This window comes from Podarcis pityusensis, assembly GCF_964106645.2.
Source record: "Podarcis pityusensis genome assembly, chromosome: 15".
Lineage (NCBI taxonomy): Eukaryota > Metazoa > Chordata > Lepidosauria > Squamata > Lacertidae > Podarcis > Podarcis pityusensis.
The window spans coordinates 25,390,020-25,624,523 of record NC_138040.1 but is presented as its reverse complement, the minus strand read 5'-3'; the positions used below and the strand labels follow the sequence as shown (position 1 = coordinate 25,624,523).

General features: G+C 44.2%; 6 protein-coding genes and 1 long non-coding RNA gene across 8 annotated transcripts; 2 read left to right on the top strand and 5 right to left on the bottom strand.

The window, feature by feature from the left end:
- Positions 1–7,120: 7,120 nt before the first annotated feature.
- Positions 7,121–86,457, bottom strand: SIK2 (salt inducible kinase 2). Its single transcript, XM_080983428.1, has 15 exons — positions 86,226–86,457; positions 75,686–75,802; positions 70,041–70,104; positions 46,211–46,372; positions 38,930–39,054; positions 35,582–35,705; positions 30,214–30,434; positions 28,301–28,453; positions 26,452–26,616; positions 17,966–18,194; positions 15,895–16,179; positions 14,760–14,923; positions 13,878–13,991; positions 13,466–13,557; positions 7,121–11,398 (listed from the first exon to the last, which is right to left on the bottom strand). The coding sequence occupies exons 1-15, from the start codon at positions 86,397–86,399 to the stop codon at positions 10,831–10,833; spliced, it is 2,757 nt and encodes a 918-aa protein (XP_080839554.1). The 5' UTR covers positions 86,400–86,457; the 3' UTR covers positions 7,121–10,830.
- Positions 86,458–95,423: 8,966 nt separating this feature from the next.
- Positions 95,424–115,150, bottom strand: LAYN (layilin). Of its 2 annotated transcripts, XM_080983634.1 has the most exons (9): positions 114,969–115,150; positions 110,713–110,736; positions 108,596–108,890; positions 106,186–106,343; positions 103,987–104,028; positions 103,494–103,580; positions 103,142–103,244; positions 100,969–102,364; positions 95,424–96,220 (listed from the first exon to the last, which is right to left on the bottom strand). In XM_080983634.1, exons 1-8 carry the CDS (start codon positions 115,081–115,083, stop codon positions 102,004–102,006), a joined length of 1,185 nt encoding a protein of 394 aa, XP_080839760.1. In that variant the 5' UTR covers positions 115,084–115,150; the 3' UTR covers positions 95,424–96,220; positions 100,969–102,003. The 2 variants fall into 2 exon arrangements, with proteins under 2 accessions (XP_080839760.1, XP_080839761.1); XM_080983635.1 differs by lacking the exon at positions 110,713–110,736.
- Positions 115,151–119,267: 4,117 nt separating this feature from the next.
- Positions 119,268–133,044, bottom strand: HOATZ (HOATZ cilia and flagella associated protein). The gene is made up of 5 exons (XM_080983724.1): positions 132,691–133,044; positions 129,941–130,014; positions 124,842–124,901; positions 124,595–124,644; positions 119,268–119,826 (listed from the first exon to the last, which is right to left on the bottom strand). The coding sequence occupies exons 1-5, from the start codon at positions 132,986–132,988 to the stop codon at positions 119,760–119,762; spliced, it is 549 nt and encodes a 182-aa protein (XP_080839850.1). The 5' UTR covers positions 132,989–133,044; the 3' UTR covers positions 119,268–119,759.
- Positions 133,045–142,130: 9,086 nt separating this feature from the next.
- BTG4 (BTG anti-proliferation factor 4) lies at positions 142,131–160,264 on the top strand. The gene is made up of 5 exons (XM_080983706.1): positions 142,131–142,175; positions 149,525–149,728; positions 151,438–151,575; positions 154,281–154,482; positions 157,221–160,264. The coding sequence occupies exons 1-5, from the start codon at positions 142,168–142,170 to the stop codon at positions 157,404–157,406; spliced, it is 738 nt and encodes a 245-aa protein (XP_080839832.1). The 5' UTR covers positions 142,131–142,167; the 3' UTR covers positions 157,407–160,264.
- A 100-nt stretch (positions 160,265–160,364) lies between these two features.
- Positions 160,365–209,692, bottom strand: LOC308464231 (uncharacterized protein). The gene is made up of 34 exons (XM_080983356.1): positions 208,733–209,692; positions 208,240–208,432; positions 206,606–206,733; positions 205,824–205,961; positions 203,703–203,923; positions 202,765–202,922; positions 201,961–202,188; positions 199,835–200,170; positions 195,749–196,147; positions 193,674–193,844; positions 192,086–192,243; positions 191,830–191,970; positions 190,756–190,894; positions 190,219–190,409; positions 188,708–188,833; positions 186,531–186,732; positions 179,999–180,161; positions 178,995–179,109; positions 177,662–177,931; positions 176,784–176,924; positions 175,807–176,055; positions 174,842–175,045; positions 174,128–174,295; positions 173,352–173,498; positions 173,039–173,218; positions 172,453–172,666; positions 170,656–170,739; positions 170,336–170,458; positions 169,374–169,528; positions 168,268–168,354; positions 166,765–166,911; positions 164,066–164,260; positions 163,091–163,212; positions 160,365–161,027 (listed from the first exon to the last, which is right to left on the bottom strand). The coding sequence occupies exons 1-34, from the start codon at positions 208,907–208,909 to the stop codon at positions 160,784–160,786; spliced, it is 6,114 nt and encodes a 2,037-aa protein (XP_080839482.1). The 5' UTR covers positions 208,910–209,692; the 3' UTR covers positions 160,365–160,783.
- Positions 183,137–185,300, top strand: LOC308464412. The gene is made up of 2 exons (XR_013980026.1): positions 183,137–183,213; positions 185,126–185,300. It is a non-coding gene; the product is annotated as an uncharacterized lncRNA (long non-coding RNA).
- A 2,719-nt stretch (positions 209,693–212,411) lies between the features above and the next one.
- On the bottom strand, positions 212,412–229,285 carry LOC308464354 (uncharacterized protein). The gene is made up of 7 exons (XM_080983717.1): positions 229,245–229,285; positions 226,627–226,847; positions 224,920–225,087; positions 223,679–223,861; positions 221,704–221,824; positions 213,854–213,967; positions 212,412–213,666 (listed from the first exon to the last, which is right to left on the bottom strand). Exons 3-7 carry the CDS (start codon positions 225,007–225,009, stop codon positions 213,494–213,496), a joined length of 681 nt encoding a protein of 226 aa, XP_080839843.1. The 5' UTR covers positions 225,010–225,087; positions 226,627–226,847; positions 229,245–229,285; the 3' UTR covers positions 212,412–213,493.
- Between the last annotated feature and the right edge of the window lie 5,219 nt (positions 229,286–234,504).

Below are 234,504 nucleotides of genomic sequence, written 5' to 3'. Positions count from 1 at the left end.
TTATTGGCCGAGGGAGCCGGCGTACAGCTTCCGGGTCATGTGGCCAGCATGACTAAGCCACTTCTGGCGAACCAGAGCAGTGCACGAAAACGCCATTTACCTTCCCGCCGGAGCGGTACCTATTTATCTACTTGCACTTTGACGTGCTTTTGTACTGCTAGGTTGGCAGGAGCAGGGACCGAGAAACGGGATCTCACCCCGTCGCAGGGATTCGAACCGCTGACCTTCTGATCAGCAAGTCCTAGGCTCTGTGGTTTAACCCACAGGGCCAGCCGCATCCCAGGGATTGAATTGGGGAGAAGCAAAAGCTGCGGTGGCCCCTTCCTTGCCTCTCTGTTGCTCTGCCAGGGGGCCACCACCTCTCCTTCCTTTAAACCATTGCTCAAAGGACCCTTTATGTGGGGAGCCCCTTGCATAAAATCCCTCATTCCTGGCGCAAATTTGTATAAGGTTATTTGCCCATGTCTACTTCCCTGGCTGCCAAATGTTTGGAAATTTCTCGAGGCAGAGGCTTTCGGTTGCTAATTTCACTGAACATCACTTGGTGTTTTATTATACCTTTAATAGTTTATTCGTGGCATCAAGAATACCAGATTCACTTTTCGTTTCATTTTTTAATAATGTGAAGAAGTGGGGTGTTTGGGGATCGTACTGTGCTCCCCAATAAGAGCTTGCCATTTATCTGATCCCTATTTTTCAAAACATAGCAAGTAATAAAGAGGTCTGCCATGCATGTTAAGTAGGGAACAATTAGGGAGAAGGGGAGCCTCTCAACCTTCGCTGCTCCTCACGAGCAACTGTGATGGGATCCTCGCAGTGCCAGAATAAATTCCCCTTGGTACCACCACAAAGAGAACGCTCAGCCCAGCCCTGCTGGCTGTTTATCAAAAATGTGCTTGTTTTTGAGGGGGGAAAATGTTAACAAAACAAGACTGGAAGGTTTTGGACTTTGAACTGGAACAAGGATAAATAAATAGCTGATAAAAGAGAGGCAGGAACAGGAGCCAGTGGGCTTTGAAGTGCATTGGGGGCATGAGGCAAGAATTGCAGGCCGAGAGCCGGAGAACACGCAGAGACAGGAATGATCATAATATTTTGTAACTGGTGGTACGAAGAACACCCCCCCCCCATATCCACATAATTCCTTGCTTTGTAGAGGTGGATGCCTGAAAGCTTACAACACTAAGATGACTTGGAAGGATACTGGCTTCCAAAGCATCCCTGGGAATTTTGGTATAAAAGGGAGGGTTATTGTGAGAACTCTTGTTAGCAGAGGTGCTTGCATTTTCTAAGCAGCTGCAGTTCCCACAGGGTTCGGATTTGAAAAATCAAACACTGATATAAGCCCTTTGGAGAACAAGAAAGAGAAAATAAAAGCATACTGGCACAGAGAGGAATATGTGTCGGACACACGTAATGTACGAATGGCCTTCAGAAAACGAGGGACTGCATTCATCAAGTCCAGGAGTCAAGTCACAAAAAAACAGTGGCTGAATCCTACAGACAACCTCTTAGCACAAAGTGTGTGTAAATTGCTTTGCAGGGTGGTTTTGTTTTGTTTTTTAAATCTGGATAACCAGCCAGAGTACTACTGGGCAGACCCATACCCCAAATTTATGTGGTAAGACAGTGGGAATCACAGGATGCTTCTGAACAACTTGCTGGCTGAGTACTCATCCCAATTTGTGGGGAGATTAGATGAGGTTGCGTCAAAGCAAGGGTCGGCCTGCACTTTCCAAGATGTTTCCCAGTCACTTCCCTTACGGTAAAAGTCTGATCATCAACCATCAACCGTAATTGTACAGCCGGGATTTGGCCAGTTTGTGATGGAAACCCACACAAAAATAGCAACAGCCTTGGAACGCCCAAACGGAAGGGTGAGAACAGAAATGTATCGGGTTTCCAACATGCTTGAAATGACTTAATGTTATTAATGGATTAATGGATCCAGTATTTGTTTCTAGATAAAGCTGGCTATAAGGCTGTTTTGACTCGGAAAGTTTAGTCTGCCATTGTAACCCCACTTACCTGGGAGAAAGCGTGCGTTGTCCTTCCAATCTGAAAGGCTGCTCCTTCAGGTAGTTGACTCTACCTTTCTACGATTCAGTGACAGGTGACATGGCTGCCCCCACCCATCCACCAGGGACAGCCAAAGCAGAAGCCTACTTACTCAATATGCCAAATGCCCCCCCCCCCCTTGCTCACAGCAAGCCTGCAGAGGCAGCCACTGACTCTAAGGACAAACGTTATGTTGTTGTTTGGAGGGGTTAGGATGCCAGCCAGGTGTTGTCCAAGATACCAGCCCCCACAGTGGCAAGAAAGGGAGATGACGGATGTGCACTTTGTTAAATTTCCAAAGAACGTGGCTTTGATAATAATAAAAATAATAATAAACCCATTTCCTTGGCAACTGCTGATGTCAGGCTTGCTCTGGCAGGGAGTGTTGGCTGTGCGGACCCCTCAGAGCTTGAGGCTAACTGGAAGAAAGAGAGAAAGGCAAGTGTCAATAAATAACCCACCTCAACTGGCAAGTCACAAAACACTTCCTGGCCATTCACTGGTCTTGAACTCAGACCCCTCTGCCGATCCAATGAGGCTCACTTGAGGTAAAACGTTTTAGTAGTTGTAAGGTGCTTATTGTCTTTGCAATCACAACAGCAATGTGAAAGAGAGGTCATATATTCCCATTTTACAGACGCAACATTGAGGCCAAGAGACAGCAACTAGGTCAGTGGCCAAGACCCCAGACTTAAGGGCAACTCAGGACAGATGTGGGCACGTAGCCTTTTCTAGTCTCCTTTCTAAGTTCACCACCTCTGCTTATTCATTATTGGCTTGCAGGCATATAATCTCCATCAAGGTTCACAGCCGGTATCTGGAAAATTGATCTCTTGAACTCTACATGTTTCAAGTCTCAGCCGTCAGATTTGGGAGCTGGTGCAGCGTCAACAGCTAAGAGGGCAAGTTATGTATGAGTCGATATGTCTGCGCTTCAAACCTTGTGTCTGCTGTGAGCTCACCAGTGGGATTTTCTGTGTCAATTAAGTAACCCCCCCTCCACGACAGGGATGACTGTGGTCTACCTTACAGTGTTCTTGTAAGGTTTACTGAGCCAACACATATACGCTAAGAAGTGCTGGGTTGAAAGGCTCTCCTAACACCTCCCAGTTACATCGACAACACAGAGATACCAGCATTAATTGTGACGGGTTGATTCAGCCAGAACAAGAATCTTAAGACATGGCCAGACTGAATATCAACTGCTTTCTTGGCTTCTTCTGGGAACAACCCCCGCTGCATCTAGTCCCCAGGTACGTTGTGGCTGCTGCATGCAAGGCTGCAGAGATAGAGATTTATGCATTATGCACACTAATCCAAGTGTGGCTGTAACCGTAACCTGGGGTGGGGTGGGGGGAGAGGGGGCCGCAGCTTCTCTTCCTGCACAAGGTGACTGTGGGTCAGGCACTGGCAAGTGCGAGCAGAGCGTCTCCTTGGAGCCGTTGCCATGCCAACACATCTGCCTAGGTGATTGCCACTTGTTGAAGGTCGGAGATGAATTAGCAGCTGGAGGAAATGGCAAGGGGGAATTAGAGAGCTGGAGGGTTTAACACTCTCCAGCCAAAGGGTTTGTCACCCAATTTCTCTTGCTAAAAGGTGCACTCTAAAGGAGCAGGGGCCCTTTCTCTGAGACTTCTACACTGCCTTGTAGATGCAAATTGAAGTGCTGTATAAGCAGATTGGTAGGGACGTGGGTGGCGCTGTGGGTTAAACCACAGAGCCTAGGACTTGCCAATCAGAAGGTCGGTGGTTCGAATCCCCGCAGCGGGGTGAGCTCCCGTTTCTCGGTCCCTGCTGCTGCCAACCTAGCAGTTCGAAAGCATGTCAAAGTGCAAGTAGATAAATAGGTACCACTCCGGCAGGAAGGTAAAAGGCATTTCCGTGTGCTGCTCTGGTTTGCCAGAAGCAGCTTAGTCATGCTGGCCACATGACCCAGAAGCTGTACGCTGGCTCCCTCGGCCAATAAAGCGAGATGAGTGCCACAACCCCAGTCGGCCACGACCGGACCTAATGGTCAGGGATCCCTTTACCTTTACCTTCTATCCAGAGAGCCATCAGCCACTAAAAGAAGAGAGGCCTGGGGGGCGGTATCAATCATTACTTGCTCCCCCAAAGCAGATATAAAATAAAGCAGCAGCAGTCAGACACTGAGCTTTATGGATTCTTTCCCCAGGAAGCACAAATTCCGAGATCTAAATTTGTTAGGTAATATTTAATATTGCTTTAATTTATTCTGCTTCCACAATCTGGGTTAACTAATAACTTGGAAGTTATCTGGAAACTTTTGAGGCTAGAAACAGGTGAGCAACAGAGATGTTTCCTTGTTATTCTCCGGGGTTAAATGAGAAAGAAGCGAGGAACAGAGATGTGCAGTCTTCAGGGTGCTGAATTTGGAAATGGGTGGCCGGCTGATTCTCCGTTTTTGCATGGCCAGTCCTGAGATAAACAGAAAGCAGCCAGTGAAAATGTCTCTTGCCCAAGGTGTTTCCACGCTGAGCACGGGCAGATTTTGTTTCTCCAGGCACCTTCCCCCTCTTTTCCGCTCCTTTGAATTCCTACTCTGTACAAAAAAAGGAGAAAAGAAATATACTGCAGAAAAAGGCATCTGGCCTGTGCAGTTTTCTTTGCAGTAGGATGGCCTCAGCAGGGCCTCGCTGAAAGGGCAATGCATACTCTGGCAATTTCAATGCAGGGTATTATTTACCCAGCTGACGTCATTCAGAGCACATTCTCCGCTTCCATTCTCTCTAGAAGCCTCCAGGATATAAGGCACCTGATCGTTTTACTGGCTTGAAAATGCTGGCTAGCCCTTTATATAGAGCAGTGCATGAAGCAGAGGAAGGAAAGAGAGAGAGAGAGAGCGCGTCATCTTGGACTATTTAGGAGAGTAAATAGCCTTCCCAGTTTAATTTGCTTCCTTCTATGCTCCTTGTTGCCAATTCTCCCCTTCCCCAAAACTCCAAATGGATTATTGCAAAAAAAGACAGGTTGCTACTTTTTATGTTCCAAAATCTGAGGGAAAGGTTTCAAACAACTGACATGTCTGTTCCCTTCAAATGTAGACATTAAATCGCTTTTTTAACACATGGAGGATTTTAAAAGAACTCACATGATATGGTCATTAACAATGATATGTTCAGAGAAAGAGCTCAAGTCTACATACTGTATTTTTCTGTGTATAAGACACCCTCTATTTTTGGGGACTCAGATTTAAGAAAATGGGGGAGATGTATCCGTGTATAAGACGCCCCTTAACTTTTGAATTCATTTTTTAGGGAAAAAACCTAGTCTTATACACAGAAAAATATGGTATTCTTGTTTCAGAGAAAAAGTCTCCTTCATCATTTTATCTTAAGAGCAACCTTCCAAAAGAGCAGTTTGTCAGGATAGCAAGTGCATTTACAAAGCCAAACGGTATGAATATGACTGGTTTGTCTTTTTCTCGCAAGTAAGTTCCAACTAGGAATGTGTAGATAAAGCCTGTGCTCATCACGCCATATTTATTTGCCAAGTTGGTGAAGGCTGCTCTAAGGTGTTCCGGAAAACCTCTGCTTGGCTAGCTTGTTAGTAAAATGAGAGCCTGTGCTTTACAAATGAAAACCCATAACGTATTGCAAATATTCCCCCATAGGCAAATGTATTGGTGGGAGGTATACACAGTGATTCACACACAGCCATCTTAAAAAAATCCATCATCCACTGCAGCCAATGAATGGTGGAACTCCCTGCCGTAGGAGACAATGGATACCAGTGATAAAGTAGGACAGAAATGGGACAGGGGCATTGCTTTGCAATTAGTAGCCTCCTCAGGTCATGCCTGCCAATGCTGTGGGGCTAAAGGAGCCGCCATGTACACAGTTGAACTCCTGACCTGTTTAGCCTGCTATAAATGTATGTTCCTGTGCAGATTACAAATGGTTAATATTTTCTTTCTTCAACTTCTCAAATCAGTTTCTTCCATCACACACATTACTGAGTAGAGAGACCTTAAGATTTTATATAACCACACACAGATGTTGTTGCTTATCAAATGTCTCAGATTTGCTAGACGTAGCTTCTGATTAGCGTATGACTTCTCTGCAAAGCCTGGCTCTGCCTTGCACTGAAAAACAAGTCTGAATATAGTATTATTATTTTTTAAGTTCCCTAATTAATCTATGGAATCCTTGCAACTCCCATCGTATCCGGCAAACAGAATTATTTATATCCTAATGGAGAGAAAGTACAAGAAAAGGAGAATCGTTGCAATGACATCTTGTAATGTTGCTCCTGTTTTTCATCAGCATAATATCCTCCCCCCGATGTCAACAACAGAGCGTGAATTGAACAGGGCCGCTTGACACCTTGCTGAAGAAACTACTTTGGCAAGAAGGTGGTTTGCTTTTCATGTTACATATTATATATTTTGCAGAGTATATGTCTGCACTTCCCTGCCAGTGGTGGCACCAAAAATATATTAGGAGGGAAGGTCAGGGCATGGCAAAGGGAGAGAAACAGGGGTGAGATTTGCTCCACACATTAGATTTCTGAAAGGGAAACAATATATTTCCCATTAATGGTTTGATCCTAAAGGTAAAGGGGCAGAGGCACTCCCTCCTGACCCAGTGCTACCTAGGCATTCAGCCGTCTCCTAGCTTTGCTCTACCCTGGCAACTTGACAATTCCACAAAGACCGCTCAAAGTCTATTGCAAGTTAAAAAGCCTGGTTATTTTCCAGGGGTGAAGGTGTGGAGTCCCAAGAGAGAAAATGCCTATGCAGTAGGTGCTTCTGCAGTCCAGGATAGCACTCCTTGCTCAGTCTCTTTCTGGCAGGCTGCCTGCAAAGTAAAAACTCTTCTCACTGTTTGCTTCCAGACCCAAAGGTGGCTGACTATTCTTACAGGACTTGGGAAGGAAGCCTTTTGAGAATCGGGTTTTTCAATTTGTTGCCTACAGGTGCCTTTTGCGTGCAGAATCTCCTCCAGGGGAAAGGCTACCAAACATGGAGTGCAAAGGAACAGAGAAGGCCACTGCAGCTCACCAATTATTTTTTTTATGTATATATATATATATAAAAAAACCAGAAGGTCCATGTTCTTTATTTTGCATTAATACACGGTAATTGCTTTTACAGAGTCCAGCATACCAACTGCGTGTTGATTCTACAGATGGATGCGCCAAAAACCGGCGCTGACCAAACTAGTGCATTTCTCCCAAAGCGAAGACTAAAACCCTTTTAACTCTTCTTAAAAAAATACATTAAAGAACGTACCACACACACATATTGCACTTGTCTCCATATGAAAAATTTGTTTAACCCCCCCGCCCCATGTACATCTCACCAAAGTCTCTTCAAAGGAACCTGTATTAAAACTAATAAAGCTAGTAATTGTTATACAGTAGTATACACAAATCCTCTAACAACAGACATCAACAGCAGACTCGACAGAAGCGGCTATTCTGAAGGAGTAGTTGAGAGAGAGAGAAAGACGGGGAGAGAGAGAGAGAAAGACGGGGAGAGAGAGAGAGAGAGAAGGCAGGCAAGTGCGCTAAGGATATGTAGAGTTAAGAAAAAGGGTTTCCTCTGTTGTAATATAAATGACAACAAATGTTCCGAAACACAAGCTGTTAAGCAGAAGGGGTTAGCTATGCCTGATATAGTTCAACATTCAGAACTTCTGCCCCATCTGCTGAGGTACAAAGCGACTGCCAAGGAAAGTGATGCTTATCACTTCTCTGCACCCGGATATGGAGCTACAGCCACCTCCTGAGGCTGGCTACAGGTTGTGCTCTGGATGCCCCCACCCCACCCAGGGGAAGGAAAAGCTGTGCAGTCCAAAGCTGCGTTATTCCTTGGTGGATCTCTGCTCTTCGGCTGCCTTCTGCAAGGACGTGAGCTGGGATCCTAACAAACCTTACTCCCAGTCGCCACGGAGTAACGTCTTGCAAAGGAGATGCCAGCTCACGAATCTCCTGGGCGTTAAGTCAAGGACCACCAACATACCAGCGCTTATATCTTCCACGCACAATGAAAGCCTCCTCCTATTGTGGGAAACAGCTCCGGAGACTAAGAACATGGGGGGTAGAGTAGACAACGCAAGGTCTGAACGTGGCGTCCAGCCCATCAAGGTTTTGGCTAACATAGACTGTTGCTGCAATGCTCCCGGTGAAAAACTTCTGTGGGTTGGACAGGGTCCAAAGGCTGAGGTTGCTTTCTCCACAGAGCAAAGGGGAGAGGAATGGCTGACCTAAGCTTGCTCACAGCACCACCACCATATGCAAACTGAATAAAGTAAGAGGTTAGCAGCTGGGTGGGCAGGTCTCAAGGGCCAGTGGGGGTTCCTCCCACTGCTTACAAGGAAATAAGGCAGTTGGCGTCAGCTTGGCTGACCTCTCCTCCCCACCCAAAGTGCATAGGATATAGCAGGAAAGGATTTCCTTGCGGGAAAAGCACCTTAAGTCAACGTGCTTCAGCAGTTTACAAGTCAACGGAAGGTTATTAATTCCTGGCTCGTCTCTCAAGAACCCAAAGGTCCCGGTTCCTAAGAGCAAGGATCGTCCACAGAAAGGAATTCCGCAAGGCAAGAGGTCTCTTCAGGACACAGCTCCTTGCTGAATCAAAGCCTGTCTCCAAGTCACTCATTTCTCTGAGAGTTCAAAACTTAACTGAGGCAGGGGGGAATTAATGGCAAAGACAGCAGCTAGGAGCAAACAGTTGGTGTGGCAATTAAAACGGGAAGTTTAAGCATCGCACAGTGTGAATGCGGCACATGGACGAAAATGGGTCAGGAGGGGAGGGGTAAAGTTTCCCCTTGAAGAAGAGAGGCACAGTTCTCACCACCAAGCTGGGCTGCACCATTTCAGACTGTAGGTGGGGGGCAGGGCTGGAGGGGGGCTCACAGGATGGAATGTTCCGCCTTACAAGCCCCCTCCAAATTAGGGCTGAACTGGAAGTTCTCCGTTGGGAACCTTTTGTTTAGAAAACTGGGAAGCCTGACAAGGCACCATTTCAGCAACTTGGGGAGCGAGAGGGCTTGAGGTTTGTGCTTCTTTTCTTTAAAGCATCTGAATATCTTGAAAACAGGTGGTAGCTGCTGCAGAGGTCCTATTGCCAGCTGCTTCCTGCCAGCTGCCTTCCCTCTGCCGCCCCACACCCAGAAGGGCCCAGATGGGGCACTGCCACACCTGCAGCCCAAAGTGGTGCAGCTCAGGCGCCAGTTGAGCCCCTCCGTTGAGAACCAGGCCTACATTTGTCTTCAGCCAGATCGACTTTGCTAATCCATTGTTCTTTGTGCTTAAAACAAATCTGTGTTGTGCTTAAATCTTCATCTGCTCCCAGCAGGATGCTCAGTAACCCGTAGTGCCTTTCCTAACACTGTCACGGCATTTATTATTATCTAAATCCTCTTACGTGACAAATTCAAGGGATCCTCTGTATTCTTTCCTATGGTTTTGTGGCCAGCGTGTCATGCATCGCAAAAGGTCTCGGCCAAACGCTTGATAGAGCAGATTGCCTGTTGAAGTGGTTAACAAGTCAACAGTTATTGATCCTAAATATTGCTGTAATACTTTTTAACATTTCAGATATACTAATGATGAACAAGTCAGAAACACTTAAGGAGAACGTTAAACTTGCATTCCACATGGTGGAATTTGAGCTCTGAAGGGACTTTGGCGTCAGCATGGACATAAACGGGGGATATTTTCTACTTCAGAAAAAGAAAAAAAGAAAAAGCGTAAGAGTCTCAAAATGAACCCAAAAAGGCACAGCACTATCACTTCACATGGGTTTTCTGATAAGCTCATTTTGTTTCATCCTTAAAATGCTAATTCCCTAAATAACTGTCGAAATATACAAAGCCTAAGAAACCAAAAGCAATACACACTGCTTAGTCCAAAGTAAAGTTGCTTCTTCTTTTAAAACAGAAAAGCAACAAAGGGCAGCTTATAACTACTTCTCCAGTGATCACAGCTCCCCCCATGCTCCCCCAAGGGGCAACATTGTATAGCCTCCCCACACACCCCAGGTCTTCCCCACCCCCACACCTCCACCTCCCAATTCTTGTCCATTGATCTTGGAGGGGCTTCCAACACACTTGTAAGTTCTATGAAAATCCTGGACGTCCAACTCCAGCCTTCTTTTGACAACGGTATATGGACCCTTTCATCACAAGATCCAGGGGCTTGTCAGGGTTCTTAAAGATCAGGAATTTCCTGGTGAGAGTCAACAGAAGGAAGTGGAGATTGTGAGAGGCGCCACGTGAGTCCTCTGAGGATCGGCTGCAGTCAAGTTCTACACTGGCAGCTCAGAGAAAGGTTGTTCAATCCCCAGCACGCTACGTTCCTGATTTGCTTCAAGATCAGCACACAACTTTGCAGCGTTCCAATGAAAAATGTATTGCTTTTATTGCCAAGTAGCATGGTGTCGTCCCATGTTCGCTACTCTTCTTGATCCCTTCCAGGCTTCCTCCGACAGGGGCTGCGTGGTTTGCAGATCTCCTTCTTCCCTGCAAGTGTCTCGCCTCTTTCCTTTCAAAGTAGTCCCCTCTTCTATCGAAAGTGCAGTACCTTGCCTCCACAACCCCTGCCATCGAGTTTCCTTGTAGAGCGAGTGACGCTCAGTCATTTCCCTGCTAGTACCAATTTAGGAGGGTTTGTATAGTCATCTGTTAAGGTCAAGGGTTGGGTCACAAACCATGAATTTTAGGGATGGGACGTACATGGAAATCCACATGCATTTCCGTCCTTCACTTCAAACAATCCACCTTCCATCCGCAACACTCCAAAAACTTGCTAGTTCACCAAGACGTAGCCACCATGTTGGGGGTCAACAGTCTCCATCATTTCACAATCAAAGAGCCCTGGCAGCTCCACCAGGCCTAACGCCTCGTAGCTAGACTGGGATCCAGGAGGGTCAGAACTCCGCTGGCTGTCGGTCATTGCTACACTGCTCTGCTGGGTCGGGCCCAGGGGATATTGATGCTGGCTGGCATAGTCTGGCTCAGACGAGGTGCCAACGGGCAATTCGCAAGTCTGATAGGGATACTGCTGCTGCTGCAGGGGGATCTGCGAGGGCAGTCGAGAGGAACCGTGGATCGGGGGTGAGGGTGGCTGGTCAAGTTGAAGCTTCTGGTATTGGCTAAGGAAAGGGTCGTATTGCATTTGTTCGGCAGAAGGCTCCATGACGGGGCTCAGGGGCTGCACCAGACTGAACTGGGGAGGGGGGGGTGGCTGCTGCTCCTCGTGGCATGTGAGGGACAGCTGGCTTGGTCTGGGGTAGGTACTCTCCGCTATTTGCATCTGGTTGAAATACGCCTGCAGCTGGGATTGCTTCTGGAGAAACAGCCGCTTCTGGTGCAACCTGGATTGAGAGAGACCGAGAAAAGTTGGTTCAGCCAGTTTCTTAAAAGCCATGCCACTTTCTTCTCCTCTAGAGGCAAGGATTTTGGATTGCCAAGCTAGCATCAGACATTAAAAAAATGACATCTAGTCTAAAGCTTGGAGCAAGGATCAGAAAACCTATCAGCTGCACTGCCCCCAAATTAATTCAAACTAAGTCTTTTTAAAAACATACTTCAGTTTTTGAATTATTTTCTTTAAGGATCAAGGAAACCAAGATAGACAAACGAACAAACACCGCTGCTCTAATTCTATGCAGTACGCACTTTTAAGCACAGATTTTAAAAGCAGTAAAATATACAAAATGAGCTGAAGGAGGCTTTGGGAGAACCTTGGGGTGACAAATTTTGCATTGGAGGTTTCCAGGTCCACAAGGCAGAGCCATCTCAGCCTGAAGCAAGAAGCAAATACCGTATTTTTCGCACCATAGGGCGCACCGGACCATAGGGCGCACCCAGTTTTTAGGGGGGGAAATCAAGGAAAAAAATATTTTCCCCCCCCTGCCCCAAAGAGCAGCGTACAGGCTGCACACAACCTCTCCCTGCCAGTGGGGTTGCGCGCAGCTATGGAAGAAGGCAAGGCAGCAAGCGGGATGGATCCCGCTCGCTGTTTTGGCTTCCCCTTTAGCCCCGTGCAGCCTCTCCTTGCCGGGAGAGGCTGCGTGGGGCTAAAGAAGCCATAGCCCCGTGCAGCCTCTCCTTGCGGAGGGGTTGCGCGCAGCTATGGAAGAAGGCAAGGCAGCAAGCGGGATGGATCCCGCTCGCTGTTTTGCCTTCCCCTTTAGCCCCATGCAGCCTCTCTTTGCCGGGAGAGGCTGCGTGGGGCTAAAGAAGCCATAGCACCGTGCAGCCTCTCCTTGCGGAGGGGTTGCGCGCAGCTATGGAAGAAGGCAAGGCAGCGAGCGGGATGGATCCCGCTCGCTGTTTTGCCTTCCCCTTTAGCCCCGTGCAGCCTCTCCTTGCAGGGAGAGGCTGCGTGGGGCTAAAGAAGCCATAGCCCCGTGCAGCCTCTCCTTGCGGAGGGGTTGCGCGCAGCTATGGAAGAAGGCAAGGCAGCAAGCGGGATGGATCCCGCTCGCTGTTTTGCCTTCCCCTTTAGCCCCATGCAGCCTCTCCTTGCCGGGAGAGGCTGCGTGGGGCTAAAGAAGCCATAGCCCCGTGCAGCCTCTCCTTGTGGAGGGGTTGCGCGCAGCTATGGAAGAAGGCAAGGCAGCAAGCGGGATGGATCCCGCTCGCTGTTTTGCCTTCCCCTTTAGCCCCATGCAGCCTCTCTTTGCCGGGAGAGGCTGCGTGGGGCTAAAGAAGCCATAGCCCCGTGCAGCCTCTCCTTGCGGAGGGGTTGCGCGCAGCTATGGAAGAAGGCAAGACAGCGAGCGGGATCCATCCCGCTCACTGCTTTGGCTTCCCCTTTAGCCCCGTGCAGCCTCTCCTTGCCGGAGGGGTTGCGCGCAGCTATGGAAGCAGGCAAGGCAGCGAGCGGGATCCATCCCGCTCGCTGTTTTGGCTTCCCCTTTAGCCCCGTGCAGCCTCTCTTTGCCGGGAGACGCTGCGCAGGGCTAAAGAAGCCATAGCCCCGTGGAGCCTCTCCCTGCCGGAGGGGTTGCGCGCGGCTATGGCACAAGCCTGCATTCGCTCTATAGGACGCACACACATTTCCTCTCAATTTTTGGAGAGGAAAAACTGCGTCCAATAGAGCGAAAAATACGGTATGTGAATTCCTTCCCTGCTTTTCGGACTGGCTCACAATTCAATCTGGAGAGGAACACTGCTGACAAGGAGAATGGGGCAGCACACCTACGACAATTCAGTGCTGCCCGCATACACGCACTGAGCGGCAACTGCGAGATCACCTGGGAACCATCCACCCCTCTTATGCTATAAAGAATTGCATTCTTGTGAGCCCTCATCCAAAGACACATTAATCTGGAGGTGGGTGGGAAAGCATCCTAATTAAGCTCCCCCGACTCTTAAAGCAAGCTTATATATACAAGCAGGTCCAAACCAGTGGGCGCTGCTGCCTTCTCGCTCACCTGTGTTCCTGTAACTGCTGCTCCAGGCTCCGGGGTAATTCCTTGCAAAAAACCTGGCAGGCGTTTTGAGCTTTTGAAAGCAGACTGGGCTTCTGAAACAAGGAAGACCCGCTGTATCATCATATACACAATGCTTTATAGTCCTGCTATAATACGTTAGTTGGCTACTGAAATAATGTAGGGACTGAGCTTGCTGGTAAGCCCATCACAACTAGTTTTGCCATGATATGTGCAGCCGGCCACGAGAGCCCCATGGCTTTGTTATTTGAAACCCTGGAGGAGGGGAGAGTAGTGTGTCTTATATCTCGACCCATTTTAGTGGGGAGACAAGAGGGAAGGAGAGGCAGCAGCACTCCCTATAAACGTCTGTGTTGTTTGAAGTGGCCTAACTCTTCCAAAGGTGGCACCGTACCTGGAGTCTGTGCTGCAAGTACTGCGTTTCTAAGCTCTGCCGCCTGGAGAGCAACTGGGGATGGATGCCGTTAGCAAAAGCAGAGGCAGCTTCCTGCTGTTGGGGTGTTTCCTCCTTGGGGGAGAGAGAGAGACAGACAGAGAGAGAGAGAGAAAGAGGGAAAGGATGAACGTGCTGTAGAGACCTTCTGCTGATCCAGAGGCCACATTTCCCACTTAAAACTCTGACAAGTAGCAAAGTCCATCGAAACGAGAGCCGGATCAGGAGCCAGGCAAATGACCTGAATCCAGGTCCAACCCTCTGCCATCCAGCCAGGCTGGAAAGAAGTTTCAAAATCCCCAAGTGCGGTCAGCAAGCCTGCATGTTTGTGAGTGATGCCTGCTTCCTAGAGAATTCACAGGTTGCTGGTGTTATCCAACTAACTTCTACTTAGAGTAGCTCCACTGAACTTAACGAGCCTGTCAGCCACATCTATTAATTTGAACGGATCTCCTCTGAGTAGGAGTCTTTTAGTGGCTCACGTGTTGTATACGCCTGGCCTGCAGAGCTCCCAACCCCTTCCACACAGACCTGAGGTCCACAACCTCCTCATTCCTATACAGTACTCTGAATGCCAATCAAACCCACCCTGGCATCAAGAGGTTTCAGATTTGGAAATGCAGAACTTAAGATGGTAACAAAACCCAGATGAAAGCTAAGGAATTACACCCAGCTCAGATTTGTTGGCTTCTTGTGTGGCAGGTGCCCCAGTTAAGTTTGCTCTCTCTGCCTACCGACACATTCTGACTTCTCTGTGCTGCTTCAGCTGGAGGAGCTTAAGGAGGGCTGCAGGACTCCATGGCTCACAAGAGATATGGCAAACATGCCCCAGAAATGGCGTACCTGCTGGGGACCACTCCTGAGGTCTTGCAGATGGGGAGACGTGGAGGCCAGGGCAGGCTCATCTTCCGACCTCATCTGTTCATAGAACAGCTGGACTTTGTTAAGCTCCAGGATTCCTTTGGTTCGGGCTAGATTCTGAAGGTGCTGCCTAAATGCCACAATTCCTGGATTGAGGACAAGGCAGAGCAGTTTTTAGAAGGAAAGCAATCCCTGGATGTTAAAATTGTGAGCAGCTCTCTGCTTTGAATTGTTAGTTTATTTTGGGGTTTTGCTCACTGCACCTGTGACGTACATGTATTTCCAGGGCATCCACATACAATTTCTACAAAGCTGAAGGTATATATAGAGCAGGGTTTCCTAACCTTGGGTCTCCAGCTGTTTTTGGACTACAATTCCCACCACCCCTGACCAATGGTCCTGCTAGCGAGGGATGATGGGAGTTGTAGTCTAAAAAACAGCTGGAGACCCAAGTTTGAGAAACCCTGATATAGAGGCCCATGTGCACTAGGGAACACCAACAGGTTGCACAAAACAGATGAATATGTAGGCTGCAATCCTAAACACTCTAGGAATAGCTCCAATTGAACTCAATAGGGCTTACTTGTTAGCAGGTTGCACTGTGAGACAGCCCCACAATCCCCTCCTCTCATTCCCACCACCCAAAAAGAAATATGGTGGTAAATAAGAGCATAAGAAGAGCTTGCTGGACCAGGACTGTGGCCCATTTAGTACAGCATCCTGCTTTCACAGCGTCCAGCCAGATGTTCACAGAAAAACTACAAGCAGGACCTGAACACAAGGACGCTTTCCCCTTCTGTGGTTTCCAGAAACTGGTATTCAGAAGTTCTGCTGCCTCTGAATGAGGAGGCAGAGCCTAGACATCATGGCTAGTCGTCATTGATACTTTTATCGTCCATACGTTTAGCATCTTTGTTGTATAGCTCTTGCCATATGCTGAAGTCCTATCTTAACTGTCAGTTTAGAACTGGGGCAGTTCAGGACTTCCTGGCTGCCAGGACAACCATGGGGCCACCCCAAAGCCATCAGCCTAACCCAGGTAGCAGGGCACACCCCACCCAGACTGCCTGCCTCAACAGCTGCAGCCCATACACCTTGATTTCTTAACAGAAGGTACCTTGCGTTAGGGATGTGTCTGAGGCTCTGCGCCCCTCTCGGAAGCTGACAGGGGAACGGTTGTGGGCTTCTCGTTTGTGGGAGGCCAGAGCCTGCATGGCGGGATTAGCGGGTCTCAGGCCTATGAAAGGAGGCGTCATCCTAGGAGCTGGCTGATTGGCAAGTACCATTTCTTTCAGGGAAGGAGTGTCTTCTAGAAAGTTGAGGTCTCTCTGGATGGATCCCATGTCATATTCAGAGTCGACGCTGCTCAAGGACTGGTTCTCATCCATGGAAAAGACTTTCCCTTTAGAACACAGGAAAATCCATAGTCAGTGGAATGAGCAATCACCTACCAAAGCAAACTAAGCTGCTGTGTCTAAAGCCGTGTCTCTAGTGGCTAGCTGGAACATGTTAAGATAGCCTCCAAAAGAGGAAGGCTGCATTGCTTTAGCCCTTTTCCAACACTGCAGAAACAGACAGGTTCAAACAATGATGGCAGATGGCCGTGTGAATTGGAACAGTCAGACAAAATATGCTACCACCTGGAATTTTTTATTTTCACATTTGGAAAGTGAAAAAGCCGCCTTTTAAGGACAAGTCATTTTGGTTTTCTTCTTAAAATTGCCCAAAACGCACTGGGAGCTGAATACTGCTTTTCTACTACAGCAATTGTGAACAGATATGACACATATTTGGAAAGGAGCACACACAACCTTCTCACGTTTAGAGGGAAAAAATCATGCAAACACTTTCGCATGAAGTCACAAGGGGCATTTGCCAGGCAGTTGCTTCTCTGCGATTCCAGCCTTGCTTATCGCAATATATACACACACTGTGTACGTGGCGAGGCTGGAACGTAGCAAGGGCATCTGAAGGTCGATGCTCTAAACATTACAATGAAACTCTCCTGTATACTGGTTTACATTATGACCCTCTTGGTGTCTCCACAGATGCTGTTTGCTCAACAGCAATTTTGGCAGAATGATTCTTGCTGCGTCACCACTGTGATTTTTTAAAGCAGATTTGAGGGTGGAGGAATTCCACACACACACCGCAGTTACTGAACAAGCACCGATAAGTTCTCAAGTGATGGTGGAAGAGCAGCCTCCTCCCATTTGCACAGGAATGATGGAGAGATGTTCTCCTGGGGGCTATACCACTGGCTCCCAGTGCTATGAAACATTCACTAACTGGTGGCTCCTTAGCTGACACTGTTTGCTCTTCCCAGCCTTTGAACACTGTCATGAGATTGCTTGGCAAAACAAGCAGAAACCATCTGTACATTTATCATTCTTATCTTCCTACAAAGCAAATTCATTGTTGGCTCCAAGGTAATAACTGCACCCCCCCCCCCCCCCGTGCACACAGGGCTTGTCTTTGTTGGCTGCTAAATTCAGTGAGGCATGAAAATTAGGCCAAGACCTCAAAATCCCCCCACCCTCTGCCTCAAGTTGCCTTCAGTGTATAACCAAACTTCTCTCTTCCTGGAAGTCCACCACAGGCCCCTTAAAATCATAGAATCAGAGTTGGAAGGGACCCTGAGGGTCATCTAGTCCAACCCCCTGCAATGCTGGAATCTCAGCTAAAGCATCCATAACAGATGGCCATCCAACCTCTGCTTAAAAACCTCCAAGGAACGAAGAGTCCACCACCTCCTGGGGGAAACTGTTCCACTGTCAAACAGCTCTTACTGTCAGAAAGTTCTTCCCGATGTTTAGCCAGAAACTCATTTCTTGCAACTTGAAGCCATTGGTTTGAGTCCCACCCTCCAGAGCAGGAGAAAACAAGCTTTTCCCCTCTTCCATGTGCACCTGCTCTCAGTCTACAACATACCACAGTTGGAATTAGGTGGATTCACATAAGGAATACTATCCTGACCTAGGGCAGGACTGGACCAGCCCAACCAGCCAGCCAACTTGGTGCCCTTCAGATATTTTTGACTACAACTCCCATTAGCCCCAGGCAGCACGGGACCTGTTTGGATGGGAGCTGAAGCCCAAAACATCTGGAGGGTACCAGGCTGGGGATGAACCAGCTGAGCTGTGGCATCACTCCAACTTCCTAGGCTCCAGCCTGGACCACTTACTTACCTGTGCCCGGCATGACAACCAGTTGATTGGTTACTTCTGCCAGAGTGTGACGCCTCTTCCCACAGCGAGTGGCTTGCAGGGCTGCAAACGCTTGAGCAGGATCCTCTTCCGACTCTCCCTCTGTCTCTATCCCTTCATCAATGGAAGTCTCCATCATACTGCTTGGCAGGGACTGGCATCCTTTCCTCCCCATCATTGGGGGGATGGGATCCAACAGGCAGCCATTCACCTAATGCATTAAGAAAAGGAGGGTGAGGAGAACCACAAACATACAATATCTACTTAGTGGCACTTGTATGCAAAGACTCTATGACATTTGAAATCTCTGTCAAGTGAGAGACAATTATGATACTGAGCAGCATCCGAAAACACAGTAGAGGCAATCTGTTGATTGAATACAACCAGAGTGCTACAAACCATGATGCTGCTTGATAAAATGTCAAGAGCAGAGCTGGCAAGACACACCAGAGAGAGAGAGAGAGAGAGAGAGAGAGAGAGAGAGAGAGAGAAAACGAACAGTGAGAGTTGGTCTTTTCTTACAGGGCCATCTTTTCCTGGTGAAAACAGGAACACTAACTCAGGAGAAATCCCCCACCCTACTCTTAGGCAGGTAGCATAAGTTAAACTACTGACAGACAACCCTCTCTCCATTCTCTGGTGCTTCTCTGTGGCAGCTACCTTCCAGAAAACAACCACCTCCCATGAGCATTTGTCACAGCAATGAAAAGGTCCAGCAACTTCATACCAGCTCAGGATTACTAGCTAGCTAGAGAGCTGCGCTGCTTCCTCTCAGGGGCTACGGACTAGGGCACAATTGAGTAGGAACTCTCCTGTGCAACCCCCATGAACAGGCTTAGGTGCTCTTGCCCATTTGGGCCTTGCGGAGGAGATGTTCCCAGAATGCTGTGCCCCAGGTGCCCTGCTCTTCCAATAAAGAGGCCTCCCAGCCAGCTGATGAGTGACCTTGCTGCTCTTGACTAATTCCCAGACACTTAAGCAGCTGTTCCTGAATTCCATCAAGAAATCTGTCTCAGGGGATCAGCTTCAAAATTAGCTAATTGCTGAACTGCTGAGGTTGGGCCAAGTTCCCGTTTCTCTAGGAGATTGCACTGATACCTAAAAAATACATGGGAACATATCTTGGATAGGGCTCCAATTCTGGGGTGAGGGGAGCATGTTCTCTGTGACCCCCCCCCCTTGGAGAAACACATTCGGCGACCTCTAAAATGGAGCCTTGGTGTGTGTTTTTTAAAAAAATGACACCCAAAAAAATCTTAAATGATGTCAGCAAAAAAATAAAGGGGAAAAAATAATAATTTGCATCAACTTTGTGCATCTGCGCCCCCCCCCCCCCGATTTCACATATGAACCTGATGACAAATTGGCTCCACAAGGCAGCACTGAAGGTTGATTCTGCAAGGTGTGGAAGCAAAAATCCAGAGCAACTCTGCACCTGATTGAAGGGAACTTTCTCAGGTCAAATGAAACTCTATGTGTTTTACCCAGACATTTGTGTGTTGCGTCAACCCCAGAAATACCTGTTGGGCTGCTCTGGCAACAGATTTTGATGCAAGTGAAAGTACTTCAGATTCTGCCTTATGATGGAGCTACTTTCATCTTTGCTTACGTGCAGGATGTTAAATGCTTTGATATCGTTACTGATTTCAATATGGTAAATCAGTTTTCTTCTTGTTGCAGTTGCTTAAAAACCCACCCAGGTTTAAAGGGGTTTTGAAAATCACCTTGCAGAAGACCTTGCATCTGTTCAGGCTCCTATAGCTGGTGGCTACCTCCCTAGGATAGGCAGTGCCACAACTCCCTTTGAAACATATGCAGGGAACCTGCTCATCTCCACATGTCATCTCCACCAGCACCAGCAAATGCTCAGGGGTGAGAGTAGGTACAGTCTCACAGGACCCAGCTAACAACAGTAGATTAAAGACACTGGTGTCTCGGCCAGATAGCACAATAACGTCCATACCATGACTTCCCTTGGACCCAGAAATGACTTTTGTTTGTTTCCTATACTGAGACACTGAAAGACTAACCAAAGCAACTTCCATGTCTAACAGAAGGCAGTTTTGCAATCTGCCAACTGCAGGAGACAAGAACATTTCAGAGGCAACCCTGATCCCACAGCCGGGTTACGGGAGCGCCGCTGTTTGTTTTACCACAGGACGTCTAGCTGACACTTCCAGCTACAACTACATTCAGGACACAGGGTTTTGTGTGGTGTTGCCTGCACTGGCCATAGCTTAGCCTCTAAAAGGAACCTGCGCTGGGAAGAGCATGCATGCAGGCAGGCGTCTCCCCCCTCTCCCTTAAGATATGAAGGGTGGCCTCTGCCTTCATCTGGATTAAGAGTTGCAAGCCTGTACATGTGGAGACATCTCTGGGGGAAAGCTCCTTGCGCTGCTGTCATCAGACCAGGGAACGAAGCCAAGATACACCAGCCCCATGGTGATGACTGCAACAAATACGGTAAACCGTGTCAAGCCCCGCTTGCTAGATTGGATTTGACAATCAAGCACAGAAGAAAAACAGGTTCAGGACAGCACCTCCTGTATAAGCAGGTCTTAGTATTTTAAGAAGCACAGCTGTAAAATGAGAGGGTGAGCTTCCATGTTTCCCTGCTCCTCTGAGGCAATGCTTTCTCTTAAGCCCTATAGCTGCTAACTCAGCAATGGAGCTGTGTGTTATGCTGGGCAGGCTGTTTCCTGGAACACGAAGACAGCAACAAAAGTTTTGCGGCTGGCACCACGCTACCACCCGCATCACAACAAGAATCAAGTTATCCGTTAACAGCCGGGCTGGTTAAGCAGCAGCCAAAGGCATAGACAACTTAATTCAGTCAGCAGACACGACACAGGACAAACAATTCAGCAAAACTAAGTGCCAGTGTTAAGACAGGTTTCCTAGATTTTACTGTTCAGGTTGCTTGGAGCAAGTAAAAAACAACAACAACCTTAATAGCTGCTATAAGAGAAATCTCCTGGATTAAAGAGGGAGGGGTTCCACAATATGCCTGAATGCTTTTGCCACTCCAAACTGTGCATGAGATTAGACTAGAGTTTGCCAAGAATCAGGGTATTGTATAGTAACAGCCCTGTTCACGTTTATCCAGCCTTATCAGAGGCAGAAAGCTATACTACACCTCACTAAAACTAACTGCTTACAGATCTCTTGATCCTTGTGTTTAGAAATGGTGGTAACGCTCTAAATATCGCATCCGAGGAGAATAATTTCGGTGTCAGGCATGCTGATTAGAAAGGGTATTCAGGTGTCGATCCCCCCTGGTCCCAATGGAAGACTATGGACTGCCAGATCACCTTAGGCAAGACCCTCTGAAAGAGAGGTAACTGACCCCAAGATGCATTTTTTTTGGGGGGGGTTACTTCTGATGCCTGCTCCTCTTATTTTAGCACCGCAGCATGAAGCTAGCTGTGCGGGAAGCAGCCACATTCATAAGCTGTCATATAAAAAGCACAGACGCGTATTTATGAATGATGAAAGAAACCGAACTAATAATTATAAGCCTCTTTTGTGTCATCTGGTGGTACAGGACGACACTGGGCTAGACAGGCCAAGTACATGCTGCTCTTATATATAGAAGTCTCCCATCCTGGCAAGCCCTAAATCAAGGGTGTCATTTGAATCTGATGGCATAAAACACACCAATATCAATGAGGCAATGACTGTGCAAGAACAGAACGTGTCATTACGTAGGTATACACACACCACAGAAACGTGTTTCTGGCCTATTTTGTGCTCTTGTCGTCACAAAGGCTCCGGAATATTTTTCTCCTGCCAGCTCACATCCATTCTGGTTAATTCCCACTTCCCTTCAAGACCCATCACCACAGACCTCTCAGCTTGATGTGTGAATGTGCAAAGCTCACTGGAGCAACTGTACCTTTGCACAATTGTGGATCTGTCACATCCGATTAGTCAGGTTTAGTGCCAGCCTGTTAGCGGCAGAGGAGCACGAAGTTTATACAAGTTTTCTTGTATTAACGACAGGAGCCAAAATCTAAAGGGACTGCAGCTGAACTAGTGATTCTCCGGAGCAGATTGTGAATTTCGACTTACAAAGTGGGAGAATAAAAAACAAAAAAAACAAAGGCTTTAGAGACAGAAGGTCTTTAATATTTTTTGACAACTTGAAGGTCCCAGCAAGCTTGTTACTGCTCATGAAGTGAACTAAAAGCAAACATTAATAACACCATTTCAATTAAAGCATCTTGCTGCCTGCCAAGTTTCCAATATCACATAATGTAAACAGGCAGGAAAACTGCAATTACAGCTGAAAATTAACATGGAAATTCTCAGCTTACAAGGAAATTTGGGGAAGGGGGACTCATTTTGCAACTGCAGTCAAGCATACCTGCAAGTTTACATAAAGAAGTCTAAGGCTGGCTGCAAATAAGCAGCCTCAACACTGTGAGTGTAAACTAAAACTCATGAGGGTCCTTGTCAGCATAAACAGCAACGAGCCTTGCAGCACCTTAAAGACTAACAGATTTCGCTTATGCCATAATAAATCTGTTAGCCCTTACGGTGCCACAAGCCTCTTGGTTGTTTATGCTGCAACAGAGATTCCGCACAGCTACCCCGCTGGAAACTTTTCAGCAGAAGGCTTTGTATCTGCAAGGACTGAAGAAACCTCTATGTGACAAGAGCTGGTTAATTTCTACTAAGTAACAAGGCTGACTGGGCATCAGAAGCTGTAACCAAAAAAAGTATGACAAACTCCCTCCTGGCCCAGCTTAATATCATCATCTCACTGTGTGTAAAAGGTAGAGCTGTCCACTTGGGAGAGGAAGCAGTTTGCAACAGGCCTGACTTCTTAAGAAGCTGTTTTTTAGCCAGTGAAAACCGGTGCTGCAGCTGCCCTGAAGTCAGCTGAGTTGTGAACACACAGTCAGCTGCTTCAGGCACCCTGTTTATCTTGTGGCATAGGAAACCACACCACTGTGAAACGCAAGGGCCTTTCTGCACTGTCCACCCTAGGAAAATGCCTGCAGGTCTCCCACACTTCCTGCTGCTGTGAAGTAGCCAATAAGCCCAGTTCACACAGGCCTCTGTTAGCTGCCCACTTCTGATAAGTGGAGACACCTCTGGTGGGAAACCACAGTGAGGACAACAGCCAGACAACCGCCATCAATAAATGGGGAGCCTTCATGCACCACCACAAGCAGACTGTGAAAGGCAAAAGCAAACACAGCCCTCCCCATACCTCCAAAACACAAAAACCAAGAACTGACTTTTTGCTCTGAAAATTTCTAGGAAGATTTCGTTAAAGCAGCTCATGGGATCAGTTAATGCCATATCAACAGAAAATAATAAAACATATAAACACTACTAAACCTAACAGCAAGTGTGGTCAAAATCTTTAAATACCACTAAATTCCAGGGTGAAAAAAGCAATACGAAGTCGGTGCCTAGCAGGTAGATATAGGGATTTCCTCAAATGAGGGGCCACCACAGAAAAGGCATTCTCCCTCAAAGCCACTCACCAATTTTTAAAAGTGGGGCAGGCAGAGCAGGGGCTCTGATGAAGATCTGAATGCTCAGACAGAACTTTGCTCAAAAGTAGTAGCCAGTGAAGATCTTTAAGTCATACAAGTTCACAGTATTAGTTGCTATATTCTGCATGAGTTTAAGTGCCTAAACTATCTCTCCTACAAATGCATTTTAAAGGACATAGAATGCTGGTCAACTAAAGGCCTGGTTGAAGAGGAACTTTTTCGCCAGGTGCCTAAAGGTGTATAATGAAGGGACCAGGCTACGTTTCCTGGGGAGAGTATTCCATAAATGAGGAGCCACTGCAGAAAAGGCCCATTCTCTCTTTTTTTAAAAAAAAAACATTAATTTTTAAAAATACTTATCCATCATACAAACAATCATTGAATAAAATGAACAAATAATACAAAAACAGAAGATACAAAAACAAAATTACAAGGATGTAAACATAATAACATAAACTACAATCAAAAATATAAAACATTATATTCTCCTAAAAAAGGAAAAAGAAGAACAAAAAATAATATCAAGAAGAAGAAGAAGAAAAATTGACTTTCAACTAACTCCATGTGGATCTTTATTCCTCAAATCACTGGTTGTCTGTAATGATTAAATTTTTGGAGAAATATTCTAATTATCGGTACCTGTGAGATTTTTATTCTAAGCTAAACCAAGTATGAATCTGGGAATCAGTTCTCTTTATATAATTTATAAAGACTTCCCACTCTCTCCTTATTTTCTCATTAGAATAAATTTCTTATTAAACCTGGAAGTTTGGCCAGCTCAAGATATTCTGACAGCTTAAGAACCCATTCTTCTTTTGTCGGTGTTATGTTACTTTCCAATGTTTAGCAATTATTATCCTGGCCGCCGTTACTGCACACAAAAATATTCCTTTGGTTTCTTTTGGGATGTCTGTTGTTAATAGGCCCAATAAAAACATTTCCGGTTTTCTTGGGGAAAGTATGTCTTAACATTTTCTTTAATTCTTCATAAATGGTATTCCCAAAATTTTTAATTTTAGGGGAATGTCCACCACATATGGAAGAAATTCCCTTCTTTAAGTTTGCACCTCCAACACTTTCCACTAGTGTTTTGGTACATTTTAGCCAATTTTGAGGGTGTAAGATACCATCTGTACATCATTTTTTTTTAAAAAAAATTCTTTTATTGTATAACATGTCGTAAATCTTATGTCTCTTTCCCATAAATTTCCCCATTTTTCTAATTCAACTGTATAACCAAAATCTTGTGCCCATTCGCCCATGACATCTTTAACCTCTTCGTCTCTTAATGCCAATTTAATAATAGTTTATACATTCTGGATCAATTTTTTATCATCATTTATAATCAATTCTTCAGATAATTCAGATAATTTCTTATCAAATCCTTTTACTTTCTTGTCTTCCTCAAAAACTGCATTTAATTGATGGTATTGTAACCAGCCTATTCCTATATGTCTTCTTGTTTCATATTTTTTCATTTGTAATCTATTATTTACTTCCTCTAAAAGATCTTTATATGTCAACCAATTTGAATCCATATGTTTTCTTTTTACTGCCTCTACCTCCATTGGTTACAACCATCATGGAGTTTTTGGTTCTAATAATTTTTTGTTCTTTTCCCAAACTTCATGTAAGGCTTTCCTAATAATGTGATTTAGGAATCCTTTGTTAATTTTTACTTTATTATAACCCAGGCATCCGTGCCACCCCACTATATTATCCCAGCCCTCAATATCCAATAATTTGGTATTCTTGAAGATCATCCATTCCTTGAGCCAGACCAGGCAGGCAGCTTCGTAGTAGATCCTAAAATCTGGCATTCAAAACCCTCCTCTGTCTTTGGTGTCTGTTAATAATTTAAATTTAATTCTAGGTTTTTTGTCCTGCCAAATGTATTTCACCAAATACCTGTGCCATTCCTTAAAATAATTTAAGTCATTATGAACTGGAATTGATTGAAAAAGGAACAGTATTTTTGGTAAAACTACCATCTTGATTGTAGAAATTCTTTCACACAATGTGAGTTTTAATTTGCTCCAGATTTCTAAGTCTTTCTTAATTTAATGTTTTTCATGGTTATCCAAAATCCTAAATACTTTGCTCTGTTGGTGATTTTAAGTCCTGTTTCTATTTCTAACTTTACTTTTTCTTGTATATCTACATTTTTTTTTACCAAGAGTTTTGTTTTTCCTTTATTAACTTTAAATCCTGATAATTGTCCAAATTCCTTTGTTTCTCCCAATATTGCTACAATACTCTCTGGTTTCCTGTTGTAATTATTAGATTGTCTGCGAAGGCTCTTACCTTAGAGGCCCTTTGTCCCAATTTAATTCCTTCTATTCTAGGGTCTTCTCTTATTGCTTTCAAATATACTTCCAGTAAAAAAGAGGAGAGGAGAAAGAGGGCAGCCCTGTCTTGTTCCCTTAGAGATACTAAAAGCTTCTGATGTTTCACCACTGATAGTCTGGCCTTTTGGGAATTATAAATCACTTTTATACTACTACATATTTTCTTGCCCAAACTCATAATTTCCAAAGTTTTTTGCATGAATACCCACGAAACATTATCAAATGCTTTCTCTGCATCCACCAAGGTCAGGGCTGCAGAAAAGGCCCATTCTCGTGTTGCCACCCTTGGGACCTCTCGTGGAGGAGGCACACAATGAAAGGCCTCAGGTGATGGGCCTCACTGGCGCATGGTCCCTGGAAGGATGCCCACAAGGGGATTTGGCCCTTGGGCTGAAAAAGGTTCCCCACCCCCGATATAAGCCTCTCAGTCTTTTGTAGATGCTTCCTGTGCTAACAAACAGCTCACTATTAAGCTCCTTAATGCTAAGCTCAGTTGCTTCAGCATTACTCGGCTCAGCTATGAATCTAACTCCTCCTCCAAGCACCGATCGCGGACAATTCCAAAGGTCTAGGAGACTTAAATATGGCATGTGAGAATTGCAGAGCTTACCTTTGGTGTGTCGATTCTCTCTTCCTCCATGAAAGCCGATTCTGCCTGGCAGGCAGAAGGGGGAAAAGAGAAAGCTTCAGCAGTGGAAGTTGGTGGGAGGCCAGGAGACCTTAGCAGCCTGACATTCTGGGGGCGCAGGTTGACGGGAGCTACGGAAGCCTGGGCCTACAAAGAGTAAGAGAAACAAAGAACAGTTTGTTAGAAGGCATGCAAAGAAAACAGAAATGAAACCAGGAAGTATCGGACATGGGATGGAGCACAACAATAACAACCCCTGGAGAATAATAGAAGTGGTGGGATCTCAACCTGTGAGGCAAAACTAGCCTAACATAGGCGGGGAAAGGAGAATGACCAATACACAAGACTGAACTGCTCACACCAAACGTTTCTCAGAGAAGAACAAAGAAGTGAAGTGCTGGTCTTGCGTTTTAGAGCTAGAATGCTTTTAGCAAGACCTTCTTGCCCTGCCTAGAGCTACAGAAGGTTCTGCACTTCAGACTGTGCATGCCTAGTCACACTTGTGGGACTGTGCGGAGGCCATAAGGAAGAATGAGGGCTTCTCCAAGGGCTAAAAGCTAGATTGTGCCTTCACTGTTATTTTAAGCGTGTGCTGGTTTAATGCTCACTTTATTGGCGTCATGCTGATTAAATAAAGAGTCAGAGGCTGTGAGATGCCTGCCAGCAAGGGGATTGCAACATCCACAACATTAACCGTCAGTGTATATTAAACATCTCAAACTGCCAATGCTAAGCACAACATACTTGGTTTCTATACATTTAAACACGAAACAAAACATGGGAGTTTGCAAAATATGAGAATATTTGGGGATCTGTTGGGAACGATAAACTACTGCCATTTATCATATTATACAAAGGACAAACTTCAAAATAGCATATTTGTGTGAGTGAGTGAGTGAAGCTCTGATGCCACCCAATGTTTTGCTCCTTAAATGTCTGAGTGACATTCAGCTGCAATCTTATCAGGGCTTCTGAAGCCAAGGCAGAGCCTGCAGGAACACCGTGATAAAAGTTCCGCAGTGCCATGCAGTCAACTTGTTTTACCAATGAGTTTTGAAAGCACTTTAATGGCTTGATTGCTTTCCAGACCAACAGCTGGTTCGTGAGCGTGTTAATGTGGGCCAGTGCTTGGTCTGTGGCTTCAAGATCTAACATTGCCTGTGACTTGCCAGTCAGGAGAATCACAACAGCTGCCCAAAGCTAAGCATTGGCATGGGGAAAGCCATCAGCTAAATAACGCCAAATGAATACTATGTGCTCAGATTCACATACATCACAGTCATGCTTAGAATGATCCTGTATGGAAGGACAGCACTGCCATTCCCATATTGCAGATTATGGAGAAGGTTGGTTGGGTGAGGCTGAGAGAGATATTGGCCAGCCTAAGGTTAGTGAGTTCACAGCATAGGCAAGATGGGAGACTTTCTGGTTTGTGCTCTTAGCCAAAATACCAGCACTCATTACAGAGGAATGAAACAACACTTTATTGCCTTTGCTCAAATTTTGGTGCATCTGATCAGCTTCAGGCAAAATCACCAAGGAAAATAACTGCCTAGGTCCCCCTCTTACTGATTTTCCTATTGCTGCAGCAAACTGAACCACTTTCTGGAACTGGACTGTTGTGACTGACTTTTCACCCTTCTTAAAAAAGAACCACAGTCAAAGGAGGCTTCCATGATATGCAGGCCCTTTATATATTCAACTAGGTTCCAGGTCTAAAAATACAGGTTGCTGGTGGGGGGGGGGTGTCTGTCTGGGTAGGAAGAAGAGCTCTGTGACTGAACACTGACTGGCTTGTGTGGTAACAACTGTGCCTAGAACAGGGAGTTACCTTGGCGACTGTTTGCTCAGCGATTGTGCTCGGTCGTCGCTGGCGGGAATCGAGCCGCTGCTCCACAGGGAAGCTACTGCGATGTGACTTGAGCCTCTCTATGAGCAAGTAATAGATAGCAGCAAAGTGGTTGTAGCTCTTGTCCTGCAAGGACTGAGAAGAGAACAGGCACCCAAAGGTTAAATCAGGACAAATACAGTGCTACCTCGGGTTACATATGCTTCAGGTTACAGACTCCACTAACCCAGAAATATTACCTCGGGTTAAGAACTTTGCTTCAGGATGAGAACAAAAATCGTGCTCCGGCGGTGTGGCAGCAGCAGGAGGCCCCATTAGCTAAAGTGGTGCTTCAGGTTAAGAACAGTTTCAGGTTAAGAACTGACCTCCGGAACAAATTAAGTACTTAACCTGAGGTACCACTGTAATATCTGTCACCTTTCTCCAATGTGTGAGAGACTGCCACAGCTATATGCGTACAGAAAGGTGCGGTGTTCCACTGAACAACATTTCCTTGGGAGGAGTGTGAGTCTTTCTTTTTCTTTCCCTAGAGTCGAACTGGGCTGCATGTTTGGGACTGGGAAGGAGTTTTCACCTAGTTGAGATAAGCTGGCGAAGGAGGGAGGGGAGATGCCTGCTGTGTGTTGATCAGCTCTTTGATGGGACTGCATAAATATGTTTTCCATAAGCACATCCTACAGTGTCATTTGGGCGACTGGGTGGCAGAACAAAACACGTTTTAATCCCTTCTAGCTCCAAATTCTGTTCCCAGCCCAAAATGACAATGCTAATTGGGCCCTGGGACCTCATATTGGCTTTAGTGCAGTTTTACAAAAGTGTCAGTTGCACAAATGAACTGTCAGCAATGCATGTGTCTGTGCCTGTTTATTAACCCTTAAAAAACAAACACAAAACAGTACCACCTAGCCCAGGGATGGAGAACCTTGTGGCCCTCCAGATATTGCTGGACTACAGTTCCCATTACCACTGAGCCCTGCTTGATGGGAGCTGAACTCTTGGAGGGCCACAGGTTCCTTAACCTAGGCTATTCCACATTTTGAGCCACAATGGGAAATGGAGCCCTGAGCGAAAAGGCTCAAGGCTTCATTGCCCCCTGCCCTCCCTCCTGCCAACTTTCTGGCAGGAAGCATTAATACTGCAGACTCCACACTGGCTAAAAATATCAACCATTTTGAAGGAAGTGATCACACAGACTCCTCAGGGAGCTTTTCAGCGTTTATTTCTGGTAAGAGACTTGATTTGGAATCCTAGCCGAGACACCAAAAATAAAGACAACTGGCTGCTTTTCTAAGGGTTGTGTTTTTTTTTACTTTGTCAGATCTCACATTTTAGAAGCTTAAAGCAAAGTGAGGTACGTTTCCTGTTTTGTGCCCCTTGTTATCCTCAAATTTCCCAAAACTTGCCCTGTAAATATATAATGAAGAATAGGCACATGTGAACATTTTCACCACTCTAGGCTATAAAAGACAGGAAGGCTTGGCAGTGAAAGTTTAAGAAAATCAAACACTATCTCCAGAAAAATATGAATTGTATTTCTCACTTTAAAAAAAGAAGGGGCTACAATATTCCACAGTACAATCAAAGCTGAGTGTACCTTGGCAAAATCAGCTGTGGGAATTACTGGCAAAGTGTCCCTTTCCTGATGGTTTGAGATGTGCATGCTAGAATATACCCATTAAACTCCACCAGGTGGTTTCCCACTCCTCACTCCCTCTACCCTGCAAATTCATTTCCCAAAGGCATTAGGCTCATTTAGTCTCTTGCACCATTATGTTACTGGTTTGACCTTCCCACAATAGCTCCAGCAAAGGTGAAAAACTTGGAAGATACCAGACAGACCTGTAAAGTAGGGACTGTAAATGAGCTTCCACCCGAACAACAAAAGACTGTGTTACCTCAATGGTTTTTTGTTGGTCTATTCCCAAGCTGTGCATCAGCCGCAGAACTTGTTCATTGTATTCTCCAATTGATGGCTCATTCTCTTGTCCTTGGGGATAGAGAATAGGTCTCTGAACAGGAACCTCTACCAGCATCCACTTGTGCTCTTTGATCTGAGCAATTGTCAGCCTCTTGGATGGATCCAGGACCAGCATCCTCCGGATAAGATGCTCACACTCTACATGGACAGAGGAGGGGTGAAAAGTTCAGACTGATACAGCTAGTATGGGATCTATCTGCATTGTTAGCCTGTGTCAATGTAAGCTGGGTGACTATTAGCAATAGGAAACTGCTTAATTCAGATGCCAAATACTACTGCTAAAAATAAAAATAATATTGAAAGAGGTCTTTAATTTGTATAAAGAACAAAACCCATTTCTCCTACAGGTGAGCAATTAGGGGAAACAGCACAATTATTTCTAACTGCAGGCACAATAAAAGGAATAATAGTAATTCTTCATACCCATGGGACTGACTGAATTGCACAAAAGGGCTACGTTTGCATTAACCAATGAAGTTTCAGAACAGAAAAAAACTGTTTTGTTTTTTAAGCTCCCCATTCCAAGTATGTGTTCTTGCAGTTCTGACTTGCTTGTTGCAGTGCCTACTACAGCTGCAAGAAATCACTGCCCCCTGCCCAGTTGTTATGGAAATTGTGGAAAGGAGCACCATCATGGCATCGTACCACAATATTTTATTTTAAACATTTTTGTGCTGTAGGCCACCAAGGCAGTTAAAAGGAAAATGAAATACCCAGAAACCAGTTGAAACAATAGCAGAATTAAAAACAAGAGTATTAAAAACCAAGATGAGTAGAGGGAAAACCTATGGTCTCCAATTAAAAACCAAGCTGTATGTCTCTGTCAACTGTCTAAAGCCCAGGGATGGGACCACTCTGATCTCCTGAAGGAAGGGATTCCATAACTGGGATGGTTGCAATAGAAAAAGTCCTGTCCTGCAACCCTACTTACTGAATACCGAATCTCTTTTTGGTAGCAGGACATTCGACAGAGTATAGGAAGATGAGCTCAATGAATGGAGAGGTACGTAAGGAAAAGAGGCGGTCCTTCAGATTGGTCCTGGTCCTGTTAAGAGCTTTATACCTAACCACTAGTATCTTGAATTAGGCCTGGAAACAAATTAGAAGGCTGTACAATCTACCTAGGACCAGTGGTGTAATATGATCTTGAAAAAATGAACACTAGAATGGCTATTGCATTTTGTTCTAGCTGTAGTTTCTGAGCATCGTTCAAATGTCCAACATGCTCCCCACGTAGAGCATGTTCCGCTAATCTAATCAGGTGAGCAAAGACATGCATCACTATGGCAAGTTCTGCCTTTTCACAGCTCGCACTGTAGTCACAGCTGAGAAAAAGCACTCCTGAACATTGCAGTCACCTGTGCATCCAAGGACCAGCAGTGGAACCAGGGTACTCCCGAACTGCAAGCCTGATCCTTCAGAGGAAGTCAAATACCATATACAGTGGTGCCTCGCAAGACGAAATTAATCCATTCCGCGAGTGTCTTCGTCTAGCGGTTTTTTTGTCTTGCGAAGCAACCCTATTAGTGGCTTAGCGCTATTAGCGGTTTAGTGGCTATTAAAGGCTTAGCGGCTTAGCTGCTAAAAGGCTATTAGCGGCTTAGAAAAAGGGGGGGGAAGCGAAAAAAAATCTCAAGACTCGCAAGACATTTTCGTCTTGCGAAGCAAGCCCATAGGGAAATTCGTCCTGCGAAGCAACTCAAAAACGGAAAACCCTTTCGTCTAGCGGGTTTTCCGTCTTGCGAGGCGTTCGTCTTGCGGGGCACCACTGTACTGTATTTTTCGCTCTATAAGACGCACCAGACCATAAGACACACCTAGTTTTTGGAAGAGGAAAACAAGGAAAAAAAATTCTGAATCCCAGAAGCCAGGACAGCAAGCGGGATCGCTGCGCAGCGATCCTGCCGGCTGTCCTGGCTTGTGGGATAGCCATGCGCAGCCTCTTCCGGGCAGGGAGAGCCTTCATCCCCCTGCCCGGGAGAGGCTGCGTGCGGCTAAGTCTCCCCCAAGAGCCGCGCTCCCTTTAAAGAGCGTGCGGAGTGTGTGTGCGGCTCTTGGGAGAAGGGCTGCCCTTCTCCCTCCTTGGGGAAAAGCCCCCAAGAGCCGCAACATGCTCCACACAGCTCTTTAAAGGGAGCGCTGAGCAGAGCCTCCCGCCTGCATTCACCCCATAAGACACACACACACATTTCCCCTTACTTTTTAGGAGGGGGAAAGTGTGTCTTATAGAGAGAAATATACAGTATGTTGTTTTTCACAAGGCATCTCATTGTTATATGATATTTGATGTTCTGCTTTATCTCACTCATGTTGTTTGCCACCCATCCTATCAACCACCCCATGTTTAATGATGAATTTGGATGGCTGGGAACGACATGGAAGCTGTCTGTTCACTTGGCACAACAAGTGGCACTGACCTAGGGTCTTGGCCACACAGTTAAGCCTGACATTTACTGCTTCCCAGGATTTCTGAGTGACAGTGGAGGGCTGGTGAAGCTGTGCTTAATTGACTAACTTCATGGTCAGAAACGACAGAAAGTTGGGGAGTCCTACAACACCAGCTGGTAAGCATTTAAGCAGTGGCTTGGTCTTTAGGTTCTCCAAAGTTTTATCCCTTGGATACCTGACAATGCCATGTCTACACCTACACATCCAAAATGGCTGTTACTGCACTAAGATTTTATTTCTGCATTCACGGTACACTAATATACAGCAAAGTTAACACTGACATTGTGGAGGTTGTAGAACGCATAGACCATGTAGGGGACTAGGATGCTCCCAAATGGAAGTTTATTGTGCTATCATTGCTGCTCACGTTTAAGAGTTTTTGCATTGTTTAAACAATGTCTTCCTCATCAAAATGTCACCTTTGTACTCCCCATGTAACCCAGATTTCCTCTTAAGTAAAAATGACCAATTATACCTGCTGGTATAGAAGCTCCTTTGAGCATTTTTCTGACGGGGGGGACTAGTTTGTATGGTGATGTTCCTGGCTGCGGCTCCTACCACTGCACCCCTATTTCTGTTTGCTCTTCACCTGAGCAAAACCTAGCCATTCTGTTTCCAGCAGCACAAATAACACAACTGTGCCTGCTTCCACTAATAGCTGCATGTGTAGTCACATCGAAATTTCATCAACTATTCTTTCAAGGTCTTGATGCATGTAGAAGATTACCTTGGAGACTAATCACAGTCTCCAACAGGACTTCTTTCTATTTTTAACCCAAGTCATGTGCAAGACCACTTTGCCAGGATTGCAGTATAGCTACATATCTGTCTTGCACAAGACATCTATATGACTCTTTTTTAAAAGCCACCAAATGGGAATGGATCCTCTCCCACAAAGCAGAAGTATCCAATTTGTCCATAATGAAACATGACAACTAAAGGCTGGTTCTTGCACACCTCCTTTGGAGTAAAAGCATTTAAGATCTGTACGCAAATGTACAGAAATACCTGTCCATGCCCACAAGGGGAAGAGGTAGTGAAGGTCAGGGGAGTAGTGACTGAGGGGGTCAGAAAACATAGCACAGAAACATTCCATCAAGAACTGCTCAGTCGTGTAAACAGGAAACAGTGGAATGCCTATGAAAAAGCTAAAACTAAAAAATATTGTGTGGATGGTCATGTACTAATCACACACACACAGAAAAATCAGATCTGAACAATCTATGGGCAACATTAATTCCCTATCTGGAATACCCCTTGATGGTTTGACACCAACACTAAGAGCTGTAACAAAGATTTTGATAGGAGGCAGATTTTGGGTTTTTCCAGAAACAAAATATGAAGACACCGCCACACTTTTCAGCTCAAGATGAGCAGAAGCATAGATGAACGAAGAAGAAATGGAAAACATGAAGTGAGGAGAGGGAGAAATGTCAGAAGGGAAACATAACAAGGTGATGATCACATTGCTTTAGGAGTTTTTCATGCAAAGAAGTGCTGTTGTATTTTGTTTTTAAAAGCCACAGTACTGGAAAGACTACAAGTGATTAAGATTAAGCACACAATGGACATGCAAATAAAGGGATATGCATGTAGTTTTGAAGTGAGTTAGATAGGTCCATTCATTCCTGCTTAGCATCATGACATCCTAGCTGCATTCCATGTCACATCAAGCAGCTATCATATACCAACCTAGAAGACTTAGCAGTGGCTAGAGCACTGCTGCTCTAGGATGCTGCTCTGGTCAATGCTAAAATCATGGGACAAACATCCTCATAGCCTATTAAACACACATTATTGCTGGTGATGCGGCCATCCAATAGCATTGTCTTACATACTGATGTTTAGGCATCATCAGGTTATCATGTATTAATATGGCTGCATCACTAAGCAATTGGATAACAACTTCCCCCATGTGCAAGCAGCTGTATTATGTACTATTATTGTATACTCAAAGATGGTTTTCAGGCAAATTAAGCCATAGTAACTGTGAAATTAGAAATAACTTGCTGTTTTAGCCTAAATCTCTGCACTTTTTTGCCATAGGACGGAAACGAATATTTCTTTAGGACTTCTATCACCTTCATCACCAGCAGAATACAGGCAATCCTTGCTTTGCACGGCGGTTACGTTCTGAACTCTCTCTCTTTTTAAATATTTTATTGGATTTTTACAATTTATAGTCAATCAAAAACGCAATATAACAATTGTCACATAAAAGAAAAAGAAAAAAAACCCTCCCCATGACTTCCCTCAACTTCCCCTTCTGCTTCTTGAAATATTTACTACTTCTGCTTAATTATTATCTTATTTTTATAATCTTATACCTCAATACTCTTATTTTCTTATCAGTTTTATACCAAATTTTCCTTCATGTTTACATATTGCAGTCAATTTCATTCCATGTTATCCTTACTCAACCTTTGATTTTATTTTCTGACTTGTGTTTAATCAAACCCTGCTAGTGAGTTGGTATCTTTACAGTATTTCTGACATTCTGAACTCTCTCCACACAAACATACACTGCACATTGGTGGGGCCCACATAAAGTGTTCTGCCCTTTTAGTGATGCTTTAGTGACATTTTCGGGTCACTTTCAAGTTCAGCATCGTGTGTACATGGACATGCATCAATCAGTCATTGCCTGTATTATAAACAATAGGAAAAATTAAGCCAAAAAGCCTTACACAAAACTGTTTAGGGAAGTTTTTAATGTTGGATCTTTTACTGTGTTTTTAATATCCTGCTGGAAGCAGCCCAGAGTGGCTGGGGAAACCAAGCCAGATGGGCGGGGTATAAATAATAAATAATGATGATGATGATGATGATGATGTTACCTTCAGACATGAAATAAGGGATCCGGAACCTCCCTTCCAGAACCCGTTGCCTCAGGATGGGCAGTGTAGGTCCGTCAAAAGGCAGTGCTCCACATACTAAGACGTACAGAACTACACCCATGCTCTGAAAGAGAAAGGAGTTTTAGATTTGACTCTCAAAACATGCGGACAACTGTACCTTGTTCCATAGTGTGCTGGTAAAACCCTTATATACTAAAGTTTTCTTTCCGGTGGCTTTTCACTACATCTGAATGTTTCAGTATGTAAGCAAGGTATATCCAGAATTTATCCCATATATATAACACAGACTAGGAAGGCCTACAAACTGCTGGTAGCAATAACATCATTAACCTTTAGAAGCCCATGTCTAATTTTTCATCAGATTTATTTAACACTTGATTGTAAGAGAACCTCTTATGTGGTTTAGAAAAGCATATTAAAAAAAACCAACAACTTTAAAATTATTGATAAACAGTTAAGAGGTATTTTAAAACATACAACAGTAGCTTTAAGAAAAGGATAAAACACATGTATCATCTGTACATGTCAAAATATACTGCTTTTTTGTCTTTCAGAATTCTGCAAAAAGCCTTTCCATACATTGTACCAATGAAATACATTTCTATAACTTGGATGCAAAAGTTGGGATGCTGACTTGTTGAGGAATCAAAATAATTTGGCCAGGACTGTACTGGTGAAGCATCTCTTGCTTCAAGCATTCCTACTAGGGAAACAGGGAGTCAGTTTTTGACACCAAGCAGATAAGAGAGGAAGGAATCCATTCCAAGTCACTATGGCTGAACTGCAAACCAACTCAGAACCTAGTGTAGTGACTTCCCCATCGTCTGCATGTTTGTGTTCCAGCAAGCCAACCATGGGTTCCATTTTATCAGCTGAATCTGTTTAGAAATGACTTCTCGATACTAGTTCTCAATTGCAGAGTTATGATTTTATTTGGAATTATTATTATTTGCCTTCAAGTTCTTCAGTTGGGCAACATCCAACTGAACTTATGGGCAGTAAACTGCGCACCTCTGGAACCCGCACCTTCCTTAGATCACTTTAAAGGACAGAAGTTCTATCTGCAACTCTGGAACTGCAAACAAGACAGGACCCTGAGTGAGACTGATAAGGGAGTGTGGGATCTACAAGCTAGCTTTACTCAATAACATATAAACGACCTTCAACAGATGCACCAATGTTCTTAATAAAAATCCCTCCTCTCCCCCCTCTTCTGCCCCGACCCTATACTGCATACAACACTAATGTCTCGTATCAAATGTAACTGATTTGTAGAATGGACTACAACCTTAAAAAATGCACATACCAAGAAAATCCTGTATAGAAATTACTTTTAAAAAATAAAATCTGAATCCCACCCTGAAGTTTGCTTGAATTCTCTCTGCTCAGAGCACAAAAGTGTGATTCTCCCTAGTTCCCAACTTGCAAAAGCTTACGAGAAGAAATCCCTGTGAAGGTCAGGATAAGAGCCTCAGATCCTGATTCTATGCAAAGCCTGTTAAGATTTATTATGTAAGACAGGGGAGGGGAAAGAACAAGGGAAGAGACAAAGTCAAAGTAGCAGCAATGTGCTAATAATGACTGAGCCTGCTGGAAAGTATGCACAGTATTTGGTAGCATTAAATCTGCTGAACAATGTAATGCCACACAGAGACTGGGGTAACGCAACAACAACAAAAGATTTATCTTTTCTCCTTTAAATGGAGAGCATCTGTTTCCCAATGGCAAATTTTGGGAGCCTAGGCAGAGCACTTTTCTGAGCTGTTTTTGCTGCTATAGATTTTGAGGGGGAGGAGAAAAGGCACCAATCCCACCATAATTGTGAGAATCACTGACCAATTTTGTAAGAGGCACAAATTTATTTTTCAAAAGAACATTTGCATTGTACAGCCAGTGCTTTTCATCTGGTTTTGAAAGGTATTTTTGTTAGCAACCTAACAAAGTCAATAGCTTCCACAAATATTTTTCAAAACTCCTGTTGATCTGGCACATCCCCACACAGTATTAGGTGCTGTAAATCCTTGGGTGTGTTTGAGGTGTGTACCGAGTTCATCTGGAAGTTAGAGGACAGCAGGCGCAATGAGGCGGTAACAGTTTCCTCATTAAAGGGGAACTCTTGTTGAGATGTGTTTATTTGTAAAACAACGTGGGTGTCTTCACAGAGAAGAACGCAGCACTAATGTCTGCACCCTGCCTCCTTTCCAAAGAAAACCAAGACCGAGGGCCAGTTCCAATATGGCAATTTTCACTGCATCCATAGTGCGAATGATAACAAAAATATAAATATAGCAAAATATGCTTGCCATAAACAGTCTGAAGGTATAGACTAGGGTTGCCATAGTTCAAAAGGTGAAAATCTGGACACAAAAGTTGTTGAGGTTGGGTTACCATACATTCAGATTTTTGTGGACATTAAAGCGATTTCCACCAGGAAATTCTGGACGGATGGAAACCCTAGTACAGACCAGGGGTCAGCAACCTTTTTCAGCCGTGGGCTGCATAGACCTTCTGATGTTACTGTTTTCCTCACTGAAGTAACTTGTAGGCTCAATCCCATGACTGAAAACTGGTGCCATAAATGCTGCGGGACATTCACACTGACAGGTTTTAGCCCCTAAACTCTGGCAACACAATGGACAGCAAAACCATGCTCTGGAAACATTGCTAATACCAGGAGACACTAAGACCCAATTACTTCCCCGCCGCCCAAAAAACTGGAGAGCAGCAAGCCTGGCACTGCATTAAAGGAACCTGGATCAGCACATCCTCTCTCCTGTATGTGCTTTGCAAGATTTTCTTGTCACCTCCATGTGTCCTTTCCCATTAGAGTAGCATGAAGCAAACACACACACACACACACACACACACACACACACACTCTTTTTGGTTCAGCCACGGGCACCTGCCTGCAGCAGAATTGTTCAAGGCAAACTGTCTTGTCCTCTCAACTGAAAGAGAGGATGGATAGCAGCCATGTGCAAATGACTCAGACAATCCCTCTGGCCATACAGAGAATTTAGAATCTTAACTTTGGTTTGAACTCCCAAGAAGGAGGAATTAGCAAGCTAAACTGCAGCATAGACATAAGTGCATAGATTCAGTAAGAGAGGACCAGATTTCTCCATTGGCCAAATTGTTTCCTCTAATACAACAAAGACAAGTTTCAAAGTAACTCTTGCTTCCCATTCTCAAAGCTACTGGGGCCTTTATGACTTGTCTTTAAAAGCAAGACCAACTTATCTACCAATTAGGAAGAGCAATATAACATGTTAACTAAAATTTAGCAGCTTTTTAAAAGGGACGCTCAATTTAATACAGTTAAGATACCCATATATCCAGCTGCGGACCCTCGTACTGCTGGCCTTCAAACACCTCAGGGGCTGCATATGGGGGGCTTCCACACCATGTTGTCAGAGGCTCACCACTTTTGTAGAAATTGCCAAATCCAAAATCTGGAGAGAGAGAGAGAGAGAGAGAGAGAGAGAGAGAGAGAGAAAGGGTAATTGATAATTTAGCTATATTTTTAAGTCCAGGCTGAATGTATTTATCTGGTATGCTCAACAAAACAAAATGGAACCTAATGTATATTAAGCCCCCAAATCCCTGTGAGCTCTTTGCATTTGTGGGGGCCCTGGTTTGAGCCCAAACGATATACAAAAACACTATATGTCATATGACATATGCTCATGTCTTAGCAGCTCGAGAGAATTTCTCTAATGCCTCAATAAGAGTTTGAGCTCTAGCAAAACAGTTCAAATCCCGCGGAAGAAAATCCAGGAGCAGACTTCTCCCATCATGGCATTTTAACCAGACCCCACACCATCAAGGCAAGTCATATTAACTTCATACCAGGTGCACCGTGCCCTGTTTTGCCACTTGAGGAGAAATGGCAACATGCCCCTGCTGCCACACTTCTCTTACAGCAGCAGTGGTGCCTTCCACTGAGATCTTGCTGGCATCTCATGCCCTCTGGAAGTGGTAGGATGGGTAGCAGAGGAGAGGTCGGCACCACCTCTTGGGCTTCCACTGCTTGGGGCGGGTGCCTCACCCTGCTCTGCCTTATCAATGGGCCAGGCCTGGTTCCTACTAAGCACCATCAAAGGTTAGACACAGAGAAGTACAGGAAAGACATCTTCTTCCCTTCCTGTTACGAACTAACGTTAGGAGCTGCATTGAACATTTGTAGAACAATAGCAGTGTTTGGTTCTTCCAGGCCTTCAGTTTATGAGTTTCCATTAAAGGCTGCTTGTGCTGTTGGTGCTGCTGCGTATAATTAAGTACTGTGACTTCACTGTGTGGGTACTACGTATAGCCCCAATTATTTTTATATATCAATCAGAGATGTGTAAGATAATTAGCCTAAAACTATAAAGACATTGTAGAAACAGGGTACAATTCTACACAATGGCGTTGTCCATGGTCACTCATTTTGTTTGATCCTATGAAAAAGATTTTTTTCTGGAAGACATGGCTAGAACAATCACAGGTGTCTGTGATGATGGTGTTAGGAATCTGAAAGCAGTTTTTAGCCTTGATCCTGAGAATGCAGGTGGTCTGGATTCCTGTTTTCCTACCCCCTGCTTGCCACTCTTCTCTGGGTACTCCAAGTTCTGCTCAGCATGGGGTCTCAGCCATGTGATGAAAACTCTCAGCAGGAAGTTGCAACTGCGTTAACTACTACCAGCCCACCTATATGCATTGCAGATCCATTCCCAAGAAGCGACTGAAGTTACCCTTACCATGAGAGCCTTAAAAGGAGCTAAAATATAACCTGCATAGTAAGAACAGCTTCAAGGGCAGAACTCACAGCTCAAGAGCAAACGCAGAGGTGAACAATTAAGCAGCTTGGTGAAGAGGACACAATGGAGTGAATGCAAGAGTCCATTTGTGCTCTTGTACATTTTAATGTCACCTGCAAAGCTGGCATGATAGTGGAAACAAAGGATCCTAAGGGCACCAATGTGAACCAGTATAGTATTCTTGGTTTAAAAGGCTCCAGGAGACAAGCTAGTGTATGTTTCCAGTTCTCTCAACACTTTATTCCATCAAATACTGCTGTCAAAAGTATAACATACAACGTTTGCATAGTGTTTGTAATGCAAGATTTGTACAGCATGACTTCATGCACACTTGCTATTAGCATAGTAAGGTGCACGGACTATTACTTCATAATGGCCTCTCTAAAAGAGCTGCTCTTACTACTTTTCCGTGGAGCACAGAGGCACACAAGCTAGGTTTCCAACTGTGTCGTTGCAAAGAATCACACCTCAGACTAACAAGCCTCATATATTCTTGAGCATAATTGTTCACTTGTGAAGTTCCAGAAACTTTGAAGCGAAACTCAAAGCGAGTTTGGTAACAGATGTTTGTTTAGTCTTATCTCCCAACTGCATAGTTCTAAGCCAAGGCATGCAAGTGCCATGTGGCATTGGTCAGCAGACAGCATGACTGGATAAATGCTGCAGTTGTACAGGCATCATAGAGACTTTGGTCCAGTGGTGAACACGCTGCATTATGCTGGAGAGCGAGATCCCAGTTTACCTTGCATGACCTTGCATGACCTGTGCTACTAGAAGCAGCTTGACATGGACTCCTAGTGTGATACGGACAAACTCTGCCTCCATATTTCATTCAGACGGCCCTAATCACACACCTCAGGGTCTAACATGTCCAACCCTGGAAACAATATACAAATGAGGAACTGATTTCCAAGCAGTTCTGCACCTGCACCTCAAATATAGGAATACAGATCTAACAGACTTTCCACTTAAAAACAGCCATTTTAAAAACCATTCCAAGAGTACAGTACACATCACTATTTTCAAATTTGATATGTCAGAAGAAAAATGCCAGTGGCGCAAGAAAAATCATCTGATTTTGCTGCTCTTTGACCAGATAAGCAGATGGCCTGGTGTGCATGTAATGCTAGACCAAAGTTTAGCATTACAAGAATGAGCCACACACAGTGAACCTCAGGCTTGTCTCCTCCTTGGGCATGGTTGAGAAAAGGAGACTGGAAGGTTTTGCTTACAGGTTTTTGCCTGCTAACACAGTCAGTGGCAAGCAAGAGTGTTTTTTGCTTCACTATTTTTCCCAGGGTATGTAACTGCTTGCTTTACTTTGGATGGTGACTGCTGAGATTATGTCTTATAAATTTTGTGGCCCACCTAGAGCATTAAGTTTGAGTTATTTAAGAATGTTAGATATAGATAAATCCAACGCAAAACCTAAGATGATAACAAAAGGCATTGAAACTGTTTTAGCTTTAAAAGAAGTGGGTGGCTGAAGGGGCAATATGCTAAACATTCACACTCATAATGGCTGCTTTAAGGATGGCTATAATAAAAAGGAATGTCAAGAAAGGAAGAAGAGCCACAGAATTAATTGCAAAAGGGATCTTATGAAGTCACTAATAGAATAGAAATAAATTAAATACTTGCTGAGGGCTGTAAAGGTATTGATCTTTTTAATGGCAGGGGACTGGCTAATTTACTTTGAGGTCCTTCCCAGCTGTGAAGTGATAATCTTCTAGTAAGGAAGAAACTTGTTCTCCTTTTATTTGAACACTGCTGGGAAACCCAGATGGCTGTTCATGTCACATTTCCCCATTCATTCTATCTTCCCTCACCCTAGAAGCTAGAAAATTAATCTATGATAACTAATGCCCTCTGTTAGTCAGTTTCTACTACCGTCTTTGTTGTTAACTTTTCAAAAATCCACCCTAGCAAACCTTGAAAAGAGATGGAGCAAATTATTCCCACCTTGCTTCCTATGCAGGTGTAAAGACCCTTTCCCCACAATTCTCAAATCTGCGATACTGAGCTGAGATTTAAAAAACAACAACACAGAGACAGACAGGAAAACAACAATATTTCCATATGAATTAAAGCTTTTTAAAAAGCATCTTACTTGGGAAATTTCCAAACCAGATTATGCAATACTTTTGATAAGGTAAAATTACAGAGCCTTGTACAACCAGGGAACACCTGTTGGGCAATACTGCATGTCAAATTCACCCACCCACCAGTTTTCTGTGATGTTTATTATTTAATACTAATGTACGAGATACAGCAATCCACAGCAAAGGGCTCCAGAGCAAAATAAGCTCCCTTCCCCTACAGTTTGAAGAATTTGAAAACTCTTTTGTCTAAAAAGAGCAAATGAGTTTTAAAGGGGAGTAATTTTAAGAAATTGGGTTTGTTTGCTAGCAGAAGGCATCTCTCCTCAGTTTCAGGAGGGAGATGTGTGGATCTTTTGTTATTTGGTAATGTGAGCAAGGCAGTAATTGCAAAGAGAGGTGCTGATAAAAGGAAAGGAATGAGTGAGAGGCATAAACCTGACCCACTGCAGGAACTGAATACTGATCACTGATCACCCAGTTCTGACGTCAATGCATGTTACACAGTCCACCAGCAGAAAAGGCTGCTGTGAGCCCTTTCAAAATAACAGTCTCCCGTCCCCGCTTTCCTTCAAATGACCTAACTGCATTCAAATCATGGAGTCCTCTCTTCTGCACAGCATCACACTGATGCTCAAACTGCTTTGCTGGATTTAACCCTCCTGGCCTTTAAAGAGGCTAATGTGGACTTTAAGGAGTGGGTCGAGAACACGCAAGACAGCAACATCTCTGCCAGCTCTGAAGTGCTGCAATTACAATGTCAGGCCCAGATGGTTGCTTCCTTTTACAAAGGGGCCCACTGAAACACAATTCTGTGTCATCACTTTCACAGCACCTGGAAGACTGATGCGCCTAACAGTCTTCACAAGCCCCTCAAAAGCTAACCAGAAGGACAAATATTTTTGCAGAATAGCCAACAAAACTGTGTTTTCTCTGGGAGAAAAATTGCCAGGCTTGCACCAAACCGTGCCCCTCTCCATAGGAAAATTCACATAGAGTCCATGCAACCATTTATCAAGAATAATGACAATAACAATGACAACAACAACAATACCCCACACATCTGGCTGGGTTGCCCCAGTCACTCTGGGTGGCTTCCAACACATATATATTAGAACTTGCTTAGATCAGTCCTCCAAACCACCCATCCTAGTATTAACAGAATTTTAGCAAACTATTCAGAAATCTGGGTAAGAACCAGGAGTGTAAAATTCACCAGAGAGATTATCATTGTAGCAAGTGGCTACATGACCCAACGTCATACGTTACCATATGGTAAATGGTCATATTTAAAGTATTTAAAAATAAGGTCAGTATTAATTTGGGTAATTAAAGGAAGTACAGAGATCTTCAAGCAGGCAAGACAGATGCAGTATCACAAACAGTCATTTGAATTTCAAAAGGGAGTGCCCAAAGCCATTGAAAAATACATAGCTCATATACTGAGCAAAAATAGTATGAAATGATGTAGTGATTGACGGTGGCTAAAGCAGTTTTAAAAAGAGACAGATTCCTGGGGGGTATAGGCCTGTCAATGAAAACTGACAAGGATAGCCGAGTTGAGCCTGCACTTTCAGAGGCAATGTTCCTGCGATTACTAGTAGTTGGGGAATTAATATGGGAGGGCTAGAGCCTTCATATCTTTGATGTGAACTTTCAGGAATCATCTGGCTAGTAAGCGTTAGGAACAGGTTGCTGGTTTAGATGGGCACTTGTTCTGATCCCAGGACTCTTTTGAAATATAATTTAGATTTCAATGCAGTATAGTGAATTTCATGCTGGATTAAAGATAGGAGCTACACAGAATCAAATCCTTGCTCTGCGACCTTGGACCAGTTACTCCCAGCCCAACTTACCTCCCAATATCACTGTGAAAATAAAATGTGTGTTGGTGAGGAGGAAGCAAGGCTATGTGTGGCTCTCATGCATTTCTTAGGAAAAGGGCAGAATAAAAATGTAGTAAGTATGTCAAGAACCCATGGAGTGGAAACTCAGCACAAACTTTGAGCCTTTAGGTCACAGTGTCCAAATATTTCAATTTTAGTGTTCATTTTTACAGCGCTGAAATCATTATGGAGGATACAGAAGCTGACAAGTGCCAGAATTCCAAAGAACATGGGTTGCAACAGAACAAACAAACAAAAAAGCATCACCCATTCTGACAGAGGTATGAAAAACCAAGACACTTGATTACCACATGCAGATGTCCCAGACTGCCAGATCCATCCTTAAGGCACACAGGTGTGTCTTTAAAAAGGGACAATGGTGCAGCTCAAATTGATAAATAAAATGCTGCTGCTGCCGCCACACAACAGCATATGAAGGATTCTTGTCATCAAAGTTCATCAATGCAAACAAGTTACACACAGATCTTTTGCTGTGTAGTTTTTCTGTCCTTCAACCCTTTATTTGCTGCCCCAAGAGGACCCCCATTTTTCTTAGCACAGCAAACTACATAGTGTGAGGAACTGAACACTTCCCCATTTCCCAACTTCCCGTTTAAAATGTGTCTATGGGAGATTTTTTAAGTGAACAAATTAGAAAAAAAATTAGTTTGCAGGCTTTTTTGTATGCAAGTGGTCCATTTGTTATAGGGGCAAACTACTTCTCTGCCTTCCTTGCAAAAGAAAATCTCATTCCAATATCCTCTTAATATCCTGTTTTTTTTCATGCATTAAGGCCAGTGCTTTATGGTCCACTGAATTTCACTAATTTCAATGGAAGGAGTAAGTCTTCTCTGTAAAACCCATCAAGCCAGGCTTGGGTAGGATATGTGTGTTGTGTGGGGGTTGGATTCATGGGCTATTGCAGTCTTCCCCAACCAGGTGCCCTCCAGATGGTTTGAGCACAATGCCCACCAGCCCCAACTATCACTTCTGGAGAGCACCAGGTTGGGAAAGGCTGGCCTCTTGTATCTTTCCCTCCTGTATGCAGTGCTACTGTTTGATACCAGCACTGTGTGTCTTTCAGAGTGATTTTTAATTTCATGGGGATTTGTTTTTAACAAGCTAACTTTACTGCCAACTTTTTTTCCTTGGTGCAGCTGCTCTTCTTTCTCTGTCATCTATCCCTACGTAAGAAAATGCTAAGAAGCCTTAAACAGTCATTATTCCCTCCTCCTTGAAGCTAAACACCATCTGGAGAACTTGCCAGACATCTTTTATTCCAAGAACTCTACTGCTCTATAGAACTCTCAGCAGCTTAAAAATGAGTGTCCCTCATTTTTGAAATTCTGGTCTGGCAATCCAAGGATCCTTAGTATTATACTGAGGCAAAAGAAAATTATCTATTGCAAGGAACATCTGCTGTGTCTAAATTTGTAATTAAAATTAAATCAAGCATGCTAAAATAATCCAGAGAGTTTCCATTTTGAGCTTTTTTATACTCAAGAATTATTTGATTAAATTTGATTGTAACCAGCACATCTGGCAATGCTAACAAGTTGTCATGACACTACAAAAATTCATAAAACCCTACAAAATTACTGCCATTTTCCCCCAAGAAAGAAATACAAGCAGCAGCTATTTTTAGTAAGAACTTAGTGTCAAAAGCCTACACCACCCATAATGCAAAGGGGGCATATCAGGAAATCCTCTCTGTCTTTCCACTTTCTCTAGGACTGCTATAGGAAGTTTGCCAAAGTCACTTGGAGGAAAGAGGAATTTATTCCCCAGGCACTAGGACAAAAGGGAAAAAAAGTATTGAGGTACCTGCTATTTTAATATTCATGTTGTTATCAAGCAGGAGGTTTTCAGCTTTGAGGTCACGGTGCACAATCTTACGGCTGTGACAGTATTCAACAGCGGAGAGAATCTGCCAGAATTTGCGCCTGGCCTCCGACTCACTCAGACGGCCATGGTTAGCCAGGTAATCTGTAGAAAGAAATATGGGATTCAATGAGTTAATCACATTGAAAAAATCATCTTCAGGCTCTCCAACATGCATCACAGGTAGACATCAGAGATAGTATGTTATGCTCTCCCCAAGTTCACTAGCAAACTGCATTGTGATAGTTGCCCATTATGTGAGGTTAACTTTTCTGCTCCAAAATTTAGTCACTAGGAGAAAGCCTTGCACATTCTTGTTTTGACAAGAACAAAAAACAGTAACCTCCTCATCCACCAGAGACTGGATGTTTCACTCTTCCTTCATAGTACATTCTGTCCTGACTGTTTACTAGAGTAACCAGAGGTGATGTCTTTGCTTGGGGCTTACCTTGAGTTTCCTATATGTGGCACAAAGAGGCGAAACAGAGCAGGTAAAGAGAAGGGAAGTAGACTGAACTAGTCATTTCCTCACAAAAATGGAAAGCAAAAATATACAGCCTTATAGGTTCCAAGAAAAATAATAAAGACAGCAATCTGGTATGTTTTCTTTCTAGTTAAGGATTCTGAAGTAAAGGACATCTGTAATGGTGCAAACCATTTCCAGGAGTCAGTATTTCCGAGGCATTTGGGTGACCCTCCACTCTCCTTTGATTTACACTGCTATAGAGTGGGACTTTTTATTTAGTTTGCAAGTAATAAGTAAATGTTAACATAAATTTATGGTGGCAGCATAGTGATGGGGAGCAGTAAATTGTATAAAGGCCAGTTGACCAAGCCAAAAGCATGAACATGAAGGATGTATCTTAACTGGAAAAATGATATCCACATAAAAAGCAAGCCCCGAAGAAGGGTTTTGCGCATGAAACATGGCTGAGGACAGTGTTCTTCCTGTCGAGTGCAGAAAAAAGAAGCCCATTCAACACATGCTGTGTGCTCTCACTGCAACATGAAGACAGATGCATCTCTCCCTATCCCCTTTCAGAAAGGAAATGGTAACGTGCTACTTTCAGAACCAAATGTCTTGCTTCTTAAAGGAGGAGTTGGCAATGCAAAGTCTGTGGCTATACTAGGCCCAGAAAAGTTTTCTCCCCAAAATTATTCTCCTTGTCCATCACCCTGTCTCCCGACCCCAGCCCCAACCACACATTCCATCCTGGCAAACTGACATGTAAAACACAGTTGCAAAGAATCAGGAAGTAGACTGTCAAGAACCTGGAAGATGGCACTGATTTGTTGATTAGGTGGCTTATTATGAGAAGTGATTTTTGGCCTTTTTTTTTTTTTTAAAAAAAAGAAATGTAGGGACACATATTAATGGACTATAGATTCACAGTTTTGGACCAGTTATTTGCAGGATGGCTGCATCCATCTTAATCTGCCTAGACTTGAGGTTGGCCTCAGATGCCCTGCCATCAAGAACTCTTAGGTTTGTGAGACAAGGGTAAAAGAGACTTCTTGGTAGAATTCTCTTTCTCGATTGTGAATGACTCCTACTCTATTGGTTTATAAACTGAGCTTGATTTTTTTTAAAAAATCACATTTCTTTTTAATATGTGGTAGTCGGTATTGTTTTAACTGCCTCTGTTTTCAGGTTATAAAGTTTTAGTTTTATATTGCAGTTTTATTGAAATGGTGCAGTACGTTTTTGATGCAAGCTGTTTTTGATGGGAGAGTTTTGCTCTGAAAGGAAGCACATACACAAACAAACAAACCTGCTCAATAGATCTGAACGTGATAGATACAGATTAAAACATATAGTAATACAACATTCTTGTTAGAGTTTAACACAATTAATTTCCTTAGAGAAGGGGAGAACTTACCTATGTGAACTGTATTAATCAATAGTAATAAACAACTACTGATCAAAACTGATTTCACCCAAGTGCACCTTTTATGGAAGTAATGCTGACCATCTACTCTACTGTGGATATGCAATCTGTTCTGCATAGATACATTTTTCAAGAAAGAACATGAAATATTTCATTTACACCTCTTACATCCCCAAATGGTATCATCACCTCAACAACATACTTAGCAGGACAAGTGAATTGGAACAAGACAAAAATGAGAAGTAACCAAGTCAGTTTGCTAACAGACCAGCCAATACATTCACTACGATAATAGTTATGCCTTTATTTAGCAACCACAGCAAATTTGGTCACGAAGCAGAAAACATCTTTGTTCCTTGCAAAAAGTGTACACACTTATAGGTTGAAAGGAAAATAGCAAAATAATAAAGATAGCAATGTAGTATATTTTAATTCCAATTGCTGTATTCTGAAATAAAGGGTATATTTCTGTTCGAGGAGGGCTTGATGTCCACATCTACTTATGTATGTTTGACTGCTAAACAACTTATGCATGTTTAATTGCTTTATTTCCCCTTTGCATTGCTATGACAAAACTCTTTTAGATCTGTCATATACTCCAATGCAGCAATGCACACTTTGAAAAATTCTGAAACAAAACAGCCAACCTTATGCTATCCTAGTGTAATTCACTAAAGCTCCAATTTACCACCCAAGTCAGCAACACTTCACTTGCAACAAATCTTTTAAACTTTATTTTTCTGAAAAGTATCCAGCTGCAATTTTCAATCCCATGTTAGATAGCTGCCTACCTGTATGAAGAGACAGATGGAAACTATCCTTAGTGTTCTTAATGCTGGGGCTGTGATGTCAATTAAATTGATCGATAAAACTTAAAATTAATTAGGTCTCCAGTAACAAGTTGCCATTATTATTTATTATTATTTGACTTATTAGTTGCTTAATACAAAAAAGGCTCTAAGCGATTTACAAAATGTCAAAAGTCAGAAGCGTGCAACATAAAACAACACATTTCCATAAAACCATTCTAATAACCCATAAACAGACCCATAAACGAACAAAAAAACTACAGCAGCAAAAACATTCCCATCAAAGGAATAATCAGCTAGCTTGACGTACGCAGTCTAATGAAGACCTAACAAAACATTAATCATTATGTCCTTTCTTTGGGTGGCAAAGTTGAAGCCATCTGTCTGGCTCCCACTAAGAAAAACATGCTATATAGAAAGATAATGTCTGGGGTGACTGATCAAGAGAGTTGTTCTGACCTTTGTGGGATATCATATAGAACCTCCAAGTGCAGAAGCACTATATGTCATTTTTTTAAAAAAGCTTCAAACGTGATAAAAAGCACAAGTTAGAATTTAGCCATACTCTAGCCAAATAAAATATAAAAATCAAATGAAAATGTCTTTCTTATTCAGATGACAGACCTAAATCATTCTGCATTACATTTTGCCTGTTACTCTCAACGAGCTCAAGAGCATAAGGTGCACCCAGTCCAGCATCGTGTTCCCACAGTGGCCAATCAGATACCTATACTCATATGCAGGATGCACTCAAATTCATGTTCTCCAGCAACTGGTATTCAGAGGCATACGGCCTCTGATAGAGGGTAATGCATGCCCATCATGACTAATAGCCATTGACAGTCTTTCCTCCACAAAACTATCTAATCCCCTTTTAAAGTTGCTCAAGCTGGTCACTATAAGCATGTCTTGTTAGGGAATTTGTGGTAATGAACATTCAACTGAGCAAAGTACAGTGGTACCTCAGGTTACAGACGCTTCAGGTTACAGACTCCACTAACCCAGAAATAGTACCTCGGGTTAAGAACTTTGCTTCAGGATGAGAACAGAAATCATGCGGCGGTAGCACGGTGGCAGCGGGTGACCCCATTAGCTAAAGTGGTGCTTCAGGTTAAGAACAGTTTCAGGTTAAGAACAGACCTCCGGAACGAATTAAGTTCTTAACCTGAGGTACCACTGTACTTCTTTTTCTCTGCCCTGAATCTCCCACCATGCAGCTTCTTCGGATGACCCTGGGTTCTAGTACTGTATTATGAGAGAGGGTGTTAGCTGTTCTTCCTTTTCCATTCACCCGCAAGTGATGAATGAAGCCTTAACAATTACTAACTGATGACTGAAATACTTTTAAGATGCTACAGATAGATAATGGACAAGGGCTGCAATCCACACTTTGCTGGAGGGGAAATTTAGCAGCAAAGAAAAACAGCATTCTACATCTTGCAACTTCCACAATGAAACTTAATACACAGGGAGTAGGAACAAATATTTTCCTCCAGCAATATTTCAAACACAAAAAAAGTCAAAGAACAAGTCTAATTTACAGTAAGCTAAGCTGTCTGTTTATGGTACAGAACAGAGTTGGCAAAGAACCTCAAGGAAAAAGCTCTGAAATCTGCTTGCTATAGAATAATTGCACTGGACTTTACTGCATCTATCCCAGAGAAGGTTGCTATAAATTAGGAGGCAAGAGAGAGTCCATTATATGTTGCTTGAAAATAAATAATCTTTACTGAACATGTGGTCATTCTTCTAACCTGATATCAGCATACACAAAAGCAGAATTCTGATCTTTCAGCACAAATCACGAGAGTATTTTTCTGGTGGACATTTAGATTTCTCATAAGCACATATTTAGTAATAAGAATAACCACAACTACACTAGATTGGAATCTCACTGGAGAAAATCTATCAGGGATTTTCCTGAATGTCAGACTTTCAGTATTCCTCTTTACAAAGTGTTTCTCAAGCCAAAGCAGCCCTCTGCTCACAGTACCTTTACTCTGTTGGTCCTGAAGGCAGGCTATGCAGAGAGTAGTTGCCTTCCAGTAACAACAGGCCAATTAATTCATCCGAACTTTTTACAGCAACGCAAACATTCTCCCCCTGCCCCATCTTTCTCATGTTTACTGCATTCCCATGTCATTCTCCCTCACAGTCCTTCCTTGCACATTTTTGCAGATAAATATGCATATTTATTCAAGTGGAACACACTGAGTTGTATGCAGTGTTAGTCATACTCGGGGAATAGACCCATTGAAATGAATGGACATGATTCAGATCCACTCATTTCAATGGGTCTACCCCGAGTAAAATGTCATTGGCGACAACCCTAACATAATATTTCATCCACGTATCAGCCACAGTAGTGGAATTTTTAGAAAAATAACATCTACATCAAAAAGGGTTCAGCTACAGTAACAAATAATATTTCAATAGATTACAAGAGATGTGGATCCCCATTTAGAATCCCATTAGTATAAGCACTTAATGAATAAGACAGTTTCCACCATCGTCTTGACATGTTAGAATACAATATACATTACAATAATCAATCCAAAAGACGGGGATGTGTTTATGGTGCATGTGCATGAGGGAGGGAGACTTGGGTAACAATTACGTAAGAAGATTTTATAAACATCTTAAAATTAGGGCAGTTCTAAGAGGCTGCAGTGAGAACTCTCAGTTAGTGTCAGCGCCCATTCAAAAACAACATTAGTCTTAAAGAAGGAGTGGGGGAGGAGAGAAGGGATGAAATGCTGAAAGCACAAGATATCCCACAGGGCATTAGTTTTTTAAAACGTCTGTTCATCAGTTTACTGTTAATGTGATGGACTGGAAGAAAATGGTATCTACGGATGTTCCCCTCTGCTTGGCGCTCAGTATTTGTGGTGAAACGATAATGCCACGGTGTTTTGCAGGTTATCAAAAAGGCAGCTCCCTGGCAATCTAAAAGGGCTGGCAATCTGGAAGTTCAACATAGGAGAGACAATATATCAAGGGGTGGATAATGGAGGTGAGTGTAAACAAGGGAAGGATGCATGCCATTTGGTTACATGTATTTGGACTTAGATTAGCAGGGGCTGAGGAAAACCCCCAACGGCTTCCCAGGAAAGGTGGGTCATAGACAATGGCAGATATACACTTGGACCCAAGGGCAGAGAGAGAGGAGGGTCAAGGCCACAGGGGGCTTTAAGTATGTATGAGGAGTTTGTGCCAGAAGCGTTAGCAAGCCAGCATTCAGATTGAGGGAGGGGTGTCACATGGTTTGATTGACAAGAGAAATTATTTTGGCGGTAGAGCTCTGGATAGGGCTGAGACATGACAAGTGAAGGGCAAAGAGAAAGTTGCAGTTGACCAGGTGGAATATGAATGAAGTGTGAGCCAGAGTTTTCCCTGAGGAGGAAGGAGAGGAAAGGGCAGTAGTAGTTTTGGAAGGCTGTGCAAAGGGAAGCAACACAACGTAACAGACTAGATATGGAGAGCAAAAAAGAGAGGGGATTTAAAGGAAGGAGCCAAGGGTTTCTGCTTGGTCAACAGGGTAGATGGTGACTACTGCAAGTGCATGAGAAAAGGAAGGCTTCAAAAGAACTATAGTAAGTCTTGTTTTGGACATATATGCCCAATTATTCACTAAACAGAGTAGCTGTATTACAGACATTGAACGGATGCAAAACCTATGGATCCTACTGAATTGAGCTGAACTTCCAACCTGATAAATATGCACATAATCATGATATGTACGTGTGACATTACACAAAGTGCTGTCTTCCCCCATTATATAGATATTTTTGATAGAGCCACCCTCATTTATGCTCCTGTGGGTAGAAGGGACTGAAGCCACCCTGACATAAAACACACACAGCAAGTGAAAACACTGACCTGGCTTCCATGTCACACTAAAACCACAGTTTAAAGCAAACAATGGTTTACACTATAAAAGTGCTGGTTTAATGCAATGTGAGATGCTGTCAAGTTACATTAGTCCTACAAGAAACAGTATCAAATATACTGAAAAAGAAATGTGGATTGGGGGCTAGTCCTTTTGAAGTGGGGTATCTAGTCGTGTTATGCAAGTTGCTCACCTGTTTTGCCAACCACAAGTATAAAGCTTATATAGTACATCTTTCAAATACCTAAAGTTTCCTTAATGAATCATCTTAACTGACTTTCTCTTAATAATAGGACCTACACAATAAATTACAACTAAAAGTATTCTACTTGCAGAATTTCAAAGCAAAACCAAGGCCAACATGTGCAGCATTATGCTGAATAAATTGTTCGCATCGCCATGGACACATCTCAAGCTTCGCAGCAATAATTTGCTGACTACTTCAGAAAGTTTCCTTAATTCTCTCTCTGCTCACTCTGTAAGACACGACAAAGAGCTTTGTCAACAGCACTACTCATCGCTGCCTTCAGCTTTCAACAACTGAAAGAAGATTCATTTGTTGTTTCTTTTGAACAACTTAAAGTTCTTGTTTTCTTTGCATGGAGGTGTTATTTTGCAAGGTGCAAAGACAAATTACCTAAGTCAACCTATGTGGTGGCAGGTACTAAATCCTGCTCTTTCCCAAGAAATAACATACACAGAGAGCACATATACACACCAGCCATGTGACACATCTTTGCTAAATAACCATTGCCTACTCTGATATCCTGTGCAGATTTTTTTTCAAGGGAGCAAAGGTGTGGTTGTGTAGCAGCTTCTTGTATTCCTGGTTCAGCACTTCAGCAATAACCTAGAAGTGAAGGAAGCATTGCTCTAAGGAGCAGGTTCTCCTGAGGTCAAGGTTCTCTGCAGAGGCTTAGACCTAGTACAACTTGCAATGCTCGAACCAATTGCTTCCTCACCCCCACCCTGTCCCCTGGTCATAAGAACAGGCAGAGAACCAAGGTCAAGCAGAGTGAAAAAAACGGATGCATGTGTATGTACACACACACACACACACACACACACACACAGACAAAGATCTCCTTTAGGGGTTTTAAGCAACAACTAATAAACACACAGGAGCACAGGAATCTGCCTTATCCAGTCAGACCATCAGTCCATCTACCTCTGGGTTGTCTACTACACTGACAGGTAGCAGCACTCCTGGGTTTCAGACAAGGGTCTCTTTCACCCATCCCTGCAGATGCCAGGGACTTGAACCTGAGGTCTTTTGCATGCAAAGCAGATGCTCGATCACAGCTCTTCCCCACTTGAAATATTTGAAAAGATTAATCTGCAGCAGACCAGAGGTTGTTTTTCAAGAAGATTAAAAAAGAAATAAATCGGTGTTTCCGCTAACCAACTACAGTTTGGTATACCTACGACTGGAATACCCCAAGTGGGCATACTATTTTCACGTTAGTAAACAAGTGGGACGCAGGTGGCACTGTGGTCTAAACCACTGAGCCTTGGGCTTGCCGATCAAAAGGTCAGCAGTTCGAATCCCCGCAATGGGGTGAGCTCCCATTGCTCGGTCCCAGCTCCTGCCAACCTAGCAGTTCGAAAGTACAACAAAAAGTGCAAGTAGATAAATAGGTACTGCTGCGGCGGAAAGGTAAACGGTGTTTCCTTGCGCTGCTCTGGTTTTGGTGTTTGGTTGCGCCAGAAGTGGCTTAGTCATGCTGGCCACATGACCTGGAAAAACTGTCTGCAGACAAACACCCGCTCCCTCGGCCTGTAAAGCAAGATGAGAGCTGCAACCCCAGAGTCGTCTGCGACTGGACTTAATTGTCAGGGGTCCTTTACCTTTACCTTTTAGTAAACAAATATTTATTTCACTGAGAAGGAGCCAGGAAGTTACAGGAACTACATTAGCTTTATTGATGTACTATTTCTGATTAGCATTTAAAAAAAACCCCATGAACTGTTGCTTAATACCAGTCTACAACAGTGGACAGAGAAGATAAATAAAACATCAAACTCGATACACCTCTCCATCATTGATGCTCATATTGTATATTAACAGAGAAGCTTATTGCTTGTGTTTTGCTTATTTGTACAGATTGTCAGAAATATTTTATTGAACTGACATGATCAGAGAGCCTTCTACAAAGAGGAAGCAAGTCAGGGGTCCTTCATTGATGAAGTCTATGCAACAAACTCCTAGCATTATGGTACAGGTTGTGATGATTAACATAATGGTGACTTGAATTAATTTGAATTAATGATGTTTGTCTATATACACAGTGAAGTACATTTTGAATTTAACAAGTTTTTTTTAATGCTAATTATTTAAAATTGCCTTTGAAAACATTTTGGAAAAATATATCTGCCACATACTTTTGGAATAGAAATTCTCTTTCCCTGGCCACATATTTTGGGAATAGAAATTCTCTTTAATTAACTAGACATGGGCATTCTAGCTTGAAAAATACACTTTTATAAGCAGCATTGTATAAACACAGGGCTCTGATACTAATACCAAGACAGGAATTTCCCTGCACAAAAGCTCAGATGAATCCACACAAAAAGCATTTGCTTTTAATGTAAATGAAGGGAGATGATGTAATGATGGCTGCAAGCCCTGCTTCTGTTTGTAATAATCTCATCGTAAGATCTGATTAATGGTTTTACTTACAGATTTTAGTCAAACAGGTTATGTAATTGCAGTGGGCCAAACGGAGCTGGCCTAGAAAATTTAATTTCTCAATAGCGACAGGTTTGGGAAGCCTCAAACTAAGCAGGGCAATTTTGACAGGATTAGATCATTGACATACTGTCAGAAAAGCATCTTTCCTTGAACCCTCACATTTTTTGCTTATTGTGTCCTTTTCCATTCACCAGATGAGCTATGAAGACCACACAATTTATCAGACACAAACTTTGCATTAGGGGATGCGAAAGATAGGAAATGTCAATTTTCCCACCAAGCAAATGTCTAAGTGTTGCATCTGTACTTTTTCACCAAAAATATCAATTTTTACTCGATTAGATGAACCTCAGCTCTGCAAAGTCCTCTTCTTGATTCCACCAACTGCCCCCTGCCAATGTTTACTTCCTTGCCTATACCCCAGGCAGTGAAAACATTGCCAAGTTAGGGAAGAAATAACGTCTTTGAAAGAGGATCCACTGCTAGGCCGCTATCTGCCTCTCTACAATGCAAGCACCCTGGCCATCCTGTAGACTGAAGCTTCTAATAAGTACATATGGCAGTTCAAACAGTCATGCTAGGGCCATTTCTACATTTTCCACACAGGCAGCTGTGTTAGTCTGTAGCAATAAAAACAACACAGTCTTGTGGCACCTTAAAAGTTAACAATTTTTATTACAGCCTAAGCTTTCCTGGGCTAGAAACTATGCAACAAAATTCTTAAGTCTTGAAGGTTCCACAATACACTGTTGTATTTTCTACACCTGTGATGAAGCACTCAGGCCTGCTGTTTGTGGCTTCTTGGTCCTGAAAGCACTTGAAATATGTAGTGTGTAGCAGGGATGTCACAGCCAGTATTAAGAGTCCCTTTGCACCGCTTTAGCTTGTGCATCAGCTGTGCGATTTCCTGGAGAAGCCAGGTCAAGTCAGGTCATTATTAGGCATGACATGAGCCTCTTGGTTCCAGCAGTTCCTGGCATGATTTGGCAGCCAGAGACGCAGGAGGAAGGAGCCGAGTTCCTCCCCTTATGTCTATAGATGTCGGAGGAGGAAGCATATCTGCCAGCTCTCTCCCCCGCCCCTTCTGCCAAGCACAGAGACTCATTGGGGCGGTGCTGAACAGGAGGTGGCAAGAGCTGGGGGCAGAGGGGCATCAAGAACCAGCTGCCATGCTCAGGTGACATCGGAAGCACACACCCAGAGCGAGTGTGTATGCTTGCAAGTAGCAGACTCATAGGCATAGCTGTCAACCTTCCCTTTTTTTTTTTTTGCGGGAAATTCCCTTATTCCAGCGTCGTTTTCCGCTGCTTCCCGCTGCTATCCCGGATTGTTAGATATCCCGTAGACTGTCCCCGGGACAGGTGAGGCTGCTGATCCCTTATTTTCAAATCTGAAAGTTGACAGCTATGTTCATAGGGCAGGAGAGTCCTGCATGCTGGGTGGGGAGTGTCAACTGTTAGGGTATCTCCATAGCTTCCATTCAGTTATGAAACTCTTGCCTTGCTCATGTACCTTGGAATCTTGATTTCTGGACCTTGTGCATGATGCTGCAGAGCCTGTACAAATATATTTTCCTTACTTTCAACTGAAATATTTTTGCCTGCCTGGAATGTGTCCTTGCATTCTGATGATGCCTCCTGCTTGTCCGAATGGAGCAAAGAGAGGCACATGTTAATGTACTGTACAAAGGTAAATGTATATTAATTGCTATGTCCACTTTTGCCCCTACTGGCATGGGGCTCCCAGAAGGGAATGCAGTCCTTGAGCTGAAAAAGGTTTTCCATTGGTGTGCTACATGATTACATAGACAATGTTAAATGGCTGCCTTTTCCCACATGGACCAGCCCACTCTTTGAGTTTGTCATCTTCCTCTACATGCTGCTGAACTGGCCAGGATGCAGGACCAGCACTTTCACTGTAGTGTTAGAATCTCATATATATAAGCTAGGCATCAAATGACTCCTTAAACCAGGTCTACAGTCACCAAAACAAATTTCTAGTTTCCATTTTGGGGCCAGACGACTTTTTGGTTCCTGAAATTATTTCTGATTGTGCAGATAAAATATCAGGGGTAGAATTCTACAGGATGTCTTGTTAGTGTGAAAACAGTAAAGATCCAAGGATCCCAAGCATATGTCTCTATCCTGACTCCAGGGCATCTTCATTTGGTCACAAGTTGCCAACAGCCAAGTGCAAAATGTGCCTGGCGCCTGGTCAAATTTTGTACACTGCCCACAGGTTGTGGAATTCTCTTCCACCAGGAGTCTAATTAGTCACCTTATTATTGGTATTCAGATAAGCATTTAAGATCTTTTTACTCCACTGCAATTCATTAGTTTCCCTGGTCTTTTATGTCATGACTCTGTCCTGCGAAATTCTGTTCCAGTTCTCATTTTATCCTTTATGTTTTATTATTGCAGACTGCTTTCATTGGCATTGTGAGCTGCTTTGTAGGTCTTTGGGCCAAAAGGCAGAGTTGAAATATTTTAAAAGGAAATAAATACTGGGGACACTAAAGAGCCAGATAAACAGGCTGATGTTTGACACTCCAACTTTACATCATGTTCCTGTATCAGAATTGTTCTGTTCTGGGGTATGGTTCCTGCCTAAAATCACCAATATACATTTATTTAGCATCTATAATGCATTAGATGATACACCAGAAACAGAAACATTAAAATACAGACAGGGACAAAGGCAGAACTATAGGTTAGGCTGTGATGAAGGCATAGCAAAGATTGATGCTAAAGGAGGTTGCAAGGCAATTAAAACCTAGCCTGACCATTTGCTTTAGGAAACCAAGCTTCCAAATGCTGTTGGTGCTTTTCAGCTTTCAGTAGTATATATAAAATTTCCAGCTGGGATAGAACTGTTGGGTGTTAACTTGTATTACAAGTACAATTGAACAGGATTTTAGACAGAAGCCAACTAGAAGGTGATGATGACAAACAGCTACTGCTCACCACAGGCATTTTTACATACCAGCTGGACCTTGCTCTTAAGGAGATTTGGAAGAGCCGACTGCAAGATAATAATTTAAGCTGCAGCTTTTCTCCAAGGATGACGGCTTGCTTATTAGGGATATTGTAAGACCAAGTGAAAGAGCCGATTTACCAATATATGCAGGCGGGGAAGACATCTTAAGGGGGAAACACGAAGCAAACCTCTAGCAACCACGTTTAGTCATACACTTAACCTGCAGCCTTCTGATGGATGGTATGTAAGATTAAAAAAATAAAATAAACAAATTCAGTACAAAGAGGAAATACTGTACTTGATATGTACATTTTCCAACTTTACACTCGAAAATCAGCGACTGCACCTTCCTTTGGCCTGGCTTATTAGCACTCTTCCATTGTTTCTCAAGACAGACGGATGCCAACAAGTTACAACAAGTGTTATGTACGAACCCTGCCCAGGAGCTTAACCATGGTTTGTTTACAGCCAACAAACCACAATCTGAAGCCATAGTATGTTGTTGAGGAGAATTAGCAAGGACAAATTTCCCCTATCTCTCTCCCAACATACAGGGCAACCAAAGCAGCTTCTGTGCCAAAACAGGGCCTGATCAATTTTAACTATGGTTTGGCACTGTGTTTGAACCCAGTGCCCTGTGACCACCGATGACACTTAATAAACTACAAAGGCATGAAGCAATAGCAGCTAGAAAGTAAAGTCTGGAGAATCAAGCCACTGTTTGTTTGTTTGTTTGTGGTTAACTTGTGGTATGTAAATAAATGATGGCTTAAACAAACCATAATACCCGGTTATGTATAAACCAGCTAGTTGGTTTGTTGCATCTAAACTTCTTTTCCCTAATATTTTATTCTTTAGAAGCCTCAATGCTGCTGCTTAACACTTATATTACAGGCACATTTCACCTTCCTTATGTAGTTTTATTTAGGGTAATTCGGCAGAAACTAGAAATCTCCTCAGACGTTAGAGAGAACAATAGCTGGAACAAAGAGGCCTTTCACTTGGAAGCAAGACAGTTTCCTGTATCAGCAGCACGCTCCTATGTGGAGTAGTCAAACATGTGGAAGAATTTGGAATAAGCCAATATTGCAAAGCACATCAACTGACAAAGTGTTTTTCAAATTGTGGGCCAAGATTTTCAGGTGGGCCTCAGTGCTACTGCCTGTAGAGTACCTCCTCATGTGCCTGCTCCATTTCCTGGTCATGCCATAGCCTTCTGGCTGGGTCAATGCAAGCACCAAAAACTTGGTGGGGGAGGATAGTAGGGTAAGATGGAAGGAATTAGGAAGTGAATGATTGAATTTACTTTATTCGGTCACAGACCAGCATAAGCAAGACATCTAAATAAATAGTATGAATCTAAGCGAATAATTATTAAATAAATGGGAGCAAAAACCAACCGTAGATTAAAACATATACATAGAATACTTGATTAAACATAAATAATGGGTGAATAAAAACTAATAAGAAGAATTTAAAAAGACCAGTTAAAACAGCTATACAGAATCTAGCGACTGAATATGTGACTTGTGGGCTTTTGTCCTGTAGTAATAAGGAGATGTTGCGTTGTTCTGATCACCCTGGGAATCTATATAGGATGGGCTGGATAAACCTGGCTCGAATGTCTATATAATACTGGCATTGATCCGTTGTTTCCTGCTGCCCAGAGCCACATGGGCATTTCCTCTCCTCATATGGTATCTTCCTATAACGGCCTTCCTGAATTGCTGAAGAGAGGGCCTGACAATGGGCCAAGGTGAAAGCCCTTTGCTGTTTTGGTATTTCAAGATTAGCTATGTATGGCATTTGGGAAGTCAAGTATCTTCTAGTTTCACTAATTAGATTTTTTGGGGACCTGGAATTAGGAAGTGAGATAAAAGGATAATCATCACCTGGGAAGAAGAGGAAAGTTGTTTTTATCTATTTATTTTCTGTACTGGTGGCTGCTAAGCTGTGGAACGTTCTCCCCACAAATCTGTTTCTGGCACCTTCATTATACAGCTTTTGAAGAATGCTGAAGATGCAGCTCTTTACCCTGGCTTTTAATACTTGGGATGTATGTTTTTGGTTGCATGTTGTTTTAAATTGTTTTTAATATTGCGTTTTAATGCTACAACCTGCCCTGGGACATTAGGGCGAAGGTGGGAAATACATACATACATAATACATACAGTGAGGGAAAAAAGTATTCTAATCTCAGCTCATTACATACAGTGAAGATACCAGGTAGCCTGACATCTGGGTGGTTGATAGGGGATCAAATACTTATTTCACTCAATGTAATGCACATCAATCTATGACTTTTGTCTTCTGGGTTTCTGGGGGTTTTCCTGTTGTTATTCTGTCTCTCACAGCTAGAATAAACCTACCATTAAAATTATGGACTGGTCACTTCTTCGTCAGAGGGCAAAAGGGCAAATTTAGCAGGAGATCAAATACTTTCCCCCCTCACTGTACATAAAATGGGAGGCTGGCTTAGGAACCCCAGAACACGATTCCCAGGTACTGAATGACAATCTGAAGGTCTGGGAATGTTTGGTGGTGGTATCCCTAAAACTGAAAAACACTGCAAGCTATGTTTTCTAACATAAATTTCTGGACCATGACGATACCAGTTTTCATTCTGATTATGTTAATGTGGAGTAGGAATGACATCTTTAAATATTCAAGGCAGGCTGCTTTAACTCAATATATCTGATCTGATGTTTTTACTCTGATTACGTTTATTCCTTTTTTTACTGTGTTACTGTATTTTATTCTTAGAAATAACTTCAGGTCACTCAGTTGTGGGAAGCAATAAAAGTAATTAGCACTATGATTAATGGATACAATAAGCAGTTAAACTGGACGGTTTCATAGTCGCAATTAACTTCTTTTCAGATAATTATGCACCTAAGAAATATCCCTATTTCAATGAAGTCTTGGTGGCAGCGGGACATGTTGCTTTACTAGTTCTTTATTTTTTAAAAAGCGCTGTGCACAGTCCAACTACAGACCACTTGTAAAAGCAAAGCTGGGGACAGAAATTCTCTGCTCTGAATCTTGGCCAAAAGCAACATGTTCCGCTGTCAACAGGGATTCACACTGTAAAATAAGTTTTAAGTCCGTAACAGCACAATCACAGTATTATTCAGACTCAATTCAATGTCTTATGAGACTGACATGCTTAGGATTTCTGATGGGGAATGAAGTTGACCATTCTGACCCTGAGGGCATTGTATAAAAACAGCATAACCATAGCAAACAAGTATTGGTTAAATTTCATTTGGAGTAATGGGGGAAACCACATAAATGGGACCTCATATATTCCTTGCCCATTTGCTTCATGTACACCCCTCTCATGGTTTCCTCATTTCTATGACCAAATAACCAAGCTATTGAATAATTATGGAATTTGCTACCACAAAATATAGTGCTGGCCACCAGCTTGGAGAGCTTTAAAAGGGAATTAAACAAATCACAGAGAAGAAGCAGTCAAGGACTACCAGCCATGATAGCTATGTTCCCTACTTCCACCGTCAGAGGCAACATGCCTTTGAATTAGTGTCCAAAATTAGCCAGGTGCATTTTGCACCTGGCTACTGACCACTTGCAACCAAGTGAAGATGCCTGGGCACCTGTATGGCACCTGATATCTCCACCATCCGGAGGTGCGTGCCTGGGGATCATTGGATCTTGACTGTTTTTGCACACTAATACCCCATCCTGTAGAATTCTATCAGTTATATTTTATGTGGATGATCAGAATGGATTTCAGGAACCAAAAATGCTTTTCTGTGCAGACTGAGCAGCAGCAGCAAATGTCATTCTAGTCAACTGTTGTAGCTTGTCTTCACTTACCCCACCGCACTGCCGTGCTCACAGTTGTGAAGGATATTCTTATGAATGGTGTGTGTCATCATTAAGAAAAAGAGGCAGGAATAGGCCAATATATATGTGGACTGTCCCTAGATAATGTGACTTTTCTTCTTTCAGTCCTCAAAGTTCTTAATCTAGCTCAAAATTGTCATCTGAACCAGCCAGATGTTTAACTGATAATCAATCACATCCAGTCCATCATTTGAAAAAGAAGACTTAAGAGCCATCTTGCCCCAAAATGGCAAGTAGACTTTCCGTTTTGGAAACTGTAACCTTGGTTTGGTGCCTAGCTTATATATCTGAGTTTCTAAAACTGCTTTCAATACCAGTTGCTGAGGATCATATGCAGGAGAATGCTACAATGCTCATGTCCTACTTGTAGGTTTCCCATTGGCATCTGTTTCGCAACTGTGAGAAAAGAATGCCTTTCGTCTGATTCATATCTTCTTATGTTTAGCAGAAGGTGTATTTAGAATATGGCAATTTGTAGGTTTCTTCTCCCAAGTGAAATAGCCAAACACTGATGGATAGATCTGATGATACATTACTGCAGAACAGACTCCTTATAATTATCAGATGACTGAAGATTGGCAGCAAAGGAAGAGATTTAAATGATTTTTTAAAGTTGCAGGTAGAAGAGCTGGAGAGACATTGAGGTCAACTTAAGAAACAGAAGATGCTGTTTAAAAGACCCTTTGCAAATGTACAAAGATTATTGACTATACAGATGTCTAAGTGTCCAGTTGCAATGGCAAAAGCCAGAAAGCTAAGCAGTAGTTTTGAGTACTGTACTTAATACATGACATGAAGTAGGGCTGCATTTCAATGGTTATATATGGCAAATTTATTTTCTTTTAAATCGCCCAATTAAATACATGGCAGAAAACAAGGAAGTCTTTTGCCTGCAAAAGGCAATTTCATTTTTATTCGCTGTCTTGTTATCAACACCAGTTTTCCTTTTTGGCTCTTACACAAACTTTTAGTAGACACTTGACTGACCAACACCCAGGGCACTGACAAGCACAGCTCAACGATAAAGTTTTAGAGAAAATACAGACAGACTAAAACAGACTTAAAAAAAGCCAAACTGCTGCAAGTTCAGCCTCACTTAAAAGCCAAGCCACTAAACAAACAAGATGGCATCATCAGCCAGCCACCACCTCCTCTGTTCTCCAATCATTGGAGGTCTCATTACCACAAGCCAGTGAACTTTATTCTAGCTCCTCTTCTTGGCAACCAACGGGCTTTCTACCAAGCTAGGCCCTTCCTCACCCTTGACAACTTGAATCACCACCAAGTGCCTACAAATTATAATAGTGACAGTAAGTTAACAATGATTTTATCTCCTTACTGCTGCAGTGTCACTTTGCCCTTTCTAAAACGTCTAACGTAGATCAGCAAGCAAATAGTTCTAGACATGAAGCCAATTTTGAGTCACGATTTCTGGAATGAATTCTGATTCTATCCAGTTCCTGGATGATGTAACTACATTCTTGATCTGCAGGAGATACATAAAGAATAACTTATTCTTAAAAAGATGAACAGCTTTTTGTTAGTTACCTCCACTGCATCCAGTTCTTTGCCTAATGAAAAAAATAAACCGTACCAACAGTTTTTTAATTAAAAAAATTACACCTGTGTGTAAAGAGAATTTGTGTGTGTGTGTGGGGGGGGGGTGTATTTAATTTGATATGATACAACTGCCAGCATATACAGCTTATTAAGCCATTCCTTGGATACGGTATTGAAAGTGAGCTTTTTCATAGATTTTTAAAGGCGAGTTATAATAAAATTGAGAGATAAGTATCATGATCCAAAGAACAACTTCAGATGTGCCAAAGGACCTGCAAGTGACATTTTTGACTGGGGTGCTGTTGTTGTACAAAAAGTCTTATGTTTAAGTCTAAAGTCGTATTTTATGAGGAATTGGTTGCATGGTTGTTAGTTTAGAATCTATATGCAATTTTTTAAATCAAAAAGGTTCAAGTTTGTTACCTTATTCAAGAGAGTTTATTTCAGTGTACTTCATAAGATACCATTCCAACACCTCCATGATTGAAACATTGGGGGGGGGGGGGGGCAAAATGAAAACACAAAGGCATTATCTCCCTTCACACTGATTGCCTTGCTCCTTTCTACTTGTATACATGCAGCTGGCTAAGAACATTCACACGATGTTCAGCAATTATAGAAATACAGTATTATTGGTAAATGTAAAGGTAAAGGTACCCCTGATCGTTAAGTCCAGCCACGGACGACTCTGGGGTTGTGCACTCATCTCGCTCTATAGGCTGAGGGAGCCGGCGTTTGTCTGCAGAAAGCTTCCGGGTCATGTGGCCAGCATGACTAAGCCGCTTTTGGCGAACCAGAGCAGTGCACGAAAATATCGTTTACCTTCCCGCTGGAGCAGTACCTATTTATCTACTTGCTTTTGAACTGCTAGGTGGGCAGGAGCTGGGACCAAACAACGGGAGCTCACCCCATTGCGGGGATTCGAACTGCAGACCTTCCAATTGGCAAGCCCTAAGCACTGTGGTTTAGACCACAGTGCCACCCGCGTCCCCATATTATTGGTACTTAACCTCATTAAATATAATTGCTACCGTGTTACAGAAGAGATGAGGAACCACTGGCGCACAGAGACTCCAGACTTGGTCCAGAACATCCCCTCACTGCCCCACCACCAACTGAACCCAACAGGAGGGTTTCTTGAAACCTGTATTTGGTGTGAAATACATTTGATGGGCTGCAGTCGGGGAGGGAAAGGTTGGCCTATGACTTCTACACTGAAAATGCACCCACACTGCAATTAGACTTGGGGGGGGGCTTCCAACCATATTTGTGGTGGTGGGAAGTTGTATACCTAGTGAATGGAAGTGTGGGTGAGGGAAAAAATGAATGAGGGGCACAGGCTTTGTGGATGTATGCGTTAGCCCTGCCCACTTTGGCAACACCACTTTGGGGTCCACCCCCATCGGCACGCTCCCCCTAGAAGGCTGGCTACAAGGGAATGCAGCCTTTGAGTGAAAAAGGTTCCGCACCCTCGAATTACAGGAAATCTCATTTACACTACACAGATATAATCTAACTACCACCACTGCAGAAAGAGAAACTGATCAAAAGTAAAAGAACACGGGCTTTGTCCTCGCAAACTGGAATTTCCTCCCATGGGATTTTCTGCTAAGCACTGACGATACAGACTGCAAAGAAAGGACAGCAGGGACTTGCTCACATTTCATACTTCAGGGCACAGAAAGCAAGGAGTACTACACACCAGGCTACCTTCCTCGTAGTGAGCCAGAACCAAGGAATTCTGCCTCCCATACTATGCCAGAGAAGCATGCGATATATACTTAACACAAGTATGCACAGTAAGATTTGACCTTTAAAGGAGGAGTGCGGAATCTTTGGCCCTCTATACATTGATGGATTCCAACCCCCATCTGCCCCAGCCAGCACTGCCAATGGTCAGGGATAGGATCTAGAGGGCCACACTGCCATATTGGAGGATATTTAAGGAGTACAATACCACACAACATCCTCAAAACCAGCAAGGGACTCCTGGAGTTTACCCCATCCTGCTGTGGAGGTATGAAAGGTATAACTGAAATTCTCCCAATTTAGGCTACGCAGAAACTGGTGTGAACAATTTACAGTGGTACCTCTGGTTATGAGCTTAATTCGTTCCAGAGATCCATTCTGAACCTGAAACTGTTCTTAACCTGAGGTACCACTTTAGCTAATGGGGCCTCCCACTGCCGCCGCGCGATTTCTGTTCTCATCCTGAGGTAAAGTTCTTAACCCGAGATACTACTTCTGGGTTAGTGGAGTCTGTAACCCAAAGTGTTTGTAACCCAAGGTGTTTGTAACCTGAGGTACCACTGTAAATGGTTACATCTAACACGGAAAACATTATGACAATAGACTATAAATAAAATTGCCACATATCATTGTGCTTTCCCAGAAGAGCTCTCATTTATTTCCTTATTGTATTTTATCTCTGCTTCTTGTATTTCTTGTATTTTATCTGTACTTGCAAAGAACTCAAGGTGGCATACATGGGTTTTCCAACAACCACCATTTTATCCCAACGATCCTGGGAGATAGGCTAGGCTGAGAGATGGCAAACTGGCCCAAGATTACCCAGTGACCTTCATGTCTGTGTGAGGACTTGAATTTGTGTCTTCCAGATCTTCATCCAACATTCCAGCAGCTATACACCACACTGGCTCTAGTAAACCAAAAATGCTGCTCTGAAATTGAAGCTACCCAGAACACTCCATCTGCAGCAATTTTTAACGCACAATTATTCATTATTCAAACCATGGGCTTGGAAGCATTGTACTGTAACGCATGCCTGAGATACATGGCATATGAGGAAGTTTCATTTAGCTGTATCATCCATCATCTGCCATATTTTTGCCCAAACCAAATGGAAGTCTGGAAGGCACCCAAAGGGTTATCCTATCCCGCCACCACACACCAAGGTGGATTAAGTAGATTAAAGCCAGCTCAAAAGAAATTTCAACATCTTTTCCCTAAGAGCTTCCATAACTTTCTTGTACAACTAGTGCTCCATTTAAGCCTATACTGCTGCAATAAAAATCCAGCAAAATAATACAGTATTCCTGAACCTATGCAGTGCTTTTCTCTTACCACTAACAACAATCTGCCCTCATACATCTGGAATAAGGCAATGATGGGAAAGTGTTTCTAGGTCAGATAGGCAGGATTCACATAGAGACAATCAGCATTTTAGAAATTAAATAAGCACCTTATAAAATAAATAAGCATGGTTTCAAATTCACCTAGTCTCTTCTAAGACCACCACTGCCAGAACATTTGGTTTCCAGAGAGCTTGTTTTTAAGTTTAAATCAGTACTGAATAATGACCAGAGTTTTCTGAGTTTCAGTTGGTGATAACAGATACCCTGACTCAAATGTGTGCTCACAACAGAACATCTATCTCACAGGTTTTCGTTTTATCAGGTTTTAAAGAACCCCACAAAAACTTGCAAACAGCAACAGAAAATAAACCATGGAGCAAAGAGACAGCCATCTTGTTACAGAGGTTGAACAATCTTATTCAGCACCAATCCTGAAAATTCACATAGACCATGTTTTCTACCATGATGTAAGTCATCAATGACCACAACTTACTTACTAGAACATGAGCTCTGATTCTTTGGTGGAACTATTTCTGGCCCACTGCTCCCTAGGAGGAGATCCTGTCACTAAGACATGGATAGGCATCAATAACTAAGCTTGCTATATTATGAAAGATCAAGTGTGGGGACTATATGACTATCTGCCTGCTGGATGAAGTTGTGGGTAGGTGTTCAGGGCAATAAGCTCCTGGCCCACAGGTAATGATTTTGTTCCCCTGAAGCCAAGGTGGTTGACCTGAAGAAGCTGAGAAAGCCAGAGGTTAGTAGCCAAGGCCTTCAGGGTTGTCATACCTGCACCCAATTCGCAAGGCGAAAGCTTCTCTGCTGTTACCGCGAATAATGGTCTCTGGGAGGAAGATTTCACTCTAAGGAAATAATCCCGGGGATTGGGGGATAGTCTAAACAGCTATCCTCTCACACCAATGATAACCTACTTATTAGTGGGTGATTTGAACATTAGGAACATAATTAGATAAGCAATGGGGGTCGATGCATAGTGACTTGCCTGGCTGGTGTGAAGGCTGCATATGTTATGAGTTGTTTTGATGGTCTGTTAGACGGTGCTGGGGAGGAGTAAGTGCTTATGGTGCCTGTTGGCACCAGTGATGTGGGGAACTGTAATCATGCTGTCCTGGTGTTTAGAAAAACAAATCTAGGTTACTAGATAGGAGGATGAAACCCAGGAGCTTCAAGGCAGCTTTCTCAGAAGAGCTAACTGTTCCATGCAGAGAGCAAGATACACAGCGGTGGAATCTCAATTAATGGGTGGGATGGTGGTGTTAGGAAAAGGTTATTGATTTGTTAGGTGCTGGCTTGTACAAAATGGATGGACTCCACTTGAACCAGGATGGAACGAGACTGTTGGTGCTTTGAATTGAAAAGGTGGCAGAGCATCTTTTAAACTGGAAAGCCAACAGCAGATGAGCAGCATCCAGTTCAGAACAAATTATCCTCCAAGGATGAAGGTGAAAATGTTCATGATTGCTCAAAGGAGAGAGAAGAGCTAGGCATTTCAAGTGCAAGGGTACATGATAGCAATTCAAAGATCCTAAAGGACCATAGGGTAAACACAATGCCAAAGCCAAGATTGGCCAGCTGAAGTACTTGTTATTAAGAAAGAGCACAGATATAGGGGGAATTAATGGAAATTTGGTGACATAAGAAAGAACTAGTGGGACACAGTTATCTCTGGATACAAACTCTACAGAAAGAACAGGGAAGGGCACACTGGGGGTGGTGTCATTGTACATCAGAGAAAATATTGTCAAAGTATAAACTGCAAAAGGGGCAGACTCCGCAGAATCACTGTGTATAATGATACTGGGACCCAACAGTAATTAAGTACTGGGAATGTACAATTGCCTCCCTGACTAAAATGCAGAATAAAATCAATGAAGTATCCAAAGGAAAGGTAACAAAAAGCTATTGATTCCCCAGAGATGTCAACAGGTTCTTTATCCCAATATACCAGGTTCCTGAACTCTGCTCCTGGACCAAAATTATGTATCATTATTCAAAAAAAGCCTTGGGGTACTGCTGGAAGCAGGTAGGGGAAAGAAGAGGACTTCTTTTTACACCACTGTTCTCCCAGCACTTCCAGAAACTTATTCTACCAAGAGTTCTGGGAGCCAGGGGCCAATGATAACATCTGTGCAGGAAACCAGAAGCCCCTGCCCTCTTTGGACACCTACAGGCCTGCTGCTTAGCAACAACCTTCTAAGGTATGGGGCTATTTTCTTCCCTATGGAAACCCTTCCTCATCTCCAGCAGGTTCCTCCACAGGTTCTGAAAGTCAGGAGCTGCTGAAGGAACAGGACAAATGAAATTGTTGCCCTATTTTATTATGTAAACTGCTCTGAATTTTTTGTTGTTGAAAAGTGTTTGATTTAAATATTTATATGCAATACGTATTCAGGACAATTTATTTTCAAAGCTACCACTTTCACTTATGGATGTTAAGTTGCCATCTTGAGAATAGCCCTGTCTCTAAAGGCTCCACAGCATTTCCCTGACAAGCTGCATGGCTAGTTTCTGGATTGCGACCAGACAATCCTGCCACTACACAGTGTCTTACAAATTTATCAAAAGCACAGGTCAGTTTGTACAAATGGTGAACTTCTTTTTGTTCAGTGGCAAGGCTAAATGATAAGAACTCCATATAAGAACAATAATAGATAAGTGAAAAGACAAGAAAACCAGTTTTCGGATTGGAAATATACTAATATTTTAACAACTTTCAACTGCCAAGAGTCAACACTATTGTGAAATGACAAACTGGCCTACAACACATTTTATTTGCTAACCTACTGAGCAAGAGATGACGTAATGCTCATGAATTAGTTTTATATGAAAACCTCCTTTAAAAGAGAAGTGAGTGCAGTAAAAAGTTGATCTAAAGCTTCTATTTTTAGAATGAAAACAATCCTCCCACAACTCACAGTATTTAGCTGCTGAAATAAACTATCAAGCTATTTTTAAGTGAAAAGACTTACCAAAAATTTCTCCATTTTTGGCATATTCTGTCACAAGGTACAACATGCTTTTGGTCTCCATTACCTAGTGATGGAAAAATCACACATTAGTTTAATAGGCGAAAAGAATTTTAAAAACAAAATCCTAGAAATTTCTCAATAACACCCCTGCCTCACAAAACACATCACAGGTGGCCTTTAAAAGCCTAATATTCTCATGCTACAAATATTCTAATTTAAAAGTATGATTAAGCAGCTCCTTAAATTAGTGCCTAGACAGTGTCTTTGTTTCTTGGCCATGAAGTTCGTTAAAAGGATGTTGAGATTTCCCAGGACCAATTTTAAGACTTAAGTCTAAAGGCAGTAGGACTTCAGCCAATACACCCAAGCAATTGCTTTGCTCAACTCCTAAATTACCAGGAGACTAGATAGCATCTGGGGTCTTAGCATGGGTGTTCATGATGCTCTAAGGTAACTAACAGATACTGTGGGAGGGAAAAAGAGAAAAAACAACCACAATGCAATGTGTTCTTAATCTTGGAGACAGGGTCTCAAGAGTTTGATGAATCATGGGAATCCACTTATACAATATCAGAATCATTGTTATTCAGGCCTTCTCTCCGGGAAGGTCAAGTTGAGTAAGTACTCTTATAAAACAGCAACATGAATGTAAATCAAAAGCTGTATCTAATAAATGGGACCTTATTAACAATGTACAGTAGTGTACACCCATCCCCTGGTAATGGGAATGCTCCTGTCTGACAGCCATGTTCTCCTACTTGGTATTATACGACAGTCAATGTGGTGCTTCACCAGATGCTAATGGACAATTCCCATCAGCCTCATCCAGTATGGCCAATGGTGAGGGATAATGGGAGTTGTCATTCAACAGCATCTGGAGGACATCTCATTGGCTACCCTTGCTATATGAGTATGATGTGAATGCACATGAGATCGCTGCCCTGTTGAAGCTAAGCAGGTCTGCAAGGCAGGTCTGGGTCAAATCAGCACCTGGATGGGTGGCCACCTGGGAACCACACATACACCATCTTGGGTTCCATGACAAAGGACATTAACATAAGAAAGCAAAAACAAAAAAATGATTGGAAGTTCAAATGGTGCATTCTACTCTTCATTCATTCATTCACACACGGCATGCTAAGTCTTCCTTGTGCATTTTTTCCTACTTAAGTTTATTTATTTATTTTTATTTTATTATTATTATTTTTGTTAATTAAAAAAAGGAACTCAAATATCTTTACATACATATCCAAGTTATGTTTGCCCCTTATTATCCTCTCATTACATTGTCATCTTTTTCCTGGACACTTTCTTTTAAGCCTTGCTTTGTCACTGGTTGTTGTGAGCAACAAGACAAAACACAAAGTGAGCCTCAAAGTTCTCACCGAATAGGTTATCTGGCTGGTAACTTTTTTAACAGCTCATAGAATGAGATTGCAGAATTAACTCTCCTTAAACTCTAAACTGCTGATCAGGATTTTTCAGTCTTGAAACTAAGATTCCTTTTAAAATTGGTTATTTTACAATACATATTCTTAGGAATCCACATAAACCTAAGCAAAAAGCTGGTCTACTAGCTCTGATGCTACAATAGATTTTAGCTTTTTGTATTTTCAGTTAATACATCCTCTCTACTCTTTTATGAAGCTTCTTTTACCAGGGACCCTAACTGAATACAAAAAAATGTGATGTTGGCACCTAGGAACGCAAACTATTTTTCAGCTCTGTGCAGGGCTAATGCTGAGGAATTGTATCATCTCCTGAGAATTTCAAATACTTTTCCCAAATCTGGCCTCTGCCTCTGCTCAATCTAATACAGATTGCAAACCATCATGACAGAGAGTGCACTGCTGGCACTAAATGAATGTTAAGTTCATTTAATGTTAAAATATCCAATGGGCTTACCAATAAAAGTCAAGATAGAAATGCTTTTAATAATTGTAATAAATTGTATTAGTGAATTTCCAGAAGTCATAACATTATTTTGTACCACCATCAACAAAACATGACCAGAATTTAACCTGGATTCCATAATCAAGTTTCATGTCCTGCCCAAAGTGAACACTTTTGGTATCAGAATTCAGGTGGCAACCTCTTCTATTGCCAAGGTAACTGTGCAGCCACCCTCTGGTAAGGGTGACAAGCAATCAGTCACGCCCCCAGATCTGAAGCTGTAGAGGTGGGTAGGGATCATCCCAATGCTTAAGCAGCTATCTCTGCCCTCTCCTCAGTTCCAAGACTGGGAGGGTTTGGTTGCTGGAGGAGAGATACTTCAAAGAAGTCAAGGCAGCAAGCTCTCCACCCTTCTTGCAGGAAGGTTTCTTGGTTGCTTAGAGGCAAGGTTATACCTGAAAGCTCCCCAGTGGCCTTTCTCAGGAGAAAAGCGAGGTGTGCTGCCCAAGCTGCTAAGCTTCCCCACTAACTTAGCTCCTACTGGTCTCTCTTGCAGTGCTAGGAGATGCACCAGATGCCTCCGTCCAACAGAGGGGCAGGTCAGTATGTTTTCTGCCTTCCTTTCCTGCAGAAAGGCTAATGGGGGCTACCTTGGAGGGGAATGATTCACAGGCAGATAGAAACAAAAATGGAATCCAAAGCGGTAGGATCTATCTGCTATGGTGTCCAAAGCAAATGGAAAAGGTCACATTAACCTTGCCATTAACCTAGCCTACTCTCCTTTCCCTCTTTTAAATATGAAATCATTATATAAGCATATAATAGGAATGAGTGTGATACCCTCTCATTATTGCTCAATGTGAGATTAGTCACCATACATTTCTTGTTTGCATGCACATTTGGCTCCTAGCTGACCTGTGAGCATCTACCTGCAATCCCAACATGCATGGGAGTTTTAAAAAGAGGTTGCTTATTAATAAAAACTGCGAATTCTTGAAAAGTGGTGATTGTTTAGGGGTGGGGAAGTATGAGTGGTGGTAACTAGCCACTTTTACATCAAGATTGCAGACCACAAAACAGTTATTATATTCTTTTGACTACTAGAACAACTCTCCTTTCTGCACTCCAGGTTAATTTTTTAAAAAAACCAGCCCAAAATAACACGTTTGTTTCATACTATTAAAATTGTATCCCTTGATTTATAGGTTGCTGTCAAGATTAAGACTTGATTTAATAAAGCTGAACGACTAGACTATTTCTGATGGTAAAATTAAAACTAACAAGACAGACCTCATTAAATCAAATATTCCCTCTTAAACAGCAGGAAGGTTCCTATTTTGCTTAAGGCATCAACACTTAATGGGAACAATCCATTAATGTCACTGGGACACAAGAGCATACAAGATGGCTCAGAACTAAAACTCTTGTTTAAATTTACATTGGATACAATCTACTGGCATTTTATTCCACGCAGATGTGTTCTGGAATAAGTTCTGTTCAATTCATTAGGCATAGTTCGGGAAGCATTCTTGAACTGTATCCTTTATCCACATATTCAGCATCTATATGCGTTTACTGTATGGAAGGGTCAGCCAGCAAGATGCCCTCCAAATATCATTGGACTCCATAAGTCCCAGCCAGCATGGCTAATGGCTAGTGGTGATGGGAGTTTAAGACCAACAACATCTGGCACTTCATTGGCTACCCCTGCTCTATTATGATGTTTCAGCTCATGTAAGGCACCAAATGCAAAATAGAACGGCAAAACCTGAATGCCCATTCTCAGGTTCAGTTTAATATTTTGTTTCGCATTTCAAACAGCTACCTACTCAAAATAAAAGCTAAGTTCACCAAACAAACAAACAAACAACACTGCTTTAACTTTGATATAGAGATGAATGCTTGATCACATAATAATTTGGACCGATTCCTGCATGTGCCCTGCCATCAGACATGTGAGGTTTAATGGAGGGCATGTGGCCTTTGAAAAGCTTTGATGGAGACTTAATTTATGCTTAACTTGTGCTTACGATGAAAATCTTGCCTGTGACACTGGATTGGGTGTGTGTGTGTGCAAAGAAGAACAAATAGTTTAGGGCATGTAAACATTTTAAGCAAATTTAATGGCTCCCCATAAGGAAGCTGAGAACTAGGGAAGCCTACAAAATAGTTCTCAGAACCTTGACAAACAACACTTCCTGGAAACTTTGGGGGAAGCAATGACATTAAAAAACAAATCTATACTAGTCACATCTGTAGCATAAATGGGCCCTTGGGTTCAGATTTAAGCATTAGCAACCCAAACACTCTAGCAGCATCAGGCTAACACATTAAAACAAAGCGATGGAGTCATGCCTGAAAGAATGATTTCCCATCTTCACACAATCAAGGTTTAGAGCAAATCAAGTACCAGAATGGGGAAAAGAAAATCAGGTTAAACCAAGCAGATTTCTAAAAAAAGTTATCCAGTTAAAACACACATTAGCAAAATCCATATCCAAAGCTTTAGCTCAGTTTTAGACAGTTCTCTTTTCCACTCTAGGAAATTTATTTTGTAGATTGTACTACTGTATTGAATTCTCATTGGCTGTGATCACACATCACATTAAATAATAGCAGATGCAAGCAAGCGGTGGGTTTGTATACGCAGCTCAAAATTCCTGCTTCACTCCTCCCCTACTCCTGGATAAACCTTTGCTTACGGCCTGCAGTTAGTTTGGAGAGAAACAAACCACAAACCTGGGTTAGGTGACACAACAAGCCATAGCTTGTGGTCTGTTGCTCCCCGTGTGGCATGGCCAGGAATAGGAATAGTGTAAAGAGGGCACTTTTAAGCAGGGTGCAGAAGCATGCTGCTTATTCTCAGTAAATATAACTATGGTTTGACATAGGCATAGGCAACTATTTTCTGCCAGAGAACCAGATCACATTGCGGCCAACCCTCCATGGGCCACGTCTGATGAATGGGTGAGGTCACCCTTTTGACATCATCAGGTGACTCTGACCCCCAGGCAAAAACAGGGTGGCTTCCCTTTGGCACCAAAGTTAAACAGCACTGACTGCAAGCTGAGCTCGGAAAGGAACAATCAGTAACTGTAGGGTACATTCTTAATTGTTCCTTTGCAAGTACAGCTTGCATTCACACTGTTTCACTTTAACTAGACATCAGATTCACTTGGAGCTCCTGATTGCGATGGGCAAACCTGGCCATTGTCACAGAAGCATTCAGGTCAAATTGCATATTTCATAACAAACAGGATGCTATAAAAGATGAAATAATTCTGACCCACCTGGACCTAGCCTTATGGTGGCTATGAGAGAGGCAGTATCATCAAGAGACTAAACTTCCACACTGAGCAGATTCCCTGCACTCTAACCTAAAACCTACTGGGTGCCTGTTCCTGTCAACAAGGGTCTTGGACTGACTGGGGAATCTGTCAGATGTCTAGCTTTCCTTGTCTGTGGCTGTTCAAGTTAATGGGAGTTCAGTCCCTGTGAATTAATGACTTATTCAAAACCATTCTGATGTAATTGTTCACAAACAACCAAGTAAAAACCTCCTCTCATATATACCGATTTTTAATTATTTCCAGATTTATAAACCTGCCAGATTTATAAAACTGCCACATAAAAACTCCAACCAACAGCAACCAGATAAAACTTACAATACAGGACTTCATGGGACACAGGGCTTAATTCTCACAAACTCAAACCCTTAACATGAAGCTTTGGCAGAGAATACAGCTACGTACCTGATAAAGCTTGATAATGTGTGGGTGGTCCAACATTTTCATTATCTGCACTTCACGATAAATTTTCTCCAGGTTCACCGAATCTAGCTGGGATTTGTCAATGATTTTTATTGCCACCTAGAACCAATTACAAGAAGAATTTTTAAAGTCAGCTTTGCCAAACCAGGTCAAAAAGGCAGTATATAGGTTATGACCCAATTTTTTCTTTATTTTTGCTAAGAGAACTACAGTATTATACTCGCAAAACAAAGTATTTTGGAGGGAACTTGAAAATACTCTTAACATGTTAGCACGCAGGTGCTCAACACTTCCTTTGTAACAGAAAGAACAAGTTCAGACAGTTGGCCAGAACTTTAGTAAAACATGATTACTTTTTATTATACACAGGAGTCTACTTTTACATTTTATGCTAAAGAGGAACAAGGTGTTTCAAAACAAACAGGACCCCAATAGGAAAGTCCCAAGGAAATGCCATGGAAATGAAGATCTCCATAGCATTTTCCCTGTGCCATTCCATTCTATCTGTTGCTTTCTAGTAATAGATATGAACAGAATTTTGCACTTTGTCCTGACGTTGTCTGAACCAACTTTGCAAAAACTCATAATGTTAAAGGAACTTCAAACCATGGTTCAACATCTTGGCTTGTTCCAAAGCAGATATCTATTGTGGCCCAGTTCAGACAAACCAGGAAACTGTAGTTAAGAAAGGCTATAGCATGTGCCTTTGCAAAGGCAAAAAAACTTGCACACATTTTGGCTGAAGAAGGCAATATATGATCATTCAAAAGTGAATAATAGATATTGCAACTCATTCTGCAACCTCAAGGCCACTTTGAATTAGTGCTCCTTGAGTAGCAGTCCACAGGCTAAATAAGAAATCATTACTTATTGGGGGCTGTTGCAGGTTGGGGGGGGGGTGGGACCGCAATCAACAAACCAAAAGCTACTTGGCACATGCAAGTTTTCCTAAAGTAGCTTTCTGCATCCCAGCCAAATTGCTTAGAAGCTTGTCCCTACTAGTAATAGACAACTTGATTTTTTTTTTAAAAAATCTCGTGTGCCTACTCTATTAATAAGAACCCCCATGTACTAACCCCCCCATAGATGTTGTTGAATACAAAAATACAATTTAAGCATAAATTTGCATAGTATTTCATATTTAGTACAAAAACAAAATCAACGTAGTTTGAATTATTACATACACTTTATTTTAACTGTGATTAATGTCTCATACATAAAGTAATTTATAATCACACTGTTAGGACTTGAGAATAAGCTCTCCTTAGGGAAACTCACCCCACTTAAATACAGCTCAGCTTATCTACAGTGTGGGCAAGTTGTTGTTTTTGGTTGTTAATATTGCACATATTTTTGAGTTTTTCTATTGTAAACTGCCCTGTGATCTTTGGATGAAGGGAAGTATAGAAATTTAATTAATGATGATGATGATGATGATGATGAAAAAATACACTCTAGTTTTGGGCTTGAAAACCCCCAATTCTCAGGCAATGGTGTGGAAGGAGTTATAAAGAAATGCAGTAATGAGTTCACAGATACATTTCAAATGAAAATGAATGTGTGAATGTGCAACTGAAAATACTATATGGATCAGTGGACAATCTTGCTTCAGTGCCCGAGCTGAATGACCTCTGAAAAACTGTAGCAATGGTTACCAACAACATATACAAGCATGGCACAAAATCTTTGTGGCATGGAATTGGTTTGATATGGAAAGCATGGAGACTACAAGATTGGACAAAGATGTCTTCTCAGCAGCCCCTTCAACAGCAGAAATCCTTCTTCTGGCAGGATTCACCCAAGCCCCAGGATCTTTCAGAATCACTGTCATTTGTTATGATGTTTAAATATTAAGAACCTACTGGGTTGTGGGGTGTGTGTTAATCTGTATTTTGTGTTTCTACTTTTTCCAATTATTCCTATATGTCTACTTTTTTCCATTATATGCCCCAAGCATTTGAGATGGTGCAGGGCAGAAGACTGAAGAAAAAGGAATGATTCTTGACTGCTTGAATGTTCTGTGTTTGTATTAAGTTGTTTCTTCTCCAGTGGACATCTATTTTGATTGCTGTGTGGCCCTTGCTATTATGATATACCGTATCATCTGGATTGATCTCAGACTGCTATATTAAATAATACATTTTGTTTTAAGGACCAAGCAGGATCCTGATTCAGTGCAGGACTTGGTCTAGAAATGGATCTTCAGGTCTCTTATAATCTTACAAATCTACTATAAAATCTTCTTGATCCAAGATCTCCATGAGAACCGATCCAGCATGTTGGAGAGATCAACTTCCCTTTAGAAGTATAATCACAGCAAATTTAGTTGCATACCCACAGCAAATTAAGAAGACTTCACTCACTGAATTTAGACAACTATCTGGTCCTATATAGAGACCTATATCTTCCCATATATATGTGAAGTGCTACAACTAATAATAAATGACTTAAGTGACCATGTAACCAGAGCTTAAAGCTCCAATCCTGCAACAAGCTGCTTAAAGCTTCTATTTTCTTTGTTTAAGACCAAACAGGCATTCAGGAAAAGTGAATGTCAACACTCTTTTTGAAGAGGAATTAAACCCACACTTCCTTTGTTTACCCAATAGATAACTAACCTGTGAAAATGTCACAAAGTATCATTAAGATTAGCAATGCTTTTAAAGAAGGGTGAACGACTGATGAATCACTGAAACATAAAAACTTACTAGAAACAGAAGCTAGTATAATTTTTATCCTCCCTAGACACCTCAGCTGCCATGCAAGTGTATAAAGGTACATTAAGCTACATAGTCCTATTAAAAACAATATGGAGTAAGATATTGTCAATAGTCAGGCAAGGCACTGACCGTCTCTGGGATCTCAAGTAGAGATCTTTTCCAGTCCTGCTCCTATTGTGCTACTAAAGAACATTTTGGTTAAACTAAAATCTGGGGGCATCCTCATCTCTCACCCATACACCACTCTCCTTTTTGCTCACTCATTCAGAAAGCAGGAATTCTTCTTATCCCACCCCAGCCATGCTAAGACACCGCAAGAGATTTTGAGACTGCAGGTGCATCTGTCGTGCAAGTCAAGGGTATTCATTGACAATCACGACAGCTCACCCTCTTCATCATGCATAAAACCATGCAGCAGCATTGACTTCAAAGTGGTTACAAGCCAAGGAGGGACTCAGAAGGCAAACACAACCATTTCTTCTTGTAACTTTGGAAGCAGCTCCTGGCTACAAGGAAAACAAATCCTGATTGAGCAAAAAGCTTAATTATTTATAAATGTTTGGCACAACAGTTTCTTCTGCTACAGCCTGCTATTTCCTGAAGTGGGAAAAGGATATGTCTATGCTTTCTATAATGTTTAAGAATCAAACTCAAAGAAGATGTGGTGTCTTCAGAACATTTCTCCAAGAGCCCATCTAGCTTGAAACAGTACAAAATAATTAGCTGATGGCAGAAACTTCAAATCAGGTTAACTCCCAAAGATGTGACCACAAGTTTAAGCCACAATTTAGAAAGCTGATGAAGTACAAAGGAGAAGTTCAGGTTGGGGAGGCACTACAAAACTGAAATTCAGTTTAAAAAGTGGTCGGGCAGCTCAGCAAGGATCAAAATTGCTGAAAAAGAAGAACATATGGTGACTTGGCAATCATAGCTGATCTGTCCAAATGCATTTGAGTTGTATTTCAATTGTTCTTTATTTCAATTTAATAAAAAGGAAGATCTTCCTTTTCCTTGCATTTATTTGTGGCCAAGAACACAATGAAACTCCAGGAAGAACCTCCAGAATAGAGACCACATTTTAAAAAGTGTGGAAATACTTGCAATTTTCCTGTAAACTTGGTTCCAGATTCACAGTGCTAATCCATCTTGATGCTACTCCCTCATTCTCTCCATGCTATGGATATCTGCTAGCAATATAACCTTTCCAAACAATGATGAAATAAATTTGAAGGTCTGCAAGCTATACAGTTCCAAGAAATTTAGTTTTCAGTAAGTCAACCAAGTTACTTCCCTAACTTCCACTTATTTCCTCTAATTCTGAAACATGAGAAGGGAGGGGAAACTGCATACATTCTGTTGTAGTTCTAGTCTTCACTGTCAAATCCTTTTTACAGAACACTTTGTCACCAACACTTATAGTTGCAGATTGTTAATGCTACATTTCAAAAGTTCATAGTGTTTTGGTCCGCTTCCGATTTCTTTTGAGAATGGTTTTAAGATATCCTTGAATATAATAATTTTTCAGCCTTAATAAAGCAGCAAAAGTTAGGAAGCCAAACTTATGCCAGTTATGAGAAACACAGTACCAGATGCTTCAACCACAGCAGTCTAGTCTACCCAATCTAAATACAATTCACCACTGTTAATACTTCTTTTGAATATGCATTCTAAATCTTTGCTCACAGAAGTTTATCAACATGATTATCATAGGAGTTTTGCCCAAATTTATTTCTTTCTCTTGTTTTAAGTTCCTCTCCCTTGTAGAGGGCAAACCAAAGCTTCTGAATCTTTGCAACCCTAATTGCCACACACCTCTGTGCCATAACCAAAATGTGCCTCTTTCTAGAGATGCTGTGACAGCTGCAAATGGTAACATACAGATAGGAAGAAAAAACTGCAACCCACTGCAAAACATTAAAGTAGTGACCACCATCCATCAAGATACTGGGTAGATGAAACAAACACTGATTTATCAGGCAATTCTTATGTTCCTAATAATTATACAGTATGCACTACATACTTGAAACAGAAACATTATCTCAAAGGGGCTTCCTGCATTGCGGAAAGCAGAACTGGGAGTGGGGAGATAAAGTGGAGCCATGCATGGTTTTGTACAATCCTCTCTCACCAATCCAGCAATGCCAGCAGAGCTCATGAATCCCTCAAGTTGCTTACCGTACTTTTCTGTGTATAAGACACCCCCGTGTATATCAAGTTATCAAGAAAAGTCATGAGACAAGGTGATCATATTCCATTTTAGCAGAATTTTAAAGTACAGAATTATAAAAAGGAAAGCTGAGTGCAGAACAAGAAAATAATTTCAAAAAACTACCACCAGGATGGCATAACATAGTAATCTCTTGACTTAACATCAGAAACAGAGGTGAATTTCTTATTTGAAATTTGAACAAGGTGCATGGCTGTCACCATGAAGGAATGCCATTTGAATTTATGATCCCCTTTAGCAACAGAAAGCTTCTTTACAAACATCTATTTTTACACATTTTACGCTCTGAGCCCTGTTGTGTCCAACAACTACAACTACAGAAGCCAAAATTGGTTCTTTCCGTTCATACATCAATCTCTGGCTACTCATGCATCCTTGCTGTATCTGACACTTTCTGTGCAATGTCCTGTAGGTTACTGCCAAATCCAATCTTATTATTGACAGATATTAAAAATAATGCCAGGTATTTACATAAAAATTGCAAGTGCTCAGAGAGGTGTTTCTATTAATGGTTCTTGCAGTCTCCAAGTAAAGTTATTTACAACGTAACATTTTTCATTATTTTCAGCAAACGTTGAAACATCCCCTAACAACATTACACTGGTACACTAGACTAAAAAAAGGAGCTGGCTGCAAAATGTAAAACAAAAATGAAGCAGGGAATAATTTGTACAAAATTACTTAGCAGTCACTACAGTGGTGCCTCGCAAGACGAAATTAATCCGTTCCGCGAGTCTCTTCGTCTTGCAGTTTTTTCGTCTTGCGAAGCACGGCTATTAGCGGCTTAGCGGCTATTAACGGCTTAGCGGCTTTAAGGAAAAGGAAACAAACTCGCAAGACGTTTCGTCTTGCGAAGCAAGCCCATATGGAAATTCATCTTGCGGAACGACTCAAAAAACGCAAAACCCTTTCGTCTAGCGAGTTTTTCGTCTTGCGAGGCATTCGTCTTGCGGGGCACCACTGTACAATGTAATATGGAAAGTGCAACCCAAAGTGAATGAATTAATTGAATAAAGCATTATGTATTAAAGGCATTAAAAACTGGCTAGTTTTCAGCTGTTTCTACCTACACAACATAATGCTGTAATTAAGTTAGCCTTCCCACCAACTTTACTTTAAAAATGTAAGTAATTTCTCAACAGTTTGGGTCCTTCAGAAAACATAGGCTATAATGCTACGAACACAGTCAAACAACTATAAAGATGCATAAAATCAGCTAAGGTACTAGCCTCTATTAGGAACAAACTTTTCAGTTGCTTAAATAAAATCTAGCATGTTTTAGATACTTTAATAAAATCCCACAAAAACTACTTCAGTCATTCATTTAATACTTAACCAAGCTACCTATTTATCCAATAAACTGTAATTACGTGTACCCTCTGCTTTTCCCCCTTGAGACTTGCATCTTCTTTAATGTGTAGTTTGCATTCAAAAAGATTCTCATGGCCTTAATTTAGTACACAGACAGAATGATTCATATGATTGGGAGGTAAAATAGAACCATCCTTCTTTAAACTGACTCCAGGTCAAGGGAACTAAGTTTTATGATCTTTCCAAAATAGATGGGAGCTTAGCACTCTGAGGTTTGACTTTTGTGATTTGCAAAAAGATAAATAACAAACCCAGCGTCCAGAATTGCTATCATTCTCATCCAAGGTATAACTATCGAAGAGTTGAGACAACTAAATGGGCAGCATGTATCACCTCCCCACTTCCAAGATGCAGTCATGGAATGAGCCAAGGGCATGCTGCCAGGGATGTCTGCATGAAAAATGGACTAAGAGCAAAAGCAGTAAAGTTTGACAAGGTATCCCAGCATGTTTTGCTTTGAGAGTTCTTCTGAGAAGTAGAAAAATAAACTCTCATTCATTCTTCTGGTTGCAGAAAAACTGGCAGGTGCCAACATTATGCCAGGCCTGGGCTAGCTTCTTAACCTCATTTGCTGCCGGAATGAAAAAAAAAGGGACAAAGGAAGTTACGCTTCCCCATCACATTCCCAGTTACTGGAAAGGAAATGACTGTGGTTGAGGCTACAAGGACAATAGCAGAGTTCAGTTATACCACTGAAGATCAAAATCAGCTGAGAGCAAGGGACAAGATACCCTGCTAGGAAATCTTCCTGAGTGCCAGGAATCATTCTGATCAGTTTGCTTAGGCACACGACTGACCTTGTTACCTCATTGTGCTCAGGAACTCCTTTTTTTAAAAAGCCATTTTTTCATACCATATCCTACATACTAATCCCCCTTGTTTTAAATTACAACACCCTTTCTCTGCTACAACCCCCCCCCCAACTCACTTCTCAGGTAAACGTCTATGTCCCCTCTTCTTCCTCCCCATATTTATTCCTACAATTATCATAAAACTGCCTTTTCTTTAGGTGCAGCCTCCCTTCCAATCCCAAATTTCATGAAGGGAAAATATAATCATGTTCACCATGTGATGCCTAAATGCCAGTTCCTGCTTTCCAATGATCTTATTTGACTCTTTTCCCCAACTCCAGTCATTGAAGCCACTGCCCATTTGCAAAGAACCACCTCAAAATTAGCACAGCCATGTCCTTCTGAGACAGAGCCCCTTTTAGACGTGTCAACCATTTTCAGAATACTCCAACCCACCCTGCACAACAAGGAAGACTGCCATCTCTCTTTCTCTCTCTAATCACACTTTCTTGGGGGCTCAGATGTTGTTGAACTACAACTCCCATCACCCCTAGCTAGCAAGGGCAGAGCTCAGGGATGATGGGAGTTGTAGTCCAACACAGGTTGCAAACCGCTGCATGGGTAGGCAAACTAAGACCCGGGGGCCGGATCTGGCCCAATCACCTAAATCCGGCCTGTGGACGGTCCGGGAATCAGCGTGTTTTTACATGAGTAGAATGTGTGCTTTTATTTAAAATGCATTTCTGGGTTATTTGTGGGGCATAGGAATTCATTCATTTCCCCCAAAAAATATAGTCCGGCCCCCCACAAGGTCTGAGGGGCAGTGGACCAGCCCCCTGCTGAAAAAGTTTGCTGACTCCTGCTCTAAACCCATCCATATGCTTGATGCCATGCTCCATTATCACCCATTAGCCTTCTTCTCTGGATACATTTTGTTTTGTTTTTACTTTGAGGAAGCACCCTCCGCTTATCACCCTGTTATGAACAACCTTTATCACCTACTTTTGAGGATCAGGTCTCCTGTGGGAGGATATTTCAGAGTGCCATGAGACTTAAGCTGACTCCACCACCCTTTCCCCTCTGCCGAGGCTCATTTCCTGGACAAAATGATCAAGGTCCGAAGAAAGCTTTGGAGGGGGGGCGGGGTTTGACACCCCTACCACAACTTCCTCTAAGTTAGACCACCCATGGACACTATGTTTCAAGAACACATCAATAATCTGTGTTCACGACAAGCACTTCCTTTGATATAATGCTCCATTCTCCAAGGTGAGAGGAAAGCGAAGATCGTCCTCCTAGTGAAAATCTCATTTTATAACAAAAACCTCTTTTCCAGGGTGCGGTTTTTCTTTCTGAAGGGGCAGGCCATGACAAGCAAACACCTCTTGATTTAAATGGGGGGCTTTGTAAGGAGACACCCCTTTTGGATCACCACCACACACACCTTCTCAGAACTATGTCCTGTAGCATTAATGAAGCCAGCATCCTTCTCATGTGCGTATACCTGGAAGGAGTACATTTTGGAAGGGATGGGTGGGAAGTATCCTTGTGGGGACGCACCTTTTCTAGTGCAAGCAATGTTCCTTTTAGGAAACCCAAGACTGTCTTTTATTAGGCAGGCTCTCATTTCGTTACTAAACTGCCCCCTTCCCTCGCAACATTTCTAGCATCATTTTCACGTAGTACAGTACTTTCTAAAGTGGTGAGATGGGAAGAAGGGAGAACCCTACTCCTCGCTTTTTATTATTTACTTGAAAAATGTATAACTACCTTTTAAGGTAAAGCCCTCCCAAGGCAGCTAACAAATTATAATTAATGCAGTATGAAACAAATTTTAAACTACTGTACATACAAAATGATTCAATTACAAAACTAAAAGCAGCAGCCGTTTAGAATCTCGTCACATATTTAGAAAAATGAAGACTGAAACTAAAAAAGTTTTAAAGGTTTGTTAAAAGCTAACACACATATTTCTTTCACAAGCAAGCTCCAGACATATGGGGCCACCACTACAAGTGCCCCATCACTAGCTGATGGACCTTGATGACGGGCCTGTGAGCAACCTTAAAGCCCAGGCAGCTAATATAGGAGCAGGCTTGGGACTAGGTTATGGCTTTAAATGTAAAATGCAGCACTTTAGAGCCCATAAATAAGTAACCCAAGATAACTGGTATAGTATCAATCTAGTATGCTTTGACTGCCATCCCTCCCACCCACCCCGCCATTCTTGCAGCTGCATTCTGTACTTGTCGAAGTTTCTGAGTGTCTTTAAACACAGCCCTAGGAATTGTGCATTAGGTGGGATATAGCCGAAACACGTGTAACTGTTAAGGTTTGCTTTCTCCAGATATGGTTGCAACTGGGAGCCATCCTAAGCTGGTAAAAAGGCACCCATAGTCACTGGCAGGATCCAAGCTCCCAGTGACAGTACCAAGTACAAGAGAACCCCAAAACCACATACTTGATGTTTCAGGGGGAATGCAGCCCCATCCCAAACTGGCTGCATATCTCCATCCAGATCAGCAGATTTCCCACCCCACACTGCCTCTCTCTTTAACCTAATTCAACTTCAACTAGGCCACCTGCATCCATTCCAAGACAGCCTCCCCCTAGGGCTTGCAGGTAGAGAAGAAGGGTAAGGCTGAGTGTCATCTGCATAGGAATAACATTTAGCCTGAACCTCATGATGACTCCCCCCCCCCCAATGGTTTCCTGCAGATGTTAAAGATGACAGAGAAACAGGACACAACCTTGAGGCACCCCAAAGGGCAAGGCCATGAAGTGGAAAAAAAGCTCCCAGAGCACCCACCCACCCAAAGACCTTAGTACTTTTAGAAAAAGAAATGGGGGGGGGGGGAGAAAAATACCACCTTCTTCCTCTTGTTAATATTTGTATTATGGGTCACCCCCAAAAAAGGACCCACCACAATCCCTTCCCCTTTCCTGGAATTCACATTATTATAGTTTCCCAAGGAGAAAAGACACATGGATGCAGAAAGAAAGGGGGAGAGAAAGGAGCATTTACCTTTCTTTCATCAGCACACCTCAAGGAGAAGGGGGTGGGGAAGAGAGAAAGCAGGAGATTCATAGAAATGCTCCCCCCCCACCCGTGGTTGGAGAGAAGGAAGAAAATAAGGCGGGACACAGCTCGATCCCCTTCAAACATAACCTCCACCAAGGGGAAAAATAGAGAAACGCCCCCTTGGTTGGAAGAAGAATGGGGCGCCCGCGTTCACACGTTATCCTCACCCAACACGCGTGTTGTTCAGGGAGGGGAAAATCCCCTCCCCCTTCTCAACGTTACCAGAGAAAGGTGAGGGTGGGGGGCTCGCCATGCCCACCTCCCTTCTCTCTCTCACCCGCCCCCCCCCCACGACCGCGCTCCCCTTTTCCTCTCAGGCGCCTCTCCCCACCTCGCTCCGCGTGATGCGGTGCCGGCCCAGCTTGACCACGGCGAAGTTGCCCTTGCCCAGGGTGCCCTCGATCTCGTAGAAGCCGACGCGGACGGGGCCCGACCCTCCGCGGGGCGGCTGCAAGAGCAGCGCCGCGGCAGCAGGGGGAAGCCGCCGGGGCTCGGCCATCACCATGCTGCCCGGGCGGCTCCCCGCTCCTCCTCGCCGCCGCCACCTCCTCCTCCTACCGCCGGGGCTGCTTCCCCGCTCCTTCCCCTCCGCCTCTCCCTCTTTCCCTCACGAAGGACTGACTGAGCAGCCGCCACTGAAGCCCGGCGCCCTCCCAGCCGCCGCCGCCGCCGCGCTCGGCTCCTCCCCCTTGGCTCCTCCCAGGCTCCGCGCGTCACGGCGCGCGTCATCGGAGAGGGAGGGGCGCGCGTCGCCGCGGTAACCGGAGCCAACCGCGGGCGAATGTTCCAACGGCCATCTCCTCTCCCACCCGCCATCGCTCTCTATCCTCCCGCCGCGCGCGCGCGCCACTTCCCAGTTCAGGGGGCCGTTCCCGCCAATTGGAGGGGGAGGGGGAAAATCCCCATCAACCCCCGCGCGATACTTGAGGGGCTTTCCTGCCACCTCCACCCCTTTTTGCCTTCCCGTTTGTGGGGCTGCGCGAGGTGTTATCGCCGCTCTCAAACTGTGCTTTAGCACCGAGCACCTCTCGCTGTGCCATAAGCATCAGGAGAAGCGGCTCTGGCTTTAAAAGTGGGGGGGGGGCAGGCGCTCTTTTTCTGACATTGATAACTTCTCTCCCCAGTTCCCTATCGAGTCGTCCTGCGAGGGACCGTTTTTCTTCGCCAGCCACGTCATTTTACCACACGTTCACAGAAAACGCGGTTTGCCTCGCGTTTTACCTCACGTTCTGTGACATAATTTTGCTGCACGCATTTTGCACCTGATGCGTGTGGTCACCATCTCCCTCGCCGCTTGGCACAATGGGAGGGCAAATTTTGTGACGCGAAAGATTAGTTTCGTTGTTCCCTTTCAGTACCGAAATGTTTGAATATGGTGAGCTTCATAACATCAGAAGAGCCTCACTGGATCAAGCTAATGGCCTGCCTGATAAATGTGCCCAATGTACTTTTATGGACACATTTTGGTGCATAACCATTCTACAGAGGGAGAAGATTCTTTCTCTTCTACTGTTTCCCTCACAGTGAGATGCTTTAGTTTGCCCTAATGAAGTTGGAAACTTTGTTTTGTCCTGATTAAGATTTTCGAGTCACCAGGAAAGCTTGTGAATGGGATTCAACTGCATATTGGCAAATTCAGATTGTACAGTGAAAGTGATTCAGTAAACCGCACACCCCCCCATCAGCCTTTTTGCAGCAAGGAAAGTGATGTTAAAACTGGAAAGTGCGACACTAATTACTAGACATTGATGCCGTGTAACCTTGCAAACAGGAATGGATGCCCAATAAACTGTGTTGGGTATTGTATATAATCTTGCAAACTTAGTGCAAACAAAACCGGACAAATACACATTAGACAGGTTGTTTGGAAGTGATCCGTCTGCTTCCATTAAATAGGAATAATAAATAATGCACACAGTGAGCTGTTTTATTTAGGTGGGTTTTTCGTTTTTTGTTTTTTTTTTGCAAACTATGTGCTGGGTAATCCTGGGTCTCCTTGGAAACATAGATTCCTATATGAGAACTCAAAACTTGCATTTTGTGATATTTTAGTTGACTTGATAAAGGTGCTGCCCTAAGAATGAATTTTAGGTTTCCCCCTCTTAATAAGATCACTCATGGAAGACAACCTTTCCCAATTGCTGAAGTTGTCGGGGGGGGGGGGTAATGGTAAAGCCCAACAGGCTGAAGACCAGTGCCCCATATACTGTGCGTGCCCTAGAACCTTCTTCACAACTCTGCAACAAAACCACAGACCAACATCCTAATCTAAAGCAAAATTGCAGACTTGAGGGAGAATAGTTACACCTTAGGAAATGCTTCCTGCATCTATATTGTATTTATACTACAACATAAATACCAACCAGTGGGGCCATGGCATTATGGAAAAGGAGAAGGAGCAGAAGAGGAGTTGTCTGTTTGTGATGCTGAAATATATAACTCTTGTGATATCGCTGACATAGGTCAAAGAGATGATTGCCTAACAAAACCAGTCTCCAAGGTGCCACAGTGTCTTTTATCTTCTGTCTTGATCCTATAATTCCCCCAATTTACTCCTGGCAGCCTATGGGGACTCCAAACTTACTTGGATGATTGCAAAACCATTCCTAATTATAAGGCAAAACTGAGCTAGCGCTGGTTTGGAAGAGATTAGGACAGTCTGGGCATGAGAGGATATTGAGTAATGGAGATATTTCTGCCTTTTAATCCAAAATAAGTAGCTAAAAAGATACTTATTTTGATCCTGCTTTGTTTTAAATCTTAATAACTGTGCAGTACTTACTTTATTGATTTATCATACCCATAATTGTTGAACTAGATGGGAGGGTGGTAGATGAACAATGGTATGGTAGCTACTAGCCAGTGCCACCCAAACAGAAAGAGTTGAAGGGTATTTCTGAGTCTGCGTTTTTTTTAGTTAATATGGAGAGAAGACAAATTCTAGCATAATCCTGTTTCTGGAGATAGAACTAGTATGAGCCAGAGGGCAGACTATATTTTTTGTGGATCCTACAACAATAAATTTAAGTTACTTAGTTTTAACGTGCTTTGGGATGCCTAATTATGTACAGAACCAGGCTACAGTTTGTGTAGCTGATTTTTTTAGCCTCAGTTTCCATAGTAGAAATCATAGTGGTCTATCTTGTGTGACCGTTGTGAGGAGAAAATCTAAATAACTAATAACTACTTTCGACAGCTTTAGTTCTCATGTTTTTACCCATGTCTGACTTCAAATTCTTCTTTAATCTATCCATGGTCATTACTGCATGGTGTTAAAAGCCTATAATTAATTTGCAAGTGTCAATTTGTTTACATATCTACAACTATGAGCCCTGGACGCTAACAGCAACAACAAAAACCAGCTGGTCAGATAGCAGCTGGAAGTTTTATGTGGGGCAAACTTCAGGTGATGTCCACCTCTGCAACCTCCATTCAACAATGAACCCTTCTGTAAAGGGCTATTTCAGAGGGGATTTGGCACCCAAGATTCTCTGTTTTGTGCACCGTGATGACTATGGTCTACCTCCACAGGTGGAAGCAGTATGCCTATGAAAGTCAGTTGTTATGGGGAAAGCGCTGTTGTACTGAGGTCCTTCTTGCGGGCTTCCCATAGATATATAGTTGGCCACTGAGAACACAATGCTAAGCCACAAGTCTGATCCAGCAAGCTGTTCTTACACCATATGGATATATGATTATACAGTATAAAAATCTGAATAAATTATAAATTTAGTGTGACATTCCAAGGCATCACAAAGCTGAGCAGGTGAAAGGATTTATGGATCTAGTTGTAAAATAAGTCCCTCTACATCAAATTTTAAGCTGAACGTTGCCCTGTTTTTTGGTTTTGCTCTTCTCCTTGCCGTCTGCGTACTCCTTCCACCCTTGGTTCAGTGCTCCCAGTTTTGGCAATTCTTGTGACCTGTGATATTTGCCAGAGCTTCTGGCTTCTCTGCTTAACTTCAAGTTTCCCTGATGATTAAACTGACAACTGTTTTAACCCCAGCAAAAGATGTGCTCCCAAGCTAGTCTGCTGCTGAATACAGTCAAATTAACCACTTTCTGGACTCTGGTGCTCAGTAGCCATCCAGTCCAAAGGTTTGGAAGCAAGTATTGTGCCACATCCAGTTCTGGTGTGTTAGTTGTACTATACAATTGGCCTAATGACAGATTCCAAACCACCACTGTCTCCCATGGATTGCCAAGACTTTACCAGAATAGCCCCTCTTTGGTTTTCTTCTCAGGGTTGAAAAACGCAAGACAAAAAAATGCACATACTGTACAGGTAAAAGAAACCAGAACTGATATGCCTCAGCCATCTCCTAAATTCCACCATACAACTCAAATAATGTTACAGCTGGTTGCCTATTGTCTCTGTTGGGTTTTTGTTTTGTTTTGCATATTGAAGAATTTACCTTTTCAACAAGCCTTTTGAGTCTGTATCTGTATTGGATTTCAAACTTTTATTGTTAATCGCTTCAGGATGTTTCATGGGTAGCAACAAACAAAAAGGCAGGCAGACATTTCAGGGAGTTTTTGTACATGATGCCCATGTTGTAATGGAATCAAAGTGGAGCTCTCTTCTGCCCACTCTTCCCTTAAACGTGGGCTCAGATAATTTTTCATCTGGGCATTTCTGTCAGTACTTGTTTTATATGGCTAACATTTGCTTTACTGCCTTCTAGATTTATCCATTCTGAAAAGTTCCGGTGGATGAATGGAAGCTGCTGAATGGAATTAGTCAGCCATCCACCTTCAGAGATGGTTGATCTAAGCAAGAGCAAGCTAAGAATAGTGCCTCTCATGGTATGATATGGTACCAGATGCTGTATTCTGTTCTTAAACCCATTCATTATCCCTCCTTGCTGTAGTGTTTCATTCATTCACCTGTAATTTTTCTTTCATGCTATGAAAGTGACAGAAAAGTTCCTTTAGTAGATTGTCCCCAAACTCAGCTTTTTATGCAATTGTAATACATGCACAACCGCCTTCCCCAAACATCTGCTGTAGATGTGGTGGATCTAGCTAGCTGGCTCCGATGGGAGTTGTAATCTCAAACACCCAGAGCCGGAGGGCTCCAGGTTGGGGAAACCTTTGGTGCACATTTTTAGAAACTGATGTCCTTTTATTGGCAGCTAAATCAGCAATAAAAATAGCAGAGCCAACTTAGAAGGCTGGATGAAATGTTCTTAATGGGTGTGCCCTTTCGTGACAGTGGGGAGGCACAGCTGAGGAAACAGGAAAGATCAAATGATACTTGCAGCAACTTTTTCATGGGAGACAGAAAAGGGCCTCCTTTCCACGGGTGTTTTTAATCCCATATAGAATTTACATTTTGCGAACACGGTTCTGCTGCTCAGAACCCTTCACCAGTCAAGTGTGTGGCCTACACTACAGAATGCTCAGGACATTAGTCTCAACTATGCCAAATCTGAAACAAAGGTGCCCTCTAGTGGTGCACATTTTTTCCTCTTCATACATTATTTTTCTAGTTCTTAGGGCTGAGCATAAATGACCTCCCATAATTCTCCACTCTTATTTGCAGGCAGCAGACTTGGGAGTGGGGGGCATTTTGTGGAATATTTCTGTGTGCACATGCACACAGAAATTCTACAGTTCAGAGGCAGGGAAAAAAGAAGAAGAAAAAACTCCAAATTTTTATCATAATAACATCCTCATAAATTTCTGCTCCAATCTACTTGGTATGCAGCCTTCAAATAACAAAAACAATACAAGCATGGAAAAGTTGTTTTAAAAGAAGCCTTGAGTACCCAACAATTCCTACACAGATTTTAAAAAAACAGACACTGCAGCTGCTATACTTGCAGGTTTCTGATATATACTGTATTTGCATTTCAAGCATACATGCCATCTGCACCTGGCTTCTAAAATACTATCTGTTGCAGAGCCCAATACCTCTCCCTCTCTTGCTCTCATCTTCATGCTTCTAGCCCTGCTGTTCCTTATGCCCAGACTAGTCTTGCCTCTCCTGCAATCTCCCTCTTCCTATCTGCTTTCCCCCCTTGGATCCTTTCCTAGACTATCCTACCCTTACCTACTCTATAGCTACTGGGCTCTCCCAAGCCTATCCAAACAGTATAAAACTGTCTCCACCATCACTACCATAGATCACTATTCTGTCATTCTACAGTAGGTCTTTGATATTCAAGAAAGTGGTTAATGTAACAAGTTGTTGTTGGGTTTTTTTAATAAAAAAAATACAAGTGCTTATAAAAACTGCAGATGGCAAGCACTACCTTAAAAGAGGCATCCCCCCTTTTCTCTCGCATGCCTCCTATGCGTGCAGTATCTGAAAACAAATTATGCTTCTTGCTTCAGAAATATTGACTTTCCCATATGTAGATTTAATCAACAATTTTATCAACATGTATGAAATAGAACTCAGGGCAGGGCTATGAGGACAGACTTCCTTGCTTCACACCGAGTTATATGGGCAACATAAGTGAGCAGCAACCTGATACACAGTTGGGCATTTAATTAGTGTTACTATGAAATTCAGGAATAGCCATGGACACAGATAATGGAGGGGGGTCAGGGGGCATTTGCCCCCACCCATAATCAAGTAAATCAGTAAAAATACTAAACTAACCAAGGTTCTGCCCCCTCCTAACATAAAGCCTATCCCCCCCCCAACCATAAATCCTGGCTATGCCCATGGTAATAGCATTTGCAAGGCTGCTCATCTGTGCCAAAAAAATCTCTGGAAAAGCAACTTGTGGTGAAGCCACCAAAGAATCTGTGTGTGAAATAGCTAATTTGACCCTTGCGCACAGGCAGCATGTGACCCAAGCCGTCTAAAAATGCTGCCATCCCACTTTGAGAGTGAATAAGACACACAAAGGTTGGGGCCATGGCTTTCCCCAGCACAGCTCTCGTTTCCTGTTTTCCTAAACCAGTAACAGATGATGCTGGACCAGCTAAAAAAGAAAAGTTGAGAATGATTAAAACCTTTTTTAAAAAAGCAAATGCATCTGACTGCTTCATGAAATGTAGTTAAAAATTGGGGGAACAGCCAACGGCTATCATTCTACTGGCTAACACTTCCCTGGCAGACACTGCTTAGCTTTGTTCAGGCTGCTTGTAGTCATTTATCTGGCGTTGAACTCCCTATGCAAATGGCTGTAGTTTTCCAGAGAATTTTGAGCCTTGCAGATCTTAGCCAGCAGGCATTTCTCAAAGGCTGCTAGCTAGGAAGTAAGGAGTCACAGAATAATGCTGACCAACTGACAGGGAAAGGCCAGTAGAAACGTAAAAAGGACTACAGTACAATGGTTGAAAAATGCTAGGATTCCTTTCCAGAAAACTGGCTGCCTGAAGTGTTTATACTGGCAAAGCAAAATCATAGCAGCATTCACTTTTATGGTTGTTTCATTCCCATGCCACACACATTCATCTCAAGGCTTCTTTTCCTTCTTTAACTTCCTGGTAGCTTCTAGGTATTGATTTTAATTTTATCTTGTGGATTAGCTACTTTTGATGCAAAATAAGTAGAACCCCAAGCATCATATTAACAATGCCAGTTTCTAATGAGGGTACAGTTGCTTTGTAAGCATTACATGTCTGCTGATTTCATGAAAGATGGGAGGTGGGCAATTATTTATCTTCAGAGAAGCAAGGGGGGTACGGACCCTATCCAAACTAAATAGCAGACTGTGATCTTAGGTCTGCTATAGCTCCACAGATGTGCACTGTGCATTTCCTATATCCACCCTCAGGCATGTTTTGATGCCTGTTACATAGCTGTCAACTTTTCCCTTTTTTAAAGGGGAATTCCCTTATTCTGAAAAGGATTCCTTGCAAGAAAAGGGAAAAGTTGACAGCTATGGCCTGTTTACATTGCAATGTAGAAATTTCCTGTGATAGGAGAAACTAACCTTGGTATCCCCAGTGCCATAACTTGCAAATAAAGAAATGCTAGTGAGATTGATTAACTTTTTAAAAATAGCAATAAAAATTGAAATGCATCTAACTACTTAATGAAAAAGGTACCTTTAGCACAGCAATTGGGAAACCAAGCAAGAGGCATCACTCAGCTAACTACCACTTCCTTGGTGCAACCTGGCAACTGTTGCCTAGCACTGTTTTGACTGTTGCTCATGGGCAGCAATCTTGGGCATTATTGTTGCCTTTGCTTTTAAGCAACACATGGCTGATTCACACATGCATGCTCATCCCTTGCTCATCAAGACGCGACTTGCATGTGGGGCTGTATCATCACAGATCAAACACAATGCACTTAAGTAGAGGAATTTCACACATTCAGCAATGTGTGCTGACTAATTCAATGGTGGTCAGGAGGACTCAGCCCACTGAAGTAGATGTGCACACATGTTTAGTAACCCTGGCCATCTTAATAGCATGGAGTTATAGTCCAGCAAACAGTTCACCAGCAAAACATGTGTATTCCTTGATAAACAACATATAAGGTTGCATTCAGACATGCACAAGAGAAACTTGACAGCAGTGCAATAATACCCATGTCCAGGATAACGGGAAAAGTAACTGAAAATACAATGAAGGTTTGTGGCTGTTTGTACACTAAGGTTTGTAAACTAAAAGTTACTAGAGTTTTGTCAGTCATCAAATTTGGAAGGTGCCCAAGGCTATCTTGATACCAATTCCAGGATCCTACTACCCTACATTCCAACTGGAATCATCTGGAGAGGGAATTTCCCTTATAGGGGATTCTCATTCATATGTGGGTTAACGGATTGTGCATATTCAATTGCTCCTTTTCTATCCATTAAGTGCAGGAAGCAACTTCTCTGTTTGAGCCATTCACATAACATAGTTGCCAGTTCTCACATGTCTGAAAATCACGCAGTGAGAATTGCTGTCATCAGATTCCATTACAGCTATTTGTGCTGAATTGCACATATAGGAAAAAATATGCTCTGAACACCCTGCATGTCACACAAAGTAATACACTCTGGTAAGGAGTATAAACACCCATTTCCTTATGCCCTGACCACAAGGTTCCAAGTGGCCTAGCCTGCTTTCTAGCTACTCAAGCAAGACCTCATGTCTTTTTGGCTAATCTTTGCCTCAGTGTCAAATTTGATATTACTTTTTTCCCGTGGTTAGCATCCACATCATTTTTAGGTTAAAAAAAATTAATACTTGGCACAAACCCCTTTTTCTTATAACTGGATATGAATGTGGGAAGTGAGGTTTAACCCTTCCATGTAATCCCCCCCCCCCAAATCCCTGTGTGCTAGATTAGAAGAAGAAAAAGCTCTGTTGGTCTCTGCTTTTCAGCCCCTTCTCTCTGCCCTTTCTTTCCTCCACCCCTTGTGTTCTCTGCCTCTTGAATAGAAGAATCCCATCAAAACTGATCTTTATTTTCATCACAAAAGTTGGTCCGTTTGTGGGGATTCTATTGTCTTCAGTGCCATTCCTTCCAAGTTAGAATGTTCACAAACATTCCTTGACATCACAGCAACTCAGCCACCCACAGCCAGAGGCTTCAGACATCCACATGCATACAACCCAACACCACCACAAAATCTCTTATTACCTTACAATATAATTTAAAAAATTTGTGGCCTCATATGGTAACACTGTTCCACTCAGTACATGATAACAGACTGCTGCTATTACTAAGTATCTTTTCTGTCATATGTCAAATAACAAAACAAAACAAACAAAAATGTCGGTCTTATTCCAATTCACAGCTTCTTCCTTGGAGCAGAAAACTGGAGGAGTTGTAGCACTCAGGTTAAAAACTGCAGGCCTCAACTAAACATGTCAACAAATAATGCATTGATTGTTTGGTTTGGACATTTCCAGGAATTACAGCATGGAATTCAATAAGACTACTTTTGATACCACTGTACAAACATAGCCACAGTCACTTTGTTATTTTTTCCAGTGTGGGTCTCTCATCACCTGTGGCAGAAACTCACTGAAACATGGAGGAAAGGATCTCAGGGAACTTTATTACATTTCCTGAAACCGACATCTTCTTCAGTCCCTCATTTAGTATTGTGCTTCCAAAAACAGATATCAGGCCCTTTCTTGACACTGGAGGAAGTCTTGTCAGTCTTGGCTCATTTAGAGGTCAAAGTTTAAAAATTCCACTTAAGGATCAGTGGTTTTAAAAAATCAAAATCAAAGTAGAATGTATTTGATATCCGATGGCAAAGGAGGAATTTCATTTGTTTCTCTCTGTCTTAGGACTGGTGGTAGAAAAACAGGATTAGATGCTGCTTCCAGAAGACTGTTGCTCATGAAGATTTGCTTTCAGTTATTTCCATCACTTGTGTGTGTCCTGTTGCTAGACTTAAAAATATTTTCAAAATTGTACTGTAAAACACAAAAGGAACAAGAAATAGTAATAAGAAAAAGAGGCTAAAGACATGCAGAGACTTACTTTCCATCTTCCCTGCTCAGGAAATTACATTCTGCACATACAAAAATTGCATTTGGAAGTTCTTGTCAAGTTCATGTCACGCTTACATTGCAATTGTGCATTCAACAAATTTATAAATACGTAACAGATAAACCAGACTTGTAAATAGCCACACACCTGTCTATTGATTTCTATGCAAAAGTATATAAATGGGATAATCATCCTCCCATGGATATGAATGGGATCAAAAATGTTTCTTGGCCAAATTATGATGCATGCATGGATAGGTGAGCTAGTAATTTTTTGTGTGCTTTGGTATTTTTTGTGGACATTCACAAGTCTGGGTAGAATATAAGAGTTAATGCTATCAGGCTCAAACCGTACATGACATTAATCACCCATGTAGCAGAGAAAGTGGGCACAGCAGTTCTTCTGTCTCTTCCATTATACTAGAACTCAGGGTCATCTAATTATTAAACTGATTAGCTGTCAGTTCAGGACTGAAAAGAGAACATGCTGCTTTGCTTAATACATAATTGCTAACTTCACTAGATTTGCTGCCATAATATCTAGTGATGTCCACTGTTAGACTTTTTTTTAAAGGGCCTTAAAATGGGTTTAATCAAATTCATCAAACAGGTCTAAAAATGCCCATTACTGAAGTTGGCTATATGGAATTAATGTTCAGAGGCATTATCATATTTTTCCTTAAGTCCTATTTCAAGTCTTCAGGCGGAAGAGTCTGCACTGATGTAGCCAAATGGCATAATCCAAGCACAAAGTTTGGGGGAGATTTGCAGCAGTATGAACAACAACAACAAAACCCCTAATGTTGGGCAGGGGACATTCCACATAATCAGCATCATATTAGTCTGAAATGGATACAAGTATGTTTGTTCCTCCCCTTCATGGATCACTGCCTTGCCATGGCGAAGGGGCTTGAATAACTCGGAGAAGCTATGAGCTATGCCGTGCAGGGCCACCCAAGATGGACAGGTCATAGTGGAGAGTTTTGACCAAACGTGATCCACCTGGAGCAGGAACCGGCAAGCCACTCCAGTATCCCTGCCAAGAAAACTCCATGGACAAAGACAAAAGGCATATAAAAGTTATGACGCTGGAAGATGAGCCCTCAGGTCGGAAGGCGTCCAACATGCTACTGAGGAAGAGCGGAGGACAAGTACAAGTAGATTCAGAGCTGATGAAGCGGCTGGGCCAAAGCCGAAAGTACGCTCAGTTGCGGATATGCCTGGAAGCGAAAGGAAAGTCCAATGCTGTAAAGAAAAATATTGCATAGGAACCTGGAATGTAAGAACCATGAACCTTGGTAAGTTGGATGTGGTCAAAAATGAGATGGCAAGAATAAATATTGACATCCTGGGCATCAGTGAACTAAAATGGACGGGAATGGGCGAATTCAGTTTGGATGACCATCATATCTACTACTGTGGGCAAGAATCCTGTAAAAGAAATGGAGTGGCCCTCATAGTCAACAAAAGAGTGACAAAAGCTGTATTGGGATGCAATCTCAAAAATGATAGAATAATCTCGATATGAATCCAAGGCAGACCTCTTAACATCACAGTAATCCAAGTTTATGCACCAAACACTGGTGCTGAAGAAACTGAAATTGACCAATTCTGTGAAGACTTACAACACCTTATAGAATTGACACCAAAGAAGGATGTTCTTCTCATTATAGGGGATTGGAATGCTAAAGTAGGGAGTCAAAAGATAAAAGGAACAACTGGCAAGTTTGGCCTTGGAGTTCAAAACGAAGCAGGGCAAAGGCTAATAGAGTTCTGCCAAGAGAACAAGTTGGTCATCACAAACACTCTTTTCCAACAACACAAGAGACGACTCTACACATGGACATCACCAGATGGGCAGCATCGAAATCAGATTGATTATATTCTCTGCAGCCAAAGATGGAGAAGCTCTATACAGTCAGCAAAAACAAGACCTGGAGCGGACTGTGGCTCACATCATCAGCTTGACAACCATATGTCAGGAGTGCTCTGATGGTGTTTCCTGCTTGGCAGGGGGTTGGACTCGATGGCCCTTGTGGTCTCTTCCAACTCTATGATTCTATGATTCTTATAGCAAAATTCAAGCTTAAACTGAAGAAAGTAGGAAAAACCACTGGGCCAGTAAGATACAATCTAAGTCAAATCCCTTATGAATACACAGTGGAAGTGAGGAACAGGTTTAAGGATTTAGATTTGGTGGACAGAGTGCCTAAAGAACTATGGATGGAGGCTCGCAACATTATACAGGAGGCAGCAACGAAAACCATCCCAATGAAAAGGAAAAGCAAGAAAGCAAAGTGGCTGTCCAACGAGGCCTTACAAATAGCGGAGGAGAGAAGGCAAGCAAAATGCGAGGGAGATAGTGAAAGATACAGGAAATTGAATGCAGATTTCCAAAAAATAGCAAGGAGAGACAAGAAGGCCTTCTTAAACGAGCAATGCAAAGAAATAGAGGGAAACAACAGAATGGGAAGAACCAGAGATCTGTTCAAGAAAATTGGAGATATGAAAGGGACATTTCGTACAAAGATTACCATAATAAAGGACAAAAGTGGTAAGGACCTAACAGAAGCAGAAGACATCAAGCAGAGGTGGCAAGAATACACAGAGGAATTATATCAGAAAGATATGGATGGCTCGTACACCCCAGGTAGTGTGGTTGCTGACCTTGAGCCAGACATCCTGGAGAGTGAAGTCAAATGGGCCTTAGAAAGCACTGCAAATAACAAGGCCAGTGGAAGTGATGGTATTCCAGCTGAACTACTTAAAATTTTAAAAGATGATGCTGTTAAGGTGCTACACTCAATATGCCAGCAAGTTTGGAAAACTCAGCAGTGGCCAGAGGATTGGAGAAGATCAGTCTACATCCCAATCCCAAAGAAGGGCAGTGCCAAAGAATGCTCCAACTACCGCACAATTGCACTCATTTCACATGCTAGCAAGGTTATGCTTAAAATTCTACAAGGAAGGCTCAAGCAGTATATGGACCGAGAACTCCCAGAAGTGCAAGCTGGATTTAGAAGAGGCAGAGGAACCAGAGACCAAATTGCAAACATGCGCTGGATTATGGAGAAAGCTAGAGAGTTCCAGAAAGACATCTACTTTTGCTTCATTGACTATGCAAAAGCCTTTGACTGTGTTGACCACAGCAAACTATGGCAAGTTCTTAAAGAAATGGGAGTGCCTGATCACCTCATCTGTCTCCTGAGAAATCTCTATGTGGGACAAGAAGCTACAGTTAGAACTGGATATGGAACAACTGATTAGTTCAAAATTGGGAAAGGAGTACGGCAAGGCTGTATATTGTCTCCCTGCTTATTTAATTTATATGCAGAATTCATCATGCGAAAGGCTGGGCTGGATGAATCCCAAGCCGGAATTAAGATTGCCGGAAGAAATATCAACAACCTCAGATATGCAGATGACACAACCTTGATGGCAGAAAGTGAGGAGGAATTAAAGAACCTTTTAATGAGGGTGAAAGAGGAGAGCGCAAAATATGGTCTGAAGCTCAACATCAAAAAAACGAAGATCATGACCACTGGGCCCATCACCTCCTGGCAAATAGAAGGGGAAGAAATGGAGGCAGTGAGAGATTTTACTTTCTTGGGCTCCATGATCACTGCAGATGGTGACAGCAGTCACGAAATTAAAAGACGCCTGCTCCTTGGGAGAAAGGTGATGGCAAACCTAGACAGCATCTTAAAAAGCAGAGACATCACCTTGCCAACAAAGGTCCGTCTAGTTAAAGCCATGGTTTTCCCAGTAGTGATGTATGGAAGTGAGAGCTGGACCATAAAGAAGGCTGATCGTCGAAGAATTGATGCTTTTGAATTATGGTGCTGGAGGAGACTCTTGAGAGTCCCATGGACTGCAAAAAGATCAAACGCATCCATTCTTAAGGAAATTAGCCCTGAGTGCTCACTGGAAGGACAGATGGTGAAGCTGAGGCTCCAATACTTTGGCCACCTCATGAGAAGAGAAGACTCCCTGGAAAAGACCCTGATGTTGGGAAAGATGGAGGGCACAAGAAGAAGGGGACGACAGAGGATGAGATGGTTGGACAGTGTTCTCGAAGCTACCAGCATGAGTTTGACTAAACTGCGGGAGGCAGTGGAAGACAGGAGTGCCTGGTGTGCTCTGGTCCATGGGGTCACGAAGAGTCGGACACGACTAAACAACAACAACATCCTGTAAAAATGTGTGGTAAGTTGCAAGAGTGCAAAGAAAATGGTTGGACAGTGTTCTCGAAGCTACCAGCATGAGTTTGACTAAACTGCGGGAGGCAGTGGAAGACAGGAGTGCCTGGTGTGCTCTGGTCCATGGGGTCACGAAGAGTCGGACATGACTAAACGACTAAACAACAACATGTTTGTTCCTGGGAGGAAAATAGCAGCTGTTGGGGTGGGCAAATTTGGATTAAGAAAATAGTGGCAGGGGTAGGGTTAAGTCTTCATCTCCCAGTGCCACCACCCTGATCTGAATCCCTCCCCCTACCTAAAAACCCCCACACAAAACCATTAGGATATGCAACCACAGATCTTCAGGTGTCACTACTAGCCTCTCAAATGTGCACTGATGCATTGGCTTCTACCATAACAGATTTATACAGAATGTGTTATTATGTGTTTCAGACTGGTGGTATTTTTCTACTCCCCATTACATTCACTAACCTTGCACAGTAATCTCATCTGCACCAGGACTTCTAGGAGTGCAGTGTGCTGGTCTTCAACACCCTTGCCGGCAGCAGAAAGCATAAAAGAGGTAATAACGTAACAGTAGCTGGTCACCTATTTCCTCCAAAATTAAGTGACCAGTGTTTAATCTTTCCTGCAAGGCATATGAGCAAACCTGGCACAGAGGTCTATTGTACAGCAGCATATAAGTGCCTTCGTAGCTCTACAGATGCAGATGTGTCTATAAATTTTTGCTTTAGCAATCTTTCCAAAAAGAGGGGTTAGGGATTATAGCCATTCCTATGGTGAACGCATTGCCTGCACAGATACTGCAAGTTCTTTATATTTAAGTTCTTAGAATGCGTCTTTTTGCTTAATGTGTTACATCCAACATCCGAAACATATTGCTTTGTTGGTTTTTGATGTCATTTGATGTCCATGTCCTGTGTTGGGAGTCCTTGGGTATAAGAAAGCTAATTGGTTGTTGCAAAAGTAGGCTGGGTGGATAAGAGCAAAGCACAATAGAGGAACAGCCCCCTCCTTGCTGGAAAACTGATGGCTTTCAGGATGACAAAAGATGGATACTAGGCAGCTGGTGAAAACTAGGTACTGATGGTCACCTGTGACACCTGTAGTATTTTTAGCTTGGAGCTGGAAAAACCATCACTGAATAACTCACAAGCTCCATCTGGGCTTAGGCAATTAGCTCAAAAGACAGGAGTTTTGATTTAAGTGCATGTTGTCACAAGACAGAAATACTGTCAAGTTGTAGATTATTAGGGAATGATGTCTGTCTGTCAAGGAATGGAAGCAAGATTGCACAAGGCCATTTTCCTTAGCTGAGTAAGATAAGAACTCTACATATATAAATTCCCTCACATTCCACTTTCAGAAAAAGGAAAACCTTTATCGAAAAAACGCAAACACTGCCAAATGCAGAAATCACATTCCTTTGCCTACAAGGGGTGCGTCCCTGTGTGCCAGAGCTAGTTCCAGTGTCCACTTAGCTCAATATCCAAAGCACTGTCTTCATTAATAGCCATAGATCTCATTTTCTACCCAGGCTGATTCTTTGCTTCGCCCCACTCCGTCATTGCACAGTTCGTATATGTCATTGGTGACAAATCCACTTTCAGTGCTGGCCAAAGTCACAAAGCCGCTCTCTGAGGTGTTGACAGCCATATTGTCATAGTCCCCAGAGAGGTCATCGGGAGTATCTTCTCCAGGACGGGCCCGGAAAGAAGAGTTCTTAATGTCTGGTCTGGTCCTAGCGAGATCTGTTTCTGACTGTTTTCTGATTACATTGTATATCTCCAAACTGGGGCTGTTCTGTCTCTTGGGGGACAGCCAGGTATCCTGTTCCTTTGCGTTCATCTCCGTTTGCTCCCGTCTCCTTAGAAGGGAAATAAATAAAAAGGTATTAGCTTCCTTTTATCTTCCACTGGACCACAAAACACTTACTAAGAAACTAATCTAGTGTTGTTAGTGCAAAGAAAATGTGTGTACACAAACAAACACACACACACACAAAAAAAAACACACACACACACACGGTCTGTGGCCACATAAAGGACGAGAATACTTCAGGTATGGTCAGATTTGTTTACTGTTGTATGTAGTGGCACAATCCAATCTGAACTTAGCAGTAGCAGGAAAAAGAAAGGTAATAATAACTGCAGGCAAGAAATTAACTTCCTTTATCCAAAAGTAGAATTTTACCCTGGAAGCACATACAGTCTAGCAACAGGAAGGACACCTACATGTGATAGCAGCAGATGTTTATGTGGGTGCACATTTGTTAACTTAACATGCCCCCTTCTCAAAATAATGTTTATTCATTAATTAAATCTATATCCCACCCTTCCTCCCAGAGGAGCCCAGGGCAACAAACATTAACACGTTAAAACAATACAATTTGAAACAGAATAAAAATGAACATATTTAAAGCATTTTAAAATAGCTTGAAAGCCACCAAAAACATTTCATTCCAGATGTGTGTAATAGTAATTTCACTGAGGTTCTTACAGTCTGTTCACATCCCTCCTCTTCCATTACAACCCCACTCCCAGTTTTGTTCTACATTCGTTCACACTGCCCCTTGGTCCTGATCAGATGCTCTCTATGACAGCGTATCATAAAGCCTCGTGCTTTGCCCCATATTGTGACTTGCCTCTTTGCATAAAGCCAAAAGCTGAAAATGGCTGTGATGACCACGAGGAGAAGCAGAACAGGAATGCTGGGGATTAAGAAGTAGGCAAGGCTCCAAACAGGCTCTGTTGAGGGGGAAAAGATACTCTAACTTTCAGTGGAAAAATTAACAGGCATTACTTTTTCATGCAGTTATTACACTCCAGGTTCTGTGTGCATAATTTTTCCTATTTCCTTTTAACTTTAGCAATGGGGGCAGGAAGAGAGGATATAATTAGCACAAGTATCAGGATGTTTTAATTATCTCTGCTGTGGTGTTCTCCAGGAAATCAAATGTTGCATTACAGTCTGTGGTAATGAATGACAGTGCCTACCTTTAGCTTCTTTGAACGTTTTATTGGTTGCAACTTCAGGAATGGGTTCTTCTGGGGATGTGGGTGCAAAGGTCTCTGTTGCAGCTCCTAGGAAAGGAATCTGGCTATTACAGCTGTCAACTTTCAGATTTGAAAATAAGGGATCAGCAGCCTCACCTGTCCCAGGGACAGTCTACGGGATATCTAACAATCCGGGATAGCAGCAGGAAGCAGCGGGAAACGGCGCTGGAATAAGGGAATTTCCCACAAAAAAGGGGGTTGACAGCTATGCAACTCTACAGGAGAATGGCTTCATTGCACTGTACCTTTTAAAACAGTATCATGCCAATTTAAGCAGTCATAGCTTATTCCCAGAGAATCCTGGGAACTGTAGTTTGTTAAGGGAGTTGCAGGCAGTTGTTAGAAGTTGACCGGGGAACACTCTGGGAACTGTAGCTGTTATTTGGAACAGAATCTATACCATGCGCTCAACTTTTACTGATGTGAAATTTACCTGCTTGAGAGGTGTTAATTTCAGAGGCAGCTGTTGGCTTTTCTGCAAGGGAAAAAACGTACAGACATACATTTTGTCACCAGGAGAAATCTAATCCCACTCCCCCAATGTTTTGACTTATCCATGGAAGTTCTTGGCACATTTGATATTGTGCCCCAGAAGTTTAGTTAAGTAGACAATTTTTGGAAACGGCTTGCAACTTGTCACTGAAACCATTTTTCTGTTTCCCTTGTCATTTCATCGTCTTCAGATTTTTTCGGTGCCCAATGGTGATACTTAAAAGTCTTAACCTGCATCCTCTCTAAGGGTGGCTCTCGAGAAGGCTATGGTTCCATACGATTCCCTTCTAGGTTTCTTGATGTTCCTATGCGCAACATCTTTAAGTATGTGGCCAGTGAATGCTAGAGGCACATTATTGCACTGCACATTGCAAACTCCATCAAAGCTGTGAGAACTAAGCCTCACAATACAGTACAGTGGTACCTTGAGTGACATACACTTCAGGTTACAGACTCCGCTAACCCAGAAATAGTACCTCGGGTTAAGAACTTAGCTTCAGGATGAGAACAGAAATCATGCTCCAGAGGCGTGGTGGCAGCGGGAGGCCCCATTAGCTAAAGTGGTGCTTCAGGTTAAGAACAGTTTCAGGTTAAGAACGGACCTCCGGAATGAATTAAGTACTTAACCCGAGGTACCACTTTATCTTCTTCTGAGTTGGAAACTGTTAAAAAAAACCAAGTGGAAGAGGAAGGGGGCACAGAGTGTGAAGAAAGAGCTGTGAGTGGAGGGTGGCCTTTGCTCCTCCTTTAGACCTCCTGGGAAATGCATCAAACCTGCTGTACCTGGAACTGAGTGTGGAGAGTACAGCTGAATGGCACACAGCTGTGGGCAGCCTGAGGAAGTGCCATCCACTTTGGGCCTGCCCATAAAAAGCAAGTCTAGAATGAGAGCCTAGGGTGATGTCCTCTGTTTCCAGGAGCTCGTTTTCTTGTGAGACTTTTGTGGGGATCTGAGAGTTTGTTTGGACCCTGGGTGAGAACCCTGAGGCTGAGAGGGAGGGTGTGTCAGAAGGGGGGGAAAACCCTGATATTGATTTTTATATATTAGTAACTCTGTATTAATGTAACATTTTTATATGTACCTGTAACTCTGAATTTTAGTAATATTTTGTTAACCTTTTCTGTTGTTGCTTTTTTTGGGTATGCTGCTTAGAGATATTTTTAAATATATTAAGCAGTATAGAAATTGAATAATCATTCAAGCAATAACCAAATATACACTGAGTTCAGAGACTGCCCCAGTAGCATTTCCCTTTTAATGCCTGTTGCAGTGCTGAGAAAACTGACTATATGGAAGGATGCTGGATTTCTTCAAAACTGGAGAGACATCACAATATACAGATATATGTTATTAAACATTCTTGGTTCCAGTTCTTTCAGTTAAGGCCAAAGGACATAGGATGTTCATTCCACAACCGCAAAAGATAAAGTCCATAATAAGCAAGTTAACTCTTAAGACTCCATAACACAAGTAGACATTGCGTTTAACGACACATTCCCAGGCATTCATGTATCCCTTTGTGGCGTTTGCCCTCCCATGTGTGTGACATCATACTGGGTTCATAGGGAAAGGGTTAAGTAATTGTAAAATGACTAACTAATGGGAACCCAAGGGGCAAAGTTAACTGTGTATAAGGTTTAAGCACAGAGAGAATTTGTTAAGAGGAGTTAGAGTTAGAGTGGTTGAGAAGACAGTCTGGAGTTAGACGAGACAGAGAAGATAAGTCTTTGGGTTGGGCTAGTCTGGTGTGAGAGAGTGAGAGAATTTGTTAAGAGGAGTCAGTCAAACAGTTGAGATAATCCGTCAGAAGGTATTAGGAAGGTATAGGCAGGTAAAGAAACTAAAGTTAAGATACTGACAGGAATATTATCTGAGAAACCATAAACTTGTTAATGTTTGTAAAATAAACTTTTTCTTTTGGTTCACTTTTAACAACTGACTGGACCCAGTGTTTTACCAAAGAGTAACTGGTTGGTGGCAGCGGGGAAGTGATCACAGTGGTGGCACAGGGATCAATAGACCGTTAAACGTCCAGGGACCCTGTGTGATCGCCACACCCTTCATTACTAGAAGTCTCCCACACCACAAATGACCAGCCCCTGAGCCGAATTGCACATCTCAGGATATGGACTCCATTACCCTGGGGATATTTGCAGATGAAGTTGTTTTTCATGCTGCAGCTGTCATCATTCCACTGAAACATATATGGTCCCCCATCGCCTGCAGGTGCTGAGGGCTGGTGGTACATCACAACACAGACTTCACTTCCACAGGAGGGCTCGTCTGCGTACCAGTTTCTGTGGAATCAAAGAAAAACATCAGGTGAATTGTTTCTCCTTGCCAGGAGTTCTCCCCATGAAGGGCATTTCGCAGAGCAGAGAAATACATGGAAGGAAGCAAATTCACTTACAGCACCTTTTGACTTTGTACCTGCCTCTCTAGCTATTCACGTGAATGTAGAGGGGGCAGATGTCAGGGACAGCAAGGCTAGAAGCAGGAATCCATAGCTCTGTGCACAGGTGCCCCCCCCCCCAATGATGAGCCAGGGGAGCTTAATAATAATAATAATAATAATAATAATAATAATAATTTGTACCCCGCCCATCTGGCTGGGTTTCCCCCAGCCACTCTGAGCAGCTTCCAACAAAGATTAAAAGTACATTAAAATGTCACACATTAAAAACCTCCCTGAACAGGGCTGCCATCAGATGTCTTCTAAATGTCAGGTACAGTGGTACCTCGGGTTAAGTACTTAATTCGTTCCGGAGGTCTGTTTTTAACCTGAAACTGTTCTTAACCTGAAGCACCACTTTAGCTAATAGGGCCTCCTGCTGCTGCCGGAGCACGATTTCTGTTCTCAACCTGAGGCAAAGTTCTTAACCTGAAGCACTATTTCTGGGTTAGCGGAGTCTGTAACCTGAAGCGTATGTAACCTGAAGCGTATGTAACCTGAAGCGTATGTAACCCGAGGTACCACTGTAGTTGTTTATCTCTTTGACGTCTGATGGGAGGGCGTTCCACAGGGCGGATGCCACTACCAAGAAGGCCCTCTGCCTGGTTCCCTGTAGCTTTGCTCATCGCAATGAGGGAACCACTAGAAGGCCCTCAGCGCTGGACCTCAGCATCCGGACAGAACGATGGGGGTGGAGACACTCCTTCAGGTATACTGAAGGAGGCCGTTTACAGGTTGAAGCATCTCCCTAAACAGAAAAGGGATCCTAGGTACTGGAGGAACTCCACTGACCCAGGCAAGCCATTGGCTGTCCTCAACAGGAAGTGCTATGGAGGCTTCCTGTTTAGGCGGGCAACATAGGAAGCTGACTTTTGGTCAGACTATTAGTCTATCTTGCTCAGTATTGTCTACACTGACTGGCAGCAGCTTCCCAAGTTTGCAGGCAGGGGATGCTCCGAGCTCCACCTGGAAATGCCAGGAATTGAATCTGGGACCTTCTGCAAGCAAAGCAGATGTTCTACCAGTGGGCTATGCCCTTCCCCAGACCAATGGTTCATCTAGCTCTATGTTGTCTACACAGTGATTCGCAGTGGCTCTCCAAGGTTTTTTAAATGGGATGTTCCGAGTCCTACCTGGAGATGCTAGGGATAAAACCAGGGACCTTCTTCATGCAAACCAAATCATCTATCCCTCAACCTGTCATTCAGGCAGACAGCTTTGCTGTATTATTTTTGGCATCCATTAAAAACATTTTTGTTTAGACAAACCTATCCAGTTATGTAGAACATTTACAAGGTTTTAAGCTTATCATTGATGTTAATTATTATTTGTATGTTTTAAATAACTGGTTTTTTACTGACAATGTTATTATTTTATTCTTTCTGTAAGCCACTTTGAGGTCTTTTATTATCAAATGGTATATACATTTTATGAAGCAATACATAAATAATACCCCTGAATTACAGCCCATGGGATCTGTCTTGGCCATAAGCCTTCCCTGGCTGAACCCAGATATTCATAGTGCTAACAGAGGATAGGCAAACGGATTTAGCCCCTTTCACAGTCCAAAGAAAGAACACTTGTGCAAGTTTTTTCCTTGCCATAATTCTTGTTATTGGTTATATCAGCAGGATACAAAGCTGGATGGGCCCCTGTTTGGTCACTGATGTTCTGGTACACAAATTTTATTGGTTGATGTTGGTCACATAGGATAAACCCACAACTATGCCAGAAAGTAAAGGGTGTGGCAGCTGCTTGCACTCCTAGCATGGGCCTGAAGTCCCAGTTTGGTACTGTGAGCTGTGGGAAGGTTCTCTGGAAAGGTTAGCACCATTCCTACCAGGAAACTTGTTATGCAATAATAGGCTGAGCTCTTGACATCCTTGACACACAGGTGTACCTAAGCCAGGAAAGCAAAACACAATTATGGCCTAAAGAAATTCTCTGGGGCTTTGGATTAAAACACCAATGCTTTTTCAAAAGGTAGAACTTATTTATCAATGGGTAGGAATCTCTATTCAGAACACTTAATACTTTTGTTTGACTTGCTAACTTCATGAAGGAACTCATACTTCTGTTCTGAACATGTGGACTTACCGAAACGTGGACAAACTTCCATCTGACCAAGAGTACAAGTTTGGGCATTCAGTGCTGTTGTCAGGATCTGATTCTCTCCTAAGCCCTATCCAGAAGTCGCCATCTGACGCTGAAAAGCTCCCAATCATCTTCTCAATCAGTTTCTGTTCTGACTGTGTTTCTATACTGACTAGGTCTCCTCCATCTCTCCTACAGGCCTGAAGAGCTTCTTTAAAGCCAACCCTGCGTACAACATTATGTAAGTAAACGATCTTGTAGCACGGGCGTTGGGTTCCTCCACGGCAAATGGCATGTCCTGAGGAAGACCAAAAAGGGGGAAAAAACCATTAGCAAACCAGCAGGAAAAGGTAGCCAATACTTCTCCCATGATGAGTTTTGTGTTGCATGGAATTTCTTTCCACTAACTCACATTACAATCATAAAACTAACATGAACTGGGATTAAGAACACCTACTTGCATATTATGGCCAGTCTAACCACATTTCCATTGACTGAAGTTGAGGAACACACTGCTGTCTTATTTTGGCCAGATACAAAAATGAGTGCCAGCCATAATTCTGTTGGTATGAGGGCTCAGAAAGAACTAAAATTTTGTACAGTGGTACCTCAGGTTAAGTACTTAATTCATTCCGGAGGTCCGTACTTAACCTGAAACTGTTCTTAACATGAAGCACCACTTTAGCTAATGGGGCCTCCTGCTGCTGCCACGCCACCGGAGCACGATTTCTGTTCTCATCCTGAAGCAAAGTTCTTAACCCGAGGTAATATTTCTGGGTTAGCGGAGTCTGTAACCTGAAGCGTATGTAACCCAAGGTACCACTGTATTAGGTGAAAGCTTCTTATCACAAAAAATATTAACTAAACTAGTTCATATTAAGGCTCATCCAATCTCAGAATTTGTGTTATGAAATTTTCATACAGGCTGTAGCTCAATAGTAGAATTGTCATGGTCTGGCAGGATGCTGAGTGGTGGGAGGCACCAGCTGGGGAACCCCCAAGGGAAGAAGCCTCAGAGGCCGGGGAATGGTGGTGGGATGATGCTGAGTGGTCAGAGGGAGAAGAGGGAGCCGACTGGGAGGAGGAGGTTTAGTGAAGGGGCAACAAGGTTTAGTGAGCAGGAAGAGGCTGGGACAGAGAACAGTCCAGAATCAGAGGCTGAAGAGGAGGCTGGAGAGGAAGGGGACCAAGAGGCAGAGATGAAGCTGGCTGCTGAAGAAGCCAGGGGGTCTCTCCTTCCTCCTGTGGCCAGTTCCCCCCACCCCTGGTCTTCCAGAACCAGAAGAGGTATGAAGTGAGAGGAGCAAATACACACAAGGCACCAAAGTCTCAGATCGTTTGGGGGATGACTTAGGGAGATGTTTGGAACTGCCTTACTTGGGCAAGATCTATTGGGGAGAGTTGCAATGTTCACTAGGCCTGGCCTCCTGAGCTGTTTTGTTTGAATAAAGAGAGTTAACTTCACTGACACCGTGTGAGTTATTGCGGACCTGCTCCTGAAAACCGCCCTGACAAGAATTCATGTAGAAGGTTCAGTCCCCAGCATCTCCAGGTAGGACTGCAAAAGACTCTTGTTTGAAACCCTGAAGTGCCATTGGCAATGTATGTGGACAATACTGAGCGAGGCGAACTGATGGTCTGGCTCTTTATAAAGCTGCTTCCTATAAACCTATATCATCAGCCAATCTCTGCCTCGTGAATTTCACAGTGTGACTTTTATATAAAAAGATAGGGAACGCAACGACCACATCCGAGTAAATCATTTTAATTAGTATTTTATGTCCACATTTATCCAGTGCAGAGTCAAGTGTTCTGTTTTAAGAAGCCAACCATGGAACATGTATTTCAGGACAGGATGTTATAAACCCCTATGATGCAAAGTGGTGTTTCATTTTGAGAGAGATCCTTGTGTTTCTATTTGTCCTTAAATGTACAAAACAAAAGTTTACAGCACTCCATTCCAAGGTCCTTAATACAGCACAGTAATTCGACTGCGTGGGATTCCAATGTCTTGACTGCAGATGGCATACAAGTTAAAATGCTGAGCACAGCAAAAACAGTCTAGTCACCATCGATAATCTGACCAACATGCATCTCTGATGAAACACAAAATACATTACCTCTCTGAAGAATCAGATCCGCAGCTGTGAGGCAATGGGAAGAAGAGAAAAAGCACATCACTTATAAAATTGGCAATGACCAGGACTGCAGAATATCCAGCCCTTAAGAGTGGGCTGCTTTGAGGTAGCTAAAGTTTTTGCAACAACCTGGCAATTGCCTGCATTTTATCAGCAAAATTTGAAGTTATTTTTAGCCAAGGAATGCAATGCAATGCAGTTGATTGCAGGCTGGGCACTGCTACAAGTCAACTTGTCCAACCAGTGATCTCACTCTACTGAATACTAGATATGAGTCCATGAAACTAAAGGTGCTTAGTTATTAAGTAAGGTGTTGATTTCAATCTGATTAGCCCTTAATAAATATAGCTAAGATTCTAACCAATTTCTCTGCCGCATCAATATGTTAGGCATTTTTAGTGCAAAGAGGTAGAATCAGAGGCCCAAGTTCAAAACCCTACTTAGAGCTGCTTTACATCTTGCACAGTGGCTAGATCACACTGGTGTTCAGTGCAACACAAACTGCAAGTGTGGAGGGCAGATGGGTGCTCCAAAACAAGTACAGTGGTACCTGTAGATGTGAACGGGATCCATTCCGGAGCCCAGTTCGCATCTAGAAGCAAACATAACCCGTGTCCGCGCATCTGCACGTGTCACATTTCGGTGCTTCTGCGCATGACGTCATTTTGAGCGTCTGCGCATGCGCAAGCGGTGAAACCCAGAAGTAACGCACTCGAACGCGCTCATCCCGAAGCAAATTCAACCCGAGGTATGACTGTAGTGGATATGCACCAGAGATCCATGGCCAATCATAGCTCTTTGAGCAAGTCCCTGAACGTTTAGGAAAGCATGTCTGTCCGTCAGGTGTTTCATATCTGCTGCAAAACACACTAGCAAACACCTTATTAATGACTCAGACAAACAATATGAAATAGTTCTGCAAAACAGCAGCATAGTTTAATACAGTGATGGGAGGCCTGAGTTCGAATCCCATTGTAACCAAGGCCTTGCATAGCTCCCACTCTCTCTCCCCAATCTTCTGTAAAATGAGAACAATAATGTCGTGTCATCTACGTTTTTGATGAGGATAACTAAGGCCTGCAAGTGGTTTTGCATGTGAAAAGTAATTAGTGCTAGAATAGCAAACATGTGGTAACCATCAATCACGTGGCAGTATATTAACATGTTAATTTCACAATGAAATCATAACATGTCAATTGGGGTGGGGGACAATAATATGCCATGCACAAAGTTGCACACCTTCAATTACACACACAACACCCTAGCAGAAGTTGCTTTATGAGTTTTCCAAGACACATTAAATTGGAGCACGTGTGGGACTGATTCTACATGCCAAAACCATAAAGTGTGTCCCCAATGGTAATATGAACTGGCTATGTATCTGGCCCTCATTAATGCAAAAGAAAAGAATGGTTGGAAATGCCTGTAGCATTAATAAAAGAAAAAGAAAAACAGGTACCTTTTGAAATACAAATACTTGTTCAGGTAATTGAGTAATTTTATTATGCTTTATTGTATGACTGAGATGTGTATTTTGTTTTTGTTTTACCTTGCTTACATGATTCTGCAGCAGCCTAGAACAGATAGGAGCACTTATAGCTGGGGGGGTGAAGGAACAAGCAAATCCAGACAAAGCAGGCCTGACTAGTACAGAACAAATGGAAATTCTTTGGCAGTATTTATTTTCAGACAGTCTCCACACTTAGAGTGGGGAAAGAGTTTATTTAAAGGGTCTCAAGGGGGTGGGGAGAAATACACACACACACACACACACACATATACTGTGTGTGTGTATATATATATATATATATACACACTGTGTGTGTGTGTGTGTATACACATACACACACCAAATATATATATATATTTCTAGGCCAGCTAGAAATATTGTGCAGTGGGCTGCCCACATCAGAACAGTATTTTAAGCATCATATATATATATATATATATATATATATCCCACTGCACAATATTTCTAACTGGCCTTGCCTGTGGAACCACTATGGTTGTTGCCAAAAGATGTCTTGGTTTCTCAATGGCACTGGAGCTCTTAAACCTCCAGCTTAAAGCCCAGTATAGGCTGTAGAAGAAGCGATAGCTCATTTGCTCTGCGTGCAGGTCCCTGGTTCAATCCCTGGCACCTTCCAGCAGGGCTTACAGAGCCCTCTGTCTGAAACCCTGGAGAGCCACTGCCAGTCACTGTATAGAAATTACTGAACTGGATGGTCAGATTCAGCATAGGGCAGCTTCCTATGCCAGCTTTAGTAGTAAGGGTTTTTTTTGGGGGGGGGGAGGGGAAAGCTATAGTGACTCAGTAGTGATAGATAAGCATTCTAAGCGAGCTCAGAAGCATTTCTCCTTGACGGCACTTCATGGTTTGCAGGTCCCAGGTTCAGTCACCAACATCTCCAGTTCACAGGGCCAGTTTTAAACAAGGACAACACCTTCCTGCAACTGTGGAAACCTGCTACCAGTCGGAGCAAACAATATAGGCTAGATGGACCAATAGCCTGACTCACTAGAAGGCAGCATCATATAAACAATATCCATTTTGCACAACGGCACCATCAGGGCAGGATGCTGGGGCAGATCAGCAGAATGATCAGGAAATGCCCCAGCTGAAGCCAGACTGGCTAACTACCCTTTGAAGTAAGCGAAGCAATGCCATCTGAAGAGAGATGCCCCTAAAGTCTATTCTGCCCAGAGTTTAAAATGACTGAACTTAACCACTGCTTTTGGACGGGAGCGCAGATGAAGAAGAGTATACAACACCAGCCCCTGCAGCTCACAAAGATTCTCAGGAGCAGACCACCAGCTGAAATAGACACCACAGGGCCAGCTTATTTCATAGAATTGTAGAGTTGGAAAGGACCCTGAGGATCATTGCAGTCCAACCCACTGTCTTGTAGGAATATGCAGCTGTCCCACACAGGGATCGAACCTGCAACCTTGGCATTATCACCATCATAGTACAGTATAACCAACTGAGCTACCCAGCTTGATACAGTGAAAGCAGCTTCGTATCATTTCTTCCAGCACTGATCCCCAGAACTGAAACTAGGGTCCTGGGCATCTGACTCATGTTAAGTCTCCCTAAGATTTAAGGGTGCCCGGTTGAGAGAGATCTGTGAAGCTGGCAACCCATCTCTTCCCCCCTCCCACCATGCCAAAGCAGCAAAGCATCTGCCATAGTGCCTTCCCCTGTTGGGGCAGCCCCATTCTGCACCCCCACTTCTGCTGTGTCCGGAGCTTTAGCAGTCCAGAGCAGAGCCTGGAAGGGATCCCAGGTTCTCCGCTGCAGAGACAGACAGGGTCTCCGCTACACTTGGGTGTTGAATCGCACACAACTTTTTGCAGAAAGCTCTACCATCGCCCACCCCCCTCCTTCCGCGAAAGAAAACCCCTGTCTCATTTAGTCCACCCACAACCCACTGTAGAGAAAGCAGTAAGCTGCTGAAGATGAGGCCACCCATATCAGCTGGGTCGTCTCTGGGGTGCCATCAACGTTTTCCTGGGCGCAGTCCTGCACACAACTTTGGCAGCGCATAGCCCCTGGCTTTCGATGGGATGGAGACTGCCAAACCACACAGCCAGGACTGCATACTTTGGTTGCCTCCCTGCCTCTAGAAACAGATACTAAAACTGGCCGGCCGTTGGTCCCGCTTTTCTCACGCAGAAGGACCACCCCCCACCACCCTCCATTTCTGGGAGGGGAAAGCTCTGCACCTTCACAACCGGCCTGCTTCTCGTGGCAGCAGCAGTAGCATTTTTGTGTGCGCATTAATAAAAGTGCCATCAGGAGGGGGGGGGTTAGCCCCCACCTTGGGCACCGCTGAAGCTGCTCTTTCACCCACTGTTCTCTCTCCAACACAGAATCTTGTCCCACCCCACCCCCCAGTTATAGCATCACTTTCCTCATCCATAGGCAGGTTTCTCAGCCGGGGCTCATTCCAATGATTTAATGACCCCCCCCCCCCCAATCGAGGGATAAGTACCCAACCCCATGCCCAAAGCGCTCCCCATTCCAGAAAGCGGAGACGCAGCTCCAGATCGTCCCCCCTTAACTTTTGCATTTGCTTCCAGTTCCCGGGTGTGGGTGCTTCCCCCCACCCGCTGCAAAACAGGAGGGGACCAGCCCGAGACCCCCGCGCCTGCAGCGCCTGCCTCTCTCCTCAGCCAACTCGGGACCGGGACTGATGCATCATCCGCTTGCCCAGCCCAGCCCGGGAAGCACTCACCGCTGAGCAGCCGCGTCCCCTGCCCGCCCGCCGCCCCGCAGAAGGCAGCCAGTAGTAGCAGCAGCAGCAAGTTGCTCCCCGCGGCGGCTCCTCCGCCGCGTCCCCGGAGCCGCATGTCGCGCGGCTGCACTGGCGGCGGCAGCAGCAGCGCAAGGGCAGCAGCGCGAGCTCCGGGCGAGCTTCTGGCAGCAGCCAAGGCGGCGGCAGTGGCGGCGGCAGCAGAGCCGGCTCCGCCTCCGGGCCAGAGGCCAGCCGAGGGGAGGGACGCTGGAGAGCCCGGCGGGTGGGGTGGGGAGGCTCTGCGCGGACACTGGCACTCACTCTCTCGACATGCCTGCCGAGAGGGGTCGAGAGATGCTTCGGTAGCCAAAGCGGAGCTCGGCGCCAAACTGATGCATGGGAAGAAGCCGCGGAAGTTGAGGGTTTTTGGTGGAGGTGGGGGGAGCATCCATAAGACACACAGAATGCGAAGTTAGACCGCGTGGGTTTTGCATGCGGAATGTTCCCGTGCAGATAAGGATCCAAAAGTTGGCTTAGAAGTGAAACGCTGCAGGTCTGGCGTGCATAATGCTATCTGCCCCCCAGCAAGCAGTGGCAAGGATGCCCTGTCAGTAGAATCATAGAATTGTATACAGTGGTACCTCGGGTTACAGACGCTTCAGGTTACAGACTCCGCTAATGCAGAAATAGTACCTCGGGTTAAGAACTTTGCTTCAGGATGAGAACAGAAATTGTGCGGCAGCGGTGTGGCAGCAGCGGGAGGCCCCATTAGCTAAAGTGGTGCCTCAGGTTAAGAATGGACCTCCGGAATGAATTAAGTTCTTAACCCGAGGTACCACTGTAGTTGGAAGGGATCCCAAGGGTCATCCAGTCCAACCCCATGCAATGCAGGAATCTCAGCTAAAGCATCCATGACAGATGGCCCATCCAACCTCTGTTTAAAAAATCCTCCAAGGAAGGAGAGTCCACCACCTCCAGAGGGAGACCGTTCCACTGCTGAACAGCTCTTACTGTCAGAAAGGTCTTCTTGATGTTTGCTCAGAATCTCCTTTCTTATAACTTGACGCCACTGGTTCGAGTCCTGCCCTCCAGAGCAGGAGAAAACAAGCTTGTTCTCTCTCCCATGTGACAGCCCTTGAAATATGTGAAGATGGCTATCATCATAGCTCATCTCAGTCTCCTCTTTTCCAGGCTAAACATACCTGGCTCCTTCAACCTTTCCTCATAAGGCCTCACCAAACAACTCACAACTACAGCAAACACCCCCAGCTGTTCACCACGTACTCCACAGATACGTGGGCTCAGCCAACGTGCTTTAGGAATATAGAATGCTGCCTTGCGCCAAGTAATGACTCACTGGCCCATCTAGCATGGTATTCTCATTTAGTATCAAAAAGGGAGTCCCTCTCATTGCAACTTGGGAGATATTGCAAAGGATTGAAGCTTGGACTTTCTGCATGCATGCAAAGCAGCTGGTCCACAGCAGTTACATCTTTCCCAAAGACTTGAGGTTTGTCTTCTGTAGCTGGATGGTCAAGGGGTCATGTGACAAGGAAACAGCTGGCTCAGACTGTGATTTGACACACCCCACAAAGCTTGGGAGATCACTCTGCTGGAGACCAGAGTGGCCCAAGGCACTGAAACGCTATGGGTGCTGGTGAACTCCCTGCAGTACTTGGAGGAACCTCATTCACACAACCCACCTTCATTATTTGCCCAGGCTGCCAGGTTTCTCAGCTGTATGGTTTCTTATTTCATTTCTGGCAGCCAGTGGGCTGAATCCAGGTTAAATGGAGCCTGTCGCTCCAGAGCAAGAGATCTGGTATTGGCTTGTGCTTTGGAAGCAGAAGGGAAGAAAGCAGAATGAGTGGAAAGTTTCCTTTGCACCACTTCCAGTGTCCGAATGCTGACCCTGCATTTCTCCCGCTTGTTTCCGGAGGGTTGGGGAGCTGGACTGCACCTGCTTCCTGGCTTCCCAGCCATGTTTCTGCTCATCCAGGCTTGGAAACAGTTTCTAGCTGCCAAAGTGAAGATAAAGTAGACTCAAGATGCTACTTGCATCATGGCTTAAAATAAAGACGTACATTGTGGGACAGGGAACCTCTTTCTAACAAAGTTTTGTCAGCATGCTTCTGAGTAACAGTTGCTGGGAGTTGCAAGTGAGGAGAGAGCTCTATTGCACTCAGGCTGTTCTTGCAGGTTTCCCAAAGGCACCTAGTTGGCCACTGTGAAAACAGAAGGCTAGACTAGATGGACCATGGGCCTGATCCAGCAGGGCTCTTCCTGTTTGCAAAGGGAACCTTTTCTCAGGTTTAAACTGTTGGTCTAAACACTCAGCAAGTGCTGTTTGTGAGCACTTTATAATAATCACAAGATCATAGAACTGTAGAGTTGGAAGGGAGTTTAAGGGTCACCTAGTCCAAGCTTCGGGACGCAGGTGGTGCTGTGGGTTAAACCACAGAGCCTAGGACTTGCTGATCAGAAGGTTGGCGGTTCGAATCCCCGCAACGGGGTGAGCTCCCGTTGCTCAGTCCCTGCTCCTGCCAACCTAGCAGCTCGAAAGCACGTCAAAGTGCAAGTAGATAAATAGGTACCGCTTTGGCGGGAAGGTAAACGGCGTTTCCGTGCACTGCTCTGGTTCGCCAGAAGTGGCTTAGTCATGCTAGCCACATGACCCGGAAGCTGTATGCCGGCTCCCTCGGCCAATAAAGCAAGATGGGCGCCGCAACCACAGAGTCAGCCACGACTGGACCTAATGGTCAGGGGTCCCTTTACCTTTAGTCCAAGCTCCAGCAATGAAGGAATCACAGCTAAATCCCTGATCATCCACTCCAATGGTGTTGACTCCAACATCTTTCAAGGTAGTCCGTTGCACTGTCAAACAGCTCTTGCTGTCAGAAAGTTCTGTCAAATGTTTAGTCATAATTTAATTTCTTGTAATTTGAACCCACTGCTTCAGATCCTTTGCTCTGGAGAAGCAGAAAGCAAGTAAGCTAATAGCAGTGGTAGCTCCAGTAGCAAACCCACGGTAGGATGCAAAAATCTAAATTGCTCCAATTTTGAGGTGTGTGTGGAACCTGATAAAACACCTTCTGCGATTTTCCCAAGTTTTTTACCCAATTGTCATGAAAAACAAAAGTGTTTTCGGGGCCAATTCAAACATGTATACCACTTGATCACTTATGATTTGTAATCAATGCTAAAGACTGTCAGCTGTATTTGTGAACTCAGGTGATCTAAAAGTTTTGTTTCTGGCAAATGATGCAGCTTTGCTCTTAGCAATTCCGTAGATGAATACTAGTCATTCTGATCATCTCCCTAATTGCATTCAAGACATTTCTAGAAAGCTGCATTGCAATGGCTCAAAGAGCTAACATTAACATACTGCTACGCATTCTCTGGAAGAAGTGTCAGCAATTTTCTAAGTAGGATCCTGAATTATTAGCAGGATATCTATGCCACTCACTCATAATGAGCCCTTGCTAAACCATGTGTGAACCTGTCCTGAAATCTTGCTGCAGAAACTGACACAAAGAAATGTTAATTAAATTTCTGCTGATTTTGACAAAGCAAAAAGAGTATGTGTTGCAAGGCCATCAGGCTTTTATATATATATAAAAATCAAGAATGACATAGAAAAATGTAAACTTATTACATTAACACAGACCTTGTAATAGATCTTAGCAGATCAGGGTAGGGAGGAAAAAGCATTCTGCATTACATCCTTTTAACAAATGTGGAGAATGTAACCTTCTAAGCATCCTCTGCAATGCATGCTCTCAGACTCAGTTGCCTATCTATGAACTGGAAAGAATAAAGGCAAGTCTCTGAGAGATCTGAAATACATACATTTATAAAAAATACATTTATATTTTGCAAAGCTCTATACGGATGGACAAAAAAGGTTTCTTCAATATTGACACAGCTGTACCCATCCCAACTATTTTCTTCATAGTTTTAAGAGTGTAAAGTATTGTTAGTCATATAATAGAACAAAAATTCTTGTCCCCACAACTCAACAGTGTCAATTTGTGCACACTGAAAACAAGGTGGTAGATTTAGCTCTTGCTAATTTATCTCCATGCATTAATGCCAAAGATCAGGGAAAAGACAGTACTGAAGTGGGGATTCTAGGCAAAATTCACTAGACAATTTTCTGCCAGTGAAAAGTGGTTACTATGCCGCGAAATTCTATGTTGGTTTACTCTGAAGTTAAGTCCCAATGGAGCTTACTCGCCAGGAAGTGTGCACAGGATTGCAGCCTTAGAGACGTAATACAATAGGACATCAACGAAACCCTGAAAACTAGAGTATTTTATTTCAGTAGACATGTTTCTGTGGAGAGACATTTTCTTAAAAATGTACATTACATGTTCCTGATCACCATTTTTGTCACAGAGAAACATCACATCTGGGTTTGAATCTTGGGGGAATGGCCTCTACCAAACCAGAAAATGATAGAAATATCACTCCTAAGACCACTGAAAGATTAACTTTTCAACATGCATAATACAAGCTGGTGTTTCAAAGCCAGTTTATTGTATTTAGCATTTCTAACCATGCCTTGTTGCCTGGCATGACAAACTAATAAATTTACTAGCCAGATTGAAGAATCTATTAGCTTTTGACATAGGGCACTCTTCTGAAACTCTTTAGGAAGACCGTTAGCCAGGGAATCCCACAAGGGCTCAGCATCTGAACAGCTCAAGGCAGAATATGACGAAGAACAGGACAGGATTTCTGAATGGACAAAGACATCGCTCTCCAAGTTGTTCACGTTGACCAAAACGCTCAAGGTAAAGCACTTACACTTTCTTTATCATCAAGGTCAGAGTCTGGTACCTTTTTTTTAATTTCGCTGAAACCAATCAAGAAAATGCACTAAGAATACAAGTTAGTAGCTGTCACACTTTTTGAAACAATATATATGAACTGAAACACAACTATTCTTTGAAAATCTCACTCATACAAATTTTGCAATTGAGTTCTCCAGCCAAGCATTGCGTGGTACCTTGGTTCTTGAACTTAATCTGTTCTGAAGAAGAAGAAGAAGAAGAAGAAGAAGAGGAGGAGTTTGGATTTGATATCCCGCTTTATCACTACCCTAAGGAGTCTCAAAGCGGCTAACAATCTCCTTTTCCTTCCTCCCCCACAACAAACACTCTGTGAGGTGAGTGAGGCTGAGAGACTTCAGAGAAGTGTGACTAGGACGCGAACCCAGTTCACCAGATTACGAGTCTACCGCTCTTAACCACTACACCACACTCTCAAGAGTCCGTTCGACACCCGAAACCGTTCGAAAACCAAGGTGTGGCTTCCGATTGGCTGCAGGAGCTTCCTGCACTCAAGTAAAAGGTGCAGCGGACGTCTGGCTTCTGAAAAACGTTCACAAACTGGAACAGTTACTTACGGGTTTCCGTCTTTCGGGAGCCAAGCCATTCAAGTACCAAGGTACCACTGTATATTAAAGTGTGAAAATAACTGCATATATTAGTGAAAATAGCATACAAAAATGCATTATATTAGACAAGTGTATAGAAATGTGTATAGTAGTTGAATTCTGCACGAAAGTGCTGATGAATTTCATGAGAACTTTTTGTTCTTAAAAAAATTGCAAACTGATGTGGAAATGTGAAGAACTGAACTTGACCAGAAAAACGAGAAACCGAGGGAAGCTGAAACTGACAGATTCTCCCTGTCAGGGAACTGACATCGGAGCTAGAGGTGGAGGGGAGGCTCTCTAATGATGCTGGAGAAGGGCCCAGCAGGGAGAGAGGCAGGTCAGCAGATGGGGAAGCAATTCAGTGCAACACCAGGAATAAGGAGGGGCAGATGGGGGAATCGGAGAGAGGGCTCCCAGACTCTTCACCGGACACCAGCGGGGAGAGCACTGGTCCTCCGCTACCCACGCCCTCCCTGCGCAGAAGACTTCCGTGCAGAGAAAGTAGGAGGAGACTGGGTGTCAAACAACTTTTATGTTGGAAAAGGTTTAAGAAACGCCCACTGACGGATTCTGCTAGCGACTGAGGCAGCCACGAATTGAAGGGCTGTCCAGACAGAAAGGTTTAACAAGGCAACATAGCCAGGAGAGGCGGCAACTTACGCACGAGCAACCCCATACCATTATACTCCCATTCCCACCTCATGCAGCACACTTAAATTTTGCCTTGCTATGGAGTTGGAACGATAAAGAGAAGTGGAACCTGTTTCTGTGAGTGGTGAAAGGGAGGGAAAGGGCTTTACAGGAAGTGAATTTTTCAACCTCTCTGCTATATTTAGTTTGAGGACGTGGCTAAATGAGTATGAAGACTAATCAGTGAGACAGAAAGAAGAAAGAGGGGAGTCATCAGTCTATGAATCGTTGAAAACTGCCAAGGTTTTTGAACAAGAACATCCATTCTCACTTTCTCCCAGTGAGATATACGAGAGTAGCCCCCAAATACTTTAGTAAGAGGATGGGCCCAAAGAATGGTGTCTTTGTTCAGGGATTGTGTGCCTTTAACCACTGTGCCGACCATGCTAGCGGACCTCCTATGGCACATTGATGGGCCTGGAACTTCTACCTGGGAATTCACTGATCCAGTGAGAGGCAGATCTCTCTCCACATAGTAAGGAAACCACACTGGATGATAAACCGGATTGGGGGTGGGCAGAGAGGACCCGGGAGTAAGAACAAGCAAGTAGAAGGAATTGTTTCAGATCATTTCATGGGAGCAGCTTGGGATTCCCAGCAAAAGAACCACTGAAATGGATGCAGCATGTGCAGGCAGGAAGAGGAGGAGGAGATTGATCTTAGAAGAATGTCTTGCAGAAAGACAGCACGGTAAAGCCTCGATGAACTCCAAAAAAGTCAGCTGGAACAAATAAGGCATTCTCCACCATCCATCTTAGCTGTCATTTCTAGTAGGAACCGCTGCAGCCAGAACAACCAATTTTTAAAGGAAAAGAGGAGAAAGGGGGGGAAAGGTGGAGAATGAATGTTTGCCTATTAATAAACCAAAAAGTAATACAAGGAGCCAGAAAGTTGATGAAGGAATATTTTGAAAACAATTGGAGAAAAGGGACAGATGTAAAAACTAGTGTGGGATGATGGGAAGGCAGTTGTTAGGGGATATTTCATACAACAAAACTCAACAGCATATAAGAATAAAGAAAAAAAAGAAAAGGGAGCTTTTAGAAGAAATTAAAAGGAAGGAAAAATTGGCCTATGCAAGCAAAAATAAAGAGAGATTAAATCAAGAAATTAAATTACTGAGAGTAGAATACAATAAAATTATAGAACAGGAGGTAGAACAACAATGCAAATTTTGGAAATATAAAAATTCTGAATGGGCAAATAAACCAGGCAAGATCCTTGCCTGGCAATTAAAGAAACAAAGAAATGAAAAATTAATAAATAGGATAAAAGTAGAAGAGAGGACAATAAGGGACATTACAGAAATTAAAGAATTTGAAAAATATTATAAAAAATTATATCAGAAAGATGAAGTGTCAATAGAAGAAGCACTTATCAAGAGGCTTTTCAGAAACTGAAGTTGCTGTGGGATTTCTCGGGGAAAGGTACCAGGAAACCCAACAAAGCGGGAGATGGACCTGCAGCCAATCTAATGAATTGCTCCCCGCCCCCCATGAAAAATGTGTGCTGGAACTCACCATGAAGTTGTTACAGTAAGTCACCAAGTGACTCAGGGCAGCCCTGAACTCGGAGCAGCCTGTTTGACAACAGCTGTGTTCACTGCCCGCGGAGGTGCTAAAAGCTATGGCAAGCTGCCCCTCTAGCTGGTTTGAGGGTCGCCCCTGTTTTTGGTGCAGGTCAAATAAATGTGCCCAAGCCTCCCTCATTCTCTTGGATTCAGGCAGATGGCCAGGGCAGCTCGAAAAGGCCCTCGCTGAAACGCATGAAACACCATGGCTGGAATGCTTAAAGCCCTATGGGGCGGAGCCAATTTGTATTTCCCTTTCTTCAGTCTGTCTCCCATGTAGCAGCAGGGGCCTTTTAGCAGCCTCTTTTTTTCTCTTTCTTTCTTTTCAGAATCCACAGGAAATCCTAGAATTGGAGGGGACTCCAGAAACCCATTTAGTCTAACCCCCAAGCTCATTACAAAACTGTAACAAGCTGGGGGTTGGAATTCTACTTTCTTGCGGGTCATAAGCTGTCCTGGCTGAGAAAAATTCTATCAATTAACACATTAAAAGGGAAGAATTTGCTGAGTGAAGGAGTGTGTGAGATGCCAAGTCAGCTCTTCCAGAGGGGTAGTTTTTTAAAAGATGTGGCTTTTAATTTCTTATGGCTTTATTCTCTCCCCCCCCCCCCCATTGCTGAACCTAAACCCTGCCAATAATAATTAATAAGACCTGCTACTTTATGCTGCCAGGTTTTACATGTTTTAGTCAGTGTTGGAGAAAATAATTTCATTTTACTATGAAGTGTGTGCCTCAATGATCTCCCCAGTCCTATTCAGTCTGCCCATTGGGCACATAAATAATCCTTCCCACAACCCGTCATTTTAAGACTAAAAGAAAAAAATAGTAAAGATCTTCATAGTAAAATGAAATTGCTTTGCCAATGCAGATCTACTCCATCATTGTTTATACGCACGTTGGCAGGGATGTGCCTGAGAAAGTGTGGATTAAGCCAGCCCAGGAAAGTAAACCAGTGTTGTTTTATCCATTTTGTTGGAGGAAGCAGGGCATTAAAGTAGTATATGGCAACCCTGAAGTGTAGCCCATAGTTGTTTTTCTGGCATGTTTGGTTTCTTCCCAAGGAAATGAAGAGTGTGTGGGGAATTGGCTGTAGAAGCAGTGCAATAACCTGAGGGTTGGAGGGCGTAAAGAGAGCTGGGGGGGGGGGGAATGGAGGATTTCAACTTTAAGTGAAGAGACTTGGAATACAAGTTTCTCAGAGACCCGGTCTACCAAGAACTTGCCATCATTTAGTCGCCAGACCTACCAGAAATGAAAAGCCTCCTCTCTTGTGCTAATTATGCTTATTTCTTTTGAGTATTTACTTCTCACCCCTGGCCTAGAAAAATTCCTACTGACAATTATGAGTGTACATCACCCAAACTCTGGCTTTTTCATCATTAGTATCCAGTAGTGATGTATGGAAATGAGAGCTGGACCATAAAGAAGGCTGATCACCGAAGAATTGATGCTTTTGAATTATGGTGCTGGAGGAGACTCTTGAGAGTCCCATGGACTGCAAGAAGATCAAACCTATCCATTCTTAAGGAAATCAGCCCTGAGTGCTCACTGGAAGGACAGATCCAGAAGCTGAGACGCCAATACTTTGGCCACCTCATGAGAAGAGAAGACTCCCTGGAAAAGACCCTGATGTTGGGAAAGATGGAGGGCACAAGAAGAAGGGGACGACAGAGGATGAGATGGTTGGACAGTGTTCTCGAAGCTACCAGCATGAGTTTGACTAAACTGCGGGAGGCAGTGGAAGACAAGAGTGCCTGGTGTGCTCTGGTCCATGGGGTCACGAAGAGTCGGACACGACTAAACAACAACAACATCCTGTAAAAATGTGTGGTAAGTTGCAAGAGTGCAAAGAAAACTGGAGGTTTCACATTTCAAAACTTTTAAAAATAATTAGAGACAAACATGAAATAAAGCAATATTACCTTTCGCAAGGTCTGGTCTTTGGCTTATATGGATCAGATACCATTTCTTTCTGAGAAATAAATATAGTTTACTTTAAAAAGGTTTATAGTCACACTGTAGGCACCAATGAAACTAAGTATCATTATCTCTACTGGCACATCAAATATGTACCATTTCTTGTTACTATGGCATGCAAAACATAAATACAAAAATCCAACCTCCCAAAGTTTTGGCCCGCATTAAGAAAAAAATAATACTCCATTTTACCGCAATCCTCTCTTCCCTTTGTTTCTTCAGTAATGCTATTATTTCTTCTCTCTTCTTGCTCTGAAAGAAAAAATATACTTGTAATAATTAAGTGCAGAGAAATGAATCTGGGACTCTTTACACAAACTTGTTCAACCTGGGTGAGTAGTAAAGTGACCCTATAGAGAAGAAATGTTTGTATAGCCAACCGTTCAATTCCACACATCGTATGCTAACGGATGAGCCAAATTAATTTTGGAGATCCACCTGCCTCAAGCTCACCCAACTGATAGAGAACTTCAACCATGTACTGGCTTACACAATCAGCTATAAATCAAGACTACTTTGTTCAAGTCTCACCCTCTGCCACAAACTCACAAGTCACACACTCTCTACATGTCAGCTTGTACACTTATAGAGTTGCTCTTAAGGATTATTTTTATAATTTATTTATTAAATTTATATACTGCCCTTAATCTGGCAGTTCACAAGATAATAGATCAGTTTCAGGCTAACTTAGCTGAACTGAAGTGTCATTAAATTCAACAGGACAAGTCAGCCATGACTAGAGATATCGGAGAATTCCATCGGAAATGGAAAGAGGGGCAGCAATTAATCAGGAATGTAAGCAATTACAAGCGGTATTCACTTTCTTGTGTGTGTGTTTTAGTCTGCAAACATAACATAAATAATTATGTTATTTTCTGCATTACTTGAGGTTTCTCTTCCACTGAAATTAATCATGTACAGTAATTAATTATGTCAGTATTAGCAATAGGAGCTAGTGAGAATAACATAGCTTCTAGAAGAAGCTAAACTGTAGCAGAATGGAAACAGTGCTGATTGTGATGTTCACGGGACATGATGGAAATCAATGCTTCTGTGCATCCCTAGGCATGACTTAAGTCCCACTGATTTAATTGGAAATGAAGGGCAACTAACTCACTCTGGATCCAGCCCAATGGGTTGAAATGCTAAGAACATCAGGAGAGGCTGATGCCAAACATTTGCTCTGTAAGCTACCACACCCTAAACAGCAAACCTCAAGTTCAAGCAAAAGAAAAGAGAATGTGATTTGCTACTCTTTAAAATCTTCATTCCTCCTGCAAGGCAACAAATTAGTTTTGTTCTTGATGAGATGGATTTTAGACGTCTCCTGGAGCGCTATTCTGGCCTGGTGATCTATATTTTGCAGGATGCACGTGGACTTAATAGTTCTCCCAGTTGTGTTTCAAAAGCAGAAAAGAGGGATATAGTGAGTCAGAATGTTGCATCTTTTTGTTGTGGGAGTTGCTTGGATAAAACAAAATAGCCTGGAAAATTCTCAAGTGCAAGAAAAGGGGAAATGAATTCATTATTATGTTTTGTCAACAAATTTAGATTCTTAGGCTTTCAATCAGTCATAGCTCTTGTGAAACTTCTGCTTTTGAAAAAGCCGCTTCCAAATGAGATGGTTACACATCGGAGTTAGTTTGGTCCTTTACTATATTTAATTTCTCTGGTTTAACCAAGACTTGTAAAGATTATTGATTTATTTAGAAAATGTATAAACTGCTTCATCAAAAAATTATCCTAGCAGTGCACAAATAAACACAAATAAAACATGGGTAAAGTTCACAAACCATTTAAAAGCATATATGCATCAAACTATCAAAAGTTACATACTACATACATATTATATAAGAATTACAACCACCCTATCTGAGCTTCTGGGTAGCTTATGATGCATTTTCAGTGCAACAACCTTGAGAAGTTGGTTGGTTAAGAAGATGTTGCTGGATTATACAGTTCTTGCTGCTGCTTTACTGAGTCTCTTTTATGGATTTTAGTATGGTTTTTAATTGTAACCTATTGTTTCCCCTGGGATGCGGGTGGCGCTGTGGGTAAAACCTCAGCGCCTAGGACTTGCCGATCGCATGGTCGGCGGTTCGAATCCCTGCGGCGGGGTTAGCTCCCATCGTTTGGTCCCAGCTCCTGCCCACCTAGCAGTTCGAAAGCACAATTAAGTGCAAGTAGATAAATAGGTACCACTTTCTAGCGGGAAGGTAAACGGTGTTCCGTGTGCTGCTCTGGTGCCGGTTCGCCGGAGCAGCTTCGTCGCGCTGGCCACGTGACCCGGAAATGTCTGCGGACAGCGCTGGCTCCCGGCCTCTAGAGTGAGATGAGTGCACAACCCTAGAGTCTGTCAAGACTGGCCCGTACGGGCAGGGGTACCTTTACCTTTACCTTTATTGTTTTCCCTACCTTCTGATTTGCATTATGTTCTTAAAATTTTAAAAGTAATTTAGAGACTTTCTGTAGCAAGTGACTAATAAACTGAAAAAATAAAACCATATGGCTCTACAGAATAATTTTCTAGCCAAAATCAACCAGACTTGCTGATGACTTATGATACGCAAAATTGAGCAATCTTGAGCTCACATCTTTCTGTGGCTAAAATATTTAACAAAATAACGGGGGAGGGGGGAACATTGAACAGGCTCACTTCTCTTAATCCAATTTCTACTAGGTAGGTTTAATGGATGTTGCTAGATTAAATCCATTATATGGTTATTAATTGCAATAAGTAGGAATGCAGGCTTGCAAGAAACAGATGCAGACCTCAGCACTTTTCAGCTCCTCCTAACGACTGCTTGAATCTGGCTTCCTTCCCAGCCCTGAGATATAAAGCTTTTCATTTAATATAAAAAGAGGGGGAGGGAAGCCCTCTAAAATTTGACTAAAATTAGGGAAATATCCTCAAATTACAGGCTAGCACTAGCAGCCATAGCACAACACTGTAACATTATATGGTTTACAGTAATGTTACTTACACTTTCAATTAGCTTAATGATAAATGTGCACAGTGAGCCAGGAGACAAAAGATGCTTAGTTCCACAGTGTGCTTCAGGAGTTAATTAGCAAAGAGCCAACATGGTGTTTCCCCATCAAGATATATAGAACATTGGTCAATTTCCCGTTACATCTGCTGCAGCATCATAAATGATGTGGTCCCAACAAGTCTAGAACTGACATAACTGTTGCTCCTGGAGCCTGCGCTTCCTATATCCTCTGACAGCAACTTACCTGGAATTTTCCTTGATTGATGGAGTCTAATGGACTGTACTGCCAGACTGGTTCCCCATATTCTACAATGCTGGCTATAAATGCCTCCCCTGACAGCCACAGAGTAGTCACTATTGTAACCAAGAACTTCTGGCTGCTTTTCTCTGTCCAGCCTGGCTTTGTTTCCATGTTTGAACTTGATTTCCAGAACCAAAACTTGAACTAGACCAACAGCATCCTTGTTCCCAGAGGACAGCCCACAGTCCACAATGGACACAGTGATCCTGACCTAAGGATTCATGGCTAAAGAACCAACTTTTTGGGTTTGAAAGCAACACTTGTTCACCAGAATCCTTCATATTTACTTAGAAGCAAGTGGGACTTTCTAACAAATGTGCTTAGGGTTAAACCTTACTGTGTTTGAAAGCCTTATAATCCTTTTTTTAATATATCTCTTCTAAAGCTCTGTGAGGAAAATCACCATTATTCTCAAGTTAAGTCTACGTAAATTTCAGTAATTTGGGGACGAAGATGGGTTTTGGAATGCAAGTATCCCACAAGGAATCTGCTTTAAACTGAATCAGTATAGCTGTAAGAAGGCATCCCTTTCCCATTCCATTCTGTATTTGCAGCATGCAGCCCTGTTTTCATCCTGCTGTAATTAGTAACGTAATTTATGCTGTCTTAACATTATTTCACCCCACCCATTTCAGTGCAGAGGAAGTTGAATGCAAATAGGGAAGAAACTTAATCTGTTGTGTATCATTGTGGACTGAAAGCAACAACAGCAGTAAACGCTGTTTCCTATTCCAGGCATGAGATGAATAAGCCAATACCAGCAATTTCTGCTCCTGTCAGAATTCCCTGGCATCCCTACGAATTGGACCACAGATCCATCTACCTCAGTATTGTCTGCACTGACTGGCAGTAGCTCTCCAGGGTTTCAGGCAGGAATCCTTCTCACCTGGAGATGCTGCAGATTGAACCTGGAAGCTTCTGCACACAAAGCAGATGTCCCTCTGCCACTGAACCACTGCCCTTTCCTTACACCTAAATCCAAATCAATATCCACTGGCCCATACCAAGGTTGTGTTGCAGTCAGGATATACTCAGTGTGCAGCAGGAATGGCAAGCTTACAGCTGGTGGGCAGGATCTGTCTCACAAAGCAATTTTGTATGGCCCAAGGCAGCCATACAAAATGCTTTCAAGAATTGTGTGCAAAAAGGAAAAAAAGAAGAGATTTCTATGCAATGCCCCTGTCATGTACCCATCCCCAAACACACCTTTTCCATATACAGGGCCAGGAGCACACTAAATTGAACAGCCACAAAAACAGGGTGCTTTAGTGAGCAAAGAATCCAGCTGAGAATCTTAGCTTTCATTTCTTTTGAAATCAAGTTTGTATCCCTCACGGCTGCAAAGATATGCTTGAACATGCATTGGCTATGGCTGCTAAAATCTCCAAAGCCAGAGGAGCAGCTGAGTAAGAGTTGCACATAAATTATACAGGTTACCAAAGCCAGCTTTACTTACTGAGTCTCTAGACGCGGCTACAGAATTTATTATTATTTTAATACAGCCCTGTCCATAATTAAGTACCTGTTGCTAAGTGGCATTGGGTTTGTCTGGGAAGATGCATTTCTGGGCTCAAACTATTGACTGGAGAACAGGGGGTGCCCAAGAATACAGTTCTCTCTCTCTCTCTGATGCAGCAATAAAAAGCTTGCTTATTTTTCTGCCCAATCACTGGTGCAGCACAAATCTTGAAGAAAGGCCATTTCAATCTTTTCAAATTTATGTTTCTAATCCAATGTGCTTGCATGTCTTCCTCTCTCTCAGATTTACAATGCAATTTAATTATCTCAATTTCTTCAGTGAAAGAGATAATCAGATAGAAAGGCTTCTGGAGTGGGGGGGGGCTAACCTGTACAAACAATATAGAATTATCTACATGTATATAATTATCTACTTGAATTCTAATCATTTTTCAGGAAAGACACTGAAAAATAATATAAAACACAAACATGTTACTATTATTATTATTATTATTATTCTGAGAAGGAAGGAATCTTACCTTCTTAATATACTGTTCCTTCAAATCACTTTCCCCAGCAACACTATTTTCCGTGCTTTTGTCATCTTCTTTTTCTAAGTAAAACAAATGAAAGTAAAACAGTGAGGTTGCAGTCCTGATTCTATTTACCTGGGAATAAGCCCCATTTACGGAATAATTCAAAACTGTATGGAGCAATAGCCACTAATACCTAAGCAAATGATGGTAAGATAGAATGAAGGCTTACAGCAAGATGAGAAGGGTGAATGGTTACGGGTAGACAACCCAAAAAAGGAACAGCTGTCCATTTTTAGTCAGAATAGAGCCAATTTCCCCAAAGATCTCTCGTCTAGTCACCTGCAGACAATTCCTACCCGCTGCAGGCAAATCTACAAGGAGCTACTTCTAAATCTGCTGAAAAGTGATTTTCTTTTTTAAAGAAATGAAAATTTTGGGTACTCCTGTGGCCAAGAGGAGGCACATTAAATAGTGGGGTGATCTGGAGAAGAAATGGAGAATCATTTCCTAGGGCAAAGAGACGCTGCATTCATTTCAAATCAATCCTGCGAAGTGAACTGCAGGTTGACTGGAGAATATGTGGGCTGGTGTCAGGACTTACAGACAAAGGGGGCTATCCGCTGCCCTCAGGAAACTGGGGTGGCAACCCACGGGCAATTATCAGTAAGAGGAGAAAAACAGTGATTCCTCCCACCCCGCAGGCACAGTGTCTTCTCCAGTTTAACAAAGGGATGCTTCTGGTATCCCACCTGATTACTCTGCAGGCAGATGGGGGCTCCTAATGATAAAAAGGTAGATAAGCTTGAAGGGATAGCCTTAGATGTAACAGAGGATGCTCACCCAGACCCATAGCTGTCAACTTTCAGATCTGAAAATAAGGGATCAGCAGCCTCACCTGTCCTAGGGACAGTCTATGGCAGGGGTCTGCAACCTTTAAGACAAAAAGAGCCACTTGGACCTGTTTCCGAAGAAAAAAAAACTGGGAGCCGCAAAACCATTGCATGCATGCCGCTGCCCTCCGATCTGACAGCGGGCGGGAAGGTGACGTCGGGACGGTGCGTGACTAACGCACCCACCGCCCCCATGCGACGTCACAGCCAGTACAGCGCCCGCCACAGTGGGGAGTGTCGGGGCGCACAATGCGCCTCCCCCCCTCGCTAGTATCTGCCCCGGAGCCGCAGCAAAGGTGTAAAAGAGCCACATGCGGCTCCGGAGCCGCGGGTTGCAGACCCCTGGTCTATGGGATATCTAACAATCCGGGATAGCAGCAGGAAACAGCACTGGAATAAGGGAATTTCCCGCAAAAAACGGGAAGGTTGACAGCTATGTCCAGACTCCATGAATAGAACAGTAACACCCCAGAAGATGGGGAGATGGTGGTGCATGGTAGTAACTTCGACTAATAGAAGGGGAGACTGCTGAACAAGTGTGGTTAAAATGTTGGATGAGGACCTGCGAGGCCCACATAGCCACGAAGCTCCCTGGGTGACTTGTGGGGACCTGTCCCTCTCTCATCCTATCCTACCCTGCAGGGTTGTTGTGAGAACCACTTAAATATACACTCCTAGTAGCAGTTTGCTGGAGTTAGGACCCGCGAGGCCAGGGTTCGAATCCCCACTCAAGCCTCTCTCAGCCTAACCTACCCCACCGGGCTGCTGGGAGGGCAAGATGGAGAGAACCATGTAGGCCACACTGAGCTCCTTGGAGGGAAGTGCAATAAAACAATACAGCGGTACCTTGGTTCTCAAACGCCTTGATATTCAAAAAACTTGGAACCCAAACACTGCAAACCCGGAAGTAAGTGTTCCGGTTTGTGAACATTTTTCGGAAGCCAAATGTGCTCCGTTTTGAGTATTGTTTCTGATTTGAGTACTGCACTTCTGATTTGAGTGTTAGGCGGAGGTCTGTCCGTTTTTGCTATTTTGCGACTTTTTGTTTCGTTTCTGTGACTGTGTGGAACCCAGTTCAGCTACTGATTGACTGTGTGACTGCAGTACATTGTTAATCTCTATCATTTTATGGATCAAAATGGTTTCGTTAGATAGTAAAATTCATGTTAAATTGCTGTTTTAGGGGTTAGTTTTAAGAGTCTGGAATGGATTAATCTATTTTGCATTACTCTGTTCACTTAGTTTTGGAACGGACTTCTGGAACGGATTAAGTTTGAGAACCAAGGTACCACTGTAGAGTAAAAGGTAAAGGGACCCCTGACCATTAGGTCCAGTCGTGGCCGACTTTGGGGTTGCGGCGCTCATCTCGCTTTATTGGCCGAGGGAGCTGGCGTACAGCTTCCAGGTCATGTGGCCAGCATGACTAAGCCGCTTCTGGCGAACCAGAGCAGCGCACGGAAATGCCATTTACCTTCCCGCCAGAGCGGTACCTATTTATCTGCTTGCACTTTGAGGTGCTTTCGAACTGCTAGGTTGGCAGGAGCTGGGACCGAGCAATGGGAGCTCACACCGTCACTGGGATCTGAACCACCGACCCGCTCTGTGGTTTAACCCAGAGTGCCACCCGCGTCCCTGTACAGTACAACACAACAAAACAGGCCCAGGGCTGAGGATGCGCACGCAGGCCACGCCCCTTTTTCCCTGGGGAGAAAGGACATGAACTCTGCACGTGCCCCGGGGCACCCTGACTTTCCCCTCGCTCGGAGCCAGCGGGGAGGAGGAAGCCCTGCCAGGGGAAAAGAAGGGGGGGCGAGGGGAGGGAAGCCAAGGGAACCAGGGGCGCTGCTTCTTCTCCCTCCTCACTGTTGTCGGGGGTGCGGGGGATTTGCAGGCTGGTGCCGCTCGGCGCCTCCGACCCGGAGCCCTTCCTGGAGCTGGAGCAGCTGGCCGAGTCCCTTCGCGGCCCCAGGCGGGACTCGAGCGGCGGCTGGAGGGTGACGGAGTTCCAGAAGGACTTGGCCAGCGTCACGTCCTGCTCGCAGGAGCCCGTGAAGGCCAGGAAGGCGGGAGAAGGCAGCGGCGTCGGAGAAGCCATGGCGGCCGCGGCGGCCGTCGTCGGAGGGGCCTCAGGCCTCGGCGTCTCCGGCCTCGGCGTTTCCATGACGCCCGGAGGAGGCGGAGGCCTCGCGCTCTCCTTCCCGCCCTTGCGCTCCGGCGGCTCACCTGCCTCCCGCTGGCAACCGTCGCTCTGGGCCTCCCTCTGCCCCGGATGAAGGGGGATTCGGAGTAGAGGCAGAAAGCGGGGTGGCCGAGGAAAGGTGGCGTGGCCTGGGCCTCGGGATATTACTATGTGTCTCCTATTCGTTTCAGAACATTCATTTCTTTTATATATATCATAATTTGTATTAGTTTTCCATTGCAATCCAGTAATAGTCTCATTATAACAACGCCAAATTATAATACAATTACCAATACCAGTCATTCATATACCAAATTATAATATAAGCATAGCTGTCAACTTTTCCCTTTTCTTGAGAGGAATCCTATTCAGAATAAGGGAATTTCCCTTTAAAAAAAGGAAAAGTTGACAGCTATGAATATAAGTACCCCCCCCCGGCCCGCATGCTAGAATTGATGGATTGATGATTTACTTTATTTCTGCATTCCAAAATCTTACTAATTTCAATCACACTCCAGTCAAAGTAACAATCCCTTATACAACAACTGCAATATTAACAACTTCCATTCGTATTGACACATTAAATGATTGATAAAACTACAGGTGAGGCACTCAAACTATATATCCTTTTTCTTCCTGTGTGTGGCAATTATTCTGTCCGTGATGTTCCTTCCTGTCCTTGTAAAATATTATGATGGAGAACAGCAACAACCGGGAAAAGAGAGACATATTTCATAACATTCATTTCTGTACCGCCTCAATTGTAAAGAAAAACCCTCAGGGTCTGTAATTATTTCATTGTTTCCTATTTATTAAATTCCATACCCTCCAATGTTTCTCTGATGAAAATAGGGATGTCCCATTCCATAATAATAACTTTACCATTTGTACTCCTCTCATTGGACCACGTTGCCCCAGCCACTCTGGGCGGCTTCCAACACATATAAAAACATGATTTAAATTGTTTCCTATACAGGGCTGCCTTTCAGTTGGCTCGGGGGTTGGATAACTCCACACTCTCCCAACAGTTCTCTGATGAAAAGAGGGGCATCCTAAGGAAAAGGGGACATTCTGGGCTCAAATCAGAAACCGGGATGGCTTATTGTAAAATCAGGGCTGTCCCTGGAAAATAGGGACACTTGGAGGGTCTGCCCTTTACCCGCAGATCTCAGGGTGGTTCACAACAAAAAGATTGCAACCTCCCCCCCCAAAAGAGCCCACTTTTAATGGGCATCATCAGGTACACAGGGCACCTTTTTCTGGAAGAAAAGTACTGGTTTAAAATGTGGCACTTACTGTAACAACTGGTGAGTATTGGCACCTTTTTTTTGTAGCAGAATAGCACTAGCCATCATCGAGATGTTGTAGGAAAACAACTCCCATCAGTCCCAGCCAGCACAATATGCTACCTGGGACTGATGGGAGCTGTAGTCCAACAACATCTCGAGGGCACCAGGTTGGCAAAGGTTGCTCCAGAAGAAAGTGTAACCAACACGATGCTCTCCAAACGTTGGATTGCAAGTGCCATAATCCCTCACCATTGACCATACTGGCAGGGGTTGGTGGGAATTGTAGTCCACAATGTGGCATCATCTTGCGTGTTGTCTGTGTTCAGGGGAACATAGGATGCTGACTGCTTTGTATCAAATTGGCTGTCTTCGTCTGTCAATCACAGTGTTGTTGACACTAACCTGGTGGCAGCTGCAGGGTTTCAAGCAGAGTTCTCACCTAGCCCTACCTAGAGAGTATTCAGAGTATTTGCATTCAGAGCAGATGATCTACCACTGAGCTAGGGCTCACTGATTCAATGAGGCTGTATCACCATCACTGAACTCATTTCCTGCATTTGTAGGTGGGCACCTCGTGAGCGCCACTGTTAACAGGATGCCCAATTGGTGGGTATTTGCAGAGTTTTCAGGAATGCTTTGGGATGTGGATGGAGGTGTCTGTCATTTTCCTGCTGTTTTCTGGTGTAGTGTCTTTCCTCCCATGTGAACTGAGTATGCACTGGATACAGTAGCCGTTCTACAGGGATAGGGGCGGTGTATCTCTGGCCCGCGCATAATATGAGTATAGGCTGGGCAACACATACATGGGGCCCTGTAAATTAACAATAAGCTAATAAATAATAATGGAGAGTCAGAATAACCATCTTGATAGTTTATCAGAATGGCAGGCAGGTTTAACTTTTTATTTAACAAAATGTATGCAACACAGATTCAAAAGACCTCTAAGCGATTTGCAAAAGACAATCTGAAATATTAATGAAAAATACCAATAAAAACATTTAAAAAGCGTTTACATATATATGCGTGTCTCTCTGTGTGCGATAAAACCAGTAATTTAAAAGCAATTATGCTTACTAAAATCACATTACACAGAAAATCATATCACAATTGTATGCTAAAATTACATGTCTCGTTAGGTGTGCTGGAAGATAAACATTTTTAGTAGGCACTGATAACAATGCAGCAAAGGTAGTTTCAGTGGGGCAGAGTGTTCCAAAGAGTAGGGGCTGCCACACTGAAGAATTGATTCCTTGCAAGTGTGGAACAAACTGTTCCCAGTTCCCAGATCTATGTGGTCTAGCAGGTACATATGAGGTACATAGGTGCCATCTTCTGGAGGAGACCTCTTCAGCTCTTTACCTTCTGTGTTGATTTTTCTTCGAAGAATGCTACTTCCAGGCCTCAGTTGCCAAAGCTTCCATGCAAACAGTCGTGTTTCCTAGCCAGAGGTGAGACAGACCATTTTACCTGGCCGTGTTGTTAGTGACTGTTGCCTTCGTCAGTCAGCTAACTACACTGCCTGGTAACAAGGCTGGTGTTTAGACTCTTTCCAGCAGCCTAATTTCCTCCTTAACTCTGCGAGCCTCCCACATTATCTTAAGTGACAGCAATTAGATTTAAGCCTACATTTTGTAGTTAGATCTTACAGAAAATACATCCCACTCAACGGTTAATTTTCAAAAAGAGGGCTCAATCTGAACCCTGCACTGAAGACAAAATGGTACGTTTGCACAGAATGCGGCAGGATGCTTCCTCTGCATTATGTACGTTACACCTGTGTTTTAACTGAGAAGACATTTCGAAGGCACAATACCCTTTACATTAAAAAAGTGGAAAAAAGTGATGGTGGTCTTGCAATTGCTATTATAGAATTATAGAGTTGGAAAGGACCCATATAAATCTAGTTAAGTGTTCTTCAACCTGCAGCCCCCCCCCCGGGTTTCATTGGACTACAATTCCCATAATTCCTGACTATTGGCCATGCTGGCTGGGGCTGAAGGGAGTTGGAGCCCAACAACATCTGGAGGATGGCAGGTTCCCTACCCCTCCTTTAGCTTCTGGATATGTTTGCACTTCCTTAGGGTGAAGAGTGCATAAAATAACAACAATACTTTTCCAGGCAGCCACCATTTACTCCCCCATAAATTTCAGCAGTATTTCACTTCTATCTACTGTTTGCACATAGTTCTTCAGCAGGGATCAAACTGCTGGTGCTCCTTTTTGCTCTGCTCCCCAGGCATGTCGAGGAGAAGAAACGTCACCTTGTCTCCTATTCCCTTACTTGGCGTAAGGAAGAAAACGAGCACTATCTTTGAAAAAGGCCACTCTGGCCTACTCTTTCTGCCCCCGAAACATAGTAATTCATGCTCCATTTCAAAACCAATACATTGGTTTAGATGCTGGAAAAAAGTCAAGGCTGGCTGAAAGGATGGAGGAGCCTTCAGTATTCTAGTGTTCCCAAATGTGTGATCTATAATGACTTTGAGCATTGCATATGGACAAAAGCTAGAATCAGATAGACGCAACCACGTACAACTTACTTCACTTCTGTCAACTTTTGATTGCAAAGAGAGCATCCCATGCTAACCAGGTTCCTGTGATTACTGCTCTCTCCTCTTGTGATAAAGGGGAAAGACACAAGAAGTGGGGAATATTAAAAGGGGTTGCGTATGCAGAGTGAGCTCCCCTACTCTGTGGTTTATTTAGCATAATAGGAAGACGAGCCCTTAAATATACTACGGTTGCAGGATATCTGTTCTCCAGCAGCAAATTCAGGCCAGGTGACCACTAACACTGGATCTGTAAGACAGTCTTTGCCAACCTGGTGCCAGTGTGCTGGCGGGGGTTGCAGTCCAGGAGGGCACTAGGTTGGCGAAGGCGGTGAAAGGCTAGGTCCCTCAAACTAGGATGCCAGGGCCTTGCTTCCTACACCATTTAGGCAGAAGGAGCATCTGTGTTATCCAGAGGTGACCCCTGAGCACCCACTGACTCCATCAGTACCCAGTCAGGTGACCCAGAAAACCAATGTAGCTCCACCATGCTCTATAAATGGCATGTCCCATATGCTCTTCCTTCCTGTAGAGAATTATTTGGCAGGTTCCGCTTCCTCAGGCACACGGCTGCTTTGGGAACCTAGCCTTTCTTGCCTGCCTTAGACTGGCACTTGGCCTCTGTCTGCTTCTCTCTCCCACTTCACCCCTGGTGCTTTATTTCTCCTGATCCCAGGGCTCTGATCCCTCCACCCCATCCCATTCAACCCTGGCCAAATTCTGCTGTGACAGGATCATGCCCAACCAGTGCTAAAATAGTAACAAGACTGCCAGTGTGTTCCTAATGTTGCGGGTCATGGAGCAACGCAGATTCTTGGCGACCATCCAGCGTACTTCCTTGAGTCAGCATCATCTCTTAAAAGCCCCTTTGTCTTGCTTGCTGCTGAGCTGGTGGCTTCTACGAAGAAACAGGATATTATGAACAGAGACAGATAGTAATTCTTTGGGTTCAAGCCGAGAACCAGCTTTCCGGATGTTTTCTGCAGCGCTGGTGAGGTCTGCCATTGGGGGAATTCTGCGCCTTGTTTTGATAACAGTGAAGCTAGTGATTGCTCGGGGAAACGGATACAATCAGCTAACTACACTGCCTACAAACCAAATGCTACTTCTGCAGCGTCCGAGCCTGAAAAAGACAAAACGTTTCCAGCAATTACACCTCCCGTTCGCTCGTTCCTTTGCTTTGAAATAATAAAGTGCACTGTATTTTGCATGTTGCGCCAGGGCTGTGTGTGTTCTCATTTTCCAGCTGCTGGCAAAAAGTTAGGTAATGAAAGCAGAATGCAATCTGCTGTGAATCCTTGTTTCCCATTTTTTTTTTTTTTTTAAAAAGCAAGTTTCTAGGCTACGATGGCCACAAAAGATGGCCTTGAAAGTCTGAAAGCAATACCTGGTAAATTCTCAAAAGCTAGAGGTGACTGGATAGTGTTCTGGTGGTCAGAGAGAACGGTGCAGTGCCCTTCACAATTTTTATTATATATATATATATAGAGAGAGAGAGAGAGAGAGAGAGGGAGGCATGGGTCTTTTTCTCAGAATAGAGTACACCTGGTTGTGACTCCTCACTGTAGCAGTCCCCAGAGTTCCCTCATGCTTTAGTGTGGCTGAGAAACAAATTTGAAGAATGCGTTGGGGGTCTATGGAGAGAAACAGGATTTTTCCTTGGCTCCCATTCACTCTTATGGGGCCACAATCTTGGAGATTTGCAGGGAGCAAATCTAGCCCCAGCCCAATGGTGCCCTTAAACTTCTCCTGATAGGGATGGGTAAAAGGGACCCATCATTTGGTGGCAGTGTTGTAATGGGTGGGGGCAAAGCCTAGCTTCCACTCTTTTCCAGCCTCAGAAAACAAACACCCCTTCCCCTCCGAGCATGCAAGGTATCAGGGGCTCAGCAATGCTGAGTGTTGCTTGCCCAAACAAGGAAAACAAGAAGAAGAAGGAGGAGGAGGAGGAGGAGGAGGAGGAGTTTGGAGTTGATATCCCGCTTTATCACTACCCGAAGGAGTCTCAAAGCGGTTAACAATCTCCTTTCCCTTCCTCCCCCACAACAAACACTCTGTGAGGTGAGTGGGGCTGAGAGACTTCAGAGAAGTGTGACTAGCCCAAGGTCACACAGCAGCTGCATGTGGAGGAGCGGAGAAGCGAACCCGGTTCACCACATTACGAGTCCACCGCTCTTAACCACTACACCACGCTGGCTCTCAGAGAACATAGAGAGCTGCCTTATACCAAATCAGACCATTGTTCCATGTAGCTCAATATTGTTTACTCTGACTGGCAGTGGCTCTCTGGGGTTTCAAGCAGGAATCTTCCCCAGCCCTACTTGGAGATGCCAGGAATTGAACCTGGGACCTCATTGCAGACAGGGCAGCTGCTGTACCACTGATCTATGGTCCTGCACCTGATCCTCTGTACCACCACATACTGGCCGTAGTCCAATCCCTTGTAGACCTCTACCAGAGACAAATTAGCAGCATCCGCATCAGGAATAAGGTCGGGTGGGTGGGAAATCAAACATTCCTCATATATCTCAAAAGTCTCATTTGCCACTGAACATAGTATCTCCAATACACCTCCTCTGGTACAAGTTACGTAAAAGAAACTGTAGCAGTTGCCTGTAAGAAGCTTACCTTGCAGTAATCCCGCCAACTTTATAATTAATTACAACAGCCTGGAATCGGTTCAAACTTGAGCTAGGAAGCGGGGGAAATCAACAACGCCTTTGAATTTCTTTTCCCAAATGGATAATCTCCTCCTTAACCTGTATTTTAGTTTCTTAAAGCTGCAAATCCTGTTGATGAAAGAGGGACTTCTTTTGGTGGAAAAAAAAGAAAGGAAAGATCAGCCTGAAAAACTAACCTGCCCACCTCAATCTATCAATTTCTAAACCTGTATCACAGAATTGAAGAGTTGGGAGGGACCACGAGGGCCATCTAGTCCAACCCCCTGCAATTCAGGAATCTTTCGCACAAGAGGGCAAAGTTTGATTCTGATCGAAATAAGATGTTCCATAAGCAAGAGATCCCACCTGTTTCGTCCCTGTTCTCTCAACAGCCTTTTTCACCAGACTGGCCTCAAACAAGACATGGGGCAGTCCCAGGCCCGACGTTTGTGTATACTCTGTAGTCATGGATGCTCAGGTGTGGCGCAGGTGTGACTACAAATCAGCTTTCTGAAGGGGGTGGATTGACTTCGCTATTGTGGTGGTTGCATTGTGCAACGTTTCCATGGGTCATAGAATCATAAGAGTTGGAAGGAACCCAAGGGGCATCTAGTCCACCGCCTGCAATGAAGGAATCTCAGCTATAGCATCCCTGACAGATGGCCATGCAACCTCTGCTTAAAAACCTCCAAGGAAGGAAAGTCCACAGCCTCCCGAGGGAGACTGTTCTACTGCCGAACAGCTCTTGCTGTCAGAAAGTTTTTCCGTATGTTTAGTCAGAATCTCCTTTCTTGTAACTTGAAGCCGTTGGTTTGAGTCCTACCCTCCAGAGCAGGAGAAAACAAGCATGCTCCCTCCTCCATGTGACAGCTCTTAAGATATTTGAAGATGGCTATCCTATCTCCTCTCAGTCTCCTCTTTTCCAGGCTAAACATACTCAGCTCCTTCAAGCACTCCTCGTAAGGCTTGGTTTCCAGACCCTTGATCATCTTGGTTGCCCTCCTCTGCACACATTCCAACTTGTCCTTCTTAAATTGTGGCACCCAGAATTGGGCACAGTATTCCAGGTGTGCTCTGACCAAGGCAGAATAGGACATGATACTTCTGTTGATGCAGCCTAGCTTTTTCCTGCTGCATCACACTGTTGACTCACGTTAAGCTTGTGGTCCACCAAGACCCCTAGATCCTTTTCACAAGTACTGCTAGTAAGCCAGGTGTCCCCCCATCTTATATTTGTGCATCTGGTTCTTCCTGCCTAAGTGCAGAATCTTACGTTTGTCCCTATTGAAATTCATTTCGTTAGCTTGGGCCCAGTTCTGTTAAGGTCATTTTGAATTCTGATTCTGTCTTCTGCGGCATTAGCTACCCCTCCCAGTTTGGTGTCATCTGCAAATTTGATGAGCATCCCCTCAGTTCCTTCATCCAAGTCATTTATAAAGAACGTGGCCAGACCAGGAAGCAGCATCAGCACCTATGCCTTTAAAACAGAGCTGGCCCTATCATTAGGCAGAGTCTTGTGGCGGCCTTTGGTGGCAGGCACAGTGGGGTGGGCAGGGAGTATCATTGAGGTATATGGGAAGACAGCACTCTGTGTGCATCCTTTGCACTAGCCTGTTGCCCTCAGGTGCAGTGGGAGTCAGTGTTGAAGACAGAATCAACTGCAAGGCTGGTCAGTTTTTTATACATGGAATGGGGAGGTCCTTTGCCATAGATAGGAAAATGCCTCAGGTCGTCTCTTCCATGAAGATCAAGATCAAGATAATTTATTATGGTCCAAGACCAGCTCGCATAACACAATAAAAACAGTGTTCATAGAGATAAAATATACAATCAGAGCAGATTGCAGCAATAGCTCATGAGTTAAAATTGAGATATATACATACACCCGTACAACTGAGATACCATAAAAATTGACCCTGAGGCTCCCCAAAGGGCAACTTCAGCATTTCCCTAGTAAGTTATTTTATTCCAGAGGATGATCTGTGTCTACAAATCTGGGTGCAGAATCTGGCTACCAGCCAGGTCGTCTTGTGATCTTTGCCTAAGAGGAGAGAATTAAGTTTAGACTTCTCTGAAAGATTGGCGAGCCTCTTCAGCAAAGGACTCTTCCATGAAAATATAGACCTTGCTCTGCAGAGCTGAGTACCAGACCCTTTTCTGAAGGGGGGTGGGCAGGAATTGCCCCAGGCCCCACCCCATATCAAATTTGATAAACAGTACAATATTTGTACTGCATGGGGGACGGGGACATTGGCACAGGTTGTGGCCCATGCTCAAAAGTGGGAGACATAGTCATGAGGTTCACTGGACAACGTTGGCTCACTCACTGTCTTTCAGCCTAACCCACCTCGCAGGGTTGTTGTGAGGATAAAATGGGGAGGAGGAGAACCATGCATGCCACCTCAGGATCCTTGGAGAAAAGGTGCAATATAGTTGTAAATAAATTAAGAGTTGTTCATTCATTTGGATAGCCATGACTCCACAGAAGGCGGGTGCTACTTGGGTTCAGAATGAAAACTTAGTGCTTGTGGCGCCTCACTCCCCTGAACGCAATTCTCTGAAAAGCCCTTCCTGTCCCCACCCCCAAACTTACCTCCAGGGATGAATCGGTCTCTCACGCTCTGCCTCATCTTCATCTACACACACATGAGGATTTTTCTTCCATGCAAAAGTGATGCACCTTTCAGGTTTCTGGAGCATCTAAGGCCCGACAGAAATAAGATTTCGACAAGGGGTCATTTCCACAGGGTGGACAGGAGAGCTCCAGATGCTTTTACTCCAAGAAGTCCCTGCAGAATTTGCAACCACCATCTTCAGAATGCATTTAGGAGAGCAATGTTTGCTCCAGATTAGGCCTGCAGTTGCTAGAGAACTGATGGACGACTTTTTTCCCCCTTTCAGCATGCCTGGGCTTGCCCAGAGAGCAGGGAGACCCATTATTTAATTCAAGTAGGAATGCATGGGCTGAGGTTGGGACCCCATCCAAAACCTTTGGATAAGGATGGAGACCTTCACTAGGATTCTACATAAGGTTGGCTGATGTTTAGAAAGAACACACATAGGAATGTCATGAGAATCCTGTATGGGAAACTGCAAAAAAACCCACAAACTTCCAGAAGATCTGGAAGTGACTCCCTGGAGTTCTTCACTTAGTAACCTCCAAAGCCATGAGAAAAGGGATGCACAGTGTAAAAACATTAATCTCTACTCCACAGTTCAACTCAATACAGTCAAAACCTTGGTTTCCGAACAGCTTAGTTGCCAAACAAATCGGCTCCCGAACGCCGCAAACCCGGAAGTAAGTGTTCTGGTTTGCGAATGTTTTTCGGAAGCCGAACATCCAGCATGGCTTCTGCTTGAGTGCAGGAAGCTCCTGCAGCCAATTGGAAGCCGCACCTTGGTTTTCGAATGGTTTCGGGAGTCGAACAGACTCCCGGAATGGATTATGTTCGAGAACCAAGGTACCACTGTACTGCAATGCAAGTTCTCTGGCCCTTCTGGAAGGCCTGTTTATTGATCAATCAGCCTGATTGGTTTTGGGGAGGTTAGACATTGATGCATCAAACTATTGTTATGCTACACTTTCCACTGCGTTTTCCTGAAACTTTTAACGCAGAAGGTCCAATCTTCAGGGGAAGCAGGCTTGCATTGCAAGAGCGCCAAATTTAATCGCACAGCCCAAATTTGTCAGGTTGTGATTGAACCCTACCCAAAAGCAGCACCAGTCTGGAAGTGCCTGACACCAGCTACTTCTTGAGCATTCATTCTGATTTGTTTGTGCAAAGGTTAGAAACTGCTGCAGCAAAGCAAGTGCTATCCCACACTTCCCAGGGCATTTTCCGGTCACTTTTCTTAGGAGCGAATGTCTGCCCTTTTCTGGAAAGCAGGTTTGTTGTTGTGAAAGAACTGTCCATCAACTCTCATGTCACTTGAAAACAAGTCCTTAGAGACTTAGCACATAGCCAACAACTATGTAAAGAGACAAGTGTCTAGATGAGAGAAGTTGGAAGACTGGTGCAAAAGAGGCTTAAGGGGTCAGTAGAGAGAGGAACCACCTGAACCACGTCATTGTACAAAAGTGCCCAAATAAATTGCAAATTAAACAAAAACTGCATTTGACATCCAGGGCAAGTAGTATGCCTTGTGGGCTACAAAGAACATGGTTAGCCCAAGGACACCAGAAGTGCATGCTGGATCAGGCCAATGGCCCATCGAGTCCAGCATCCTGTTCTCACAGTGGTCAACCAAATGTCCATAGAAAACCCAAAAGCAGGATCTGGACACAAGACCCCTCTCCCTTCCTAGGATTCCCAGCACAGAAGCATTGCTGTCTGTGACTGTGGAAGCAAAGCATAGCTATTGCCAGCCTTATCTCCCATGAATTGGTCTGATGCTCTTTTGGATTGGACAAAATGGAGCAGAGCTTGCTCTGCTAGCAGCGCCTTGGTCTCACAATGGGAAGTTGGCAAGGAGGACCTGAGCACAATGACCCCCTCCCACTTGTGGTCCCCACCAACTAGGGCATTCAGAAGCATGCCTCCTTCAATTCAGGAGGAGGAGGAGGAAGAAGAAGAAGAGGAGGAGGAGGAGGAGTTTGGATTTGATATCCTGCCTTTCACTCCCTTTAAGGAGTCTCAAAGTGGCTAACATTCTCCTTTCGCTTCCTCCTCCACAACAAACACTCTGTGAGGTGAGTGGGGCTGAGAGACTTCAGAGAAGTGTGACTAGCCCAAGGTCACCCAGCAGCTGCATGTGGAGGAGCGGGGAAGCGAACCCAGTTCACCGGATTACAAGTCTATCGCTCTTAACCACTACACCACACTGGCTCAGCCCAGGAAGCACACAGATATTGGGGGTAGTAGCCATTGAAACCCTTGTCCTCCACGCCTCTCTGGATTCAAGGAATGCCCCGTGAGTCTCCAGCAGCACTGTGTGGCCTTCGTCACCAGGGAGACTCCAAACGGTTTATTTACGGCTTCGCTAGCCAGCAGCCCAGGGTAGTTCTCCAAAGTGTAGAGCAGGAAAAGGTGAACCTGTTTCAGGAAGCACCTTGATGTCCCTTCTGTGGGGTGCAAAATACATTTGATTATAGCTTCTTGCAATGACAGTCAGGCTTGAGCAAAAGCTTTTGACAGCTGAAGAAACTGTGCTGTCCTCAAACCTATGTTGTTCCCTCTCCTGTCTCCACACCCGGAGATTGAAGAAGGAAATAAATACAGAGAAAACACCATCCTCAGGAGGTGGAGCTTTCTTAGTTCATTCTGCCCCTGACTTTTGTGAACTGAAATTTAGCTGTGTGGAAGAGACACCATTATACAGGATTTGCCAGCATTGGCAGGCAGACATGCAACAGGTGAAGCTTCCCTCCTGTTGCCCCTCCATTAGATTTCTCCCTTTTAACTTCTGTTTCCCCCACCAATGTTAAAACCCCTTAGGATCACCACTAAGAAAAAACTGACTCTCAGAAACAGCAGCAGATTAGACTCATTGAAACTAACAGGCGTAATTAGCTCAGGGCCCTTTAATGGGGTTATTTTCCTTGATCTAGACAGAACTATTTGGAAAACAGATTCAAAAGAAGGGAAATTACCAAATGGTTTGTTTTTTTTTGACATGGTGTCCAATTTTGATTTAATTGATTTATGGCGTGTTAAGCCTCTATTAGAATGCAAATCCACTTTTTTCTCAAACGCTAATAATTCTTCAAGTAGAAAAGATCATATTTGGGCCTCAAAAGAACTAATAACTAGGGTTAAAAAGATTGAGATACAACCGAAGACATTATCTGATCACAATGCCATCTTGATGATAATTGCAGATAAATTCAACAGAGTAAACAATATTCGATTGATGTAAAAGTGGGAAATTGATTTGAATGGTTATAGCAAAATATGCAGGAAAGTATGATAAGTAATATGAACCATGGAAGGAGAAGAAGGGAAGTCACTGGATATTTTAAAGTTTGTAAAATGTTTACAGTGGTACCTCGGGTTAAGTACTTAATTCGTTCTGGAGGTCCGTTCTTAACCTGAAACTGTTCTTAACCTGAAGCACCACTTTAGCTGATGGGGCCTCCTGTTGTAGCTGCGCCTCTGGAGCACGATTTCTGTTCTCATCCTGAAGCAAAGTTCTTAACCTGAAGCACTATTTCTGGGTTAGCGGAGTCTGTAACCTGAAGCGTATGTAACCTGAAGCGTATGTAAACCGAGGTACCACTGTATTTTGAAATGTAGAAAAATTAAAACTATATATATATATATATATGAATGACATTAATTTCAGTGAGTCTACTCATCACCAGCTTCCCAACACTGATGTTGCTGAAACTTACCAGAATAGGGCCAAGTAATGGTGAGACTAGGGCTGTGCTGACAGCAGTTGCTGCTGGTGCAAATGGGTCCTGGCAGGGCTGATGCCAGGGAGACCCACGCCAGGTGGTTCCAGAGGCAATGACATGCAGAGTCAACTCAGCCTAGTGCTGGGGCCAAACGCTTCTCTGCTGGGTTCTACAAACAGCAACACAGAGACCATGGCGGGGGAAGCCAACAGGCAGTGCACTTTTAAGTGCAGGCTGGCCAAGCTGATGGGGCAGTGTTCCATTTGCCTTAATAGACACACGGATCGGTGGCACCAATCCGGTTCTGGGAGGGCAGCTATATCGCACTGGCCACAACTCCTTGACTCCCCCAAAAGAAGACAAGGCCCTCCTACCCCTTTAAGAGGTGTGCAGACAAGGAGATTTCAACAGGTGTGAATTGCATGACCAGAGATACACCTGCTGAAATGGCCTATCCTGCACAAATATTAAAAGGACAGGAGGCCTGTCTCTTTCTCTCTTCTTGACCACTGGAACACATGCAAATTTCCAACTCGGGGCTTCTTTCTACAGAAACATTGCTGTAGAAGGATTTCCATGGCTTTTAAAAGCCTAATATGCATAATAATAATAATAATAATAATAATAATACAGTGGTACCTCGGGTTACATACGCTTCAGGTTACAGACTCCACTAACGCTTCAGGTTACAGACTCCGCTAACCCAGAAATATTACCTCAGGTTAAGAACTTTGCTTCAGGATGAGAACAGAAATTGTGCTCCGGCGGCGTGACAGCAGCAGGAGGCCCCATTAGCTAAAAGTGCTTCAGGTTAAGAACACTTTCAGGTTAAGAACGGACCTCCGGAACGAATTAAGTACTCAATCAGAGGTACCACTGTAATAATAATAATAAATTTATTATTTATACCCTGCCCATCTGGCTGGGTTTCCTCAGCTACTCCGGGCAGCTTCCAACCAAGATTAAAAATACAATAAAACATCAGTCATTAAAACCTCCCTAAACAGGGCTGCCTTCAGATGTCGTCTAAATGTTAGATTGTTGTTTATTTCTTTGACATCTGATGGGAGGGCGTTCCACAGGGCGGGCACCACTACCAAAAAGGCCCTCTGCCTGGTTCCCTGTAACTTGGCTTCTCGCAGTGAGGGAAGCGCCAGAAGGCCTTTGGCGCTGGATCTCAGTCTCCAGGCAGAGTGAATGGGGTGGAGACGCTCCTTCAGGTATACTGAATAAAAGGAGCATCCAAAGAAGGCTGAGATCCTAGGGCTTAGGTTTTATTACAGTCAAGTGGTATAGTGTATAAATCTCATGGGTTAAATAAAAAGAAGGATAATTTAAAAAGTTCCCTTGAACACAGTGGGGGTGACTTGTCAGAGGAACCCACCAGATAGGTGAGGTTCTTTGCAGGTATATTTCTGCAACATGCCATTGACACAGTTATAGAGCATTGCTGGTAGATTTATACTGGACCATCTGCACACATCATCCTGCTTTCTTTTGTGTTCTTTGATGCTTCCCTGTTATTACTGCATTCTTGCCATCCAGAGGGACACTCCTGAGCTGCTGCTCAACGAAAGCTGGAGTGGAAGGGGGACCTGGAACATTTGTCTTATGAAAAGGTACAGGATTTCAGCAGGAAGTTGCAGCACATGCACAAATAGCAAAAATTAAAAGGTAGTATGTCCACCCTGAAACTCATCCAAGTGCAAACAGTGAGATCATGAGCAGAAAGCAGAATATAAAATCTCTGGAGAGGCCCTGAACACGCAGAAGCTGAGGCTGGAAGCTTTTCCCAATGCTGATATATCCATACCAGGAAGAGAATTGCCTCTTTAATTTCTGCATGTAAGGCTGCTGTTAAAGTCACAGGAACATGATCAGTGTGTGTGTGGGGTGTGTGTGTGTGCAGAATCCTAAAAACTGCAATCCAATGCGCACTTACTTGGGAGCAAGTCCTCCTGGATTCAGCTGGGCTTGCTTCTGAGTCAATGCACACAATATGATTGGGTTGCATGTGGGGAAATAATTCTGCTTCCTCACTGCCTTCAAGCCTCTCAAGAGAGAGGGTTTTGAGGTATCAGGACCTGAGATGGAGATTTCTTCAGAAACAGGCCCTATCCTTGCTTTATGCACACACACCTCCTTTGAAAGCCAACCTTAGCTACTCTAAGTCCTGCTTATATAAGCCAGAAGGAAGGTAGCAGTAGTTGTTTTGCTAGCAAAAGAGCTGCAGGTGGTTAAGAGGGGTAGCTGTAAGAGCAAAAAGGAAAAGCACTACAGCTATTGAACTGGCCTCAAAGTTTAATAGCTTCTCCCCTTCTTTCTTACTGGAGTCTCTTTCCTCTGAGAGTGAAGCTGGTGAGTATTGAGGCTTGCATTAGAATTACATTTGGCTAGAGCAGGACAGTGCTTAAAGCAAACTGTGTGTTGTGGCACATTAGTGTGTTGGCTGCAGGGGGTAGGTGTGTTGAGTGAGTGCTCCCCACGCTCCTCCTGGGGCTGGAAAGGGGTTAGTCTAACCTCCAGTTTGCTAATAAATCTGAGTTACCCTGTCACGAAATGATGCATGTTGAAAAAGTGTATCCCCAATACGAAAAGTTTGGCTTAAAGTGTCAGACTAGCACCTGTGAGAGCAAGGTTCAAACCCCTGCTTACCTGTGAAGGTCCCTGGGGCAGGGACACCTATGCATGCCGTCTTGAGCTTCTTGGAGGGAAAAGGTGGGATAAAGTCTTAGGACCCTCGTACCTACGGGACTGCCTCTCCCGGTATGCCCCACGGAGGACCTTAAGGTCCATAAATAGCAACACCCTAGAGCTCCCGGGCCCTAAGGAAGTTCGATTAGCTTCAACCAGAGCCAGGGCCTTTTCAACACTGGCTCCGGCTTGGTGGAACGCTCTGCCTCATGAGACCAGGGCCCTGCGGGATCTGATTTCTTTCTGCAGGGCCTGTAAGACAGAGTTGTTCCGCCTGGCCTTTGGCTTGGAGCCAGTTTGATTCCCTCCCCCTCTTTCTTTTTCCTTTCTCCTCCTGTGATGAGACTGCATTTTAATGTTTTAATGCTGTATTTTAATCTTGTTTTTAACTTGTATCCATTCAACTTGTTTTTATTATTGCTTGTTAGCCGCCCTGAGCCTGGCCTTGGCTGGGGAGGGCGGGGTATAAATAAAAATTATTATTATTATTATTAATATATAAATAATGATGAATCAGTACCAAATATAGCTAGAGGTTTGGCTGTTCTCCTCTGACAGCATCTGTTCCTGAAGGTTTTATTTTGTGTGTTACTCTTTCCCATGCACCCAGGGTTGAAGTACTGTTACTATGTATAATGATCACATTATAGTGAGGAGTAAACCATTACCCATGTCTCCCAGGAAAGAGAATTGGCCCACTGTACAAAATGGCTGTGAAAGTGTCTAAATTTAATGGGGTGTGGCACTGCGGGGGAGAAAACAAAGAGATTGCAAGCAAAGTGGGAAACACTTGCATTGTATATTGTATGAACTTGTAGCAGGGCCAGGGCACCCATTTTTCAGTGGAAGAAGCCACAACCTGGTTGATGAAAGGGCTTCTTCAAAAAGGCGGAAGCCTCGTATGATGGCAGGGAAATAATGACTGTTGACAAGGGGACCCTTAAATGTGTCATCAGAACTCACGTCTCCCACATTTCCTTTTTCTCCAGCTGTATTTTCAATCCAGAGGCTTATCTAGACATGAAGGATGAAATAGCTGCCACGGTCTTCTTCATCACACGCTTAGTGAAGAAGCACAATGTGCTGACTAAGCAGCAAATGGAGAAGTTTGCGTCCAAGTTGATGGCAGCTATGTTTGAGATGTACAAGAGCCACTGGTACCCCGACAAGCCTTCAAAAGGGCAAGCCTTTAGGTGAGTAGCCCCTATGCAACCCCCAAGCATCCCTTGCCTAAATCTTGTGCAAAATGGGGGGCTTGCATGTCTCCAGTGGTGGCTGGTGCTCATTGTGATTGGTAGGGCAGAAGGCAGGGAGCCCAACAGTAGGTGGCACTAGAGCCCATGACAAGCAGAGTCCCTAATTTCAGGTTTTGTCCCCATCCTCCCTCTCTCTGCTAAGTCCTGCAAGGGCAATGCTGAGACTCAGGGAGGAGGAAGTTGACAAGCAGTGCCATTCCCTGGATGAGCTGTAAGTGAGAAGGCAAGCATGTGGGGGCTGGCTGAGGGAAACTGAGATTGGTGGGGCAGTGTCCTGTCTACCCTAATGGACCAGCCTACGCAATTTCTCTAGGGCTTCATAACTCCAGCAGTGTCTTCAATGGCTTTTGCACTCTCTCTGTGTTGCTCAGGGGTTCTCTCTGAGATGGTGTTCAACTGAAACACAATACCTGGGGTGCTTGCAGACAACCTGCTGAGCATTCATTCAAATTTGTGAACCGTCCTGAGATCTATACAAATTTAATAAATAAGAATAGGAATAAATAATTTGTTTGAGGGGAAGTTAGATGACATCACACCAAGCAAATATTACCCCACACTTCTGACTGCATTTCCCCCATCAATTTCTTTATGGGGAATAAACCCCTTGATCTTTTAGGGGAGGTGGGTTTGTTGTGCAAGACCTCCAAATCAGTTATAACCTGAATTTGCCAGTATGTGATTGAATACTGCCTGAAAATTGTACGGTTAGGGCAACACCTCAAATGTGAAATTCTGCCTCTAAACCTGTGTATTGGACTTTGATGATATTTGATGCCTGCCAGGTGTCAAGAGAGAGGAAGTCTTACAATCTGTCAAAGATGAAATGTTGGGCAGCCAAATGCAGGTGCCAAATCACAAACCCAAGCACCTGGTGTCAAGTAACTGAATATTCAGGGATGTGTCAACTTGTTTGCATTGAAACTCTCAAGAAAGAATGCCTAGGTGTATATTATTCTGGCTCTACAACAGCGCTACCAGTATTGCTATTTATAATTTATGTGCTGCTCAATGCCGAAATAGTCTTCCAAGCCGTTTACAGGTATAAAAACCAATCACACAAGCATTAAAATACAAAGATCCATAAATGCACAGTAAAATAACCCCATGAAAACATCACAGCAATTAAGACTTGGGTTCAGAGACTCAGGGGATGCGTGTGTAAACAGGTGTGTCTTTGAAAGCCTACGGCATGCCAATACAGATGAGGCATCTTGTATTTCATCACGGTCTGCATCCTGTAACACGGATGCCACCATGAAAGAGATCACAAGCAGATAATCATTAGCATTTTATGTACTGAATTGGTGCCATCCTGCTTTTGTCTGGTGTGTGAGCTGGGACCATATAAGCCTTGGGTCATGGCTGTCTTTTGCACCAAAAAAGTTGTGCCATCTTCTCCCCCATGTAAAATATGCACAGCAGGTGCCAAGGGATGGATGTGCAGCCTGTTCCCGTTGCATAATGGGAATCATGAGCCACTGCGGCCTTCCCTAGTTCAGGTGGGGCTAATTTGGGCTGAGGGTGGATTGCACAGCACTTGTGTCCCCAGTGCTAAGTTGATATTATTGTAGTGTGTGGACTATAGAAGAGGAGGTACAATGGGCCATCCAGGATACCTCTTCTATTCTCTTCTGCTTGTCCAGGTGTATAAGGATCAACCAGTTCAACCCAAGAGACCCTCTGCTGGAGCGGGCATGTTTGGAGAGCAACGTTGACTTCAGCAGCCTTGGATTACCAAAGGAGATGACCATTTGGGTCGACCCATTTGATGTATGCTGCAGGTGAGCTCTTGGTGTGTTTGAAGGGCCTTACTAAAAAGAGTTGGTGGAGCGGGACTTCTTTGGATAAGAAATTTGCCTTCTGTCCATTGCCCAATTCATCTCAGTACCTTGGCAAAAGGTTCCCCAGAGTTTCAGACAGAATCTGTTGGTGCTGGGGGTTGTACCTGTGATCTTCTGCATGCAGAGCAGATGTTCTGTCATTGAGTGACAGTCTGGCCAACTGCTAAGCCTTGAGCGCATGTGCGATGTGTCCAAAGCAAAGAAGGAGATGGAATGTACTATATTTTTTGCTCCATAAGACGCACCTGACCATAAGAAGCACCTAGTTTTTAGAGGGGGAATGCCACAAAATTTTTTTTTAAAGGGAGCGCTGAGCAGAGCCTGTCTGCATCCCAGGCGCTGCTCAGTGCTCCCTTTCATGAGCCGTGTGGAGCGTGTGTGCGACGCTTGCAGGATTTTCCCTAGGAAGGAAAAGCCCCCAAGAGCCTCACACACGCTCCACGCGGCTCGTGAAAGGGAGTGCGGCTCTTGGGGGCTTTTCCGGGAGGTAGGGGAAGGGACTGAGGGGCTGCCCTCTGTCCCTTCCCCCACCTCCCGCAAAAGCCCCCAAGAGCCGCACACCCTTTAAAGAGCCTGCGGCTCTTGCAGGCTTTTCTATGAGGTGAGGAAATTCCCGCAAAAGCCCCCAAGAGGGCTTTTTCCCGAGGAGGGAGAAGGGACTGACACGGGGAAAAGCCCCCACGGAGCATGTGTGCGGCTCTTGGAGGCTTTTCCCGCCTGCATTCGCTCCATAAGACGCACACACATTTCCCCTTACTTTTTAGGAGGGAAAAAGTGCATCTTATGGAGCGAAAAATACGGTAATCCCTGCTCAAGGCATCTGGGGTTCTGTGTGTTTGTCTTTTGTACTTGCTGGCTGACAGAGTCCTTGGCTCTCCTCTTTGGCACAGCTGTTTCCTCCTTGCATTAAACTCTACTTTTGCAGAGAGGGGAAAAAAGTGATATAGGGGAGTGGCAGACCCTGGCACCTCAAATTTCATTGGTGCCCTGGGCGACGCTAAAATCCAGCAGCCCTCCCACCTCTCGCTTTCCATTGGATTCATAGTTGTGGCGCCTGCTGTGGGGCCCCAAAAGCTCCATGCCCAGTGGATTCTGAAGGCTGATGCAGCAACATTGCTAAGCACTGACGATGGAACACTGTCCCTTGGCATGCCAGGGGTGTCAGGTTAGATGAGGGGGCTTAAGAGAGCCTGTAGGACAACAAAGGGGAATGGATGGAGTGGGAAGCTTAGAAGAAATAGCCGGGGTGGCTGCTGTAACCCAGCACCAAGAGCCTGCTGAGGCAGTTGCCTCATTCTACCTCAAGGAAGAGATAGCCCTACTTATAGGGCTATTGTAAGGATCACTACTAGATAGAAAACAAGTAAACTGAAGTACTTTGTGTTGGAAGTGGAGCTGCAACTTGGCTTGCTTAGATGGGTCTACAGGAGGTTAAGACAGATGGAGTGGGAGACCTCCATATTCCTAGACTGTCTCTGTCCTTGGATCTCTGTACAGTGGCATAGGACAGGTTGCTGGTGCCCAGGGTAGGGAAAGGGTAGCCCGGCGGTGCTGGGCCGTCGCCAAGGAAGCTGCCTCTGCAGCTCCCTCGCACGCCAGAGCCCAGCAGAGGAGTGGCATGGTGCTATTATCATTGCACTCCTTGGTGGGTGCTGGTGGGGCCTGCCCCCTCTTTTTTGGACGACCCAAGGACGGGGCACACACAGGCTTCCCTTCACTGGCCATGAGGAGAAGAATGTGGGGTGAGGGATCCTGTTGTGGGGGCACCTCATTGCACCCTCTCAAAATCATAAACCCAGAGCCATGGCCCCTTTGCGGCCCCCCCCCCCCACGTCTGCTGATGTATCCCTTGAAATCAAAGTGATGTGTGTAAAATTGCATCCTCTTTCATGTATGCCTACCTTCTCACACTTTTATCTGGGTCTCTTTTGAGAACAGAGGTCAAGCGTGGCTTCCTTGTTTCTCCAGCTCGTTAGTTAGCTAGGACTATGGAACTGATTCTTATCAAGAATGCACTCCCCTTAAAGAGCATAAGCTTTCTTATTTTATACCAGTTCTCAGTCTAAATCTCTTCCAATTTAGCCCCATAGGCTAACACTTTGAATGCTCTGGCTGCCAATCAATGCTAGGACTCCACCTTTAGTATTGATGTAGCCTGCAATTGGGGACGCAGGTGGCACTGTGGGTTAAACCACAGAGCCTAGGACTTGCTGATCAGAAGGTCGGTGGTTCGAATCCCCGTGACGGGGTGAGCTCCCGTTGCTCGGTCCCTGCTCCTGCCAACCTAGCATTTCGAAAGCACATCAAAGTGCAAGTAGATAAATAGGTACCACTCCAGCAGGAAGGTAAACGGCATTTCCGTGCGCTGCTCTGATTCACCAGAAGTGGCTTAGACATGCTGGCCACATGACCCAGAAGCTGTATGCCGGCTCCCTTGGCCAATAAAGCTAGATGAGCGCCACAATCCCAGAGTCGGTCATGACTGGACCTAATGATCAGGGGTCCCTTTACCTTTTTTAGCCTGCAATTAGAGCCATCCCATGCAAACTTGGACTGGATGAATCCCATAAGGAAGATGTTTTGGCTTCTCTGCCTAGAACTGCTTGGTGAGCCTTGACCTTCTCTCTGTCCTTCTCTATGTCTAGATATGGGGAGAATAACCAGCCTTTTACAGTGGCTCACTTTGAAGAGGACAAAAAGGACCACGATGTCCCTCAGCAAATCAGGCAGGCTGTGGATAAGGCAGAGGCCCTGGACTGCCCCTCCAGCATCTGCTCTGATGAGGAGGGTGCCACTGTCGAGCCCCAAAACATCCCCACCGTGAGCAACCCAAACAGCGTCTACCAGGTGAGAGAGCAGCTCGCCATGGATGAGTAGTGAGTAGCTTTCGTCTGCTTTCTCTCAATGCTTTTGCTGCTAGGACTGACTGGGGCATGGCGGATAATAATGATAATAATAATTTTATTATTTATACCCCACCCATCTGGCTGGGTTTCCTGGCGTCCTTGTCTAGGGGGAACCTCCATCCTGCAAGCTTAATTAGTCTCAGCGGAGCTCCTTGTTTATTTCTTTTTTAGAGCAGGATTTCCCAAGCTAGTTGCTTTTGGACTACAATTCCCATCATTCCTGACCACTGGTCCTGCTAGCTAGGGATGATGGGAGCTGTAGTCCAACAACAGCTGGCACACTGATTTAGAGTGTTTGTACCCTGCTCTTCTGCCAAAAAGGCCTTCAGAGTGACAACGTACAATTGAAACAAGACAATCCCTGCCTGCAGGGTGACATTCTAAAAAAATAAAAATAAAACATGGCATGCAAGGACGGGGTGGGGGGGAATCAAACTCTGACACCAATTCTTAAGCTGTTGTTGTCATAAGGACTAGCTCGGGGTGTGTGTGTGTTCCTGATGAAGCTGGTCCTTCAGCAAAGCTGATGGAATGAGCTTCTCATCTCTCCCAATATGGCGGTGTGATGGACTAGCTGCCCCCAGGTGATGGAGGGGAGAGAGGAGGCCTGATGGACCTGTCACAGCAGAACTGATGGAGTGAGCTCAGCTTCCCATCTCTTCCACTGAGGCAGCCTCATTTGGCCTGTGAGGCTGTTTCCCTGCCTGCAAGCCATATCCACCTACTACCACGTGTGACATCAGGGGTAGAGGGCGGGTAAAGATGCAACTGCAAAGGAACAGCTGGGAGCCCTTAGGGTAGTTCCTTGGCAAGGGACTTCACTCGTGGCATGTGCCAGCAGTGAATGCCCTTTGAAATAATCTTGACCCGCAAGCAGATGCTGTTTCTTGGCAGACACCTTTGTGGGGGAAATGTGCCTTTTAAGGTGCTGTTTGGTTTCTTTCCAACCAAGTTCTGCTCAGGGTAGACCTGCTGGAAGTAATGCACCTAAATCAGCTGCACCCATTAATTTTGGTGAGCAGAGCTTGCAAGGATACACCCATTTGAATTCAAAGGGTACCTGCAGAGAGAGAAGGCCAGGCTTGCTGTCAGCTGATTAGCATGGGCAGTGAGCCCCTTTCAAGACAAGCTGTTCTGCTCACCTGTAGGCCAGTTCTTGATCCAGACCTTAGGCTTAAAAAGGTTTCCCATCCCTGCCCTACAGTTTTAAAGAATATATATATGGAAGGGGACAAACCTGTTAAACTCATATTAAAGGGGGAATAGCAGGGAAGTGGCCAGAATGAGACCATTTTAAAATATAGATGTTCCTGGAACCAATGGGCTCTTAGAATGGTTTCCATATGAAACTGTCTTATACCGAATCAGGCCCTTGGCCCATCTAACTCAGTAATGCCTACACTGACTGGTAGCTGCTCTCCAGGGTTTCAGACAGAAGTGTCTCAGGGCTACCTAGAGATGGCAGGGATTAAACCTAGGACTTTTTGCATGCAAACCAAGTTAGCAAAGTAACTTAAACAACACAGGCAAAATCCAGAGATGAAAGAAATCCCGATAACAATTTATTGAGGAAAACTGCATTAAACATATGTCTTGTCTTTCTTAGTTCAGGCCTTGTACATAGCAGGGAGACACTAAACAAAACATACAGAGGAAACTACCTTGGAACTACACAGCGAATCAGATCATGGTCTGTGTCACTAACTATCTTGCCATCCACCTTGGTTGCTAAGGAACACCCCCACCCTTTCCCCCTCTTGGGTAGTTAACCTAACCCTAACAGAATTAACCCTCAAGGTTCAAATTGAATGATCCAAGCTGTTGTGTGCTATGGCCCACAAATGATGATGATGATTAAACAAGATGGTTCTTGCAGGGGACTAACATACAGTAGTACCTCTGGTTACAAACTTAATTTGTTCCGGAGGTCCGTTCTTAATCTAAAACCGTGCACGATTTCTGTTCTCATCCCGAGGTAAAGTTCTCAACCCAAGGTACTACTTCCAGGTTAGCGGAGTCTGTAACCCAAAGTGTTTGTAACCCAAGGTGTTTGTAACCCGAGGTACCACTGTATAAGGGAAGGAGGATGAGAATAGAGGAAGAAAACAAACAAGTGTGGGCACCAGTTCTTAAAGCTACAAAGTTCTGAGGATGACCAGCTTGAACGGAAAGTGTTTGGGAAGAGCTGGTCTCCGCAGAGGGGATGACCAGGTTCCCATCTAGCAGCCTGGGGAAGGAGGTTGTTGATGGAAAAGAAATTATGTCTGGCAAAAGAGCTTAAGACTGCTGCAGGAATGGGATAAAATGAGACAAGGATAGTCTTGTATTTAACAACTTGCTCAGTTGCCATGTCACTAGGTCACTAGGTCAAGAAATTCATTCCTACTACAGCAGGCACTCCCCAAACTCACCCGCCAAGTTTTGGGACTACAATTCCCATCATCCCTGACCACTGGTCCTGTTAGCTAGGGATGATGGGAGTTGTAGTCCAAAAACATCTGGCGGGCCGAGTTTGGGGATGCCTGCTGTAGTAGGATTGAATTTCTTGATTCAGTTGAATTTCACAGTAAGGCTGGATTGAGTTGCTGTGCTATTTCAGACTATACACAAGCACAAAATATACCTTCTCTCTCCAAAACCCCTCCCCACTCCTGGCCCTCCCTCTTGATTTAATCTCAGTGCCATGAGCCATTTCAGCTATGGTCCCAGTATCCTCGGCGAAAGCTTCATGTACCTGATGGATCCCACCAGCATCCCACCAGTACATGCTGCCTTCAGTGCAAGGGCTACAAAGTCTGTCGGCCGTCATCCACCTTCACTGGTCCACGAGTAGACAGATACCACTGGGTCAACGCCAATCGATAATGATGGACAGCACCTCCCCACTAAGGCACTGGGGAAGAATAACTCTTTGGACAATATGTGGGAGGAAGCTGGAAGCTATACCAGGATGTTCAAATAAAGGTCTTCTTTCGAAGCATTTATTTCAACTCTTGCCTGTCACTGTCGCCAGCTACTTCTTTTCTTATTTCGTTTGTGTTTGTAAAACCTTTTAAACTGATACACCTGAAGGCTAAAGATAACTTTTAATTGAATGCTTTTAATGTATTTTTATGGCAAGACTGAAAATGGAACTGCCTAATGACAACTTTGTGGAAATCTTAAAAAGGAAATTAATTACTAATAAAATGTGCTTGTTTTATTAAAAAAAACCCCAAACACCTGCTTTTGTTTTTGTTTTGCTTAGGTTGGCTCAAGACTAAGAGTGGATGAATCTGTCAATTTTGGTTTCTCATTCCCCGCCCCCCACTCTTTTTAATTTCCAGCTTTCCATGTTTCCAAGCTGGTTTGCAGTTATGATTACTTTTTAAAGGCCTCATGATAATTCATTAGCATTTTAAAGCAGATTTCCTTAATATGGATATGTTTTTATGCAATGTTGATTATGATACATACTTCTGCAAGGCAATTTCCCCTAAAACAATGCATTTTATGTACAGTTTACAGTACAGTGGAAGCTTGGTTTTTGAACGTCTCGGAAGTCGAACATTTCAACTTCCGAATGCTGAAAACCTGGAAGCAACTGCTTTGGTTTTCGAACCATTTTCGGAAGCCAAACATGCCATGTGGCTTCAGTTTTGAGTTTCCCTATTGTACTGAGGCTTCTGCTTTCAGTTTTTGTTTTTCGAACATTTTGGAAGTCGAACTGTCTTCCGCAACGGATTACGTTTGAAAACTATATGTGCATTTTTGTACACATAACTTGGCCAGAGAATGGCATTGCACTGCAGTCCTGCAGATAGCCTGGGCCTAAGCTGTATATGATTTGTAAAGCTCAGATTATTTCTGTTGGCCCTTGATGTTTACACAGATCCCTTGTGAAACAGAAGTTTGTGTACTCATATATACTCAGTGCTTTTTTGTTTGTTTGTTAAAAAAAATGAGGTGCTAGTACTCATATCTTCATAAAAGTGCTGTGGAGGCTGGGACAAAATGGCTGCCATTGGCAGCAAAAAAAAATTAGACGTGATGGTGTACCATACTGGTGATTACCACCACCAGAAAAACACTGCGTAGACCCCTGTCTCTAGCTGATGCAGGGGGGCACAGGGGGGGAATGACCAGAGGGGGTGGTTCCCACAGCACTCTCTCAAGAATCCAAATGTGCCCACAAGTCTAAAAAGGTTGGTGACTCCTGCTGCGTGGGGCACACGTACAGAGTCTTGCTTCTTGACTCAGCAGCAAAATTTCTTGGCTTGGCACCACAGCTGCCCATAACTGTACTCTTGAGGCTATTAACATGAGAAATGCTTTCTTGGAAAGTGCCCATCCCTTGCCAAGTTAAAAGGCCGATGTAAATCGTTCCTCCCATGCAGGGAATATAAACATGGCTTACTCTTAGAGAGAAGGAAAGCTTTATCTGTTTGTTGGCTCGGTATGAATTCTGCTGTTGTGGCACAATGCTAGATATGTTTACTTGATTTGCAATAGATGTTTAAAGTGAGGGTTTGGGAGTGGGCTATTAGTGCCTAATGGACAAAACCCCCCAAAAACCTGCTGATAAAGGAAAGTGTGGGGCAGGTGGGGAGCAAAATGCCTGCCAGTTTGGAGTGTGTGCACACTGCCTTGTTGCAAATTCCTCCTGTAGGGCATGAATCATCCCACTGGACAATCGAGTCCTTTTCAGATTTGGTTTTAACTTTATTGGGGAAACCGTTACTGTGGCAGGGACATGTCTGAACAAGTGGTGGCGAAGTGGTAACGGAACACAAAGTTTAGGAGAGCAAAGTTTTTGCAGTGGGTTTTGAGGCCCTCTGCCCGAGGTTGACCTTGTACTAATTTCTCTTGCAACTCCCCAGTTTATCCCTGCTTATCTTCATAGGTTGCCTGTCTCCACAGGCAGACATGAGGACAAATGATCTCTGCCCCCCTACGCCATCAACAAGGTTCCCCCACATCCTCCTCGCTCCCTTGTTCTAAAAATGCAATGATACGAATGCCAAGCTGTGGCAAATGTTACTTTCCCCCAAAGCCAACGTGAATAAACCTTCAGAGATGAGGTCAGCCACTAAATATATATTTGGTATTTCCTTCTAGCTTAATGTTGATAGCCTTTTCAAGTGGAAGCAACAGGAAGATGGGCTAGGGAAGGAAGTATCTGGCATGATGTAATCAGAGACTCTTCAGGGGGAATTGCTCAATGGCAGAGCATCTACCTTGCATGCGAAAGGTCACAGGTTCAATCCTCAGCATCTGCAGGTAGGGCTGAGAATTCTCCATACTCCATTCTTGGAGACCTGGGCTGGTGCGATCAGTCTTACCAATACTAAGCTAGATTGATCGATGGCCTCACTAGCTATAAGGCAGTTTCCCGTGCTCAGTGTTTTCATCTACAAATGGCAAAGGATGGGGCCTCCATCCGATCTCCCTTTTAATCTCAGATTCCCACTAAGCACAGACCCTCCAAGTGGCCCTATTTTCCAGGGAGAGTCCCAAATTTACAGAAGCCATCCTGATTTCGTGATTTGATCCTGGAATGCCCTGCTTTTCCTTAGGACGTCCCTATTTTCATCGGACAAATGTTGGAGAGTATGGAGTTGTGCAACCTTGTGAGCCAAGGAGTAACTATACAACTTTTAGAAGACCTCTGAAGGCAGCCCTGTATAGGGAAGGTTTTTTTTTTAATGTTCAATCTTTTGTTATGTTTTTATATGTGTTGGAAGCCACCCCAGAGTGGCTGGGGCAACCTAGTGAAATGTGCAGGGTATTTTATTATTATTATTATTATTATTATTATTATTATTATTATTTAGGATGCCCTTATTTTCATTGGAGAAATATTGTAGGTTATGTACGCATTGCCTTGGGAATGGTCTTTACCAGCCTTACTGTGTTTGTGTGGGCCTTGCCATAACTAACCAATTGTACTGAGAACTGGAATCCTTTGCTAATCATGTCCTGGTGACTGACTCTTGCCATTCTTGGCTTAAGCTGCAAGATGACATTACACTTGTTGCAGATGTACATTGGGGTAGAAGGAGAGAAAACAGGCAGCTATGTCAAGTCAAGCATTTGGGGGCGATTAGGCGTCTCCAATGCTATTCTTCCAGAAAAAAAGGATGCCGGAACTCACCATGAACCTCGCTGTCTAAAAATGGCAATGGTGCCCACCTGAGAGGCACAATCCTAACTTGTTGCCTCTCTCACTCCTGCCCCCATTGCTTTTCTAAGACTCCATGGATTCATTCCAGCCTCCCCTTTTTGGCTTCTGCCACTTTCCTTTCCAGGGCTTTTATTTCCTTCAGCAGAGAGTCTTTCTCCAAGCCGATGGCCTTGAGCTCATCAAACAGTGAAGCTCCATCATCTCCGCTCCTGGAGATGCACTCTTCCTCCTCTTGCAGGAGTGTCACCAGCTTCTCGTTGAGCACATCCAGCTTGTCTGCTGCTGCTTCGGGGGTGGTGTGGGGGTAACTGCTGGCCTGTGAGCTAAGGAAAGGGAAGAAGGGTCAGGTCAGGCCTTATAATGATCTCTGGCCAAGCGAGCAGCCCGATAAAGCAGCGAAGACTCTCCATCAGTTTTATACAAGTTTATTTGAAAGAAAAACACATTCAGAGCATGGCAATCTGCTTGCTCTCATTAATCTAGTTGCTCAGTCTGACTCATCGTTCCTTCCCCAACAGGAAGAATGCCAAAATCCCGCCTTTCATCTCCTTCCCTTCCGTTGCTCTCAGAGTCTCTCTAATCTCCTCATTTTGGGACCGCAGGGCTGAGCTACCCCTTCCTCAGAAGACTCAGCCTCTAACACCACCTTATCTGCTGGTTGCCTGGCAATGCCTTGGCCGACATCCAACTCCTCCTCCCCTTGGGAACTAATCCCTTCTTCCCTGGAGAGGAGGGGCCCCAGACTGTTCTCTCTAAAATCAGACAAACAATTCTCATCCACAGCCAGCCTCTTCCTCGCTCAGCTCAGTTTCCAAGGCTGACTCTCCCAGTGTGCTGGGGGGGGGGTACGTTCCTGACAGGCCTTGGTGCATGCTGTGTAGTAATTGAACCCATATCCACACCCATACATTTAAAGCACATTTACAATACTTTTATAGTCATGGTTGCCCTCTAAAGAATCATGGGAATTGTAGTCCACCTCTTGCAGAGCTAAAGTTTCCAACACCATCGACAAATTACAGTTCCCAGGAGTCTATGGGAAGCCACAAGATATAAATGTATGTTGTGGATGTGACTTCGGAGATTTATCTTCCCGACTTCATGCTTTCCATTAGCCTTTGGTTGCCATTGCTCAGCTGCTCTCTTCCAGCCCTCAATACCTGCAACATTGGTCTACTTTCAAAGGTTGTTGTACAGATGACTGAGACACTGAATGCACTGACACATAACACTAAGCCATGGTTTGCTTTAAGCATTTTGTTCAATGAACTATGGCTTGTCTCACAGACAAGCAATTTGGTGAGCATTGGAGATGGCGTGGACAAACGTATGGCTATGCAAGGAAGTTGTGGTAAGGCATAATGCCAAACTATAGCTAAAATGGCAACAGCAACTGTTTCACAATCTGCTGGGCTGGGTTTGGACATCTTCACAAAGCCAGTTTCGCTGAACAAACTAGACCTTAAGTGTTTACACTGCACTGCACTGGCTTCCGATTAGTTTCTGGATCTAATTCAAAGTGCAGGTTTTGACCTATAAAGCCTTTAGTGGCCCAGGACTAAAATACCTCAGGGACCACCTCTCTCCATATGAACCAACCCAGACACTGGAATCATCTTGTGAGGCCCTTCTTCATGTGCCTCTTCCACGAGAGGCCCGGAGGCTGGCAACATGAGAAAGGGCCTTTTCTACAGTGGCTCCCAGTTTGTGGAATGCTCTCTCCAGGGAGGCTGACCAGGGAGACTTCAGTACATATCTCTGGGCACCAGGTGAACTCTTCAACCAGGCCTTTAGTTGATTAAACAATCTATGGCCTTTTAAATGTCTTTTTTTTTGAGGGGTGGGGGCATTGTTTTGTGTTATTATGCTATATATTTTGTGTTTTTATGTTTTCAGTCACCCTGTGATCTTCGAATGAAGGTCAGTATATGAATTTAATAAATAATGACAATAATAATGCATGCAACATCTGAAGCACTTGAGAAAAGCACCACAGGATGCATGCCACAGTGCTCCACCAGCTTCGTGCTACTAGTTCTGGGATTCTAGACTGAGCAAGGTACAAAGTGCATAGTTTCAGAGTGGCAAAGTGGGAAATCTGTTGCACTGCCACAGAGCAAGACCTTGTATGAGCTGAAAGCGAGCAGGACAGGGTTGCGATGGAGGCAAGCAGCAACACACAATTCGGTTCTTTAACTACAGCCAATACGGTGCCTTCCTGATGTTCCTGTTGGACTTCAACACCCATCAGCTTGTGCCAGCATGCCCAATGGTCAAGGATGATGGGGTCTGCAACCCAGCAACGTCTGGAGGGCCCCAGGCTGACTACCCACCTGTTTTCAGTACATTTTCATCAACCACCACTTGTGACTTGGACCACTCTCACCTTGTCGATGGGAGAATCTCCTGGCCGCTGGGCAAGATGTGGGAGTAACATTCCTTCTTCTTTCTGGGCAGTTTGCTTCTGAGCGAGTCGTCAAAATCCACGTCAAGCAAGAGGCTCTCATGCTTGCAAAGAAAGGCAAGGTGACCATTAATGAATTTGCTTCTCTAGCGTTGCATCCAGGGGGTTAGGTGACCTTTGGTGGACCTTCCAACCCTAGAATTCGACAAAGCAGCAGGTGCTATTGGGTATATCTGATGGGTTATGCAGGCAGGTGGGAACTTCTGTGCTGGTTGTATGTCAAGGACAGGGAGCCATGGCCAGGTATTGTTGAACTATAACCTCCATCATCCTTGACTGACCTGTTGGATACTGATGGGAGTTGGAGATCAACTACAGCAACTGCAGGGCAATAAGTCTCCCACCTTCTGTTTTGTAGCTTTGCTAGATATTAGTGGCTTTGTATGTGACTTTTGCTTTTTAATACTTTGTGATCATTTAAAAGTAGTATGCTGACCTGCTGCTTTGGGGATGGCACAGAAAACTGGGGAGGGGAAAAGGGGGAATGGAATATCCTAGAAAAGGACACAGCTAGCTGGAAGCTTGAACAGGAATTTCTCCATGCTGCAACATACCGTATTTTTCCGTCTATAAGACGCCCCCTATTTTGGGGGACTCAGATTTAAGAAAATGGGGGGAGATGTATCCATGTATAAAACGCCCCCTGATTTTTGACATTATTTTTAACGGGGAAAAACCTAGTCTTATACATGGAAAAATACGGTATATATTTTTTTGCAACGCCTCTTGCAAATTCATAAACATATAGTGAAGCTGTCCGGGGCTATCCCAGCCTTCTTCACTCTTGACTGAGAAGCAACCAGTCTTTCTCTCTGGGGTGGCACAAGGGACCCTGGGAAGGGGTGGAGAGTGGACTGGTGTGTGTGTGTGTGTGTGTGTGTGTGTGTGAAGAATTACCTCCTCCTCTAAGTCTTCAGAAGGCTTCACTTTGGCATCCAAGAGCCCTGAGAGGAGATTGATTTTCTCATCTGCGAGCCCCTCTCCCTTCAGAAAAGCCTCATTAATCATCATAGCTGCGGATTTACTGTCCTCCAGAACTGCTGACGTCTGAAGCCTGAGAGAGAACATTTCACCCAGGCAAGCCTTGAGTGCCTTAGATGCAATGATAAATAATATAGTTAATATATAAATATATATATATTGCACCCTCTGCTTAAGTATGCTTAAAGCACATTATTTCAAGGTAGCAAAAATTAAGAGAAATATGAAGGAAGGGTAGGGGTAAAGAAAGAAAAATTATCAGAATAACTTTTCAGATGAGTTCATGGCAAGCTGAATCTGTTGGTCTCAAAGAATCCCTTGGAGCTATTTTCATGGTGCAGGCAAGTCACTCATCGGAGCATAGCAGAGCTGGAAGCAAATTCCTGGATGGACTTCTAGTTGCCTAGAAAATTAACCCAGACACCTCATTGGGCCCAGGTTGATTAGGGCCCTTATATTCTGGTGAATCAATGACACAACATCAACGTGACCAATCTCAGTAGTGGGCTTGCAGATTTCAAATATTTTGCTCCTTGGCTGAGCTGGGCTGGAACCTGGTCCAGGTCAGGGACCATAGGACAGTGGCAGAGGAAGTGCAGATATTTTAAAGGGTTAAAAAATATATATTCAGGTGGCTGGCGCTGAAAGGCACTGTGAATTGTGGCGCAGGCTAAAGGGAATGTGCACAACAGAGTATGTAAAAGCAGCCCCTACAACTTCCACTGCTGGGCATAATAGGTGCATAAAGATCCAAGCAGCTTCTGCAGAAGAGACACACACAATCCATTTTCACCCATCATGGCTGTTCTACTGTGTGCACAAAGCACACCATAACCCCTGGGTGTGATGCATATACCTCAGAGATATTGTGGGCTTGGCTCCACTGCAATGAACTGAATTTTGCAATACATTGGACGCTCGGGTTTTAAACATGATCCATGCGGGATGCATGTTTGCAACCCACAGCGGCGCATCTGCGCACGTGCAGGTTGCAATTTGGTGCTTCTGCGCACGCACAAAACGCGATTTAGCGCTTCTGCACATGCGCGACTGCCGAAACCTGGAAGTAACCCATTCCAGTACTTCCGGGTTTTGGTGGGTGTGTAACCTGAAAAAATGCAACCTGAAGTGGCTGTAACCTGAGGTATGGCTGTAGAGTGAGTCTCACACATTTTTGTGTTTCCCAATGCATATAAAAGTTATGTTTACACTTTACTGTAGTCTATAGGGGTGGAAAGGGAAAAACCTGGCTACAGATCCACTGGAGAAGAGGAGTAGTAGGGGTGGGGGGCGGGGTGTGTGTGGACCCACAACACAGGGCAGGCGACCTGCAGCTGCACCCATGTCCTTGTAAGAAGCAGTATCTGCAAACTACAGTAAAGCGAAACACAATAAAATGAGGTTTGCCTGTACAGGCCTGGCAGGGCCCAGATTAACAGCAACCCTGCTTGGTTTTCTAAATTTCTATCTCTGCTTTTTTAATGAAACACAGAGAGGAGCTAGGAAGGAAGCAGCACACCAAAACCCTTGCTGATTTTCATACAGATGCACATAGAAATTGTTGGAAGTTTGGGTGCAATTCAGCTTGCTGGGAGGGGTTTGAATGGGTGAAGACCCCAAACCATCCCTGTGACTATCCCTGCAATGACTTTTCTTTATCTCTCCGATGTTTAGACTGATATGTCTTAGGTTGCATCCTGTTTATAGCTTCCTGCTCCTCCTCCCATTCTTTCTCTGGACCTCAAGACAAGAGGTCATCTTGGATCTATCTTCTGAGAACAAAGGGGCAAGCATGGCTGCTTTGCTTCTCCAAACAGACAGTTAGCTAGAGCTAAAGAATTCTTTCCTATCCAGAATGTACTTCCTTTAATAAACACAAACTTCCTTATTTTATACAAAGTGTCAATCTGAATACTGTTCAACTGAGGGTGTGCTCCAAGTAAAGGATTCATTTAACTAATATTAACTGCTGCTGCATATAAACTATATATATTAACAGAAATGACACACTGACCCTGGGCACAGCAGCTCAGCAGTATAGTTATGTGAGGTTCTGGTCCCTGTTTTCTTTGCGTGGGTCCAGGGAACACTTTTACTAGCTTCTCCATGACAGGAATTCACAGATGGATGCCACATTGCTCTTTCCCAGTCTGCTCACACCTGGAGTCTCACCCCAGAGGCCGCCAACCCTTAACTAGTAAAGGTAAAGGGGCCCCTGACCATTAGGTTCAGTCGTGGCCGACTCTGAGGTTGCGGCGCTCATCTCGCTTTATTGGCTGAGGGAGCCGAGATACAGCTTCCGGCTCATGTGGCCAGCACGACTAAGCCACTTCTGGCGAACCAGAGCAGCGCACAGAAACACCGTTTACCTTCCCGCCGGAGCGGAACCTATTTATCTACTTGCACTTTGATGTGCTTCCGAACTGTTAGGTTGGCAGGAGCAGGGACCGAGCAATGGGAGCTCACCCTGTCGTGGGGATTCGAACTGCTGACCTTCTGATCGGCAAGTCCTAGGCTCTGTGGTTTAACCCACAGCGCCACCCGCGTCCCAACCTTTAACTACCATGCACTTTAAGTGTCCACAGATTTACAGCGTGGTTATGACTGCTTTGTACCTGGTAAAAGAGCCTCCGAAAAGCTGGGCTGGAATCCTGGCTGAGGTCTTCGGCAGCGATGTGGGCCAGGCAGTGAACGAGAAGCAGGATAAAACTGCCCACACAACTCAGGCACTCCCTTAGAACGAACAGTTTGTTGCCAGAGGTCTAAGGAAGGCGAAAAGGCAACATTTAAATAAATAGGTAAATACTGAACACATGAGAGAGACTGAGGACTGATGCTTTTAGCTCAAGGTCCTTTGCCTTCAGGCTTTTGATACTTATAAAGCTCTCCAATCTTCTGTGCCCCCCCCTCTCTCCCTCTTTCTCTCCCTCTTTCCTTTCTCAGAATTCATAAGAAGAGCCTGACTCAAAGGCCCATCTGGCTCAGTGCTCTGTCCTCCCAGTGGCCGACCAGATGCCCATTATGGGAAGCCTGCAAGCAGGAGGTGACCACAATTGCACTGTCTCACCTGTGTCCCCCAGTGACTGGTTTTCAGAGGCACACTGTCTCCAATAGCAGAGGAGGTGTCAGGGACTGGACTGAGGAGGAATGGTGGGAGCTGCACTCCCCCTTTTCTGAACCTTCCCAATGGCAGAAGGGCAGTATTGATTTAGAACAGCGGTTTGCAGAGGGGCATAGTCCAGAGGGGGAAAGCTGGGAAATACTGGGTGAGGAATAGCTAGAAGAGGAAACAGCAGGAGAGAGACAGCTGGCAGATTCACTGTCTTTAGAATGCTTTCTTGACCTCCCTTCACCTAAGACTAGACGGGCTATGAGAGTGATAGAACAGAAAGCGCAGCGCCAACAAGCTCAGATTACCCAACATAGGAGTGACGTAGATTAATGGGGACGGAGAGGGTGAACCTTTACTGGGAGCAATGCCCTTTTTTAGAGAGAGATGCATTCCTTTGTCTCTCGCTGTGATTATTAAAGAACTTACCTGGTAAGAACGCTCCTTTCGTTTGATCTGCTTATTTACTGCCACCAGGAGAGGGATCTGATTCCCCAAAGCCTGACAGGAGGACACCGCCACTACAACTAGCAACCAGTGATATCACCCAGGGATTTTCTAATACCCTTTTAAAGCTTTCTAAGTTGCTGGCTAACATTACGTCTAGTGGGAGTGAATTCCATACTTTAAGGAGTGGAGAAACTTTTTGGTGCTGGGACCTGCACCTGGTATTTGGTCCCATCCTAAGGGCCACCTTTGACAGATGGGCAGAACAACCCACATGTCAACTACAGTATATCAATAATGTGACACCACATGATTGACAGGCCAGTTGTCCCTCCCACATGTCAAAATTCATTGTGGGATGCTTCCAAGTACCTGGCAGCTAGAGTCCCATGGCCAGATAGAGAGGCTTGGACACTTATCCTTTGGGTCTGAGGTTCCCCACACCTCCCCCAGGTGGACCAAAGGCCTGACATGATGTAAGGAAGGTCCATACATTCATTTACGTGGGACATTTGTTCTTCATTTTGTTTTGGAGAAGATTCCCTCTGTCAAGAGGACGTACCTGATAATGGAAAGAGTTCCGGAAGGCATTTCCTGGTGTGTTGCTGGAAGGAATGCTGGAAGCAACACACAGATCAATCTCTGGTGCCTAACATTGAAAGAAAACCATCTGTTATGGATATGCTTTGCCTCTCTGGTGCACTGTACGTCCAAAGCACAAGCCACATCTGATCAAAATTTAGAATAGGACTGCCACTTTCTCAAATACAAAACATCCCTCACGTTCAATCTGCCTGTTCTTTAATTACAGACATGAAATCAAACCACTTTGCTCAATGTTTTGGAGGGCTAACTTGGCCATTTCTTTGGGGGAGGTTTTCCATTGTTGCAATACATCACAGAAGGGCTGAAGCTCACAGAACTTGCAGACAAAAAGGAATAAAGTCTTTAGGGAGAGAGTGATATGAACTGGGAGCCATGTGGAGTGATGGACAGCTAAGACAGCCTTCGTCTTCCCGGTGCTGCAGATGTTGTTGGACTCCAGCGCTCAGCAGAACCAGCAGCCAGCATGGCCAATGGTCAGGGATGAAGGGCATTGTAGTCAAACAACATCTGGAGGGCACCATGTTTGCGAAGGCTGTGTTAAGAGAAGAAATACTGTCTCTCAGTGCTTTAAATGAATAGCACCATTGTTGCTCTTTTCTTGCTTTTGGAATTCTTGGGGTGGGGTGGCACAAAAGTAGCATGAGTAGAAGATGGCATTACAGTGGTACCTCGGGTTACAGACGCTTCAGATTACAGATGCTTCAGGTTAGAGATGCTTCAGGTTACAGACTCCGCTAACCCGGAAGTAGTACCTCGGGTTAAGAACTTTGCTTCAGGATGAGAACAGAAATCGTGCAGCGGTGGCACGGCAACAGCGGGAGACCCCATTAGCTAAAGTGGTACCTCAGGTTAAGAACAGTTTCAAGTTAAGAATGGACCTCCAGAACGAATTAAGTTCTTAACCCGAGGTACCACTGTATTCCTCTGCATATGTTTCAGTCCAGAGCCATTAAAACTCAATCTTTTTTTTCAAGATTCTGCTCAAATTGCTGGGTTCCATGCAAAGTGTACCATCGTACACACCATGGGACTGTTTCCCTGAAAAACATTGTGAACACTTACGCCAATATGAGGCCTGAGGAATTTCAGGATCACCATTCCGTATTGGTACACAACAAATTCCCTCACAGAAAGGGTTGATGTGAGCAGAGGGACAAGATCTCTGGATTTAGGGACCATCTGAGTGTCCATTATATCCTGAAAAGAATTTACTTTATCTGCAAGGAAATACAAACATGAACCAAAATACATTTGTTCTCTTGGGTATTTCATTTTAACTACTTTTGCTTGTTTGTACAATATAGGCTGATGCATTTCAAAGTCCCTCAATTAAAGCAACAGAGACAAAAATAAAATACTTCTTTTAAGGATAAAAGGATGCATATCAAGTGTTCATGAATTACCGTATTTTTTGCTCTATAAGACTCACTTTTTCTCTCCTAAAAAGTAAGGGGAAATGTGTGTGCGTCTTATGGAGCGAATGCAGGCTGCACAACTATCCCAGAAGCCAGAAAAGCAAGAGGGATTGCTGCTTTCACTGTGCAGTGATCCCTCTTGCTGTTCTGGCTTCTGAGATTCAGAATATTTTTTTTTCTTGTTTTCCTTCTCCAAAAACTAGGTGTGTCTTGTGGTCTGGTGCATCTTATAGAGCGAAAAATACGGTACTTGATTTGTACTGATGTGTCAATTCTTAAAAGAATTTGGGATGGTTTGAGAAGGAAGTGGGCAGCAGAGAGGAGAAGGAGAAGGCCACAGAGATAAGACACAAGAGTAAAAGGGGTGTAGCTATATTGTGTGTGTGAGAGAGAGAGAGAGAGAAAAAGAGAGACAGACAGACAGACAGACGGACAGAGGGGTCGAGTGGGGCAGAGAGCAAGAACAGCTGTTATATCTTCAAAGGCAATGAACCAAGGCCCCAATCAAGCTGTTGATCCAGTAGCCTCCCTCCAGAAAAGAACCTGTCCATGGTGCTGAAGCCTTTGTCTACTGAAAGCAGAACAGAGAGTGCAATGCAAAGGAATTACCATATTCCGGACGATGGACGTCCAGCAGTCCAACTGCCGCTGCACACTTTTGGATTTGGCAATTCACATCCTTCAGAAGAGCAAGGAGCTTGGAAGATGTCATACCACCAGCTCCATTGCCATCTACACAAACAGGAAGAGAATTCACATTGCTTGTTGGCAGGTGGTTTTTTTTGGCCAAGTTTGGCTACTCACAGGGCGCATTTCATAACTAACATATGCAATATAGCTCGTTCCGGAGTGCACAGGAGCCTTCAATCCTTTGCAAAAGTAAGACATAGCATCAGATGATGTGACAACAATCACTCTGGAAGCCTTACCAGACAGAAGAGCTGTGAACCGAGGATTCAGCAGGGTGGTTCGTAAACTCACTAGGAGTTCAGTTTGCTTCAAGACCTTGATATCTGCAAGGGAAGAGCATTGATTTTAGAATGCTGTATTATTTTACTGTTGTTATCCGCTCTGAGCCCAGCTTCGGCTGGGAAGGGCCGGATATAAATAATTTATTATTATTATTATTTATTATTAATCTAGTTAGTGTGATCTAAGACAAAGAATGGTGCAGACACATTCATATCTCTGCCACCCCTCCTGTCTGTGGGGTGGGAGAGAAAATAGTTCATTTCTCTTCTTAATGCAACTATCCTTGAGATTCACACTCCTCCAAACTTGATGATGCCATTTCCCAATCAAAAAGCTTGTGTAAGGCTGATATCACGGGAAAAACATGTACTTATGTATTAGGAAAAAACTGTCAGGGGAAGGGCTGTAGCTTAGTAGTAGAGCACTGGTTTTGCATACAGAAGATCCCAAATTCAATCCCAGCATCTCCATGTATTGCTGGAAATGCTTCTTGCCTGAAATCCTGGATGGCTGCTGCCTGTCAGTGTAGGTAATGCTGAGCTAAACAACTTATGTTGCTAAAAAATGTGCCCGAAAATACACTTGTATTTTCATGCAGATTTTTTGCTTGATAATTTGCATACTGATGCATAAATGAGGTGAACTGAACTTAAAAAAGGAAAAAGTGGGAGAAACCGAAATTGAGAAATTGAGAGTGAGAGAAAGTAGTTCTGGAAAGGGCTCAGCATGCTGCTCTGGAAATGGCTATGACCCCATGGGATTCGTTGACCAATGCCACATTTACACCATACATTCAAATAGACATGACTTCCCCTAAGAATTATGGGAGCTGTAGTTTGCTAAGGGTGCTGAGAGTTGCTAGGAGGTACCTAGTCCTTTGGTACCTAGCTATGGTTTTCCCAGTAGTGATGTATGGAAGTGAGAGCTGGACCATAAAGAAGGCTGATCGCCAAAGAATTGATGCTTTTGAATTATGGTGCTGGAGGAGACTCTTGAGAGTCCCGTGGACTGCAAGAAGATCAAACCTCTCCATTCTGAAGGAAATCAGCCCTGAGTAATCACTGGAAGGACAGATCCTGAAGCTGAGACTCCAATATTTTGGCCACCTCATGAGAAGAGAAGACTCCCTGGAAAAGACCCTGACGTTAGGAAAGATGGAGGGCACAAGGAGAAGGGGATGACAGAGGACGAGATGGTTGGACAGTGTTCTCGAAGCTACCAGCATGAGTTTGACCAAACTGCGGGAGGCAGTGGAAGACAGGAGTGCCTGGCGTGCTCTGGTCCATGGGGTCATGAAGAGTCGGACACGACTAAACGACCAAACAACAACAACAACCTAGTCCTTTCACAGAGCTGCAATTTCCAGAGATCCCTGAGGGGTTCTTTTTAAACCTCTCTGGAAATTGTAGCTGGGACGACGACGATTAGACACCTCTTAGCAGGTCTCAGCACACTTAGCAAACTACAGCTCCCATAATTGTCTTTAAATGGCTGTTAAAGTGGTATAATAGTGTTTAAAATGCATGGCATTAACATGACCCAAGTAAACAAACTTCAGATTGGGCTATTGGTCTGAGACAACAACTCCGAAATCATCAGCTTTGCTAGCAACCAATGAAGGTCTCTCCATTTATGTGATTGAAGCCTCAGCTTCCATCACTGAGTGTCACTCACTTTATTTTGAAAGTGCTCACTGAGCCATGGATGAGTGACAAGGCTGGCTTAACTTTCTGTTAGCAGCCAAGGAGACTTACTTTCTGCCAAGAGGGAGAGAACTCTGTCTTCAGCCAGGCTGGGTTGGTTTTGTCCTGGCAAAGAGGCAGCTTCAGACGTCAGAGAATTTCCGTCTTCTTGACCTGAGTATTTTCTCCTTTGATCTTTCTCCATCCTCCCTCTGAGCTTGTGCACATCTTGGCGAAACGCCTTGTCCAGAAAGGTCACCGTCTCATCATGTTCTCTGATCAGTTTCTAACAAGAATAAGGGTTAAGCCCTGAGTTGCTGTCTGCATTCCCTCTAAATATCTGTGAGTCCTGACCCTCTACCTCCTGGAGTCCAGCTGGGGCAGACTAGAGACATTTCTGCATAATGCTCTGAGCCTCTTTAATAGACCTCACAATACTGGAAACTGCAGAAGCCAGGAACTACAGTATCTCCTTCAGTGACACAGAACTACATTTTGTGTGTGTAGAAGTCATGCAGGGGTGCCAACTTGGAAAAAAATATTGGAGTGCCCAGGTAAGCCCCTCCCCACATAATCGATCACATGACGTGGTGCATGAACACCATTTGAATGAAAATGTTCGTTCACTTTGGAGGAGGGCCAGCCCTCCTGCTCCCACCTGCTTTGACCACTTCTTCATTTCCCCTCTTTCCAGCTGATCCTCCAGTTTGGCTTTCTCTTCCAGTATTTGCTCCCGGTAAGATTCCTCCAGCTCCACCAACCGAGCTTCTTGGGAATCCACCCATTTCTCTTTTCCTTTTCCTCCTTTACCTTTTTTTTCTAGAGGAGGACTTTCACTCTGCAGGGCAGAAAGAAACCATGACTTTTAATTAATTTTTTTTAAGAAACAAGAAGTGATTTACTTCTTCTCATTTGGCAACCTCATTTGAATCTTCCCTGCAGAAAACCAGTGGCTTCCATGGCAATTCTACCTGGGGCGGACTGGGATTGCTTGAGGTTCCCTCTTTTGCCTTCTGGCTGCCCAGCAGGTAAGTTCTCAGCAGCTCTGCCAGCTCTCTGGTTTTCTGCTTCCTGAAGTCCTGCAGTCCACTGGCTATCTGGCGAGCATCCTCCAGGCGCTGTTGTTTGAAGGACACATTGCAACAGCGAGAGAGAAAGACAGGATATAGGCAGTGGTTAGGTTAGCAGAGGAGTCAGCAAAAATAGTCACTGTTAATGTAGGGCTTGTGAGTCTTTGCAGGTCAGTGGGCACACTTGGAATTTTGAGGAAAGGCTGTGAGTAGCATTCAAAATGGCTACCACGAGGCATAACACAAACTGGCTGCTTTGGGAGGTAGCAGAGGACAAGCCAGTGCAAACAGGAACTGAGCTGCAACAGCAAACCTTCTATAGTGGTACCTCAGGTTACAGACGCTTCAGGTTACAGACTCCGCTAACCCAGAAATAGTACCTCGGGTTAAGAACCTTGCTTCAGGGTGAGAACAGAAATCGCACAGCAGCGGGAGGCCCCATTAGCTAAAGTGGTACCTCAGGTTAAGAACAGTTTCAGGTTAAGAACGGACCTCCAGAACGAATTAAGTTCTTAACCCAAGGTACCACTGTAATGGTTTTTTGATATATATATATATATTTACTGTTTTTGCTTTCTTTTTTGTTTCTAAAGTGTCTGTTTGCTACCCTGGGCTGCTTGGGGAGGAAGAGCAGGATGTAATTTCAATGCATCATAATAATGTCAGTTCATTGTCACCTTGTCTGAGGAGTGAGCCTTCAGCATTTGGACCATCTCTTGAAATTGCCTCTCCCTCAACTGCAGCAACTGTGCTGTGTGTTGCAGCTCCAGCATGGAGTCCTCATACTCCTTTTTCCCCTTCAGCAGCTGAACAATGTCCTTCATCTCTTCATCCACAAGCAGCTCCTGAAACACAGAAAGGGCCAGATTCAATACGATCAATACCACCCTCTTTTATTTTGTTTAAAGAGAGCAATAGAAGAGCTTTGCTGCATGCTAGCATAGAATCTTGCCTTCAACTGTGCTCAGCCTCTGGGAAGCTGACAAGCAAACAGACCTCCCCTGCTGTCTGCTGCCCTGCAACTGACATTCAAAGGTACCTGCTTGGTGCCAGGTTACCTGAAAGATCACCTTCTCCCATATGTACCTACCTGAACCATAAGATCCCCTGCTCTGGGTGCCCCCCGCTGAATCAAATGAGGGACAGGGCCTTCCCAGTGGCTGCCCCCTGGCTGAAATGTATGGGAATTGTAGTCCAAAACAATTGGAGAGCAAAAGGCTGCTGAAGGCTGGCTGAAGCTAAATATAAGAGAGCTTTACATCCTGTCAATCTTCCAGCACTCAGAGTAGCTGACCTGTAGTATCTGCACAATGCTGCAATTTTGACAGCCATTCTTCTCCACTATCAAAAATATCTTAGAGACGTCCATTGGCAGGAACACATGTCCCTACCTCCTGAGCAAGGTCTTCTGTGGAGCTCTCATCGCCTGGTGTTCTGGGGCCTGCTTTTTGAAGCCTCGAGATACCTTCTGATACCAAGACTGTTTGCCGTAGATGCCTCTGAGTCAGGAGAAAATACGCCAATTGTTCAGCAGCCGCGGGGCCTGGGGTCTGCTTGGCCACCTCCTGAATCGCTTCCATTTCTTTGGCCTCCAGCTGGAGGAAACATTGAGAAACCCTTGTAGAACCATTTTTAAAAGGATGAAGGGAAGAGTGGATGAAAGGCAAGTGTGGATAATCGCAGAGTCAGACCATTGCATGCAGACCTTATGCATGCAGAGTCGGTGTTCTACCTCTAGCTGTTGCCTTTTCCTGATACGTTACAGATGAATCCTGAATTTGGGGCACTGTCAGGGACCATGCTGAGGAGGGTGGGAGCCTCCCCCCTGCTCCGGATCAGGATCCTGAATTTTCTCAGGAGCAGTGGGACAGTATAGATTTGGAGCAGTGGTTTGCAGAGGGACAGAGTTCAGAAGACAAAAGTTAGGAAGAACTGGGTAGTGAATAGCTGGGAGAAAAAGAACTGGGAGAGAGAGAGAGAGAGAGAGAGAGAGAGAGAGAGAGAGAGAGAACAGAGTCTGGTTCGCTAGAAAGTGTCCAGCCGATCAGTCCAAGGTCAAGGAGATTAGATAAGGTAGCTCCACAGAAGGCACAGTGGTTGCGAGATCAGATTGCAAGACGAGGAAGTGACTCGGGTGACTTGGGGTGGAGTGGGTGGAAACCTTAACTGGAAGCACCTTCACTCCAAGAATGGACTCTGTTCTTTTGCTGTGATCATTAAAATCTCTTTAAACGGCAAGAGACTATTTTTGCTTTGTTCTGCTTATCCACAGCCAAAGGGAGGGAGGAAGCTGTTTCCCCAAAGCCTGACAACCACATCTGGATGCAGCCAGGCCAATGTAGCGCAGTTTCTGTACCTTTTCCTCTATCTGTGCTTGCAGTTCCGTTTGGATCAGTGCCTGTAGCTTCCTCAGCTCAGCTTCATCCATTTCTTTGAAAGAGACAAGTATTTCCCCTTCCTTAGAGGACTTTTGGAGAAAGGTCATCACTCTCTCCACCTGATGTTGCTCAGCTGACTGGGACACCTCACGGGCTACCATTTCCCCTGCAGCTGTGTAGCATAAGTTATCCAGAACCTGTAATACGTCTTCCGGACAGCTCCATCTCTTAGGGCAGAAAGTAGAGAAATTCACACCAATGTTAACAGTGGCGTCACCATGGGAGGAGCTGCAACTGAGCAAAGTTAGAACAACTCATGAAGATAGTGCATGCAGGGTATAAAGGTAAAGGTAAAGGGACCCCTGACCATTAGGTCCAGTCGTGACCGACTCTGGGGTTGCAGTGCTCATCTCGCTCTATTGGCCGAGGGAGACAGCGTACAGCTTCCGGGTCATGTGGCCAGCATGACTAAGCCGCTTCTGGCGAACCAGAGCAGCGCACGGAAACGCTGTTTACCTTCCCGCTGGAGCGGTACCTATTTATCTACTTGCACTTTGACGTGCTTTCAAACTGCTAGATTGGCAGAAGCAGGGACCGAGCAATGGGAGCTCACCCCGTCCTGGGGATTCGAACCACCAACCTTCTGATCGGCAAGCTCTAGGCTCTGTGGTTTAACCCACAGCGCCACTCACGTCCCTATACAGGATATAGTTACCCATTAAAAGCAGGAGAACTGATGCGGAGGAACATAGGAAGCTGTCTTGGCCTGAGTCAGACACTTGGTCCATCTAGCTCAGTATTCTCTACACTGGCAGGCAGCCAGATTTTCAGAGAAGGTTCCCTCCCAGCCCTACTTGGAGCTGTCGACCATTGAACCTGGGACCTTCTGCATGCAAGGCAGGTGTTCTGTCACTGAGCTATGGTCCTTCCTCCGAAACAAGAGGCTGGGCTGTACCTGGAGATGGTTGTAACAATCCAGAACTCTGTGTATCCACATTTGCTTCATAGCTTCTTGCTTCACTATCTTGCTTGCCATGGCTCGCAGTTTCTGAGCCACTGAGCCTCTGCCCAGCTTGCTCTCCAAAGTTTGAGTTTCCTGCAGAGCAAAAGATAACATTGCTGTAAGGGCATTGTTTTTTCCAGGGGGGATGATGATGATGATGATGATAATGATAATAATTTTTATTATTTATACCCTGCCCATCTGGCTGGCCTTCGGCAGCAACTCTGGGTGGCTTCCAGTATATATAAAACCATATTTTTTAGTTTAGACGTCATCCTCAGGGTCCCCACCAAGCCTGTGCTTTTGTCCCCCTGGAATGGGGTTTCTGCAAAGAATAAAGGACTGCTAAAGTGGTCAAACCAATCTCTTTGCTAAGTTGATGATTCCAGCCAAGTCTGTAAGGGATCTGCCTTGTTTTGTGAAGTGTGGTCCAAATTGGACCTTTCTCCTACTGTTGGCTGGAGGTGGTGTTTTCGAGCTCTGTGGGCCAGTGAAGGAGAACAAAGAACTAGCAGCCTAGAATGTTGAGTTGAGAAGAAGAGGCACTGGGGCTTGTCTTGCTCTCTGTGCTGGATCTAGAGCTATGACAATGGGAAACCCAGTAGGGATGAGTATTTGTTTATATATGTGCTCTACAGCTAAGCTATGGCCCTTTCCCCAAAGTCTCTGTACCTTTCCCTCTCCCCATAATATCCGTGCACCGATCGAACCCAACCCACCTCTCTGCCAAATGCATCCACACCAGCCTGTCATTGAATAACACAGGTTACAGAAAAAGGGAATGAAGACAGGAGTCTGCTAAGCCCAGGACTCCAGGAGCTGCAACTCACACTGTTTGCTTTTGCAAGGCTTAATCTAGAGGGGGGGCCTGCTTTTTGGAGGTTGGCACCCAGCGACGCAAGATTCTGCAGGATTTCTTCCAGAGAGAATAAAGCCCCATCTTTGAGGGTTCTTTCCTCAGGGCTGAGCCCGGCACATTTAATTTCTTCCCAGTGCTGCTGTCTAAGCTCTTCTTCAGCATGCTGGTGATACTCAGCCAGCTCCTTCAGGAGGCTGTCCCAGTTGTTGGCCGCTCCCAAGTTATGCCTTTGTGTCGTTCCCTGGAAATATAGGGATATGGGAAGCACAGGGCAATAAGGTCAATTTCTTGATGCAAAGGGATCATTGAGCACAAAACAGATATTAAAAATGTCAACGTTCGGGTGGCAGTGGAAGAACCTTCTTCAGCCTTTGCTGCTAAACTGGAGAAGTCACTATCGCTCAACAAGACTCCAGTGTGAACTGGTAAATTAGACTTTATCAGGAAATTGGATTTCATGCTTTTAGGTTTCAGTAAAGACATCAGGATGTAGGGAGCTGCCTTATTCAGGGTCAGGCTGTTGGGGTGGGGGAACCACCAGGGGTTGGGAATAATAATAATAATAATAATAATAATAATAATTTATTTATACTCTGCCCATCTGGCTGGGTTTTCCCAGCTGCTCCTAACAGAATATGAGAAATACAATAAAACATCAAACATTAAAAACTTCCCTAAACAGGGCTGCCTTCAGATGTCTTCTAAAAGTCAGGTAGTTGTTTATTTCCTTGACATCTGATGGGAGGGTGCCACTACCAAGAAGGCCCTCTGCCTGGTTCCCTGTAATCTCACTTCTTGTGGGGAGGGAACTGCCAGAAGGCCCTCGGAGCTGGACCTCAGTGTCCTGGCTGAATTATGGGGGAGGAGATGCTCCTTCAGGTATACTGGGCTGAGGCCGTTTAGGGCTTTAAAGGTCAGCACCAACATTTTGAATTGTGCTCAGAAACGAAGCTTTGTCTCTCCAGATCTTGTTGGACTCCCACTCCCATCAGCATGGCCCTTGGTCAAGGATAATAGAAGGTGGAGTCCTACAACATTTAGAGGGCCACAGACTCCCAATCCCTTTTCCAGTCTTTACACTGATTGACAGTTGTTCTCCAGGGTTCTTTTCCAAATCTACCTGGAGATATTGGGGATGGAACCATAGCACCATTTTTTGATTCATGCAACCATTCCAGATAATTGGATGCTGAGCATCAAGACCAATCATCCACCTTCAAAGATCTCATTTACTGGAGGAAACTCCATAGAGCAAATTCTTTCTCTTGCCCATCACCCGTCTCTGTGACAGACAGCTCTCTCACCAGGTCCTTTCTCAGCTTGGAGGATTCGCAAAAGCAAGAGATCATGTTGATTTCCTCAGCCATCAAGGACAGCTCAAGGTGCACCATCTCGCTGGCGTGCTTCTCCAAGAAAATCCTGCCCAAACAACAGCACAGGTGATGTCAGGAGGCGCTGGCAGATTTATAAGCTGCCATGTGAGAAAGAGATGAATTGATTCTCCAGTTGCTGAAAGAATGGCAGGAAGAGGCGGGAGCTGTCTTGAGCCCCAAGGGGCTGCTGGGATCAGATGTTGATTGAAAGGCACTGATGCAGGAGGATGAAGGAGCAAAAGGAGGAGGCTGAATGGTGGGAATGTGGACAGGAGGAGGAATGGATCTTCCCTATCTTCCCTGACTTCAGCCACTTTGGAAGAGGGAGCATGGGTGCTGGTTCTCCCCCCAATTTTCTGCAGAGAAAAGAGCCTCAGTGGAGGCTGGGGAGGACTTGGAACTGCCAAGGGGGGAAGCAGAACCTCCTCTGATCATAGAATCATAGAATTGCAGAGTTGGAAGAGACCACTAGGATCATCTGCCTCCTGCAATGCAGGAATCTTTTGCCCAATGCAGGGCTTGAACCCACATCCCTGATATTAAGTCTCATGCTCTACCAATCGAGTAGTCCCAGAGCTTAAGAGCCCTATGATTCTAAACACTGTGAATGCCAAGAAGAAAAAGCATCATAACCACAATCCCGTGAAGAATTAAGACAGCACAGAGCTGTAATAACACGGAAGCTCCTTCCCAGCCTTCCCATTGGCTTGAGAAGTGTGTTGACTCCTCCCTAAAAGAAACTGCCTATCCTATGGCCTTTAAGGAATAAGCTCTCCCTGTTTTGCACAGCTGTTCTGTATCATGCTTGTGCAGAAGAGGGAGAATCTTAGGGTTATGCCAATGGCAAGAGTGTCATTAGAGGGTAGCCCAAGGCCCCCAGCGCCCGGGTGTTTTGTGCTGGGCCTTGGAGCTTGAGGAAAACCCATGCATCTCACCTGGTCTGGATTTCTTGCAACAACTGGGATCTGTTTGGTGTGGACCAAGAAGGTGGCGCAGGCGAGAGAGTTGCCGCAGCAAGAGCCATTTCCTGCCTCGTTTCGGTCCGGAATGCTTCGCCGGCAGCTTCAGACACCTTCAGAGTGCTTCTGGATGAGTAGCCTATAGGAGGAATGAGAGGTGTCAAAGGGATGCTTCTTTTGAAGGCTTATCAAATTCACCATTTCTCTGGGAGGGGAAGCACTGCGTAGAGCAGGGTGTCTGCAAACAAATGTGGAGCAGCTTGGTAGTGGCATTAAGTGAGACAGCTGCCCTAAGCCAAAGAAGCGACGGCTTTCAGGTCCAAAAAGCTGGTATTCTAAAGCACCAGTGAGGACCTTTTCCAACCTGAGGGCCACATTTCCTTCTGAGGGCCACTGGTGGTCGGGGCCAGAGGTAAATCGAGCAGACCAATAAGGGTGAATTTGACCTTGGAACAGTAGGCTGGTTTCCACTTACACTCAAACATTCCTCTCTATCCTCTGTCAAGGCAAGCAAGAGTTCAAGCAAGACACATTCCATCTGGGCAAGGAGGAAGAAAAGCAGGGCCAGGAAGGAGTGTGGCCTGGGAAGGAAAGCCCCAAGGGCCACATAGAAAGGCCCAGAGGGCCACCTAGGGTCCCCGGGCCTGAGGACCTATATTTTATCCCTGGTCTAAAATTGGATAATGGGGATGGAAAAGGCAACCGATGAAGTAGTCCATGGCATGGGCTGAGGGTTAATTAGATTAGCTGGTGAATTAGCTGAGAGGCTGAGGGCCCAATCTGAGGTGGCATTTCTACCTTTGCATAGCTGCTATCTTGAAAAATAAGCCACTAGTACCAATGGTTGTTTCTGCAAATTGCAACCGTGGTGGGGACAAAAGTTTGGAAATCCCTTCCAAACAGGGCCGGTCCTACTATTAGGTAGAGAGAGGGAGAGCTGCCTCAGATATCCAATGCCAGGGTGGTAGCTGCCCCTCAGTCCCTGAAACTAAGCTGTTCTGGGGCCCCTAAGCTGGCCTGGTGCCCCCAGAAGAGATAGGGTATGTTTTTTCCCATTGCTAGTGCCGAAGCAAGATTCAGCAGCAGCTGTGTTGGGTTCTGTATGTGGAACCAGTGGAGGGGGCAAAAAGGAACAACATGCGAGAGGAAATGTGTGGTTTTTACCCTGCCTGCTATTAATTACGTTAATGCAGTTCTGGTAGTTTTTAAATAACCACCAACTAGTCTGAAAGTGCTGATGAATCTTAAAGGCTTTTGGAATTCTTCCCAGCTTGAACTGTATCCTCCCCACCCCCTAGTATTCAGTCCTAAGATACGGACAAGTGACAAGACTTTGTACATCTAAAAGAAAGTTTGAGAAACTATGGGGGTTCTATTTTATTTATTTTTAATGGTAGGACATTTAAGGCTGAAGCCAGATCACTGCTGCTTAACAGAAGCCAGAAGGCGGAGCAGGCAGTCTGGACTGGGGAGAAGTCGTGTTTTGTTTGCACGTTAATGGGAAATGACCTAATATGCACATTTTGAACCAATCTGTGCACCGCAGGAGAATTCAGCTTCAAAATGCCCACTTCTTCAAATGTTGCAATGCAGTTCTAAAGAATAACCCTGATGCATATATAAGGGGGAAGAGTGCATAAAAACGCACCACAACGAAAACATTAAAATGCATTATACAAGGGGGAATTACTTGCAAAAATGTGTGTGTTACTTAAAATTATACATGAAAAAGTATTTTAAGAGAGGCTCATACTAAAATGCTGACAAATTTCCATGAGCTTTGAAAAAAACACACATAACCCACATATTGCTGTGGATATGTGGAGATCTGGATTTAGGAAAGTGAGAAATAAAGTAAAGGAACCCCTGACCATTAGGTCCAGTCGCGCATGACTCTGGTGCTGCGGCGCTCATCTCGCTTTATTGGCCGAGGGAGCCGGCGTACAGCTTCCATGTCATGTGGCCAGCATGACTAAGCCGCTTCTGGCGAACCAGAGCAGCGCATGGAAATGCCGTTTACCTTCCCACCGGAGTGGTACCTATTTATCTACTTGCACTTTGACGTGCTTTTGAACTGCTAGGTGGGTAGGAGCAGGGACCGAGCAGCGGGAGCTCACCCCGTCACGGGGATTCGAACCGCCAACCTTCTGATCGGCAAGCCCTAGGCTCTGTGGTTTAACCCACAGCGCCACCTGCGTCCCTAAGTGAGAAATAGAAGGAACTGAAATTGACGGATTTCTCTGTTCATACTAGGTAGTCACTTAGTGGGCAGAATTCAAGGCACATCTGCAGTATCTGAACTAACTTGTGGACCTGCCATGACCCACGGGTGTGGCTGCCTTCCTGACCAAACTGATATTGCATCCCAGACACTTCAGGAGTTGCTTCTAGATGGGAGCTTGGTATTGCAAATGGGATCTTAGCATCATAGCATCATAGAGTTATAGAGTTGGGAAGGACCACTAGGATAATCAAGTCCAACTTCCTGCAATGCAGGAATATTTTGCCCAATGTGGGGCTCAAACCTACGACCCTGAGATTAATAGTTTAATGCTCTGCTGACTGAGCTAATCAATGCGTTGGAAATGGATTTTTAACATATCACATTTTATGTGGGAAACACTTCAGCCTAGCATGGGCATTCGCAAACTTTACTTGGCTGGAGAACTGCATTGCAAAATTTGGAACTGTGTGAATTTCAAAGGATGTCTATGTGCTGGCTTCAAAAGTGCAAATTGGGTAGGTTCCCCCTTTAAGTAGCTTAAATAATAAACAAATGCATGTGAAGTGAATCTAATTCGTCTACATAAGATATGGTAAAAGGCCTGTGCACAATCAACAGTTGCTTGAGGAAGGACTGGATGAAAATAAAAATCTTTAGCATTTTCTGAGTGCAGCTCAGCTCCCGTTTTGGCCCTGTCAGCAGAACCCTAATGCCTGCCTGCCTGCACATCTTCCCCATCCTGTTCTCCATATTCCCAGCTCTAGCCTAGCACTGTCTGCCAACACCCCCCCCCCCACTTAGATCTATTGTGTAACTAAGAGTCTGGTTGCATCACAATTGATAGATCTGAATTCCCAGGAGAGTGGGGTGGGGGGTGGGGAGTAAAAGGGATGCCATCGATTTTCTGTACTTCATCCACTAGCTGCCAAGTTGAGGACAGAAGGAATCCTGTGCTAACAGACTCCGGGTATGCTGCTGAATTAATTGAGGGGGGAATTAAACTGCAGAGGGAAGCAGTTTAGATGCAGAGTGTTCATAGTGCCTTCACATGAAAATCTTGTGGTCAGGGTTTGAATAATGCAAGGGCACATCCGCACAGACAGATTCTGAACCCGCCCAAACCTGGAAATTAAAAGGGAATAAAATCAGAAATGGCATCTTCAATGCAGAGAGTTTTTGCTCTTTTCCGAGCAATTGTCTCTTTTTTAATTATTGATGCTCATTGTTTTGATAATTTTATGGAAACCGCTTTGCGAGGTTCCCCCTGAAAAGTGGTGTATAAAAATAGTTCTCCTAGACAAAACAAATAATTGGGAGTCTGCGCAGCATAGAGACATAAGCACATCAGAAGGAGACAGGCCAGTGGTCCATCTTGTCTAGCATCCAGTTGTCACAGTGGACACGGGTGGCACTGTGGTCTAAACCACTGAGCCTCTTGGGCTTGCCGATCAGAAGGTCGGCGGTTTGAATCCCCACAACGGAGTGAGCTCCTGTTGCTCTGTCCCTGCTCCTGCCAACCTAGCAGTTCGAAAGCACGCCAGTGCAAGTAGATAAATAGGTACTGCTGTGGCAGGAAGGTAAACGGTGTTTCCGTGCACTCTGCCTTCCGTCACGGTGTTCTGTTGCGCCAGAAGCAGTTTAGTTCTGCTAGCCACATGACCCAGAAAGCTGTCTGCGAAAAAACACTGGCTCCCTTGGCCTGAAAGCGAGATGAGCGCCACAACCCCTTAGTCGCCTTTGACTGGACTTAACAATCCAGGGGTCCTTTACCTTTACCTTTACCTTTACCTTGTCATAGTGGCCAACCAGATTCCCATTATGGGAAGCCCCAAAGCAGACCCTGTGTGCAACAGCATTCCGAATCAGCCCAAACTTTGTAGGGTTATTTTCTAGCAGGCCCCAAAGGCACAATGTTATGTGAAGCGACTGCAGAAACCCCTTTGATGACTCCAACGTGCACTGCTCAGCCATTCCGTTAGCTGCCAGTGGGTGGTGCTGCCACTTCATTTCATTCTGCTCTGTAGGTCCAGCAGGTGGGGAACCTGCAAGCCTCCAAGCATTGTTGGTCAGACTTCAACTCCCGCTAATGTAGCTGATGGTCTGGGGGATGATGGGAGTTGTAGTCCAGCCACATCTGGAGGTACTCACAGGTTCCTCAAAGGAACAACAGCATCCCCACAGCATTAATGCCCACCCCCAACAGCAGGGTGCTTGGCGCGTTCATCCCAATGTGTCTTGCAGCTGAATTACTGTGTTACAAGCGGTTTGAAAAGTTTAATTTTTCGAATAAGACTTTGATCTCCTTGCTGCTAAGATTTTTGGTTAGATTTTTTAATTTCGTCTGCTTCTCTGTCGGCTAGTGCTTTTCTTTGAGCTCTGATTCTCTCCTGTTTTGATGTTTCACCATCAGGTGGTTGTTTTTCATTGAGAATTGTCAGGTATTTTCATTTTGGAGGGGGAAATGAGGCTAGAAATGGGAACAGTAAACAAATAAAGAAACGAAATCTTCATGAAATGGGTTTATGATTCCACTGTTGAATGCTTAATAGGCAAAGACTTTATAAGCAGGCATGAGTATTATATACAGTGGTACCTCGGGTTACATAGGCTTCAGGTTACATAGGCTTTAGGTTACAGACTCCGCTAACCCAGAAATAGTGCTTCGGGTTAAGAACTTTGCTTCAGGATAAGAACAGAAATCGGGCTCCGGCGGCAGCAGGAGGCCCCATTAGCTAAAGTGGTGCTTCAGGTTAAGAACAGTTTCAGGTTAAGAACGGACCTCCGGAACGAATTAAGTACTTAACCCGAGGTACCACTGTACTCGTATAGCTTTCCTTGGGCTTCTACAGGAGATATAATATGCCTTTTCCATTCATCAGGGGCAACAAGACTGAATCTTACTGCAACACTGGCTATGGAGCTGTGCTGCCTAGGGATGGGAAAATATGTCCATTTCTGTTTCTTCCAGTTTGTTATCTCCCCATTCTTCAGTTCTCCACATTTCATCATCAGTTTGTGATTTATATTTTAAATAAAAACAAAATCCTCACAAAACCCCCAGAATTTTAGTGTAAATTTCTTCTAATGTACTCTTTTCTTTTCTGCAAAGTCTTTTTCCAGAAAGCATTTTTGTACCAGTGTATGCATTTCAATGCACATTTTGCACTGGTATGTTCATTTTTTTTACATGTTTCTTGGCTGGAGACCCACATTGCAAAATAAAATGCAACAATGCCGTGGGTGGCTGCAACAACACATGCAGAATTAGTGGAACAATGCATGCACAAGCAGAATGCCTGCTGAAACTCATGGCCTGAACTTTGCACACTCACTGAGACGCTTTCTTCAGCAGTCCCAGACCAGCAACAAGCAGACATCCTCACTGGGGCACCATCTCAGAAGAATGAAAGTGGCCTTTTAAGTGATGGTGGGGAATGGCTCAAGAGCAAAAGTGTGATGGCCTGGGATTCAGACTCAGATGCTGAACCTGAGGGATCCCAGCCTGCACAGGATTCCTCACCTCCAAAACCAGCTGAGCGGGGGCTGGGGTATGAGCCTGAAGGGTCCTCACCTGTGCTGGATCCTCAGTTGCAGGCTCCAGCTGAGTCTGCTCTGGCTCCTGAGGTGATGGAGGACCCATTGCCTGCAAGTGCTCCACTCTCAGCCCTGTCAGAGGAAGCTGAGGTTGCCTCTGGGTCCGGTAACCCTCTAACCTTTCCTGAGCTGCAGAGGCTCAGGGCAGAGAGGCGGAGGGAACTAAGTTTCTGGAGGAGGAGTGCTCGTCTCCAGGACAAGAGAGGTGAGTCACCAGAGGATCGGGGCCGCCCTATGCCTCAGGGCAGATAAAAGCCAACCAGTCCCAGTCCCAAATTGTGGGAGCAACATTGTTGGTTGCTAGTTCCTGCCTGAACCCTGTCCTGCTTTCCTGCCTGAGCTCCTGACCCACCCTGGCTCCCTGCTTGCATGCCTGTTCCTGACTTCACCCGACTCCTTGCCCTGCACCCAGCTTCAGCTACTATGGACTGCCTCTGCGTTGCACCTCTGACCACAGACTGGACTTGGACCTCGCCTCTCAGATAACCCACGGGACCAGCACAAAAAGCTTGGGTGGCTGCCATAAGTTCCTCCTAGTATCTGCCACCTGAGGCATCTGCCTCATTATACCTAATGGTAGGGCTGGCCTTGCAACTCAACTGCACTTATTTCGTGGCTCAGACTACGGTTTCATCTCTTGCTCGGTTGAAAGACAAGCATTGCAAAGACCATGGAAACAGCAGACCACACCTTCTCCTGATCCCAGACCCAGAAGCATCTCAGGAGACAAGGGACCCCTTTTGTTCTCCTCCAGAGTCTGAACCACAGACTTGAGGAGTGGGATCAGTTTCCGATTGATGACTTCCCAACTTCCATGGGCAGTGCCGGCCATGCTGTAGAATTTTGCACCCGGGTAGTTCAGAAAACACTGGGATGAACCGGAGAGAAGGTCCTGAGACAGAGAAGAAGATTAACTCTCAGCAAACATTTGCCACTTGAATTTTTCACAGGGTTAAACCCAGCTATAGGAACCAGTAAAAGAAGCAACTCTTTGAGTGGTGAATAATATGAATAAACCCAATCCAGGGAAAACCTTTATTTTTGCAGCATGTGATCATCCTTGGGTTAAGCTTTTAGGAAGCTTCCAGATGACTGAGCATTCATCCTAATTTGTTTGCAGGAAGATCAGACAATATTAGCTGTTTAATGAGCATTCATTCTGATTTGTTTGCAAGGAGTCTAAGAACATATGAAGAAAGGTGCTGGCAGGGTCACCAGAACATCTACTCTAGCATCCTGTTCTTACTGCAGCCAACCAGATGCCTGTGAGAAACCCACAAGCCAGACCCAAATGCAGCAACTGGTATTCGGACACATATTGCCTCCAACAGTGGAAGTAGAAAATAGCCACCAGGGCTAGTGGCTACTGAGAACCTTAGGCTCCATAATTTCACCTAATCCTCTTTTAAAGCCATCAAAGTTGGTGGCCATCACTTCCTGCTATGGGAGCAGATTCCATCATTATCTACAGTATGCACTGTGTAAAGAAGTATTTCCTTTTCTCTGTACTGAATCTTCTAGCATTCAACTTCATCCACACCGAGCATAACTGCAGATCCTTCAAGTGTCCCTATTTTCCAGGGACAGTCCTGGATTTACAGAATCTGTCCCGGTTTTTGATTTGATCCCGGAATATCCCACTTTTCCTTAGGATGTCCCTATTTTCATCAGAGAAATTTTGGAGAGTATGGAGTTATGCGACCCCCAAGCCATCTGAAGGCAGCCCTGTATAGGGAAGTTTTTTAATTGTTTTTTAATGTTTTGTTATATATCTTGGAAGCTGTCCAGAGTGGCAGGGGCAACCCAGTCAGATGGACGGGGTATAATAATAATGATGATGATGATAACAACAGCAGCAGCAGCAGCAGCAGCAGCAATTTAAATAGGTTGTCCCTATTTTCACCAGAGAAATATTAGCGGGTATGTAACTGTATACATTCCTATCGTGTTGCCTCTTACTTGCCTTTTCTCTGAACTAAAAAGCCCCCAGTGTGCTGTAATCTTTCCTGATACGGGAGCTGTTCCATCCCTTGATCTTCTTGGTTGCCCCTCCCTGAACCTTTTTTTTTTTTAATAAAAAAAAAATAGCTTTACAGTATCCTTTTTCAGGGTGAGGCAACCTGAACTTTGTGCAGTATTCAGGTGTGATTGCACCACAGATTAGAAGACGTTTCATCAAGCAAAGTTTATCCCACACTTTCCAGTTTATTTCCCCATCACTTTTCTTATTGCAAAAAGTTTGATCTTTTGGGGAAGCAGGTTTGTTGCGCAAGAACTCCCAATGCACGTTGTTGTTGTTGTTACTACTACTAATATATATATGGACAAAACTCAGTGCAGCTTACAAATAAAAATAAGTACTGCTTAAAACATAGAAAATCAACCATTAAAAATCAATTAAACATTGATAGAATTACACACACACACACACACACACACACACACAATCTATTAAAGTCATACCAATAATCACAATAAAAACAGCATGGCATCAGCCTTTTCATTAAAAGCAGTTAGTTCCCAAAAGCCTACTGGAACAAAAAAGTCTTCACCTGCCAGTGGAATGACAACAAGGAGGCAGCCAGTCTAGCTTCTATAGGGAGGGATTCCAAAGTCAGAGCAGCCACTGAGAAGGCCCAAGTGAGCCTGTGAGGGAGTCAGGACCAAGAGAAGGGCTTCCCCTGAAGATCTCATAACCCTGGCAGGTGCATATGAGGGAATAAGGTCTTTCAGATAGCTTGGACCTAAGCTGTGCAACCTATGAATGAATCCCACCCCAAAACGGTGACAGTCCAGAAGAGCCCATAGACACACCTGGTAGTAAGTTGGTTTTCAATTTGCTACCTATGTTCACAAAAACGGCATACCTTTGTCTGTAGGGCCAGCGTATCTGATAATATTCGGAAATATTCCAGCCTGCAGTGGGCACTCTCCACGCTGGTCTGCTGCTTTGCAATGTGTTCCTGGAATCCAGCTACAAGCTGCAGTGTGATCTGGAAGAAGGCAGAGAAGCAGGGATGATCTCAACCACTTCTTCCCATTCCCACCATCTTGCTTAAGAGCAGCATTAAGCATCAAGAAATGTGACTGCCGAGATTTTTGTGTTGCAAAATGTTAACATGGATCATGCAGCAAAATGTTACCAGAAAATTTGGGACCCATCTTTTGGTGGCCACAGATATGATGCACAACCATTTTTTAAAATTGTTTTTGAGCTTGATCATGGCTAACTCCAGTCCATTGCTTTTGCTGTGTCTGCTCTGAGTAGAACTTAGTTGGAGACAATCCCATGCTTGGTTGTTCATTACCTGCTTTCCTATCATGTGCTACTTTAGACATTATTGTTATGTGCCACCCCCAATCTCTGCTGAGTGTTAGCAAGATTCCAGGAGGTTCCAGAGTTGCGTTTCCTTCTTGAAAATTAGGCACAGTAGAGACTGCAGTGTCTTTGAGATGTATGGTTTTATTTACACATATAGACACTGATGGAGAGAGTGCAGAATATCATACCTCAAGAGTGCCTCCTGTTTCTTCTCCATAACTTCATCAAGCTTGGGTCCTGAGCAGAGGAAAGCCATGCTCCCTGGTCTCTGGGTACAACCCGGTTCTGCCTACTTCCTGCTGCTTCTTCCCCCAAAAAACCTTGCCAAAACACAACTTCTCCTTCTGCCTCCATTATTTCCCACTGTAACCCTGGCAACCTCCCTCTCTGTGCCCAGCAGAGTCTTCTGTTTTATCAGTGACTTGCATTGATGGGTTAATGACTGGTCAATCCAGCCTTTGTTCCTTAATGGCTAGCGCCCACACACTCTGGCACGCAAAACCTATAATGCTATTATGATAATTCAGAGTTTCAAACAGAAATGCAAAGGACAGGCAAAAAAGTGTTACCCATATATGTCATTTATTTAAAGCACATTCAGATACATTGCTTCCCCCAAAGAATCCTGGGAATTGGAGTTTACTCACTACAGACCTGCAATTCCAGCACCCTTAGGCAACCATAGTTCCCAGAAATCTTTGAGGGTGTGTGAAGAAGGGACCCCATCAAAGAAAAGGAAAGAAGTACCCAGAGAAGTACTTGATGATTTGCTTCATTTTCTGACTTGCCTTATGCTAATCTCTCATCACCGCAAGCCAACTTGAAAGCCACATTATCTGCTCACTCACTTGCTGGAGCAAGAAGACTCTGTAAATTGCCCTGGCACTCTAACAGATGCTGTGACCACCTCTTCTCTAAGAAAAGCACTGGAGTTGTACCCACCTGCATTCTTCCCCGCACTATACCACCGGAGACACAGAAATCAGGGTTTTTAATGTACAGTACATCAAAGCCAGATCATGGCAGATTATGTTGGGGAACAGGTGGTGACCTCACCTTTCTGGATTTCTCTCTAATGGCCTCTTCCATGTGCAAGCCTCTGCTCCACTGCCGTTCTGCCTCCTTCAACTGCATCTGGATCCGTCCTTCTTCTAGCTGCATCCTCCGGACGAACTGGACCAGTTTCTCCAGCATCTTCCTGAGCAAAAGCCGAACTCTGCCTTCCTGGTCTCTCTCGTCCTTGTCAACTGGAGTCACCAAAACACAATCGTCTCAATGAGTAACACCGTTAGAAGCTCAGCAAGGACATTTTACAGAAGAGCTTGATGCAACTGCGCTGCTCTAGGGCATAGCTGGGGAAATTGAGGCCCAGAGGATTATGGGGTGGGGGGGTTGAGTGGGGTGGGAGGGGCCCCCCTGCAACCAACCAACCAACAACAAACAGTGGAGAAAATTCTGTAAATGTGTCTTTTTCTAAGGGGAAAGGAAACATCTCAGATATTTTCCAAGGGAACTGTCTTGTGAGAAACTTCAGCTCAGCTGTAGTTCAAGACAGCCACACAAACGCAATAGCCAGAAGCTGTGCCTCCATACCTCTCATCCTCAGAGACTGTTCTGTATCCCACAGCATGTTCTGATCTCTGCTAGCTCTCCTTTGAGTTTCCTGGGCAGAGGATTCTTCCAGCAGGTGATAGATTTCATCAGCAGGTCTTAATTTGATCCTATACCTTAACTGCAAGGGGGAGGGGAGATAAAGAGAATTAAGCTAAAATATGCTTTGCATGCAGAAAGTCATCCCAATTCATCTCCAGGTAGGGCTGGGAAAAACCGCCTCCTCCAGAGCCACTGCCAGTCAGTGCAGGAAATACTGGACTGGATGTAACTGTTACTGGACTCAGTATAAGGTGGTTTCCTATATACGTGTTTCATTCAGCCCTTTATGCAGAATCATAAGGACTGGGATCTTATTTTATTTTTAGTTGAAGAGGTCCTCGTGGTTGTTCTAACACCCACAAAAGCCTAAGTTCCCTCATGTCCTGGGTTTTCCCCAAGCAGTCGGAGACTGTGACTGTGAGTCACTAATCTCTCCTGTGCCCTTTTCATGCCTCTTCTAGTTCTGGGAGACAAGGGGTGGTGGTGGGAGGGGAGCTTGTCACAGCAGGAGGGGGAGATATCTGTGACTCTTCCCCAGCCTGACTCATCTCTGCCTCTTGGCCTCTCTACTCTCCTGCTTCAGCTTCTGCCTCTGATTCTGGACTTCGCTCTATCACAGACTCTCCCTGCTCACTAAACCCTGTTACTCCTTTAGTTTCCGATACTTGCTCTTCCCAGTCTTCTCCCTCCGACCACTCATCGTCATCCCACCGCTACTCCCCGGGCCCTGAGCCTTCCTCCCTTGGGGATTTCCCAGCTCGTTCCTTCCTACATTCCTCTGTGTCCAACCAGCCCATGACAATAATGCTGAGCTTGATGGATTAGTGGCCTGAGTTGCTCTAAGGCAGCTTCCTATCTATAGGTGGGGAGAATCTGTCTTTAACAAGGACGTGATGGTCTGTTGAAGTGCTGCTACCCCAGCCCAGGGGAATAAGCCCAGCATGCATACAGGGCAGAGGGCCAGAGCACTCTTCTAATTTCGCAGCAGGTATTGCAGGTAAAGCCAACGTGCACCTTTTTCATTTTCCCCTCCTTGGCTGCATCCAAGACATCCAGACATATAAAATCCAGCTCTTTAAAGAGCTCCTCTTCTTTTGCCCGCTGGCAGTGCCAGTATGCTTGCTTGGCATTTATTTCCTTCTCCAAAGCAACCAGCTGTAAAAACAATGATTTCCCATAACAGGCTGCACGAATCAGAAAGGAGTTTGACAAATAACAACCCCCCTTCCCCCTCTCCTTTATAATAATAATAACTTGGAATGGGAGTTACCAGTTCCGGGTCTGGATTTCCTCTTGGTAAGTTTCCCAGGGACTGGACCACAGGAATGACAGCATTTGTCCAAGGGTTAATTTGAGCCCCAATGACTGGACCAGTCTCGCCTGTTATGGGATCCACAGTTCTGAAGCCAACAGCGAGTGGAACAAGACCTGCAAGGAGTCAGAGCCAAACCATCAAGCCTAAGTGGGTATTAATGTGAGTTTTTATGAGCATGAAGTCAGAAAACTCTGAAGCATGATTAAACCCATACCATTGTGAGAAGCGTATTTTTTGTGTTGTTGCTTTTTGCAGCGGGCTGCTACATCCTTAATGTTTCTGGATTCTACCCCATTCATTCTAGACCATGATTTGAACCACAAAGGGCTTCACTATGGGACCACAGTCTCCACTCATTCCACCTTCCCCACTAGACAACTGCATATATATTTCCTACTTAACAGAAGAACATAAGAGTCCTGCTTCATCAGGCCAAAGACCCATCTAAACTCAGCATCCTATCCTTCCCGGAAGCTTCTGGAAAGCCTGCAAATAGGACCCAAATTCAACAGCAGTGTCCAAACTTGGGATTCCCAGCATCCTGTCTCAAACAGTGGAGGGTGAACATAGCCATTGGGGCTAGTAGTCACTGACAGCTGTATCTGCCATGCATTTGTCGAATCCTCTTTTAAAGCCTTCCAGTTTGGTGGCCATGGGTATATCTTGTGGGATTCCATAGTCTACTGCTACAATGCATGAAAAAAAGCATTTCCTTTTGTCTGTCCTGAATCTTCCCATATTCACCTTCATTGAATGGCCCTGAGTTCTAGTATTATGAAAGAGGGAGAGGCCCAATGTGTAGGTGTCGCCACACTAAAAGATTGATTTCTTGCAAGAGTGGAACAAATTTTATGCGGCACTTGTAATAGTGGCAGCTCCACAGAATGAAGTGGGGTAAGGAAATCCCTTAAGTAAACTGGTCCCAATCTGTTAAATGGCTTTGTATGCTAACAGTAAGGGACACGGGTGGCTCTGTGGGTTAAACCACAGAGCCTAGGACTTGCCAATCAGAAGGTTGGTGGTTCGAATCCCCGCGATGGGGTGAGCTCCTATTGCTCAGTCCCTGCTCCTGCCAACCTAGCAGTTCGAAAGCACGTCAAAGTGCAAGTAGATAAATAGGTACCGCTCCTGTGGGAAGGTAAACGGCGTTTCCGTGCGCTGCTCTGGTTCGCCAGAAGTGGCTTAGTCATGCTGGCCACATGACCCGGAAGCTGTATGCCAGCTCCCTCGGCCAATAAAGCGAGATGAGCGCCGCAACCCCAGAGTCGGTCACGACTGGACCTAATGGTCAGGGGTCCCTTTACCTTTACCTATGCTAACAGTAACATCATGGCACCCATCCTCTGAAAAATCAAGCACTGCCCCCAACTTTCAGCTATCCAAGAACACAATAAAATAATACAGCATTAGGAGCAACAAATCAGAGATCGTCTTCTTGTACTGCTGCTAAGCATGACACCACCTCCCTGTAGCTGACTGTGCGTCACCTGCTCACTTTCCTTCCTGCTGCGGGGAGCTTCCAGTCCAAAGTGTTAGCCCTCACCTTTCCCATCTGCATCTTCCATGGTCCCAGCTAACGGCATTGGCTGCCCTGTCTTCCAGTCACATTCAACTCCAAGGATGGGCACCATCAAATCAGAACCTCCTGGATCCGGGATTTTCATCCCAAAGACGGCAGGGATCCAGAGTTCTGTGCTGGGATATTTGATCATCCCTAATTTGGTTGAGATAGCGAAAGGATAGCCAAGTCAGTATGAATACTGTATTAGCAAATGCCCATCATCATGACAATAGGTGAATTTGGGTGTATGTATATGGAAAGAAGGAGAATTTGTATGTTGCTTATTTCTCTGTTACCCGTTTATTTTACAACTTCTTAAAGGGGCAGTGTGCATGTTTCTTTTCTTCGTCCTCATCCTTTTAGAAGAGAAGAGTTTGGATTTGATATCCCGCTTTATCACTACCCTAAGGAGTCTCAAAGCGGCTAACATTCTCCTTTCCCTTCCTCCCCCACAACAAACACTCTGTGAGGTGAGTGAGGCTGAGAGAGAAGTGTGACTAGCCCAAGGTCACCCAGCAGCTGCATGTGGAGGAGCGGGGAATCGAACCTGGTTCACCAGATTACGACTCCACCGCTCTTAACCACTACACCACACTGGCTCTCATGTGAGGTTGGCAAGGCTCAGAGAGAGTTATTAGTACATGGTCATCCAGTGAGGTTCTCAACTGAGCAGGGATTTGGGCCTGAGGAGTGAAATTTCTTTTGGTACATATTTTCTTGCAAACTTACCTAATCTACCCTTCCCAAAACAATGTGCAAATTGAAACTTTTCTTCCAAATTTGCCCACTTCCACATTTTGCAATGCAGCTCCCTGACCCAAGAATGTGTTATTGTACTGTGTATATTCAGGGAAAGAGCATACAAAAATGCATGTTCTTATGGAAAATTGCTTGCAAAGATGTGTATGTTAGGGGACACGCACCCTAAAAATTCTGATGAATTTTAATGAAATTGTTTAGAGGAAAAAACACACAAATTGATGCTGATGTCTGGAAAACTGACTCTAAAATTAAGAAACCCAAATGGACAGATTTTTCCATCCTTAACCCAATACTCTAATCACTGCACCATGTTGCATTTTATAGTGTTCCATACATAGACACAGGATTGTACTTGCAGTAAACCCAGTGGAAGTTATCTATGTCTGCTAATTTCAGTGGGCCAACTATTAGCATGTTGTGCAGTGTGTAGATACAACTCACATTGCACCACATCCCCCACAGCAGAGGTTTTCAAACTTTTGGGGTCCACGGCTCCCTTGACCAACTACATTCTTTCTGCGGCACCCCTGTGGGGCACAGGAGCCCAGTTGTGTTACCCCTTGCCTGCAGAGCTGGCAGCCTCTCACACTTTTTTAAACATCCTCCCTTGTGGAGGGTTCCTTCAGCCTCCTCTCTTCTCCTGTCTCCTTGGGAGTCCTCCGGGCAGCCACTGCTACTGTCCTGTTACCTGAGCTGCCCCCCACCCCAAAGAGAAGTGCCTCCCAGTGGCACCATCCATCTGGGGAGTTTGTAGCCAGGGCTGCTGCAAACAACTGTGCAAGCTTTTGGGAGGTAGAGACAAGAAAGGGCATCAGACAAGGGAGGGGAAGAAAGAAGGACAGAGGTCAGTGTTGCCCGCAGCATCCCCTGACCATCATTCAAGGCACCCCAGGGTTGAAAACCACTGCCCCACAGGATTGCTTTGAGCAAAGGCTGCACCTGTTGTTATGTACTGAAGTTCTCACCCTGGGCCAGCAGGGGATACTGTAGATAGTTATGCAAATGAAGGATCAAAAGTGACGTTCAGTGATTGGATAGTTTTAGAAAGTTGCTACAGTAACGTTGTACTGGAGGTCTATATAAGCAGGCTGACTGAGCACTTCAGCTCAGTTCTGGCCTGGCCTCTGAATAAACAAGAGCTGTTTGAAGAATCGCTGTGTCGTCTGATATGTTCACCCACAACTTAACACCTGTGGAACTTCAAGTACAGACTGATTTGTACGGAACAGTAACTGGCAGGGATTCATTTCTACAGAAGGATGTAGAACAACACAGTTGTAATTCAGAGCACCTACCCAGCTTGCCGCCAGTGCTCTTGAGAACTGATGCGTGGCCCCGTTGCTTCTCTAGGGTTCTTAGCTGGTACAACAAATAATCCAGCACCTCGGAGAGTACTCTTTTCATGTCTTCTTCTGCGGCTTTGAGGGCTTTCTGCCTATCTCCAGCAGAGCACAGGTCCTCACAAATGGCGTCCTTATACTCTCTTAGTGATTGAGCCACGTGGATCTGAGCTACAAGGAGGTTGGCGTCCAATACCGCCTGATAGCCCCCTGCGTGAGCGGCCATCTTGTCTTGCTGAAGGCAAATGCCTTGGACACGGGCAACCCTCCCACTCAGTGGCTCCTTAAAGGAATCCCCTATAAGGAGGACGTTCTCTGAGGGCCCATGGAGGCCTCCCACTGGAATGAGGTCTCCTGCATTTAAGAGACGAGCAAAGAAAGAAAAAAGAGTTAATCTGGATATTCACCTTCCCACATAAGGTTCAGGTTCATGTTCCATTTCAATGCTTTATTTGAATAGGGCCTTTCACTCAAAGGCCTGATATTTACAACACAACTAGTTTTCAATTCAACTCCCTTACACAGTAAACAATAAGATTTGTCACAGGAAGTTACAGTTTTTATTTTTATTTTTTATTGGGTTTTATAAACAAGAATAATGTTATACAAACAAGTATACCAAGTTTTCTCGTGTCATTTGTATATCACAAAAATAACATAGTAAACGTGGAAAAATATCTACAACATAAGTTTCATTATTAGTGGTCAATGTATAGGTTTCTTGGTTCATGAATTGGTTTAAACAGTTGGAAAGAAAGAAAGAAAGGAAGGAAGGAAGGAAGGAAGGAAGGAAGGAAGGGGAGGGGAACAGGAAGTTAAATGTGATGTGGAAGTTCAACATTTCCACATCAATTTGTGATTTTTTTCTTTCCAGAAAATTCCTCATGAAAGTTGCTCTGCCTTACAATCTTGATTCTAATATACCCATTTTTGCAAAGCCATTTCCCCTAACCTTATGCATTTTTGTGTACAGTGGTACCTCGGGTTACATACACTTCAGGTTACATACGCTTCAGGTTACAGACTCCGCTAACCCAGAAATAGTGCTTCAGGTTAAGAACTTTGCTTCAAGATGAGAACAGAAATTGTGGTCTGGCGGCGCGGCGGCTGCAGGAGGCCCCATTAGCTAAAGTGGTGCTTCAGGTTAAGAACAGTTTCAGGTTAAGTACGGACCTCCAGAACAAATTAAGTACTTAACCCGAGGTACCACTGTACTATTTTCACTTACACTTTAGCCCTAGTATATGCATTTTTGTACAAATTACTTGGCTGAAGAATTGCAATGCCAAATTATGAGAAGTGAGTATTTCAAAGGATGGCTGTGTTTTGAATCACATATTGTTTGAGAAAATACAGATTAGGCAGGTTCAGGTTCGTGAGGCTTCTCCTCAGTCACAGAAAAGAATATTTGGATGCCCATGGAGCAGAACTGAGACAAATCAGGAAATGGGTAGGCCTTGGAGTGATGCTTCACTCTTGTTTCTGAGCCAGGATCAACCAACCACAGAACTGAGTTATTATCTTATGCACTCGATATCCCATTTGCTTTGTATGTGGTTTGTATATTTATAGTGCCCCAAGGAAGGATTTGTTTCAAACATGTCAGGCCTGGAATAAATCTCATTTCTAGCACGCACAGTTTCTTTCTGCCTTTTTTGTCTGAACCAGAAAAAGTTACCCGAAGTTGAGGGAATGAAGAATCATGACCTAATTTTAACACCTCACATCGGTTGGTCAAAGAGAAAGACCAGCTCTATTTACTAATACAAGTAGGAGACACAAAGTGGATCATATACTAACTGGGAGGAAAAAACTCTTTGAGCCTGGAGCCTAGTTTAGACAAAGAAGTTAGGATAAACTGAGTTGGAGCTGGAGCTTAGGAGGCCCTCAGTCTGCCCTCTCCCTAATTTCTGGATGTCTTCATCCTGTCATTACCATGGAGTTGACAGAGACCGGAGGAAAATGAGGAATCTGTTCATCTCATTTTCTAACATCACTGATACAAAACTGAACAGAGTGAAAAATGCTTACTAAGCTGAGCTGGAAGACTCTAACAGACCCATTTTAATGCGCTGTTTATTACATTAATCGATCAACTGAACTACTTCCAAGAAAGTCAAATTTGCCTCAGCTGTTCAATTAATGAAGGCAGCACCTCTTAAGAGTAATCAATCATAGCTTTAATTTCATCTCTCTCACTCTTTCTAGAATATCTTCACGAAAAGGCTGGGGTGGTTATTGATTTTCTTTTTTAGCTTCTGAAATAATACTTCTAAATCAACAGTTTCTCTCAGAGACTTTTTGATTTGGAGTGTGTCACCTATTAAGTTCTACATGCCCATCACCTGTGGCTTATCATTCAACATCAAGATGGCAGTGGTAGAAACCAAGGCGTTTGATGGAGTCATTAATAGCCAGCATCTTGAAGGGCTAATGGCCCACCTACCATCTCCAACACACAGGCAGGGCTTGCCCTACCATAAAACAACCAGCTGCCTCAGGTGGCAGATGCTGGGGTTAGCATCAAAATGTAGGAGGGCAGAGTTATGTGTGCCTCATAGCTTGCTACATGCCCACTAAGGTACCATGATGCTTTCAAGTGTTGTGGAGGATGCTGTCATGTGACCTTCAACCACTGATGCCTGTCTACTTGGTTTCTCTGCACGGCATTGGGGAAGGTGCTATCTTGACCTTTGCCTCAGGCAGCAAAATGTCTTGGCCTGACCACAGACAGAAGAGGAAGCAGAAGGGGAAATAATAATAATAATAATAATAATAATAATAATAATAATAATAATTCATTATTTATACCCCACCCATCTGGCTGGGTTTCCCCAGCCACTCTGGGTGGCTCACAGCATATATCAGAACATACTAAACATCAAACATTTAAAACTTCCTGATAGAGGGCTGCCTTCAGATGTCTTCTAAAAGTCAGATAGTTGTTTATTTCCTTGACATCCAAAGGGAGGGTGTTCCACAGGGAGGGCGCCATTATCGAGAAGGCCCTCTGCCTGGTTCCCTGTAACCTCACTTCTCGTGGTGAAGGAACCAGCAGAATACCCTCAAAGGAGGACCTCAGTGTCCTGGCTGAATGATGGGGGAGGAGTTGCTCCTTCAGGTATACTGGGCCAAGGCTGTTTAGGGCTTTAAAGGTCAGCACCAACACTTTGAATTGTGCTCGGAAATGTAGTGGGAGCCAATGTAGGTCTTTCAGGACCGGTGTTTTATGGTGCTGTAGCTCAGAAACAAAGCATCTGATTTGCCTGCAGAAGATCCTGAGTTCAAGCCCAAATGACCTGAGAAGGACTCCCTACCTCAGGAGAGCTACTGCCAGGCAGTGAAGACAGTAGGGCACTAGATGGACTTGACTTGGTATAAGACGGCTTCCTATGTTCCAGTGAACGGTACCTGCCAGTAGGATAAACCTGAAGGCTGGTATAAGGACAATGCAGGAAAAACTACTAGGGGCTGGATAGGGATTTTGGGGAGCTGGGTCTTGCCTGCTGGTTGCCAGATGACCATCTGTGGTTGAGACATAGCCCAGCATAGTGACCTTCTGCCTGCACTGCAGAGACATCCCAATCTTACAGATGAACCTGCCTTATACTGAGTCAGACTGTTTGTCCATCTAGCCTAATGCTGCCTATTCTGACTGGCAGTGGGTCTCCTAGTTTCCCAGCGGGACATTCCCACCCCTAGATGGAAATACTGGGGATCAAATCTGTGACCTTCGACATGGAAAGCAAATGCTCTCCCACTGACCTAAGATCCATCCTTTAAGGCATAGGATGTTTCCTCAAACTGCATCAAGACCATTGATCCATCTGACTCAGTATGGTCTACACTGCCTGGCAGCGGCTCCCCAGGGTTTCAGGCAGGCGTCTCTCCCAGCCCTACCTGGAGATGCTGGGAATGGAATCAGTGACCTTCTGCATGCCAAGCAGGTGTCCTGCCATTGACCTATCCTCCCCGCTGTTTCTCTTTCTTCCAGAAGCAAGCCAGGTAGATGAAACCAAGAGAACAGAACACAACACTTACCCGTGTTATTATCCAAACTGACTCCAAGGATTGGAACAATCCTCCCTCCTTCTGGGAACCTCATAGGCCCCCCCAATTCAAGAGGCGTCACTGTTCCTGTTAGAGGATTCAGGTATGTCCCACCCAAAGACAGCTTCTGGCCAGTTTGGGGGTGAATGGTAACGGCAAGTATTGGCACCTCGATCCCCGTCGCTGGGTCTTGCATGAGGCCTCCCAATTTAAACACTTTCTCAGGCTGTAGGACTGGCAGGCGAGTCTTCACTGGTAGGCCAGAGTGGAGACACACGGGATATGGGACATAGGGCAAGATGGGAACTTCCGAGTGACGAATCTCCCCTAAGCAGAGAAACCAAAGGTGGTTACAGTCTATGTGGGATATAATCCATTGATGCAGTCAAATGTGACATTCCTTATTTCCCTAGAGTGGGCACAGCCAGGGGACATCCAGTCAGTGTAGCTTTCTGTTCCACTGGTGTGGAGCTTCCTCCCCCTGCATGTGACCTGGGAGATGGGCGTGGCCCTGGCTGACTCCATAAAAGAGCTGATTCACGCAGCCATTTTCTCAGTCACAGTCTAGTCTTGAAGTTGTCTTGTTCCAATGTTGTCTTGTTCTATCTTTTGCTGCCATGCTGCTCTCCTGCAGCCATTTTGTTGTCTTAATGTAATTTTGCTGTCTGCTGGCTCTCAGCCAGCAGCACATGAGTTCAATCTCCATATGAGATGAACTCACTGTCTCTTATGTAACTACTAAGAAAAGCCTGCCTTTCAGGGATCATAAAGTGAACTGAAATGTGAGTAAACGTTTTGTTACTTTACTCAGAAAGACTTTCGTGTCTTTATTCTTTTAGGAGCTATAAAAGGGGACACCAGGAAATAACCTTAACTAAGAGATTGAAGAGGAACACCAGGACATCAGGAAATAATCTTAACTAAGAGCAATGACAAACCTAGACAGCATCTTAAAAAGCAGAGACATCACCTTGCCAACAAAGGTCCATATAGTTAAAGCTATGGTTTTCCCAGTAGTGATGTATGGAAGTGAGAGCTGGACCATAAAGAAGGCTGATCGCCAAAGAATTGATGCTTTTGAATTATGGTGCTGGAGGAGACTCTTGAGAGTCCCATGGACTGCAAGAACATCAAACCTCTCCATTCTTAAGGAAATCAGCCCTGAGTGCTCACTGGAAGGACAGATCCTGAAGCTGAGGCTCTAATACTCTGGCCACCTCATGAGAAGAGAAGACTCCCTGGAAAAGACCCTGATGTTGGGAAAGATCACAAGGAGAAGGGGACGACAGAGGATGAGATGGCTGGACAGTGTTCTCGAAGCTACTAACATGAGTTTGACCAAACTGCGGGAGACAGTGGAAGACAGAAGTGCCTGGCGTGTTCTGGTCCATGGGGTCACGAAGGGTGGGACACGACTAAACGACTAAACAAAAACAAGAGATTGAAATAAATCTGCAAATTAGCTTCCAGCTATATTAAGGGGAATTTGCTTTGCTACATCACTCACTAATGCGAGACAAGGAAGGATACTATTTATTCAATATATCCTTTCCTACAATCCTTAACATCCCCACAGCCTAGACTGGGGGATGGGGAGTAACAATTCTCATTTCCCTCTGTGCAACCTTTTAGGGGGCCATGTGCCACTGGTGGGTGGAGTCAGAGGCAAAAGTAGGCAGAACCTTTCCAATCAGCTACATGTGGATGCTGACCTCTGCTTTGCCTGCCATTGCTGATCTGAACTTACTCTCTGCTTTGCCTGACCTGCCATTGCTGCAACATGCCCTTTGTTTGAGCTGACTTTGCTTCCTAGATCTCAGGCTGATGCTGGTAGGTATGTGGCTTGGTGTACCTGGACTCTGTGCCCCCAGCTGGAGACAGGACAGGACCTTGGGTGGAAAGATCCCCATCTAAATCTTTGGGGAAACGGTGTAACTCAGAGCAGATGGTCCAATGATCTTCCTCTACATATGGCAGCTCTAGGTGCATGGGTTGGGCAACCACCAGTTCATGATTGGTTACAGGTTACAATGTGATGGTGGTTCAGCAACAGTACGCAAGCTAGCACCTCCACATAGGGCCGATTAATGGAGTTATAGAAGAACCGTGGCTCTTACCAGGTGCTAAATCAACCACAGGGATCAGCTTAGAGTTGACTGGGTCGAAGCCAACATTCCCAGCTATCGGGAGCAATCTTCCTGTGTCAGGGTGCAGGAAGTGGTGGGCAGATACAGGCTCCATGGACTGATTGGCCAGCAGCATGACAGCACCATGGCTGGGCGTTATCAGTCCAGTGGTAGCATCCTGGTGCAGGACATCGTGCGCCTTCACAGAGCCATCTGATCCTGGAAGAGCAATGGAAAGATACACACAGACTCAATGGTGCAGCTGAGTAACTTTCTGCAAAGGATACTTGCTTAAGAGACGGGGCTGCCCCTCAGGCATTCCTGGCAACTGTAGTTCATCTAAGGCAGGCATCCCCAAACGTGGCCCTCCAGCTGTTTTCCAGACTACAGTTCCCATCATCCCTGACCACTGGTCCTGTTAGCTAGGGATGATGGGAGTTGTAGTCCCAAAACAGCTGGAGGACCGAGTTTGGAGGTGCCTGATCCAAGGGATGGGTAACCCTCTGGATTTTGTTGGACTCCAACTCCCACCATTCCTGACCACTGGCCATGCTGGCTTGGGCTGGTTGAGTTGGAGTCCACAGATGGATAGCCACAAGTTCTCCATCGTTGGGCTGGGATATCTGACAACAAATTCTCTACCTGCACAGAACAACTCTTCCCATGAATCGTTTTTGTGTGCGTGTGGAGGGGAGGGAGCCATCACAATTAAACAAATTTCAATCATGCATACATATTGTGCAGATGTGCACAATGAAGAAAAACCCCTCTGGGAAGCTAAGAGTTTACATTTACCTACAAGCTCCGCCTTGGTGAGTAGCCTGGTTCTCTCTCTGTTAACAAGGTGAGCTCCCGTTCCTTCTCCCAGGATGCCCCATGCCATGAGCCTACGAGTCTCCTGTATGACGGTGCTGGACACCTGGTTGCTTGCAGCATCGATGAGGCTTAATAACCTGAAGCCACCATAATAAGAAGCAAAAAGCAGAAATAAAATGGTCTTAGGGTATCAACTATGGAAGTGAGAGCTGGACCATAAAGAAGGCTGATCGCCGAAGAATTGATGCTTTTGAATTATGGTGCTGGAGGAGACTCCTGAGAGTCCCATGGACTGTAAGAAGACCAAACCGATCCATTCTTAAGGAAATCAGCCCTGAGTACTCACTGGAAGGACAGATCGTGAAGCTGAGGCTCCAATACTTTGGCTACCTCATGAGAAGGGAAGACCCTGATGTTGGGAAAGATGGAGGGCACTAGGAGAAGGGGATGACAGAGGACAAGATGGTTGGACAGTGTTCTCGAAGCTACCAGCATGAGTTTGACCAAACTGCGGGAGGCAGTGGAAGACAGGAGTGCCTGGCGTGCTCTGGTCCATGGGGTCACGAAGAATCGGACACGACTAAATGACTAAACAACAACAAGGGTATCCACTCTGAGGTAGGAAAGTCAGGTCTGCATATAAACAGTTCCCCATAAGTAAGAAAAGCTGGCAAGAGGTCTTATCAGGGTTCAAGGGTGCATCCCAGCCAGTCAAAAACACTCAAGGAGGGTGTGAAGCAGGGCCCATGAGATGTGAGGCCAGGAGTGGGGGGGGGGGGGGTCCTGGGAGGGGCAGGCCTGAGGATTCAACATCCCTGCCTCAGATCACATTAAGTACACACTGAAATAAAGTCTTAATGCACAGCCAGGTCATAATGTCACTGAAGCTTTGACATGTCGCAGAGAATGGCCCTTACCTGTGATGGGCTGATTTAGAGCCTGAGACTTGACCTTCCTCAGAAGACAGAGCCTCCGCCAGGGCCTCTGTCAACCTTATGGCTTCCCGCAGAGCAGAATTAAATGCCACCCAGTGCTCCTCACGTCGTTTCATGTCCTGGCTCAGTAAGTGGAGTTGCCTGCTCACGCTTTCTTCATATTCTGTGGCCAGGTGCTTTCGGAGCAGAATCTCCTCCTCCGCCTAATGAAACATTAAATCCACACATTCACAATTGGGATGGCCAAACCAGGCAATTTCAGTTTCTCCCAGTTTCTCCAGGCTTCAGTTTACCCCATTTTTTCTTTTCTTTTTTTGAAACAGATTTTTATTTGATTTTCCAAAATATAAACATACAACTAAAACAATTCCCAATCTAATTACTGAGATTACTCTGAATCTCCTGACTTTCCCCCATCCCTTCCATGGGTCCTATTGATTCTATTTTCAACTGCATATCAGTACTTCTCCAGTTTTTCATCTTCTTAAATTATCTATATGTTCTGTTACATTACAAGTGTGTTTAAAATCCTGCTGGTGTTTTGACCTGTTTACAATGATTTTTCATATACATTATAAACATTTCCAATTCTTTTTAAAATTTCTTGTCTTCTTGATTCCTGAGCTTCCCAGTTAGTTTTGCCATTTCAGCATAGTCCATCAACTTGATTTGCCATTCTTCTCTGGTTGGGGTTATCTCTTCCTTCCATCTCATGTGTTTGTGTGTTTTTCTTTTTTCTTTTAAAAAAATTCAGATGAAAGCAGGGCTATATTTTGTATGCATTTCTCCTGATTCACGCATTTCAGCAAGCAAATTTCCCTACTATGATGTATGTGCTTTTTAATAAACATTTTGTGTGTGGGGGGGGGAACTGCATCACGAACTTTAGAGGACAGAATGTTTTGAAGTATACCTGCATTTCAGTTTGCAAGTAGGTTGGGAAGAACAAATTTCGTAGGTTCCCATTAAAATGAAACCAGATAATTTCTCCCTCATGGCATGGATTCCATCATCCACAAAATCGGTTCCTTTTGTTTCACACTGTCCTGGCATAGCATGATGGCAGAGGCTCTTACTTGTAAGACAGACAGCTTTATTCAGTATAGTTTCAGTAGCAAACATGGCTGTAGGAATCAAAACTTCAGGAACTGGTCAAGAAGTTCGGGGCCAGATGAAGATGTCCCATCTCACCTCACCTGTAACCTTCCCTTCTGATTCAAGCTCAGCCTTTCCCAGTAGCTGCTGCCATCCTCCCTAGGTCCTGATGAGGTTCTTTGCTCTATTATTGCTGTCCCACTTAAGCTGATGCAACTGTAGTGTATTACTGGTGGGTTATTGCACAAGAACAGGCCTCCAGACAGCAATAATGTGGTAACACTGGGGAAGTATCACAAAGTAATGAATAAAGTGGAGTGATATATGGATGGTCCATTATAAAGAGGTGGCGCTGTGGTCTAAACCACTGAGCCTCTTGGGCTTGCCAATCAGAAGGTTGGCAGTTCAAATCCCCGTGACAGAGTGAGCTCCTGTTGCTCAGTCCCAGCTCCTGCCAACCTAGCAGTTCAAAAACACACCAGTGCAAGTACATAAATATGTACCGCTGTGGTGGGAACATAAATGGTGTTTCCGTGCACTCTGGCTTCTGTCGCAGTCTTCCATTGCACCAGAAGCGGTTTAGATCATGCTGGCCACATGACATGGAAAGCTGTCTGTGGACAAAAGCCGGCTACCTCGGCCTGAAAGTGAGATGAGCGCCGCAACCCCATAGTCGTCTTTGACTGGACTTAACCATCCATGGGTCCTTTACCTTTGTACCTACCATTATAAATCCAGCAGTAACATACTACAGTTGCATCAATGGCATGTTGAAAATCACCAGTCTGGAGGGGCCCAAAGAGCATGCTTAAAAAAATAAAATAAATTGCTAATAACTTCTGTGGTTGATGACAATTTTTTTTTTTTTTGCAACCCCCCAGAAACCCCACACTATGTTTCCTGACCACAAGTCAATGCAGCCCTTGATCCCAGAAAGATCAGCCACCTCTGCTTTAATGAGAAATAACTGATCATCTGGAGAGGTATTCGATTTATCCAGTCTTCTACCTGCTGTTTTGCTTTGACATAGTTCCCCATCAGTACATCATCATAAGGATCAGCTCTGTCAGGGATGCACAGCTTGGCTAGCCAAAGATCTCTGAGCATGGCTGCTTCATCCAGAAGTTTATGGTACAAGATTTTCAGCTGCAAAGGGAAAGGAAGCACGCAAAATGAGCAGGTTGTGCTGGGCTTGGCTCCCATTTTATGCTCCCATATTCTCTGTGCATGCAACTATAAGACATATGCAATTGTTATAGCAATCTATTGGAATATAGTCTAAAGCAGGAAGAACTGAGGAAGAGGGAACAGTACTCTTAAAAATGGCTCAGGTCCTATGCTAAACCAGGGCCCCTCCAGATGTTGAGGGACTACAACTCCTATAGAATATGCAGTGTGGGGCTAATGGGAGTTGGAGTCCATCAACATCTGGATATGTTGTTACCTTATTCCTGTGCTAAAATAAGGGAAGGACCCTTTGGCTCCTTAGACCCCAAAGAAGGGATTTCTAAAAGGTGCTAGAACTTTAATACTCCCGGAACACAGCTACATTAGTAAAAAAACAACCCAGCGTTTTGAATGCGTTATAAACATGCAACACCAGATGTCGCTTAGAAGATGTTGCTCTTCTAAGTCCCTCAGGTGAAGGCTGAGCTCTTCACACACTGCCTGTTCTTGCTTCCCTCCTTGCAGAGCCACCCTCCTGCTTCCACGATGCCAACCCCCGACAATGACTTCTAAAACCAGCTCAGCTGGTGAAAATCCAAACAGAGGAAACAACCACTAGGCACCTCTTCCTTAAACTGGCTCAGTTTGGCTGTAACTGCCAGAGACTGCGCGACCAGGATTTCAAAGAAGGCGTTGGTATTGAATGAGTCCAAATCTATTTGTTCTTCCGTGTCCCATATTTCACACTTGCCTAGGAAGAGAGGTAAAATGAGTGCTGCCATATTAGCACAAACAGCAATAGTAATAATAATAGTCATGGCTACAGTAATAATAACAGAGGAATGTGAAGGTGGCGTGTGTGTTAAGGAGAGTAGAGGAGCACAGCAACAATATCCTGCTCAATACATTCATAATATATACTAATTATTGCTAACATACTTGCTTGGATAAGTTCCATCCACTGGTAAGCATTGTTAGACTGGGCTGTAAGGTAGAGTACTACTGTATTCCCATTCTACAGACAGAAAACTGAGGCCGAAGCATAGTGACTTGTGTTAAAAACAAAACACTGAGAATTTTGTTACTAAAAACTGGAAACTACAAGAAATACCAACAGTGGAGGAATGGCAGATGAAGATGATGGGCTTTTTGGAGCTGGCTGACCTGACTGGAAGAATCCGCGAACAGAAAGAGGAGGAGTATCAAGAAGAATGGAAGAAATTTAAGGACTATTTACCGGTAGTTAAATATTCTATGATAATATAAGTAGAGCTACCTGTAAGTACCAAAGTGGCCTAGGAGTTAAATATGTTAAATTGTATAACATTATGTATAGAAGACAATATGAAAAGAAAGAAAGATGTTAATTGATTAAGTTAATCTCATTTGAAAGTAGTATTGGAAAACTGCTACAATGAGTTATATAGAAACTTAGCTAGGGGGATTTGAGGAAGTCATCTAACAATGATAACAAAATTGGGATTTTAACAGTTAGGATAAATGTTTGTCTGTTTTCTTTTTTTATTGTAAGGTAATGTTTTTCTTTTATGTTTTTTATAAATTTGGAAAACTAATAAAAAATTTTGAACAAAACAAAACAAAACAAACACTGAAGCCATTCTTGACTGTAGTGGGATTTGAATGTAGGTATCCCTTGTTTCTTAACAACAACAACAACAACAACCTCCTAGTCAATTGATCACACTGATATGAGCTCAGCAGATCCCCTGTGACAGGGATGATCCTGTGGCCCTTCTGATGTTGAGCAACAACTCTTATCATTCAGTTAGCCAGCAGGATGGAGGTTGTAGTCCAGCAACATTTGGAAGGCACCACAAGTTGAAGTTCATTCTGTATTATGCGAAGAAGAAAATCACACGGATTCTGGGGTAGCATTTGCAACAGCATCCTCCATGCCTTAACACAATATCCCTCCCCTCCGAGTGCAAACCAATATTTATCAAGGCAGGGTAAGTAACCTGTGACCCTCCAGTTGTTGCTGGAGGACTCCAACTCCCATTGGCTCCAACCACCATGGTCAATAGTAAGGGATGATGGGCTCTGTAGTGCATCTGGAGGGCCAGAGTCCCACAGACCCCAAATCTAAATTAATCCAAAGGTTAGTTGGCAGTAAGGAAAGGATTTTATGGTACCTCTCATGAAGAAGCAGTCCTCCATGGATGCACCCATCAAACACGATTTGGTTCTTTATTTATGTGCAGTGTCTGTATCATATACTGTAAAAGATAATTCATACCTTCTCTTTTCTCCATGTGGCTGAAGTTCTTTTCCAAACTGCCTGCTTGCTGCATTCCTGGGTGATATTTTCTGAGGGTAAGGACTGTGGATTCTTTGGAGGAATATTTGTCTATATTATATTTCAGCTGTAACCTTCGGAACCGTGGGGAAGGGCTTCCTTTCCTGGACAGGCCAAAGGTTTGGCAAAAAGTCTGAAAAATTCATGAGAAATGTACTTACAGGAAGCAGGGACATTTCCACATTCCCAGGGGGGGAAAAACCACACACACACACACACACAGTTCACACATTACATTCAACAAGTGTACAATCTGTGTACCTGTGTATACAATAACTGTGCTGTACAAATCAGCAAGTGTTCACTCTTTCTCACAAAGACTTGTACATGTATAGAGACAGCTTGCACCTGTGGTCAGTGTAATGTGTGAATAAGGCCTACAAATGCACAAAATTAGGGGGTAGTTGCCTCCCCTTGTCTTTCATTTACTCACAATCAGTAGCAGGCAAACAATGAGGAGAAAGACGACTCCGAATATAATCCCAATAATTGCTCGCCAGTCAGGTTTCAGAATGAGGTCTGGGATCCTGGCAACCCCCACTTGCACCATGTGTCTGGGAGTTGTTGGGAAGAAGGGACCCTCGTCGTAACACTGCCCACCATACGGCATGACTCTGACATACTTCGGGAAAGGAACAGACAGACACAGGGAACCCAGGTCAGAGGCACAAAGGAGGAAGATTCACACATAGCCACAAACGCAGAAAGGGGAGTCTGTAAGGACCAGATGAGATGTATACATCATGTAATTGTGTTTTGTAACATTTAGCTTCAAGACCGCTGATTTCATTGTGAATTTTTTTCAGCTAGCTTGCTTTGATATCTGATTTATCATGGGTAATTTTAATGTAAACCTCTAAGAGGTTTTGATTTTTAAAAATCATATAAATCCTGTCGTCCCCCCCCCCACATACTTGCATTTACCAGGAAGAGTTTGGGGGGGGGGAATTATTAAATGGAAACTTAATAAACTAGGTCTGTGCGATAATTATTTCAGATCCCACCAAGTCTGGAGTGGAAACTTAACCTTGCTTCCCTGCTAGGATGCTGAGGAAAATACTCCCCCCCCCCCAGCTGGAATTTATTTTGTATGGAGGGGAGGGGCAGTACAAACTGGCGGATTTCTTCCCAATTCAGTTACCGGTTTTAAAGGAATTATTTTCTTCAGGACTTCAGCAGGGGAGAGAAGGGGTTAATTTCCCCCTTCCACACCTGCTGGGATTCCAGGAATTATTGGGCATGATATAATTTCCTCTTAAAATGAAACAAACAAACAAACAAACAAACAAACAAACAAACAAACAAACAAACGGCCAAGACGCTGCACAATAAATGCAAAGATGTATTTAACACCACATCTTGTTTGGTCCTAAGATGAGATGACCAGTTCCATAGCTGGACCCCCACTTCAACGCACTTCGTACATAAAGGTAAAGGTAAAGGGACCCCTGACCATTAGGCCCAGTCGTGTGGGGTTGCGGCACTCATCTCACTTTATTGGCCGAGGGAGCCGGCGTACAGCTTCCGGGTCATGTGGCCAGCATGACTAAGCCACTTCTGGCAAACCAAAGCAGCGCACGGAAATGCCGTTTACCTTCCCACCAGAGTGGTACCTATTTATCTACTTGCACTTTGTGCTTTCAAACTGCTAGGTTGGCAGGAGCAGGGACCGAGCAATGGGAGCTCACCCCATCGCGGGGATTCGAACTGCCGACCTTTTGATCGGCAAGTCCTAGGCTCTGTGGTTTAACCCACAGCGCCACCTGCATCCCTATTTCTTACATACATGTTCACAAATCCACACATTGTATATGCATGTGGCCCCTGGGAGGTTGCACAGAAGGCTAGATGACCCTCAGTCTGAAAAAGGTTCCTCATGCCTGCCCTAGTTCCACTCATTCGGAGCCAGGCTGTACCCCTTAAAATGAGTAGGCGTCTCTCACCAAAGACAGACATAGACAAGAGCTGCAGCTTCTACTTGTCTGGTAGGTTGGCTGGTGCTGAAGCAACATTTGATCTCTGCTCTGTTGGAGTCTCCAGCCTGAGTCATGCATGGAGCTGTCCATGGTACTACTGACCTCTCATCTCCTGCTGAGGCCATTGGTCCAAACGGAGCACAAGGGTTGCTGGAATGTGGGCTGCTGTGCAAAAGCAAGAGTCGCAGGCCTTGCCCACATTTTGCTTCTAGCCACACCTATTTTGCCTCTAGCCCTTTCTACTACTGGCATGTTGCCCCACCTCTGGAATCTCACCCTTGGCCTGAAAAATGATTTCCCCAGCTCCAGGGAAGGTGGAGAATGGAATCACTAAAATACAGACCTGGCTACTTGGAGGGTTGCCTCCTTCTTTGCAAAGCAGCCTGGATCCTCATATGAGGATAGTCTTCTGGGTCCCTCCCCTTCATCTGATGTAAGTAAAGGGGCCCCTGACCATTAGGTCCAGTCGTGGACGACTCTGGGGTTGCGGCGCTCATCTCGCTTTATTGGCCGAGGGAGCTGGCGTACAGCTTCCGTGTCATGTGGCCAGCATGACTAAGCCGCTTCTGGCGAACCAGAGCAGCGCATGGAAATGCCGTTTACCTTCCCACCGGAGTGGTACCTATTTATCTACTTGCACTTTGACGTGCTTTCGAACTGCTAGGTTGGCAGGAGCAGGGACTGAGCAACGGGAGCTCACCCCGTCACGGGGATTCGAACCGCAGACCTTCTGATCAGCAAGTCCTAGGCTCTGTGGTTTAACCCACAGCGCCACCCACGTCCCTCATCTGATGTAAATAATAAAAAATAATAATTTTATTATTTATACCCCGCCCATCTAGCTGGGTTTCCTCAGCCACTCTGGGCGGCTTTCAACAGAATATTAAAATACAATAGTCTGTTAAATATTAAAAGCTTCCCTAAACAGGGCTGCCTTCAGATGTCTTCTAAAAGTCTGGTAGTTGTTTTCCTCTTTGACATCTGGTGGGAGGGCGTTCCACAGGGTGGGTGCCACTACCGAGAAGGCCCTCTGCCTGGTTCCCTGTAACTTGGCTTCTCGCAGCAAGGGAACCGCCAGAAGGCCCTCGGCACTGGACCTCAGTGTCCGGGCAGAACGATGGGGGTGGAGACCCTCCTTCAGGTCTACTGGACTGAGGCCATTGGGAGGGTGATGATGGCAGAAAGGACCTTTTTGGTTGTAGCCCCTCAGGAAGTTTCCCTAGTGCTCATCCTATTGTTTTGGTGCCAAGCAGATCCTTCTAAAAATTTACCCATGTGTCTCAGCCTGTTCTAGAGCTCCTTTTTAGTTTTATGGCGGAGTTGGGCTAGACTTTGTTAGTTTGATGGGCCGCTGTTTCTGTGCTCTGATATTTGCTTTTGTAGTTCTGCTGTTTTCTTTTATGATCTGTGCCACGAGTTTTATATTGGAAGGTGGCCCAAAAGTTATGTAAACCAAGGATTAAGCTGCTGAACCAATGGCCCATCCCTCCCACAGATGAGACACACCACCCATTGCAAATGTTTATCAGACTAATGAATGCACCTCACTGGAAACTCTCTTTTGTAAGCAAACATGCCAGGACCTGAAACAAACCATTCTTTTGTGCTGGTTGCTACTTAGCCTCAAGACATAAGTTCCGGGATCATAGAACTGGTAAAAGAAGAGCAGGAAGTTGTCGGAGCCTGAGGCCAACTTAGCTTCTTCTGCTAGGCTGCGGAAACCTCCCCAGTCAAACTCGTGGTTTGTATTGTACAGGCTGTTGCTAAGGAAAGACACAAGACAAACATGTTGGCTGCCCAAATTATCTCGATTCCAAAAATGGTACTTGCAGTTTTAACTGTGCTTCCGTCCTCCGCGCGACAGACAGGACAGCGATGCAAGATTAAACAGAATTTACGTATTAGGGAAGCTGCTATCCATTTATATCAGTTTTACCAATCACAGGAAACAGAAGGACATTCTGTGTTGGCAATATTTGTGTTGATAATTACCTGCTCAGAAAATGGCAACCAAAATGATCAGGTGTGTGGAACAACTTCCATATGAGTAATGGTTAAAATATCTGGGACTTTCTAGTTTAGAAAAAAGGAAGTCCAGGGATGGGGTAAGGGTGCCATTACAAATGATGCACGGAGTTAAGAAAGTGGGTAGCCGTTTTTATTTGCCATGCATAATCGTGGAACTGGGGGTCATACGATGAAGCTGATTGGTGCGAGATTGTGAAACAGGATGCAGAGCTAGATAGGCCTTTGATGTAATCCAGCAGGGACCTTCTGATGGAAAAATGTACATTTACCATCCAAGCGCCATCTCAGCAAAACATCTGCTTTAACTTCTCCATGGGAGTATATTTAACTGTGCAAGTAAGTTTCCCCATGGCTAACTCTTAAGAATGTGGGAGCACCCATACTTCGGAACTCCCTTATTGAGGCAGGCACCCAATAAAAATATATTTGTTTAGTCAAGCCTGTTCAGACCTGTAGAATAATGATCATAGAATTGTAGAGTTGGAAGGGACCCTTAGGATCATCTAGTCCAACCCCCTGAAATATAGGAATATGCAGTTTTCTCACATGGGGATCGAACCAGCAACCTTGGCATTATCAGCATCACACTCTGATCTGGTTTTTAGCTTAGCATGGATTTTAATTGTTTTTGAATGTTTTATATAGTTGTTTTTAACTGATAATTGCATTGTTTTGTTCTTCTGCTTTGAGTTTGTTGTTGTTGTTTACAGTCCAGCTGTATATAAATTTTATGAAATAAATACGTTTTGAGGCAATTTTTGTACGTTCCTTTCATTAGTAATATGTATTTGTATGCACCCTTTATGCTAGTAGACCCATTTTTGTACAGTGGTACCTCGGGTTAAGTACTTAATTCGTTCCAGAGGTCCGTTCTTAACCTGAAACTGTTCTTAACCTGAAGCACCACTTTAGCTAATGGGGCCTCCTGCTGCCACTGCGCCGCCAGAGCACGATTTCTGCTCTCATCCTGAAGCAAAGTTCTTAACCTGAGGTACTATTTTTGGGTTAGTGGATTCTGTAACCTGAAGCGCATGTAACCTGAAGTGTATGTAACCCGAGGTACCACTGTACACATTATTTGACTGGAGAATTGCATGGCAAAATTCAGTGTGAATTTCAAAGAATGGCTGTGTTTCGGTTTGCACGTTGTTCAGAATGCACGAACGAGGCCTCCCCACCACAATGCTTACTTACACATCATAAACTGGATAATGATCTTTAGAAACAATGAACATGACAATATCGTGAATCTTGAGGCATGTAGTAGGGTTGAGGATGCCACTGAACGTCATTTTCAGTGTAGAATCAGAAGGTTGCTGGGGCCAGGACTTGTAAAATGCAAAATCTTCTTCTCTAGATGTCCCTGTGTGAACATAAAAACCAAGTGAAGCAGGATCTGCATACAACTGAAGATTTGCACATGAAAAGAGCTTTAGGAATCTGCTCAGCGCTTGTGTGGGCTCATGCTTGTGTCAACAGGCAATTCCAACTGGGTGGTGTACAAGCATACTGTTGAGTACTACCAGAAAAAAAAGCACAGTATATAATACCTGTAGCTGTCATGGAGCGCAATCTATTTTGGGAGTCTAATAGAACCGCATTTGAGGTAAGGAAGTAGTGTAGGAGCTCTGGTTCAGGATCGTACACCCCCAGGAATCCTCTTCCTGTAATGACATTGAAAAAAACCAAATAAACCAAAGGTCATAGGCCTGCTCTCTCTGCCTAGATTTCTTCTAGGTGATCTGCAGTCATCCAGGTTTGTTTGTATCCACAATTTCCAATGCAGCAACAAACTTCTTTGCATCTTTACTTGCAGGACCAGGCATCGGACTTCCCATACTCAAACCCATATAAATAAGAGACCAATAAGACTGGGTTTTGGGTAAAAACAGGCCACAACTTCATTGAATATAGTGGTACCTTGCTTCTCAAATGCCCTGGTACTCAAACGCCTTGGTTCTCAAATGCTGAAAACACAGAAGTAAGTGTTCCGGTTTTCGAACGTTTTTTGGAAGCCGAACATCTGATGCGGCTGTCGGCTATTGTTTTTGGGGTGTCTGCACCAATCAGAAACTGTGCCTTGGTTTTTGAACATTTTGGAAGTCAAACGGAATTGCGGAATAGATTAAGTTTGGCACTTCTGTTTTTGCGATTTATTTTGCGTTTTTGTTTTTGAGGCTTTTTCGGTTAATTTGTTTTTGTGACTGTGTGGAACCCAGTTCAGCTACTGGTTGATTGATCGTGCTACTGTGGAAATGGATAAAAGCCAAACAATGACTATCATCAGTGCAGGTAAGAAAAAATAATAATTTTAATTTTCATCATCTACAATACTGTTTTCTTTATTTTATAGTACAGTACATTGATTATTGCTTTCATTTTATGGATCAATGGTCTCATCAGATAGTAAAATGCATGTTAAATTGCTGTTTTAGGGGTTGTTTTTAAAAGTCTGGAATGGATTAATCTGTTTTGCATTACTTTCTATGGGAAAGGGCATCTTGGTTTTGGGGCACTTTGGTTTTGGAACAGACTTCCGGAACGGATTAAGTTTGAGAACGAAGGTACCACTGTACAGATGAAAGAAGTCTGGCTTGGGCATGAAGCAATCTAAATACTTCCGGCCCACCAGCTGAAAGTGACGTGTGGTCAATCCAGGCGGGGGTTCCTAAGACTTACACCCAATAGGGTGGCCCCCGCAGGGACTGCCATCTGGGGGAGAGCCTTCAGCTCTGGCCCCCCTGGGTACGCAGACATGGCCACGCCCCCTAGATCCCTTTAACACAGCGTTTCTCAACCTGTGGGTCCCCAGATGTTGTTGGACTACAACTCCCATTATCCCTGAGCTCTGGCCTTGCTAGCTAGGGGTGATGGGAGTTGTAGTTCAACAACATCTGGGGATCTACAGGTTGAGAATTGCAGCTGTAATTAACAATATTAGAAGAACTTAAAAGAAATTGAATTGAATAATTAGTTGACTGAGGAGTTGCTGAAGAAATATAAAACAAGGATGCAGAAAAGGGGAGGTATGGGGAAGTCCGGAAAGTAAGGTTTATGAAAAAATGGCTATGAAATTATACATGTTTATATGTTTGTATGTTGGTGTATTGTGTATTGTTTTTTTTTTTTATTTTGTGTTTGGAAAATTAATAAAAATTTATTAAAAAAAAAAAAAAAAGAGAAATGCTGCTTTAACAGGATACCCCAATGTGATAACACATGTGATAAGGCTACATAGAAAAGTATTGATTAATAAAAGACTGGGCCAGGAATTTATCTCATCGGATAAAGTTAAAAAAAGAGGAGTAGTGATTTATGCAAAGGAGAGACTATCACCGAAATTTATCTTTAAAGATGACCAAGGAAGATTTGTGGCAATTGAAATTCAAATACAAGGAGAGAAATTCTTAATAGTAGGAGTTTACGCACCAAATGAGGGGAAATCTGAATTCTTTAAAAAGTTGCATGAGACCTTGATGGACTATTTGGACTATAATATGATTTTGATGGGAGATATGAACGGAGTGGTATCTACAAATATGGACAAGGCACAAAGACAGGTAGTCACTAAGGATGGTAGACTACCGAAAACCATTTTTGAGATGACAGACAACTTGGATTTAGTTGATATCTGGAGAACAAAGAATCCCTTGGCTAGAGAGGGAACCTTCTTCTCTGAAGCCAAAATGACATGGACAAGAATTGACCAAATATGGGTAACTAGAGGAATGGCACCAAAGACAAGAAAAGTGGAAATTTGTCCAAAAACCTGCTCCGACCATAATGCTGTGAAGATGGAGATGAAACTAACACCAACTGGCTCTTTCAGATGGAGGATGAATGACACCTTATTTAGAGATGAAGAAGTGACTAAGAAGGCCCAAAAAACCTTGAGAGACTATTTCGAGATAAATATGAACACTAATGTTGAAAAAAGAGTAATCTGGGACGCAAGCAAAGCTGTTATGAGAGAGTTCTTGATACAACAGAATGCAATAAAGAAGAGAATTCAAAATGAGAAGAAGGATAAAATATTGGAGAAAATAAAGGAAAGTGAAAAGAAATTGAGAGCAAAACCAAAGTCGCAAGAGATCTTGAGAGAAATAAAGCTATATCAAGTACAATACATGAAAATGATGAATCAGGAGATAGAATGGAAAATTAAACAAATGAGACAAAAGACATTTGAGTCGGCTAATAAATGTGGGAAATTGTTGACTTGGCAAATGAAAAAAAGACAAAAACTAAATACTATTATAAATTTAGAAGTGGAAGGAAAGAACATACAGAACCCAGTTGAGATTAGAAACTGTTTCCAGAGGTATTTTAAACAACTATATACACAAGGGCCACAGAAAGAAATTGATCTAGACCGATTTTTGAAAATAAATGGATTACAAAAAATCTCTCAAGAAAATAAATTAATGCTGAACTATAAAATAACTGAACAGGAGGTAGAAGGTGCCATTCAGAATATGCAATTAGGTAAATCTCCAGGACCGGATGGACTGACTTCTAGATATTACAGATCCTTAAGAGAATGGTTAGTACAACCTTTAAAGGAAGTCTGTAATGAAATAATGGATGGGAAAAGGGCGCAAGAGTCGTGGAAGAAAGCGTATATCACACTTATACCGAAAACAGAGACTGAAAAGACGCAGCTTAAGAACTACCGCCCCATATCACTGCTTAATGTGGATTATAAAATTTTTGCAGACATTTTGGCTAAAAGACTAAAAAAAGTGTTAGTGGAAGTGATTCATAAAGATCAAGCAGGCTTTCTCCTGGGTAGACACTTGTCTGATAATATGAGAAACATAATTAATATTTTAGAAAAATTACAAGTGAATATTAATACCAAGGCAGTTTTGATATTTGTGGACGCGGAGAAAGCTTTTGACAATATTTCTTGGAGTTTTATGAAGAAGAATCTACAGGGGATGGGGGTAGGCCAAGGCTTTGGAAACGGTATAAGTGCAATTTATTCAGAACAAAAGGCTAAATTAATTGTTAATAACGTGGTGACGGAGGAATTTAAGATAGAAAAAGGGACACGACAAGGTTGCCCAATTTCCCCATTGCTTTTTATATCGGTCCTGGAGGTTTTGCTGAATATGATTAGAAGGGACCAATTGGTTAAAGGTATACAAGTCGGAGCTAAACAGTACAAATTGAGAGCATTTGCAGATGACTTAGTATTGACATTACAGGAGCCAGAATCTAGTACCAAAAGAGTTTTGGAACTGATTCAAGAATTTGGTCAGGTTGCAGGATTTAAACTGAATAAGCTAAAAACAAAGGTCTTAGAGAAAAATTTAACAGCGATTGAGAGAGAGAGGTTTCAGAATGAGACAGGATTAGCACTGGTTAAGAAAGTGAAATACCTGGGGATTAACATGACAGCTAAAAATGGGAATCTATTTAAAGACAATTATGAAAAATGCTGGACTGAAGTGAAAAAAGATTTAGAAATCTGGTCAAATTTGAAGCTTTCACTGTTAGGCCGTATTGCTGCGATAAAAATGAATGTATAGCCTAGAATGTTGTTTTTGTTTCAAACATTGCAAATTTTGGATAAAATGGATTGCTTCAAGAAGTGGCAGAGAGATATTTCTAGATTCGTTTGGCAGGGCAAGAAGCCTAGAATAAAATTTAAAATACTAACGGATGCAAAGGAAAGAGGTGGATTTGCCCTGCCAGACCTTAAACTTTATTATGAATTAGCAGCTTTTTGCTGGCTGAAAGATTGGCTGCTTCTTGAAAACACAGACATTTTGGATTTAGAAGGTTTTAATAATGTATTTGGATGGCATGCATATTTGTGGTATGATAAGGTCAAAGCACATAAAGCATTTAAAAATCATATTGTCAGGAAAGCATTGTTTAATGTCTGGATAAGATATAAGGACCTACTTGAAAATAAACCCCAAGGTGGTTGTCACCGATGGAAGCGAAGGCTCAGAAAAAGCTCAATATGGAGGCCAAATGGCCGAAATATTGGGAAATTTCTGAACAAGAGGGAGACAGATTGAAATTGCAGAGTTTTGAAAAACTAAAAAATAAAGTGCGAGATTGGCTTCATTATTATCAGATAATGGAGGCATATAATTTGGACAAGAAAATTGGCTTCCAGGTGGAAAAATCAAAATTGGAAACAGAACTGTTAGAACCCAAAACCAATATTTTGTCAAAGATGTATAACTTGCTGTTGAAATGGAATACTCAGGATGAAACGGTGAAATCTGCTATGATTAAATGGGCACAAGATGTTGGACATAACATAATGATGGTTGACTGGGAACAGTTATGGACCACAGGTATGAAGTTTACGGCATGCAATGCCTTAAGAGAGAATATTATGAAAATGATTTACAGGTGGTACATGACACCAGTCAAGCTAGCAAAAATCTATCATTTGCCCGATAATAAATGTTGGAAATGTAAAGAAACTGAAGGTACATTCTTTCACCTTTGGTGGACGTGCCCAAGGATTAAGGCTTTCTGGGAGATGATTTATAATGAAATGAAAAGGGTATTTAAATATACCTTTCTGAAGAAACCAGAGGCCTTTCTCCTGGGCATGGTTGGCCAATTGGTGCTAAAGAAGGATAGAACTTTCTTTATGTATGCTACAAGAGCAGCAAGAATACTTATTGCAAAGTATTGGAAGACACAAGATTTACCCACTCTGGAAGAATGGCAGATGAAGGTGATGGACTATATGGAACTGGCGGAAATGACTGGCAGAATCCGAGACCAGGGAGAAGAGTCGGTGGAAGAAGATTGGAAGAAATTTAAAGACTATTTACAGAAATACTGCAAAATTAATGAATGTTAGAATGATGTCGGATTGAAGTTAAGTGGTTCTTAGCAGCAATGTTAAAAGGAATATGTAAAAATGAATTATTAACAGGTGATAATTTAAAATTATTATATTTTAAGATAAGAGATTAAGATAAAATCAAAGAGGGAAAGGATTTGCTGAACTAACTAACTTGAACTGGAATACAAAAAGGGAGGTGTGAGGAGGTCGGGGAAACAAGCAAATGAAAGATAAGACATGGAAAGACTAATCTGTTTTTTAATTGTTTTTATCTTGTATTTTCATTTTTTATTTTTTTTCTTTATTTCTTCTTTCTTTTTTTGCTTATTTTTGTAATATGTTGAAACTTTAATAAATATCTTTTTTTTAAAAAAAGGATACCCCAATGTTTGGAGGGGCAGGCGGGGACTACAACCTTGAGGGAAGCCCACCATTGGCTCCGCCCCTGGCTCTGCCCACGCCCCAGCCTGCATCCCCATTGGCCAATACAGGGTGCAGGCTAGGATCTGGCTTCTGATAGGTGGCGGGGGCTTATGCCCTCACCGCCTATCAGGAAGGACACTGCCGTTTGAATTCCACCGTCGGTACCCCAGTGAAACCTCTTCCGTCCAGCAATGCTGCCACACCAAGAGAGGTGAGCGGACTTGTTATTTAGTTTGTTCTTAAAGTATTAATCAACCGCTTAATTTTAAAGAATAATAATCTCTGAGCAGTGTGCAACTTAAAATCAATTTAAAATATAATTAAAACAAAAATACAACATGAAGCCAGTAAAAGCGGCAGTATAAAAGCAATTCAGATAATTCAAATAAATAATAATAAAACAACAACAACAGGGTCTGATCTGAAGGGCCAGGGTAAGCCGGGCAAAAGGATATTTCATTGCAAGACACTTAATGCAATGGAGGAGTGCTGCTTGGCATGCAGAAGGTTCAGCCCCTGGTATCTCAGCGCTTCACATTTCCACATCAGTTTGCATTTTAATATAATTTCTGTTATGTGCTGAAGTTCTCACCCTGGGCCAGCAGGGGGATACTGTAGATAGTTATGCAAATAAGGGATCGAAAGTGACGTTCAGTGATTGGATAGTTTTAGAAAGTTGTTATAGTAGCGTTGTACTGGAGCTCTATATAAGCAGGCTGACTGAACCCTTCAGTTCAGTTCTATCCTGGCCTGTGAATAAACAAGAGCTGTTTGAAGAATTGCTGTGTCGTCTGATATGTTCACCCACAACTTAACGATTTACTCCTAATATGAACATTTGTATGCAATTTTGTGTTATATGTTTTTGCAGAACAATTTCCATTAAAACAATGCATTTTCGTATATGTTATTTTCACCAATATATGCATTTTTATGGACATTTTGTCACCATATATGTATTTTTGTACATACCGCTTGGCTGGACACCTGCACTGCAATATTTATAAAAGTGTGAATTTTGAAGAATGGGCTGTGTTTTGGTTCTTGTGTTGTTTTGGAAAGTGTGAAGTCGTTTCGGCTTTCAATGAGAACTCTCCCCTAAGTAATTGTGGTTCATCTTTTTCTTTTCTTTTCTTTTTTGTTCTTGTCTATGTTTGTTCTTACTACACTTTACTTCGAACCCACTCTCTAGATCTGCTTTGCAAGACGAGCAGTCTAAAAATGTTTTTAAATAAATAAAACACAATCACTTTATCTCTGGAGCTTCGAGGCCAACTGGCAAATGAATTGCTTTTGATTTACCACATTTGTCTGTAGAAATCAAACACCAAGCCAAATACGGTTATTTGTACAAGCCAAAAACAGCAGTGGAGTTTCTTTAGGTAATGACAGATATATCTAAATTGTGCGCTTAAATCAGTCTTCTGCTATGCTGTCAGGAAACAGAGGAAACAGGAAAATGCACAACGCACACACAGAGTAATATTAGGGAAGGCAGAATATTAATCAAACAGGATTAAGAGTGGAAAACTGTAAGAAAAAGAGAGATCGGGTGTGATGCTGTCATTCCAGCATCCAACTAGAATTTGGGAGACCCGAGTTCAAATTTCCCCTGTCATAAAGATCACTCGGTGACCTTGAGCTGGTCACTGTCTCTCAGTGCAGCCTAACTCACAGGGTTGTTCTGAAGATAAAATGGAGAGGGTGGATGGAGCCAGGTACGCTAAAGGTACCACTGACCTTTAGGTCCAGTCGTGACCGGCTCTGGAGTTGCGGCACTCATCTCGCTTTATTGGCCGAGGGAGCAGGTGTACAGCTTCCGGGTCATGTGGCCAGCATGACTAAGCCGCTTCTGGCGAACCAGAGCAGCGCACAGAAACGCCGTTTACCTTCCCGCCGGAGCGGTACCTATTTATCTACTTTCACTTTGACATGCTTTCGAACTGCTAGGTTGGCAGGAGCAGGGACCGAGCAACGGGAGCTCACCCCGTCATGGAGATTCAAACCACCGACCTTCTGATCAGCAAGTCCTAGGCTCTGTGGTTTAACCCACAGCACCACCCGCGTCGCCAGGTACGCTACCTTGAGCTATTTGGAGGGAAAAGGCGTTATAAATGCAATCCATAAATCAAAAGGACAGAACTTGTCCCTTACCACTTGTTTTTACCACGTATACAGGACACGATTTCTTGTTCTCCTCTGAGGTGCACCCATTTAGCGTGTGGAAATCTAACAGCTGCAGCGACGCTCTTATCTCTTCCAATAAAACGTCAAGCTATAAAGAATTGAAAGGAGAAGTCTTCAGAGCCCAGGCTTCACATCCTGGCAGTATTTGCACTGATGGGCCATCAGTTTGGATGTACACAATGGAACTGGCTAAAGCTAAAGTACATTTTGCAACAATATGCAGGGGTGACAAAAGGAACCTCTACATTAGGGCTGCATAAGTTGTGGTCCTCTGGTTGCTATTGGACTTTGCTGGTTCACCTGGATGTGGGATGGGGTGCTATCTTGTTGTTGGCTTCAGGCAGTGGAAAGTCTTGATCTGGCCTGAGTGCCATTGACGCTTCACCCCAATGAAAAGCAGGGTTGCAACCAAGCAGCATCAGTGGCAGAGAGACAAAGGCTGTTTGCACATTACTGCTATAAAGCCACAACTAGGTCACTCTTTTTCTCAGTTCATGTTGACGTTGGTTTGAGGGAAAGTGCATCAGAACACAGTGTTTCCTAAGAAATGACAGAATAGATATGGACTGTGGCTAGTGTTGTTTGTGCATCTCTTCTCAGTTCCACGATGGGAGCGCATTGGGTGCAGTGCAAACAAGAGTCTGCACACAGCCTTAGCAACAAGACCATTGGGAAGGCAGGTGGGAGGATGTTGGCCTACTAACCCACCCCACACCTGCCTTGTCAATGCAGCTTCCCAACAAAACAAGTTGCTTATGATCAGCAATGTACTGACAAATTCAGAAGTGCAGGATCACTCCATAATAGTCATGGCTATGCTTCCTTGCATCCACACCCCCTTCTAAGATTATAAATCTAAGATTGTGCAATAACCTAATGCAATAATAATAATGAGGGGTGCATTGCAACAATCAATACAGATCTTCACATGTTGCCTTTCAGCTACTTCTATTATTTTCTGTGCGCCTGATTCAGAATGCTCCAGCATCCTTTTTTGGGGAGTGACTTAAATTGTGTTTTCCTCCAAGTTCCATTGTATGAAACAAAACTTGCACACCATTCTCTTGAAACTGTAGCATCTTGTGTTTTCCCTGTTCCCAAATGCTGAGCTTTGGAGCATAAAGAACAATTCCTCCTCGTTCTTCCTGAGTGCCTTCTCCAGAGTGACCCTAGGAACCAATCCTCAGTGGCTGACTCACTGTCTTTCACTCTGATTGGCTCCAATCAGCACAAAGGGAGGGATGCCCTCTTCCCGGGCCCTAAGGAAGTCAGGTTATCCTCCACCAGGGCCTTCTAGTGATGGCTCTGACCTGGTGGAATGCTCTGTCCCATGAGACCAGGGCCCTGCAGGATTTAACTTCCTTCCACAGGGCCTGTAAGACCCTGGCTTAGACCTATTCCGCCTGGCTTTCAATTTGAACTTAGCCTGATCTTTTATTCCCCTTCCTTCCCTCCCCCTCCCCTTTTTATGACGATTACCCGCTCTGGATCCCACAGCTAATTCTCCCCTGGTCTCCTCGCTGGCCCAAATAGGACTAATTTAGCCAGCTAGCCCTGGTGATCATCAAATGCTTATTGGATGGATTTCCCCCAAAATTGATTTTTGAATTCTGAATTTATTGTTATTCACATTTTATACTGTATTTTATGCTTTTTTTGTTGTTGCAGCAATTAGGTGTTTTAAATTTGATGTTAGCCACCCTGAGCCCAGTTTTCTGAACCGGGAAGGGCAGGGTATAAATAAAAATGTATTATTTATTATTATTATTATTCTCAGTGGCTAATAACTCTCCCCTTTCATGCTGATTGGGCAGCTCTATTTCACCAGAGACAGGGACCCTGCTGGCAACCTGTTAGCAGAAATAGCCAAGGGTCTTTAACCCCGCGTGAGCCTAGCCTGTTATACTTCTGCTGATGAGTTCTGGTTCTTTTTGTTTTTTACCTGGCTCCCGTTTCTGAAGGCCAAAGAAAATCGGGCCGATTCTTTTTCACTGACAAATTGGAAAATTCTCCTTTGTCGTCTTCGGCACAGGCGGTTGCACAGACTGTCCAGGTTGTCCGCTTGGCAAAGGCAGAGGCCAAGAACTTTGTCATATCCCTGATAATCTTTGGGGAGAGCACAAACCTAGTAGAGAAAGTGAGATGAACGTAAGGGCTGGCACTCAGTGGGGCTGATCCAATGAAGCTGAATGCTGGAAGATTTGGGGGAGACAAAAGAAAGGGTATATTTACACAGTGCAAAATTAAACTACAGAATTCACTTCCACAGGAGGCAGTCATGGTGACCACCAACTTGGATGACTTTGGAAGGCTACATTCTACCTTCACTGAGAAGAATATCTGCTGCTCAGAATCACAAGGTGGGAGAGGGCTGTTGTCCTTAAATCCTGCTTGTGGACTTTCAGTAATGGGCATCTGGTTGTCAGGACTCTGGAAACTGGCCAAAAAGGTGACCCACGACTCCAAAAAAAGGACTGAAAATGTGATCTGTGGGTCAGGAAGCCTACAAAGGACTGAAAACATGACCCGCAGGTTAGGACTTGGAACGATGATCTGCTGGTCAGTCCTCTGAAAAATGACTGTAAACATCACTGCAAACATGAGCGAAAATGTCACCCACAAATCAAGATTCTGAAAAATGAGCTGCTGCTTGACAGATGTGCTCAGAGCAGAGGACAATGAGTGTGGGAGTAGCTGCTTCAGCTTTGAATTCATCTTTAGGTGGGAAGTTGAAACACTCTCCTCTTTTGTACATTCCGGTCCCGCTCCGCTTGCTGTCAAAGGTGCTAATTAGGAGCTAAGGAAATCCTGAAAAACCTGAGCAGCGACCTAGCTTAAATCTAAAGCCTTGCTAGACCTTAGATCCAAGCTGTTTGGCACTTCAGGTTTTGTAATATTGTTGTGACTGAGAAGCCGCAGCACCAGCAGAATTTACCATGAGCAATGGCTGTGTCCTTTGGCAGTTGGCAAGCTTGGCGCTTGGGAAATCTACCGAAACTGAGGGCACAGTTGCTTAAGAAACTTCAGATGAAGGGAAACTGACTGGAAATGGGCAAAGCTGGAAAGATCAGTTACCCAAAATGAAGCAAGAGAATTTAGACTTTTAAAAAAACAACCCCAAGCATTACTCACAGCCATTCAGTGGGAACTGGCTGACTTGTGTTAAGACATAACTTGCAGTACCTTGTCTGAGCAGTAGTGGCTCCATCCTTCCTGAGTTAAGCATTGCCCCTCTTCGTTCCGGACAGCACCATCTCTACAGATGTCATACATCTGCTTGACGCAGTCCCATCTCCGGTCTTCTATAGGGCTTTTATACCCAGAGGCACACGGGCACTGGGCATCACTAGGCTGCAATGAGAATACGATGCCCGTGTTTTGCATTTATTTATTTTTGTTAGCTCAGTGATTCACACCACTTTTCTTGATTTATTCTTAATTTGAAAGAAAGAGAGAGAGAGAGAGAGAGAGAGAGAGAGAGGAAGGAAGGAAGGAAGGTGTGTTCCTCTAGAATTAAAAAAAGGTAACCAAAATGACCCAAACCACAGGGCATCTTTCCCTATGGGGAAAGGCTACAAAGTTTGCAGCATTTTATTTTAGAGGAAGGTTCAATCTATGGCATTTCCAGGAAGTGCTGGGAATTGCCTGCTAGTCAGCATCATCAATATTGAGCTGGATGGACCAATGGTCTGAGTTGGTATAAAGAAGCTTCCTATGTTCCTATAGCTTAAGGGAGGGACTATAGCTCAGGGGCAGGGCATCTGTTTTGCATGTAGAAGGTGCCTGGTTCAATCCCCAGCACCTCCAGGGAGGGCTAGGAACCCCTGCCTGAAACCCTGTAGAGCTGCTGTCAGTGTAGACAATAGTGAGTTATATGGAGCATGAGACTCTTAGGACTCAGCTACTTAAGTAAAGAAGCAATGATTTGAATGCGCTATAAAGATGCAACACCAGATGGCATCAGAGAGCAAGAAATTTTCATACATGATTTTCCATAGGTTTCCCCCCCTTTGGTTATAACAATCTAATTTCTGACTTATTTATAGCATTTTCCCCCTGTGTGTAGATCCACCCCCTATCTCAGGGCCGTGGGTTCAAACCCCACATTGCGTGAAAGATTCCTGCATTGCAAGGGATTGGACTAGATGATCCTTGTGGTCCCTTCCAGCTCTATGATTCTATGATCTATGGAGCAGCATTCTGGCTTGAAAAGGAACCTTTTCCACTAGGAAGTGGGAGGATATTGACAAAGTTTATAAAATTATGCATAGGATGGAGAATGTGCTAGGGAGAAGGTGTTCTCTTAGCACTAGAATTCGGGGACATCCAATGGAAGCATTTGGTGGGAGGTTCAAGGATGGGCAAAAGGCAGGACATCCTTTTAAGTGGTTTGTGGAATTTAAGGCCACCAGATGCAGTCATATAGGGGACGCGGGTGGCGCTGTGGGTTAAACCACAGAGCCTAGGACTTGCCGATCAGAAGGTCGGTGGTTCGAATCCCTGTGACGGGGTGAGCTCCCGTTGCTCGGTCCCTGCTCCTGCCAACCTAGCAGTTCGAAAATACGTCAAAAGTGCAAGTAGATAAAGAGATACCGCTCTGGTGGGAAGGTAAACGGCGTTTCCGTGCGCTGTTCTGGTTTGCCAGAAGCGGCTTAGTCATGCTGGCCACATGACCCGGAAGCTGTATGCTGGCTCCCTCGGCCAATAAAGCAAGATGAGCACTGCAACCCCAGAGTCGGTCACGACTGGACCTAATGGTCAGGGGCCCCTTTACCTTTACCTTTAGATGCAGTCATGGCTACTCTTTTACTTGACTTTGGAAGGTGCTTGGACAAATACATAGAGGATGAGGGCGCTTCCAGCTGACCCAGCTATTCAGCCTGCAGTTACCTGGAACACTCGGCCTTCCCGAAGGCAGACACATGTTCTTTGACCTTCCTTGGGCTGCACAGCCTCCGAACCACATGGGAAGCAAGCTGCTTGGCCCAGCTTAGCATTGAAGAAGTTCACAGGGCAGGCAACACATGAATGGGAGGGAGACCTTCCTGTTGAGCGAAAGGTGCCTTCTGGGCACGGGAAAGGGGTTGAATCGCTACCCAGGCAGAAAAAACCTGAAAGCAAAATGCATGACATGAAATCGGGATGAATACAGGGATGTTGACAGGTAATGTTATGGAGCACTTACCTTCAAAGGATGGACTCTGGATGAGGATTGCAGTTGGAAACTTTCAGTTGCCTGTGATGCATTGGATATTACCCTTGCTTTTTAAGGTTAACAGCACATCAATCACTCAGCAGCAAAACAAAGACCCTTCAACTCCTCAAGGCCATAAATGCAATATGTAATTTATCTGAAATTTTCTGTTTGGCTCTTAACCTACATGGGTAATGAGAAATCTGTGTTGTTACTAGGATGTTAAAGGCATGGTGAGGTTTTTTGTTTTATTGGTTTTTAAATTATGCAGTTCAGTCAAGCAATCATTCAAATATTTCACAGAGTTATAGAATCTTAGAGCTGCAAGTCCAACCCCCTGCAATGCAGGAATCTCAGCTGCAGCATCTTTGACAGATGGCCACCCAACCTCTATTTAAAAACCTCCAAGGAAAGAAAGTCCCCCACCTCTCGTGAGAGACTGTTGCACTGCTGAACAGCTCTTACTGTCAGAAGGTTTTTCCGAATGTTTAGTCGGAATCTCCTTTCTTGCAACTTGAAGCCATTGGTTCGAGTCCTACCCTCCAGAGCAGGAGAAAACAAGCATGCTCCCTCCTCCATGTGACAGCTCTTAAGATATTTGAAGATGACTATCCTATCTCCATGGGATGTGGGTGGCGCTGTGGGTTAAACCACAGAGCCTAGGACTTGCCGATCAGAAGGTTGGCGGTTCAAATCCCTGCAACGGGGTGACCTCCCGTTGCTCGGTCCCTGCTCCTGCCAACCTAGCAGTTCGAAAGCATGTCAAAGTGCAAGTAGATAAATAGATACTGCTCCGGAGGGAAGGTAAACGGCCTTTCCATGTGCTGCTCTGGTTCGCCAGAAGCGGCTTAGTCATGCTGGCCACATGACCCGGAAGTTGTACACCGGCTTCCTCGGCCAGTAAAGCAAGATGAGCGCCGCAACCCCAGTGTCGGTCACGACTGGACCTAATGGTCAGGGGTCCCTTTACCTATCCTATCTCCTCTCAATCGCCTCTTTTCCAGGCTAAACATACCCAGCTCCTTCAAGCGCTCCTCATAAGGCTTAGTTTCCACACCTTTGACCATCTTGGTTGCCCTCCTCCTCAGCACACGTTCCAGCTTGTCAACATTGTGGCACCCAGAATTGGACACAGTGTTCCAGGTGTGGTCTGACCAAGGCAGAATAGAGTGGTACTATTACTTCCCTTGATCTGGACACTATACTTCTGTTGATGCGGCCTAGAATAGCATTAGCTTTTTTTGCTGCTGCATCACACTGTTGACTCATATTAAGCTTGTGGTCCACCAAGACCCCTAGATCCTTTTCACATGTACTGCTAGTAAGCCAGGTGTCCCCCATCCTATATTTGTTCATCTGGTTCTTCCTGCCTAACTGCAGAATCTTTCGTTTGTCCCTACTGAAATTCATTTTGTTAGCTTGCCCCCAGTTCTCCAATCTGTTAAAGTCATTTTGAATTCTGATTCTGTCTTCTGTGGTATTAGCTACCCCTCCCAGTTTGGTGTCATCTGCAAATTTGATGAGCATCCCCTCAATTCCTTCACCCAAGTCATTTATAAAGACATTGAACAACAACTGGCCCAGGACAGAACCCTGCGGCACCCCACTTGTCACTTTTCCCCAGCATGACGAGGAACCATTAATGAGTACTTTTTAGGTTCGGTCAGTCAACCAGCTACAAATCCACCTAACAGTTACCTCGTTCAACCCACATTTTACCAGCTTCCTTTCAAGAATATAGTGGGGGACTTTGTCAAAAGCCTTACTGAAATCAAGATGCAGTAATTCTATCAAGAAGAGAAATCACTTTGGTCTGGCATGACTTATTTTTGAGAAACCCATGTTGGGTCTTAGTAATCACAGCATTCTTTTCTAAATGCTCACAGATCAACTGTTGAATTATCTGTTCTAGGACCTTCCCTAGTATCGATAAGCTCACTGGTTGGTAGTTACCTGGGTCTTTCTTTCTCTCCTTTTTGAAGATGGGGACAACATTTGCCTGCCTCCAGTTTGTAGGGACCTCACCTGTTCTCCAATAATTCTTAAAGATATTAGACAAAGGCTCTGAATTACACCTGCAAGTTCCTTTATTACCCTTGGATGCAGCTCATCAGGCCCTGGAGATTTGAATTCATTTAAAGGAGCTAGGTGTTCCCTTACTACCTCTTTTCCTATCTTGGCCTGCAGCCCCCTCCTTACATCATTCATTCTGTTATCACCATGTTGGGCATCGCTGAAGAAAAATCTAGCAAACACAACAAACAAGTGCAGCTTAAAAAGCAAACCGACAAATCATTATTAGGCTACTTTATACCTGCTGGGCATGTCGAAGGGTTTCTTTGTCTTCTTGTGCAATTAAACTCATTCTCACAATCTTCTCCTTGTAGTTGCAAATTTCCAGTGTGGCCAGAAATGAAAGCAAACAAAATAAAGATAAGGCCAAGCATATTTCGTGGATTCAAAACATTCAGTTGTTTCAGCATTGATGGGCTTCCACTTTTAAATATTTCAGTATAGTAAGAGCGTGTAAATTAAACAAGGTGGAAATGGATCCCTCAGGATCAGATGACATAGCTGAGTTGCACTAGAACAGCTTTCACAAACCTGGTGCCATTAGCTCCAGGCAGCTATGTTTCAAAACCCAATTGAAGTCCAAAATTTCTGGAGAGCATCAGATTAGGAAAGGATGCAGTAGAATATCAAGGACAGGTGTGGCGATCTCACTAATTGACTTCCAATCAGTTTGTGAAATTCACATATGCAGGTTTCCAGTGCAGAGTAACTTAGGCTCCAACGGGTCTACTCTGAGTAGGATGAGAACTGCCTATAACATTGTGTCTTAAGCTCCCATGCTTTCCTGTTCTGATTCCTGGGTGGAATCTAGACATATATTAAAAAATGCTGTGAAAACGCTTTTTTAAAAAACGTTTTGAAAAATATATTGAATTTGCCATAAGCTCACCATTGCCATCTAGTGCCACATTTGTATAAGGCACTTAAAACATTGTATTTGCTGTTGAAGAGCTGCTGAGTCACTGGACCCATGCTATGCTAGGAGAAGTGCTGCAAACTGGAATTCTCCCTTATGTGCAGCTACAACTGAACATTGCCTGGCTGGGAAACCGATTCATTAGCCCACTGCAAAAGCAGGAAAGCTCAGCTCTGTGGTGGTAAGGGAATTCGCCCTTGCTGCGTTGTCAATTCAATTTGAAAAGTGTACTTTACTCCCAATAGGTGGCAGCAATGCTTCTCGTGCCGTGCAAAAAGGTCACAGTTTCTGAGCTGGGGCTACAGTTTAAGGCTGATCCTTCCTAACCAAATTCCTAAGTGTGTTTGAATATACATAAGCATAGCATCCTGGGATCATATGCTTGCCTTTTGTTTTTAACGCTTTCTATTCCAACTGTATAAGGGACGCGGGTGGCGCTGTGGGTTAAACCACAGAGCCTAGGACTTGCTGATCAGAAGGTCGGCGGTTCGAATCCCTGCAGCGGGGTGAGCTCCCTTGCTCGGTCCCTGCTCCTGCCAACCTAGCAGTTCAAAAGCACATCAAGTGCAAGTAGATAAATAGGTACCACTCCGGCGGGAAGGTAAACAGCATTTCTGTGCGCTGCTCTGGTTTGCCAGAAGCGGCTTAGTCATGCTGGCCACATGACCCGGAAGCTGTACTCCAGCTCCCTCGGCCAATAAAGCGAGATGAGTGCCACAACCCCAGAGTCGGCCGCGACTGGACCTAATGGTCAGGGGTCCCTTTACCTTTACCTATTCCAACTGTGTAGCTAAGATGTGCATGGAAAGGGATGTAGCTCAGTGATGGAGCCTCTATTTCGCACGCAGGTTTCCTTGGCATCTCTGGGTAGAGTTGGGGATGTCCCCTACCCTAAACCATGAAAAGCTGTTGCCAGGAAGCATGGAAAATACTCAGCTACATTAAGCCACTGTCTGACTTGGTATAAGGCAATTTCTCATAGCTGCATTAAAAAGGTAAAGGGACCCTTGACCATTAGGTCCAGTCGTGACCGACTCTGAGGTTGCCGCGCTCATCTCACTTTATTGGCTGAGGGAGCCGGTGTACAGCTTCCAGGTCATGTGGCCAGCATGAGAAACCTGCTTCTGGCGAACCAGAGCAGTGCATGGAAACGCCGTTTACCTTCCCGCCGGAGCGGTACCTATTTATCTACTTGTACTTTAACGTGCTTTTGAACTGCTAGGTGGGCAGGAGCAGGGACCGAGCAATGGGAGCTCACCCCATCGCGGGGATTCAAACCTACAACCTTCTGATCGGCAAGCCCTAGGCTCTGTGGTTTAACCCACAGCGCCACCCGCGTCCCTACATCAGCCTTTAACTGAGAAGCATGAGGACTAGAATTGTGTTTCATTTTTAGGGGAAGAATTGTAGAGTACAGTAGCTGAGCACAGCCCTTGCATGCAGAAAGTCCCAGTTTCAATCCTTGGCATTTCCCAGTAGGGCTGGGAGACACCCCTGACTGAAATCCTGCAGATTCGCTACCAGTCAGAGCAGACAGTACTGAGCTAGATGGATCATTATACTGACTCAGTACAACAGTACAGTCTACCACGATAAGCTTTGATTTGATAGTGTTTGGGATCTGTGTAAAATCATGCAAATTCAAGAGAATCTGTTTTCATTCCATTGGATCTAACTTTTATCTACACTCCAAAATGGCAAAGAGTGCCTATGTGAGCGTGTTTTCACTTTCTCGCTTTCTGCCTGTCTCAGGGTCGTGGTGGGGGTGCTCCAGGAGAGGATGGCGAGAAGCAGCCAGAAAGGGTGAGAAGGAGCCAGTGTGGTGTAGTGGTTAAGAGCGGTGGACTCGTAATCTGGGGAACCGGGTTCACGTCCCCGCTCCTCCACATGCAGCTGCTGGGTGACCTTGGGCCAGTCACACTTCTTTGAAGTCTCTCAGCCCCACTCACCTCACAGAGTGTTTGTTGTGGGGGAGGAAAGGAAAAGGAGATTGTTAGCTGCTTTGAGACTCCTTAGGGCAGTGATAAAGCGGGATATCAAATCCAAACTCTTCTTCTTCTCTTCTTCCTCTCAAAATTCCAAATATGGTCATGGGCCCCCAAAAGCTTGGCAACTCCCAGCATTCCTGCTTCCCAGTCAGACCACAAACAGAGTATGAAGATAACTATGGTTATCATATTCCAAAAAGTGAAAATCCAGACAGAAAAGTTGTTGAGCTGCCTTTTGGCCAAATTTGTTGAGCTTTCGTCTCCAAAAACAACACTGCTGACATGTGTTGCCATATGTCCGGATTTTCCAAGACTTTTTTTTGTGATTTCTGCCTGGACACTCCTTTCAACTGTGGGGTATTCCAGATGCATGGCAACCCTAAAGCTAAGAGCCCTATGCTACCACTGCCCCGCCCCCTAACACTGCCTCTGAACATGGAATGCCAGTTATGTGCTGTTGTTAATACCCAGCGATGGAGCTTTAATCCCTGGGCATTTCTCAATTCCCCTTTCAAAGCCATCTGAACTACTGGTCACCATCAGCAAGAGATGGCATGTACGCTGCCTATTTGCCCTCCTGCGGGCTGAGTTGCTGCTGCATGCTGGCATGGAGAAGAGAAGCAGAGAGATTGGCATGGTGGAAGCATGCTGGCAAAAGCACTGGATTGGCTCCAGTGGAACATTTTCTCCCTGCCTCCTGTCCATACGCCACCCCTGAATGCAGCAGCAACTCAGCTGGAGGGAGGTCAGGTCAGAGGTGCAGACTTGTGGCGCCATCCGGCACTCATCCTCACTGTGTCTTGTGACAGCCAATTCCCTACATGCGCTGCCTAGAGATCTATTTTTGCCTGCTGTGGTCTGCGGTGTGCTCCCTATCTAATTAAACTCCTTGGCAATTATATTCCCTGCAGGTGTTTGTTTTGCATACTGTGATCTGTTGACAAATGGCATTTGGCCATAAAGATAAGATATAATTGTTATAAAATGGATTTGACTGTTAGTAGCAGACAGTGGTAACTAACCTAATATACCAAGGCCCTTTTCTTCAGAACTACCACACCCGCTGTAAATCAATGATCCATCCATCCTTTCAACAGACTGAGGGACGAGCATTACTGTGAAGTTTCCCCCCTGAAAACCAGACGTTTTGAGAAGCTTTGCTGCCGCTGCCTCCTCCTCCTCCTCCTTTTTTTTGAAATCAAGTTTCTGGTCCTCTTGATCACAAAGAGGAGCTTGGGACACTTTGGGCAATTTCTTTGAATGGCTCAATGCACATTCATAGCGCACAGGTTCATGCTGCGAATTACTGTATTTTTCGCTCTATAAGACGTACCAGACCCTAAGACGCACCTAGTTTTTGGAGGAGGAAAACAAGAAAAAAAAATTCTGAATCCCAGAAGCCAGAACAGCAAGAGGGATCTGGCTTCTGGGATAGCCACGCGAAGCCTCTCCCGGGTAGCGGGATGAAGGCTCCCCCTGCCCAGAAGAGGCTGCACGCAGCTAAGCCATAAGCCAGGACAGCAAGCAGGATCACTGCGCAGCAATCCCTCTTGCTGTCCTGGCTTATGGGATAGCCGCACGCAGCCTCTCCCGGGCAGCGGGAGGAAGGCTACCCCAAGAGCCTCCTTGAGAAAAGTCCCCAAGAGCCGCACACATGCTCCACATGGCTCTTTAAAGGGAGCGCTGAGCAGAGCCTCCTGCCTGCATTCGCTCCATAAGACGCACACACATTTCCCCTTACTTTTTAGGAGGGGAAAGGTGTGTCTTCTAAAGTGAAAAATACGGTAGGTGTTGCAGCAATGAACCAAAGGTGGTGCGAGGGTTTGAAATGGCGGGGAGAAAAAACCTCCTTCTCAGATGTTGCCACAGTCAGGGACAAGTTGCTCATGTTTTTCCCGACAGAGACACTGAGCTTTCAACAGAGGCAGGAATGAGGAGGGGGAAAATCAACTGGTGAACCTTTGCCCCTTGCTATTAAACAATGCCAGAATTTTTCTTACTTGCTGGATTTTGTATTGGGTCATTATTCTATAAAGTTAGGAGGAAGGCTTGCTTGCTGACTTTATCTGTTGCACAGCTGCTAAAGGTCCAGCAATGGGAGTGGGGCAAAACAAAGAGCCCATAGACGTAGGGGTGGGACTAATCCAGCACATGCTCATACCTGCCTTTGACCTGTTTTCTTCATAATTGCTTTTCCAAAGAAATGTTGCCGTTATCCAGGCAATCTATATACAGGAGTGGCTCATAAAGAAGTTTATTGTCCCTAGAATCCCACTGTGTTGTTGAAGGTTCCTCCCACCTGCTTCTTCCAGAGAAATGGCTCTTGGCTATTTTTAGACATTGTGGCTTTAAGGTGTTGGCAGGGACTTTGCTTTTCAGGGCTGAGGCCGAGGTGAAGCAAAACTGTCCTGGCAACCATAGAAGTAAACAGCATGATAAGAAGGTGCACTTCTCTACCTCTGATTTCTGTGATGTTTCATAGAGTGAGTAATCTGTAGCCTCCCTCTCTCTTTCTATGCACACTGAATGCAATCCAAAAAGTGCTTGCTGGTCATTGACCGTATTAAAGATATTTGATTTGATCCAAAAAGTGATAT

Coding starts and splice junctions, on each gene's coding strand:
- HOATZ (XM_080983724.1), bottom strand. CDS start 132,988: ATGGAAACGCCGAGGCCGGAGACGCCGAGGCCTGAGGCCCCTCCGACG. Junction 124,902..129,940: donor AGGAACAGTATATTAAGAAG/GTAAGATTCCTT, acceptor TTTTTCTTTCAG/AGCAAGAAGAGAGAAGAAAT. Junction 119,827..124,594: donor AAGACCAGACCTTGCGAAAG/GTAATATTGCTT, acceptor GATTGGTTTCAG/CGAAATTAAAAAAAAGGTAC.
- BTG4 (XM_080983706.1), top strand. Junction 149,729..151,437: donor TCAAAAGGGCAAGCCTTTAG/GTGAGTAGCCCC, acceptor CTGCTTGTCCAG/GTGTATAAGGATCAACCAGT. Junction 154,483..157,220: donor ACCCAAACAGCGTCTACCAG/GTGAGAGAGCAG, acceptor ATTTAATCTCAG/TGCCATGAGCCATTTCAGCT.
- SIK2 (XM_080983428.1), bottom strand. CDS start 86,399: ATGGTGATGGCCGAGCCCCGGCGGCTTCCCCCTGCTGCCGCGGCGCTG. Junction 35,706..38,929: donor GTCCGCAGCTGGATATATGG/GTATCTTAACTG, acceptor TTTCTCTTTCAG/AGCATGGGTGTAGTTCTGTA. Junction 26,617..28,300: donor CTGAGCAAACAGTCGCCAAG/GTAACTCCCTGT, acceptor TACTCTTTGTAG/GCCCAGGCTTCCGTAGCTCC.
- LOC308464231 (XM_080983356.1), bottom strand. CDS start 208,909: ATGCCGTATGGTGGGCAGTGTTACGACGAGGGTCCCTTCTTCCCAACA. Junction 173,219..173,351: donor GCAATCCCAGTCCGCCCCAG/GTAGAATTGCCA, acceptor TCTGCCCTGCAG/AGTGAAAGTCCTCCTCTAGA. Junction 161,028..163,090: donor GAGATTCTCCCATCGACAAG/GTGAGAGTGGTC, acceptor CCCTTTCCTTAG/CTCACAGGCCAGCAGTTACC.
- LAYN (XM_080983634.1), bottom strand. CDS start 115,083: ATGCGGCTCCGGGGACGCGGCGGAGGAGCCGCCGCGGGGAGCAACTTG. Junction 110,737..114,968: donor GGGGACGCGGCTGCTCAGCG/GTGAGTGCTTCC, acceptor ATTGCCTCACAG/CTGCGGATCTGATTCTTCAG. Junction 103,245..103,493: donor AACGTTCAAAGAAGCTAAAG/GTAGGCACTGTC, acceptor CCCCCTCAACAG/AGCCTGTTTGGAGCCTTGCC.
- LOC308464354 (XM_080983717.1), bottom strand. CDS start 225,009: ATGTATGACATCTGTAGAGATGGTGCTGTCCGGAACGAAGAGGGGCAA. Junction 223,862..224,919: donor GCCACTACTGCTCAGACAAG/GTACTGCAAGTT, acceptor TTTCTCTACTAG/GTTTGTGCTCTCCCCAAAGA. Junction 213,968..221,703: donor ATACGTGGTAAAAACAAGTG/GTAAGGGACAAG, acceptor ATGTCATTACAG/GAAGAGGATTCCTGGGGGTG.